Raw genomic sequence first — 288358 nt, 5'->3', positions numbered from 1 at the left:
TGGACAGCAGCCCCTTGTCCTGCTGTCACCATAGTTACCCAGTGCCCAGTCAGCGACATGTAACGCCCCTGTCCATGCCTACTCGTCCAAGTGTCTGTGGTGAAATGCACCCTGTCACACACAGAGTTTCTCAAAGAAGCGGTGATGTTGTGTGCGACATGCTGGTGGAGCGCAGGCACACCTTTCTTTGAGAAGTAGTGCCGACTGGGCATCTGGTACTGGGGCACTGCGACGGACATAAGGTCTCGAAAATCCTCTGTGTCCACCAGGCGGAAAGGCAGCATTTCTGTAGCCAAGAGCTTGCAGATGGTGAAATTCAACCTCTTAGCTTTCTCATGGCTAGGAGGAAATGGTCTTTTACTTGTCCACATCTGAGGGACCGAGGGCTGGCTATTGTGCTTAGACGGGGTTGATAAGGGTGTCCCCGGCAAACTGCCGGTCTGTGAGGAAGATGCAGGCGGACATGTTAGGTTGCCTTGATCCAAAGGTGGTGCTATCGATGTCGGACAGCGCTCAAGACCAGCTGGTGTTACCACCTCCAAAGAAAATGATGACCTGCCAATCACGCTGGCTGTTGCGGGTAAAGAGGTGGCAGGTCTGCGCCCCAAAACAGGTGTGACTGCTGTCCCCCCAGTCACAGAGGATGAAGAGGCCGCGGATGCACAAGATATGGCAGACGGTGGTTGGCCCGGCCGGCTAGACCGCATTGTAGCACACTGAGCTTCCCACTGCAACTTATGCTTCATGTCCATGTGCCGGTTCATGCATGAAGTACTCAAACTATGTATTTTTTGGCCTCTACTTAGCTTTTGCTGACAAATGTTACAGATAACACGAGTTGGGTCATCTTTATCGATCTGAAAAAATGCCCAGGCTATGCAAGGCTTAGCACCCATGCGACCTGAAGAGCCACCACGACTTGTGGTGAGAGGCAGAGTTGTGTTTGAGGATGCAGTTGTTGACGTGCTTCCAGTACTACGTCTCTGTCCAGGAAGGCGCAACCTGACCTCGTCGTCACTAGCATCTTCCTCCACCTCCTCTGCTGACCTCATCTCTTGGCTGACTGTGGGTTGACAGTAAGTGGGATCTCCGACCTCATCATCATCACCCTGTGCGTTATCACACCCGTCGTCCTCAGAGCCAACCTGTTCCTGCCCTGACAAAAAACTAAAGTTGTCGCTCCAATCAGGTATTTGAGTCTTATCATCGTCTTCCTCATTGTCTCCACCAACAGGAGTTACAGTTTGGGAATGAGGGTCTACATTATGGTCAGAACCTTCTGCGTCTGGTCCTGGATCCGACTCATAAAGATTCTGGGCATCAGTGCAGATCATTTCCTCGTCTGGATTCACAGAAGCGCTGGAGTCGACCTCTGATTCCCAGGCTATAGTATGAGTAAACAGCTCTGCAGACTCAACCATCTGTTCTACCTCATACTCAGACGGGCAGCTGGAGATTTGGGAGCTGTGAGGAAGCAAGTGCGATTTGGGTGACACCTTTGAGGACTGGAGTATTTGTGATGTTGAAGTTGATGTGGAGGAGAGCCCACTTAAAGGAGCACTTGATATCCGTTGAAGCACCTGCTGTTTTTGTGCCTCATCTGGAATTTGTAGCGATTGGCGTGGCCGTAAGAAAGGGATCTTATCACATTGTCCGCTAAAAGAAGTAGACATTTTAGTTTGGCTGGAAGATGGTCTTTCTTCTGCACCTACCCCACGGACACAACCTTTTTTCCCCTTCCCAACACGCCTATTCCCCTTTCCACCAGCAGCAGGCCTTTTTCCACTCATTTTGGTGGTTAACTAATTCACAACTCTGGAGTTGTTTGCACAAAAAAACAATGGATGGTAACCGAGCAGAGCTGAGTGGCCAAACTGTGGTATTAGGCCAAAACTATTGGCTGGGTTAGATGCAGAAAAAAATTATTTTTAATTTGCAACCTGATGGAGGTCAGTATAGATGGACTAATAGACCAAGTCCCACACACCGCTAGAAGCCCAAATATTTTTTCAGAGCTAGATGCAGAAATTTTTTTTATTCAATTTGCAACCTGATGGAGGTCAGTATAGATGGACTAATAGACCAAGTCCCACACACTGCTAGAAGCCCAAATATTTTTTCAGAGCTAGATGCAGAAAAAAATTATTTTTAATTTGCAACCTGATGGAGGTCAGTATAGATGGACTAATAGACCAAGTCCCACACACTGCTAGAAGCCCAAATATTTTTTCAGAGCTAGATGCAGAAAAAAATTATTTTTAATTTGCAACCTGATGGAGGTCAGTATAGATGGACTAATAGACCAAGTCCCACACACCGCTAGAAGCCCAAATATTTTTTCAGAGCTAGATGCAGAAAAAAATTATATTCAATTTGCAACCTGCTGGACGTCAGTATAGAAGGACTAATAGAACAAGTCCCACACACTGCTAGAAGCCCAAATATTTTTTCAGAGCTAAATGAAGAAAAAAATTATTTTTAATTTGCAACCTGATGGAGGTCAGTATAGATGGACTAATAGACCAAGTCCCACACACTGCTAGAAGCCCAAATATTTTTTCAGAGCTAGATGCAGAAAAAAATTATTTTTAATTTGCAACCTGATGGAGGTCAGTATAGATGGACTAATAGACCAAGTCCCACACACCGCTAGAAGCCCAAATATTTTTTCAGAGCTAGATGCAGAAATTTTTTTTATTCAATTTGCAACCTGATGGAGGTCAGTATAGATGGACTAATAGACCAAGTCCCACACACTGCTAGAAGCCCAAATATTTTTTCAGAGCTAGATGCAGAAAAAAATTATTTTTAATTTGCAACCTGATGGAGGTCAGTATAGATGGACTAATAGACCAAGTCCCACACACTGCTAGAAGCCCAAATATTTTTTCAGAGCTAGATGCAGAAAAAAATTATTTTTAATTTGCAACCTGATGGAGGTCAGTATAGATGGACTAATAGACCAAGTCCCACACACCGCTAGAAGCCCAAATATTTTTTCAGAGCTAGATGCAGAAAAAAATTATATTCAATTTGCAACCTGCTGGACGTCAGTATAGAAGGACTAATAGAACAAGTCCCACACACTGCTAGAAGCCCAAATATTTTTTCAGAGCTAAATGAAGAAAAAAATTATTTTTAATTTGCAACCTGATGGAGGTCAGTATAGATGGACTAATAGACCAAGTCCCACACACTGCTAGAAGCCCAAATATTTTTTCAGAGCTAGATGCAGAAAAAAATTATTTTTAATTTGCAACCTGATGGAGGTCAGTATAGATGGACTAATAGACCAAGTCCCACACACCGCTAGAAGCCCAAATATTTTTTCAGAGCTAGATGCAGAAATTTTTTTTATTCAATTTGCAACCTGATGGAGGTCAGTATAGATGGACTAATAGACCAAGTCCCACACACTGCTAGAAGCCCAAATATTTTTTCAGAGCTAGATGCAGAAAAAAATTATTTTTAATTTGCAACCTGATGGAGGTCAGTATAGATGGACTAATAGACCAAGTCCCACACACTGCTAGAAGCCCAAATATTTTTTCAGAGCTAGATGCAGAAAAAAATTATTTTTAATTTGCAACCTGATGGAGGTCAGTATAGATGGACTAATAGAACAAGTCCCACACGCTGCTAGAAGCCCAAATATTTTTTCAGAGATAAATGAAGAAAAAAATTATTTTTAATTTGCAACCTGATGGAGGTCAGTATAGATGGACTAATAGACCAAGTCCCACACACTGCTAGAAGCCCAAATATTTTTTCAGAGCTAGATGCAGAAAAAAATTATTTTTAATTTGCAACCTGATGGAGGTCAGTATAGATGGACTAATAGACCAAGTCCCACACACCGCTAGAAGCCCAAATATTTTTTCAGAGCTAGATGCAGAAAAAAATTATATTCAATTTGCAACCTGCTGGAGGTCAGTATAGAAGGACTAATAGAACAAGTCCCACACACTGCTAGAAGCCCAAATATTTTTTCAGAGCTAAATGAAGAAAAAAATTATTTTTAATTTGCAACCTGATGGAGGTCAGTATAGATGGACTAATAGACCAAGTCCCACACACTGCTAGAAGCCCAAATATTTTTTCAGAGCTAGATGCAGAAAAAAATTATATTCAGTTTGCAACCTGATGGAGGTCAGTATAGATGGACTAATAGAATGATGCTATGCCCAAAAGATTTTACTTCACTAGGTGCAGTAAAAAAATTGGTATTCTATACACAGGTGGTATATCTTGCAACACAGATAGGCTACTCCACTGACTAACACACTCTGCAATAGGCCAAAAAGGATTAGCTTTGCTAGATTCAGCCAAATGCTGTGAAAAAAACTTGCACAGCACTGGCACAGACCTGCCTGGCAAAAACTGATAGGAACTGATGTAACCTAGTCCTGAAAAGGACTCCAATTACAATTAGTCTTTACTCCCACAATCTATCTATTTAAGAGCACAGACCTGCCTGATAAAAGTCGTAGGAAATGCTGTAACCTAGTCCTTAAAAGGACTGCAATCACAACTATTCCCTACTCCCAAGCTATCTGTATATTTGTGCGAAAATTGGCTTGAAATTAACAAGGTATAGCGCACACAGCAACAGCGGTGCCGTCTAACACGCAGCTGCAGCAGTGAGAAAATGGTGGCGACGGGGAAAATGGCTTGGTCTTATAGGGCAAGGACATGTGACATACACTGCCAATCACACATGCCCTTGCTTGTGTGAAAAAAAGCACTTCGCTCCGTGTGTGCGCTGCTGATAGGCTGACAGATTGCACCTCCCCACTGCAAATGCGGGAAAGAGAAAAAAAAATGGAGATCTTCATTGTTCCTGCAGAGATCCATCCCCTGCCCCTCCCCCCACCCCGCTGTACACTCAAACTGCGTATTAACATTAATTTTCATCATTACTGAGAAAAAATCCAGTTATGATTTTGGTGCACGAACAGTTATCGAACATAACCTCGAACAGCCGAATTTTTCTCAAATTGTTCGTGTTCGCCGACCGGCTCGAACACCTCCCAAAACAGCTCGAATTTGAGATTGGCGAACAGTTCGAGTAGAACAACGCTCATCTCTACTCAGCAGCAATAGACTCGGCACTGGGATACCACACAAGACTAGCCTAGCATGTTTCGTTGTATCTTCACTATGATAAAAAATAAAGTTCCACCATGGCCTATATCTGTCCAGGCCTATTTCATGAGTTTAATTTTTTTTTTTTAATTCTGTGGAAGCAGAAAAGCAATGTCTGACTTTCATTTGTTCATTTTCATTGATTTTTAATTTATTACTTTTGTCAGATTCAAGTTATTTCTGTGACCATTGTGGGTTTTTCTTTCATTAAACGAGGGGTGCCAATAATTTTGACCACGTGTGTATGTGATATACGAACACAAAGTAGCTAGTATTTCTGAAGTGTAAAGGAAGTGATGGTTTTCTACTTACTTAAAAAAATATATAAATCTGAAAATTGTGATGTGCATTTGTATTCAGCCCCCTGTAGTCTGATACCCCTAAATAAAATCCTGAGTGACCAATTCCTCCAGAAGTCACATTAGTAAATTGAGTCCACCTCTATGTAATTACTCTCAGTATAACGGCAGCTGTTCTGTGAAGGCCTCAGAGGGTTGTTTGAGAACATTAGGGATCAAACCGCATCATGAAAATCAAGGAACACATCAGACAGGTCAGGGATAAAGCTATGGAGAAGAGTAATGCAGTGTTAGAATATGAAAAAATACTAAAGCTATAAACATCTCTCAGAGCACTGTTCAATATACTGTATCATCCAAAAGTGGAAGGAGTATGGCACAACTGCAAACCTACCATGATATGGCCTTCCACCTAAACTGACATGCAGAACAAGGAGAGCACTAATTAGAGAAGCAGCCTAGAGACTTAGGCTGCGTGCCCACGAAGCATTTTCCAAGCGTTTATACTGCGGAATTTCCGCAGCGTAAACGCTTGGGAAACGCTTGGTAATCCGTCCCCCATGGTCCCCAATGACAAGCCGCAATGTCAATGCCCATGCTGCAGATTTTTCCGCAGCATTTATGCTGCTCAAAAATCCGCAGCATATCCATTAATTTTGCGGACACGCAGCGTAATCGCCGCCATTGATTTGCATTGGACCGCGTGACATCCGCATCACTGCATCTGCACAAGCGGATATCACACGGTTCAATGTGCGGATGGTACCCAGGTCTGGAGGAGAGGAGACTCTCCTCCAGACCTGGGTACCATAGAAACTATAAAAAAAAGAATTTAAAATAAAAAATAAAGCTTATACTCACCTTCGGATGTCCTCCCGGTGTTTTCTCCCCTTTGTCCGGTCTCTTGCACTGCTCGCGGTGTTGTGAAGGACCTGCCATGACGTCATTGAGTCATGTGACCTGTCACATGACTCAATGACATCACCGCAGGTCCTTCACAACACTGCGACCAGTGCAAGACACCGGACGCAGCAGAGAAAACACCGGGAGGACATCGGAAGGTGAGTATAAGCTTTATTTTTTATTTTTTACCATTCTTATTCTTTTTTTTTTAACTAACTTGGTCACACTACTATAAATCCATGCCGGTTGCATGGATTTATATAGTGTGAACAAGTTGTCAAGCACTTTTCCAAATGATGCTAAAATCGCTTGGAAAAGCGCTTGATAACCCGCATGCAGAAATGCATGCAAAAACGCTTGACAAATGCTTCTACCTGGCGGGAAAAACGCATGTAAAAACCGCATGCGTTTTTCCTGCCAGGGAGAAGCGTAAAAAATATGCAGCATTTCTGCATCGTGGGCACATAGCCTTATGGTCACTGTGGAGGAGCTACAGAGATTCTAAGCTCAGGCAGGAGAATTTGTCCAGAGGACAATAATTAGTAATAAACTCCACAAATCTGTCCTTTATAGAAGAGTGGCAAGAAGAAAGCCAATTTTTGAAAGCAAGATATAAGAGTTCCAGATAAAGTTTGCAAAAAGCCATATAGGGAACACAGCTAACATGTGGAAGAGGGTTCTCTCGTTAGATGAGATCAAAGTACAACTTTTTGGCCAAAATAGAAAACGCTATTATGTGATGGAAAACTAACATAGCACATCACACTGAAAACACCATCCTGACCGTCAAACATAGTGGAGGCAGCATGAAAAAATGTGGAAAGGTTCACAGGGTATGAATACTTTTCTGTAGGATAAATGGATATAATATATTGAATTCGCGCTGAACTGTTGCGTGAATGAGCTAAAAATTAAATAATTGAGATAATTGATTAAAAGATACTTTATTGATATAAAATCATACAACTAAAATTGATAAAATATTTGTATAGGACGAGGAAAGAGGGATAAGTTGTTGAGTATTCTCGACTTGATGGATTTGGGTCCTATTGCTAGAGGTAGTATTATAGATTTGGAGCTGATGATGGTTAATGGTGGGCCCTAAATGGAGGAAATACATTTTTTAGATATAAGGATAGTGATTGTATCCTGATAGAGGGCCTAAGTAGGAACGTATACGTTACTTACCCATATGGGGTAGTGGGAGGATGGTCCCCGTAGTGATGCCTGTTGTTGTAAGGCTGTGCAGATTAGAGTACAGAAGTGCTGAATGCTAGAATATGAAAGGTACAACTGTTATTTAATAAGGTGTAGGAATATATCCATAACAATGTGCCTATTGGTATGGTAATGTTATTACCTGATTATATGTGCAGTAGCGTATGATAGGCTGCTGAGGTATTACAGGAATTAGGCTTTCTCATTCATAGGCAGTAGTTAATACTGGGGTAATCCGCATGGATCCCTACAGATGTTTGTAGATTGTGTTCGGTCAATATAGTATAGACCTATTTCCAGGAAGATTAGGGCTGGATAGATAGTGTGGACCTGAATTGTTTCAGGCAGACCCTTGTAGCAGTGATGGCTGCTGTGGGAGAGAAGGAGACACATAAGGAAAGTTTCCAATATCAGGTGTCGCAATTTAGAGTATATTGTGCGGTCATCAGTGTTGGCACAGTCTATGAAGAAAGTCTTACCTTCGACAGGTGCACTGTCCGTATGTAGCTTTTATGTGCTTACAGTACAATACCTTGGTGCAGCGTGAGTATAGTGCGGCTGCTTCTATGAAGATGCCTTCAATGCGTGGCTATAGAGGTGATTAGCCTCTGTGATGTCCAAGAGTCCTGAGGAAAGGCGATTTCTGGCTAGTGGTGTTGGTGAGCAGAGTCCCGGCCGGTGACTCGTGCTTCAGTGGTATGCTGCTCGTTGGCGCGCTTGCTTGTGGTAAGGCAGGCTCCGCCTTACCACAAGCAAGCCCGCCAACGTTCAATGTTCCTCAAAGGCCGCGAATTTGCAGCGTAATTGCGGTAGAAATGGTCATGCTGCGTTTTGCAACGCAATGCGAATTCGGCGCGCAAATTAGCGCATCATGTGCACAGCACATCCGAATTCACATTGCTTTGCATGGCAGACTGTTTTACAAGCGTTTTCGCAGCCGTAAAAACGCCACAAAAACGCTACGTGGGCACTTAACCTAAGGGACTAAATAGATAGGGGAAAAAAATTGCCAACGGACCACCCTGTTAAAGTGTATGCCAATTAACAAAAAAGATCTTTAAATGCTCTACTAATAAAATTCCATACATTCTAATATGTTTCTAGCCACCAATAGCGGTGCCAGTAGTTTTACTTGTTTTGATGGGTTCTCTAATGTGTCGATGTGTCACCATTCACCAATAATGTGTATGAAAGGGGCTTGTTAATTGACTCATTTCAATAGCTAAGCCAGCCTCCTTTTTATGCATTGTCTGCGAAAAAGGATTAGATATGAAACTGAGCCAATAAGCCAGTCCCAATTACACACAGCACTGAAGACATGGCAATAAAGGAAACGCGTCCTTATCTTGTGCAAAAGCCGGAAGAGTGATATGACATTGTTGCGCCTCAAGACTGCTGCAGCCAATCAGCCACTACTGACTGACCGCAGCTCATCAGACACAACAATGTCACGCCATTCGTCAGGAACAGCAGCACCGACATCACTGGAATGGCGCCACTGCGGGAAGTGTGAGAGGTCCATATAGATTGTTTCTCTTTTCTGTTAGGCTGTGAATTGTTTAGGCAGGGTTTGTCCAGTGGTGGACAATCCCTTTAACATTTGAATAATTTGGCTACACTTCAAACCAATATACTCATCTATATTATCACTTCATCGGTCACTCGTAACCACTGAGTGTGAACCCAGCCATAAGAAATCACCAAGGTTGATTGCAGACAAACTTCCAAAGTGGTAAAAAATGTTTATGGTCAACGTGATCTGAAATTTCCATAGTGGATTAATAGAGGTTAACATTAATCTTTCATTGTTTTAAGGGTCTAACCTGCTAGGTAAATTGTAACCTCTTTACTAATGCAGCAGGCTACCAGGGAGAGATGTCACCACTAGATTCACTAATGAATGACCCATCACCCTGGGGGGACATTTGGTATTTGATACACTCTCACGCTAGCTAATTAACACCACTGACTGAAACATAATCACTGTCTGGGAAAACAAAGATCCATTTACATAACAAAGAACTTTCTAACAGCTTAACCTTGAATACACTCCAAATATCAAGTGTGAATTTAAAGGGTGTGCACCAGAGGTCCTACATAACAAAGTTCAACAACCTTGTCTGTAGTCGCGAAGAGAAGATCTATATATGTATTTTTTGTCTACAATGCCACTTTACCTGCAAAGGATCCAATTTGATAATAGTGTGATACAAAGTAATAATCATCTTATATTATCACCACAATGTTAAAAAAAAAATACTAAATATACTGTAGAAAGGACACAAAGAAATTAAAAAATACCAGCAATTCTTTCTCTTCGCCTTTGTACCTATTTTTTTTACAGTAAAAACTGAGAAATAAAGAAAGAAACCTTCTTTTGTGCCCAAGGAGCTCAGCCATGAAAATCACTACACTATACTATCTTGTGTTTGGCTGTAAGACAACTGGCTGCTGCAGGAACTTCTCCCCACTATGCTCTTCCTGCAGAAAGATACTAAAGCCCTTCATGTACAATGGATAGCTGACGGCCGATTGATGGTAGGGTCAATCGATCGCCCAATAGCTAGCTCTCTTGACTTCCACACACAGAAGAGCACTAGGCTAAGTCAAATGCTCTTGTATTTTAAGAGATCCTCTGCTGGACTCCTCTGGTGGCGGCTTATTTCAGGGAGAAAACAATGATAGCACTCCAAAATTGGACACACCGGATCATTCTCTCCCTCCGAGTCAGGAGGCCGCGATACAGATTAGACAGTTGGCTGATCCCGCTGGCAGATTTTTTCCAACGTTAGTCTAATGTGTAGGGGCTTTAAGATCTCTTAAGTCCTCAGCAATTCCCCAGCTGAAAAAAGAACATTAATCCCTTACTGACATATGATGTACTGGTACGTCATATGCCGGCTCTCAGCATCTTTCCCCGCACATGATGGTTGATTTAATCAGCCATCATGTGCTTCTTACAACCCTGTGTGGAACGGAGCTCTGCCCGCAGCCATTAACCTGCTAAATGCCACTGTCAATCTCTGACAGCAGCATTTAACACGTCCATGACATGATTGCAGGGCACCAATGAGTTGCCTTGACACCCGGTGGTCTGCTGATGACCCCTATGCCTATCATTATGATCCTCCTGTGAAAGTCTATGTATTGCGCAAGCGATCAATCAATCACGGCTTCAAGTCCCCTAAGGCAGTGTTCCCCAACTCCAGTCCTCAAGGCCCCCAACAGAGCATGTTTTTAGGATTTCCTTAGTATTGCCCAGGTAATGGAATTATTGCCTGTGCAGATGATGTAATTATCACCTGTGCAATACTAAGGAAATCTGGAGTCAGGGAACCCTGCCCTAAGGGGACTATTTAATACATTAAAAAGTGGGAAAAAAAAGTTTTTGAAAATATGAAAAAATAAAAAAAAGCACAAAAGTTAAAATCATCACCACCCTTTTGCCCAATTAAAAATAAAACAATCAAAAAGATCAAAGATGCACATATTTGGTGTCGCTGCATTCGTAAAAGTCCTATCTATCAAAATATAAACTAAATTAATCTGATCGGTAAACGGCATAGCAAGAAAAAAAATCAAAATGCCAGAATTACATTAGTTTTTGCCGCCGCCGCAACATTGAAATTAAACTCCATAAGAGGCAATCAAAACATCATAAGTACCCTAAAATGGTATAAGTAAAAACATCAGCTCAGGGTACAAAAAAATAAGACCTCGTACAGCCCCATATCCCGAAAATTGAAAGTGTTTTACGAGTCTTGGAAAATGGTGACACAAGCAAAAAAAAATTTTATAAACCTCCGAATATTTTTTCACCTCTTAAATAATACAAAACTTTGCATGTTTGGTATCTGTGTACTAATATGTTGAATAATAAACAGAAAACAATTGGGAAATTGTACTTTTTTGAAATTTTAATGCACTTGGAATGATTTTCCTGCTTTCCAGTGCATTACATGGTAAAATGAATAATGTCATTCAAAAGCACAACTTGTCCAACTAAAAAACAAGCCCCCATACGGATATGTGGACCAAAAAATGTGGTTTCTGAAAGAAGGAAGGAAAAAACAAAAACGAAAAAACGGAAATGGCCCTGGGGTGAAGGGGTAATAACCCTTTTGTTTTCTCTACAGGATTTCAACAAGACTGTTGTCAGGAACAGGCAGAAAATCTGCAGACTAACAAGAAGTAAACACTATCTGCCATTACTTTTATCATTCAGTTACTTTAAGCAGACATGGATAATTTTAAGGGTGTTTTGATCTACGGAAAATATATATTCTTGTACCGTGTTAGCCAGTAGATATAAAAATATTTAGATTTGAGAGTCTTCAGTGGTTGATACCTTTTAATGGCTAACTGAAAAGATGGTAACAAATTGCAAGCTTTCGAGACTACGGTGTTTTGTCCATTATTCTTTTTCCTCAACAAATATTTTTTAGAACTTATCAGTAATATGTAAAAAATGCCATATTTAGATGATAATTATTGTGTAGTTATTTACTAGAAATTCCTTTAAGAAACTGAAATACTACACAGCAAAAACATGGAAAGTGTTGTCGTCTTGTGTATTACAATTTGGCAAATGACAAGTAAAGTAGCCATGGTCTTTATGAGAAACATATTAAATATTGTACAAATAAAGATTTTCCCACTGTAGGGCAGTGTCAAGTTTACTAAGGGTGCATCTATGTTTCAAAGCACCGGCTTCTTTATTTAGAGTGACTCTCAAAAACGTCAGAGCCAGTCTTAGTAAATGTGTGTCAATATCATACAGACAGGAACCTGCTGAATAACACCAAACTTTATAAGCAGCACAGCCATGGATCCCATCTTATAAGACTTCTTCCAGCTTCTAATGTCACCCATGGCATTCTTCAAGACTGTAGTTGAAAGAAAATATAAAATGAATTTGACCCGCCATTGCATATTATTCTTCCTGCTAGAGATGAGCCCTGGTCCAGCGTCCAGTTGAGTCCTCTGAGTCAGCCGAGACAAGGCTGTTTTTACTATAAATGTAAAAAAAAGAAATGGACCGCACATTCAAAAATCATAATTTTTTTTACAAAACTGAACATAAGGTTCTTAGTCTAAGATTCTGATCAGACTGTATGAAGCCCACTGCCACATCACGGTGAACCTCTCAGAGGGTCCCTAGCCTAAAAGGTGCAGCACCTACACCAACCACCACCAAAGTACAGTGCACCATCAAAAGGAGCGACCGGTTGTCCTACAGCACCCATGCTGCAAGGCAAAGCTCACATGGCTCCGCACCACATAACCAACAGGCACAACATCATCGGAACAATGGCCGCCACACATCCACCAACACCAAGTGATCATCATTTTCAGTTTTGCAAATTTTTGCCCAACTTCATTAGATCAATATATGATTTTTGGATGTGCGGTCACTGTCTTTTTTTCTACAGTTAACCCCATTCTGACGTGGAGCGTAATAATACATCCCTGCACCCTGGACCTTATTGATCAGGTACGCATTATTACGCCCCAGCGATCGCGCCCGCACACCGCTGGGTGTTAGTTGATTCTAACAGCTGACACCCGGTACTATGTGCTAGGAGTGTTCCCGCACCACTCCCGCCACATTAACCCACGAAATGCTGTGATCGAGGGACAAGCAGAGGTAAGAGAGCCCCTCCTACCTTGGATCGGAGACACCCGATCGTTGCCATGGTGACCCAATGTCGTCATGACAACATCCAGGTCACCAGGAAGTTAGATAGATCATGCGCAGCAGTGAACGATCTATGTAACTTGTCCCTGCAGGGCTGACAGCCTGCATAGCACAAGGATGCTGCTGCATCCCTATGCTGTGCAAGCGATCAGCCTACAAAAAATGAAAGTCCTATAGTGGGACAAAGTGTTAAAGGGAAAAGAATTGTCAGAAAGTGAAAAAAAAATTTAAAAAATTGTAAAATTACAAAAAAATAATGAAAAAATAATCTCAAAAAATATATATACTGTACCCATAAATAAATATTATTATGAAGAAAAAAACAATAAAAGCACACATATTTGGCATCGCCTCACCTGGAATGACCTGACCTATAAACCTGTCCCACTAGTTAACCCCTTTAGTGAACACGGTAAAATAAAACAAAAAAAACCTATGTTTTATCATCATACCGCCAAACAAAAAATGGAATAAAACGCAATCAAAAAGACAAATGTAAATAAAAATGGTACTGCTGAAAACGTCATCTTGTCCCGCAAAAAACAAGCCACCATACATCTCCATCAGCCAAAAAATAAAAAAGTTATAGCTCTCAGAATAAGGCGATGCAAAAAAAAATTTTTTTCCATAAAATATTTTTTATTGTGTAAAAGCGCCAAGACATAAAAAACTATATACATGAGGTATCGCTGTAAACGTACTGCCCTGAAGAATAACGCTGCCTTATCAATTTTACCACACATGAAACGGCATAAAAAAAAATCCTGAATTGTTGGTTTTTCTTTATTCTGCCTCCCAAAAATTGGAATAGAAAGCGATCAAAATATGTCTCGTAGCCCAAAATGCTATCAATAAAAATGTCAACTTGTCCAGCAAAAACAAGCCCTTATTTGACTCTCTCTGCCAAAATAAGGAAAAATGATTGCAAAAACTAGTCTTTGAAAAAAAAGCGTCTTTTAGTGTGTGACGGGTGCCAAACTTAAAAGCCCAATATGAATCTGGTATCGCTGTATTCGCACCAACCCGAAGACTAAAGTTGTCTAATCAGTTATACCGGACAATGAATGGCATGAAAAATAAACGCTGTGGTTAGGGTTGTGCTAGGGTTAGGGTTGTGCTAGAGTTAGGGTTGTGCAAGGGTTAGGGTTATGGTTAGGGTTGTTTTAGGGTTAAGGTTGTATTAGAATTGCGTTAGGATTGTGTTGCGGTTGGGATTTTTTCAAAAGTAAAGAAAAAAAAATGATGACGATATGGCGACTAGTGTTGAGCGCAAGTGCTCTCTACTTGAGTTTGCACTGGGTGCTCCGGTATGCACCAAGTATCGCGGGTGCTCGAGTGATATGCTCGAGTCTCTGCCCCATATGTTTCGCGGCTGTTATACAGCCCAAAAAAAATATGTGGGAATTGCCTGCCATGCACGGGCAATCCCTGCATGCTTTTTTTTGGGTGTATAACAACCATGAAACATGTGGGTGGGGGCTCGAGCATATCACTTGAGCCCCCGCGATACTTGGTGCATACCCGAGTAACCCATGCAAGCTCAAATAGCGAGCACTTGCGTTCAGGACTAATGATGGCATATCCATTATGATGACCTAATGTTATCAAATTCTATGTCATACCTCTGGGTTCAAAATGTTTACTATACCCCTTAGTAAAATCCTTGAGGGGTCTATTTTCCAAAATGGTGTCACTTATGGGGGATTTCCACTGTTTAAGCGCATCAGGGGCTCTCCAAATGAGACATGGCCTTTGCTCTCGATTCCAGCCAATTTTGCTTTCAATAAGTCACATTGCTCCTTCCCTTCTGAACCCTGTTGTGCGCCCAAGCAGTGTTTTTTCCCCACATATGTGGTATCTGCGTACTCAAGAGAAATTGCACAACACTTTTTGGGGTCCATTTTCTCCTCTTACCCTTGTGAAAATAAAAAAATTGGGGCTAAAAGATCATTTTTGTGGAAAAAGTTTGATTTTTTTTATTTTCACGGCTCTACATTATAAACTTCTGTGAAGCACTAGGGGGTTCAGGGTGCTCACCACACACCTAGATAAGTTCCCTGAGGGGTCTAGTTTCCAAAATGGTTTCACTTGTGGCGGGTTTCCACTGTTCAGGCACATCAGGGGCTCTCCAAACACAACATGGCGTCCGCTAATCTTATAAATGTGCCCCTGCTGTGTACTGTGTAATGGCTGTGTCTGACCGTGCAGGAACATGGTCTGATCATACCACAGCTTCTGGGTGGGGGGATAGTATGCAGAAATTACAGCACGAGATTGAAAATGATTCTTTCTTTGAAGTAAAACATTGTTTAAAAAAAACAGGCAGGGAAATGTTTTACCTCACAGAAAGAATCAGCTGTGATCCCCTGCAGTATTGTCTGCATACTCTTTTGCTTCCCCCCCCTGCCCAGGAGCTGTGGTATGATCAGACCATGTTCCTGTACGGTCAGACACAGCCATTACACAGTACACAGCAGGGACACATTTATAAGATTATCTCAGCACAGGAACATTTTATTTAACACAACCAATTGTGGAACTTATTATTATTCCAAGATCTATTGATTAAAATTAACTTTTGTTTGTGGGAGAACCCCTTTAAGACTGTGCTCACTTTTGTGCCAGCAGTCTTCTGCTTAGCACCACTGCTGCTTACTAAGTCCCTGTGACACTATGACATCAGGAGATACAAAGAAAAGAATACAGCAGCACACTGTAAGGCTATGTGCCCACGATGCAGAAATGAAGCAGAAAATTTCTGCAGCGTTTCTGCATCTCCCTGGCAGAAAAAAACGCATGCAGATTGTACATGCGTTTTTCCTGCAGAATACACGCTCATTTACATACATGCGGATTCACATGCGTTTATGCATGCGGACTACAAGCACTTTCCAGGCGATAGCATCACTTGGAAAGTGCTTGACAACTAGGTCACACTGTATAAATCCATGCATACTTACCCCCGATCCCCCGCCGCGTGTGCTGTCGCGCTCGTCCTGGCTTCTTCCGGGTTGCCGGCATATCGCGAGACAGCCCGCGGTCACATGACCGCGACGTCATCTCAGATCCTGGAAGGTAAGCGCTGCAGGGGCCGCCGGACAGGTGAATATAAACTTTATTTATTATTTTATTCTTTTTTTCACAGGTACAATGGTACCCAGGTCTGGATGAGACTCTCCTCTCCTCCAGAACTGGGTACCATCCGCACATTGAAACGCATATTATCCGCGTGTACAAATGTACAGACACCGATATTATGCATCTCAGTGCAAGTCAATGGCGGCAATCCCGCTTCGCGCTTCCGCAAAATTAATGAACATGCTGCGGATTTATGAGCGCTGCAGAAACTCTGCGGAAAAATCCGCAGCATGTGCATTGACATTGCGGAATGCCATTGGGGACCATGGGGTGCGGATTACCATGCGTTTTTGATGCGTTTCCGCTGCGGAAATTAAGCAGCGGAAACGCATGAAAAACGCATCGTGGGCACACAGCCTAAGAACTAAGATGCATGCAAACATTGAATACGGTATTTGAAATTTGAACTGCATTTCCCGGCCCCTCTGCTGCCTCCGATCTTAGAAAGACAGGTCACTGCTGAGATTTCAGAGGAGACAGGTCACGAAAAGACTGGGGGCAGTCGGAGGGGCTGGGGAGTCAAAGACAAGGAGGAGAAAACCCAGAGTACAGTCCGGCCCCTGTGCAACGAAATCTAATTAGCAGTAAACTTCAAACGGTGATTAAAGAAGAACCACAAAGCGGATTTGTTCACCAAAAGTATCAATTTAATCCGTATTACAACGTAATTACAGCCATACATACAAAATCATGCTGACAGGTTCTCTTTAAGCTGACTCGGACAAAATGGCTCCCAGTTGTATAATACAACCAGCACCATCCATGTATAACCCGTTCGTGCAAAATGCCTGTTTATATTATTTTGCAATAATGATCTTTACCAAAACCAAACTCTTCTCGGGACTGTGAGACCCTCGATAGTAGGAGACAAAGTTATATTTTTTTGTGCACAATGGAGAAAAACTTTTTTAAGACTAAATTAATAATATCTAATAATCAAAGAGCATGTAACTCTTCAGGAGCACTTGATGTATCTATCACTAGAACTGACCCGTAGATTTCGATAGAAATTGTGTAATGATGATTGATTTTTCCTGTGGCTTCCATATTGATGCTTCCCGGTTACCATCCAGTCTCTACTTGATAACGTCCCAGGGACATGTAACCACTGCAGCCAATCACTGACTGCAGCAGTGATTGGATTCAAGCAGTCATGTGTGTTGATATGACATCATTGTTGCAGCACTAAAGCATCAATGCTGGAACCATGAGGGATGTAACATATATGTAATGCATACATTATTATTTTATGGCATTTTCCTTTAATTTAAGTTTAAAATGAAAAAAAATCCATCAAAATATTATCTTTAAGTAAAAAAAATCTTTTTCTTTTACACAATAAATTTCATCCAAATTTTCCACATAGAAAACGTATTAGCGTGCGATTTGCATTCCAATGGGAGTCCTGCCCTTTCCCTACAGCCCTCTGCACCCCAAACAGAACTTCACACTGGAAAGCTGACATGCAGAATAGGGGGCATTGACTGCAATTAGTACCCAGGCTGCTCTGCTAGGAAAAAGCCTTTTTAATGGTGACTGAATAGGCTGAAATGAACAAAGGATGTCCTGTAGTCAATGTCACTGGTCCTTTATGTCATTTTAATAAAGGAGAAGAATAATGATATTCTTGTATTCACCCCATCACCTGGTTATTGAGAAGAAGCCACCAGGCAAATCATGTCCATGAAGTATAATTATAACAGTGTAAAACTTTATGTGGCCAGATAATTCTTGTGGAATACATATCTTCAATGCTTATACTTAAAGGGATTGTCTATACAAAAATAAAAAAGTGTGGTCATGACCTCTTCTAAATAGCAGCAGTTTAACAAGGTAACGAGACTAGAGATGAGCAAATCATTTTGATCCAAATTTTTGAGAATCCGGTGGACCTGGCAAAATTTTTACAATTTGAAATTTACTGCCATCAATTTACACAATGCAGTAGTTTGCACGAGCCAGAGATGGATCACATAACTTCCAATATAGGGGGCATAAACTTTAGATTTTGATTGCATTTTTGGTGGGAATTGTCAAGACTGAAAAACAACAGTTCTGGAATTTCAATTTAATTTTTCACTTTGGAGGTCACCATACGGAATTAGTATTTTTACAATTTATTACTTCAGGCAATTATGCAAGCGCCAATGCCAAATATGTTGATTTTTTTTTATTTTTTTACATTTCCCTATTTACGTTTGGAAAAAAAAGGTGGTGATCTAAACTTGTATTTATTTATCTTACATTTTTAAATAGTTCCCTTAAAGGACTTGAACTTGTGATTAACTATGCAATACACTGCAATTAGAGATGAGCAAATTTTTTAAAAATTGAATTCATCGACTTTTACAAATTTTCCCTCCAAAATTTGTTTTGTGACAAATAAATTTACATAAACCTCATTACTGCTAAGTATCTAATTACTCAGAAAATAAATGTATAACACTGAGTTCTCCTGTATTGCACCAATCTTGAGCTCTTTAACACAAACACAGGCTTATTAAAGTCAAACTATCTGACTAGGGAAAAAGGAAGGGACAAGGAAAGCTACGTAGGTTCATGTCCTAAAAGCGAGCACCTGCAAAATGCAGCTTTATTCAGGTTTTGTGTACGGGTCTGATATTGAACTATTACAGCAAGGAAAAGTGCAAAAAATGTTATTCGCTTTGTGATGTAGACAGCTGCTTTTAAATTTCTGGAATGTAGAAATTTGTCTCTTGTATTTAAAAAAAATGAATTAAAAAGAAAAGGCAAAATTAATGCAAAATAAAATGAACTTATGACTTGCCTGTCTGACAAGGCAGGAATTATGCTTTCTTTGACACACAAGCCTTGGTTTCAGGATTTTTCTTCAGTGCCAAAATTAGGACAGAGGGGTATTAATCTGTCCTCCTTGTTTTCAATGTGTCAAGAATAAAAAAAAATGTTGTTATTAAGGTTCCATTACTGCAGTACATTAGAGATCAATTAATTTATAGTCACACTGACTATGAAGGTGCAGCACCTCCGTACATCACTTGAATCTATGTATTATTATTCACAAACTGAGATTACCACTCCCATTCTCAGCGTGATTCATCACCGCAGTAGTACACCACAATCAGATTACGCCCTTTTCTATGCAAAGGTGGAATGAGCTGTGAGTTCTGACCCCCTATCACTGTATAAAAATGCATAAAATTAACGCTACTTGGTCGGAACCTCATCTTTTATACTGGCTGTGATAGTACCCCCTGATTAGCTGTACTAGACCATGTGCAGTGAAAGCTGCAAGACATTATAGTGAAGCAATCCGCCAAGCCTTATTACATGTAGGCCAGCTCTCTCCCAGCTGCCATTGCAATTGATTGGTATCCCACGGTGTGCGGTGACAATGGCTGCATCAGATATTGTCCGGTGGCAGGTATGTAAGTCAGTAATGGGGCACAATGGAGGGGGCTCAGCTCCTGAGTCAATTCCATACAGAGAAAATGTGCGGTCTTTGTTCAGTAGGGGTTCGAGAAACAATGCCGTGCATGGCAAGATATATTGTCATAAGTTTCCACTTTTGCGGATTATATCACTGTAGTCCGCGATTTGTTTTTGTCCCATTTTAGCTTATAAATAAGGAATTTTTACTCACACATGTCCTGGATTGCGTTTTGGAGTCTACCAGTCTCCTCCCTCTTTCCATGCTCACAATACCCTCTGCTCATACAAGTCAAGTCAAATCAGTTGTTTTTCGGACATTCCTGATTTTTTTTTACAGGTGCTTGTGATTTTCTACATCTGTTATGGCAGCAATATATACAACCAAAAAATAAAAACAAATGGCAGTCCCAGATGGTATTTTAGGTGGCACATTCCCTCTAATTTACAGCCTTTCTTCAGAACCACTTTCTGAATTATTTTGATTGCTTTTTGGACCATTCGAATATTTAGTGACAAATATCCATCTTAGCTGGCCTTTTATATTCCAGCATTCGGGGCAACTTTGCTTTCCTACACCAGATCCTCTGGTAAAACTGTTGCATATCTTGTTTTGTTTTTTTTATTAGTGAATTATTGCATTTTTTACTAAATTACTTCAATGAGGAAAAATACATGTATTTTTGGTACACTTCCGTGATTGCCTTTCTTAAAGGGAATATGTCAGCAGGATTATGCTATCCCATCTGATAGCAGCATAATGTAGGGGCAGAGACCCTGATTCCAACAATGTATCATTCGGTTTACTGGGGGCAGCAGTTGTGACACAATCAGAGTTTAGATGTAGCATGAAGCAGAGCTCAGAAAGCTAACCCCGCCCCCACCACAGTTGACCCCGCCCCCAACACAGCTCTCCATGTACATTGTATAGTGATAGTGAGCTGCTTCTCTCAGGAGGGGGCGTGGTCCATCTAGCAGACCTGGCAATGATAATCTCCTGGTAATAAAACCTTCACTGTAAGTAAACAACAGCACACAGCTTAATAAATGATACATCACTGAATTCAGTGTTTTAACCCCTATCTCATGCTGTCCTCAGATTACATAGCAAATTCCTCCTGACAGACTCCCTTTAAAGTAGAACTTCAGCAATTGTTTTTGCATGGATATCCCAATGAAGATACCATGGCGTGTCTATGCCATTTGATTAGCATATTGCTCATTAAAAGTGAATAAGACCAGCTTCTCCATACAAACAGTGTGGAGTTCTGCAGCAAGTTACCAAATTAACCCCTTCATGGCATGGGAATTTTCATTTTTTTTCCTGCCCTTCCTTCAAGAGCCATAACTTTTATAATTTCCCGTTGACATAGTCATATGGAGGCTTGTTTTTTTTTGTGGGACAAATTGTAGTTTACTTTATCTTACAATGTTCAGAAAAACTAGGTGCAGGGGGTGAAAAAAAGAAAAAAACACCTGTCATTATTTTTTTTAGATATAGTTTTTACAGTGTTCATTTATCGAAAAGAAAAAAAAAAGACTTTTTAATCTCCAGATCATACCACTGATACAAGGCTTGCATAGTTTTTTATATTTTAGAGGTAAAAAAAACTGAACTTGGCAAAAAAAAATATTTGTGTTGCTACCCTTTTAACGTTTTAATTTTTTCGCTTATGGAGCTACGTGAAAGCTTCTTTGTTAGCAAACTGACATTTTCACTGATACAATTTGGATACATATGATGTCCTGATTGTTTTTCTATTGCTTTTTGATGGTAAGGTGCATTGACCAAAAATATGGCAATGCTGGTGTTTTTTTTCTCAGTATATTGTTTACCTTTTAGATGAACTAATTTTATACCTTCACAGTATAGGGTTATATGTTATTTTATTTATTTCTTTTTTAATTAGAAAAAATAAATATATACATATATATATATATATATATATATATATATATATATATATATCAGAAATTGTAACAATGACCTTTTACGAATATCAGCTTGAATGCAGAGGCACCCCAAGAGTCACTGTGATGGTGGGGGTGCAAAAATATTCATGTCAAGTGATTGCGCCACTTAAACGCCACTGCCAGAGATTGATGGCGATCATGAGATTGATGGTGTCTCAGCTCTTGAGCCCATTATGTCCCCAATATGTGACGTACATGTTCATTACATGTCGGCAGCAGCTGTCAAGTTGGTGGTTGCTACATCTGTATAATGCTAACTCACCAACAATATGCCAGCGGTGTAATTTGGAGTGTGAGAAGTGGGCACCTAGTCTTGTCTTAGGTATTTAGATTCCTAACATCATGTCCTCCCTCTATCTGAAACTGAATCTCTCCAAAACTGAACTTCTCGTCTTTCTTCCGTCTGCTAACTTACCTATAACTAATATAGCAATTGCCTTGGATGGTACAACCACAACTCACAAGCGGCACGCTAGCTGTCTTGGCGTCATATTTGACAGAACTTTCCTTTATTCCCTATATCCAATCACTCACTTGCTCATGTTACCTGCATCTTAAAAACATCTCCAGAATCTGACCTTTTCTCACCTTAAAACTGCAAAAACTCTTACTGTCACTCTTATTCGTTTGGATTACTGCAACTCTCTACTAAGCGGTCTCCCTCTTACTATTCTTTCTTCTCTTCAATCCATGCTTAATGCGACAGTCAGGGTCGTATTTCTTACGTCCAGCCGCTACACTCGTCTCCTCCTTGTGCCACTCATTGCACTGGTTGTCCATCCACTACAGAATACAATACAAACGTGTGTCTCTCACTCACCGAGTTTGAACCACCCTATATCTCCTCCCTCATCCCTGTCTACCACCCTATCTGTGTTCTCAATTCTGCAACTTACCTAAGACTAACATCCTCCATATTCTGAACCTTGCACCTCTATCTACAAGACTTTCCTCATGCTGCGCCAGTTTTCTGGAATGCACTATTGTAGACAATCCAATCAATATCTAGCCCCCACATTTTTAAGTGTACTTTAAAAACACATCTCTTTAGGCAAGCCTATCACCTCACCTCATAAATCTAACTCCCTGTTCCCCCTTTCTATATTTTCCCCAGAATCTGCTCCCTCCTATTTATCTGTCTCCACATCCTCCATGCACCCAGTAGCACTTGGTAACTGCACTTAGATACTGGCTGGTGACCGGATCACGCAGCTTATTTATTATAATGATGGCTGAACCATACTTGACAAGCCCTTTCTACCTATTGTGTCTCCCCCTATTTCCTTATAGATTGTAAGCTTACGAGCAGGGCCCTCATTCCTCCTGTAACTGTTGAACTATGTGTTACATTGTTCTGTCTTAATTGTCTGTACATGTCCCTGCTAAATTGTAAAGTGCTGCAGAATATGTTGGTGCTATATAAATAAAATTATTATTATTTATTAGATACACAGTTAGAACAGCAAGCTGAATTTTTGCAGGTGACGGAAAATCAAGCTCAGACGTTGGGTAACGGCTCTCTATATTTGATATAGTTGACCATGTAACTGGTAAAAGTCTCTTCTTTCCATATAGGATTCGCTTAAAAGTTTTAGGTGCTGGAAAGAGTTCCAGCTCTGCTTTACCAAATGCTCATAAAAGTAATTTCTTAGACATGGATTAAGAGACTGAAGCCTGTCTTTATTTTCCCGTCTGTACTACTAGAAAAATATGGAAGTGATCACAGGATCGAGCTTGATGGGCTGTCACACATTTGAAGGCAGTTGGTTTCGTATGTTGCCAATTCCGGCACGCTATCCCCCAAAATTACTCATGGTGCTCCATGATGGGCCCAGCTCACTTATTTACTACATCATAATTATATGCACTTGTAATAATCACCGGGGACCGCGTTTCACAATGCACAAGTGCTTACATATGAAGATCTTGTCCCGTGTTGAACATTTCATTTCACTACTCCTAAGTGAAGGAGTAATCCTGAGCTAGGAACATGTGCTCACATGGTGCTCATCTGGGTGCACTCAAGAAGATGTTAAGGGATTGGGGCCGTATAACAAACAGAAACACACTTTAAGATATGTCTTTCAGATTTATTGCTTCATAAGAGATGTGTTGGCTTTATCTCTGAGAGTACTGACAATTATGTAAGCTGCAAATCATTTGGGCAGACACATTAAAAATAAGTAGATGTTATCACCATTGCAATATACAGCTTTGCCACTAGATGGGGATATAAAGGAGTTATAAAAGGTACAAACTCACAGGACTGAAAGAAAAATATTAAGATTTGAGAGACCTCAGTGGTTGATACCTTTTAATGACTAACTGAAAAGATTGCAAGCTTTCGAGACTACTCAGGTCTCTTCATCGGGTATAGAGTAACACAAAATTTGAAGAGTCACATATTTATACACAACAGAGCACAGGGATAATGCAATAGATAAGACAAGTGACGTGAAGAAGAACTATCAGTATGGGACAGGGAGAAACAGTTGTGACCGTAAATATTGGAGCTGTTCATAGGTAAGAATTGTGAACGTTTTATTGTCCACAGATTGAGATGTGGTCCAGGGTTGTGATGCCCCCACAAGGTTTGAGGAGCACATTCCTTAATTGACATAAAAAGACATAAATCCATGCGACACATTTATTCTTACTCTGAATGTGTCACAGGACATCATAAGTTTGTACTCTCAGACTCTTCTGTCTCTCTGGGATGTGAAGTTACCTTTCAATACTAGCAATTTCACGACCATAATGCTGTGATCAGGGCTACTGCCATGTTTGGCCACAGGTAGAGCTATTCTTTTTTCATTAATTGTGTGGTGATGAGAATTCACCCTTGTTCTAAGCTTTTGTCTTGTTTCCCCCACATACAGACCCCTAGTTGGACATTTGGTACATATAATTAAGTACACCACATTAGTTGTGGTGCCGCTGAAGTACCTGGAATCTGAGCTGGATCTTTATCTTGTCTGTGGTCATTATTTCCAGAGATTTTACATTTTTTCCTGGTTGCAGGGAAAGGTTCCTGTAGCTGTTGGAGAGGACAGGGAGCTTCTGACAATGATGTTTCTTAGATTTGGGGGCTGCCTAAAACACAGAAGTGGGGGGTCTGGAAATATGGATTGTAATCGGGCATCTTTGTGTAAAAAAGGTTGTAGTTTCCGTGCAGCTCCCTTAACACCTCCAGATTTGGATTGTAGGTGACTGCTAGAGGCACCCGGTTTCTTTCTTGTTTTTGTTTTGTAATGTAGGAGATGATTCCTTGATATTCTGGCGGCTCGTGTAATCTGGTTTTCAGTTGTTTGTGGATGGTAGCCCTGATTCAAAAAGGTCTTTCTGAGGCCACCAAGGTGTTTGTCTCTATATTTAGGGTTGGAACATATCTGATTGTCTCTGATGGCTGCACTGTAGACAATGGAGTTTTTTATGTGTTTTGGATGAAAACTGTCCCATTTAAGATATTTTGGATGGTCCATTGGCTTCCGGTACAAGGATGTCTCTATTTCATTGTTATGTAGCTTAATGATGGTGTCCAAAAAGTTGATTTCAGTACAGGAGTAGTTGAGTGTTAGGTTAATGGTGGGATGAAACTGATGAAAGTGTTCATGGAACGTTTTCAGCTGTTGCTCAGACTCTGTCCAGGTGACTGAAATATCGTCAATGTAATAGTAGTAGGCCAGAGACCTGATGGAAGGAACGGACAAAAAGTCACTTCCAAGCTAGGCCACGAAAAGATTTGCATTTTGTGGTGACATTTTGCTTCCCATGGCTGTACCAGTCTCATGGAAATATATGTTGTTATCAACTTCAAAGTAATTGTGGATGAGGATGAATTTTATAAGCTTCACCACAGGACTGAGGGAATAAGAAATACAGTGTAGATGACTTTCATGCAGAAAAGTTTCTTTCTGTGACTTTTGTGGAAATGTTTCTTAATTGAAAATATACTAGTAATGGCACAAAAAAATCAGTGCCCACTGATTGGCTGCAGAGTCCAGCTGAAAGTTTAATTACTCTTTAAAAGGGTTATTCCCAGCAATAAAAGTGATCACCGATTCAGAGGATCGGTAATAACTTTCTAATCAATTGGTGGGGTCCCAGTGGACGAGGGCCAGGAACCTGAGAACGGGGCTCTGAAATACCCCAAAGGAATGGAGCTGTGGTAGTCCCATTGAGAATGAATGAAGCAGTGCAGGGATCAGAAATCCTCAGGATCAGCGGCTTCTCTGTGATTGAATCCCCACCGCTGATCGGTTATTTATCATTCGCTTATTCAGGTGACTACAAAAAAGAAAAGGAGAAGGAAGGATGTAAAGTTTTGATTGCAAGTACCGATGGTTTATTGTTATGATTGTATAACAAGTCACACGGGAAAATAGGTAAAACAGTAAAAAAAACTGCAACTGGCCCAGCCGATTCCTATACAGACTAGAGATTCTGACCCCGCAGTCCCTAGTGGTTCCAACGTGGGCTGGAATAGCCTTAACCACAGACTAGATGATGACAACTTGGACCTATGCTGCCTGAAAGACCATTGAGCGCTTCACGTTCTATCTAAAGAACCAGAGGGCAGAGCAGAGTGCAAATTACCTACAGAAGAAAAGGAGTGCTGAAATAGAAAGAGATTCCAGAATGAGTAAAACAAACCACCAAATACAAAATGAAAAGATAAGGTACGTACTGCTAGAGAGTATGCCGCCTTCTTCCTAAACAAGAAACAGAAGATAGATACAGGGTGAAAAGCATAATCAGCAGAGAGATAAACCCTAGCTGGTCTCCCACTGACTGGCTTAAACTACAGCAGTATTGCTGGACATCCAAATGAGACTATCACCAGCAGGAGATACCAGCAGGGGGAAAGTATATAAAGCTGCACCCATAAGGTGATAGGGCAGACAAATGAATAAATGAAAACATCTGTTAACTAGTGTTGAGCGAGCATGCTCGACACTGCTCGGTACTCGCCCGAGCATCACGCTAATCGGTATGTTCTGCGAGCACCGAGCATTTCCAGCTTACTCGGGCGGGAGCTCGGGTCTCCGCCCTGCATGTTTGGCGCTCTTTACAGAGCCAATGAACATGCAGGGATTGCCAACCAGTCACTGTAATGCCACAGCCATGTTGTTTGTGGGCATTACAGTGATTGGCTGGCCGCACAGCATCACCTCGAGAATTTAAAACCGGGCGCCACCATCTTGGACACAGTCGCTCCGGATTAGACAGTGTAGGGACAGCGCTGCTGAGCTAGGGAGAGATTTATCCTGCGAAATAGTTAGTGTAGGGTCTGTAAAGGCTGCCAGAACAAACAAACAGTCCTTCTCAGCACTAATATCCATCCCAGATATCAGGCAGGCAGGCAGGCTGTATAGTAGACGCAGTGGTTATACCAGCAAACGCTGCATTACAGTCCTGTGTGCTCCTGTTTCTGAAATTGCTGGACTTAGCTCCAGGTCTCAGGGGCCAGGAAAAATCCTTTTTTTTTATCTAAATCCTCTTTTTTTTCCTCCTTCACACTGTACAAATACCCGTCTTATTAACCTATTCGTGTCCCCACCCCCCCAAAAAAAAAAGTGTGTCTCTGATTTTTCAGACACAAATATATCTGTTGAAAAGAGTCTGGTATAGGCCACAGAAACAGAAGTGTGGTTTTGCAGTTCCACGGGTCAAATCTCTGTAGTATCCAGTTTTGGGCCTTTTGTATCTAAAAAAAAAACAGTTTTAGAGTGTCGCTCACTGTTCAGCCGCAAATATATATATTTAAAAAGTCTGGTATACACCAGTAAATTATAACTGTGGGTTTTGCTGTTCCACGGTAAAAAATCTCTATTATCCTGCTTTTCGCATTTTTTGCAGTAAAAAAAAAAAAATTAATTGTGTCTCCCTGATTGTCCAGACACAAAAATATATCTGTTGAAAATAGTCTGTTGTAGGCCCGACAAATCCCAGTGTGGTTTTGCAGTTCCACGGGTCAAATCTCTGTATTATCCAGTTTTGGGCCTTTTGTATCTAAAAAAGAACTGTTTGAGTGTGTCGCTCACTGTTCAGCTGCAAATCTATATATTTAAAAAAGTCTGGTATACACCAGTAAATTATAACTGTGGTTTTGCTGTTCCACGGTAAAAAATCTCTATTATCCTGTTTTTCGCTTTTTTTGCCTTAAAAAAAACAGTAGTGTCTCCTGACTGTTCTGACACAAAAATATATCTGTTGAAAATAGTCTGTTGTAGGCCCGACAAATCCCAGTGTGGTTTTGCAGTTCCACGGGTCAAATCTCTGAATTATCCAGTTTTGGGCCTTTTGTATCTAAAAAAAACTGTTTGAGTGTGTCGCTCACTGTTCAGCTGCAAATCTATATATTTAAAAAAGTCTGGTATACACCAGTAAATTATAACTGTGGTTTTGCTGTTCCACGGTAAAAAATCTCTATTATCCTGTTTTTTGCTTTTTTTGCCTTAAAAAAAACAGTAGTGTCTCCTGACTGTTCTGACACAAAAATATATCTGTTGAAAATAGTCTGTTGTAGGCCCGACAAATCCCAGTGTGGTTTTGCAGTTCCACGGGTCAAATCTCTGTATTATCCAGTTTTGGGCCTTTTGTATCTAAAAAAAACAGTTTGAGTGTGTCGCTCACTGTTCAGCCGCAAATATATATATTTAAGAAAGTCTGGTATACACCAGTAAATTATGACTGTGGTTTTGCTGTTCCACGGTAAAAAATCTCTATTATCCTGTTTTTCACATTTTTTTCCATAAAAAAAAACAGTAGTGTCTCCTGACTGTTCTGACACAAAGATATATCTGTTGAAAATAGTCTGTTGTAGGCCCGACAAATCCCAGTGTGGTTTTGCAGTTCCACGGGTCAAATCTCTGTATTATCCAGTTTTGGGCCTTTTGTATCTAAAAAAAACCAGTTTGAGTGTGTCGCTCACTGTTCAGCCGCAAATCTATATATTTAAAAAAGTCTGGTATACACCAGTAAATTATAACTGTGGTTTTGCTGTTCCACGGTAAAAAATCTCTATTATCCTGTTTTTCGCATTTTTTGCCTTGAAAAAAACAGTACTGTCTCCTGACTGTTCTGACACAAAAATATATCTGTTGAAAATAGTCTGTTGTAGGCCCGACAAATCCAAGTGTGGTTTTGCAGTTCCATGGGTCAAATCTCTGTAGTATCCAGTTTTGGGCCTTTTGTATCTTAAAAAAAACAGTTTGAGTGTGTCGCTCACTGTTCAGCCGCAAATTTATATATTTAAAATTTTATGGTATACCCCAGTAAACAATAACTGTGGTTTTGCCATTCCACGGTAAAAAATCTCTATTATTCAGGTTTTGGTATTTTTTCCGTAAAGAAAAACAGTAATAGTATCTCCCTGATTGTTCTGATTGTTTAAAAGAGTCAGGTGTAGGCCAGAGAAATAGAACTGTGGTTTTCCTCTTCCACGGTTCTAATCTCCTTTCTATTACCCTTTTTCCATTGATAGTACGAGTGTAAGTTATTTTACTTCCTTTCCAATGGGCAAGGCGCGTGGCAAGGGACGTGGAAGTGGACGTTCTGGTGATGGTGCGTGCAGAGGACGGGGCCGTGGCCAAGGTGAAAATGTGCCACAACCAACAGCCACATCTTCTTGCTCCCACTTCTTTACCGAATTACTAGGGAAGCACAGAACAACACCAGTATTGCGAACTGAACAGTGTGAACAGGTTATTAATTGGATAGCAGATAATACTTCCAGTTACCTGAGCACCACCACCTCCGGTCTGTCTTCCATACGGTCAACTCTTTATAGCCGTGAGTCTCGACAGCAGTGTCGTCAGACAGCAACTGATCCCACACTTGGACACTCTGAAGAGCTGTTCACTGGTCCAATTCCAGATTTGTGCCCCTCGCCTGCTCCGCTTGAAGTGGTGGAAGAGGAGATCCCATGTAGCGATGCCCAAATATTTGAACAGCCACCGCCACAGGAAGTCGACGCTGGCAATTTGTCACAAGAGGTGGACGATGACGAGACACAATTGCCAGGAAGTGAAGAGGAGGAGGTGGTGGATGATCTAGTAACTGACCCAACGTGGCAGGAGGACATGCAGAGTGAGGCCAGCAGCACGCAGGGGGAGGGAGGCAGAGTACCCCAACAGGCAGGAAGAAGCAGTGTGGTGGCCGCAGACAGAAGGCGGGCAACCATTCCCCGTAACACCAACACGAGGGACGTTGCCAGTACAAGCGGTAGGTCTTCCAGAGTCTGGAATTTTTTTAAAGACTCTGCTGATAACCCCAAAAAGGCCATTTGTACCACCTGCCATGCCAGCATCAGCAGGGGTGACAAAACTACCAGCCTGACCACCACCAGCATGATCAGGCACATGGCAGCAAAGCACCCGACTTTGTGGGGTGAACCCCAGGGTCAACGACCAGTGTCAGCGAGTGTCACCACTGCTTCTTCCGCTGTTGTGCGTGCAATAGAACCCCCTGTTGTGTGTGCAAGGCAATCCCCTGTCCATACTGCATGTAAAGATGCCCCCTGCTCTCAGTCTTCACTTGTTATGGCAGTTTCTCAAGAAACAGAATCAACGTCCACGTCCCACCGCAGCATTCAATTGTCCATATCCCAGACCTTTGAACGAAAGCGGAAATTCGCAGCTAACGCTCCACAGGCCACAGTCCTAAATTCGCACATTTCACGACTGCTTGTTTTGGAAATGCTGCCTTTTAGGCTGGTGGAGACAGAATCCTTCCGCAACCTTATGGCGGTGGCCATCCCTCGGTACTCGGTCCCCAGCCGACACTATTTTGCCCGGTGTGCCATCCCCGCACTACACAAGCACGTGTCCCAAAACATCTGCCGTGCCCTCAACAACGCAGTTACTGGGAGAGTCCACCTGACAACGGACACGTGGACAAGTGCTTGTGGCCAGGGATGGTACATCTCCCTGACGGCACACTGGGTAAACATAGTGGAAGCCGGGACCCAGTCGGACCTTGAGACGGAACACATCCTACCCACACCGATGATTGCGGGCCCTATGTCAGTCAGAGTTGCCCCCACAGTGTACAGCTCCTGCGCATCATCCTCCTCCTCCTCCTCCTCATGTTCAGCCTCCATCTCAGATATCACCACATCAGTTCCAAGCTGGAAGCACTGCAGTACTGCCTCAGCCAAGCGACAACAGGCTGTGCTGAAACTCATAAGCTTAGGTGAGAAACCTCACACTGCTTGTGAGTTGTGGACAGCTGTGAAAGAGCAGGCAGATCTGTTGCTGAGACCGCTGAACCTACATCCAGGCATGGTCGTGTGTGACAATGGCCGTAACCTGGTGGCGGCTCTGAGGCGAGGTGAGATCACACACGTACCATGCCTGGCTCATGTGCTTAACCTCGTGGTTCAGCGGTTTCTTAAATCGTACCCCGAGTTGCCAGATCTGCTCGTGAAAGTACGCCGCCTGTCAGCTCATTTTTACAAGTCGGCTACAGCTTCCGCCGCCATTGCTGTGTTGCAGCAGCGTTTGCAGCTTCCGGCACACCGACTGGTGTGTGATGTCCCAACACGTTGGATCTCTACCCTCCACATGTTGCTAAGGATTTGTGAGCAGAAGAGAGCAGTTGTGGAGTACCAGCTGCAACAAGGCCGTCGATATTCAGGTCAGACTCCACACATAAGACCTCAGGAGTGGACCTGGATGTCTGACATATGTACCATCCTGACAAACTTTGAGGAGGCCACCAAGATGGTGAGTGGCGATGACGCCATCATTAGTGTCAGCATCCCACTTGACTGTCTTTTGCAACGCTCTCTGCAGAGAATTAAATAGGAGGAATTGCAGCCAGAGTATGTTGAGATGGATCAAGAAGCCGTAGCGTGCAATTACACACAGCCCAGCCTCATCTCATCCCAACGTGCATTAGGGGACAATGAGGGAGAGGAGGAGGAGGAGGAAGAACAGGAGCTGGTATCATGCGCTGTAGACGGTAGTACATCTACAAATGTCATACCGTTGGTTCAGCGTGGGTGGCCTGAGGACAGGAGGAAGGAGGAGGAAGAGGAGGAGGAGAGCATGGTCAGTCGTCATCTTGGTGAGGACATGGAAATCTTGCCCGTTACCAGTCTGGCACGCATGGCTGACTTTATGTTACGCTGCCTTAACCGTGACCCTTGCGTTGTCAAAATGTTGGGTGACAGTCATTACTGGTTGGTGACACTTGTAGACCCCCGCTACAAGGAGAACTTTCACTTATTCCTGAGGTGGAGAGGTCTACAAAAATGGGGCAGTACCAGAAGGCCCTTGCTGCAGAACTGTTAAAAAAATTCCCATCTGAAGACTCTAGCGGCAGAGGTCACAGTTCGTTGTTGCCCAACCAAGGCGTACATGCGAGAGAGATGCAACTCAAATCCAGCAGAAGCAGGGGAACACTGTCAACGTTCTGGGACAGTTTTCTCAGACCCTCCCTTCGGACAGACCCTGAGGCGCGGGGTACTCTCACAAGGAGTGGAAAGTTTCAAAAGATGGTGAGGGAGTACCTTGCCGACCGTAACAGCGGCCTCCGTGATTCCTCTGTGCCTTTTAATTATTGGGTATCCAAGCTGGACACTTGGAATGAACTCGCTCTGTACGTCTTGGAGGTCCTGGCCTGCCCTGCCGCTAGTGTGTTATCGGAGCGTGTTTTTAGTGCCGCTGGGGGAATTATAACTGATAAGCGCACTCGCCTGTCAGCTGACAAGCTGAACCTTATCAAAGTGAACAATGGCTGGATTGGGCCAGACTTCTCATCACCACCAAATGACAGCAGAGTAACATAAAGTCAAATCCACTGTGTTATTTCGGGAGGTGTATTCACATGCACCGCTTCACAACCACACATGGGAATACGCTTCCTCATTTCGGCTGTTTTATGTTCTTTTCCTTATCCTCAGCCTCCACCACCACTATACCACCAGGGTGACCGTGGTCCATGTTGCCATTATTGAAAGTTCCTCCATCCTGATTTTTGTCAGCTTTTCCTTGGAAGGCATAAGCAAAGTCTGTGGGAGACCCACTCCCCAATAATAAGAATAATATTTTTAACATGCTGTACTGTATGGCTCTTCCAAGGGGCATTAAAAGCATCTTGTTATACCACTCTGACCTCCACGTCTCTACCGAGGGGCATTAAAAGCGTCTTGTTATACCACTCTGACCTCCACGTCTCTTCTGAGGGGCATTAAAAGCGTCTTGTTATACCACTCTGACCTCCACGTCTCTTGTAAGGGGCTTAAAACCGTCTTGTTATACCACTCTGACCTCCACGTCTCTTCTGAGGGGCATTAAAAGCGTCTTGTTATACCACTCTGACCTCCACGTCTCTTCTGAGGGGCATTAAAACCATCTTGTTATACCACTCTGACCTCCACGTCTCTTGTAAGGGGCATTAAAACTGTCTTGTTATACCACTCTGACCTCCACGTCTTTTCTGAGGGGCATTAAAAGCGTCTTGTTATACCACTCTGACCTCCCCGTCTCTTCTGAGGGGCATTAAAAGCATCTTGTTATACCACTCTGACCTCCACGTCTCTTCCAAGGGGCATTAAAAGCATCTTGTTATACCACTCTGACCTCCACGTCTCTTCTGAGGGGCATTAAAACCGTCTTGCTATACCACTCTGACCTCCACGTCTCTTCTGAGGGGCATTAAAAGCGTATTGTTATACCACTCTGACCTCCACGTCTCTTCCAAGGGGCATTAAAACCGTCTTGTTATACCACTCTGACCTCCACGTCTCATGTAAAGGGCATTAAAACTGTCTTGTTATACCACTCTGACCTCCACATCTCTTCTGAGGGGCATTAAAAACATCTTGTTATACCACTCTGACCTCCACCTCTCTTCTGAGGAGCATTAAAAGCGTCTTGTTATACAACTCTGACCTCCACGTCTCTTCCAAGGGGCATTAAAACCGTCTTGTTATACCACTCTGACCTCCACGTCTCTTGTAAGGGGCATTAAAAGCGTCTTGTTATACCACTCTGACCTCCACGTCTCATGTAAGGGGCATTAAAACTGTCTTGTTATACCACTCTGACCTCCACATCTCTTCTGAGGGGCATTAAAAGCGTCTTGTTATACCACTCTGACCTCCATGTCTCTTCTGAGGGGCATTAAAACCGTCTAGTTATACCACTCTGACCTCCACGTCTCTTCTGATGGGCATTAAAAGCATCTTGTTATACCACTCTGACCTCCACGTCTCTTATAAGGGGCATTAAAACCATCTTGTTATACCACTCTGACCTCCACGTCTCTTGTAAGGGGCATTAAAAGCATCTTGTTATACCACTCTGACCTCCACGTCTCTTGTAAAGGGCATTAAAACCATCTTGTTATACCGCTCTGACCTCCACGTCTCTTGTAAGGGGCATTAAAAGCATCTTGTTATACCACTCTGACCTCCACGTCTCTTCTGAGGGGCATTAAAAGAGTCTTGTTATACCACTCTGACCTCCACGTCTCTTCTGAGGGGCATTAAAACCATCTTGTTATACCACTCTGACCTCCACGTCTCTTGTAAGGGGCATTAATACCGTCTTGTTATACCACTCTAACCTCCACGTCTCTTCTGAGGGGCATTAAAAGCGTCTTGTTATACCACTTAGACCTCCACGTCTCTTCCAAGGGGCATTAAAACCATCTTGTTATACCACTCTGACCTCCACTTCTCTTCTGAGGGGCATTAAAACCGTCTTGTTATACCACTCTGACCTCCACGTCTCTTCTGAGGGGCATTAAAAGCGTCTTGTTATACCACTCTGACCTCCACGTCTATTCCAAGGGGCATTAAAACCGTCTTTTTATACCACTCTGACCTCCACGTCTCTTCTGAGGGGCATTAAAACCTTCTTGTTATACCACTCTGACCTCCACGTCTCTTCTGAGGGGCATTAAAAGCGTCTTTTTATACCACTCTGACCTCCACGTCTCTTCCAAGGGGCATTAAAACCATCTTCTTATACCACTCTGACCTCCACATCTCTTCTGAGGGGCATTAAAAGCATCTTGTTATACCACTCTGACCTCCACGTCTCTTGTAAGGGGCATTAAAACCATCTTGTTATACCACACTGACCTCCACGTCTCATGTAAGGGGCATTAAAACTGTCTTGTTATACCACTCTGACCTCCACATCTCTTCTGAGGGGCATTAAAAGTGTCTTGTTATACCACTCGAACCTCCACGTCTCTTCTGAGGGGCATTAAAAGCGTCTTGTTATACCACTCTGACCTCCACGTCTCTTCCAAGGGGCATTAAAACCGTCTTGTTATACCACTCTGACCTCCACGTCTCTTCTGAGGGGCATTAAAACCTTCTTGTTATACCACTCTGACCTCCATGTCTCTTCTGAGGGGCATTAAAAGCGTCTTTTTATACCACTCTGACCTCCACGTCTCTTCCAAGGGACATAAAAACCATCTTCTTATACCCCTCTGACCTCCACGTCTCTTCTGAGGGGCATTAAAAGCATCTTGTTATACCACTCTGACCTCCACGTCTCATGTAAGGGGCATTAAAGCTGTCTTGTTATACCACTCTGACCTCCACATCTCTTCTGAGGGGCATTAAAAGCGTCTTGTTATACCACTCTGACCTCCACGTCTCTTGTAAGGGGCATTAAAACCGTCTTGTTATACCACACTGACCTCCACGTCTCTTTTGAGGGGCATTAAAAGCGTCTTATTATACCACTCTGACCTCCACGTCTCTTCTGAGGGGCATTAAAACCGTCTTGTTATACCACTCTGACCTCCACGTCTCCTCTGAGGAGCATTAAAAGCGTCTTGTTATACCACTCTGACCTCCACTTCTCTTCTGAGGGGCATTAAAAGAGTCTTGTTATACCACTCTGACCTCCACGTCTCTTCCAAGGGGCATTAAAACCGTCTTTTTATACCACTCTGACCTCCACATCTCTTCTGAGGGGCATTAAAAGCGTCTTATTATACCACTATGACCTCCACGTCTCTTGTCAGGGGCATTAAAACCGTCTTGTTATACCACTCTGACCTCCACATCTCTTCTGAGGGGCATTAAAAGCATCTCGTTATACCACTCTGACCTCCACGTCTCCTCTGAGGGGCATTAAAACCGTCTTGTTATACCACAGTGACCTCCACGTCTCTTCCAAGGGGCATTAAAACCATCTTGATATACCACTCCGACCTCCACGTCTCTTCTGAGGGGCATTAAAACCGTCTTGTTATACCATTCTGACCTCCACGTCGCTTCTGAGGGGCATTAAAAGCATCTTGTTAAGCTACTGGGACCTCCACGACTCTTCGAACGGGAATTGCATTTCCTCATAATTTTTGGAAGCTTTTGCTTGGAAGGCATAAGCAAATACTATGGGAGACCCACTCCCCAATAATGGGACTAATGTTTGTAATATGCTGTGCTACATAGCTCTTGCAAGGGGCATTGCAAGTTGCTCCGTCCTAATTTGTGGAAGCTTTTGCTTGGAAGGCATAAGCATATACTATGGGAGACCCACTCCCCAATAATGGGAATAATGTTTGTAATATGGTTGCTCCGTCCTAATTTTTGGAAGCTTGTGCTTGGAAGGCATAAGCAAATACTATGGAAGACCCACTCCCCAATAATGGGACTAATGTTTGTAATATGCTGCACTGTATGGCTCTTGTAAGGGGCATTGCAAGTTGCTCCGTCCTAATTTTTGGAAGCTTTTGCTTGGAAGGCATAAGCAAATACTATGGGAGACCCACTCCCCAATAATGGGAATAATGTTTGTAATATGCTGTACTGCATGGCTCTTGTAAGAGGCATTGCAAGTTGCTCCGTCCTAATTTTTGGAAGCTTTTGCTTGGAAGGCATAAGCAAATACTATGGGAGACCCACTCCCCAATAATGGGAATAATGTTTGTAATATGCTGTACTGCATGGCTCTTGTAAGGGGCATTGCAAGTTGCTCCGTCCTAATTTTTGGAAGCTTTTGCTTGGGAGGCATAAGCAATTACTATGGGAGACCCACTCCCCAATAATGGGAATAATGTTTGTAATATGCTGTACTGTATGGCTCTTGTAAGGGGCATTAAAACCATCTTGTTAAGCTACTGTGACCTCCACGTCTCTTCAAAGGGGCATTAAAAGCGTCTTCTTAAGCCACTCTGAACTCCACAGCTCTTCCAAGGGGCATTGAAATGTTGTTTTTAATTACCTCTAATCTCCACGACTCTTCCAACGGGCATTGCATTTCCTCCTAATTTTAGTCAGCTTTTGCTTTTCAATGCAAAGGCAAAAACTAAGGGAGACCCACTCCCCAATAATGGGTAGAAGGTTTTTAGTATGCTGTAATCCACGTCTGTTTCAAGGGGCATTGCAGTTCCTCATAATTTTTGGAAAGCCTTCCATTCACTGCTTAGGCCAGCAGTGCACAGGAGACCCAGTTGCTATAAATGGAAAAAAAGGTTTAGTTAAGGCCCTCTGACCTCCATGTCATTTCCAAGGGGCATTGGAGCGCCTCAAAATATTTGGTAGGCATTGCACTCACTGTATGCCCTATAACTGTGTAGCCAAACCGCTCCTTTTGTTACAGAAACATATCCTCCAAGACATATGTGGCTGACTGGCCTGATATTGATGTGAATGGTCCCTGTTCCTCCTGCTCTTTCTCCTTTGCCACTACCTCATCCATCATTTATCACCTGAAGCTTTGTTTTAACGGGAGTCATAGAACTTGGATAGTAGCAGGAAAACATCCAGCAATCCTTGGAGGAGGTAGGATATGCGCCAAAACGCTGACCACCTCAGGCCTAGCCGCTACTACATACATGCGCTTGCATTCCTTGAAAACAAAGCAGATGCTAACTTTTATCATCCTCATCATGCTCCTCACCTTGGCACTCTCAACTCCCCTGATGGAGAAGCCAGGGCCCACCGGAGGAGTCTGGTTCTCTGGTGGGCTCGTCCAATGCTGCCCTAAAGCAGGTCGGGCTAAGAAAAGTGTGTGGGGGAATGTTCCAAGGAGAAATAGGGGCGGCTGGGGACCATTTATGGACACCCGGCTGCCCCCAGGCGGCTGGGGACCGTGTGTGGACACCCGGCCGCGGGGTGGCTGGGGACCGAGTATGGACACCCGTCCACCCCCTGGCGGCTGGGGACCGAGTGTGGACACCCGGCCGCCGGGTGGCTGGGGACTGAGTATGGATTCCAGGCCGCCAACGCAGCCATGACGTGGTGGCCAGATTCTGCCTCCACATGCCTAAAAGGCCCAATTTCAAGTGCAAGCTAGCAGTATGGCATTGCAGCCTGGGGGTGGGTGGGTGGCAGGCTGCACACTTACGCTTGCATTAAAAGAAAACAAAGCAGATGCTAACTTGTATCATCATCATCATGCTCCTCACCTTGGTATTCTCAACTCCCCTGATGGAGAAGCCAGGGCCCACCGGAGGAGTCTGGTTCTCTGGTGGGCTCGTCCAATGCTGCCATAAAGCAGGCCGGGCTAAGAAAAGTCTGTGGGGGGATGTTCCAAGGAGAAATAGGGGCGGCTGGGGACCATTTATGGACACCTGGCTGTCCCCAGGCGGCTGGGGACTGAGTATGGACACCCGGCTGCCCCCTGGTGGCTGGGGACCGAGTGTGGACACCCGGCCGCCGGGCGGCTGGGGACTGGGTATGGACTCCAGGCCGCCAACGCAGCCATGACGTGGTGGCCAGATTAAGCCTCCACATTCCTAAAAGGCACAATTTCAAGTGCAAGTAAGCAAGCAGTATGGTATTGCAGCCTGGGGGTGGGTACAATTGAACACTGCCCTGGAACAAGAACTTGCACGGGGATAGTTGCAAGTCTGCATCTTCTGATGCGGCAAGGATGACTTCTGATGGGCACACTTTTTGGCAGTGACCTGGGTGTCAGAGATGCTTCCAGGGGTCTTCCCCATGCTGTTCCCATGTCTTTTCAGCACTGTATGCATGTGTCACACAGCACATGGCCAGATAAGGATTGTAAAATGTTAAATGACATTTCCCGGTGAATGCATTTGTCACGGTTGAAAGCAATACAAAAGTGCAAAAACGCATAAAAAATGCTACTTGTGAACATAGCCCAAGGTGTGAAGGAGTATTTTTTTGGGGGGTTATTTATTTTACCTTATACACAAGTCTTTACCCTGGAAAGGAACTTCCTTAACATATTTCACAGGAAAGCAGTTTCAGTTTCGTTTTTGAACGTTTTATTGGGAGCCCTTAAAAGTGGCTTAATACCTCTGGCCACGTTGTTGACAGCAGTGACCTGGGGGTCAGAAATGCTTCCTGGGGCGATCCCCATGCTGTCCCCATGTCATTTGAGCACTGTCACTATCGTTTTGGGCACTTGTTAGGCTTTTGAAAGACAGCCGGGGGTGACGCCGCAAAAATGCTCGGGTCTCCCATAGACTAACATTGGGCTCGTTGCTCGGGTCGTGCACCCGAGTATCATGGCGAGCTCGGCCCGAGCTTCGATCACCCGAGCATTTTAGTGCTCGCTCAACACTACTGTTAACCTAAAAAGACTAAAGCAATAAAGCAAGGATAACAGAAACTAAACACCCAGAGAAAAGGTATAAGTGCTGTGGCACAGTGGATAGAGAAGCCAACCACAAAGTACAGGATCAATGAAGCAGAAGCATGACATTTAGCATGTCAATTGAGGGCCTAAGAAATGCCCTAAGACCTGAAGTGACTATTACTTTTTGCCTGTCAAATAAATCAACATAGGTTAAGGGAAATCAAGTACACCAGCTTCATCAGGTCTAAGAATCTATTTAATAATGTAGGCAGTTTTACTTACCTTTCCAATTCTCGCTGTTCCAGTGGTCTCCATTAAGATCGGAAGTTATGTCATCATGTCTATAAGCGTCTATACAGTCACCTGACTGCTTAGACACAATGATTGTCTGCTTTGTTAAGTGTTACGTCATCTCACCGGAAGTAATGTTGTCCCGTCCATTAGTCACCTGGCCTCAAAAGTTAGGTCACTGAATGGATGGGTTATTATTACTTCCAGTACTGGCAGAGATTAACTGAGCAGTAAACTGAGAGCTATGAGGGATTGGTGTGGTAAGATTAATTTTATTTATAAAGCTTACTTCCTTCTGGCTTCATTAAAAAAGTGGTTTAAAATCCCTTTTATTTGTGTTGCTTAAAATGGTGCCAGTGAATAATACATATCATCCTCCAAAAAAGTAATCCCTCATACAGCTCCATCGAAAGAAAGTTTTAAAAAATATTTATGGCTCTGAATACAAAGAAAAAAATAAAAAAAATATTCCTAAATGGAAAAAAAGGCTCAGTACTGAAGCAGTTAATTAGATGATGATGTGGTAGAGAGAGGAAAACACCCAGGGAGGGAAATGGCAAAGCTGCAGGAAGTGCTAGACATTATATGAAGTACAACTCAAGGTTCTCTGTTATTTTGGAGGAGCAGATGAACATTTTAAAGCCATATAGATATAACGTAGGCCAGGTTTGGACAAGCGTGTGCAAAATAGTTGGTATTTTATCCAGGAAAAACAAACAATTTTTCATCCGTATATAGTTTTTTCAGGCCTATGACATCCATATGGCATCCGGTTTTGGCATCAGCAGATAGATGATGCAAGACTCAATGCAGTTTCTTTTGTTAATAATTGTAATGTATCTGTAATAAATGCATGATATACGGATGGCAACCTGTATGTGAGCCGTTTTGTTGTGCATCCATTTGACTTATAATAGGCAACTCTGATCCCAAATCATGATCTAAGTAGCGCATGATGCAATTTTTTAAACGCAGAGCATCAGTCCATGTGTACAAATTTTCATGTGAACCAGAACATTGACTTGCATTAGCCCTTGTGCTTTCCATATGCGTTTTGCATATGGACCGAACATGGATCAATTATACGTTTCTCTGAAGGAGACCTTGGGGTTGCGTTTCTTAACCATTTACCGACGCAGGACATAGCAGTCCATCCTATATTATGTGTGGGTGTATGAAATGGGCTCAAATGCTGAGCCCAGGGCAGGGACAAGGTTCTTTGGTGCCCTAGGCAGATGAAGCCAGAGGTGCCTCCACTCGCCTCAAAGCAAATTAATGGGTCGGTGACTAAGGTAGCAGGATGCACCCCCCTAATAGGTCAGGTAACAAGCTATGTCAACCACTTACACTAGAATAGTTACCATTTTCACCAAAAAAATACCATCGAAGGTAAAAGTAAAAAAAGTGATACAATATAGTGGTGGGGCTTAAAAAGGGAGTGCATTTTCAAACTTTAATATAGAATCACTTATTGTTTGTGGACTGTTTACGCAATACAAGGGACAAATAGAGATATTGATCCCTGACGTTATATATTTTAAATGTTAGACCCAAGGATAGTCATGGAAACTAGCATAGCTTAACTATAATGGGGGCCATTTGATTTCTGTTAAGCTGTCCAGTCTTTTGGTGTATACCCTATTGGAAAATAACCAGACCCCATTATAGATAAAGGGATCCGTATGATTTTTTTTGCATCTTTCATGCACAAAATTAATAATGGTTCTAGGGATGCATTCATGTACTGATGTTTGTTTTGGTGCTGTATTTATGTACTTCTGATGGCTCTGGTGATGTATGCATGTAGTGGTGATGATTCTGGTGATGTATTCATAGGAAACCAAAATCATCATCAGTGCACAAATAGAACACCAGAGCCATCCATATTACATAAATTTGGCACCAGAACCATCATCAGTAAATAATTAAGTCACCAAAACCACCATCCGTACATGACTAAGTCATCAGAACCGCCATCATTACATGAAAATATCACCAGAACCACATGAATACATTAATACGTCACTAGAGCCACCTTCAGTACATGACTATGTCACAAAAACCAACATCAGTACATGTATACACCACCAAAACAACCATCAGTACATGAACATGGCACCAGAACCACCATCAGTCCAAGATTGCATTACCAGAACCATCATCAGTACATGAATATATCACCAGAACCACCGTTAGTACATGAATGCATCGCCAGAACCACCATCAGTACATGAATGCATCACCAGAACTACCATAAGTACATTAATACATTACTAAACCACCATAGGTATGTGAATGCAAGAACAAAGTTAAGTACAACAATTGGTTTTAATATCAAGTCATCTCCATATACAATTGTATCACATGAACCTATAACTCCCAGTATGTCCTTAACAATGTTAGGGGAATGCTGGGAGTTTTTGCTATCAGTCATTATCAGACTGCGGACCAAACAGGAACCACAGTGTCAGTTTCACAAATATACATTGACATCCAGGTGCCTTATAGGTGACATTTTCTCTGATATGAGTTGTCTCTTCTTTCTCGTCTCCATCTTGTCTAGATGCCATGATGACCTTAAGTTTTCACATCTACAGCTCGTCTCAGCAGACTTCCCTTTTCTCCCCTTCTGCAGCACATCCGAACACGGTGCCCTTATGAGCTATAACCACCATACTGTCTGATTTAATGAGCTATAACCACCACACCATCCACCCTTATGAACCACGATCTATACCATGGCTGTCCGCTCTCCACTGCTTTCTCTTACACACTCAATATCTCCACACTATCCCCCATCATGCTAGCCTCGCTCCATATTGTGCCCCACGTCATGCTGCCCCATCTCCATATTCACTCTGTGCCCCCTCTTCACACTATGTCCTCGTACTATCCACTATGCTTTCCTCTTTAAACTGTACCCTCTTCTCACACTGTCCCCTGCACAGTATGATGGTCACCACAGCCGCCCATACAGTATGATATCTACAACAGCCCCCCATTATATATTATGGTCAACCCACAGCCCTGCATATATAAAATGATGGCCCTCATGGCACCCCATGCAGTATTATATCTCCCACAGCCCCTTATACACAGTATAATGTTTCCCAAAGTAGCCCACACATTATGATATCCATCACAGCCCCCTATCCAGTACAGTCACCATAGCCCCCAGTATAATGTCACACACAGTGCCTTATACAGTATGAGCAACATATCCCACAGTATAATGTCTGCCACATCCCCATATACAGTATGGTCACCACAGTCACTCATATACTATGATGTCCCAAGCAGCCCCTTGTGGTTTGTCCCCCACAGCCCCTTGATTTATGTCCCACACAGCCCCACATTCAATGTCCCTCTCAGCCCCACATTTGATGTCCCCCCACATTTATTATCCCCACAGCCAATCATGTGATGTCCCCCACTGTCCCTCATTTGATGTCCCCCACAGCCCCTCGTTTGATGTCCTCCTCAGGCCCTCATTTGTTGTCTCCCACAGCCCCTTTGCTTGATGTCCTCCACAGCCCCATGTTTGATGTCCACCACAGCCCCATGTTTGATGTCCACCACTGCCCCCTGATTGATGTCCCCCATAGCCCCATATGTGTTTTCCAACACAGCCCTACATTTAATGTCCTTCACAGCCCCATGTTTGATGTCCCCCACAGATCGTCGTTTGATGTCCACCACAGCCTTAGGTTTGATATCCCCCACAGACCCTCATTTGATGTCCACCATAGACCCATGATTGATGTCCCCCTCAGCCCCTCATATGATGTCCCCCTCAGCTCCTCATTTGATGTCCGCCACAGCCACTCATTTGATGTCCACCACAGCTCCATGTTTGATTTCAGCCACAGCTATATATATATATATATATATATATATATATATATATATATATATATCTTCAGAAGCTTGGTAATGCCATAATCACACTGACCTGAAGAATCATGGTGCCACATGAGTTTTACCGCACAATAAATGCTGTAAAAACAAACAAACAAAAACTAATGGTGGAATTGTTTTTCTTTTCACCATTTCACCCCACTTGGAATTATTTTCCAGTACATTATATGATAAAATGAATGGTGTCTTTCAAAAATATAACTTGTCCCGCAAAATACAAGCCTTCATATGGCTATAGAGACAGAAGAATAAAAAGTTGTGGTTCCTGAAAGAAGGAAAGGAAAAAATAAAAGAGCAAAAATAAAAATGGGCCACAGAGGGAAAGGGTTAAACAGAGCCCAAAATATGCTCATAATATAGCAACATAAAAATTGACATAAAACAGGGTCCCCTGATTGTGGTTTCTTCACCTTTTTTAGAAACTAAAAATCTACAGAAAAGCTTTTAGGTAATGTAGTAAAGCTGAATTTGTCATGTAATAGCTTTTTTGTGCCCAGTGATAGGTCTCTCTGCTAAATTTACCTGCAGTCTTATGATGATCACACAATATAATATCAGAGACAAAACCCAAGCAAAAAACAAAAAATGAGCATATACCCAACAACAAGTAAATCAGTAAATAGTAATAGTACATTTAACGCTATTTTGATTTAAAAAAAAACTAAAAACCATCCCACTAAGACAAGGTGTTTCCATCGAGATGGTCCTAATCTGTCTCTAGTGTCAAAACCTTGCCATGTGTCAAACGACATCAATGTGAATAAGGGGAGAGCAGGACAGGGTCAGACTGAGACACCCACCTATACCAGCTTATAGTCCAGCTCAGTTTTTTGGTTTATCTAATATAATATCATAGCAAAGATACAACCTAACCTCTACTGCGTACTGTGAAAATCTCAGCTCCACTTCATTCATGTATACATAGCCGAAAATGTCTTGAGAATCCTTTTAAAGGTTTCGCTTCAGCCACTTCTAGCAGCATTGATTTCCTCTCTCACAGAAGGGACATCTTTCCATCAATATTAAGAGGGGTGCGGATTATCCACTATTTCCTTTTCTGCTGAGTTAAAGTCTTCGAAAGTTGCTGGTGTCATTGTCCTATATAAGAGACGGGCTAAATGGCAGCCGGTATGGCAGTGTACAACCGTATCAATCAATGAGGACCTGGTTTTAATGCATCAGTGGCTGGGTTACTCTTCAGAAACTTGACAATGAATAAAAAAAATATTTGTATCTAAATCCTAAAAAGATAGGATGTTAACGTGGCACAACTTTGGCATGAAAATAAAAAATTGCTTAGTTTTTTTTTTCCATACTCAGCTTCGGTCTGCAATTTAATTTTTTTCCTTGATGTGCAGTCTGATTTTTGGTTTTTCAATTGTGAGAGTGTCTCTCCAAGGAAAATAGGCTGGATGTGACATCTGTGTGTATCCAGGATACTATTGTCTTCATTAGCTCATATGCCAGCACAACTTCTATCCTGCACTTCCCCCACTTTCCTCCATGCCTATAACCTGTTATAAATGTGACGCGCCCCCTGGGCCGTGGGTTACTCGGTGCCTGGCCGGTCGTTGCTAGGGCAGATGTCACAGTGGCGGTGACCCGATCCGTGACCCAGGGCGGTCAATAAAAAGGGGATATTTACAGGGGAATTAAAGTTCTTATATACAGTTCGTGACGCCACCTGTGGTATGCGGCTATATGGAGCCGCCGCTGCGGAGCAGGTCCTCTGGAGCTGGTGTAAATGCAGCAGAGTTGGTTTAGCTCTCCAAAGGTAGAGCTTAGCTCCAGGGCTGTGCTGAGAAGTTATGGATGTTGCAGTGTAGTGCAGGGGATGATGGCGCAGCAATAACCGACTGAAACGGTGGGGTGCAGTCTTCAGGGTTTTACTCACAGTTGTCAAGTTCCTCAGGTTGCACTGTCCAGCTTACAACCTCCCATGTCATGCTGCGTTCACCAGGCAGGGGTTCAGCCAACCCTCAGGTACCTCCAGAGTGCCTGACAGGACCCCCTTCTGTGTGTTCCTTCTGGCCGTCTCCCTGCACCTCACACCTAGTGTCCCAATTCAGTGACCGCGGACCTTGTCGGGCGACGTCTTCTCTGTCCCCTGGGTCCTCTATGGCTACCTTCTTGGTGAGACTGATGTGGATTGTGGCTGCAGTACCTGAAATACTACAGCCTCCGGTTTCCTAGTTGAGGCTTGAAGAACTCTGCTAGTTTAGGGACCGGTCCCCTTTGTACGGCCTGACACCTCCACCGCCTGGCAGATTCGGGTGTACGGGTGGCCTCCAGCAGTGCCCATACCCCTGGGGTCCCTTCCTCGTTCCTGGAGCCTTTCCTGCTCCTCTCTCTCTCTGTCTCTTCAGTCCTGGGCCTCTCCTCAGGCCCTCCTCCTGAGCAGAGCTCCTACAGAGCCCCTGCTCCCAACTCCTCTCACTGAAGACCTGTCTGGACTGTCTCTTTCTAGAATGTTCCAGCCTCTTTTTATATCACTACTTTCAATGCTCCACTGATCTACGTCCTCCACCCACACCCACTACATGGTTCCCCCTTCTTTGGTTCCCCCCACTCCAACCAGGGACAGGGCTCAGCAGGAAGCGCGACACATCTTGCCCTTCCAGCTGGTCTGGAGTAGTGTAGTGTTGGATGCAGGTGTTTGGGTCCCAAGCTGTACTCCTTCCTTACCCGAGAGTGAGGCACCACACCTCTGGGTGAGATGCAGTACCTCTGTGGCGACCGAACCCTCAGGGGCGCCACATATGCCTTCCATGAATCTGTATATGTCTTCTTCCCTCTTCATTGGAGATCTCTGCACAACCTTCACCGAGGTGCCTGGAGGAGGGAGGAGGAGAGCACAGAGCTATCAGCAGAAGAAGCTTTAAAGCATTTTGTAAATTGCCTCTTCAGAGAAAAAGAGGAGGCAATTTGCATATTAAATTTCCCAGAGGAGCATTGCATGGCGAATAAGCCTCCTTACCTTGACGTGCCAGAGTTGGTGTGTCACTCTCCATAAGGAGAAACATTACCCCTTAGACCTCAAGCATTTTGTAACATTTTTGCAGATCTAGATAAAAGACTTACATATACTCCTCTGCATCATTATAGTTTTTAATGAATTGAAGACCATTTAGAAAGTTGGTTAACTTTGCATTTAGAAACCAAATGGACAATAAAAAATATAATGTGCTATGGTATACAGGTCAATTTTACTAATTAAACCATTGGTATGGATAATCAGGTAATTTCATAGATTAAAAAATCATACTTGTATTGTAGAAAACCAATGTGCCAGTGCTAAGAAATTAGCATTTGAAGCAAAATGGAAATGTGACTGGAAGTATATTTGAAGCTCTTAATAATTTTGCACAATAGAAGCACTTAAAAAATAATAATTTTTTGGGGCAGCAGCTTGGTGGCGCTTGAGTATTTAGTTAGTACTCACACTGCTACAGTGGAGTGACTTCCTGGTCATTTTGAGACTCCTCACTAACCCGCTCGCTACATCTCTGGGTAAATTCGGCTTATCGATGGCTAGTTCTGTCTAGACTCTGTGAGAAAGCTAGCTCTGCTACATCACTGGGTACATCTGCTATGTCACTAGCCAGTTGTGACTGGACTCTGTGACAACTGTATCAAGCTATGGCATATTTTTCGATGGCTAATTCTGCTATAATGCTAGCCAGTTCAGCCTTGGACTTTCTGAGAAACACAGATCACTGTCATGTGATCATGATGTCACCAAAGGTCCTTTAACTGCAAGAATATAGAGAAGGGATGTCAAACTCAAACACACAGAGGGCCAAAGTGAAAAACTTGGACAAAGTCGCAGGCCAACCAGTATACAGTATAATGGGCCCCACATAGTCCCCCATACAGTATTATGGGCACCACATAGTCCTCCATACAGTATAATGGGTCCCACATAGTCCTCCATACAGTATAATGGGCCCCACACAGTCCTCCATACAGAATAATGGCCCCATATAGTCCTCCATACAAAATAATGGGCCTCACATAGTCCTCCATACAGTATAATGGGCCCCACATAGTCCTCCATACAGTATAATGGGCACCACATAGTGCTCCATAAAGTATAATGTGCCCCACATAGTGCTCTATACAGAATAATGGCCCCACATAGTCCTCCATACAGAATAATGGGCCCACATAGTTCTCCATGCAGTATACTGGGCCCCACATAGTCCTTCATACAAAATAATGGGCACCACATATTCTTCCATACAGTATAATGGGCCCCACATATCCCTCCATACAGTATAATGGGCCCCACATAGTCCTCCATACAGAATAATGGGCCCACATAGTCCTCCATACAGTATAATGGGCCCCACATAGTCATCCATACAGAATAATGGCCCCACATAGTCCTCCATACAGAATAATGGGCCCACATAGTCCTCCATACAGTATAATGGGCACCACATAGTCTTCCATACTGAATAATGGCCCCACATAGTCCTCCATACAGAATAATGGGCACACATAGTCCTCCATACAGAATAATGGGCCCAGCATAGTCCTCCATACAGAATAATGGACCCCACACAGTCCTCCAAACAGTATAATGGCCCCACATAGCTTTCCATACAGTATAATAGGCCCCACATTGTCTTCTATACAGTATAATGGGCAACACATAGTCCTCCATACAGAATAATGGCCCCACATAGTCCTCCATACAAAATAATGGGCCCCACATAGTCCTCCACACAGTATAATGGGCCTCGCATAGTCCTCCATACAGAATAATGGGCCTCACATAGTCCTCCATATAGAATAATAGGCACCACATAGCCCTCCATACAGAATAATGGGCCCAACATAGTCCTCCACACAGTATAATGGACCTCACATAGTCCTCCACACAGTATAATGGGCCTCACATAGTCCTTCATACAGAATAATGGGCACCACATAGTCCTCCATACAGAATTATGGGCCCAACATAGTCCTCCATACAGAATAATGGACCCCACACAATCCTCCAAACAGTATAATGGCTCCACATAGCTTTCCACACAGTATAATAGGCCCCACATTGCCTTCTATACAGTATAATGGGCTACACATAGTCCTCCATACAGAATAATGGCCCCACATAGTCCTCCATACAGAATAATGGACCCCACACAGTCCTCCAAACAGTATAATGGCCCCACATAGCTTTCCATACTGTATAATAGGCCCCACATTGCCTTCTATACAGTATAATGGGCTACACATAATCCTCCACACAGAATAATGGCCCCACAAAGTCCTCCATACAGAATAATGGCCCCACATAGACGTGGTGGTTCTAGTGTTGTGGGCCAGAGTTTGACATGTATGACCTAGAGGAACTGAAGAGGAGACAGGCTGATATGTACTGTATGTGCATATGACTCGCCCAGGGTGATAGGGACGACTCGGTACCCGGGCCTTTTGCCTGACTTTGGGGATGTAGCGGTGGTCGGCTCCCAGGCCCGTACTCTGGGGTCAGCTTTTAAAAAGGGATTGTTTGTTAGTTTAATGAAAGTTCGTGACACCACCTGTGGTTTCTGGTGAGAATCACCAGCCCTGCGGCAGTCCACTGAGGCCGGTGATAAGGCAGCTCGATGGTATAGCTCCCCACAGGTGGAGCTAGGCCTCAGGGCAGTGTATTAGAAAACCGTTGCAAAGGACAAGCAGATAATATACATTTATATTTATGTATATTTTTACTGATCCAATAGATCAACATAATAGCATAAATGTATATCTGCTACTTAAATTGGTAGACCAATCGGAAGACAATAACAAAACCAGTATAGTAATAAATCCGACAAGAGGTCAAAAGTTAAAAACAAAGACCTTTATTACAAAAAATTTTTTGGGGTGGCAAGAAAAAAGAGAGCGCACACACGTATATCTTAATTATATCAAATGATAATGGGAGGGTATATGGATAATAGTAATACCAGGGCTGGATTAAACACCAAATCACCTCATGCATATAAATGATATCCTAGATCAATAGGGATATAATCTTGTGAAAGAGTTAAGCCAAAATAGGCATCCCCAGGCAATGCATGTGTATGCATGTGTATATCAAAAAGATATAGAATACCCAAATGGGTTGGTTGACAAATGACAATAATGTTATATTGGATCCATTCATACCTGGTAGTGTAGAGACCGACTCCTCAGTGTGGCGCCCACCCCACCCCGTCTCATGCTGCACATAACACATCTGCATCTCTGGCTGCTATGGGCATAAAAGGGGACAAACTTATGGTGTGGCCCCCATGCTCCCCTGACCTCTACCCCATTGAGAACCTCTGGAGCATCATCAAAAGGAGTGTCTATGATGGCGGGAGGCAGTTCACATCTAAGCAACAGCTCTGGGAGGGTATTCTGTCCTCATGCAAAACAATTGAAGCAGAAACCATCCAAAACCTGACAAATTCAATGGACGAGAGAGTTCAGAAGCTCCTTTCGAACAAGGGGTCCTATGTGCAAATGTAACATCACCTAGAATAAAGTTTTGAGTTGAAAACTGTTTGATTTCAGTTTGTAATAACCTGCTAATGCTTATAATTTCAAAAATGACCATTTTTTTGTTCTTTATTAAAATGAAAAGGTTGAAAACTCTGCTGTGCATAATAATTTGGAACATGCATTTTGAGTGCAGTTTGAGTTTTTTATTTTTTTTAAAATATACTGTTATCATAGGCAGTTTGTACAAAAACCTTTCAATTGTACTCTAATAGTTATTTGACTGGAAAATTACAATGACTGCAATTCATATAGGTAATTTGGGAAAATCTGAGAAAATATTATTTGCATAATAATTTGGAACACAGTGTATACGTGTGTGTATAGATGTATATGTGTTTGTGCAGAGTGTGTATATACCGTACATGTGTATGTGCAGTGTGTGTGATGCCATTATTATATTTGAATAAATGTTGATTTTTTTTTTGTTCAAGAATACATGTGGATGTGGATTGTTGTTCATGGAAAAAAAAAATAAGGCATCCCCTTAGAATAAGCCCTAAACCATCTTTTGGAACAAATAATTATATAAGACCCTGTCTTATTTTCGGAGAAACATGGTATGTAGTTGTTACCTCTGCATTGAACTCTGTGACAAACACAGTTTTGCTATATTGCTGAGTCTACTCTGCTATAATGTATAACCCAGCTGTTTCATCAGATCTTCTATGTTGAGTTAATTCTGCTATGTCGCCAGACCTGCTCTGCTTCTGAACCTACAGCTCTGCTTCACTGGTTCCTCCTCAATGAGACACCTCTGCTTCCCTATGGTTTCTTAGTCTATTGCTATAATCTCACCTCTTCATCGGATCCCATTATTCCCGTTTGATCCCACTGTTGCCGTCCTCCCATAACAGCTTCCATTGTTCAATCTGTATCTTCCTGCTGCACCAAAGTCATCTGTCTGTGCTGCATACCCACTGCTCCTCAGGACTAAAGCCCACCATACACAATAGATGGCTGTCACCCATCTCAGCCATCTATTCCATAAATAGGGCCTCTTGTTTGGCCAAGCGCTCCTGTGTTCTCTCTGAGAAAGCCACTGACTGACATGTCATTCGGCTTATCTTCGGGAGAACAATGTGATTGGCAGTCCGAAAGTTGACGTGCGCGATCGACATCTCATCAGTCGACTGGCGCCCCCATACACATTAAACTGTTGGCTGATCCCGTCACTATTGGCTGTTTAGTCTAATGTATATAGGGACCTTACGGGCTTTGCAGAGCCACCTCACCTGATGAGACATAACACGCTGCTTATGGTAAAAATGCAGAGTGTGTTTTGCACATTAGTATTTTATGAGCTAGTATTCCAATGTTAATCTGAGTGGCAGGATCTGCCTGTCTCCCCAGAGTACAACGGGTAGACGTGGGGATTCAGTATCTCTGGTGTCCTATGGTGAGAAGAATTAATTGCTTCAACTCAATTATCCAATGAAACAGAATAGGTCATCAGCTAACCCAAACCAGAGTTGTAATGTATACATTATTTTCTCAGGCTGACATCCATCTGCATGCCATCCACATATATATGAGGGACACAATATACTGTGCAAACCACAAGTGTGTTTGAGGTGAGAATGTTGGAAGTCAAGTCATCAATTAGAAAGTTTAGGCTACACGAGAGGGAAACCGATCCCTTGGATGACAGGCAACGCTTAAAATAAGAAATACATAATTGAGTTAAAGCTGAAGTGGCAAATTTGCAAAAACACTTTACTATTGGAGTGAGCGGGTGATATATGTGATTGCTTTATATAAAAGAGGCCTGGTGGTTAGACATGTGATACAATCTTTCCATCTGGGGATAATCTAAATGTATCAAGTTATTTTTCATAAATGGTTTCAAATTCTCTGACCAAAACCTCTAAATCAGGAATAAGATTTTATCCAGTGTCAGTCTGTAGCTGTATGGATGCAATGTGCCTCTTTATGCTTTTTTAAAACTTCTGTGGAAAAAAAGTTCCTTAAAGGGAACCTGTCACCAGGTTTGACCAATATGAGATTAGACCACCATCTTTCAGGCCTGATTTACCTGCAAGACAAGAAAAAGAGCTTTTTTTATACTTACCTGGGGAGCAGTCCGGGCCGACGGGCATCACTTGTCTTGGTCCGGTACCTCCCTTCTTCTTGTGATGCCGTCATCCTTCGTGCTTCATGTGGATGACACGTCCTTACTAGTGATGAGCGAGTGTGCTCACCACTTCTCAGTACTCACCCGAGGCATCACCTTGCTCGACATGCTCGGCAAGTATTTCCAGGTTGCTCGGGCGGGAGCTCGGGTCCCCTCCCTGCATGTTTGGCACTCTTATGAAATCCAATGAACATGCAGGGATTGTCTGCCACACACTGTAATGCCGTAGCCACGTTGGTTGTGGCATTACAGTGATTGGCTGGCCGCACAGCGTCATCAGGTTTATATATATATACTGTTGACGCTAGGCTCATCAGTCTATCCCGGAAACAGGCAGAGTAGGGAGAGGTGCTGCTGTGTGAGGGACAGAATTGGCGGTGTAATAGTTACATATAGGTAGTGGTACTCCAGGAATATATATATATATCCATCTGAACTAACAGTCCTTCTGAGGACTAATCCAGCTGCATACATTAATCATGATAGCAGGAGTTAGGCAGGCAGGGTTTGAGGCAGTGTATACAGCACAAGAGGATCCATTGCACGTTCTGTCTACTCCTGCTTTTACAGATATCCATAGACATAGCCCCAGAAATCAGGGGCCAAGGCAAATTTTTTTTTTTTATCTTAATCCTGATTATTTGCTTAAAAAGCAATCTAGAGTACGCCATTTTACTGCTCCATTTGCTTATTAGCAATGCAGAATACAGACAGATCTTTTCCATCATCAGACGTGATCACATATTACAGCGATAAAAATCCAGAAATTTGTAGTGAACGAGGAAAATATTATCCTTCAATTACAGTTTGTATAAGTGTGTCAGTGAAGCTATTCACACGTGGTCGCTGTGAATCATAGGAAGCTACAAGCCCGCTACTTAAAACCGTTGGCGTCCGTCAGATGTATCACATATAGTTGTAGTACAAATCCAGCCATTTGTAGCGACCGTGGAAAATATTGTCTTCCATTTACAGTTTGTAGCAGTGTGTCAGTGAAGGTATTCACACGTGGTCGCTGTGAATAATAGTAAACTATAAGCCCGCTATTTAAAACCTTGGGCGTTCGTCAGACGTTTCACATATAACTGCAGGACAGATCCAGCCATTTGTAGAGATCGTGAAAAATATTGTCTTCTATTTACAGTTTGTAGCAGTGTGTCAGTGAAACTATTCACACGTGGTCGCTGTGAATAATAGGAAACTAATAGGAAAGTGGACATGATGCTGATGGTGCATGCAGAGGTCGAAGATGAGGCCATGGGCAAGCTGAAATTGTGCCACAATAAACACCCACATCTTGTCGCCTAACCTTCCTGTCCCAATTGCTAGGGGACCACAGCACACCACTATTGAACCCAGAGCAGTGTCAAAAGGTTGTTGGTTGGATTGCAGATAATGCTTCCAGTCACTTTCCCACCACCACCCTGTCTTCCAGACGGTCAAGTCTCAGTAGTCGTGAGTCTGGACCGCATATTCCTCACCATGATCCTCCTTCCTCCCACCATGCCGAATGCCCGGAGACAACTGATCCCACACTTGAACACTCCGAAGAGCTGTTCACTTTTCCATTTATAGATTCGGGCCTCTTGCTCGGCCACCTTCAAGCGGGGCAAGATGAGAATGCATGTAGCGTTGCCCACATATTTGAGCAGACACGGTTACTTGAAGGCGACGGTGGGAAAGTGCAATTGCTGTCGCAAGAGGTGGATGATGATGATGATGAGACGCAACTGCCAGAAAGTAAGGAGGAGGACCAGGGTGCGGAAGTGGATGATGAGGTGGTGGACGATGAAGTCACTGACCCAACCTGGCAAGGTGACATTGACATGCAGAGCGAGGGCAGCAGCACACAGGGGGAAGGGAGGTGTAGCACCACAACAGGCAGTAACAAGCAGTGTGGTGGCCACAGACACAAGGCGGAAACCATTCCCCGGAACACCAACACGACAGAAGTTACCTGTCCAACTGTTAGGTCTTCCCGAGTCTGTTTCTTTTTTAAAGACTCTGCAGATAACCGCAAAAAGGCCATTTGCACCATCTGTCAGGTCATCATCGGCAGGGGTAGCAAATCTAGCAGTCTGACCACCACCAGCATGATCAGGCACATGACAGAAAAGCACCCGACTAAGTGGGCCGAACGCCAGGGACCAGAAACAGTGTCTCCGGGTGACACCACTGCTTGGTTCATTGTTGTGCGTGCATGCCAATCCCCTGTCCGTGGCTCATGCGTAGATGCCTCCTGCCCTGCTCCTGTCGTTGCATACTCTCAACTAGCACCATCAGCAACCACTTCCTTGTCCCAGCGCAGCGTTCAGTTGTCACTACCCCAGTCCTTGGAACGGAAGCGCAAATACGCAGCCAACGCTCCACACATTTCGCAAATGCTTGCGCTCGAAATGTTGTCTTTTAGGCTTGTGGAGACAGAATCTTTCCGCAACCTGATGGCGGCGGCCATCCCTCGGTATTCGGTCCCCAGCCACCACTATTTCTCCCGGTGTGCCGTCCCCGCATTACACAAGCACGCGTCCCAAAACATTAGCTGTGCCCTCAACAACCCAGTTACCGGGAAAGTCCACCTAACCACGGACACGTGGACAAGTGCTTGTGGGCAAGGATGGTACATCTCGCTGACGGCACACTGGGTTAACATAGTGGAAGCCGGGACCCAGTCGGACCTTGGGACGGAATATGTCCTCCCGACACCAAGGATTGCGGGCCCTAGGTCAATCAGGATTGCCCCCACAGTCTACAGCTCCTGCACCTCATCCTCCTCAGCCCCCTTCTCCTCTTCAGCCTCCATCTCTGAAATGACCACATCAGTCACAAGCTGGAAGCACTGCAGCACTGCCTTGGCCAAGCGGCAACAGGCTGTGCTGAAGCTAATATTCTTAGATGACAAACCGCACGCCGCTGAAGAGTTGTGAACAGCTCTGATAGAGCAGGCAGATCTGTGGCTGTAACCACTGAACCTACAGCCAGGCATGGTCGTGTGTGACAAAGGCAGGAACCTGGTGGCGGCTCTGAGGCGAGGCGGACTCACACATGTACCATGCCTGACCCATGTGCTTAACCTCGTGGTTCAGCGGTTTCACAAAACCTACCCAGATCTGCCGGATCTGCTTATCAAAGTACGCCGCGTGTGTGCCCATTTTAGAAAGTCAGCTCCAGCTTCCACCGCCCTTGCAGTTATTTAGCAGCGTTTGCAGCTTCCAGCTCACTGACTGGTGTGCAATGTCCGCACGGGTTGGACCTCAACCTTGCAGATGTTGGGAAGGATTTGTGAGCAGCACAGGGCTGTTGTTCAGTACCCGCTTCAAAACGTCCATCGGTATTCAGGTCAGCCTCCGCACATAAGAGCTGAGGAGTGGGCATGGATGTCAGACATCTGTGCCATCCTCCAAAACTTTGAGGACTCCACCAAGATGGTAAGCGGCAATGACGCCATAATTAGAATCACCATCCCGCTTTTCTGTCTTCTGAAACGATCACTGCTCACAATTAAATAGGAGGCATTGCAGGTGGAGCATGATGAGATGGAGCAAGGAACTATACAAGGTCACAAAGCCCAGCCTCACCTCATCCCAATATGGATTGGGTGACAATGAGGAAGAGGAGGAGGTTGAGGAAGAACAAGAGCTAGTTTCCTGCGCTATAGACGGTACTACCCACACAACTGTCATACCGTCTGTTCAGCATGGATGGCCTGAGGAGAGGGAAGAGGAGGATTGGAGGAGAGCATGGTCAGTCATTCTCTTGGTGAGGACACGGAAGTCTTGCCTGTTAGCAGTCTGGCACACATGGCTGCGTTTATGTTAAGCTGCCTTTCCCGTGACCCGCGTGTTCTCCAAATTTTGGGTGACAGTCATTACTGGTTGGTGACACTTCTAGACCCACGCTACAAGGAGAACTTTCTATCTCTTATTCCCGCGGCGGACAGGTCTACTAAAATGGGGCAGTACCAGAAGGCCCTTGTTGCGCAATTATTAAAAAAATTCCCATCTGAAAACGCTGGCGGCAGTGGTCGCACTTCCTTGGACAACCAAGGAGTACAGACAAGAGATTACCAGAAGCGCTCCTGTGGATAATGATAGAGACTCCACTGTAAGATTAGTGGAAACGTTCCAATAGGCTCGCAGGTGACTGCTCAAAAGCGCATAGGTTCAAGATATAAAAATTTATTTTGAATTGAGCCTGATGATGGCTCCTTGAGAGCAGAAACGCATTGTGCCATTACATGCTATTATATACCAACCACTCATCCCTTGAGTGGTTTTTAATTCAAAATAAATTGTTATATCTTAAACCTATGCGCTTTTGAGCAGTCACCTGTGAGCCTATTGGAACGTTTCCCCTAAACTTACAGTGGAGTCTCTATCATTATCCATGGGAGCGCCTCCGGTAATCTCTTGTCACAAACCCACGTGGAGGCAATATGTCAGGCCAGGACAAGGTGTGCAACCATGGCTTTTGGATGAGCGGCAGACCGTTGGTGGAGACCCTGTAAAATATTTTATTAAATCTTTACTAGAGTTGTGCCTGGATCTGCACAACCCACAAAGGTGAGCCTCTCCAGTTACCTTTTCAAAATTCCATATGTGATGTCATTTACTGCGCTCAGATAGCGCTCCTTTCTTTTCCCAGTTTTTATCTTTCTCAAGGAGTACAGGCAAGAGAGACACGAATATGATCCAGCAGAGGCAGGGGAACACTGTCAAGGTTCTGGGACAGTTTTCTCAGACCCTCCCATCGCACAGGCCCTGATGAGCTGGGTAGTCTCACAAGAAGGGATCATTTTCCGAAGATGCTGAAGGAGTACCTTGCCAACCATACCAAAGTCCTCCATGATTCCTCTGTGCCTTATAATTATTGGGTATCCAAGCTGGAGACGTGGCATGAACTGGCTCTCTACGCCTTGGAGGTCCTGGCCTGCCCTGCCACTAGCGTTTTGTCAGAGCGGGTTTTTAGTGCCGCTGGTGGAATTATAACTGATAGGTGCATCCGCCTATCAACTGAAAATGCTGACAGGTTGACTCTTATAAAAATGAACAAGGGCTGGATTGGGCTAAACTTCTCAACACCACGGAATGATAGTAGCATAATATAAATTCAAATCCAGTGTCTTTCTTTGGGGGGGTCTATTCCCATGCACCTCTTCACACCCAGACATGGGTATACGCTTCCTGATTTTGTCTATTTCCTGTTGTCCTCCTCCTTCTCCTCATCCTCATCCTCCACCACCATATCACCACAATATCTACCATATCCCCATGTCTACGTCTCTTGCAAGGGGCATTGGAGTGCCTCCAAATTTTTGGCAGCCCTTGCATTCACTGCATAGACAATAACAGTCTGGGAGACCCACTTCCTAATTATGGGAATTTTTTTTCATGATGCCCTCCTCTACGTCTCTTGCCAGAAGCATTGGAGTGCCTCCAAATTTTTGGCATTCACTACATAGGCAATAAGAATATGTGAGACCCATTTCCTAATAATGGGAAAAAAAATTTCATGAGGTCCTCCTCTACGTCTCTTGCAAGGGACATTGGAGTGCCTCCAAATTTTTGGCAGCCCTTGCATTCACTGCATAGGCAATAACAGTATAGGAGACCCACTTCCTAATAATGGGAAGTTTTTTTTTAATATGTCCCTCCTCTATGTCTCTTCCAAGGGGCATTGGAGTGCCTCCAAATTTTTGGCAGCCGTTGCCGTCACTGCATACGCGAGAACAGTATGGGAGACCCGCTCCTTTATAATGGGAACATTTTGTTACTGAGGCCCACCTCTGTGAGTCTTCAAATTGGTATTGGGGTATTTCCCAAATTTAGTCAGCCGTTGTACTCGCTGCATACGCAATAACTGTATAGCAGAACTGCTCCTTTCTAATGGGAACATGTTGTTACGGAGGCCCACCTCTATGTGTCTTTAAATTGGTATTGGGGTTTTTCCCAAATTTAGGTAGCCCTTGCAGTCACTGCATGGGTATTACCACTATAGGAGACCCACTCCTTTATAATGGAAACATTTTTTTACTGAAGCCCTTGTCTATGTCTCTTCAATGGGGTATTGGGGTGCGTCCAAATTTTTGGCAGCCCTTGCAGTCACTGCATACGCAATAACAGAATAGGAGACCCACTCTTTAATAATGGGAACAACAAAGCATAGTTGGTTGATGACTGTCTAACAATAGTGAGGGCCGCCTGGTTTTGTGACTTTCAGAGTCCCTCCTTCATAAATGAAACAGGATGTGTCTGATCACGTCTCACACACCACATGGAAAGATAAGGTAGTAAAATGTTAAAATGACATTTACCGGTAAATGTATTTTTCACAGTTGAAAGCAATGCAAAAGTGCAAAAAAGCATCAAAAACACTACGTTTGAACATAGCCCAAGGTGTGGAGAAGCATTTTTGGTTTTGGTTATTTATTTTACCTTATATACAAGTCATTACCCTGGAAAGGATGTTCCTTAACATTTTTCCCAGGAAAATCCATTTTGGTTTAGTTTTTGTATGTTTTATTGTGAGTCCATAAAAGTGGCGTAATACTCTGACAACATTGTTCACAGCAGTCAGAGATGCTTCCAGGGGTCTTCCCCATGCTGCTCCCATGTCATTTGAGCACTGTTCCCATCGATTTGGGCAGCTTTTCGGCCCCTTGCAGACCTTCTGGGGGGGGCCACCGGAAAAATGCTCAAGTTTCCCATAGTCTTACATTTGGGCTCGTTGCTCGGGTCGAGCACTCGAGTATTCCAATTTCCTCGACTCAAGCAACAATGAACCCGAGCATTTTAGTGCTCAATCATATCTAGTCCCTACATCATCCACACAGTGTCCTCGGAATCGCGGTCCTGAGCAGGAGTACTTCTCTGCTCTGATGAGGGAAGAGCAAAGTACTGCAGTGCGCATGTGCCAGGAAAGGTGAAAGAGCCTTGGCGCATGCACACTGCAGTACTTTAGTACGCCTGCGCAGGAGCACGATCCCGAGGAACACTGTGTGGATGATGTAGGACACATCATCCACATGAAGCAAGAAGGAGGATGGCATCGCAAGAAGAAGGGAGGCACCAGACCAAGACCAGCGACAACCCTTGAACCGGACCGCCCCCCAGGTGAGTATAATAAAACCTTTTTTTCTTGTCTTGCAGGTCAGGTTGAAGGCATATAAACAGCATTATAGAATGCTGTATATCAGGGCTGAAAAGTGGTGTTATCTCATATCAGTCAAACCTGGTGACAGGTTTGCTTTAAGAAAAAATAATATATGCCTATGTTCTCTATTTTAGAAATCATTTAATGAAAAAAGTGAATTTATTCCAATACTTGGTATCTAATAGAACATCATCCACATAAACTGTATGGACAAAAGTATTGGGACACTACACATTACACCTAAATGAGCTTTTCTGATTTCCCATTCTACATCCATAGGCATTAATATGGAGTTAGCCATTTTTCAGCTATATTAGCCCCCACTCTTCTGGGAAAGATTTCTACAAGATTTTGGAGGTGTCTGTTGAAATTTTTGCCCAATTATTCAAAAGAGTATTTGTGAGGTCAGACACTGATGTTGGAGGAGAGGTCAGGCTCACAATCTGTGGTCTACTTCATCTCAAAGGTGTTGAATGGGGCTGAGGTCGGGGCTCTGTGCGGTCAGTCATGTTCTTCCACACCAAACTCCCCAACCATGTCTTTATGAATCTGGTGCACAATCATGGTAAATAGAAAAGAGTCCTCCTCAAACTGTCCTCACAAAGTTGGAAACTACAATTGTCCAAAATGTCTTGTATGCTAAAGTTTTAAGATATCTCTTCACTGGAACTAAGGGCTTTTTTAGGCTCACACCTGAAAAACATTCTCTCTTCTCCACCAAACATTACAGCCGGCACAGTGCAGTCAGACAGGTAACATTCTTCTGGCATTTGTCAAACCCAAATTTGCTCATCAGATGCCAGACTGAGAGGCTTGATCCATTACTCAACAGAACACATTTCCACTGGTCCAGAGTCCAGTGAAGGGGGCTTTACACCACAATATTCAACTTTTGGCATTGTGCTTGAAGATATAAGGCTTGTGTGCAGCTGATTACCCAATGTCATGAAGCTCCTGGTGCACAGTTTTTGTGAAGGTGTGAATTTCAGAGGGGATGTAAAGCTGTTGGGTGTGGACCCACTGATCCACAGGCCAAGCTTACCCTGGAGCGGCATGAGTAAATGTACAAAGTACCACTCCAGGGCAGTCCCCGGGACTGCAGCAGCTGACCTGAGGGTCAGAGACTTGGGTATGGGGTACAGGTGGGCGAGACAGAAGCACAGTCAGATGGTCTGAGATCGTGGCAGGCAGCACAAGTTCAGAATTCGCAGGTCAGGAGCAGAGAGATCAGGATAAACAAGAAGGCAAGCCGGATCGATAGCAGGTGAGACAAAACAGAAATAGGCCAATACAGGTAACTAGAGACAGAGCTACTAAGAACCTACAGTGGGTATGGAAAGTATTCAGACCCCTTTAAATGTTTTACTCTTTGTATCATTGCAGCCATTTAGTAAATTCTAAAAAGTTCATTTTTTTTCTCATTAAAGTACACTCTGCACCCCATCTTGGCTGAAAAAAAACAGAAATGTAGAAATTTTTGCAAATTTATTAAAAAGAAAAACTGAAATATCACATGGTCATAAGTATTCAGACCCTTTGCTCAGACACTCATATTTAAGTCACATGCTGTTCATTTCCTTGTGATCCTCCTTGAGTTGGTTCTACTCCTTCATTGGAGTCCAACTGTGTTTAATTAAACTGATAGGACTTGATTTGGAAAGGCACACACCTGTCTATATAAGACCTCACAGCTCACAGTGCATGTCAGACCAAATGAGAATCATGAGCTCAAAGGAACTGCCCACGGAGCTCAGAGACAGAATTGTGGCAAGGCACAGATGTGGCCAAGGTTACAAAAGAACTTCTGCATTACTCAAGGTTCCAAAGAGCAGAGTGGCCTCCATAATCCTTAAATGGAAGAAGATTGGGACCACCAGAAGTCTTCCTAGACCTGGCAGTCCAGCCAAACTGAGCAATCGTGGAGAAAAGCCTTGGTGAGAGAGGTAAAGAAGAACCCCAAGATCACTGTGGCTGAGCTCCAGAGATGCAGTAGGGAGATGGGAGAAAGTTCCACATAGTCAACTATCACTGCAGCCCTCCACCAGTCGGGCCTTTATGGCAGAATGGCCCGACGGAAGCCTCTCCTCAGTGCAAGACATATAGTTACAACATACCACTGAAGAGTCCACATCATACAGCTAATATGCTGCCACACTGGGAAGACTTATGGACAATCAGAGAATGGGCATCGCAAGAAAGGCATGGAATCAATGGAAGGAAAAAAACGCGACATAAAGCCCAACACTATAATTCAAAGTATAAAAATGCAAAACTTTTGTATTTTTATACTTTGAATTATAGTGTTAGGCTTTATGTCGCGATTTTTTCCTTCCATTGATTCAGTGCAAGACATATGAAAGCCCGCATAAAGTTTGCTCAAAAACACATGAAGGACTCCCAGACTATGAGAAATAAGATTCTCTGGTCTGATGAGACGAAGATAGAACTTTTTGGTGATAATTCTAAGTATGTGTGGAGAAAACCAGGCACTGTTCATTACCTGCCCAATACAATCCCAACAGTGAAACATGGTGGTGGCAGCATCATGCTATGGGGGTGTTTTTCAGCTGTAGGGACAGTACGACTGGTTGCAATTGAAGGAAACATGAATATGTGGCCAAGTACAGAGATATCCTGGATGAAAACCTCTTCCAGAGTGCTCTGGACCTCAGACTTGGCCGAAGGTTCACCTTCCAACAAGACAATGACCCTAAGCACACAGCTAAAATAACAAACGAGTGGCTTCAGAACAACTTTGCGACCAGCCTTAACTGGCCCAACCAGAGCCCTAACCTAAACCCAATAGTGCATCTCTGGAGAGATCTGAAAATGGCTGTCCACCAACGTTCACCATCCAACCTGACGGAACTGTAGAGGATCTGCAAGGAAGAATGGTAGAGGATCCCCAAATCCAGGTGTGAAAAACTTGTTGCATCATTCTCGAGAAGACTCATGGCTGTCCTAGCTCAAAAGGGTGCTTCTACTCAATACTGAGCAAAGGGTCTGAATACTTATGGCCATGTGATATTTCAGTTTTTCTTTTTTAATAAATTTGCAAAAATTTCTACATTTCTGTTTTTTTTCAGTCAAAATGGTTTGCACAGTGTACTTTAATGAGAAAAAAATGAACTTTTTAGAGTTTACCAAATGGCTGCAATGAAACGAAGAGTGAAAAATTTAAAGGCGTCTGAATACTTTCCGTACCCACTGTAAGTTCAGGCAAGGAATGGAGGGTGGACTTGCCTGATATATCACCTGCTGGCAGATGATAGGCCAGGGAAGTCGATCTATGCAGGATAGAATGGATATAAATTCCTTCAGAATTTGGCTACGCCCCCTATGACTCACAAATAGCAGAGCTGGAAGTGAAGTAATAGACAGCTCAAGGCAATGATCAGGTCCTTGGTGGAGCAGAGCAAAACACGCGGTGAGTAGGGCTGGACTTAGAAAGTTTTTGAGTGGCTGGTGTAACAAGAGGTTTAGGCCCTGCATTTATGGAGTCAAAGCGTTGGTGACTTTTCTGCCCTCTGCTTCTCAACATTTGGTGACCCCGCTCTATAATGTCACTTTGTAACTGAGTTGCTGCGGTTCCTTCCACTTCCTCAATAATATCATTCACAGGTGACGGGAAAATATTTAGGAAGGAAGAAATGTCATGAACAGACTTGTTACCCTGGTGACTCCTATTACAGGACCACGTTGGTATAACGGAGATCTTTAGCACCAGCCATTGTGTCACATAAGACTGAATGAAAGGCCTTAATTTAATGAGGTAAGAGGTTTGTCTCAATACTTTTGTCCCTCTTCAGTCATGGTCAAAAGTGTTGGCACCCTTGAAATTGTTCCAGAAAATAAAGTATTTCTCCCAGAAAATTATTGCAATTACCAGACACATGTTTATTTCCTTTGTGTGTATTGGAGCAACACAAAAAAGCAGAGAAAAAAAAAGCCAAATTGGACATAATTTCACACAAAACCCCAAAAATGGGTCAGACAAAATTGTGGGTAAACAACTTTGTTTCAAGCATGTGATGCTTGTTCACACTCACCTGTGGCAAGTAACCGGTGTGGTCAATATGAAAATCACACCTAAAGCCAGATAAAAAGGGGAGAAGTTGACTCAATCTTTGCATTGTGTGTCTGTGTGTACCATACTAAGCATGGAGAACAGGAAGAGGAGAAGAGAACTGTCTGAGGATTTGAGAACCAAAATTGTTGAACAATATAAACAATCTCAAGGTTACAAGTCCATCTCCATCTAGTTTCCCTGCAACTCCCCTTAACACCTCCAGATTTGGATTATAGGTACAGTAACTGCTAGAGATAATCAGTTGCTTTGTTTAGTTTTGCCTTGTATCAGATGATTTCTTGATATTCTGGTGGTCTTATAAACAATGGTTTTATTTGCTCAGGGAAGATAACCCTGATTCAAAAATATCTTTTTGATGCCACCAATGTGTTTGTCTCTTATCTGCTGACTTGGAACATATCAGATTGTATCTGTAGATTATAGAGTTTTTTACGTGTTTGAGATGAAAATCGAAACAAATTCATGACAACCTTTGACACACTCAGAGCACAAATGAATTTTTTCACACGGATTTATGTCTTTCCACATCAATTAAGGAATGTGGCCATCAGATCTCGTGGGGGCATCACAACCATGAAGCAGACCTCAACAGTGGACAATAAAACTTTCACACTCCTCATCTATGAACTACAAGAATAGTTATTGCCACAGCTGTTTCTCTCCCTCCCATAATGATAGTTCAGCTTCATGTAACTATGCCGTATCGATTAGAACTGAGCAAAAAAATATGCAGGACTCTTATCCAATGGCCATGCCTGTATTCCGCGGTTGCCGAAGAAAGAGACTGGAACCTCCTACCAGCTGCGCCATCCCTGGAATCTTATCACAAAAATAAGCCCGCAACGTCATGCATTTATCACACACCAACGTGATGATGTCACAAGCCTACTAATCAGAAGAGGCACCGGGGATGCTGCAGAAAGTAGGCGGTTTGTAGTGGTCTTGAGCGGCGCCCATGGACTACCAATATAATTGCTGGACAAGAAGCCTGCAAATCTTTTTGCTCAACTCCACTATGGACCTTTGTAGTAGTATAATCTCCATTAAAATCATATAATATTAGCTTGATTTAACCTTCAACCAACAGAAACATGAAATTTGTGATTCTTGCCAGTTGGAGATGAATACATGGGGCATTGACTCTTTTCTTATTTTACCTTCTTTCTCAAGTTCTTTCAGAGGGTTTTTGAAATGACTAAAACTTAGTTTGATACAACTTGGCAACCGGTCTGGAACCAGTTTTGCTTTTCTACTGACTAATTTGAGTTTTCATGTTTTTTTTGGGATCAAAAGCATTTAAGACACAATCCAAAGGGATATAATAAAGAGTAAGAACCAAAGTGCCTTAAAATATCAAAGTCTTTGACCAAGTTTGACTTGGAACCTTAGTCACCCCAAAGTCTATAATTTTTATTTCAACTATAAATAACTTTATCGGTCATTAAATGCCAGGAGCACAGCAAATTATACATCCGCTTATAAATCTGAGTAATTCACAATGAAAGTACAGTTATTTGGAATCTAGAAATCTGCAATGTGCATGAGAAAGCCTGAATATTAGACTTGATCGTGATTAAATGTTTTTAAAAGTGAATGACAAAGTGGCTAAGTAGTAGTCATTTTTTTTACATTTGCCTTTTGATAAATATAAAAGACATAGAGGAAATATTTTTTCATCCTATCAAAGTCAATAACATTTTATAAATATATTATGGATTAATTTTCAAAGTTAGTGGTAACAACTAGGGATCAGCTTTCATCTGTTGGGAAATTGACAGTAAGTGCAGCTACAGGTGGATCCAAAGGACTCAAGCCCATACACATTAGACTAAAGTCGGCCGAATCTGTTCCTGAGTACGGGAGAGTCAGGAGAGTGTGTATGGGGGCCTTAAGCATTACATATGTCTTATTTGTAACTTTCTGTTTTAGTTAATAGATGAAGAGCTAACTAAAGATTCTCTTCTATAAAAGGGATTGTCCACTTTCTTGGTACTTTCGCAAATGTACTGCAGATAGAATTACACGACACATCCTAATTTGAACATTTACCATGCTAAATGAGGCCTTTAGAATATGAGCTGTAGCTCTTGGGTTTTTCACTTACATTGGGTGCAGAACGTATTCAGACCCCTTTAAATGTTTCACTCTTTGTTTCATTGAGCCATTTGGTAAATTCTAAAAAGTTCATTTTTTTCTCATTAAAGTACACTCTGCACCCCATCTTGACTGAAAAAAAACAGAAATGTAGAAATTTTTGCAAATTTATTAAAAAAGAAAAACTGAAATATCACATGGTCATAAGTATTCAGACCCTTTGCTCAGTATTGAGTAGAAGCACCCTTTTGAGCTAGGACAGCCATGAGTCTTCTTGGGAATGATGCAACAAGTTTTTCACACTTGGATTTGGGGGTCCTCTGCCATTCTTCCTTGCAGATCCTCTCCAGTTCCGTCTGGTTGGATGGTGAACGTTGGTGGACAGCCATTTTCAGGTCTCTCCAGAGATGCTCAATTGGGTTTAGGTCAGGGCTCTGGCTGGGCCAGTCAAGAATGGTCACAGAGTTGTTCTGAAGCCACTCCTTTGTTATTTTAGCTGTGTACTTAGGGTCATTGTCTTGTTGGAAGGTGAACCTTAGACCAAGTCTGAGGTCCAGAGCACTCTGGAAGAGGTTTTCATCCAGGATATCTCTGTACTTGGCCGCATTCATGTTTCCTGTGCCTGGTTTTCTCCACACATACCGCTTAGAATTATCACCAAAAAGTTCTATCTCCGATTCATCGGACCAGAGAATCTTATTTCTCATAGTCTGGGAGTCCTTCATGTGTTTTTGAGCAAACTCTATGCGGACTTTCATATGTCTTGCACTGAGGAGAGGCTTCCGTTGGGCCACTCTGCCATAAAGGCACAACTGGTGGAGGGCTGCAGTGATAGTTGACTTTGTGGAACTTTCTCCCATCTCCCTACTGTATCTCTGGAGCTCAGCCACAGTGATGTTGGGGTTCTTCTTTACCTCTCTCACCAAGGCTCTTCTCCCACAATTGCTCAGTTTGGCTGGATGACCAGGTCTAGGAAGACTTCTGGTGGTCCCAAACTTCTTCCATTTAAGGATTATGGAGGCCATTGTGCTCTTAGGAACCTTGAGTAATGCTGAAATTCTTTTGTAACCTTGGCCACATCTGTGCCTTGCCACAATTCTGTCTCTGAGCTCTTTGGGCAGTTCGTTTGAGCTCATGATTCTCATTTGGTCTGACATTCACTGTGAGCGATGAGGTCTTATATAGACAGGTGTGTGCCTTTCCAAATCAAGTCCTATCAGTTTAAATAAACACATTTGGACTCCAATGAAGGAGTAGAACCATCTCAAGGAGGATCACAAGGAAATGGACAGCATGTGACTTAAATATGAGTGTCTGAGCAAAGGGTCTGAATACTTATGACCATGTGATATTTCAGTTTTTCTTTTTAATAAATTTGGGGTTTTTTCAGTCAAGATGGGGTGCAGAGTGTACTTTAATGAGAAAAAAAATGAACTTTTTAGAATTTACCAAATGGCTGCAATGAAAGAACGAGTGAAAAATTTAAAGGGGTCTGAATACTTTCCGTACCCACTATATATCAAATAGCATTGTGAACTGTATAAGATAGCGCATGAGCAGTGCAGAGCGGGGTGTTATCCAGTGGAAAGGATCTTGTCACGTGCTATGACATCATCAGTCATGTTTAGGACCAGAATCCCATATGGTCTATGGAGCAGACTGTACAAATAAGCGATATATACCTCAACAGAAAAAGTCAACAGATCTGAGCTTATACATTATGGCCCAGATTCATCATTGCCTTAGTGCCTGTGTTTTGTCTAGTTTTGTGTGTTTTGCGCCTTTTTTTTGTTTGCACCCAATTTATTATTCTATTTGCGCCTTTTTTGAAGTCTAATTTATATGTGTGCCTGTTTTGCTTTTTCTGCTCCCGTAGGCAGAGTTTAGTGATTCCAGATGATTTTGCCTGATTCATCAATTGCGACTTTTTAAAAAGTTGCACATTTTTGGCGCAACTCTACTCTTGATCCCTCCCATGCTGTAGTTTTATGCATATTTCTCAAAAGTCGTATCTTTTTGTGACATGTTGCAGAAGATGCAACTTTTTTGCTCAAAAAGTCGTAAAAAAAAGAACCCCTTTCTTTACTTTGCACCAATTTCATAAACGGCATTCATGAACTTGCATTTGAATGAAATTGATGCTGTCAACATCAGCGAAAAAATCAAGACAAAAAAATATAAGTGATTAAAAATAACACAAATAATGAATCAGGGCCTATATTTTAGTAAGTGGTTTGTAATGCTATTTAGAGAACATTTGTGGAAATAACAAGAAAGTGGCCATCCCCTTCAAATTAGAATTTCCTACTTGATACAGTGCATACTAAACCTCAATTGTGGAGTCTGAAGTCACAATTCAACCTTATAAATATTGTATAACTAGTACCGACTGGAGAATTGTATGTAGACAAATGCACTACTATTGGTGAACCTGTGCTCTAAAATGAATGTATCCCCCGAAAGCCATTTTGATTTTCCGAGCATGTTCCAATTTCTGTGTTGACCAATGGCAGACTGGGGCTCAATTTTTTTCATACAAAGAGCTCAAACCTTCTTGCAAAGCCATATCATTGACACATCTTCTTATCAATAGACAGTCCACACGTCTGTCTGCTTAGATCTACTGCTTGGGCTTAGGAGTTTATTATATTCACTAGCTATTGAACCCGTTCTATGCCCGGGTGGCGAGCATTTTTATTGGTATATGGTCTCCCATTCTGGTATGTGCTGCCCCCCTCCTTGTATTTGTGCTGCCCCCATCCTGTCTCCACCATCCTATCCTGGTATGTGTGGCACCCCTCACCCCCAATCCTGGTAAGCATGGCACCCCTCACACCCAATCCTGGTATGTGTGGCACCCCTCACCCCCAATCCTGGTATGCATGGCACCCCTCACCCTCTATCCTGGTATGCATGGCACCCCTCACCCCCAATCCTGGTATGCGTGGCACCCCTCACCCCCAATCCTGGTATGTGTGGCACCCCTCATCCCCAATCCTGGTATGCATGGTACCCCATCCCTCATCCCTATCCTTGTATGTATGGTATCCCTCATCCTGGTATGCATGGCACCCCATCCCTCATCCCCAATCCCGGTATGCATGGTACCCCTCACCCCCAATCCCGGTATGCATGGCACCCCATATCCCCAATCCCGGTATGCGTGGCACCCCTCGTCCCTAATCCTGGTATGCGTGGCACACCTCATTCCCAATCCCGTTAAGCGTGGCACCCCTCATCCCCAATCCTGATATGCGTGGCACCCCTCATTCCCAATCCTGGTATGCATGGCACCCCTCATCCCCAATCCTGGTATGCGTGGTACCCCATCCCTCATCCCGGTCCTGCTATGTATGGTATCCCTCATCCTGGTATGCATGGCACCGCATCCCTCATCCCCAATCCCAGTATGCGTGGCACCCCTCATCCCCAATCCCGGTATGCGTGGCACCCCTCATCCCCAATCCCAGTATGCGTGGCACCCCTCACCCCCAATCCCGTTATGCGTGGCACCCCTCACCCCCAATCCCGGTATGCGTGGCACCCCTCATCCCCAATCCTGGTATGCGTGGCACCCCTCATCCCCAATCCCGGTATGCGTGGCACCCCTCATCTCCAATCTTGGTATGCGTGGCAACCCTCACCCCCAATCCCGGTATATGTGGCACCCCTCATCCCCAATCCTGGTATGCGTGGCACACCTCGCCCCCTATTCCCGTATGCGTGGCACCCCTCGTCCCCAATCCTGGTATGCGTGGCACACCTCATCCCCAATCCCGGTATGCGTGGCACCCCTCATCCCCAATCTCGGAATGCGTGGCACCCCTCATCCCCAATCCCGGTATGCGTGGCACCCCTCATCCCCAATCCCGGTATGCGTGGCACCCCTCATCCCCAATCCCGGTATGCGTGGCACCACTCATCCCCAATCCCGGTGTACGTGGCACCCCTCATCCCCAATCACGGTATGCCTGGCACCCCTCATCCCCAATCCTGGTATGTGTGGTACCCCTCACCCCCCAATCCTGGTATGCGTGGTACCCCTCACCCCCCAATCCTGGTATGCATGGTACAGCTCACCCCCCAATCCTGGTATGTGTGGTACCCATCACCCCCCAATCCTGGTATGTGTGGTACCCCCCACCCCACAATCCTGGAATGTGTGGTACCCCTCACCCCACAATCCTGGTATATGTGGCCCCCTCATCCCTTTCACACATACAAAAAAAAGAAACACTTATACTCACCTTTCTTCTCTGTACTCCAGCGCTGCTGCGTCCTGTTCTGCCGGAGGCCGGGGGAGGAATGCGGCGCCGGAGCACCGCTCTGTCCGGCGCCATTTTGCTGAAGACACACTGTAAATGTGTCTTCAGTAAAATGGAGCCGGATAGCACTATGCACACGCGCCGATCCGACGCCTCACTCCTGCCCCGGTCTCCTGCAAAGAGAGGCACCGCGGCAACGCTCCTCCCGGTCAGGTAAGTATGCAAGTATGACGCCGGAGATCGCGGTATGCGTTCAGTGCCTACGCATACCGCGATCTCCGGCGCCATACACTCCTCTTACCTGTAACGGCTGGATGCCTGCTTCTGTCTGGAGCCAGACTGCGCGTCACGCATGCGCAGTCTATCGAGGCTTCAGACAGAGGGACGCATCCCCGGTTATATTATAGATTTATACCTTGAACTTAATGCAATTAGAAAAGAGTGTAGAAAAAAAATTTTTATAGATGTAAATGTGTCAATTTTAGCCATAGAACCTATATATAGGACACATAAACTAAATGTAATATAAAATATAACATTTATTAGTGATAATTTAAAAGTACATAATAAAAATAGAAATAAAAGAATTGGGGAAAGGAATCACAAAAAAGAAAAAAAGAAAAAAATGAAAAAAAGGGGGTTCACAAAGGAAAGTATCAGTAGTGCCAGGAAAAAACATGCACAAAATAAATACATCAACCAATACACCACATAAAATGTAAAAATATTATGTATGCAGGTAATAAAGTGAGATAGTGGTAAAGTGCATGTGCTAGTATACTTCTCACAGTATTAGATGCATATCAAGATAACACAAATAAAGTGGGAATGGTATACAGGAATAAGGCATGTGTTACATATTAAGACTGGTACTGACAGGTCTCACTAATAAATGTTATATTTTATATTACATTTAGTTTATGTGTCCTATATATACCTTGAACTTAATGGTTTACATTTTACTCCAAAGCTCCCCCTAGTGGTGGCGACAAGCTGTCAGAATTTTTTGTACAACTCTAGGTTTATGCAGGCGATGAAGTAAAATGGAGCTCCGAATACTATAAAGATATTTTAAGAAATTATAAAGCACTGTATACTGGCCAAAAAAAAGTCATGTTCTTAAAATGCTGAGATTAACTTTACACCAGAGATTTGTTACACAATTTAGAATAAAAATTCTAAATTCGAGCACAAAAAAATGAATTAATTCCTTGAAATACAAGTTTTATATTTGGAAAATGTTCTGTCTTGAATAAGTCCGAATTGTATGTGCAAAATAACCTTTTTACTACTTTGCCCCTGTGACCCTTTTCCACTGTTTTATCAAACATCCTACATTTCATCCGGGTTCTGTGCAGTCCCTGAAGTGTCTTTCTAGAAATGTCTCTCGTTTCACAGTGCTTCCAAACTGTAGAAGCCAGAAAGGTTGAGGCATTTGTTACTGATACATGAAACTTTAAAACGAGCTTTGCACAACATATTTACACAAAAATAATTGATGGCATTTTTTGAGCCGCCTCAGAGAGACTCAAGAGTCATCAAGAAGTAATTAATCCCCGTGCAACAGAGGGAATGAATCTCAGGAATTGTCCCTTAGATTATTATATAGGCTTCATATAGCTTTGGGCAAGGGGTGAACAAATCTCCTGGAACTCAAATTAATTAACTTGCCAGCAAGTCATGAACTAGCCAAAGAGACTTTCATAGTCCATTCCTCATGTCTCTGGCATAAAAAGAAAGACTTGGCTCAGTGATTAAGAGCAAAAGCTATAAAAAATAAAAAGTGGGAAGATAGAAATTTCAAGTAACGGCAGGTTTTCTGCCAAGCATTTTTTTTTTTTTTTACCTCTGGCACCCTAAAAAGCTCGATAAAGATTGTATTAGGCTGTTGAATGAGGCAGGAAGTATTATTCATACTACTCTGTCTATAAGGATGGATCATTCGACTTTAACACCACAACCCATCCTTTATTAGACCAGAAATGACTTGGCATCACATCTAGAAAAAAATAGGTGACTCAATGGGAAAAAGATTCCGAATAATGAAACAGAAAAGACCAACTAGTCAACATTGTAATGCAAAACCATGTACATTTCTTTCAATGGCACATTTATTTTATCCAAGCCACAGACTAGTTTTTACTATAGTATCTGGTTATGGTCCATTCACATGGGACAACTCTTTATTTGAGCACAGGGATAACACAGACAAGTGTAAGCACTCCCAACCACATAGTCTCCAGCGACAGTGTATTCTCTCTTGAAGTTTTGCTATCTATGTGGCATAATATTTTTTTCCATTGTTTCTTACAGAATCTCTGAGAACAAAGAACCTTACTGTAAAATACAGTATGTGTCCCTCTTCACTAAAGACAATAAACTAGGAATCCGTATGCTATTTCCATTAATATTGCCATATATACTGTACTATATAAGGCTTGTAGTACGGCAGTGTTCACACTGTGCGGTAATGAGGCAGTGACTGTTAGAATCTATGTTATTTTACTATCGGCCATCTTGTTGTGGTTTGCTGGCTTCTAGTCTTTTCCTCTGGTGCTGGGTTTCTTGGTCACGTGATCTCTGCACCCTTTATTACTCAGCACCTGGCTGTCATTCCCTGCTGGACATCAGTATTGTAATGCTCGTACTCTGGCTAAGTAGCCTTGTTTAGTTCTACTTGCTTTGGACTATTGTTATTCTGGGACTTCTTGTTCCACCAGTTTTGTTTCCTTTGATTTTCGTTTCTGCAACTAACTTTTCTGCTAGGAGGTCTCCTGCTTTTGCTCCCAGTCCTTAGATCTTTTAGGGACCCCTTTCCCCTTCCTACAGGTCTTCGTTTGAGTTCAGTGCAGGAGTTTCAGTGGGGCTATTCATAAGGAATAGGGCACCCACCCCAGCGTAGGGTAAAGCTGAGTCTCAGTGCAGGGACAGCTTTTCTCTCCTATTCCTTAGTTCTAAGTTGCAGAACATAACAGTATGTCCGGCCACGTTCAAAAAAATAAATAAATTATTTTTTTTTGTTTTTTTTCTTCTCCTCTCCTCTCCCTGGATTTTCTTCAGTATGGTTACCATCCAGGAGCTTGCTCAATGCTTGCAAGGGTTGACTCTAGAGGTTGCCGATCTTCAGCAGTACGTGACTAAATGCCCTGCAGAACACTAGGAAGAACCTAATGTAGGATTACCTGAGTGTTTCTCGGGGAAACAACAGGATTTTTTTTCATTTAAAAATGCTTGTTTATTGTATTTTCGGCTCAGACCTAGATATTCTGGGAGTGAACTACAGCGTGTAGGAATTATTATGTCTCTATTGCGTAAGGAACCTTAAATCTGGGCATTTTCCTGGTCTCCTGATGATCTTTGTTTGAGGTCTGTGGAGGCACTTTTTGATGCCATGGGTTTGCTATATGATGATCCTGATTGGGTTACATCAGCTGAGGCAGAGCTCAGACATCTCAAACAGGGTTCTCTTCATGCTGAGAGTTATTGCACCCTGTTCAGACGATGGTCTGCAGAGGTCAGGTGGAACGACCCTGCACTCAAGTTTCAGTTTCTGGCATGCTTGAGTGAAAGGGTTAAAGATTTGCTCATTGCATTCCCTGCACCTGATACTTTGCAAGTTGCCATGCAGTTAGCTATCTGTGTGGATAGAAGGTTGAGGGCTGGACAGAATGAGGAGAAGTTTCCTGTTTTGCTGGATTCTGTTTCTCATGATATTCCTGCCGACACTGAAGAACCTATGCAGGTCGGGGCAATGTCATCAAGCTCCAAGGAGAGGGGCAGGAGGTTCTCTGAGGGACTTTGCTTGTATTGCGGTAAGGCTGATCATTTTTTAAAGCAATGCGAGGTTCGCTTAAGGAAAGAAAAATAAATGGTCAGTAGAAATAACACTCCCGTTCGCACTGCGTTTTTACGTTCTGCTGGGGTGTTTTTTCCTGGTAATACCACCTGTCAGGGTCGTTTGATTGAGTTTCAGGTTATGGTGGATTGTGGTTCTGCACTTAATTTGATTGATCAACAATTTCTTGAAAAGTATAACTTTGATTCTGAACCTTTGTCGTCTCCTTTCCCTGTGGTGGCGATTGATAATACTCCCCTGGAGCATGGGAGCATTCTTCGAAAGGTCACTGGGTTTCCGCTTACTATGAATATGGAACATCAGGAGCAGATTGACTTATTTGTACTTGCTAAGTTGCCTTCCCCATTTGTCCTGGGGTCGCCCCGGTTAAAAGTGCATAATCCTTTGCTGAACTGGTCGTCTGGTTCCATAAGATCCTGGGGTCAGGGGTGTTATGGTAAGTGTTGTAATGTTCACATTGCTGCTGTTGTGAAGGGGGAGTTACCTGAACCCATTCAGGATTTTTGGAGGGTTTTTTCGGAGGTGGAGTCTAAAGCTTTACCACCTCATAGAGATTATGATTACGCTATTGACTTCGTCCCTGATGCTAAACTCCCTAAGAGTCGGTTGTTTAATCTGACAATTCCCGAGAGGGAGGCTTTTAAGGAGTACCTTCAGACTAGTTTAGCTGCAGGTCACATAAGACCCTCTAAGTCTCCTATGGCGGTTGGGTTCTTTTTTGTCAAAAAGAAGGATGGGGGTCTAGGCCATGTCTGGATTTTCGGGAGATTAATAAGATCACTATGCGCAATCCTTACCCGTTACCATTTATTCCGGATTTGCTTAACAAATTGACCGGAGCTAAATGGTTTTCTAAGATTGACCTTCGTGGGTCATATAATTTGCTGCGGGTGAAGGATGGAGATGAATGGAAGACAGCTTTTAACACCCCGGAAGGAAATTTTGAGTGTTTGGTGATGCCTTTTGGGCTTACTAACGCTCCTGCATTTTTTCAAAATTTCATCAATGACATTCTGAGACCCTTGATCGGTAGGAGTGTTATTGTTTATCTGGATGAAATTTTGATTTATTCATCTGATCTTGAGTCTCATTGGCAGAGAGTCTGCGAAGTTCTTCAGATTTTGAGAGATAACACAGTCTTTGCTAAATTGGAGAAGTGTCAGTTTGCTGTCCAGAAAATTAGTTTTTTGAGTTACTTTGTCTCTTGTGATGGTTTTGAGATGGACCCGGTGAAAGTGCAGGCTGTGCTGGAGTGGCCGAGGCCTGAGGGTTTGAAGTCCATTCAGAGTTTTTTGGGGTTTGCCAATTATTACAGGAACTTCATAAAGAATTTCTCTGTCATCGCTAAACCCATTACTGATCTCACCAAGAAGGGTACTAATACAGTCCAATGGTCCACTGAGGCTATTGAAGCTTTTGAGCATCTCAAGGAGAGGTTCAGCTCTGCTCCTGTTCTTATCCAGATGGATGAGATCAAGCCATTCTTGGTTGAGGTGGATGCCTCATCTATAGGCGTAGGGGCAGTTCTGTCCCAGGAGGGTGAAGATGGGGTGCATCCCTGTGCTTTCTTTTCAAAAAAAATTTCTGAGACAGAGCTCAACTATGATGTTGGGAATCGTGAGTTGTTGGCTATTAAACTCGCGTTCGAGCATTGGCGACATTTTTTGGAGGGGGCTCAACATCCTATACAGGTTTTCACTGATCATAAGAATTTGATTTATCTGGACGCAGCTACATGTTTGAATGCCCATCGGGCTAGGTGGGCACTGTTTTTTGCCCGGTTCAATTTTTCCGTAACCTTTGCCCCGGGGACAAGGAATGTTAAGGCTGACGCCTTGTCTTGTAGTTTCTCTCAAGCGGTGAATGCTGAGAGGAAGGAGTGCATTTTGCAGAGAGGGGTGGTGGTGGCCGCATTAGATTCTGAGTTGGAGAATAGCATCCTAGGGGCTCAGAGTGCGGCACCAACTAACACTCAGTGTGGTAAATTGTTTGTGCCTAGAGCCTTGAGGAGAGCGTTGTTTGTTGAAAGTCATGAGTCTCGGTTGGCGGGTCACCCAGGGATTTCGGATACTAGGAAGGGTATCGGTCGGAGTTTCTGGTGGCCAGGGTGGCTAAGGGAAGTCATCAAGTGGGTGCGTCAGTGTTCTGTGTGCGCTAGGTCGAAGGCATCTCACGCTCCGGCTGCGGGGTTGCTATGCCCCTTGGAAGTTCCTAGTTCGCCATGGACGCACCTTGCCATGGATTTTATCATCGATCTGCCTTTATCGGAGGGTTTTTCTATCATCTGGGTTGCTGTGGACCGGTTTAGTAAAATGTGTCATCTGGTTCCATTCAACAAGTTACCTTGTGCCAAGATTCTTGCTAAAGCTTTTGTGAAGGAGATTGTTAGGCTCCATGGTGTTCCCACGGACATTGTTTCTGATAGAGGATCACAGTTTGGGGCTCTTTTTTGGTGTGCTTTTTGTGACAGATTGAAAATTCATTTGTCATTCTCGTCGGGGTATCATCCAGAGTCCAATGGACAGACTGAAAGGAAGAACCAGGATGTCGAGCAGTTTTTGAGATGTTTTGTGGCAGACAATCAGGAAATGTGGTCAGAATTTCTACCACTTGCGGAGTTTGCCCTTAATAATCATACTTCTTACTCGGCTGGTTGTTCTCCTTTTTTTTGTTGTACTGGCAGGTATCCATCTTTTGATCATTTTTCCAAAGTTGGGGCTGTTGTACCAGAGGAGGACAATTTTGCTGGTGATTTAGAGAGGGTTTGGACCAGTGTACGTCTGAACCTTAAAGAGGCTAACAGGAGATCTAAAAGGTATTTTGACAAAAAAAGAAAGGAGTCCTTGTTTGCTGTTGGGGATATGGTTTGGTTGTCCTCTAGGAATCTTCGTTTGAAAATTCCTTCTAAAAAACTGGGGCCTAAATTTGTGGGTCCTTTCAAAGTGGTTCAGATTGTCAACTCGGCAGCGGTGAGGTTGGGCATTCCCTCGTCCTGGAGGATTAATTCTGTCTTTCATGTGTCGTTACTTAAGAAGGCGGACACTCCTGATAAGAAGGCGAAACCTACTGTTCCTCCTGTTGATGAGGACGGTGAATTTGAGATTTCTCACATTTTGGATTCCAGGTGGCATAGAGGAAGATTACAGTATCTTGTGTCCTGGCGAGGTTTCGGCCCCGAGGATAATTCCTGGGTGAAGGCCGAGAACGTCTCTGCCTCAAGGCTAATTAAGGCTTTTCACAGGAGATTTCCTGGTAAGGCTCGACCTAGAGGATCCGGAGGATCCCGGTATGCATGGTACCCCTCATCCCCCCATCCCGATATGCATGGTACCTCTCATCCCCCAATCCTTGTATGCATGGTACCCCTAATCCTGGTATGTATGGCCCCCTCATCCCTATTCTGGTATGCATGGCACTCTTCATCCCCCAATCCTGGTATGCATGGCACCACATATTCCTATTCTGGTATGCATGGTACCCCTCATCCCTATTCTGGTATGCATGGTACCCCATCCCTCATCCTGGTATGCATGGTACCCCGCATTCCTATCCTGGTATACATGGTACCCCTCATCCCTATTCTGGTATGCATGGTACCCCTCATCCCCCAATCCTGGTATGTATGGCCCCCTCATCCCTATCCTGGTATGCATGGCACCCCTCACCCCCCAAATCCCGGTATGCATGGTCCCCTCACCCCCTAATCGTGGTATGCATGGTACCCCTCACCCCCCAATCTCAGTATGCATGGTACCCCTCACCCCCCCAATCCCGGTATGCATGGTACCCCTCACCCCCCAATCCTGGTATGCATGGCACCCCTCACCCCCCCATGCCGGTATGCATGGTCCCTTCACCCCCAATCCCGGTATGCATGGTACCCCTCATCCCCCAATCCCGGTATGCATGGTGCACCTCATCCCCCAATCCCGTTATGCATGGTACCCCTCACCCCCCAATCCCGGTATGGATGGTACCCCTCATCCCCCAATCCCAGTATGCATGGTACTCCTCTCCCCCAAATCCCGGTATGCATGGTACTCCTCATCCCCCAATCCTGGTATGTATGGCCCCCCTCATCCCTATCCTGGTATGCATGGCACCCCTCATCCCCCATCCCCCAATCCTGGTATGCATGGCACCCCTCACCCCCCAATCCCAGTATGCATGATCCCCTCACCCCCAATCCCGGTATGCAGGGTACCCCCCACCCCCCAATCCCGGTATGCATGGTACCCCTCACCCCCCAATCCCGGTATGCATGGTAACCCTCACCCCCCAATTCCTGTATGCATGGTACCCCTCACCCCCCAATCCCGGTAAGCATGGTACCTCTTACCCCCAATCCCGATATGCATGGTACGCCTCACCTCCCCAATCCCGGTAGGCATGTTACCCCTCACCCCCGAATCCCGGTATGCATGGTACCCCTCATCCTCCAATCCTGGTATGTGTGGCCCCTTAATCCCCCAATCCTGGTATGTGTGGCCCCCTCATCACCCAATCCTGGTATGTGTGGCCCCCTCACCGCCCAATACTGGTATGTATCGCACCCCTCATCCCTTTCACACTGCACACATACATTAAAAAAAACACTTATACTCACTTTTCTTACCTGTGCTCCAGCGCTGCTGTGTCCTGTTCTGCCGGAGGCCGGGGGAGGAGTGTGGCGCCGGAGTATGTGCTTGCCCATACTGTGCTGTCCAGCGCCATTTTGCTGAAGACACACTGCAAATGTGTCTTCAGTAAAATGGCGCCGGATAGCGCAATGCGAATGCACCAATTCCGACGCCTTCACTCCGCCCCCAGTCTCCGGCCAGAAGAGAGGCGCCGCGGCAACGCTCCTACCGGTCAGGTAAGTATGTAAGTATGGCACCGGAGATCGTGGTATGCGTTCAGTGTCTATGCATACCGCGATCTTCGGTGCCATACACTCCTCTTACCTGTAACGGCTCGATGCGTTCTTCTGTCTGGAGCCAGACTGCGCAGGCGTGTCGCGCTTGCGCAGTCTATAGAGGCTTCAGACAGAGGGTTGCTTGTATGATTATATTATAGATATGTCCTGGCATCTCCTGTGATGTATGCGCCCAAGCGTCTCATGTGATGTCTATGCTGCAGCCCCGGTGTCTTCTGTAATGTATATGCCCCAGCCCCGGTGTCTTTCATGATGTATATGCACCAGCGTCTCCTGTGACATATGTCCCATATGTCCCATCTCCTTCGGTGATGTTTATGCTCTTGCATCCCCTATGATGTAAATTCCACACCCCTTCTTGTAATGTATATGCCCCAGCGTCTCCTGTGTAATGTATATACTCCAGCCCCAGTGTTTCTTATATGATGTATATACAGTAGTCTCAGTGTCTACTATGTGATATATACAGCAGACCTCCTATTACTTAAGTTCTATAAATGTAACTTAGAGTGACTTCCCACTGTGAGGAGACCAGCAGTGTAATATACATCTGTGTTCATAACTTACTGCTGCAGGTTATTTCAGAATTCATTGCAAAGAGTTGATTGCGTTCCAGATTAACGCAAATCTGGAAAAGCAGTTGACAGTAGCAACATCATCAATACCACCTAACATCATACGTCAGACCAAAGAGAAGCAGCTCTAGCCATCACATTAGGAGTGAGTTAATTAAATGTTTGACCAAATGTAGCAGGATAAATTTCAAGTTGATAATATTGTGCAACCCCCAAGTGATGGTATAGATATCCAAATGGCTCCTGGCAGAAAAAGATTCCCCTCTCCTGCTCTACGGGGTCATTTTATTTCAATAAGCTACTTAACTGTCTCGGACACAAGTTGTAATTAATGGTGCTAAGACTGGCACAAAATGTCCATGGGCAGTGCCAATTCTTCTCCAATAAGACTTCTTGGGAAAGATGTATACTGACAGTATATTACTCTTTGACCTCTCTTAAGACAGGTGATGTGAGTTGAATGGACCGCATACTCCAGCCATGTAATCAGAGGGGATTTCTATGACATGTCGAAAGTTGAGTAAAATGATACCAACTTTTTAAGGCCTCCAAAAATCACCTTTTAAAAGATTCCAACCTTTTGCATAGTCCAACATTGATCTTACTATATTCATGCCTGGATTTTACATTGTGTGAAATTCGGAGAAGATGGACAAGGAAAAGATATTTTGTGGGACTAGAAAGTTCATGTAAGGATAAAAGAGAAAAGAAATTAATTTGTTCTGTTTGTGGAATTTTCCAAACTTTCATAAAGCTTTCAAATACTAAAAAATTCAGTGAACTGAAAAATCACTGTCAAGCATATTTCCTATTTCTCCCTCCTTCATTCTTTTTATTTTAAATAATTTAATTGCTTGACGTATTTTATATTTTAAAGTGTTTATAATTAAATACAATAAAAATATAAAATGTACCACCCTTTTAGAGAAGGAAATCTTCTAAAACAGACAGCCGGCAAGGAAAACATGGGAAATGCCAAATCCGGCACTCAACAGTACAGTACTTGCATCTTTCAGGTGAGAGTACAATTAAAGCCTTTGAAGACTTAACGGCTGGCACTTCTTGAATTAGGGCAAAGACAGAAGCGTGATCAGGTGACATGATCACCAGATCACACGGCTGGCATCACTCCTGTGCCACAGAGGAAGATGGTCAGCACTAAGGTAAGTGCTCCAATGGAGCTGAAAATGCAGAGGAGTAATGAAGGACAGTATGGAGGAGAAAATTGTGAGGAGACAGTATGGGGGAAGTTTTGGGGGACAGTATGGGGAAGAAAACTGTGATGGGACAGTATGAGGGGCAGAAAATTGTAAGGGGACTGTGTGGGGTGTAATGCAGCGGCTTGCGGCATTACTGTAATGGTCCAGGGTGTGTTCTGGCTGACCATGTACCTCTACCTCAGGTGACTGATCACATGACTGTGACATCAGCACAGGTCCTGTGCACACAGAAGGACTGATCACATGACTGTGACATCAGCACAGGTCCTGTATGCACTGAAGGATATATAAATCTTGGTGCTTTTGAGACCGTGTGAAAAAGGCGTGAGGCCTGTTCCCAGTGTGTGGGACACCGTTGGCCTGGTGAGGCCTAGAAAGAGAGGCCTGGTGAAGCCTGGAAGGCAGAGGCTGGATCCCCCTGTGTTTAGGATGCCAGTAGCCTTGGAGGGCGAGAGGCCTGGTCCCTGTGTGGGATTCCACTAGCCTGGAAGGCAGAGGCTGGACCTCCCCTGTGTTTTGAGATACCAGTAGCCTTTGAAGGTACGAGGCCCAGAGGCCCCATCTGGGAAGCCGTAAAGCCACAGCGGCGGCAGAACCAAGCTGAGAGAGGCAGCTAAAACCCGGCTAGGTATAAACGCTGCTTGATGTGGACATTTATATTGTTACTTTGCTGAAGGCTGTATCTGGAGCCAAGTGGTCATATCTGTCACTGGAAAGGCTCTTGGACATTATATGCGTAATATGTCGGCGAGCCACTGAGATGGACTCGGTTATGAGCGGTTTATGATAAATAATAAACTGCTGGATTGTGAAATACCGGAAAGATGTTGCATGTGTGCTTTAATTGACCCGGTGAATCGAGTGTCCCCCAGCATGATGACTAGCGCTGCCTTACATGTGGTTGGAGAATGCGGGCAACTGCAGCCTGGTTGCTAGGGGCAACTGCAGCCTGGTTGCTAAGGGTAACGACACAGGACGACGAGTGTGGATAAAGTATCTTGCTGTAACTCGGCGGGGTTACGAAAATTGTCCTCTCACTCAAACCTGGTTTGCTGTGGCTCGGCAGGGTCATGAAAATGAAAGCATTTGGCTGTAACTCGGCGGGGTTCCGAAAATTGTCCTCGCACTCAAACCTGGTTTGCTGTGGCTCGGCGGGGCCACAAAATTTTTCCGGGGAGAGCGGTGTGAGGTGTCTAGTGTGAACAGTGTACCGCGATGGCTATGAATGGTGCAGTATCTCCAGACGGAAGGGAGAAGGGGTTAGATGACCGGCTGCAAACGTCCTGCAGAAAAATTGAGTGTCCTGAAGAAATGCAGGAGCAGATAAAGATGGCTGTGAAGGGAGCAGCAAATGAGACTGAAGCTATTGAGCGATTAAAGTGCCTGTTAAAATCGCAGCAGCAGGTATTTGAGAAACGACAGCAGGTATTTGAGAAACGACAACAGGCCGTGGTGCAGGAAGGGCAGGAGCTATTGGCCCTTTACAGAAAGGCGGCAGCGGACCATGATGTGAGTTCTCCTGGGGCGCCGGTATTGTCCCAGAGTACCCGGGGAGGTGGTAAGAGATGTTGTGAACTGGGTCCTAAGACTATTGCTGATTTTTTTTGTAAAAATCTCCCTACAGGTGTGGGTGTCCAAAAGGGGGCGGAGTCTCAAAAGGGGGCGGATTTTCAAAAGAGCATGGCGTATAGAAAACTAAAATTTGTTACTGGTTGTGGGTTGGTACCGTCTAAAAATGACAATTTGACCGTTGATAATGGGGTAGCTCCAGTAGAAGGGGTTGATGTCAAGGTGGGAAGTGACTTGTTGGTCCACGACACCATGGGGAGTGACACAGACCCCACAACTGACGGTGACACTATGAAAGTAGAAAGAGAGTTCAGTCAGGAGGGGCTAGACGAGGGGAGAGAATCCCCCTCTCGTCGTCAACGGCGCAAGGGCCACAAAAAAGTTGCTCCTGTAGATTTTGCTGAAAGGGCAAATAAAGAAAATGCAAGGCTGTGTGCCTTTATTCCGAGTTTGGATCCTCTTTTAGAAGAAGAGGATGTGACGTTGCCAGTAGCAACCTCCGATACAGTACTGAGACAGAAGGATCAGGATCCGACAGCCCTGAAAGAGGAGGCGGCCAGTCATGACCAAGAGCAGGAGCCTATCAGGCAGCAGTATCAGAGTGATGAGCAGCAACTAAGGGAAAACCTGGAGAACGGGTCCTCAGACCAGCTGGGCCTGGAGTCTGAACGGCAGAAAATAAACCAGGTTGTAAGGAACTTGCAGCGAGAACTGGAAGAAAGCAGCGAGGAAATCAACAAATGGAAAGAAAGGTTCCAGAGAAATAAAGAGGAGGTTTCTCAATTGGAGCTTGACAAAGCGGAGTGTGAAGATGAGTTGTGTGAGGTGAAAGATCTCTTCTCCCTAGTACGGTTAGAGCTGAGGCAGGTGAAGCAAAAGCTGGATGAGGGTCTACACCAGAGGGATAGGGAGCTGTCTGCCCTAAAAGAGGCGCTGCAGGATGAAGTTTCTGGACGTGATCAAAACCTAGAACGACAGCTCGAACAGTTGAACCAGGAGCTGTGTGAATCCAAGAAGGAGTGTGGTGAACTCAGTAAGGAACTGCAACAAATTAAGAGAGACTATGAGGATCTCCTCAAGGTTAAGGAAAAACTAGAGTAGGATAAGGCTGAAGCAGAGCACATGCGCCAAGTGGTTGAGACCACTCTGCTGGACACCGGTGATGAAAATGATGATCTCCGCAGAAAGACCCTAGGTCTGGAAGCTCAGGTGAAGGAGCTGCAGACATTCTGTGATAATCTCCGGAGGGCAGAGACATGCCTTAAGGAAAGAATCAGCAAGATGGAAGCTGAGCGAAAAAAGATGGAGGAGTCTATCGGAGAAGCCACAGACCAGGGCCAGGAGTTGGCCACAGGAGATGGGAGGTATGAAGCAAATACCTCCTCGAATAATGCGAGCTCGGATGATTCGGTGGATGTAAGAGCCGAGATCAAGGAGCTCAAGGAGTCGCTACAAGCCCATTTGAAGCAAGAGAAGCTTGAGAGACTGGCTGTTGAGAGCCGAGTAGGCGCATTGGAGACAGAGAGGTCTGAGAGAACTCTACTGTTAAAGGAGCAGTTGAAGCAGGAAGAGCTTCAGAGATGGGCTGCTGAGAGGCGAGTAGCTGAGCTAGAGGAAGAAGTTTTCGAGCTCAAAGGTCACCTAGCAAAGTATCACTCAGTGAACGAGGCCTCCTTGGAGAAGGAAAAGGGCAAACAAGTTGCACTTACTTCTTTATACCATGAGAAGGTTGACCTGAGGAGAGCTAAGAGAGTGTTAACAGAAGATAAGTATGAAATGGAAGTGGTCAAGATGAAAATTCCTGAATTTGTAGCTGTGAGTCAGCTCAGGGGAAGCATACAGGGTGAAGAAGCTGAAAGTCAGTTGTCCCTGAAACCTGAGCCAGATGATCGTTTGGAGACCACTGGTGAGACAGAAACCTCTCAGTACAAGTACCTCATAGATGTACCCGAGGATTTGAGAGAAGAATGCACCAGTGAGTCCGTGCATGAAGAGTTTAAGAAGGCCGTGGGAGCCTATAAGGTGTACTCGACCTCAGAAGCTAAACAGCTGGTGGTCCTGTCCACAACCGAAGTCACAGTGAAGAGGGTGGCTATCCTAAGTGACATGCACTGGCGATGTATTCACACAAAGCGGTTTGTCCGGTTGAAGACGGAACAAGCCATTAGACAACTGGAGCTTATGAGAAAAGCTCAAAGTCTGTGTGAAGAGGTCATCCGGGTGCCTCATGCTCTGGTTAGAAAGCTCATTGGGAGAAATGGCTGAGCCATGCAAATGATGGTAAAGAAGTCTGGTGTGATGAAAGTAAGCAGTCCACGTGATCGACAGGACTGGATACCAGATGAAGACGGCATGGTATCATTCTCCGCTGTAGGAACGTAAGAAAGTCTTGCATATATACGCATGCTGATGGAGTACCGAGTGACCTACCTGCGAGAGGTAGAACAGTTGAATCTCGCTAGACTGCGAGTGGAAAGACAGAATCGCCTGAGCAGCAGAAGATGGCTGCCGTCTATAAATTGTGAGACCAGACAGAGAAAGGGCTCTTCAAATAATAAAACGGCTACAGTAGAAGTTAGAGACTTTCCCAGATGTCCTGAGGATAGTGGGCGTGGGTTTAGAGGTAGTGAGACCTCCAGTAACTCAGGTCTGAGAGGCCCATACAAACGACCCAATAGAGTACGGGACAGTACGGAGTTGAACCGGACCTTAGATATCAGGGCATGTGAGTCACACTGCTGTATTGACCGCTGGGAGCGTGGGAGGTCTGACAAGGTTACGAGCGACCGCTGGGAGCGGGGGAAGTCTGACAAGGTTACGACTGACCGCTGGGAGCGGGGGAGGTCTGACAAGGTTACGACCCAGAAATGTGACTTGACGAAGTCAGTGACAATGACAGATGGTAGGTCCCTAAGGAATGGGCTAATGTCGATGACTAATGTTCCAGGGGCTGAGCAGCACAATTGTCAAGTACATGGTCTCTAGGTGAACTGTGGATTATAATGTGATTGTGTATATTATGTGTTCAACCCCACAAGTTTGAACAGAGGGGGGGATATGTAATGCAGCGGCTTGCGGCATTACTGTAATGGTCCAGGGTGTGTTCTGGCTGACCATGTACCTCTCCCTCAGGTGACTGATCACATGACTGTGACATCAGCACAGGTCCTGTGCACACAGAAGGACTGATCACATGACTGTGACATCAGCACAGGTCCTGTATGCACTGAAGGATATATAAATCTTGGTGCTTTTGAGACAGTGTGAAAAAGGCGTGAGGCCTGTTCCCAGTGTGTGGGACACCGTTGGCCTGGTGAGGCCTAGAAAGAGAGGCCTGGTGAAGCCTGGAAGGCAGAGGCTGGATCCCCCTGTGTTTAGGATGCCAGTAACCTTGGAGGGCGAGAGGCCTGGTCCCTGTGTGGGACTCCACTAGCCTGGAAGGCAAAGGCTGGACCTCCCCTGTGTTTTGAGATACCAGTAGCCTTTGAAGGTACGAGGCCCAGAGGCCCCATCTGGGAAGCCATAAAGCCACAGCGGCGGCAGAACCGAGCTGAGAGAGGCAGCTAAAACCTGGCTAGGTAAAAACGCTGCTTGATGTGAACATTTATATTGTTACCTTGCTGAAGGCTGTATCTGGAGCCAAGTGGTCATATCTGTCACTGGAAAGGCTCTTGGACATTATATGTGTAATATGTCGGCGAGCCACTGAGATGGACTCGGTTATGAGCGGTTTATGATAAATAATAAACTGCTGGATTGTGAAATACCGGAAAGATGTTGCATGTGTGCTTTAATTGACCCGGTGAAGCGAGTGTCCCCCAGCATGATGACTAGCGCTGCCTTACAGGGGGAAGAAATGTGTGAGGAAACAGTATTGGGGAAATTGATTGAGGAGATAGTAAGGGTAAGTGGACAGTTTGGGGTGCATAGTGTGAGGTGACAGTATGGGTGGAGAATAGTGTAAGAAGACAGTATGGGGGAAAATGTGGGAGGTGACAGTATGGGGGAGAAATATATGAGAAGACAATATGGGGGAGAAACTGTGCGGTGTCAATATATAATGGGAGAAATATATGATGAGACAGTATGGAGTATAGTGTGAGTATGAAGTATTAGGGGAGAGTATTAAGTGATAAAATGGGGGGGGGAATGTGAAGAGATCTTATGGGGAAAGCATGATGGGTCACAGTATAGAGACTGGAGATTCTGGAGGGGCAGTATAGATGACTCGCCCCCTGGGCCATGGGGCACGCGGAACCGGGCAATAGGGAGATGCTGGGGGGTAGTATTGGCGGCCCGGTCCCGCGGCTCAGGGTGGTCAGACCAGTGGTAGTCTCCTGCTGATAATGTCCGACTACGCCACCCGTGGATTTGCCGTCATTAGGAACCGCCGCTGCAGGGCAGACCACTGGGGCTGATGGCGGGTGCAGCTGAGGTGGTGTGACTCCCCACGGGAAGAGTGCAGCCCCAGGGCAGTGTAGTGGATGGTGGGAGTGATGGTGGTGAGAGTCCCAGTACCGGTAGTGCTGGAGGCACGAAGGAGCACACAGACAACAAGTTACAGTCCAGGGTCTTTACTCACAGTTAGTTTCCAAGTCACTTCAGCTGATAAGGACTGCCCGAGCCGTGCTGCATCCACCAGGTGCGGGGTTTGGTCAACTCCCAGGCAGCTCAGGAGCATGGCACAGGACACCCTTCTTTCCTTTCTCTGGCCTGCCTCACCAGTGACCCACTTTTGTCCGGTCGCCGCGGACCTGCGCAGGTAAACGTGGGCCCTGTTCCACGCTGTCCTTTATGGTGCCTTCCTAGCAGGTTTGATGAGGTACTGCACCAATAAATGGTCACAGCCTCCGGTATTTGGCTGAGGGTTGTTTCTCCTCCACCAACTTGGGATCCGGTACCCTTAATCTGCCTGACCCTTCACCCTGGATTCTCGTGGGTTCTTAGGGTCCCTTCCACCTTCTTGTTCCTGAGCCCTTCTGTTTCTCTCTTTCTCTTCTCCTTCTCTCCAGCTCCCTCTTCTCCTGTTCCTTCAGCTTCTGTTCCTTCTTCTCCTCCTGTTCCTTCTTCTCTCAGGCCCCGGCCTCTTCTCTAGGCCTGCCTCTGGATCAGCACTCAGCCTGAGCTGCTGCTCCCTGTCAGCTCTCCTCTCAACTTCTCCTCACAGACTGCACTGAACTAAGATGATGCCCACCTTTTTACCTCCCTCTAGCCATGAGCCCAGATGACCAGCAACCAATGAGCTCCTTCCTACGCTCAGGAACCAACCCCTATCTGCCCCTACAGCACTGGGTATTCCACCCCCCTCCCCACTCCAGACAGGGACATAGTCGGTCGTGCCTGCACTTCTGTCTAGTGGGAGCACCGTTGAGCTGTCCCTCGGAAATGGGGTGTGTGTGCTGTATGCAGCTAACTGAGCCCTGGTCCATACTCCATCCTTACCCGGGAGTGGAATACCACACCTCTGGCAGAGGTGCAATACCCCTGTAGCAGCCGAGCCCTCGGGGCGCTACATAGAGATGGGGCAGTGACAGGAGACAATGTGAGGGCAAAACAAGTAGAGGAAAGTATGCAGGTGTGAGAAGTGGGTCACAGTATTGAGATTGGTTAGTACAGGCAAAACATAGTGTGAAGTGACAGTATGGAAAGAGGGCAGCAACATATTTTGGTCAGAAATCACAGTGAGGGTCAGTTGTTTATTCAGGGGCACAGCATAGGATACATCATTTTATTTAGGAGCATTATTATCAAAGTTATTTTATGTTGAGATGTGTTTTACAATGCCAAGGAAGGCGGAAGTCTGCAAAGACGACCTGTGAACGTGAAAAGTCATCATTGTATCTAGACAAGATAGAGAAGAAAAGAAAGAGAACAATCAGAAAAGATATCACCTGTCAGATATCTGGGTGTAAATGCCTGTTTGTGAAACTGACTATATCTCATCAGTACTGTGGTTCCTGTATGGTCTGCAGTCTAATGATGGCTGTTAATAACCACTACCAGTATCTCCGTACCATTGTTAAAGGAATTGTCCAGGCTTGGGGTTTAATTCTGCAGTCAATCTATGTTACTGCTGACTTATGGGTCCTTACAGCACGCACACAGCACGCTGTCAGGATTCCCTAGGGTCTGCGCTGGGAGTTGGCGGGTGCATGACTGCAGGTATGCGATTTACATACATGCAGTCACATGCTGATTAGACATGCACAGCCTCGCTCAATACAAGTGAATACAAGTGTCCTGGTAGGGAGTATATGTTAATACATGTGTCAGGTAGAGAGCAGAGGCAGAGTGCTGATTGACACATGTCAAAGTATGTGCAGTGCAGAATAAGCCATGGCAGTGCATTATGTACTGAGATGTGTAGATCAGCGCTCTGTCTCTGCTCCCTGCCTGATACATGACAGTACACATTATGCACTGTCATGGCTTGTACTGAAGTGAATCACAGCATGTTTTTGCAGCTTCTTTATGACATGTCCAGGAGTGTGGAGTGAGCTATTACTGTGCCTACCCTGTGCCAATCATTGCACTCGTTGCCCATTCGCTACAGAATACAATATAAACTTATCTCTCTCACCCACAAAGATCTCCACAGTTCAGCAGCACCTTTTTTTTTCCCCTCTCATCTCTGTCTATCACCCTACCTGTGCTCTCCGCTCTGCAATTGATCTAAGACTAACGTCCCTATAATCCGAACCTCCCACCTGCATCTCCAAGACTTCTCTCATGCTGCACCAGTTTTCTGGAATACACTACCCCGGACAATCAGACTAATACCTGTCCCCCACGTTTTTAAATGTGCTGTAAAAACACATCTCTTTAGACAAGCCTATCACCTCACTTCACTAACCTAACTTTCCCCTGTTCCCACTCTCTAAATTTTACTCAGGACTTGGTCCCTTCTGTTCATCTGTGTCCACTTCCTCTTTGCTCCCAATAGCTGTTGCCAACTGTACCTAGACATATACTGGCTGATGACCGGATCACGCAGCTTATTTACAATACCCTATTTATTATAATGATGGCTGAACCATACTTGACAAGCACTTGCTGCCTATTGTGTCCCCCCCCCCCCTATTTCCTTAATGATTGGAAGCTTGCGAGCAGGGCCCTCCTGTAATTGTTGAACTATGTGTTACTTTCTGATGTCTTTATTGTCTGTACATGTCCACGCTTAATTTTAAAGTGGTGAGGAATATGTTGGCTCTATATGAATAAAATTATTATTATTACTGAAATAAAGAAGATGTGAAATCAGCAGTCATGGATCCGCATGGGGTGGGAGGAGGGAGAGCTCAGATAGAATGACTACAGCTTGGCAGGGGCTGGCCATGCCCCCGATCTCAGACTGAATGGAAGGAGATGTTTTCAGGGAGCTGTGACTAGAAGATAGGAGCAGGCCACGATCTGTTATCTCCCTGGAGTACCTCTTTAAATCCTATCAGTACCCCATGATCACAGTACAGGGAATGAGAGGGATGACGGTGAGTCTTCATTTCATCTACCACCATAAATGACGCAATCACTATTGACTGCAGCATCTAAGGCACACATGTCAAGCTCTGGCCCGCAGGTCAAATCTGGCCCTTAAGCCCCCGTCTCACATAGTGAGATCGCTAGCGAGATCGCTGCTGTGTCACGGTTTTGGTGACGCAACAGCGACCTCACCAGCGATGTCGCTATGTGTGACACTTTGTAGCGATCAGGCCCCTGCTGTGAGGTCGCTGATCGCTGCAAAATGTCCTGGACCATTTTTTGGTCGTTGCCCTCCCGCTGGTCAGCACACATCGCTGTGTGTGACCAGCGGGACCAGCAATCAGGCTGGTAACCATGATAAACAGTGGGTTACTAGGGGCACACGCGCACCTAGTAACCCGCTGTTTATCATGGTTACCACTCTGCTACGGTGAGAGGGAGGTTACGCTCACCGTAGCAGAGTGGTAACCAAACCATGATAAACAGCGGGTTACTAGGGGCACACGCGCACCTAGTAACCCGCTGTTTATCATGGTTACCACTCTGCTACGGTGAGCGGGAGGTTACGCTCACCGTAGCAGAGTGGTAACCATGATAAACAGCGGGTTACTAAGTGCGCGTGTGCCACCAGTAACCCGCTGTTTATCATGGTTACCAAGAAGCAGGCTGGTAACCAGGAGCAGGACATCATGGAAAGATTCTTTCCACGATGTTGCTGCTCCCCTGATCGCTGGTGAGCCTGCCTGTTTGACAGCTCACCAGCGATCACTTAGCGACGCAGCAACGATCTCTGACAGGTCGTATCGTTGTCGGGATCGCTGTAGCGTCGCTAAGTGTGACAGGGCCTTTAGGGTGATTATATTTGGCTCTCGACACCGGGGACTATGTGGGGCCAATTTTACTGTATGGAGAACTAGGTGGAGCCCATTATACTGTATGGAGGACTATGTGGGGCCCATTATTCTGTATGGAGGACAATGTAAGGCCCATTATTCTGTATGGAGGACTATGTGAGGCCATTATTCTGTATGGAGCACTATGTGGGGCACATTATACTGTATGGACGACTATTTGAGACCATTGTTCTGTATGGAGGACTATGTGGGCCCATTATTCTGTATGGAGGACAGTGTGGGGCCCATTATACTGTATGGAGGACTGTGTGGGGCCCATTATTCTGTATGGTGTATGGAGGACTATGTGGGGCCCATTATCCTGTATGGAGAACTATGTGGGGCCCATAATTCTGTATGGAGGACTATGTGGGGCCCATTATACTGTATGAAGGACTATGTGGGGCCCATTATACTGTATTAAGGACTATGTGGGGCCCATTATTCTGTATGGAGGACTATGTGAGGCCCATTATTCTGTATTTAGGACTGTGTGGGGCCCATTATACTGTATGGAGGACTATGTGGGGCACATTATACAGTATGGACGACTATGTGAGGCCATTATACTGTATGGAGGACTATGTGGTGCTCATTATACTGTATGGAGGACTATGTGGGGCCCATTATTCAGTATGGTGTATGGAGGACTATGTGGGGCCCATTATTCTGTATGGAGGACTATGTGGGGCCATTATTCTGTATGAAGGACTATGTGGGGGCCCATTATTCTGTGTGGAGGACTATGTGGGGCCCATTATTCTGTATGGAGGGCTATGTGGGGCCCATTATTCTGTATGGAGGACTATGAGGGGCCCATTATACTGTATGGAGGACTATGTGTGGCCCATTATACTGTATGGAGGACTATGTGTGGCCCATTATACTGTATGGAGGACTATGTGGTGCTCATTATACTGTATGGAGGACTATGTGGGGCCCATTGTACTACATGGAAGACTATGAGGGGCCCATTATACTGTTTGGAGGACTATGTGGGGCCCATTATTCTGTATGGTGTATAGAGGACTATGTGGGGCCCATTATTCTGTATGTGGGACTATGTGGGGCCTATTGTACTGTATGGAAGACTATGAGGGGCCCATTATACTGTATGGAGGACTGCGTGGGGCCCATTATACTGTATGGAGGACTATGTGGGGCACATTATACTGTATGGACGACTATGTGAGGCCATTATTCTGTATGGAGGACTATGTGGGGCCCATTATTCTGTATGGAGGACTATGTGGGGCCATTATTCTGTATGGAGGACTATGAGGGGCCCATTATACTGTATGGAGGACTATGTGTGGCCCATTATACTGTATGGGGGACTATGTGTGGCCCATTATACTGTATGGAGGACTATGTGGGGCCCATTATACTGTGTGGAAGTATGTGTGGGGATCACATTTGGGGCATCATACTGTAATGGGGAGGTACAGTAGGCTCATCATACCGTGTGTGTGGAGGGTACTGTAGAGTAATTCACTGTGTTTCCTGTGTTTGGGGGGCTTTTGTGTTGGCATCATAGTATTATTTATTAATTCATGTTCTTTCATCCTTTATTACATATTTAAATTGGGCTATATGCTTTTTATTGCTCTTACATAACATAGTATATGATTCAAGTATTACCCATTTATGATTATGTGCTATTTTATTGTAAGATCTATTAATTAAAATGTACTTTGTTCCTGGGACAAACCCTTTAAGTTTGTTTCCATACGAAAAGTTTCATCTTTATATTTGATGATAAGGAAAAAAAACTCTCAATTGTAGACATTTTTTAATGAATATCAAGGTTGGCCCGTGACTTTGTCCAAGTTTTTAATTTTGGCCCTCTGTGTATTTGAGTTTGACATCAACCCCTTGGATCAGGGATTTACCAGGATCGGAGCTAGTTCTGATTGAAGCGGTTGCAGCCGAGCGTCAGCATTAAAACACAACCAGGACCTAGCGCATAACTCCAAAGCCGAACATAGACGCCATAGCAGAGCACCGCCTTACAAATCTGGCCCTATATGTTATAGCTAAAAGGGAACAATGGGGTTCAAATCCTAACAAAAAAAAAAAAAGTAAAAGGCATTTGCTAGTAGTTTATTTTAAGACTCGGTTTTGGCCAGAGAACCCGGTGTAATCCTAGCTCGCAGCTCTTCTCCGCAGACTGAATTATTAGCATTGGAGAGGGGAATGAACTGACTTGACTGATATCAGGAGTCTCACTTCTAAACAAGACCCTTTAATGTACAATCTGAATGTAAATCCTCACTGGATTTTCATCTTAAAAGAAAATAATTCTTAAGAAGAACCAGGACAAACTTGGGAAAAGTAGTATAATGTGACATAATGCAGCATGAGAAAAAGCCGGCGATCCTCCTGGGGCTTTCATCATCTTTATGGAATTACCATAACTTTTATATATTTTATGTAAGATGGGAGATGAAAAGCGGGTACTCTTAGCTTCTTTTATTCTTTCAAAGAAGAATTTAACAAAGTGCCACCCAATAATCAGCAGCAAAAATCTACAAGGTAGGGCTAAAGCTAGTGATATCGGAAGTGCGTAAGCGCCACCTGCTGTTAAGATGTGAGAATTGCAGCTAAAAAAACGTGCACAATTTTAAATGTGGCCCTCATTTATGTTAATATTCCTTTTAATTTTATCAGCAAGAAAGTTTCCCCTGTGAATAAGCTATTGAGTCTCAACAACATCACAAATACCATATTTCTTAATAAGGAAATTATCTTGTTCAACTTTGGGGATAATTATTTTTTCTTAATTAAATGCATGTATTTTTGCCTAAAAAACATTTTTGTAATTGGGTTTCATTAAAAATGTAGCACTGATTGGCTTTCTATAGCTTTTGTGTTGTACTTTCTATTTCTGGCTGCAGAATGAGTTCACTCAGAATCTGTCAGTGAGCTCATTCTGTTAGTCTAATGGGGAGAATTTGTAACTCTTATCTTTTTTTTTAACTTCTATAAGCTGACTTATGACCACAGACCACATCAAAGTTCAATGTGCAGGAGGTTGTAAAAGCAAAACAGTGAATATTTTTAATAAAATATAATTAAAAACATTATTTTTAGCCCCCAAATGCATGAACAAAAAAAAATTCCACTGAGCTGGACATGTTGCTCCATTTATTACTTTCTTTTTGGACTCAAAATCATTAAATTTAAACACTGTAGTCATGGTTCAGCCTATATGATGGCTAGAGAAGTCCATACTGTGACTGTGGCCATATAACAGGTTAGGTAGGCTGTAGGGCATTTAGTGGTTTAGATCACTTTATGATTCCATCAAAAATAACTTTCCTGTAACTGGTAGGCTGGATTTACACATAAAGACCCTAATTCACCATTTGCAATTTATATATATATACAGTACAGACCAAAAGTTTGGACACACCTTCTCATTTAAAGATTTTTCTGTATTTTCCTGACTATGAAAATTGTACATTCACACTGAAGGCATCAAAACTATGAATTAACACATGTGGAATTATATACTTAACAAAAAAGTGTGAAACAACTGAAAATATGTCTTATATTCTAGGTTCTTCAAAGTAGCCACCTTTTGCTTTGATGACTGCTTTGCACACTCTTGGCATTCTCTAACAGGTCGAACTTGATGGACGCAAGTCTTTATTCAGCTTTACAAACTAAGTTACTATTTTACTATGTTTGATGAGCTTCAAGAGGTAGTCACCGGAAATGGTCTTCCAACAATCTTGAAGGAGTTCCCAGAGATGCTTAGCACTTGTTGGCCCTTTTGCCTTCACTCTGCGGTCCAGCTCACCCTAAACCATCTCGATTGGGTTCAGGTCTGGTGACTGTGGAGGCCAGGTCATCTGGCATAGCACCCCATCACTCTCCCTCTTGGTCAAATAGCCCTTACACAGCCTGGAGGTGTGTTTGGGGTCATTGTCCTGTTGAAAAATAAATGATGGTCCAACTAAATGCAAACCGCATGGAATAGCATGCCGCTACAAAATGCTGTGGTAGCCATGCTGGTTCAGTATGCCTTCAATTTTGAATAAATCCCCAACAGTGTCACAAGCAAAGCACCCCCACACCATCACACCTCCTCCTCCATGCTTCACGGTGGGAACCAGGCATGTAGAGTCCATCTGTTCACCTTTTCTGCGTCACACAAAGACACGGTGGTTGGAACCAAAGATCTCAAATTTGGACTCATCAGACCAAAGCACAGATTTCCACTGGTCTAATGTCCATTCCTTGTGTTCTTTAGCCCAAACAAGTCTCTTCTGCTTGTTGCCTGTCCTTAGCAGTGGTTTCCTAGCAGCTATTTTACCATGAAGGCCTGCTGCACAAAGTCTCCTCTTAACAGTTGTTGAAGAGATGTGTCTGCTGCTAGAACTCTGCGTGGCATTGACCTGGTCTCTAATCTGAGCTGCTGTTAACCTGCGATTTCTGAGGCTGGTGACTCGGATAAACTTATCCTCAGAAGCAGAGGTGACTCTTAGTCTTCCTTTCCTGGCGCGGTCCTCATGTGAGCCAGTTTCTTTGTAGCGCTTGATGGTTTTTGCAACTGCACTTGAGGACACTTTCAAAGTTTGCCCAATTTTTCGCACTGACTGACCTTCATTTCTTAAAGTAATGATGGCCACTCGTTTTTCTTTACTTAGAATTTGTATTATGGCAAGAAAAAAGCAGCTAACAGTCTATTCAGTAGGACTATCAGTGTGTATCCACCAGACTTCTGCACAACACAACTGATGGTCCCAACCCCATTTATAAGGCAAGAAATCCCACTTATTAAACCTGACAGGGCACACCTGTGAAGTGAAAACCATTTCTGGTGACTACCTCTTGAAGCTCATCAAGAGAATGCCAAGAGTGTGCAAAGCAGTCATCAAAGCAAAAGGTGGCTACTTTGAAGAACCCAGAATATAAGACATATTTTCAGTTGTTTCACACTTTTTTGTTAAGTATATAATTCCACATGTGTTAATTCATAGTTTTGATGCCTTCAGTGTGAATGTACACTTTTAATAGTCATGAAAATACAGAAAAATCTTTAAATGAGAAGGTGTGTCCAAACTTTTGGTCTGTACTGAGTCTTGGCCGAAGGTGTTGGCACCCTTGAAATTGTTCTAGACAATCAAGTATTTCTCCCAGAAAATTATTCCAATTACACTTGTTTTGTTATACACATGTTTATTTCCTTTGTGTGTATTGGAACAAAACAAAAAAACATGTTCTCCACGCTTAGTGTAGCACACACAGACACACAATGCAAAGATTGAGTCAACTTCTCCCCTTTTTAACCCCTTAATAACATCTGACGTACTAATACGCGTCTGTGCCCTGGGACTTAAGAGCCAGACCCGTATTAGTACGTCATCGCGATCGCGCGCGCGCACACAGGCTGTGTGGGCGCGATCGCCGCCGGGTGTCAGCTGTCCTGCACCGCTCCCAGCACATTAACCCCGATCGCAGCATTGCGGGGGCAAGGGGAGGTGATCGCAGATACTCACCTCCTCTTCCGGCTTCCAGCGCTGTCTGCAAAGGCTTCCCGGGTGTTGCCATGACGACCCGATGTCGTCATGACAACATCCGGGTCACCAGACAGCAGGAAGATTGTTAGGACATGCGCAGTGCATCTCCAAACAATCTTCACACTGTGCACCGCTGACAGCCTGCATGGCACAGGGATGGTGCTCCATTCCTATGCCATGCAGGCGATCAGAGAAAAAAAAGTGAAAGTCCCAGAGTGGGACAAAGTAATAAAGTATAAAAACTATCAGAAAGTGAAAAAAAAAAAAAAAATTGCAAAAATATAAAAAAATAAATAAATAAAATAATCCACCAAAAATAAAAATATAATGTACCCATCAATAAATATTATTATAAAAAAAAACAATAAAAGTACACATATTTGGTATCGCCGCGTCTGGAACAACCTGACCTATAAAACTGTCCCACTAGTTAACCCCTTCAGTGAACACGGTAAAAAAAAAAAAAACGAAGCAAAAAACAATGCTTTATCACCATACTGACAAATAAAAAATGGAATAACACGCGATCAAAAAGACGAATATAAATAAAAATGGTACCGCTGAAAACGTCATCTCGTCCCGCAAAAAACAAGCTGACATACAGCTCCATCAGCCGAAAAGTAAAAAAGTTATAGCTCTCAGAATACAGCTATGCTAAAAAATATTTTTTTCTATAAAATTGCTTTTATTATGTAAAAGTGCAAAACATAGAAAAACGATATAAATGTGGTACCGCTGTAAACGTACTGACCCGAAGAATAAAGCTGCCTTATCACTTTTACCTCACGCGGAACAGAATAAAAAAAAAAAAAAAACAATTCCTGAATTGTTGGTTTTTGTTTATTCTGCCTCTCAAAAATCGGAATAGAAAGCGATCAAAAAATGTCACGTGCCTGAAAATGGCACCAATAACAACGTCAACTCATCCCGCAAAAAACGAGCCATTACATGACTGTCTGCCAAAATCTGGAAAAATTATAGCTCTCAAAATATGGCGATGCAAAAACTAGATTTTACAAAAAATGCGTCTTTTTGTGTGTGACAGCTGTCAGTCATGAAAACCCCATATGATTCTGGTATTGCTGTAATCACACCGACCCAAAGAATAAAGTCGTCTAATCACTTATACCGCACGAGGAACGGCGTCAAAAATAAACTCGTGGGTTAGGATTGGGCTAGGGTTAGGGCTGGGTTTGGGGTTAGGGTTGTGCTAGGGTTAGGGTTGTGCTAGGGTTAGGGTTGTGCTACGGTTAGGGTTGTGCTACGGTTAGGGTTGTGCTACGGTTAGGGTTGTGCTACGGTTAGGGCTGGGGTTGGGGTTAGGGTTGGGGTTAGGGTTGTGATGGGGTTGGGATTTTTTTCAAAAGTAAGAAAAAAGATGACGATATGGCGACTAGTGTTGAGCGCAAGTGCTCGCTACTTGAGTTTGCATCGGGTGCTCTAGTATGCATTGAGTATCGTGGGTATTTGAGTGACATGCTCGAGTCTCTGCCCCATATGCTTCGCGGCCAAAAAAACTTTACGGGGACTGGCTGCCATGCACGAGCGATCCCCGCATGGTTTTTTTTGGGTGTCTAATAACCGTGAAACATGCGGAGCAGGGACTTGAGCATGTCACTCGAGCACACGCTGTACATGGTGCATACCTGAGTACCCGATGCAAACTCAAGTAGCGAGCACTTGCGCTCAAGACTAGTGACAACTTATTCAATATGATGACCTAATGTAAACAAATTCTGTGTCGTACCTCTGGGTTCAAAATGTTCACTATACACCTTAATAAAATCCTTGAGGGGTATAGTTTCCAAAATGGAGTCACTTGTGGGGGAGCTCCACTGTTTAGGCACATCACGGGCTCTCCAAACGCGACATGGTGTCCGCTAACAAATTGAATGGAAAATCGGCTCAAATTGTTAGCGGACATCATGTTGCGTTTGGAGAGCTACTGCGTGCACAAACATTGGAGCTCCCCCACAAGTGACCCCATTTTGGAAACTAGACCCCCCAAGGCACCTATCTAGATTCATAGTGAGCACTTGGAACCCCCAGGTGTTTCACAAATTGATTCATAAATATGAAAAAGTGTTTTTTTTTCACTTTTTCATTTTTACGAATCAATTTGTGAAGCACCTGGGGGTTCCAAGTGCTCACTATGCATCTAAATAGGTGCCTTGGGGTATCTAGTTTCCAAAATGGGGTCACTTGTGGGGGAGCTCCAATGTTTGGGCACACAGGGGCTCTCCAAACGCAACATGATGTCCGCTAACAATTTGAGCCAACAATTTGCTAGCGGATACCATGTTGCATTTGGAGAGTCCCTGTGTGCCCAAACATTGGAGCTCCCCCACAAATGACCCCATTTTGGAAACTAGACCCCCCAAGGCACCTATCTAGATGCATAGTGAGCACTTGGAACCCCCAGGTGTTTCACAAATTGATTCATAAATATGAAAAAGTGTTTTTTTTTCACTTTTTCATTTTTATGAATCAATTTGTGAAGCACCTGGGGGTTCCAAGTGCTCACTATGCATCTAGATAGGTGCCTTTGGGGGGTCTAGTTTCCAAAATGGGGTCACTTGTGGGGGAGCTCCAAAGTTTGGGCACACAGGGGCTCTCCAAACGCAACTTGGTGTCTGCTAACAATTTGAGCCGATTTTTCATTCAATTTGTTAGCGGATACCATGTTGCATTTGGAGAGTCCCTGTGTGCCCAAACATTAAAGCTCTCCCACAAGTGACCCCATTTTGGAAACTAGACCCCCCAAGGCACCTATCTAGATGCATAGTGAGCACTTGGAACCCCCAGGTGCTTCACAAATTGATTCATAAAAATGAAAAAGTGTTTTTTTTTTTCACTTTTTCATTTTTACGAATCAATTTGTGAAGCACCTGGGGTTCCAAGTGCTTACTATGCATCTAGATAGGTGCCTTGGGGGGTCTAGTTTCCAAAATGGGGTCACTTGTGGGGGAGCTTCAATGTTTGGGCACACAGGGGCTCTCCAAACACAACATGGCGTCCGCTAATTATTCAAGCAAATTTTACAATCAAAAAGTCAAATGGCGCTCCTTCCCTTCCGAGCCCTGCCGTGCGCCCAAACAGTGTTTTTTCCCCACATATTGGGTATCTGCGTGCCCAGGGGAAATTGCACAACAAATTTTTGGGTCCATTTTTTCTTGTTACCTCTGTGAAAATAAAAAAAATTGGGTCTAAAGTAACATTTTTGTGAAAAAAGTTAAATGTTCATTTTTTTCTTCCACATTCAAAAAATTCATGTGAAGCACCTGAAGGGTTAATAAAGTTCTTGAATGTGGTTTTGAGCACCTTGAGGGGTGCAGTTTTTAGAATGGTGTCACTTTTGGGTATTTTCTGTCATAAAGACCTCTCAAAGTGACTTCAAATGTGATGTGGTCCCTAAAAAAATGGTTTTGTAAATTTTGTTGGAAAAATGAGAAATCGCTGGTCAACTTTTAACCCTTATAGCTCCCTAACAAAAAAAAATTTTGATTCCAAAATTGTGCTGATGTAAAGTAGACATGTGGGAAATGTTATTTATTAACTCTTTTGTGTGACATATCTCTCTGATTTAAGGGCATAAAAATTCAAATTTTGAAAATTGCAAAATTTTCAAAATTTTTGTCAAATTTCCGTTTTTTTCACAAATAAACGCAAGTGATATTGAAGAAATTTTACCACAATCATGAAGTACAATATGTCACGAAAAAACATTCTCAGAATCAGGGGGATCCGTTGAAGCGTTCCAGAGTAATTACCTCATAAAGTGACAGTGGTCAGAATTGTAAAAATTGGCCTGGTCATTAACGTGCAAACCACCCTCGGGGCTTAAGGGGTTAATCGAGCATCACATGCTTGAAACAAAGTTGTTTACCTCCATTTTTGGAATGGTGCCAACAATTTTGTCTGGCCCATTTTGGGGGTTTTGTGTGAAATGTCCAATTTGCCTTTTTTTCTCTGTTTTATTTGTGTTGTTCCAATACACACACAGGAAATAAATATGTGTATAACAAAACATGTGTAATTGCAATAATTCTCTGGGAGAAATACTTCATTTTCTGGAACACTTTCTGCCATGACTGTATTTATTTTTTTGTCCTGGTAGATTTTGAGCCAAATTCATTATCATGTCTCGCGATATTTGACCAATTATGGGAACAATGCAGAGATACTTTTTTTTCTTGCTCTTTTGTTTGTGTGTGCACAAAAAAAAAATAATATATGTATATAAAATATAAAAACAATGTACTAAAAACAAGAGGGAAAATTCTCTGTTTAGTGAAATGATGAACAAAAACTACAATTCAGCCATTGTTTATGGGATTTTGTTTTTATGACGTTCATTATTTTGTAGAAATGAGCTGGCAATATGATTCTCCATGTCAGTATGATTATGGTGATACCACACCTCTATATATTTTGTTTTATTATAGTAGTTAAAAAAAAAAATTCTGAGCTTTGTTACAAAAAAAATATATATATATTGATTGTTTCACCATTTTCTAAGACCCGGACTGTTTTTTTCTTCTGTGGATGAACCTGGGTGAAGGCTTGTTATTTAACTGCTGTTTTTAAGCGATATTGTTTTTCGAGTACATACAGTCATGGCCAAAAGTTTTGAGAATGACACCAAAATTATATTTTCACATGATCTGCTGGCTTCTGGTTTTTATTAGTGTTTGTCTGATGTTTATATCACATACAGAAATATAATTGCAATCATATTATGAGTACCAATAGGTTATATTGACAGTTAGAATGAGTTAATGCAGCAAGTCAATATTTGTAGTGTTGTCCCTTCTTCTTCAAGACCTCTGTAATTCTCCCTCGCATGCTCTCAAACAACTTTTGGACCAAATCCTGACTGATAGCAGTCCATTCTTGCATAATCAATGCTTGCATTTTGCCAGAATTTGTTGGTTTTTGTTTGTCCACCCGTCTCTTGATGATTGACCACAAGTTCTCAATGGGATTAAGATCTGGGGAGTTTCCAGGCCATGGACCCAAAATCTAAATGTTTTGTTCCATGAGCCATTTAGTTATCACCTTTGCTTTATGGCAAGGTGCTCCATCATGCTGGAAATGGCATTGTTGGGCACCAAACTGCTCTTGGACGTTTCGGAGAAGTTGCTCTTGGAGGACATTCTGGTACCATTCTTTATTCATGGCTGTGTTTTTAGGCAAGACTGTGAGTGAGCCGATTCCCTTGGCTGAGAAGCAACCCCACACATGAATGGTTTCAGGATGCTTTACAGTTGGCATGAGACAAGACTGGTGGTAGCGCTCACCTCTTCTTCTCCGAATAAGCTGTTTTCCAGATGTCCCAAACAATCGAAAAGGGGATTCATCAGAGAAAATGACTTTGCCCCAGTCCTCAGCAGTCCACTCCCTGTACCTTTGGCAGAATATCAGCCGGTCCCTGATGTTTTTTCTGGAGAGAAGTGGCTTCTTTGCTGCCCTCCTTGAAACCAGCCCTTGCTCAAAGAGTCTCCGCCTCACAGTGCGTGCAGAAGCACTCACACCAGCCTGCTGCCATTCCTGAGCAAGCTCGGCACTGCTGGTAGTCTGATCCCGCAGCTGAAACAGTTTTAAGATACTGTCCTGGCGCTTGCTGGTCTTTCTTGGGCGCCCTGGAGCCTTTTTGACAACAATGGAAGCTCTCTCCTTGAAGTTCTTGATGATGCGATAGATTGTTGACTGAGGTGCAATCTTTGTAGCTGCGATACTCTTCCCTGTTAGGCCATTTTTGTTCAGTGCAATGATGGCTGCACGTGTTTCTTTAGAGATAACCATGGTTAACTGAAGAGAAACAATGATACCAAGAACCAGCCTCCTTTTAAAGTGTCCAGTGATGTCATTCTTACTTAATCATGACTGATTGATTGCCAGCCCTGTCCTCATCAACACCCACACCTGTGTTAATGGATCAATCACTAAAACGATGTTAGCTGCTCCTTTTAAGGCAGGACTGCAATGATGTTGAAATGTGTTTTGGGGGTTAAAGTTCATTTTCTGGGCAAATATTGACTTTGCAAGTACAGTAATTGCTGTTAAGCTGATCACTCTTTGACATTCAGAAGTATATGCAAATTGCCATTACAAAAAATGAAGCAGTAAACTTTGGAAAAATTACTATTTGTCTCATTCTCAATACTTTTGGCCGTACCATGTTTTGATGCTTTTTTTTTTGCGTGTTTGTTGAGTGATGCAGCAACCAAAAAGCATAATTTCTGGTGATTGATTTTTTTCTTTTTCTTTTCAGCATTTACCATACAGGTTAAGTTGATCAGACTTTTGTGCATGTTTTTATTTTTTTTATTTAAATTTAAAGTACCTTTTAAGTTGATTATTTCCATTGAGAAAGGGAAAATGATTCAAACTTTTTTCTTTCAATTTTATTCCTTCTTGTTTTTTAAGTACTTGAACCTGCTATTGTTGGATTACTTGTACTATTTGCCACTTTTCTTTTGTATTGCAGTATGTTGTGAAATTAAAAGTCTCCTATAAAGCTGAGTAACAGGCAAAGATGGCAGCAATGGGCGGCTTTCAGAAGGCCATCGTCTCCCATGGCAATCAGTTGACATCCTGCGATTGCATTGCGTGGGGGACAATGGGCACTGGAGCAGACCCCCGACCTGAATCATACCACATAAATGCTGTTAGAGATTCATAGTGGCATTTGAGTGGTTAAACTGCAGCGATCTTAACTAGCTTCATTCGCTAATGTTACAGAAATCCGTCATCCGTATGGTCCAGGTTCAGCTCCTGAACCCACTGCAGTCCACTGTGCATGTACGGATGTCAGGAAGGGGTTAAAATCTACGGTGAAATATACATAACTCTACTTACACAGCCTTTTGGTTTGTGCAATATTCAGGACAGTTGTATTTTTTTTTTTAAATGCTGTAAACTCTGGGTACGGTGTCTTTTCTGGCTTATAAAAGCTTCTCCACAGGATGTCCCTAAAGTCTTGGACACAAAGGAATTCTCATTGACTATATAACTTTAATTAACTATAATAGAATTTTGCAAAGCTCATCAACCTTTGCATCGCAAATGATGGAAATCACATTAAAGAAGTTATTTAAAATTCCAATTGAATAAAATGTTGTTAATAAATTTCATTTCTTGAAAATATGTCTTTTTGCCTATGTGTCTAGACTTTAGGGACACCCTGGATAACACCTTGTAAAATTTTGTAATTTTTTTTTTAATCTAAAAAATAGCATGAAAAATTCATAAAAAAAATACGTCAGAGACCCTTAAGGCCTAATTCACACATGTAGATTTGGTGCAGTTTCCGTTAGTCAAAGCCAAAAGTGAGTCCAAAAAAAAAAAGTGTAAGGGCAGGTGCAAATGGGCATATTTTCGGTCCAAGTGCAATCCAACAAAACATCAAATCGCACTCGGTCAATGTTGGGATCGTGCACATGTCTGATTTTTTCCTCACACAGACTATCGCTGCATGCCAGAGTTTGATCCGATATTCAGATCGCACTCGGCCATGCAAGTCAATGAGTCCATGGAAAACATCAGACTGGACTCGGATGACATCTGAGTGCACTCGGACGACATCTGAGTGCAGTCCGATTTCCCGACTGACACAATGGATATAATTTTTTTCTCCATCTTCTCCTCATCGGATAGAATCGGAGCGCACTGCGCCCACACTCTGATCAAATCAGTTTGATCAGAGTGTGATCTGCATAATCGACACAAATCTCTCGGATGAGAGAATCTACCGCTGTCTGTACCGGCCCTAAAAGAGTTTCTTTTTTTTAACCCACTTTTCAGTTTGTTCAAAAAACTGCATTAAAACTGTTTAAGTGATTTCTACAACTTTGTAGTTAGACTCATCGTAACCATCCTGATGGTAGAAGCTGCAGCACTGTCTCCCTAGACTATGGAAGATGGCAGTAGAGATGGCAGCATGTCATACCATTTAGAATTGCGCATGACTTGTGTATGTCTATTTCATCATGGAGACCCAGTCTATGAAGTCCCCAATGTACAGTTCTTGTGCTGCAGCTGCTTCCACCACATTGCCCTAGTAAATAGAGATGAGCCAACCCGAATTTACAAACTCGGGGCTCGTACTGGACAGTTAGTGTCCGGTGCTAAACGTAGAACACGGACTCCTCCTGGAAGTCCGCAGCAATGTTCAGAGTTCTAGGGGGAAGAGAGAGAAAGTCAATGGGGCTCTTGTTTGGGTTCAAATTCAGGTACAGTTCTGGTACCCGAACTGAACTTTGGAGTAAAGTAGAAGAGACTTTTTCAAACCTTACCAAGGGGCGGTGGCCATACTGGAGACACGAGACACGCACATCCTTTCTGTATTGTCTGTACAGAAAGTGGGAATTGGATGTTTTGCCCCCGCACATTTCACCCCCACACATATCGCCCCCAGTTCACCCCGTTCTGGGGGCGAAACGTGCGGGGGCAAATCTTCCTGGGGGCGAAATGATAGGGGCGAAATGTGCGGGGGCGAAATGTACCTGGGGGCGAACAGCTGGGGGCGAAACTTCCTATAACCACAGAAAGTACGGTGTGTGCTTTATGGAGGCGAAAATGAATGAAGGCCTATTGACAGAGAAATGTCATCGATTTTTACAACCCTTACGAAGTGATGGAGTACAGCCCCTCCATCAACAACCAGATAGGATGACAGGGAACTGTGCACTTATTGTCATCTCTGTAAACACTTAGTATCCGACCTTATCTAGTCATCAGGTAAGTACAATAAGGCCATCGATCCTCTCATACGAAAGAACCGGGCTAAAAGTCTTGGATAAAACTTTGTCAGAGTTTGATCAGTGTCATGTCAGTGTGCTCCGATTCTCTAGCAAGAGAGACTAACAGCACAGAAGCGGAGAAGCCATCTCCTTCATTGCTGGTGTCCGCGGTAATTGCACAGCGCTTTGATGACATCCAAGTGCAGTCCGATGTTTGACATGCACCCATAGACTTCTATGAGTGATTGTGAGCAGAGTCTTGCAGCCACTCGTAGCATGCTGCAATTGTTTTTTCATGCTGAATCGGCATGATTGCAGATCTGAGCTGCTCCACAGAATAATACTGGGCCGAATGGTATATGATAAAACATCGGCCGTGTTATATGCTCGTGTGAGAGAGCCCTGTGTCTATCATTAAGTCACTCATCTTATGATGATGAGATGACTCTGCTCATTCTGTCCCCACCTGTACAGTGAAGATCAGAAGAGAGCTGCAAAGGATGGGAAGTGGTAGCCTAATGTTTATTCTAGTTGCCAATCTAGAAACTGCATTATTTCAAGATCCAATTTTATGTAAAGAAAAAAAAAAAAACAACAATTAAGAGGGACAAACCTGCTTATGAAGCTGACCCATTGATGAGCTATTCAAAGTTAAGCTTGGGTCATCTGTTTGAAACATCCCCTTTAAACACTTACCTGTCCATTTATTGAGCATCTGTATCCAATAGCATCAATAGGCTACAATAAAGTGAATAAAATAGAGGTTAAAATGAAAATTAAGATCTACAGAAAATCTTCAGGAATAAAGACGACTTTTAGTATCTGCAAACACTTATAAAACTCTGATATATCACCTTATTGCAGTCAGCATGTGGTCTGTACACTGTCGCTGGGAGTGCATGCACTAAATATTAAAAACCCGTCTCTCTCCACTAACAGCACCGTGTTTGTGTTTCCGTCACATGATTAACGGAATTTCTACCGCTGCCACTTTCTTCCGAGAAAATATTACTGTAATGCCTCTTTTTCCCAGAATATGAGGTTTACCTGCTATAAAAATGTGATCAGCCAGACCTAAAATAGTAAAGAAGGCATTTCCCTGCCAGCAAAAATTTTAAAAAAGAAAATGGGTGGGTGGTAAGAGGTTGATTTAATCAATTATTATTCAGAATATAGGAATGAGAAAAAAATATATATATATTTTTTTTAAAAAATTGTGCGATTTGTGTTGTGACATTAATACTAAAGAGAAACAATAAAATAAGATCATCTCAACCACAACCTTATGAGAAATATGGTGAACACAAACATTGTAGTCTCAAATGATCAACCTCTACAAAGAACACCAAAATCAGCCACTTGTAGGTTTATTCCATTTACTATAAGGTTTAATTATCATGTTAATTTAGTTTCTGTGGATCACTAAGAAATACCAAAGTTTTGCACAAGAAAAAAAATTATATATATGTTTTTGCTCATTTTAAGACCCTTAACTTATTTATTTGATTTTTTAACCTGTGTTGTTGGGGACTAAAACAGAGATTGCCTATGTTGTCCTAGATTTTTTATCATGACTAGTAATATGACTACTGTATTGTTCATGTACTTATTATCAAGGCTCCTGAAATTGCCACAGGATCTCTCACTTGTACAATACCAAGGAAATTCATTGTGGGGCCGTGAGGACAGGAGTTTGTGAAACATTGGTCTATTGCATCAGGCGGGATTCTTTACTTTGCAGTTTCCAAATTGCAAAATATTATGTATTGGGAACCTCAATATGGCCCTTGATAATGAGTTGGATAGACTTTTTAGATTGGACCCCTACCTGAATGGTCCAGGTAAATTGAAACCTTTTCAGAATTTCTTTGACGAGGTCAATTGGGTTGATTTTTGGAAGGCGCATCATCCAAGAGAGAGGGTGTATTTATGCCACTCGTCGAACAGAGATACTTCATCATGTATTGACTATGCCATGCACCCAGTTGTGACACATGAATCCATTATAAAAATACAGTAGAGTTAGATGCAGAAATATTTGGAAAGTGACACAAGTTTTGGCGCTTTAGCCGTTTACCAAAAGAAATTCAAGATATAGTTATTTAATCAATATGGTCTTAAAGTGCAGATGCTCAGGCTTAATTTGAGGGTATTCACACCCAAACTGGAGTAAGGGTTTAGAAATTACAGCTCTTTAATATACAGCTGCCTCTTTTTCAAGGGACCAAAGGTAACTGAACAATTGTCTCAAAAGCATGGGCTATTCCCTCATTAATCCATCAATTAAGCAGGTAAAAGGCTGGAGCTGATTCCAGGTGTGGCATTTGCATTTGGAAACTGTTGCTGTGAACCCACAACATGCAGTCAAAGAAGCTCTCAAAGGAAGAGAAATAGACCATTATTAGGTTGAAAAAAGAGGAAATTCATTGGAGAGATAGCAGAAATGTTAGAAGTGTCCAAATCAACAGTTTGACACTTTCTGCAAAAAAAAAAAAAAAAGAGCACAGTGGTGAGCTTGGGAACGCAAAAAGGCCAGGACGTCCACGGAAGACAGCAGTGGTGGATGATTGCAGAATCCTTTCCATGGTGAAGAAAAACCCAGTCACAATATCCACCCAAGTGGATACACCCTTCAGGAAGTGTATCAGTATCTAAGTCTATCATAAAGAAAAGACTTTATGAGAGCAAATACAGATGGTTCACCACAAGATGAAAACTATTAATCAGCCTTAAAAATAGAAAGGCCAGATTAGACATTGCCAAAAACATCTAAAAAAGCCAGCCCCGTTCAGGAAAGCATTCTTTGGACAGATGAAACTAAGATCAACCTGTACCAAAATTATGGGAGGAAGAAGGTATGGAGAAGACTTGGAACGGCTCGTGATCCAAAGCAAACCAAATCCTCTATGAAAAATGGTGAAAGCAGTGTGATGGCATGAGCCTGTATGACTTCTAATGGCGCTGGGTCACTGGTGTTTATTGATGATGTGACTTAAGACAGAAGCAGCCTGATGAATTCTGAAGTGTACAGGGCGATACTTTCTGCCCAGATTCAACCAAATGCAGCAAAGTTAATTGAACAGTACAGATGGACAATGACCCAAAACATACTGTGAAAGCAACCCAGGAGTTTAAGGCAAAGAAGTGGAATATTTTGCAGTGGCCGAGTCAATCATCAGATCTCAACCCCATCAAGCAGCATTTCATACACCCAAGACAAAACGTAAGGCCACAAATAAGCAACTGAAGTCAGCTGCAGTAAAGCATCACAAAGGAAGAAACCCAACATTTGCTTAAAGTCTGGAAGCCATGGATGTCACAAGTCATTACCTACAAAGTGTAGCGTCGGCGTCCCTGCCCTCTGCTAGGCAGGGACGCTGTTCCCCTCACCTCTCCGCTCCGAGCCCGGCGTCCTCCTCCCGCTCTGCTGGCAGCGCGCGCTCCTTCCCGGCCACGGTGCTTAGGGCGCGCGCGCGCTCCCCCCCTCTTAAAGGGGCCGCGCGCGCCGTCCTAAGGAGTCCCCGGCCAATGGCCGGAGGACTTCACCATATATAAGGCACCTCCTCCAAAATGGAGGTGCCCGAGCAATGTTGTTGCACTGTTCACTACTCTGCTTCAGCCCTCAGGTCCCGTTTCCAGTTACCTGCCAGTTACCTGCCAGTTTCCTGCCAGATTGCTGTCTGATTCCTGCCTGTTATCCGCTTACCTGTTTGCTAGCCTGAGGTCCGACGGTCTGCCTTCCGACACCTGTCAGTCTGTCTATGGACCAGCTTGCCCGCTCACCTGGGAGCGCCCACCTGCTACCCGTCTGCTAGCCTACCTGGAGGTTCCACCGTCACGTGCTGTGACCACCTGCCAGTCCAGAGACTCTTGCCCGCTCACCTGGGAGCGCTCATCTGCTACCTGTCTGCTAGCCTACCTGGAGGCTCCGCCGTCACGTGCTGTGACCACATGCCAGTCCAGAGACTCTTGCCCGCTCACCTGGGTGCGCTCATCTGCTACCTGTCTGCTAGCCTACCTGGAGGCTCAGCCGTCACGTGCTGTGACCACCTGCCAGTCCAGAGACTCTTGCCCGCTCACCTGGGAGCGCTCATCTGCTACCTGCCTGTTAGCCTACCTGGAGGCTCCGCCGTCACATGCTGTGACCACCTGCTTATCCAGAGACTATCGCCTGCTCACCTGGGAGCACACATCTGCCATCTGCCTGCTAGCCTACCTGGAGGCTCAGCCGTCACAGGTCGTACCTACCCTTTACCCAGAGACTGTCCCGGTCACTTGCCGTGATCTCCTGCCCTTTCACCCAGAGACTGCCAGGTCACTTGCTGTGACCTCCTGCCCATTTACCCAGAGACTGTCCCGGTCACCTGCTATGACTACCTGCCTGTCTTCCCTGGTCGCCACCCGCTTCCTTACAAGGACCGCCCCCTTGTATAAGTTGCTCAGAGGTTCCGCCTCCCAGACCCGTTACAGTTTGCTCGGACCATGGAACGCGGTGGCACCCAAGCTGCCTCGCTCTCGCACCTTTGTCATGAACTGTCCCGTCAGAGGTCCCAACAGGAGTCCATCCTGAGTCACCTGCGGAATGTCAATTCTCGCCTGGACACTCTGACTGCTCCACCAGCAACCACCGCTAGTGTCTTGACTCGCAACCCGGCAGCTCCGCTGCCCACCAATACCATGGTATCCTGCTCCGGACCCCGGCTTTCTGCACCTCCTCGCTTCGGAGGCGACTCCGCTCTGGCTCGGGGCTTCATAAACCAGTGCACCCTGCACTTTGAACTCCTGTCCCACCAGTTTAACTCCGACCAGGCCAAAGTAGCCTTCATCATGTCCCATCTCACGGGGGAGGCACTGGCTTGGCTTAATCCTCTATGGGAGAGAGGAGACCCCCTGGTGTCCGACTTGCCTGCCTTTCTCACGGCTTTCCGGAAAGTCTTCGACGAACCCGAACGGAAGACCTCATCCGCATCGTCTCTGCTACGCCTCCGTCAGGGAAGTCTCACCGTGGGCCAATATGCCATACGGTTCCGTACCCTTGCCTCGGAGCTGGCCTGGGATAACGACGCTCTGGTGTCTGTCTTCTGGGAGGGTCTGTCCGGCCATATTAAAGATGAACTCGCCGGGCGGGACATTCCTACCACTCTCGATGACTTAATAACTTTTGCCACCCGGATTGACCTACGGTTCCAGGAGCGTGCCAAAGAGGTCACCCGTGAGAGGAGGTTTCCACGTCTAGCTCCTACCTTCCAGTAACCCGTCACTCCCTCCGTTTCTCCCCAGGTACACTCTCCTGAGCCTATGCAGGTCGACCAGACCAAGATGGTCAAAACCCGTCAGGACTTACGCCGTGCCGAGGGGAGCTGCTTCTACTGTGGCAGCAAGGAGCACCGGATCCGTACCTGCCCGGAGAGGTCGGGAAACGCCTGTGTCTAGGTTCGCTCAGAGAGGTCGACCTAGACAAGAATAAATCCTCTCCATCTCTGCTGCTGTCAGTCTCAATTATCTGCGGGGAGAACCGTTTTTTCGAACTAGCCCAACTTGACTCTGGAGCAGCCGGGAATCTTATTTCACAGTCCCTGGTAGAAAAACACCGCATTCCCACCAAACCTCTGGCTGTACCCTTATCTGTCGCTGCCGTGGATGGGGGCCTCTTACCACGTCCCATCCAACTCATCACCGAATCCATTACTCTGCAGGTGGGAATGCTGCATTCTGAGAGCATCTCTTTTCATGTTCTGCCTGGACTCTCTCACGCCCTCTTACTAGGCCTACCTTGGCTCCAGAGACATGCACCTGTGCTTGACTGGAGGACCGGAGAAGTCCTTCGTTGGGGACAGGACTGCCATAAGACTTGTTTGGTTCCCGTTCATCCCGTCCGTCCTTCTCCTACCCCAACTAATCTACCTGGACTTCCGATTTCTTATTGGTCATTTGCTGATGTCTTTAATAAAAAGGAGGCAGAGACATTACCCCCTCATAGACCATACGACTGTCCGATCGACCTGTTACCCGGTACTACGCCTCCCCGTGGGCGTATTTACCCATTGTCCGCTGCTGAGACCCGGTCGATGTCCGAATATATTGAGGAGAATCTGGCCCGGGGATTCATCCGGAAATCTACCTCCCCGGCGGGAGCAGGCTTCTTTTTCGTTAAAAAGAAGGACGGCTCTCTCCGTCCCTGTATAGACTATAGAGGCCTTAACCAGATCACGGTGAAGAATAAGTACCCCCTTCCGCTCATTCCGGAGTTATTTGATCGTCTGAGGGGGGCTAGAATCTTCACCAAACTGGACCTCCGTGGGGCGTACAACCTGGTCCGTATCCGTCAGGGGGATGAATGGAAGACTGCATTCAACACCCGGGATGGCCACTATGAATATCTGGTAATGCCCTTTGGTCTCTGTAATGCTCCTGCCGTCTTTCAAGAGTTGGTCAATGACATCTTCCGGGACCTTCTCTACTCCTGCGTAGTGGTGTACCTGGACGACATCTTGGTCTTCTCTCCGGATCTCCAGACTCACCGGAGGGATGTTCGTCAGGTCCTGCTCAGGCTCAGGCAGAATCACCTCTTCGCTAAATATGAGAAGTGCCTCTTTGAGCAGACCTCGCTTCCGTTTTTGGGCTACATTATTTCTCAGACCGGCCTCCGAATGGATCCAGAGAAACTGTCTGCCATCGAGAAATGGCCTCGACCGGAGGGGTTGAAGGCTATTCAGCGGTTCCTGGGCTTCGCCAACTACTACCGCCTCTTCATACCGCACTTCTCTTCCCGGACTGCCCCAATTTCCGCGCTCACCCGTAAGGGCTCTAATCCCAGAGAGTGGCCGCCCGAAGCAGAGGAGGCCTTTCTTTCCTTAAAACAGGCCTTCTCTTCCGCCCCGGTGCTGCATCGCCCGGACGGCAACAAGCAGTTCTTCCTGGAAGTTGACGCCTCCTCCTCTGGAGCCGGAGCGGTACTTACCCAAAAATCGTCCTCCGGGAGAATGGTAACTTGTGGCTTCTTCTCCAAACTCTTCTCCTCTTCTGAGCGCAACTATTCCATAGGAGACCGAGAGTTATTGGCCATCAAGCTGGCATTGGAGGAGTGGCGTTACCTACTCGAGGGGGCTCTTCACCCGGTAATAATCTATACTGACCACAAGAACTTGGCTTACCTCCAGCATGCCCAGAGACTTAACCCGCGCCAAGCCCGGTGGTCCTTGTTTTTTGCTCGCTTTGATTTTGTTCTTCATTTTCGCCCGGCTGACAAAAACATCAAAGCAGACGCCTTGTCCCGATCCTTTCTGGTGTCCGATCTCGAGGAAGAACCCAAACATATCATCGATCCCGCCAGAGTAATGCAAGTGGCTCCCGTGAGTCTAAATCGTCTCCCTCCCGGTAAGACGTTCGTTTCAGTACCTGATCGGGAGAAGATCCTACACTGGGGCCATTCGTCTAACCTAGCTGGTCACGCCGGTCAGAAAAAGACCCTCCAGCTTATTACCCGGCACTACTGGTGGCCTACCCTGCACAAGGACGCAATAGACTTTGTTTCTGCCTGTGTGTCCTGCGCCCGCAACAAAGTCCCGAGACACCTGCCAGCCGGTCGCCTCCTTCCGCTTCCTGTGCCTGCTGCCCCCTGGCAGCATATTGCTATGGACTTCATAACTGATCTCCCCGTCTCTGCCGGTTGTACGGTCATTTGGGTGGTCGCTGACCGCTTTTCCAAGATGGCTCACTTTATTCCCCTGCCAGGCCTCCCGTCTGCACCCGAGCTGGCTAAAGACTTTATCCGCCACATCTTCCGTCTTCATGGCCTGCCCCTCCACATCGTGTCGGATCGTGGGGTACAGTTCACCTCACGTTTCTGGAGAGCCACTTGTAAATTGCTAGACGTCACCCTGGACTTCTCCTCCGCTTACCACCCACAGTCTAATGGTCAAGTGGAGCGGATCAATCAGATCCTGACCAGTTACCTCCGGCACTTCGTTAATGCCCACCATTCTGACTGGGTGGATCTCCTGCCATGGGCCGAATTCTCTTACAACAATCACGAGAGCGAATCTTCCTCCAAATCCCCGTTTTTTGTAGTCTTCGGTCAGCATCCTCGGATCCCATTTCCCGTCTCCACCTCGGTGGATAATCCGGCTGCGGAATCTCTTGTTAACAAATTTTCCTCCTTGTGGGAGAGTACCCGGTCCGCACTCCTTCAGTCGTCCGAGCGTATGAAAAGACATGCTGACAAAAAACGTCTGGATCCTCCTCAATTCCGTTCAGGAGATAAGGTCTGGTTCTCGTCCAAGTATGTCCGGCTCAAGATTCCTTCCTATAAGTTAGGGCCTCGGTTCATCGGTCCTCTGGAGGTCATCAGTCAGATAAACCCGGTGGCCTATAAATTGAAACTCCCGGCCAACTTGCGGATCCCTAACTCCTTCCATGTATCTCTCCTCAAACCCGTGGTACTTAACTCTTTTTCCAAGTCTACAGGTACGCCTCCTGCTCCAGTTTCCGCTGAAAACGAGTTTGAGGTAGAGAACATTCTGGCCACAAAAAGGGTAAGAGGAAAGACCTTTTTTCTAGTAGATTGGAAGGGGTTTGGTCCTGAAGAGAGAACGTGGGAGCCCCGGGAGAACATCCATGCCCCTCTCATCCTTGCTAAATTTCTGTCTGGCCTAAAGGGGGGGGTATTGTAGCGTCGGCGTCCCTGCCCTCTGCTAGGCAGGGACGCTGTTCCCCTCACCTCTCCGCTCCGAGCCCGGCGTCCTCCTCCCGCTCTGCTGGCAACGCGCGCTCCTTCCCGGCCACGGTGCTTAGGGCGCGCGCACGCGCGCTCCCCCCCTCTTAAAGGGGCCGCGCGCGCCGTCCTAAGGAGTCCCCGGCCAATGGCCGGAGGACTTCACCATATATAAGGCACCTCCTCCAAAATGGAGGTGCCCGAGCAATGTTGTTGCACTGTTCACTACTCTGCTTCAGCCCTCAGGTCCCGTTTCCAGTTACCTGCCAGTTACCTGCCAGTTTCCTGCCAGATTGCTGTCTGATTCCTGCCTGTTATCCGCTTACCTGCTTGCTAGCCTGAGGTCCGACGGTCTGCCTTCCGACACCTGTCAGTCTGTCTATGGACCAGCTTGCCCGCTCACCTGGGAGCGCCCACCTGCTACCCATCTGCTAGCCTACCTGGAGGTTCCACCGTCACGTGCTGTGACCACCTGCCAGTCCAGAGACTCTTGCCCGCTCACCTGGGAGCGCTCATCTGCTACCTGTCTGCTAGCCTACCTGGAGGCTCCGCCGTCACGTGCTGTGACCACCTGCCAGTCCAGAGACTCTTGCCCGCTCACCTGGGAGCACTCATCTGCTACCTGCCTGTTAGCCTACCTGGAGGCTCCGCCGTCACATGCTGTGACCACCTGCTTATCCAGAGACTCTCGCCTGCTCACCTGGGAGCACACATCTGCCATCTGCCTGCTAGCCTACCTGGAGGCTCAGCCGTCACAGGTCGTACCTACCCTTTACCCAGAGACTGTCCCGGTCACTTGCCGTGATCTCCTGCCCGTTCACCCAGAGACTGTCCCGGTCACTTGCCGTGACCTCCTGCCCGTTCACCCAGAGACTGCCCGGTCACTTGCTGTGACCTCCTGCCCGTTTACCCAGAGACTGTCCCGGTCACCTGCTGTGACTACCTGCCTGTCTTCCCTGGTCGCCACCCGCTTCCTTACAAGGACCGCCCCCTTGTATAAGTTGCTCAGAGGTTCCGCCTCCCAGACCCGTTACACAAAGGATTCTCAAAAGAATATTAAAAATGAACATTTTATTTATGGTGAAATTAATTTGTCCAATTATTTTTGAGCTCCAGAACTTAGGATATTTTTGTTAAACCCCATTACGTAAATCTGAAACTCTACACTTCAGTTGTTTCTCAGCTGTTTCATTTTAAAATTAAAATAGTGGCATGCAGAGCCCAAATCACAAATTTGGTCACTGTCCAAATATTTCTGGACCTAACTAGGTTACAGCCAGAAGGAGCTGTCAGACCACTTACTGTTGTGCAAAGACATTCAGATTTCTTCCAGATGCCCAAACACAATTGGCATGTGCACCCTTTTTGGCTCAAGTTGATAGGAGAACAAAACCATATACCTGATCAGTTATCTCTATCGCTTCATTGGGGGACACAGGAAACCATGGGGTGTATGCTGCTGCTACTAGGAGGCTGACACTATGCACAAAAAATTAGCTCCTCCCCAGCAGTGTACAGCCCACCAGCTGGCACTAAGTTAATCAGTCTCCAGTACGAGTGGTGAGTTTCCACACGTATCGGAGACACTGACACACGCAGACCAATTCAAATGAATGGGTCTGTGCACATCTCAGTGTGGTTTCACGGACCGTGTGTCCGTGTGCTCCACACGGAGACAAGTCCATTTTTTGGCGGATACAGGGTCCGCAAAATGTACCACACGGATGACATCCGTGCGTCATCTGTGTGACATGTACCGGCGCCTGGGAATCAGCGCTAGAGTTAGAGCTGTTCCCCAGCGCCGGTGCTGAATGCTGCCCTCATCATGGTTCCCTGCCGCCACTGCGATCAGCACCAGCAGGGACAGGGATGAGGGTAATCATCTGACTGCTGCCGAGGAGCCGGAGCCGCTTATTCTCCCTGGCTCCTCTGCAGCAGCGATTACAGATGATTACAGTGGGGGACACTTAGGAGAGGTGAGTACATGGATTTTATTATTTTATTATTTTATTCTTATTTTTACAGGTGGGGACACTGAGGGAGCAGACTACTACTACCCTCATCGCTGTCCCTGCTGGTGCTGATCACAGCGACAGCAGAGAACCATGATGAGGGCAGCATTCATCAACCGGCCTTGGAACAGCGCTAACTGTAGCGCTGATTCCCAAGCGCCGTCCGTGTGATCCTGATGCAGCATGCGGTTGCCGGACACATGGGGCACGGATATCTCCGGTACCGGAGATATGTGGACGTGTGAAACCGGCCTTAGTGTCAGTAGGAGGTGGACACGGGTATTTCACTAGACCCATATCTACCTCGGTTATTGTTGTTCTTTCAGTAATCTTTTTTCTCTTTCTTTTTAATAAAGTGACGCACCCCCTGGGCCGTGGGGTACCCGGTGCCGGGCCAGTAAATGCTGGGGAATGTCACAGTGGCGGTGACCCGGTCCATGACCCAGGGCGGTCAATAAAAAGGGGTTATTGATAGGGGATTTATAGTGATTGTGTAAAGTTCGTGACGCCACCTGTGGTAAGTGGCTAATGGAGCTGCCGCTGCGGAGCAGGTCCTCTGGAGCTGATGTTACTGCAGCAGGGATGGTGTGGCTCTCCACAGGTAGAGCTCAGCTCCAGGGCAGTGTAGATGTTATGGATTATGCTGGGCGTTGTAGTGCAGGGGGGGGTAATGGCGCAGGCAATAATCACGGAGACAGTGGGGTGCAGTGTTCCAAGTTTACTCACAGTTCTTAAGCTCTTCAGGCTGCACTGTACAGGTACAGCCTCCCACGTCGCGCTGCGTTCACCAAGCAGGGGCTCAGCAATCCCCCAGATAATTCAGGAGCACTTAACGGGACCCCTTTCTGTGTGCCTTTCTCAGTCGTCTTCCTGCGCTGGCTCTCACCCTCCTGCCCTGCGCCTCGCAATCAGTATCCCAATCCGGTAACCTCTGGTCTTGTCGGGCGACCTGCAGTCCCCTGGACCCTCTGTAGCCACCTTCTCGGCGATATACAGTGGCATGTAAAAGTTTGGGCACCCCTGGTCAAAATCACTGTTATTGTGAACAGTTAAGCAAGTTGAAGATGAAATGATCTCTAATAGGCATATTGTTAAAGATGACATATTTCAGTTGTATTTTAGGCAAATAAATATATATATTGTCTTTTTTTTCATTTTAAAAAATTACAATAAGGGAAATGGGCCTATGCAAAAGTTTGGGCACCCTTGGAGATTTGTGTACTTTGATAATTTTGTCCAAGGTTTCTGACCATAATTAGCCTGTTAGGGTTATGGCTTGTTCACTACCATCGTTAGGAAATGCCAGGTGATGAAAATTTCCCAGCTTTATAAAAACCAAGCCTCCTCTAACTTTATGCCAAAAAAACAGCAGCCATGGGTTATTCTAAGCAGCTGCCTAGCACTCTGAAAATGAAAATAGTGGAGGCCCATAAAGCAGGAGAAGGCTAAAAGAAGATAGCAAAGCGTTTTCAAGTTGCCCTTTCCTCAGTTTGAAATGTAATTAAGAAATGGCAGTTAACAGGAACAGTGAAGGTCAAGATAAGGTCTGGAAGACCAAGCAAAATTTCAGTGAGAGCTGTTCGTACGATTGCTAGAAAGGCAAATCAGAACCCCTGCTTAACCTCAAAAGACCTACAGAAAGATTTAGCAGACTCTAGCTTTGTGGTTCATTGTTCTACTGTTCAGAGACACCTGCACAAATATGACCTTCATGGAAGAGTCATCAGAAGAAAACCTCTCCTGCAGCCTCACCATAAAATTCAGCATCAGAAGTATGCAAAAGAACATCTAAACAAGCCTGATACATTTTGGAAACGAGTTCTGTCGACCGAAAAGGTTAAAATAGAAGTCTTTGGCCACAATGATCAAAGGTATGTGTGGAGAAAAAAGGTCACCAAATTTCAGGAAAATAACATCTCGCCAACTATTAAGCATGGGGGTGGATCAATCATGCTTTGGGGTTGTGTTGCAGCCGATGGTACAGGGGACATTTCACGGGTAGAGGGAACAATGGATTCAATGAAATTTCAACAAATTCTTGATGCAAACATAACACCATCTGTAAAAAAGCTGAAGTTGAAAAGAGGATGGCTTCTACAAATGGTTAATGATCCTAAACAAACATCAAAATCCACAATAGGCTACCTCAAAAGGTGCAAGCTGAAGGTTTTACAATGGCCCTCACAGTCCCCTCTTCTGAACATCAATGAAAATCTGTGGCTAGACCTCAAAATAGCAGTGCATGCAAGATGACCAAGGAATCTCACAGAACTGGAAGGATTTTCCAAGGAAGAATGGATGAAAATCCCTCAAACAAGAATTGAAAGACTCTTGTCTTGCTACAAAAAGCTTTTACAAGCTGTGATACTTTCAAAAGGGGGTGCTACTAGGTACTAACCATGCAGGATGCCCAAACTTTTGCATTGGTCCATTTTCCTTTTTCGTCATTTTTAAAATGTAAAAGATTAAAAAATATATATTTTTTGCCTAAAATACAAAGGAAATCTGTTATCTTTAACTTCAGGCCTTTTAGAGATCATTTCATCTTCAACTTGCTTAACTGTTCACAATAACACTAACTTTGACCAGGGGTGCCCAAACTTTTACATGCCACTGTAATTGCGGATGTGGCCATTGCACCTTGCAAGTACAGCAGCCTCCGGTTCCTAGCTGAACCTTGTAGTTCTCCACTAGTTAAGGGGTCGGTCCCCTCTGCGGCTCGATTCCCTCCACCGCCTGGCAGATTCGGGAGTACGGGTAGCCTCCAGCACTTCCCGTACCCCTGGGATCCCTTCTTTCCTTCTGGAGCCTTCCTCCCACTCCTCTCACTCCCCTCAGACTTGGGCCTCACTGGCTAGGCCCGCCTCTGGAGCAGAGCTCCTGCAGAGCCTCTGTTCCCCTCACTTTCCTCCTCTGACTGGCTTGTCTTTCTAAGATGGCTCCCCTCTTTATACAGCTACTGAAGTGATCCCCTGATCTACGTCCTCCACCCACACCCACTACATGGTTCCCCCTCACTTGGTCCCCCCCCACTCCAGTAAGGGACCAGGGACTGTGCTCTCCCATAGGAGCAATCTCGCCCTGCCCTCTGAAGTGTGGTGTAATGAATGCAGGTGTTAGGGTCCCGGGCAGTACTCCATCCTTACCTGAGAGTGAGATACCACACCTCTGAGTGAGATGCAGTACCTCTGTGGCGACTGAATCCTCAGGGGCGCCACAAGAGCTCTTCTCTACCTCTGGAGAGAAACAGTGTGAACAGTCCCACGTAGAGACAGTAAGTACGGCGTGGGCTGCCACCCCGTATCCTCATCTGTCTATCTGGCAGGACCCTAGCCCCTAACAAATGAAGAGTGTTCAGGTGATCCAAAGAATGGTTCTGCCCGCTCGCCTACTAGAGCCTGACTGTTTCAAGAGGTACAGTATTTATTTATAGTATTTTAATATATGCAAACTGGTCCTTGATCCCTGGTATGCGATAAATAGGTCCAGCACCATAGTAAGAGAAACATGCCCATATCATGATGCTTGCACCTCCATGCTTCACTGTCTTCAGAGTGTACTGTGACTTGAATGCAGAGTTTGGGGGTCGTCTGATGAACTGTCTGTTCTTTTTGGGTCCAAGGGCCGCAATTTTACTTTCATCAGTCCACAAAATGTTTCTCCATTCCTCTTTAGGGCAGTTGATGTGTTCTTTGGCAAATTGTATCCACTTCAGTACGTCTTTTTTTTTTTTTAAACAGTGGGACTTTGAGGGGACTTCTTGCTAAGAGATTAGCTTCAGACAGGCATTTATTCACTGGGTCAGAGAGGTGGTATCCTCAGGATACAAAATAGAATTCATTTTGCGACCCAGAGACCGTTTTTTCCAATCCTGCTCACCAAGAGCAGCTATTGCCTCCCTCCTCCGAACAGGCACCATCGTTCTCGTCCAACCTCAGGAACATTTTACAGGTTTCTATTAAAAGCGTTTTGTAGTTCCAAAGAAGTACGGGTTCGTTCGGCCCATCATGTATCTCAAGTTGCTGAACAAGAGCGTTCATTTATATCATTTTATGATGGAATCCATTTATTCAGTAATAGCTTCCAAGGAATCTCAGGATTTCCTGTGTTACATGGATATCCAGGTTGCCTACCTCCAGGTCTCAATTTTTCCGGGCCATCAGAGATTCCTTTGGTTCACGGTATGGCAAGACCACTTTCAGTTCTTTGCCCTTCCTTTCGGCCCGGCAACTGCACCCCGAGTCTTTACAAAGATAATGGCAGCGGTAATGGCCATTTTACCGACAGGGGTCTAGTGGTCATACCTTACCTGGATGATATCCTCGCAAAAGCCAATCCTTCTCCCTAGCCCAGGAAATCCTGTTCATCACGCTCGACACCCTATCTTGGCTCGGTTGAATTCTCAGGTATAAGTCTTGTCTAGTTCAGTCCCAGTATCTGAATTTCCTGGGCATGCTTTTCAACACCCTCCAGGCGAAAGTCTTTCTCCCCAAAGAAACGAGAGCAGCTCTCCAATGGGGTGCAATCTCTACAGGCCCCGTGATCTCCATTCCTTAGCTCGGACATGGCAGTTCTGGGCAGGATGGTAGCGGCAATCCCATTTGCTCAGTTCCGCACTAGGCCACTTCACCAGACCATCCTGTCCCAATGGAACCGGTCGGTTCTCTCCCTGGATCGTTCTATCGGGATTTTGTCCGAGTCAGGGCGTCCATAAACTGGTGGCTGTCCTCCCTCCTCATTCGACAGAGTAGGTCCTTACTTCCTATCCACTGGCAAGTGGTCACAACGGATGCCAGTCCCCTCGGCTGGGGAGCAGTCTTCCACAACCTCACTGTCCAGGGTCGTTTGCCACCAGAAGAGATTTCGCTGCAGATCAATATTCTCGTGGTCAGATCCATTCTTCTGTTCCTTCTCCACTGGCAGGACCTTCTCAGGGGCCTACCGGTTTGAGTCCAAATGGACAATGTCAAGGTGGTGGCATATGTCAATCACCAGGGAGGAACTCTGAGCCCTTTGGCCTTGACCGAAGTCTACTAGATCCTTCTCTGGGCAGAGAACATAGTTTGAAAAGCTGGGGTCTTCCGTGGGCATAATACAAGGTGACAACACAGGGTGAGAGTAAAAACAGTGTGGCAATATTTTATTGAACCACCAGACAAATATATAGAACAGTACCAGCAAATACCCAAGATGGTGGAAAATTACAGTCTCACCCTTCCGCTGGCCCGCCGGGGATAGAACAGCTGCGATTTTGGGACTTCCAGAGCAAACTACCTCAATCAGTGGCCCCCCGCTTTTGGCGGGCACCCACAGAGAGGAGGTAGCGGCAAGCTTAGTAAGCTGACAGTCCATCAAGGTACAAGGCCAGGAGACCCGAGGATCCCACCCTGGCTTCTCCAAACATGGGTTCCAGACGACATGAGGGTCCCACCTGGCAACCCGAAACAACATATCCATGGGACCAAACACATACATTCAAAGTCAACACAAACACAATAGTGTATTTCTCCTGGCCTAACAAATCCAGAAGCCTGGCTAATTAAGATTAGAAGCGGTGTCGTCACACATGGTTCCAGCAATTTCAGCGGTATACATTCCCGGTGAAGACAAATAGGCCGCCGAGGGTCTTGCGGCGGGAGAATGGTCTCTGCATCAGGAAGTCTTCCATCAGATTGGTCTACGTTGGGGCGCCCCGGCCGTGAATCTCATGGCCTCCAGGATGAACAGAAAGGTATCGCAGTTTGTCTCCAGGTCCCGCGATCCTCCCGTGGTGGGAGTCGACGCTCTGGTGATACCCTGGTCACAGTTTGCTCTCCCTTATGTTCCCGCCATTTCCCCTGCTTCCCAGGCTGTTGAAAAATATCAAGGTGGAAGGAGTACCGGATTGGCCCAGGAGGGCCTGTGTTGCAGAGGTCATCAATTTACTCGTAGATATGCCTTGGAGGATCCCCGACAGATCAGATCTGCTTTCTCAGGGACCCATCTTCCACCAGAATTCTCGGTTGCTCGATTTGATGGCATGGCTGTTGAGACCGCTGTTCTAAGACCGTCTGGGTTCTCGGAATGAGTGATTCAGACGATGATTCGAGCTCGGAAGCTGGCATCGTCTAGAGTCTACTATAGGACTTGGAAAGCCTTCTTCCGTTGGTGTGAGACTACTCATACCGCTCCTTTGGTTTTCTCTCTTACTTCTGTTCTGGCCTTTCTACAAATCAGGGCTTGACGCAGGTCTAGCTTGCAGTTCGCTGAAAGGCCAACTCTCTTCTTTGGCTATTCTTTTCCAAAAGAATTTGGCTTCACGTTTTCAGGTCAGAACTTTTCTTCAAGGAGTGGCCCATGCAGCCCCTCCCTATCATCCACCGGTAGATTCCTGGGACCTCAACCTGATTCTGGAGACTCTCAGGAGTCCCTTCAAGCAGCTCAATGAGGTCTCTTTGCCTTTTCTCTCTTGGAAGGTGTTTTTTCTTGTGCCCATCACTTCCATCAGGCCGGTTTCAGAGCTGGCAGCTTTCATGTCACTGACCCTTCCTTGTTCTGCACCAGGATAAGATGGTTTTGCGGCCTGTACCTTCCTTTCTTCCCAAGGTAGTCTCCGCCTTTCATCTCAATGAGGACATAGTCCTCGCCTTGTTCTGTCCTTCTCTGGTTCACCCTCTGGAGCGATCTCTGGACAGGTTGGACCTGGTCAGGGTGATTCGAATTTACCTTCTAGGACCGCCCCCTTCCATAGTGCGGATTCTCTTTTTGCGATCCCTCGGGGCTCTAGAAGAGGCCTTTCAGCGTCCAAGGCTACAATTACCCACTCAATCCGGACGACCATCTTGGAGGCCTACTGGGTTAAGAACAGAGCAACTCCCCTGGAATTAAGGCCCACTCTACCTGAGCGGTGGGGACCTCCTGGCCAATCACCATCGGGCATCTGCCCTACAGCGTTGCAAAGCAGCAACATGGTCTTCTACTCACACGGTTGCAAAATTCTACAGGGTCCATACCTACGCTTCGGCAGATGCCAGCCTAGGTAGGAAAAGCTTACAAGCGGCTATGGCTAGATCTCCAACCTGAATGGAGTTTGTGCTGTTTCCCTCCCTGGGGATTGTGCTTTGGGACGTCCCATGGTTTCCGGTGTCACCCGATGAAGAGATAGAGAAAACAGGATTTTTGATTACTCACCATAAAATTGTTTCTCGGAGCCTTCATTGGGGGCACACAGCACCCACCCAATCTTGACAGCAGTATTGACATTTTCTATTGTTTGTTTTTTTGTGCATTTCCGTCTATGTTATTCTTTACATGTTGCTTCTCCTACTGCTTTCTCACTAACTGATTAACTTAGAGCCAGTCGGTGGGGTGTACACTGCTGGGGAGGAGCTACTTTTTTTGGGCACAGTGGCAGCAGCATACACTCCGTGGTTTCCTGTGTCCCCTAATGAAGGCTAAAAGAAACAGATTTTACAGTGAGTAACCAAAAATCATGTTTTTACAGATACTAATACCACCAATCCTAGTATTATATGGGACACATTAAAAGCCTACTGACCTTGGTGTCTTAAAGTGAATAGATTTTTTTCTCAAAAGAAAAAAAAAGCATCCACTAGTCACAAAGTTCTTCTATCTAAAAGCTGTGCCACTAAAGAGCAAAAATACATTATAGACCCGTATGGAGGTAAATAAATACCTATGGTTACAGGTGGGAAGGATATTCTTTATTCATCTGCATGAAAAGGCTCAAAAGAAAAGATTTTCACTGAAAGAAAAATAAATCACAAACTAAAAAACACACTGGCGCTTCACACAGGATATAAAAGCTGCTGGTAGTAAGCAGGCTCACTATGAGAAAGAAACAGAGACAGAAAAGTGGCAGCACTTACTCTGAGAAGTATGGGCTACTTCCATAGAAAGGTGTGGTGATTAGGCAGGCTTTGCAGAATCACAGCCATCAGCTGTTGGTTGTGGCGTGGAAGTCCTCAGCCAGCCAGACCGAGCGCAATAGTTCAGCAGTTGATGTGTGCTGTTGGTTGGCAGCAGGCTGGCAATGCTAAAGGCAGGAGGTCTAGGTGAGCCACACCTTGAGGAAGGACTGTGTCCTTCGAAACGCGTCGGTCTTTTTTGTGGCCCCCCTGTACATCTCATACTTTGGGCTGTGCCGTCACAGTGCTACGCCCCAACCAGCTCTGCGCTCACGCGGCCAAGCTTCCGGCCGGAGCACGCCGCGTTTGTACCAGCGCTAGAGTGGGTCGGAGGCACGTTTTCGGGAGGACGCTCCCGTTTTACTCCGCCGGCTCATCAGTACAGACCCAGCTGGACATATGGTAATAGCGCCCATCAACTGCTGAACTATTGCGCTCGGTCTGGCTGGCTGAGGACTTCCACGCCACAACCAACAGCTGATGGCTGTGATTCTGCAAAGCCTGCCTAGTCAACACACCTTTCTACGGAAATAGCCCATACTTCTCCAAGTAAGTGCTGCCACTTTTCCCTCTCTGTTTCTTTCTCATAGAACTATTGTTGGCTGTAGCTGGGATCAATGTGTGTATCCTCACTGAGGGGGCAGTTAGAAGTAGGATATCCATTTGGGCAGCACTTTCATTTTCTCTTTTTGTATTTATCTACACCCATCATCTAGTCAGAGGCACCAGCTCTGAATGTACTTAGCGTGGTAGTATTTGTGGTTGTTTTATTATTATAAAAATAAATCGAATTTTGAATGTAGCAATCCATCCAGTAAGCTCTATGCTCACCTTGGTCATCAAAAAAATTCTTCTCCTCAATCTTAAAAATTAGTATGGAACAATGGAAATATATTACTAGACAATGATCAGATTTTGGACAGATTTCAGGATTGTTATCCGCAGTTTTAACAGCTCACACCTAACATCAGACTCTGAAGACATTAAGGCGTTAGTAAATAAAGTTACATTCCCAAGGTTATCATTGGAGGACAAGGAACTAATTGACCCCGATATCACACTCCTGGGAATAGAGCAGGCGATGGCGTGCACAGGTTTCTATTATACTTTTCCTCTGATTGTTTCTCTCCTGATTTTGGCTTACAAATACAGATATAAAATAGTGACAAAATACTGAATGTGTGAACGTGGCCTTAGCTGTAGAGGTGAAGTTGAAGACACAGATCCCACACCTGAAGACAGAGGACTAGTATTAGGCACTGGAATCTCCATGGCATTTCTCTCCCACTTCAAATATAGTAAGAGGACAACTTTACTCTTCACACCAATGTTATTTATCCATCCAACGTCTAGATGAGGAGTAGCCTTGTCTTATGACAAATGACACCATTGTATGTTAACCTTATTGCCGCTTGTTATATAGGGGAAAAAAAAAATTAAAAATGAAAAAAAGCAATTGAGGATAGCTTCAAAAATCACCTATTGTTTAAATCAGGTTTTACTGTTATATTTATTTTTTTTATTTGCATTAAAAATAAATATAAATCTTGTAAATTCCACACTGGCCACTAGGGCTTTTTTTTTTCTTTTAGACTGACTTCCTGTTTTAGAAAATAAAACATGTACATTAACAGCAATGATCAGATCTTGACTAGTGTTGAGCATTCCGATACTGAAATATCGGGTATCGGCCGATATTCACTGTATCGGAATTCCGATACTTAATTCCGATACTTTTATAATATCGAATACCGGAATCGGAAGTTCCCATAATGCCTGCGCTCTGCAGTGTCTCTGAAGGATGACAAGCTGGATGGCAGCGCTCAGCTGCGATCCAGCTTGTCATCAGAATGCCATCCCAGCGTGGGAGAATTCTCCTGATTGTTTAAAAGCCGGCGCGCGGTAAAAAGCCGCCGGCTTTTAAACAATCACGCAGCCCCATACTGCTTCCCCGCAGCCTCCCACCCCGATCCTCCGCTCCCCTCGCCACCTCCCATCCCGATCGTAAATTAGGACCGGGCGGGGAGCACAGCACCAAGGAGCGAAGGACCCGGGCGGGGAAGCCGGCAGTGAAAAGACTTCACCGCCGGCTTTCCCGTTCTGTGCTGCGCTTTCCCGCCGGTTATTTCAAATGAACAGCTGAGGTATCAGGTGATGCCGATCAGCTGTTCATTTGAAGTAGCCGCGGTGCCCTCAGAGGGTTCATGTGAGTTCATGCTTGACTGCATGAACTCACATCAACTTTCCCACGGCCGCACAGGTCAGCCTCACCTCCCGGACCCGTCATGATTAGTGTGTGTGCGGGGTGTGTGTGTGCGGGTGTGTGTGTGCGGGGTGTGTGTGCGGGGTGTGTGTGCGGGGTGTCTGTGCGATGTGTGCGGGGTGTGTGTGCGGGGTGTCTGTGCGATGTGTGCGGGGTGTGTGTGCGGGTGTGTGTGTGTGCGGGTGTGTGTGTGTGCGGGTGTGTGTGCGGGGTGTGTGTGCGGGGTGTGTGTGCGGGGTGTCTGTGCGATGTGTGCGGGGTGTGTGTGCGGGGTGTCTGTGCGATGTGTGCGGGTGTGTGTGCGGGCAGACATAGGCCGATGTGACACTACTACTCCCATCGGCCTATGTCTGTCCCCCGTCCACTCCTGCCAGCAGGATCAGCTCGATGGGAGCAGTAGTTCCCATCAGCCTGATCCTGCTATTTAAATTGCCCTACTGTGTCCCCAATAAATGTTAGATACATGTCATTGGTGGCCAGTGGTTACCTAAAAGAAATTAGTTCATACATTACCTGTCCCCGCCGATCGCCACCTAAAATAAAGTAAAAAATAAAAAACTACACCTATACTCACCAAGACACCTAATTCCCCGAAGCCATCGATCTCCTGTAATAAAATATAAAATAATAAACCACAACCTTATCCTTACCCCTCCGTAGCAGTCCACGAGTGTCCCACGAAGATCTCCAGTTCAGAGCAGCCACATAGAATGTGACCGCTCTGAACCGCTGCCGCCGCTAGAATGACGGGGCCGTAAGGGTTCGCCGGAGTTCAGGCAGCGCTGCTCCGGTTAGCTCCTTTACGGCACTGCTGTATCGTGAGAAATTCCCACGGTACAGCACTGCCGTAAAGGAGGTCTCCGGAGCTGCGCTGCCTGAATGCACTCCGGTGACCTCAGTCAGTGGCTCCCGCTGCCGGGAGCGGACGTGTTCCCGGCAGCGTGAGCTTACAGCAGCCATGACAGCTGTCACCATCTCCAGATGTGACAGCTGTGCATGGGAGATCAGCGCAGGAACGTGGACAGGTAACTATTTTTTTTTTAGTAAACTAAGAATTAAATAAAATGGTGTTTTATTTCAAATAAATTATTTTTTTCTGGGTGTAGTGTGTTTTTTCTTTTTAACACTTTGTAGGTTAGTAATGGGGGTGTCATATAGACGGCCATCATTACTAACCTGGGCTTCATGGCAGCTGGCGCTGACATGAACCCCACCACTATTACCCCCTGCCACCGCACCAGGGCAGCGTGGAAGAGCGAGGCTAAGTGCCAGAATTGGCGCATCCTATGGATGCGCCATTTCTGGGGCGGCTGACGGCTGGTGTTTCTAGCCTGGGAGGGGGCCAATATTCATGGCACCCTTCCTGAGCTATTAATATCAGCCCCCAGCTGTCTGCCTAGCCTTTGCTAGCTATTAAAATAGAGGGGACCCCACGTCATTTTTTTTTGGGGGGTCCCCCATTTTAATAGCTAGTAAAGGCTAGGTATTCAGCTGGGGGCTGATATTAGTAGCCTGGGAAGCTCCGTGGGTTTTACCCCCTTCCCAGGCTTCAAACATCTGCCCCAGCCGTCTGCTTAACCTCCGCTAGAGACTAAAATTATGGGGGATCCCACGCCATTTTTTTTTTAAATAAATCCTTTATTTTAACACTAAATGACATTTGAGGACTTAATAAAGATGCAGTCCCTAAATTATTATTTATTTTTTAATAAATTTTTCCCAAAACTTTTGACGTGGGCTTCGCCATATTTTTGTATGCCAGCCAGGTACAGCATCCAGCTTCTATGAACGCGCCATTTTCCGGGGCGGCCGCGGACTGCAATTTTCAGCGGGGGGGGGGAGGGCAAAAAGCTTGGGCCTCCCTGCGCTGCAGATTCCATCCCCCAGCTGCCTAGTTGTACCTGGCTGGACACAAAAATAGGGAGAAGCTCCACGTTTTTTTTTTTTTAATTATTTCATGAAATTCATGGAATAATTAAGAAAAAAAGGGCTTCCCTATATTGTTGTGTCCGGCTAGGTACAAATAGGCAGCTGGTGGTTGGGGGCAGCCCATTCCTGCCTGCTGTACCTGGCTGGACACAAATATAGTGTGAAGCCCCACGTCAATTTTTTTTTAATTATTTCAGGAAATTCATGAAATAATTAAAAAAAAATTATGTGGGGCTTCGCCCTATAATTGTGTCCAGCCAGGTACAGCAGGCAGGAACGGGCTGCCCCCAACCACCAGCTGCCTATTTGTACCTAGCCGGACACAACAATATAGGGAAGCCCTTTTTTTCTTAATTATTCCATGAATTTCATGAAATAATTAAAAAAAAAAATGTGTGGCGCTTCGCCCTATTTTTGTGTCCAGCCAGGTACAACTAGGCAGCTGGGGGCTGGAATCTGCAGCGCAGGGAGACCCAAGCTTTCTGGGTCCCACCCGCTGCAAATTGCAGTCCGCAGCCGCCCCGGAAAATGGCGCGTTCATAGAAGCGCCATCTTCTGGCGCTGTACCCAACTCATCCAGGGCCCTGGTGCGGTGGCTCACTGGGTAATAAAGGGGTTAAGGCCAGCTTGGCATTATCAGCTGGCCCTAAGCCCGAAATTCATGGGGTCACGCCAATATTAGACATGACCGCCATGAATTTCTAGTAAAGTATTTAAAAAAAACACAAACACCCAGAAAAAAGTCCTTTAATTGAAATAAACACACAATTCTTTATTGTTCTAAATTAAACCATACTTACCATCACGCCCATTCCAGCTGAAGCCAACGATCTCCTGCAATAAAAGTAAAATAATAAAGCAACCTCATCCTTACCTTTCCATGGTTCCCAGGACAGCTTCAGCTCTGCTACATCGAGATGACAGGCTGGACCGCAGCAGAACGCTGCCATCCAGCCTGTCATCCCGCGGACACTGAGAAGCGCAGGCATGCTTGCGCTCCTCAGTGTCTTTCTGTGACGTCATCCAGATGAGCCGAGGTCATGTCCAATGAACTCAGCTCACCTCATGCACGTCACTGACAGCGTGGGAAAATTCTCCTGCACTCAGCGCTTCAGCGTGAGAATTCTCCCACGCTGTCAGTGACGTGCATGAGGTGCGCCGAGTTCATGGGACATGACCTCACCTCATGCACGTCACTGACAGCGTGGGAAAATTCTCACGCTGAAGCGCTGAGTGCAGGAGAATTCTCCCACGCTGTCAGTGACGTACATGAGGTGAGCCGAGTTCATTGTCGGCTCATCTGGATGCCGTCACAGCCAGACACTGAGGAGTGGAAGTATGCCTGCGCTTCTCAGTGTCTGCGGGATGACAGGCTGGATGGCAGCGTTCTGCTGCGGTCCAGCCTGTCATCTCGATGTAGCAGAGCTGGAGCCGTCGTGGGAGCCATGGAAAGGTAAGGATGAGGTTGCTTTATTATTTTTCTTTTATTGCAGGAGATCGTTGGCTTCAGCTGGAATGGGCGTGATGGTAAGTATGGTTTAATTTAGAACAATAAAGAATTGTGTGTTTATTTCAATTAAAGGACTTTTTTCTGGGTGTTTGTGTTTTTTTTAAATACTTTACTAGAAATTCATGGTGGTCATGTCTAATATTGGCGTGACCCCATGAATTTCGGGCTTAGGGCCAGCTGATAATGCCAAGCTGGCCTTAACCCCTTTATTACCCAGTGAGCCACCGCATCAGGGCCCTGGATGAGTTGGGTACAGCGCCAGAAGATGGCGCTTCTATGAACGCGCCATTTTCCGGGGCGGCTGCGGACTGCAATTTGCAGCGGGTGGGGCCCAGAAAGCTTGGGCCTCCCTGCGCTGCAGATTCCAGCCCCCAGCTGCCTAGTTGTACCTGGCTGGACACAAAAATAGGGCGAAGCTCCACGTTTTTTTTTTTTTAAATTCATGAAATTCATGGAATAATTCAGAAAAAAAGGGCTTCCCTATATTGTTGTGTCCGGCTAGGTACAAATAGGCTGCTGGTGGTTGGGGGCAGCCCGTTCCTGCCTGCTGTACCTGACTGGACACAAATATAGGGCGAAGCCCCACATCAATTTTTTTAAATTATTTCATGAATTTCCTGAAATGATTTAAAAAAAATTGACGTGGGGCTTCGCACTATATTTGTGTCCAGCCAGGTACAGCAGGCAGGAACGGGCTGCCCCCAACCACCAGCTGCCTATTTGTACCTGGTTGGACACAACAATATAGGGAAGCCCTTTTTTTCTTAATTATTTCATGAATTTCATGAAATAATTTAAAAAAAAAAATACGTGAAGCTTCTCCCTATTTTTGTGTCCAGCCAGGTACAACTAGGCAGCTGGGGGATGGAATCTGCAGCGCAGGGAGGCCCAAGCTTTCTGCCCCCCCCCCTCCCCCCGCTGAAAATTGCAGTGCGCAGCCACCCCGGAAAATGGCGCGTTCATAGAAGCTGGATGCTGTACCTGGCTGGCATACAAAAATATGGCGAAGCCCACGTCAAAAGTTTTGGGAAAAATTAATTAAAAAATAAATAATAATTTAGGGACTGCATCTTTATTAACTCCTCAAATGTCATTTAGTGTTAAAATAAAGGACTTATTTTAAAAAAAATTGACGTGGGGCTTCGCCCTATATTTGTGTCCAGCCAGGTACAGCAGGCAGGAACAGGCTGCCCCCAACCACCAGCTGCCTATTTGTACCTGGCCGGACACAACAATATAGGGAAGCCCTTTTTTAAAAAAATTATTTCATGAAATAATTAAAAAAAAATTGACGTGGGGCTTCGCACTATATTTGTGTCCAGCCAGGTACAGCAGGCAGGAATGGGCTGCCCCCAACCACCAGCTGCCTATTTGTACCTGGTTGGACACAACAATATAGGGAAGCCCTTTTTTTCTTAATTATTCCATGAATTTCATGAAATAATTTTAAAAAAAAATGCGTGGGGCTTCGCCCTATTTTTGTGCCCAGCCAGATACAACTAGGCAGCTGGGGGCTGGAATCCGCAGCGCAGGGAGACCCAAGCTTTCTGGGCCACCCCCGCTGCAAATTGCAGTCCGCAGCCGCCCCAGAAAATGGCGCGTTCATAGAAGCGCCATCTTCTGGCGCTGTACCCAACTCATCCAGGGCCCTGGTGCGGTGGCTCACTGGGTAATAAAGGGGTTAAGGCCAGCTTGGCATTATCAGCTGGCCCTAAGCCCAAAATTCATGGGGTCACGCCAATATTAGACATGACCACCATGAATTTCTAGTAAAGTATTTAAAAAAACACAACACCCAGAAAAAAGTCCTTTAATTGAAATAAACACACAATTCTTTATTGTTCTAAATTAAACCATACTTACCATCACGCCCATTCCAGCTGAAGCCAACGATCTCCTGCAATAAAAGAAAAATAATAAAGCAACCTCATCCTTACCTTTCGATGGTTCCCAGGACAGCTCCAGCTCTGCTACATCGAGATGACAGGCTGGACCGCAGCAGAAAGCTGCCATCCATCCTGTCATCCCGCAGACACTGAGAAGCGCAGGCATACTTCCACTCCTCAGTGTCTGGCTGTGACGGCATCCAGATGAGCCGAGGTCATGTCCAATGAACTCCGCTCACTTCATGTACGTCACTGACAGCGTGGGAAAATTCTCCTGCACTCAGCACTTCAGCGTGAGAATTTTCCCACGCTGTCAGTGACGTGCATGAGGTGAGCTGAGTTCATTGGACATGACCTCACCTCATGTATGTCACTGACAGCGTGGGAGAATTCTCACGCTGAAGCGCTGAGTGCAGGAGAATTTTCCCACGCTGTCAGTGACGTGCATGAGGTGAGCTGAGTTCATTGGACATGAACTCGGCTCATCTGGATGACGTCACAGAGAGACACTGAGGAGCGCAAGCATGCCTGCGCTTCTCAGTGTCTGCGGGATGACAGGCTGGATGGCAGCTTTCTGCTGCGGTCCAGCCTGTCATCTCGATGTAGCAGAGCTGGAGCTGTCCTGGGAACCATCGAAAGGTAAGGATGAGGTTGCTTTATTATTTTTCTTTTATTGCAGGAGATCGTTGGCTTCAGCTGGAATGGGCGTGATGGTAAGTATGGTTTAATTTAGAACAATAAAGAATTGTGTCTTTATTTCAATTAAAGGACTTTATTCTGGGTGTTTGTGTTTTCTTTTAACTTTGACTATGGGGTTAGTAATGGGGGTGTCTTATAGACGCCTCTCCATTACTAACCTGGGCTTGATGTCAGCTGGCATTATAAGCTGACATGAACCCCAACCCTATTACCCCCTGCCACCGCACCAGGGCAGCGTGGAAGAGCGAGGCTAAGTGCCAGAATTGGCGCATCCTATGGATGCGCCATTTCTGGGGCGGCTGACGGCTGGTGTTTCTAGCCTGGGAGGGGGCCAATATTCATGGCACCCTTCCTGGGCTATTAATATCAGCCCCCAGCTGTCTGCCTAGCCTGTGCTAGCTATTAAATTAGGGGGGACCCCACGTCATTTTTTTGGGGGGGTCCCCCATTTTAATAGCTAGTAAAGGCTAGGTATTCAGCTGGGGGCTGATATTAGTAGCCTGGGAAGCTCCGTGGGTATTACCCCCTTCCCAGGCTTCAAACATTTGCCCCAGCTGTCTGCTTAACCTCCGCTAGAGCCTAAAATTAAGGGGAACCCCACGCCAATTTTTTTTTAAATAAATCCTTTATTTTAACACTAAATGACAAGTACAGTAATCAACACTGTCACTGTACTTCATATATATGTGACTGACATGTTTCTATCTATCTAATCTATGTGTGATTCTCTATTCCTTCTATTCTAAATTGTCGGGTACAGATGCTGAATTGCCGGCCGGCTTTCTTAAAGAGACGGTGCATGAAAACACTATTATTTTTTTAAATAAATCCTTTACACTAAATGACAAGTTCTGTAAGCAACACTGTCACTGTACTTCATATATATGTGACTGACATGTTTCTATCTATCTAATCTATGTGTGAAGCTCTATTCTGTCTGTTATAAATTGTCGGGTACAGATGCTGAATTGCCGGCCGGCTTTTTTAAAGAGACGGTGCACGAAAACACTAATATTTTTTTTAATAAATCCTTTACACTAAATGACAAGTACAGTAAGCAACACTGTCACTGTACTTCATATATATGTGACTGACATGTTTCTATCTATCTAATCTATGTGTGATTCTCTATTCCTTCTATTCTAAATTGTCGGGTACAGATGCTGAATTGCCGGCCGGCTTTCTTAAAGAGACGGTGCATGAAAACACTATTATTTTTTTAAATAAATCCTTTACACTAAATGACAAGTTCTGTAAGCAACACTGTCACTGTACTTCTTATATATGTGACTGACATGTTTCTATCTATCTAATCTATGTGTGAAGCTCTATTCTGTCTGTTATAAATTGTCGGGTACAGATGCTGAATTGCCGGCTGGCTTTTTTAAAGAGACGGTGCACGAAAACACTAATATTTTTTTTAATAAATCCTTTACACTAAATGACAAGTACAGTAAGCAACACTGTCACTGTACTTCATATATATGTGACTGACATGTTTCTATCTATCTAATCTATGTGTGAAGCTCTATTCTTTCTGTTGTAAATTGTCGGGTACCGGTGAATGCCGCTGATGAATTGCCGGCTTTTCATGTCATTCTACATTATTCTTAGTTGTTTTACTTCATGTAGAATTAACCTACAAGGAAAGAAAGGGTTTATTTTCATTCCGATATTTGTGTCCCATTGACTTGCATTGGTTTCCGGTATCGGAATCGGCGATATCCGATACTTTTTGGGTATCGGCCCGATCCAATCCGATACGATATTTCCTGATATCGGAAGGTATCGCTCAACACTAATCTTGACCCTATCATTTGCACTGAAGCATCTAATGAGCGTGTGCAAAAGTCATTGTGAAGGGAAGAAGAGCAGAGTCAGCTGCGACACGGAATATTGTGGTGGATCCTGTGTCATCAGCTGTGTATACCTGTCAGATTACCTGTACATATTACTGTAGCTGTGTTACCTGTCATTGTAACCCTGTCTCTGTGGATAAGGAGAATGGTGAATACTCTTCCTAAAAGGACTGGAATAATTTCCTCCTTGTTATATTATCTCAAACTCAGATCCATGTGTGCCATATGCAACCATTATTCCTTCCTGCACCAAGAAAGGATTGTGTGTGGATATAGATTAATTATATTCTTGTGTGGCATATAGAACACTTGAAGAATGTTCGGTAAGATGACGGCCATATTGTTTCTCTAGGAGGTTCTAGGGGGTAAATGTGACCAACAGTAGAAATTAGGGACAAAACTGGGTTTGAATCACGTCTAATCAGCAGACCCCTTCCTTACCTCAGTAGATGGAGAAGGTGAGGGGTCTGGCGAGACCCTTTACAACATCTTATTTACCAAATATCAGTGTCTGACCCCAGGAGAAGCAACATGTATTGCAGTTCTGTCGATATTCTCTGCGGTATTCTCCTCCACCAGAAGCTCTCGTGGATACAAATTCATAAGAGGTTTCTGTATTTAACTCTTATCTTATTCTGTTTTTTGGTTGTATGTATGTCCTTTTATCATTTAATCTTTGTAACCTTATTTAAGCACTGTACTCCTATTTTATAAAATGTCATATTTAATATACATGTGTTCCTTGCTGCTCTAAACGTACACAGAAGCCTGATGAGGGCAACTATAGCTGAGCTGTGGTGCCCCGTGTATGCCGATGTACAAGAAAAGTACCTATCATTAAAAAAAGCATGATAGACCATTGAGTAAATGCTCAGCCTGTTGCAGAGATTCTCTTTAATGATGGAAAGAGAATCTTTGCCATTTAATCTGAGAGCAGCATGATGTAAAGGCAGAAGCCCAGATTCCAGCGATGTATCACTTACTAGGCTGTGTGCTGTAGTTTCAATACAATCAGTGTTTTATCAGCAGGAAATCATCACTTCTGGACTAGGTCTCATGTGTAGGCCAGTCAGGCTAATCCGTGTAACCACACCCCCAACACTGATTGGCTGCTGTGTATATTGTCAGCAATCTGCCAATCAGTGGTGTGGGTGGGACTATACATAGCTTAACACTGAGCACTGCTAGATCTACAATAGAGAAAACAGGGATTCTATCAAAAGTGCACCAAGCAGCCCAATAAGTGACACATCACTGGAATCAGAATCTTTGTCCCTACAGGAAAATGTTCTTATAAATAATAATAAAAATAAGGCAAACAATTTTGAGGCCAGACCTGCTCTAAAGAATCCACAGGACTTTTTCGCAATGTGTTAACCCCTTGACTACTGGAAGAAGGCGTTTTGGCATTTTCTAGGAATATTGGGAACCAAAGTGTCCAGAAGTGGAGTGGACGGTGTTGTGGTATATTTTCAATGTGCACAGGGACAGACTGCGCAAGACATCGATTATTCCATGATAGTTGCACCCACATAACATTTTCTTTCTTTTAAAAAGAGTAAATTTATTTGAGACATAATGTGCTAAGGGAAAAAAAAAATAATAATCCTTCAACAAATCAAGAAAACAGTTTAACCCCCCACAAAACCCGTCCTTTAAGTGCTGCTCGGCTCGTCAAAAAATACTTATCTATTCTTTTCATACATAAATGTACAATTTCTTTTTTTTTTTTTATTATTTTTTTTTTTCCAAACGCAGTAGCCATAAATAAAACTTTATTCTTTAAATGTCATTTACAAGCTACCAGGCGCCATGTCATTTTATTAACACGGCACCAGATAATTAAAAGGGCGGCGGTCACAGAAAATAAATCCAGACTTAAAGGGGGCAGGGGGTGAACAAAAAAAAAAAAAAAAAAGAGAAAACAATAAAACAAAAAGCATTGATAAAATGAGGTTATTGTAGATAAAAGCAATGTAATACTGTCACAAAGGTGTGGCCATTGAAGCGGTCTTGCCATAAATAGTTTGGTTGCGTCTGCTCTGTTTAAAATGGATGCTGAAGGCCATGCGTAACTCAGGTGTGGGTGCAGTCTGGCTAAAAAATAAAGTCTATACAGTCATTTTATCAGTTTGTAACATAAAAAAAGAAGTTAAAATCCTATAGCAGCAACAAAGCAAACCTTGTCATGGGAAGGCATGAGTTAAAAACTAAGAAAAGAAAAGGAAAAAAAAATAAAAAGTCTATACAATGTGCGTAAGAAGGTGCATTGTTCATCTCCCGTCAGCCGGCGTACGACTAAGTGACAACATAATTCGAGCAAACCGCTCGCACAGCTCGTGCGTGGAGAAGGTGGGAAGCTTTGGCGGGTCGTTGAAACCTTTGATTTCTGTCGAACAATCGAGCAGTTTTGGCAGGAAGTCAGTCAGCTTTTCTTGTAGACAGGCTGGAGAGAAGGAAAGAAAGAAGGGGCTCAGTGAGCACACGACACAACCCCAGCGGGCCAACGTCCTCACGTCCGTTAACATATAAAAGTGTTTATACTGAATGAAAGATTTTTGGTTTAATCGATCCCGCCCAACACAAGGGGGAGGGGGAGGGTCACGATCCCATCCATCACAGGGTGCAAGGGGGTCACGATCCCGCCCAGCACAGGGGGAGGGTCACGATCCCGCCCAGCACAGGGGGAAGGGGGAGTCATGATCCCCGCCCAGCACAGGGGGAAGGGGGAGTCATGATCCCCGCCCAGCACAGGGGGAAGGGGGGAGTCATGATCCCCGCCCAGCACAGGGGGAAGGGGGAGTCATGATCCCCGCCCAGCACAGGGGGAAGGGGGGAGTCACGATCCCCGCCCAGCACAGGGGGAAGGGGGAGTCACGATCCCCGCCCAGCACAGGGGGAAGGGAAAGTCACGGTCCCGTCTAGCACAGGGGGAAGTCACAGTCCCGCCTTGCACAGGAGGTGGGGTCACGATACTGCCCTGCACAAGGGAAAGGGTTAGTCATGATCCCAGCCAGCACAGGGGTGAGGGTGGTCACGATCCTGTCCCGCACGGGGGGGGGGGGAGGGATCACGAAGGGCTCATGGCACCATTCCACACCCCTTTAATCAGCATACCTCCCTTTAGCTTGAGTGATAGCGGTCGCTTGCTCAAAGCAAACACTGCCTGAATTGTATCCCTGAACCCTGTACTTCCACACCGACACTGCAGGAGCCCCGAGTGTGCACAATGTCAATGTGGGTGCATGCACATCCGTCTCCAGCGGCTGCTGAGAGATCCCGTGCATCGAGCTGATGCATAAAGTCTCTATGCAGCTTTCCCCAGTGATAACAGCCGATTAGTGGGTCAACATCAATCTGTGATATTGGTTGTCTTGAGGAATAAACACTTTTAGGGTATGTGCCCACGATGCAGAAATGAAGCAGAAAATTTCTGCTGCGTTTCTGCATGTTCTTGGCAGTCAAAAATGCTTGCGGATTTTGCATGCGTTTTTGACGCGTTTTTACATGCGGATTTGACTTGCGTTTTTTAAATGCATTGGGACCTCAAATCCGCATGCAGAAACGCACAAATAATGGACATGCTGCGGATTTTTCCGCAGGGAAAATCCGCAGCGGAAAATTCCGCAGCATGGGCACAGAACATGAAGATTTTCATTGGGGATCATGGGGCGCGGATTATCAAGCGTTTTTAAAGCGTTTCTGCTGCGGAAATTCCGCATCAAAAAGGCATAGTGGGCACACAGTCTTAGGCTGCGTGCCCACGTTGCGGATTACAAGCGTTTTTGATGCGGAATTTCCGCAGCGGAAATGCTTGTAAAACGCATGCTAATACGCACCCCATGGTCCCCAAGGGGATTCCGCAAGTTCTATGCACATGCTGCGGATTTTTCCGCAGCTTTTATGCTGCGTTCAAAAATCCGCAGCATGTCAATTAATTTTGCGTTTCCGCAAGCGGAATTGCCTTGTGCAATGCATTAAAAACGCAAGGCAATTCCGCATGTGGAAAACGCGAGATAAACGCATGAAAAACGCGCGATAAACGCGTGCGGAATTCCGCATGCGTTTTTCCGGGAGAGGACTTGCAGAAATGAAGCAGAAATTTTCTGCTTCATTTCTGCAACGTGGGCACATAGCCTTAGGCTTAGTGCCCACGATGCAGAAATGAAGCAGAAATTTTCCTGAGCATTTCTGCATCTCCTTGGCAGAAAAACGCATGTGGTTTTTCGATGCGTTTTTGCATGTGTATTTGCCATGCGTTTTTCCAATGCATTGTATAGGCAAATACGCATGCAGAAACACACAAGAATTGGTCATGTCCGTATTTTTTCTGCGAGTAAAATCTGTGCAGAAAAAATCCTGACTATGTGCATAGAACTTGCAGAATGTCATAGGAAGTCATGGGATAAGTTATGCAACGCGTTTCTAGAGCGTTTACGAGCTGCAAATACGCACCAAAAACGCATTGTGGGCACACAGCCTAAAGGTGAAATTACTATACTTTCTATATATTATACTTATAAGGCCAGTTGAAAAAATCTAAGATTCCCAGTCCTAACATGGACTGCGATGTCCGGATCAGTTGCAGGTTTCCTCATCAGAACTCAACATCTTAATATAGGTGTATGAAGATGATGAATTGGGGTCAGGAGACCCATGACCAGTCCAGACATTATTGTGTGTACTCAGACCACAAATGTCAGATGTATAAGACTTGTCCTAATCTGAGATAATTGGGGCCGGCGCCCTTTAGGCGTAACAATATAATCCACCGCAGAGACTCACGTTCCATTTCTTGCCCCAGGTAGGAACACCAGCGATTCCTCATGTCTTCTACAGCAATTATGTCCTTTTCTTCTATTTCATCAGCCAACAACATGGGCAAACATGGCACAATGAGTTCATTCATCAGAGTCAGGCCGCTGCTGACTTTTTCTACGTCTCCGGATTCGAACATGATTGCGGCTTTCTCATTCAGTTTCTTCAGGACACAAAAAATAAAAGGTTTATACACAAATCTGCGTGATGTGCCACATTTATTGTCATAGTCTATACATGATACCTAGAAACAGGGCCAAGCTACCAAAAATTCACAACAGTGGCCTCATATTGCCAAGGGCTGCATAAAGGGGCCATGACAATATTAATCTTATTTATTTTATAAAGTATACTAGGCACTCAGGTCTACAAACTTCACTTATGGGAAGTTTATGCCAAAAAGTATTGAGCAAAGTTATTATACATAATATAGTGTTTATTTTTTATCTTTTTTGCCCACAGATGGTCAGAGGTCATGGGATGGATTCTGAATAATCGAGCACGTTTTCTACTTACTAGAAAACACTCCCTTCGATAATGAGAAATTAGCTCCTCGTCGTGTCCTCTATACGGGCCTCTTGAAAGAAGATCCTTGTTGTATTGGTAGCCATAGATGAGGTACAGCAAAGCTTCCACATAACTAGGAGATGAGGCAGAGGCCATGTCAACTAAATCGGCCCGGGTTATCCACAATCCTAATAAATGAAACTCTTCTCCCTCAATGTTAAAGTTGGTGCAAATCTACTCGAAGGATGTGGCCCATAACCATGACGGTAATCTGCAGCCGTTGGGACAGGAGTCCCGAAAACTGCCTCCTACTTGATGGCATCCGCAATTCTTCTTTTTTATTATTTTGATTCATAGATGCAGCCTGACACATGCGTGATCCAGGCAGACTAATCATAAGAAGAGAGGATGCCAGGAGTTACGAGGCTGTTCTTGAGGCATGGTCCACCGGCCACAGATAATTGACATTTGTACCAACGCTACTCAAATACCAATTTTTCTTATCCCTTAAGAAGGGATGTACAGTTTGTATCATTAATGTATCGCCTTAAGTGCCCTGGGGGGGGGGACGCCCGGCTGGTATTGTGCAAATGTCCTGTGGATTAAAACAGAAGATGTGCACGGTCCCTGGTGGACAACCATCCTGCCCAATGTCTCCCAATACCTAATGTAGAAACTGCACAAATCATGTAAACTTAAAAAGGGTTTTCTACTTTTAGTAAAATGAACCTTCAGATTTGTGCATTTCTTACGCCTCGTTGTCCCTTTTCGATCTTTTGGAGGCTCCCACGTCTGCAGACTAGTTGGAAAGACAGATCCCTGGTGGCTTCTGACCACCTGCTCCCTTTGACCGACAGGCGTTTCCCTGCATGCTCCTACAGATAAAGTCTTGTCACTCCAAGGGAGCAGAGGGGAGAAGCAGTCGGGGACCCGCCTGTCTGACTAGTCTTCCGTACGGCTCAGTCAACAGACGTGTCATCACACATGGCTGAAATCATACAACTAGTGCCATATACATGCTGCCCATGGATCCGGGAGCATTGATCATATGTCAGGTTTCCTTCAATTGAAAAAATATAAAAACGACACAAGTGAATATATTGTACCAATACGTGTACAAATGCTGAAATACCTGCAAATCACAATCTCGTACCTTTTGTTCTGAAACAATTCCAATCCGATCAAGATCAACATTGTTGTCTCTCGAAAGATCCTGTATTCCTTGTGCCACCTCTATACAGGAAAAAGATCCATAAAGAGACGTTGCTTATTACAGAAATCAGGAGCAAATACATGCACCAAGCAGTCTACAAAAGGTGCAGAAAGGTTTTCCCTAAAAAGCACTTATTTATAAGTCAGATTAGAGTTTCAACAGTGGCACCCCCCCACTGATCTCCAGGAATGAAGAAGTATCTGCAATGTCATTTTCTCTTTACTGATTGGACAGGAATTATTCCTAGGATATGAAATCAATGGAATTGGTGGCTGATTGCTAAAAAACACACAAAATGGCTATGGGTAGCGATGGTGGTTACACCACGTGAATAGTTTCGACTACTTGTCAACTGTCCAACGTCTTAAAACATCGGCCGGTTCCGCATAGAACTCTGCAAAGATGTTAGAGACTCTACAAGAAGTCTGACCATTTCTGCAAGGCTGTTCAGTGATGGTCTGACTCCCCCTAGAGAAGACAGAACCAGATTATTATCATCTCTGCCCTTCTGATAGCTGGATACAAAGAAATGAATGAAGGTGTGTACACAGTATAGGAAGCACTAGCCGCACCGCTCTTCATCCTCCGGATCCAGGGATTACATGATTGTTGGGTGCCCAGTGGAGCAGAAGCTCTTGGGTCTCAGACCCAGTTTAGCTCTGCAATGAAGACATGAGGCTGAATTTGCTAATAACTGGGGCCAATATACCAGTCCCAGTTAGGCCATGTTCACACTGACTTTTTTTTTTTTTTAAAAACTCTTGGAAAAACTCTTCCAATTAATTTCTATGGCAAATCTAATTTGTTGCCCATATGAGGAGTTGTTGAGCTTTTATTTTCTAAATTCGTGATGAAGTTTTGGAAAACCTTTTGGGTGAAAAAAAAAAAAAAAGAAAAACAGTATGTAATTTCTTTGAAACAGGTTCTGAGGGAAACATCTCCAAACTAGACACTGTCCAATAAAAAGGCTGCAAAAACCATTCTGCTTGAAAAAGTGTGATTTAAAAAAAAAAAAAAAAAAACTCAGTGTGAACATAGCCTTTCAGGGAAAATTAGCAATTAAATTCAATGTCATTAAGGCTGAATGCCCACGATGCGGATTTAATGCGTTTCTGCGGCGGCATTTCCGCTGCGGAAACTCATTAAAATCACTTGTTAAGAGGTCTGGGATGTATCCCAATGATAAACCGCATGTGCTGCAGATTATCATTGGGCAATTTACACTGCAGATTATCATTGCGGAAAAGTCCACAGCACAACCAATTTGGGTGCAATTTCGCAGCGAAATCGCGCCCATTGAACCGCATAATATCCGCATGTATACATGCGGATGTTATGCGGCTCAATGCGCGGACAGTACCCGCAAGTAAAAAGAGAATCAAAGTAAAAAATAAAAAAAAATATTCATACTCACCTCTCTGGCGGCCCCCGGTCTCCACCCGGCGGCATCCTCTCTACTCGGCGTACCGCGGTGTACTGGCAGGACCTGCGGTGACGTCATTTAGTCAGCTGATGGTCACGCGACCGCTGACGTCAGTGGTCAGGTGATGGTCGCGTGACAATCGGCTGAATAAATTACATCACCGCAGGTCCTGCCAGTACACCGCGGTACGCCGAGTAGAGAGGACGCGGCTAGGAGGAGACCGGGGGCCGCTGGAGAGGTGAACATAAGGTTTTTTATTTCTTTTTACTTTAGATGCAGAATTTGATAGTAGAAATTTCCCCTAAGTTGGTCACACTATATACATGCCAGTTGCATGGATTTATATTGTGTGACCAACTTGTCAAGCCCTTTTCCAAGTGATGCTCAAAATCGCTTGAAAAAAAACGCACGCATAAACGCATGTAAAAAAGCTGAAAAAATGCATGTAAAATTCGCATGCGGTTTTTCTGCCAAGGAGATGCAGAAATGCTCAGGAAATTTCTGCTTCAAATCTGCATCGTGAGCACATACCCTAAATGTTGAAATGAACCCAAAAGTTGTTTTATAACCTTACGGTTAGCAGAGCGTGTGAAATAAATGAAAAATTAAAGAAACGAAAAGCTGGGAAAAAAAAAAGCCACTGAAGGTCCCAAACCAGTATTTAGCTCTGTTCCAGATGGAGTAAAAAACAAAATAATTATAATTGCTATAATTGTTATGGAAAGGAAAATAAAATGTAAAGAAAAATGTGAAAAACAGATAATTATTTATTTTTTAATATTTTGCCAGATATCAACAAAAATTTACTTAAATCGGCATATACGAACAAGTGCCTGGTCATCAAAATGGGTTGGTAATAGACTCTTTAAACACATGGATGTAGCTGTCAGATATTAAGGAGGGGCTATAAAAATATAAATATTGCAAAAACTAGATTTAATAACGTGTTTATTAATCTAGCATAAGGGACATCTCCGCAAAACATTATCACAAAATAGATTGAGCTCTGCTCTCAAGAAATCTACAACATTTCACTTTCCATCTCATACCAACCTTGTACTCCTCCATGTTCACCTCATCCGGCTTTATCAGTTCAAGCTTAGCCTGGGCAACTTTCATAATGTTTCGACAACTAACAAAAAAAAAAAAAAAATTTAAAAAGACTGTTAACAGGGGTTTTAGGAGATTAGAAAAAAAAGGATCTATATTCCATAAACAATGTCTAATATTGAGCTCAGCTTTATTCCCTTGAGTAAGGCGTAGATAGAATACCCAATATATATATAAAATAAAAACATTTCTATTTAAGAAAATTAGCTATAGTTTTCTGTACTGTCAGTTATCTATGAAGACTGTTTAAACACTCATCATACAATACCATCATAGCTCAGACTTAATTTTTCATTATCTAGCTCTGTGCGGCACAGTTGTTTTCATGCTGCCAGGCATTGCTGTGGGCAATAATTCAATAAATGTAATGTCTAACAAGTTACTCAACTTTTTATGTATAAATTTGAAAATGGTGTCCAATAGGATTGTAATAGCCACATGGAGACCAAATGAGTCTTCTTGGCCTCAGGCCACCGTCAAGTGTATTCTACTGCCTATGGCATTTTAGGTTGCTTAGTGGCTACGCTATGTTTTTGCTATCATTTTAGGACACGACCTACTTAGTTCATATCCTTTTTGAGGCCCGTGTTTTTTTAAACAACGAGACCCTTTAACCCCTTTACAACCCAAGGTGGTTTTCACGTTAATGACCGGGCCAATTTTTACAATTCTGACCACTGTCACTTTATGAGGTTATTACTCTGGAGCGCTTCAACGGATCCCCCTGATTCTGAGACTGTTTTTTCGTGACATATTGTACTTCATGATTGTGGTAAAATTTCTTCGATATCACTTGCGTTTATTTGTGAAAAAAACGGAAATTTGGCGAAAATTTTGAAAATGTCAAAATTTGAATTTTTATGCCCTTAAATCAGAGAGATATGTCACACAAAAGAGTTAATAAATAACATTTCCCACATGTCTACTTTACATCAGCGCAATTTTGGAACCAAAATTTTTTTTTGTTAGGGAGCTATAAGGGTTAAAAGTTGACCAGCGATTTCTCATTTTTCCAACAAAATTTACAAAACCATTTTTTTAGGGACCACATCACATTTGAAGTCACTTTGAGAGGTCTTTATGACAGAAAATACCCAAAAGTGACACCATTCTAAAAACTGCACCCCTCAAGGTGCTCAAAACCACATTCAAGAACTTTATTAACCCTTCAGGTGCTTCACAGGAATTTTTTGAATGTGGAAGAAAAAAATGAACATTTAACTTTTTTCACAAAAATGTTACTTTAGACCCAATTTTTTTTATTTTCGCAGGGGTAACAGGAAAAAATGGACCCCAAAATTTGTTGTGCAATTTCCCCTGGGCACGCAGATACCCCATATGTGGGGAAAAAACACTGTTTGGGCACACGGCAGGGCTGGGAACGGAAGGAGCGCCATTTGACTTTTTGATTGTAAAATTTGCTTGAATAATTAGCGGATGCCATGTCGCGTTTGGAGAGCCCCTGATGTGCCTAAACAGTGGAAACCCCCCACAAGTGACCCCATTTTGGAAACTAGACCCCCCAAGGCACCTATCTAGATGCAAGGTGAGAACATGGAACCCCTAGGTGCTTCACAAATTGATTAGTAAAAATGAAAAAGTGGAAAAAAAAACACTTTTTCATTTTTACGAATCAATTTGTGAAGCACCTGGGGGTTCCAAGTGCTCACTATGCATCTAGATAAGTTCCCTAAGGGGTCTAGTTTCCAAAATGGGGTCACTTGTGGGGGAGCTCAAATTGCTAACAATTTGACCCGATTTTCCATTCAATTTGTTAGCGGACACCATGTCGCGTTTGGAGAGCCCCTGATGTGCCTAAATAGTGGAGCTCCCCCACAAGTGACCCCATTTTGGAAACTATACCCCTCAAGGATTTTATTAAGGGGTATAGCGAACATTTTGAACCCAGAGGTACGACACATAATTTGATAACATTAGGTCATCATATTGAATAAGTTATCATTACTCTTGAGCGCAAGTGCTCGCTACTTGAGTTTGCATCGGGTACTCAGGTATGCACCATGTATCAAGTGAAATGCTCGAGTCCCCGCCTGCATGTTTCACGGTTATTAGACACCCCCAAAAAAACATGCAGGGATCGCTCGTGCATGGCAGGCAATCCCCGCGAGTTTTTTTTGGCCGCGAAGCATATGGGGCGGAGACTCGAGCACCCGCGATAATCAGTGCATACCCGAGCACCCGATGCAAACTCAAGTAGCGAGCACTTGTGCTCAACACTAGTCGCCATATCGTCTTTTTTTTATTTTTTACTTTTGAAAAAAAAAAAAAAAACAACCCCAACCCCAGCCCTAGCGTTTATTTTTTACGCCGTTCCTCGTGCGGTATAAGTGATGAGATTACTTTATTCTTTGGGTCGGTGCGATTACAGAGATACCAGAATCATATCGGGTTTTTATGATTGACAGCTGTCACACACTAAAAGACACATATTTTGTAAAATCTAGTTTTTGCATCGCCATATTTTGGCCGACAGAGTCATGTGACGGCTTGTTTTTTGCGGGATGAGCTGATGTTTTTATTGGTGCCATTTTCAGGCATGTGACATTTTTTGATCGCTTTCTATTCCTATTTTTGGGAGGAAAGAATAAACAAAAAACAACAATTCAGGAATTGTGTTTTTTTACATTTTTTTATTCTGCTCCGGGTGTGGTAAAATTGATAAGGTAGCTTTATTCTTTGGGTCAGTACGTTTACAGCGGTACCACATTTATATCGTTTTTCTATGTTTTGGCGCTTTTACACAATAAAAGCTATTTTATAGAAAAAATTATTTTTTTGCATCGCTTTATTCTGAGAGCTGTAACTTTTTGATTTTTCGGCTGATGGAGCTGTATGACGGCTTGTTTTTTGCGGGACGAGATGACGTTTTCAGCGGTACCATTTTTATTTATATTCATCTTTTTGATAGGGTGTTATTCCATTTTTTTGTTTGGCGGTATGATGATAAAGCATTGTTTTTTGCTTCGTTTTTTATTAATTTCTTTTTATCGTGTTCACTAAAGGGGTTAACTAGTGGGAGAGTTTTATAGGTCAGGTCATTCCGGACGCAGCGATACTAAATATGTGTACTTTTAATGTTTTTTTTTCATAATATTTATTGATGGGTACATAATATTTTTGGTGGATTATTTTGTTTTTTGCGGGACGAGATGACGTTTTCAGTGGTACCATTTTTATTTATATTTGTCTTTTTGATCGCGTGTTATTCCATTTTTTGTTTGGCGGTATGATGATAAAGCATTGTTTTTTGCTTTGCTTTTTTTTTTTCTTTTTTACCGTGTTCACTGAAGGGGTTAACTAGTGGAACAGTTTTATAGGCCAGGTTGTTACAGACGCGGCGATGCTAAATATGTGTACTTTTATTGTTTTTTTTTTTGTTTTTTTTATAATAATATTTATTGATGGGTACATTATATTTTTATTTTTAGTGGAATATTTTTTCTATTTTTTTTTTAAGATTTTTACAATTATTTTTTTATTTTTTTTTTTCACTTTCAGACAGTTTTTTTACTTTGTCCCACTATGGGACTTTCACTTTTTTTTTATTCTGATCGCTTGCATGGCACAGGAATGCAGCACCATCCCTGTGCCATGCAGGCTGTCAGCGCTGGACAGGGAGAAGATAGTTTGGAGATGCACTGCGCATGTCCAAACAATCTTCCTGTTGTCTGGTGACCCGGATGTTGTCATGATGACATTGGGTCGTCATGGCAACACCCGGGAAGCCGCGGCATACAGCACTGGAGTCCGGAAGAGGAGGTGAGTATCTGCGATCACCTCCCCTTGCCACCGCAATGCTGCGATCGACTTCGATCGCAGCATTGCGGGGGTTAATGTGCTGGGACCGCTGCGGGACTGCTCCCTGCACATAGTACCGGGTGTCAGCTGTGACAATCAGCTGACACCCGGCGGCGATCGCGCCCACACAGCCTGTGTGCGCGCGCGATCGCGATGACGTACTAATACGGGTCAGGCTCTTAAAGCCCAGGGCACAGACGTGTATTAGTACGTCATGGGCTTTAAAGGGGTTAAACAAGGAGAGCCTTTAAACAAGGAGAGCCTTTATCCCAGCATATAAACCAGGGTCTTCTCATTTCTATGGGAGCTTTTAGGTTAGAATACTGGGATAAACCAGCCAATTGTATTGGAAATAGACATGGGCCTCCCAACAATTTTTCTTGATAGATGTCAGAAAACAAAACAAAAAAAAACAAGCATGTTGAATACCAGTCTCCTGGAGCCTAGCAGCGTCCCATTGACAACACATGAAAGCTTGCCCTAGATGAGCCAGTCAGGAGAGATTGGCGCTTGGTCAATACTTTTTGCTTTCAAGCCAAAGACGTTTGTTAACAGCCCCCTCCACCCAGGAAACAGCAATAAAACCAATATGAAGAACAAAACGGGGAACATATTCAATGAACAGGTAAAAAAGGGCAGTAAAGAGAAAGAATACAAGTTGTGTTGCCTTGTATTTTAGGGTAAAATTGTGTAGAAGCGTTTGCAGACTATGCAAAGCTAGGAGGGATAGCTAACACTAGATAAGACAAAGGGGTCAGAAGTATCTAGAGAAGCTTGAACAATGGGCAGTGACTAATACAATGGTATTTAACAGGGAGAAATGCAAGACTCTACATCTGGGCAAGAAACATGAAAATGACATCTACAGAATGGGAGGAATAGAACTAAGCAACAGCACATGTGAAAAAAGACTTGGGTATACTAATAGATCACAGACTGCACATGAGTCAACAGTGTGATGCAGCAGCAAAAAAGGCAAATACAATTCTGGGATGTATTAAGAGACGCGCGCGCAGTCTAGATCACGTGAAGTAATTATTCCCCTCTACTCCTCTTTGGTCAGACTTCATCTGGAATACTGTGTCTAATTCTGGGCACCACGTTTTAAAAAAGACATTGAAAAACTGGAGCAAGTTCAGAGAAGAGCGACCAGGATGGTGAAAGGACTATAAGCTATGTCCTACTAGGAAAGGTTAAAGGATCCGGGAATGTTTACAAATGTCTACAAATATCTGAATGGATGTTACAGTTTGTAGAGGGATCATCCTTATTCTCATTTGCACATGGAATCATGAGAATCAATGAAATGAAACAAAGGGAGAAGATACAGATTAGATATTAGAAAAAAAACTTTTGACAGTGAGGGTGATCAATGAGTGGAACAGGCTGCCACGAGAGGTGGTGAGTTCTCCTTCAAGGGAAGTCTTCAAACAGAGGCTGGACAGACATCTGTCTGAGATGATTTAGTGAATCCTGCATTGAGCAGGGGGTTGGATCAGATGACCCTGGAGGTCCCTTCCAACTCTTAACATTCTATGATACAGAACATAGAAAAATACTTTAGAAAAAAGCAAGAAAGGTTGAACTTGATGAACTTGGGTTTTTTCAACCTATGTAATGACAATCTAGTTTTAGGTTTTACATTTGGCCAAGCTGACATCTCTGCAGATATGAAACCAGTAGTGACAGATATTTAGGGACTCTCACGTCGATCAAGCTTCTGTATTCTCAGCCCTTGAAAATGACACAATTACATACCGCACCTTACTGCTTAAAAACAACACCGCTATTGTTATATGTGGTTGGCACATGAAGTAAGCGAGCTGGTTTGCTTTTCATCCAATGTTTTTAATTCAAATAATTATTTTAATTATCCACAAACCAAATATTTGGGATTTAATATTCGTGAAGTTGTTAATGAAGCTGAGCAAATGTCAAAAGCGGCAAGGACATGCAAAGGTACAACATGGCGCCACCAGATAAGGTGCACAGACTTTGGAGAAGATCACAAAACCTACAGAAAGAATGAGGAAGTCTTAAAACCTAAAGCACCTCAATATATCCCTGATCTCCTCCATATCTGCCTACAGAACTGATGGCTCCACGCCATGGTCATACTCTGCATGCATCTCAGGAAAAGACCATTTTTAGGTCAGTGGCTACTATCCCTTACTACAGAGTAATAATTACTGCACTGGTTGCATCCAAGAGGTCAAAGTATCTAATTCATTGTGATACTTCCCCATAATCCTCCTTCTGGCTTGTGAAAAAGGTCAAAAGCTAGTGGCCAAAAATACATAAGGTCACATGGGTATTATAGGCTCAGCTCCGGCTGGCCATGGACGGATTATCTTTCCCGTAACAGTTACCTAAATTGAGAACAAACCCCAGAATAAGGATACGGGAGACGACTCGTAAGAAAAAATGTGAAGACTCCATCCAAAAAAATACATTTCAGCAGACAGGGAGGTTGAGATCTTAAAAGGGCCTTTACATATCTATATACTTCTGCTAGAGGATGGGATATACGGACCACTACTGTCAATTATAAGAATATTACCAGTTAGCTTTAGTAACTATATAAACATGCGGCTGCAGGTGAACTACATTTATACTATTTTTTAATTTGGGTATTTTTAGGATTTGGGGTAAACTGTCATATTGATGACAGACAATATCTATTCTGGTGTAATAACAGCTTTGCCTATTGGCAAGTACCAGAAAATCCCTTGAATTTGGCCTCCAGCACGCAACTAGACTAGTAATAAATCTATTATGACAAAGGGAGAAGCTTTCACGGCCACCAAGATCATTAAATGTCCAAAATGCTGCTATAAAGCAAAAGCACAGGCAGAAGTTACATCCAACCTCCCACCAAAGATAAAGGGAACCTGTTATGTCCAGAAACGCTATTTAACTGCAGATAAAGGGGTAAAATAGTGTTCAGCTGCCTAACGCCAGGTTCACATCACGCTTTAGCCACAAGTCTATGGCTCTGTCGGAGTATGCACCGACATGGCCACAGATTGAGTCGCTTTATGCTCTGTCTTACCCCATTTCCGTCAGTGTCCGCCTTTTTGGGGCAAGCATGAAAACGTGAAACAAAAACCTAAAGAGATGAACTGGAATATTAGTTGGTGTGCATGCAACATGTAGGCGCATGTTCACACTGTCCACTAAACAGACAAAACCTAAGATATAAACAATATGAGCAAATACCCTGCAGAAAATAAATAAATTGAAATAGTGCATGAAAACAACAACATACTTAGTTAACATCATTTTGACAAAAGAAAAGGTAAAAGTCATCCCACCACATCAAGGTGACCCTATTCAGGACGGTCCCCATGTCTAGTATTAAATCGAGAGGTTAAGACCATCCCGAATAAGGTCATCTTGACGTGGTGGGAGGACTTTGACATTTTTTTTGTCAAAATTATGTAAACCATGTACCCAATCTTATTTTCATTCACTATGCTATTTATTTACTGCAGGATATTTGCTCATTTTGTTTTTATATTAGTTTAAGAATGAAAATGTGGTCAACAGCAATTTTTATCAAGCCGAAAATGAGGTCAGTCAGACCATAAAGTGACTGTTTCAATAAAGTCAAGGGCCCCATCAGTGGATAAAATTGAATCCCGTTTTCCAGGGCTTCAGATGGAAGTCTTGACGGAGCCACCGACGCGTGTCTAAAACGTGACGTGAACTGGAGAAGTGGCTACAGGGAGAAAATGAACTTCTATCCTCTGTAGCTGCTCTCTACCAATTATCAAGGCGTGTAGGTAGCAGTTACAGTCATCGGTCACTATATAGTAAGTGCGGTAATCACTCCCCAGCACATTGAGTGACAGCATGCTCTGCGAACACATGCGGGCGCAGGGCAGACTGTCAGTGTGCAGCATGCGGGCGCAGGGCAGACTGTCAGTGTGCAGCATGCGGGCGCAGGGCAGACTGTCAGTGTAGGTGTTGGGAAGAGACTACAGTCCCGCTCCTATGACTGGAAGCTGCCGGGAGGATATAAGTTCATTTTCTCCCTGTAGCCACCACTCCAGTAAGCCACTTAACAGGATTTTAACTTTATCTGCGAGTAAACAATGTTTCTTGATGTGACAGGTTCCATTTAACTTGCAGACTTAAAAGGTATAATGTGCAATTGTATACACTGCACAAGGAGCATTCCAACAGTACAATAAATATTCCTATAAAAAAAAGTCAGCAAAGTGTTCCCCTCCACCCCAAAAAAAGCAGAAGACTTTCACAAAACACAGCCAGTATCATAAATTTGTATCAATATGAAAAAGATGCAAAAATGAATAAATTAGATTAGAAAACTTCAAGTGTTAAGTTATATATTTTAATATTTAAATTAAAGTTTCTGGTTAAACTGACAGTAATACGACTGAGGGGAGCATACAGGAACAGCAAAAACTGGCGCCAAAAGAGTAGCAGGCTTTCTACCACATAAAATAATGAGAGATATAAGATTACTGCTTATGCATAGCATAAACTACAATGCTGGTTCATATGGGTCAATAAAGAAATATAATATATATTACATTGCTAAGATATAGGAACACCTATATAAAGGAGGAAAGCTGACCTGATATCCCTGCGCCCCAACAAGCGTTTCACTCTGCTTCTTCAGGGAGCACAGAATGAGATAAGCAGTGCTTATACAGCTCGTCTTATCTCTTTATAACCATAAGGCTTTGACTATAAGGAAGTTTGGTGAAAGTGAAGTGTTTTAATTATGTGTCACAGTTGTGTCTGGGAGGCCGAACCGCCAGCCCCGTGCGTCTGGGAGGCCGAACCGCCAGCCCCGTGCGTCTGGGAGGCCGAACCGCCAGCCCCGTGCGTCTGGGAGGCCGAACCGCCAGCCCCGTGCGTCTGGGAGGCCGAACCGCCAGCCCCGTGCGTCTGGGAGGCCGAACCGCCAGCCCCGTGCGTCTGGGAGGCCGAACCGCCAGCCCCGTGCGTCTGGGAGGCCGAACCGCCAGCCCCGTGCGTCTGGGAGGCCGAACCGCCAGCCCCGTGCGTCTGGGAGGCCGAACCGCCAGCCCCGTGCGTCTGGGAGGCCGAACCGCCAGCCCCGTGCGTCTGGGAGGCCGAACCGCCAGCCCCGTGCGTCTGGGAGGCCGAACCGCCAGCCCCGTGCGTCTGGGAGGCCGAACCGCCAGCCCCGTGCGTCTGGGAGGCCGAACCGCCAGCCCCGTGCGTCTGGGAGGCCGAACCGCCAGCCCCGTGCGTCTGGGAGGCCGAACCGCCAGCCCCGTGCGTCTGGGAGGCCGAACCGCCAGCCCCGTGCGTCTGGGAGGCCGAACCGCCAGCCCCGTGCGTCTGGGAGGCCGAACCGCCAGCCCCGTGCGTCTGGGAGGCCGAACCGCCAGCCCCGTGCGTCTGGGAGGCCGAACCGCCAGCCCCGTGCGTCTGGGAGGCCGAACCGCCAGCCCCGTGCGTCTGGGAGGCCGAACCGCCAGCCCCGTGCGTCTGGGAGGCCGAACCGCCAGCCCCGTGCGTCTGGGAGGCCGAACCGCCAGCCCCGTGCGTCTGGGAGGCCGAACCGCCAGCCCCGTGCGTCTGGGAGGCCGAACCGCCAGCCCCGTGCGTCTGGGAGGCCGAACCGCCAGCCCCGTGCGTCTGGGAGGCCGAACCGCCAGCCCCGTGCGTCTGGGAGGCCGAACCGCCAGCCCCGTGCGTCTGGGAGGCCGAACCGCCAGCCCCGTGCGTCTGGGAGGCCGAACCGCCAGCCCCGTGCGTCTGGGAGGCCGAACCGCCAGCCCCGTGCGTCTGGGAGGCCGAACCGCCAGCCCCGTGCGTCTGGGAGGCCGAACCGCCAGCCCCGTGCGTCTGGGAGGCCGAACCGCCAGCCCCGTGCGTCTGGGAGGCCGAACCGCCAGCCCCGTGCGTCTGGGAGGCCGAACCGCCAGCCCCGTGCGTCTGGGAGGCCGAACCGCCAGCCCCGTGCGTCTGGGAGGCCGAACCGCCAGCCCCGTGCGTCTGGGAGGCCGAACCGCCAGCCCCGTGCGTCTGGGAGGCCGAACCGCCAGCCCCGTGCGTCTGGGAGGCCGAACCGCCAGCCCCGTGCGTCTGGGAGGCCGAACCGCCAGCCCCGTGCGTCTGGGAGGCTGAACCTCCCAGCCCCGTGCGTCTGGGAGGCTGAACCTCCCAGCCCCGTGCATCTGGGAGGCTGAACCTCCCAGCTCTGTGCGTCTGGGAGGCTGAACCTCCCAGCTCTGTGCGTCTGGGAGGCTGAACCTCCCAGCTCTGTGCGTCTAGGAGGCTGAACCTCCAAGCTCTGTGCGTCTAGGAGGCTGAACCTCCAAGCTCTGTGCGTCTAGGAGGCTGAACCTCCAAGCTCTGTGCGTCTAGGAGGCTGAACCTCCAAGCTCTGTGCGTCTAGGAGGCTGAACCTCCAAGCTCTGTGCGTCTAGGAGGCTGAACCTCCAAGCTCTGTGTGTCTAGGAGGCTGAACCTCCAAGCTCTGTGTGTCTAGGAGGCTGAACCTCCAAGCTCTGTGTGTCTAGGAGGCTGAACCTCCAAGCTCTGTGTGTCTAGGAGGCTGAACCTCCAAGCTCTGTGTGTCTAGGAGGCTGAACCTCCAAGCTCTGTGTGTCTAGGAGGCTGAACCTCCAAGCTCTGTGTGTCTAGGAGGCTGAACCTCCAAGCTCTGTGTGTCTAGGAGGCTGAACCTCCAAGCTCTGTGTGTCTAGGAGGCTGAACCTCCAAGCTCTGTGTGTCTAGGAGGCTGAACCTCCAAGCTCTGTGTGTCTAGGAGGCTGAACCTCCAAGCTCTGTGTGTCTAGGAGGCTGAACCTCCAGCTCTGTGCGTCTAGGAGGCTGAACCTCCAGCTCTGTGCGTCTAGGAGGCTGAACCTCCAGCTCTGTGCGTCTAGGAGGCTGAACCTCCAGCTCTGTGCGTCTAGGAGGCTGAACCTCCAGCTCTGTGCGTCCATGAAACATCACAATTCATGGGAGAAGTTTACTTACCGTTCATCAAAACTCAGGTTGCGATCGGCAAATTGTTCCAGGAGGGTTCTCTCGATAATCTTCTTTGGCGCCTGGCTCTGGATGAAGTAGACTATTGCATGTTGTAAGCGGTAATCTGTCTCCGGAGGAGGATCCTCTTGTGCTAATTTCAATAGCCGTGCATACTCAGTTTTGATGGCCTGAGGATAGGAAACAGAAAAGAGTCAAAAGTTATTTGGCAAACGCGAAAAGCCACAAACCTAAAAAAGAAAATTAAAACTTAACCAATGTGACCTCCATTATAAAATAAAGATGAAACACAATCTGTAGCACTGTGACTATAGTATATAATAGAAGCAAACCATTTCATATAAGTACAGGGGTCAGCATCCTGTAGCCATTGATAAACTACAGCTCTCAGCATGCTCTACCAGATGACATGCTGGGAATTGTAGTTTAACAATAGCTGCAGTGCCGCAGGCTGCTGATCCCTGATTTTAAGGGGAATCTGTCAGCAGGTTTTTGCTATGTAATCTGAGAGCACCATGATGTAGGGGCAGAGACCCAGATTCTAGCGAGGTGTCATTTACTGGGCTGTGTGTTGAGGTTTCAATTCAATTTTATAAGTAGGAGATTATCACTACAGGACTAGGTGTCTCGTGCCTCCTGGTCCAACCCTGCCTCCAGCCCTGATTAGCAGCTTTCTCTACACTGTACACCAGAAGCTGCCAATCAGGGGTGTGGGCGGGGTTATACACAGCTCAGCATTCTGAGCTCTGCTGGAACAGCTGCAGATAAAACTGTTAATATAGTCACAACTACTGCAAAAAAGTGAACATCACCGGAATAAGATTCTCTGCCTCTACATCATGCTGCTGTCAGATTACATGACAAAAACCTGCTGACAAATTCCCTTTAGTCTTTACACTTGTCCAATGTCAATTTGATAGATCTTTCCTGTACTCCATAACCACATATGTGGTAGAGGACCACCATTTTAGTAGATACCGCTCCATAAAATAAATTTCAGAGGATATTTTCTTAAATCTCAGCTGCACCAAAGTAACATTGCGGTTACTTGTGACCTCAGCGGTCAGTGTTCGTCTTATACTTTTAAAATCCAAATCAAAGAAGTATTCCCAGTAAGAATGAAACAATCATACAGAACAAGTCCTTGGGGGAGATTTATCAAATGAGCAGTCGCAAAGAGTAACCAATGGTATTCTTAGTTTTCTTTAGGCCCTTTTGAAAATTATAGAATAAAATGGATATTCCAATTTTAATCTCTTCTTGCCTCATGACTTACTATTTTATCATGGAAAACTATGCATATTCTGCAAATTGACGCAAGTACGCTGGAAGTGTGCCAGTTGCCATCTCTTGTGGGTGCCGACCGTATTTTACAGCCTGCAGTCAACCAGCTCTAATGGCACAATCAGAAAGAAGTTTAAGGGCCCTAATAAACACACCATAAAAGTTGAGAGAAATGGCCGGATTATCTTCCGGAGGACAAAAGGATCAGGCGTCGAAATCAGACTTGCTGTATCCTTTTCTTCCTCACTGGACTGTTGGCAGATTCTGCCGATATTGGGGGGTTCAGGTCCGATGCTCTGTCTAGCTTCTTAAGGCCCCAATACACAGACTAGAGAGGATGCTTCTCCAATCTTTCCATAGGCCATCTGCGATAAGATTGTGGTGAGCCACTAGGTTGTTCTCGCACTTGGAAGCGTGGCAATGGCCTCCAGGACTTCCATCTTAAAGGGAACCTGTCATGTCTAATAACGCTGGCGACCTGCAAATATAGGGTTAATCCTCAAGTTAATAACGTTATGAAGGCACCTGGTAGCCATACTGAAAATACGGCATCCGGGAGAAAAACAACTTTATTTCTCCCGGTAGCCGCCTACTTTCAGTCATGTCCGGAGCAATTACAGTCGCAACTTACATAATCGAGAGCTGCACGACCAGCATTGACTGACAGTCGGCTCTGCATGGATGCATTGACGAACTGGCTGTCAGTCAGTGCCGGGGCGTGCTTATAGCTGCCACTCTCAGTGTAGTCAGCAGTGACTGTAGCAGCACCGGTACATCTATATGACTGAAAGCTGGTGGCTTCTGGGAGAAATAAAGTTCAGTTTCTCCCTAGTGCTGCACTTTCAGAATGGCGGCTGGGGACCTTCGTAATGCTATTGACCAACAGATTAACCTTATATCTGCAGGTTAACAGTTATAGGACCTGAGCGGTTCCCCTTTAATACAGAATTACGTTGACAGGCAAAATACATTGCAATATTGATGTATTTTCATATATGTTTAAAACTTTCTACTGGCTCTATATTCTATATTAAAAAATAAATACCGTAAATAAATGGGAAATAGAACTTTTAGATTCACTTCTTTTATTATTCACCAAGTACCCCAAAATAAAACCAATGAAAATGTGAACTTGCATTTAAAAAACAAAACAAACAAACAAAAAAACAAAAAACAAACAATAGTCCCTCATAAACCTCCGAAGGAGAAATGATACAACTAGCATGCCACAAATACTTAGCATAAGCATTGATCAGGCACAGCTGGGGATATGTATAGTTGGGGTACACAGATACCCATTCTGCACAACTGAGGTTAAGGAACTCTGTGCCGCATTTAAAGGGAACGCGCCCCAGTGCTCTCGCGCACTGGTTCCCATTGCTCTCGCGCACTGGTTCCCATTGCTCTCGCGCACTGGTTCCCATTGCTCTCGCGCACTGGTTCCCATTGCTCTCACGCACTGGTTCCCATTGGCCCCCTATGACGCAATTGTGCGGAACCAATGGGTTATCCATGAGATACAGGATAATGTTCTGATTGCCAGGGGAATGGACACCTGGGGCCCCCAGTGATCTCAAGGACCTATAAAGAGGTCAATAATGTGCACTGCCACTCCCAATAGAATAGAAGGACCAGCTCAAAAATCTCCAGTTCATCCATTAAAAGTGAATGAAGCAGTAATGCACGAGATGGACTACCGCTCTATTCACATGGGGCACTTCAGAGCCCGGGTTCTTGAGATCGCCCAGAGCCCCAGATGTCAGACCCCCAATGATCAGTATGTTAACATTTATCCCAAGGGTAGGTTATAACTTTCAAACTTGAGAATACCCCTTTAAGGGATTAAAAAGCCATATCAAAATGGCTGTATAACTCTGAAATAAATCAAGTCAAGCTATAACGTGAGACCTATCGAAGTCAAAGTGTATTCAGTCACTGAATTACAGCAGCAGCTCATACTGAGAAGGAGGAGATCTCTGCAGGGAGGAGAGACATTGATGAGCTGTCAATCAGGCTAGGTGAGCGGATACTGTGTTAAAAATTCATAAAACATTTAAAGAAATCTTAGTGTCCTAGATAGCCATTTAGTATATATATACAGTTTGCATTGTAGAAGCTGGTGATATATGCACACTACATGACTCACCATTATGTGTATGCAGCTCCAATGCAGACCCGCGAGGCATGTCCTATGGACCAGCGGGATGCGATAAAATACTAAGTGTGTTCACCTCCGCAAGGAGCGCCATTGCACCCCTTTCGCAGCTGTGTTCCCCTTGGACATCCAGCATTGACATTCGGTGTGTGAAAGTGTCATGTGATGACTGCAGCCAATCAAGTCAAGAATTTTAGCACCTGCTGACTGGCTGCATCCTTCACGTGACATCCTCTGCTAGGTATTGAGGCTGGCAGTCCAATAGTGGTGGGAGAGATAGCCATGAGAGTGGCAGAGTGGTGCTCTTCAGAGTGCAGGGGATTTTTTATTTATTTAATTACACCCACTGGGGCAAACAAGGGTTAGGTAAAATGTAATGAAAAGCCCCTTTTAAAAAGGGGGATTTTGAGAAGGGCCATCAATATCTGACTGGTGGGGGTCCACCTCCCAAAACCCTAGTCATGACTCTCCAATGAGTGCTGGGTCCCCTTCAGCGCCTAGTGCCCCCTACTTTGCCAAACCAGCCCATCAGTCCAATTCCTGACACCCTGGTTGCTAGGTATACACTGTCTAGTAACTAGTCTAATTCCGGTTGTCAGGCAGAACTTCCCTAGCAACAAGTCTGTCTTACAATACCCAGCTCAAGGCTGAGGCAGATTACGCCAGGCGGCATTTAATGGGTTTCCATAATATCCGATAATGGGATGTGCAATCTATTAACACAAAATACACACTTTACTATGACTGTAAAAGCAGAGAAAATGCAACATGAATATTCAAGGCACAAAAAAACAGGATGCAGACGGCAAATGAGAACATGAGTATAGTCAGTACCTTAAAGAAGCCCGCCTCGGGCCCACACCTGTCATACACATTCCTGGATTTACCTATGGCCATGATAATGCCTTGCATGTTTGGGGTCATCATGACCTGCCACAGAGGATTCAAGTTTTATTGATCATCATATATTAGTGAAATAGATCATAAGCATGCAGAAATAAAACACGGGGAAGCGAGCGGCCGCATGCATCTATGGGTGACGTTTGCTTGCCGTACAACAGACAATGTTAATGGAGATGAATGAGAGAAGTGAGGGGAAAATATGACTTGCAGACACATGCAGTACAAGATCCTCACAGCATTAACCAGGAAAAAAACGTAGGCCATGACCATCCAGGAAGGCGAGGCCTAGGCATCCATCTCGTACAGTAGTCTGACAATAGGACTGTATGTAGCAAAGATGGGGCAGATTTATAAAAAACGTCTAAAAATCTGTCTGTTGCCCACAGCAACTAAAGCACAGCTTTCATTTTTCAACATCACAATAGGAAATGAAAGCTGTGCCATGATTGGTTGCTATGGGCAACAAAGATCATTTCATAAATCTCCTCCATTACAGTACATTTTTTTCCTAAAAAATTTGCCACAGCAAAAACCCTACAAGCACCAAATTGGGCCACACAACACTAGAATATGAAGACATAAGAATTACGAGTTAGTAACAATGTAGGTCACTATAGTTTTTTGCTATTCTATAGTCCGTAAAACTCTTCCCCATCAGCAACAATTAGGGAGAGGTTCACACCTCTAACACCTCTAGACAAGAGGTGTTCTGACAAGTCAGCCAAAAATGCCGATCAGGGACCCACAAAACTACTGGTTTAGCTTGGTATGTTGATAGCTGGATCATTCATTCGAGAGATCTGACAGAAAATTGATCAGCCAGATTCTGGCCGATCATAGTCTCATCTGCAGGAACTGAAAATCCTGGGCCACGATACAGAACGGGTGACAAGATATGGAAAAGAGGTTCCTCAGAACGGTGCAGACCCCAACAATGGATAGACACCCATCCATTGTAGACTGTGATCCCTCGCGGGCAGGGTCCTCACTCCTCCTGTACCAGTCGATGACTTGTATTGTTCAAGATTATTGTAATTGTTTTTTGCTATGTATCACAGGTAAGGCGCCATGGAATAAATGGCGCTATAATAATAATAATAAAGGCTAAAGCATGGTTTCATAACTTTATGAATGGGTTCCACTACTAAAAATGGGGCTCTGACCGCTGAGACCCGCACTGATCTTCTCGACAGCTGCATTAGTTCCCTATCGAGCTGTACTTGGCTTTGCCCAGCAGCCCCATAGAGAATGAATGAAGCAGCGGTCGGGTGTCTGCCCAACCAGCAGCGCCATTTTTTATTGGGATTAAAAGTTTCTTGTTTGGAATAAAAAGTTCCCCCTTCAGACAATCTGTTTGGGTCCCAAAAGGTCAGACCCCCACCAATTAGTAGATTAACACCTATCACATATATAGGTGATTGCTTGTTTTCACCGGACAACCCCTTTAAGATGCTTCAAATTACAAGGTGATTTTAGAGGCGGTCCTTCTCATTAGTCAGGTAAAATAAAGCAGAAGGAATTTACCCAAAAAAGGAAAATGACTCCAAAAAGCCTTGTAATTTAAAGTAATGAAACCTTTCTGTAACCAAATCCATCCATCTATTTCTGGAGATTGCACCGACCCCAAGGAACCGCTTGTTTTCCATATCTTCTAGCACAATTCACTCTCGATCATTATGGTCATCCGTAAGGAAGTGGTCCAATTAAAACTACACTTATTCATCTTGGCACCAGTGCTTGTTTTGTCTCTAGCACAACCTCAGTAAGGAAGCACCTTCTTTTTTAGCAAAAACTATATTTCCTTTCCAAAAGGTGTTGTCCTATGAAATACCTCCTTTACTTGTGCAATGTGAAATCTTCAAGATCCACGTCAAAAGCCACTTCAAGATCCACATTTAAAAGTATTCAAAATCCATGTGAATTAAAAAAAAATAAATAAACAGGCACACAGGCTGGACAATGTGGACATACCCTTAAAATTATAACTTTATATTAATCTAAACCGACCAACGACAGAAGCAGGCGACCACAGCTACCATGAAAGTTCACAAAAGTTTAGACACAAACTTACAAATATGATTTCCGCATGTAAACCATAAGGGAACTTATTCTTAAATGAAATGTACCACGTGACAATACTTTATTTTTGTTCAATCACAACGACACTGAGGGGAAATTAAGACTGGCGTTTTACACATCGATGCACTAAATTTATTCACAGGTCTTAATAGAAATAGAGTATGTTTGGGCTGTCAAGAGTATCAGAAAATGTGATGTATTTCATCAATGAGCCGGTATTGAGGTCGATTCTAGTACATTTGATAAGTTGAAGTGTGCCAAGCTCGGCACAAAACCCATTTTTGCATTTGTGTGGAGCCAGAAAATTGGAGTAGAGGGAATGATAAAATTTCCAACATATTACACTACCAAATCACCATCTATACCAATATTGTGTAAAGCCTATAGTGGCTGGACAATGGAGCAGAGAAGCTGCAGACTTTGAGTCTTCAATCTCATGACGGACAATTCATGTCCACTCAAAAACTTATCAGGTTGGCGCAGGAGCGAAATAAATAATCAATCTTGATGCCCAAAGCAGGGGCTTGCACATCCTTGGCCCACCAAGTTTAGAAGAACACATGACAGCTATAATAATTTGTTTTTTTTTCCTTTATTTATTCCCTCCCACTCACTCCCATGTTTCTTAGCACCAATCTCTAGCATTAATACATTTTACCCAGTTCTTGCCACCTATACGCCCTTCTCACGTCTTTGGAAGGTGCAAAGTGGTCGTCCACGCTGGATTGTCTCATCACTTATTTTATATCCTTTAAATACAACCAAACCAACAAAAAAATACTACATAAACCAGACAGACAACACTATTTTCTAGAAATCAAGGTCCTTTTCAAGCAATTCCCAACGGTATTAATGGCAAACCCCTGAGGATGTGCATATATAATATTGCATAGCCTCTGAGGTCCTTCTATTGTGCAGCGCTGGGGGTCCTGGGATCAAATCCCACCAAGGACAACATCTGCAAGGAGTGTGTATGTTCTCCCCGTGTTTGTGTGGGTTTCCTCCAGGTTCTCCGGTTTCCTCCCACACTCCACAGACATACTGATAGGGAACGTAGATTGTGAGCCCCAATGGGGACAGCGATGATAATGTCTGTAGAATTAATGGTGCTATATAAGTGAGTAAAATAAATAATATTGTGGCAAAGATACCAACTGTCTGGACCCCAGAGATCTATAATCTAAGATTCATTGTAGGTGGGAAAACGGAGACACAAACTGGTTACTTTCTTGTGTAAGGTAGTAACAATTACACCAAAATTAAAAAAGAAGACATTGTTAATAATCATCACCCCCAAGCAGAACCCCGTGTCACTTGTTGGCATGATACATGCACACAAACTTATTCCCAGCACCCATGAGCAATGCCTGATGATTTGCAGATGCTAGTGCCATGTTAGTTGAGATTTGGTTGGCATGCCACAGAGGAATAGTGAGTCAGGCAGCAAAACAAAAAGCGCCAGGGGGAGGGAAGAGATGGCACAAAGGGGCGCCCAGAAGCCAAAATAAAAATAAATGGTACCTCATCGTCATAACCCCCCTCCTCTGACTCAATAACAAAAGTGCCTATGTGAGGGATCGCCACCTCCACAACTCGCTGGCTAGGAGCTGCTGAGACTGGGGTGTTATCAGAGGGCTGCAGAGAAAGAGATTATGGGAATACAACGTTAGCTATGTTATCACGTTAAGCGTAAAACCCTTCTCATTGTACACAGATTCAGACACCCAGCTCTTATGGAAATATGCGACCCAATCGAATACACTATATTTTATGTATGTAATGATATTACCATTAAACAGGTTGTAGAACATTTCTTCCAGAATCAGCGCCACCCTTGACCCTGGGCTGTGTTTGGTCTTGCAGATTGGTCATCATATTTAAATAAATGCAATGCCAAACACAGCCCGAGGACAAGCTTCGGTTTTTAGAATGTCAACTGGCATATAAATTATTCCAAATAAGCCATTAAATATGGAATCAAATAGAATGCTTTACATGAAATTAATCTGTACTTGGTCCAAAATTCTAAAACTGACCATAATATTCTGTCACTTTCAGAAGTAGGTCATCTACTTGAGAGGCACAATCAGACTTACCCAAATTCAATATCATATTTTGTGAGAAGCACCTGTAATGAATATTATATATATATATATATATATATATATATATATATATATATATATATATATATATATATATATATATATATATATACATATATATATACACACACACACACATATATACATATACACAGTACAGACTGTGGCTGCTTTGAAGAACCTAGAATATAAGACATATTTTCAGTTGTTTCACACTTTTTTGTTAAGTATATAATTCCACATGTGTTAATTCATAGTTTTGATGCCTTTCATAGTCATGAAAATACAGAAAAATCTTTAAATGAGAAGGTGTGTCCAAACTTTTGGTCTGTACTGAATATATTTTTTTATTAAATATATGTAATATATATATATATGTAATATATATATATATATATATATATATATATATATATATATATATATATGTAATATATATATATATATATATATATATATATATATATATATATAAATAAAAATAAATTAATTATATATCTCAATAGCGGTATGCCTGCAGATTTCTTTATTTTCACATCATCTCTTGTGCACCTTTTCAAAAGTATTTTTATTCCCCAGCTTAGCATTTGCAAGTCTTTTTCCCCGCTTCCCAAGGCATTGGATCTCCTTATCAGGCTTCTCTGGTGTGGTTGATAGCCTCTATAAAATCCCCATAATATCAAAACCACCGGCATGACACAAGTAATAGTAAGGTTTCTATTGCTCCTGATTACAGGATATGAGCGGGACTAGTCTGGGGGAAATTACACTCCGCTGGACTAGTCCTGCCTCATTTGCATATGCCGAGGTGGGGAGTAAAGGTACATTTCTAAAAGAAAGTGTTAGGTACATAAAAGATCTTATCTGAATTAAGATGTCAGCATGCATGGTGCTATAATAGGGGATTGTCAGTGAAGGTTAGACCCTCTCAGATCGCAGTTATATCACTTTGCAAGCCTGTGCCAAATAACAAAAAAAAACTATTACTCATGGAAAACCCCTTTAAAAGTGATCTTAATTTTTCTATCATGTCCCTACTACAACACTAATAGCAAACCCGACCATCAAACAGCTCCCTATATCCTAGCTTCCTGGATCGTTGTGAGTTTAACTTCTCATCGCCACGATACTATGACAATATGTAGTAGGTGTAATAACAATAATAATAGCAAATACTGCCAATTAGAAATGTAGTATAGCTCTTCTGAGTCGCTATGTCGCTTACCACATGTGCAGGGCATTACAGTACTTTAGGTATCCATGGTTACACCCACTAACAGCTAACTTACTAAGTAACTGTCACTATATCAGTGGTCGTAACCATAGACACCTAAGCTATTTCAATGCCCTGCACATGGGGTAAGCAACCAGGGCTAAGGAGTCGATGCCCATTTGGGTGGAGTCTGAGTCGGTATAAAATGGACCAACTCCTAAAATATATAATAAATTGGGTACAGTAGTACAATGCAGGATGTGCTGTAAGGCTATGTGCCCACGATGCAGAAATGCTCCGGATTTTTTTCCTGAGCGTTTCTGCATCTCCCTGGCAGAAAAAACGCATGTGGATTGTACATGTGTTTTTCCTGCCAGGGACATGCGGATGTGAAGCGTTCTTCACTTGCATTTCCGCATGCGGGTTGACAAGCGCTTTCCAAGCGATTTTAGCATCACTTGGAAAGTGCTTGACAACTTGGTCACACTATATAAATCCATGCAACCGGCATAGATTTATATAGTGTGACCTGAGAGAGTGGTAAAAAATAAATCTATACTTGCCTTCTGATGGCCCCCGGTGTCTTGCTTCGCTCGCTGCTGACTGCCGGCAGCTCGCGGTACACTGAAGGGCCTGCCGACGTCAGCGTTGCGTGACCAGTCACATGACTATGACGTCAGCGCAGGTCCTTCAGTCCATCGCGATCTGCCGGCAAGTGAGGAGGAGCGCACCGCGGGCAGTCAGAAGGTAAGTATATATTTATTTTTTCTTTTCTTTTTTTTTTTTTTTTACAGTTTCTATGGTACCCGGGTCCGGAGGAGAGTCTCCTGTCCTCCACACCTGGGTACCATCCGCACATTGAACGCATGTATTCCACATGTGCTTATCTAGTGATGCGTAATCCATGCGTTCTAATGCAAGTCAATGGCGGCGAAAACGCAGCACTTCCGCAAAATAATTGGTAGTGCTGCGTTTTTTTCCGTAATGATAATCTGCAGCGGAAATTTCCGCAGCATGTGCACAGCACATGCGGATTATCATTGGGGAACATGACAGGCCTTCCACCATGCGTTTTTTAAGCGTTTCCGCAGCGTTTTTGCCGCTGCGGAAACGCTTAAAAAACGCATCGTGGGCACACAGCCTAAATGTTTTCATAAGAATTTGGTAAAGTTATGAAATGTCCTATAAATGTCTGTTCTGTTCCTGATCTATGACCTCGGCTTTTAGTGGATATAATCTGTGCTGCACTTTATGTACACACTCAGTAGTGACCAGTGCTGTGGAGTTGGAGTCGGAAGTCAGGGAAATTGAGGAGTTGGAGGTTTGGCTTACTGACTCCATAGCCCTATAAGCAACATAGTAAATCAGAAGAACTATACTAGATTTCTAATTGGAGGTACTGGATGATATTATTATTATACCGACTACATATAAGGATAGGATATTGAAGATGGGAATATCCTTTTAGGGTCAAATGTTCTATTTGATCAACAGCGCAAATACATTTTCAGGTTCTCCATGTGCTTAGGCTTTAAGGGCAAAATCAATATGTTAGGCAGGATACAAGGGGAAGAAGTATCAGTCTGCTGTTCTACAACACTGATCGGGCAATATCTTTTCAAGAGACCTTGCTTCAGTTGGTCAGGGAGAAGCCTGCCCATACTGAGAGTTACGGAGCAGGAACCATCAAAGGACCATCAAAGGACCATCAAAGGACCAGAGGTAAAAGGGTAATGGTGAATGCTCCTCTAACCGTTTGCAGGACAGCCTCCGGACCTTTGTCTTCACACTCGGTGACGGCCTGGGTGATTGCACTAGTGGTTTCTTCTTTAATCTCCGTAGTTAGCTCGGTTCTCGTGGGTTGCTCCATGTACTCCGGATCTTTCAGCGGGGCTGCGTAGGGGCACAAATGTAACATGAATGGCATGTGGCGAAATCAATTATGTCCTGATAACAACAGTCTATGTAAACGGTGATCTCCATCAATTAGTATGAAGCACCCAGCACATTATGCATTTTAGGGAATTCATGGATTTTAATGGGCACCGTGTAATATTTCATTTTGCCATTAGAGGCGCTGCAGAGAAACTGAACACTTGTTTCCAGCTGAACCATGGCGAGGTGCTCACTATGTGATAGGTTTATTTCCAGGAAACTTTTTACAGCGAATCTGTCACCAGATTTCCTAATACAAACTGTATACATTATTAAATAGATTTCTCAGACTTGATTAGACTGGTGTACTTGCTCTGAAAAACTGCATAAGAATAGTTACAGAATGCTAATATTAAGATGAAGAGTGAGAGCTCTGAGAGGTGTGAGATCTCAGCAGCAGCAGCAGAGAGAAGGAGCGCAGCAGAGGAGAGGAGGGACATTGAGGAGAGGTCTATCAAGCTAGGTGGGCAAAGAAGATCAAGCCCTTCTAACATTGATATTCACAAGAGTTCACCAGCCTCATCAGGTCTAAGAGCTATTCATAATTTATGCTGTTTTTATTGTGATTTCTGATGAAAAAAAAATCTGTTTTAACAAACTTTACATTTTATCGTTTTAAAAAACAAGAAACTCTACAAATCATAGCCTAATTATTTAAAGGGGTAGGCCACTACTTTTTTTTTTGTGATGGTCTAGCATAGCCCATCAATAGATGATTGATAGGGATGCGACACAAGGCACTCCCGCCGATTACCCGTCACTGGTGGCGGCTGGAAGTTCTTGGATGCTGCCCAGTCAGGTGCGTCGCCGCCCTGCCTCCACCCAGGTGCGTCGCCGCCCTGCCTCCACCCAGGTGCGTCGCCGCCCTGCCTCCACCCAGGTGCGTCGCCGCCCTGCCTCCACCCAGGTGCGTCGCCGCCCTGCCTCCACCCAGGTGCGTCGCCGCCCTGCCTCCACCCAGGTGCGTCGCCGCCCTGCCTCCACCCAGGTGCGTCGCCGCCCTGCCTCCACCCAGGTGCGTCGCCGCCCTGCCTCCACCCAGGTGCGTCGCCGCCCTGCCTCCACCCAGGTGCGTCGCCGCCCTGCCTCCACCCAGGTGCGTCGCCGCCCTGCCTCCACCCAGGTGCGTCGCCGCCCTGCCTAGTCACTTGCTGTTATGTATAGATTATACATGTTATAGAAACATTTGCCATTACAGAATAAAGTTACAGCAACAACAACAAAAAACTGCGACTGAGCTGAATATACCATGAACTGAAGATGGAGTCGGCTTCAAAGTTTTCTGCGCAAGCAGCATCTTCTCTTGTTCGGCTTTCCGAAGCTGCTCCTTATCCCATTCTTCAAGTTCCTTTTCAAATCTTCTGTTGTCTTCCTTGACAAATTCCTTTAAATCAGGAGGTAAGGTGTCCATTCCAGCAAGAACCTGACCTGTCTCCTTGTCGTACTCCTCTAGAATAACAAAAAAAAGTGCAAAACAAGAAAATGGAATTATACCAAGTCATCCTACAAGTGGCACATGTCCGTGAAGATTTCTCCAAGGAGGATATCTTAGTATTAGTGAAGACAATAGGAATTGCACAGTAATCTAATGTAATTTGATTGGAGGGAAAGGGGCCAAAATAAAAAAATGAAGCTATGTTACTAAATGAAAAGTTGTGCAACTTTCTTGTACATTTTTAACAGTTTCGCAATCTCTGCTTGCAGTCAGTAAATTGAAATAAAAAAACAAAACAAAAAAAAAAAACTTAACATATTTTCCTGTCGTTTCAAGCAACCAAGAAGTGTATGTGCTTAAAAGGAGTTTTCTCAAGTTTGTAAGTTATCACCTATCAAATTGATAAGGGATAACATCCCGGTTGCTGGAGGTATGATCGTTGGAGCGATGGCCGGTCATGTGCACTGCCGCTCCATTCATTCATTTATTCATTCATTTGGGACTGCCGAAGACCAACCATGGCCCGGGAATAACGTCCAAACTTGAGATGTTCAAGATCTCGGCTTTCTACCAGTGATTGATCAAATGCAAATGGCAAAAAGCAGATGCCTCAAATCTTGAACTGAAAAACAGGTTTATTATAAACTTGCAGAGCTCGTCATTATACACAAGACATGGCAGCAAAATTGAAAACACATTTTAATTTTCCACAATCCAATATTAAAAGCAGATCTTGAATTGACTGAAAAAAAAATTAAAATACACAAAACTCAAGATATTACAAGAACACAGTAATAAAATTTAAAGTGAGATTATAGTGTAATAAGTGGTTACATTTACAGCCTTCCTGACATATGGCGCACATGTTAGTCACATGTTGGGTGTCACCGGGTGGAGTGGATCAGGATCTGGCACTTGCCCATACACAGACTAACATCGGCTGGACTGCGAGAGCTCGCCAACAGTCTAAAGTGTATGGGGGCTTCCAGATGCTCCCCCAACAGATGATGATGGGGTAGATCATGTCAGATTTCGTTTTGCAGATCCTTTTGTTTTCGGCCAAGATAAGCCGCCGTCAGAGGAGTTTGGCAACGGCTCTGTAATACAGAGCACAGGAGCGCGCCTGTGCATGGAGGAGAAACAGCTGCCAGCCAAACAATCAGCCGCACCATCTTTAGGCCCACAACTATCTACTGTGTACGTGACTCTTTAATCAGTTCTTGGAAGACTGGAATGTGGGGAAAAAAATGGCCATGGCAAGAAGGGGTCAAATCTACCCCACAGCATGTTGGAGCCTTTGTACTGCTGGAAGCTAATCTGCATCCAGGAGGCTCTATTAGGGTGCAATTACGGGTTTCCTTTACTTTTCTGATGAACAGATAAGCAAACAATGTAGCCAATATACAGTACAGACCAAAAGTTTGGACGCACCTTCTCATTTAAAGATTTTTCTGTATTTTCATGACTTGAAAATTGTACATTCACACTGAAGGCATCAAAACTATGAATTAACACATGTGGAATTATATACTTAACAAAAAAGTGTGAAACAACTGAAAATATGTCTTATATTCTAGGTTCTTCAAAGTAGCCACCTTTTGCTTTGATGACTGCTTTGCACACTCTTGGCATTCTTTTGATGAGCTTCAAGAGGTAGACACCGGAAATGGTTTTCACTTCACAGGTGTGCCCTGTCAGGTTTAACAACTGGGATTCATTGCCTTATAAATGGAGTTGGGACCATCAGTTGTGTTGTGCAGAAGTCAGGTGGATACACAGCTGATAGTCCTACTGAATAGACTGTTATAATTTGTATTATGGCAACAAAAAAGCAGCCAAGTAAAGAAAAATGAGTGGCCATCATTACTTTAAGAAATGAAGGTCAGTCAGTCTGAAAAATTGGGCAAACTTTGAATGTGTCCCCAAGTGCAGTTGCAAAAACCATCAAGCGCTACAAAGAAACTGGCTCACATGAGGACCGCCCCAGGAAAGGAAGACCAAGAGTCACCTCTGCTTCTGAGGAGAAGTTTATCCAAGTCACCAGCCTCAGAAATCGCAGGTTAACAGCAGCTCAGATTAGAGACCAGGTCAATGCCACACAGAGTTCTAGCAGCAGACACATCTCTACAACAACTGTTAAGAGGAGACTTTGTGCAGCAGGCCTTCATGGTAAAATAGCTGCTAGGAAACCACTGCTCAGGACAGGCAACAAGCAGAAGAGACTTGTTTGGGCTGAAGAACACAAGGAATGGACATTAGACCAGTGGAAATCTGTGCTTTGGTCTGAGGAGTCCAAATTTGAGATCTTTACTTCCAACCACCGTGTATATGTGCGACGCAGAAAAGGTGACCGGATGGACTCTACATGCCTGGCTCCCACCGTGAAGCATGGAGGAGGAGGTGTGATGGTGTGGGGGTGCTTTGCTGGTGACACTGTTGGGGATTTATTCAAAATTGAAGGCATACTGAACCAGCATGGCTACCACAGCATCTTGCAGCGGCATGTTATTCCATCCGGTTGGCGTTTAGTTGGACCATCATTTATTTTTCAACAGGACAATGACCCCAAACACACCTCCAGGCTGTGTAAGGGCTATTTGACCAAGAAGGAGAGTGATGGGGTGCTACGCCAGATGACCTGGCCTCCACAGTCACCAGACCTGAACACAATCGAGATGGTTTGGGGTGAGCTGGACCGCAGAGTGAAGGCAAAAGGGCCAACAAGTGCTAAGCATCTCTGGGAACTCCTTCAAGATTGTTGGAAGACCATTTCCAGTGACTACCTCTTGAAGCTCATCAAGAGAATGCCAAGAGTGTGCAAAGCAGTCATCAAAGCAAAAGGTGGCTACTTTGAAGAACCTAGAATATAAGACATATTTTCATTTGTTTCACACTTTTTTGTTAAGTATATAATTCCACATGTGTTAAATCATAGTTTTGATGCCTTCAGTGTGAAAGTACAATTTTCAAAGTGATAAAAATACAGAAAAATCTTTAAATCAGAAGGTGTGTCCAAACTTTTGGTCTGTACTGTATCAAGCAAAAAAATACATAAAATGGTCACGAAACATGATACTCATTATAAAATGTCAATTTTTGCTATTTTTTTCCCCCAAATATTCGTAAAACCAGTGTAAATAATTTCCTTATGTTTGGGGCAGGATCATCCAATTGTCCACTTACTTGCCGGTCGCCAGTTGTTTAATACTAGTGTTGAGCGAGCATGCTCGACACTACTCGGTACTCGTCTGAGCATCTCACTACTCAGGATGTTCGGAAAGCACAGAGCATTTCCAGGTTACTCGAGCGGGAGCTCGGGTCTCCGCCCTGCATGTTTGGCACTCTTTACAGAGCCAATGAACATGCAGGGATTGCCAGCCAGTCACTGTAACGCCGCAGCCATGTTGTTTGTGGGCATTACAGTGATTGGCTGGCTGCACAGCATCACCTCGAGTATTTAAAACCAGGCGCTCCGGATAAGACGGTGTAGGGAGAGTGCTGCTGAGCTAGGGAGAGATTTATACTGCGAAATTGGTAGTGTAGGGTCTCTAAACCCTGCAAAATCAAACAAAGAGTCCTTCTCATGACTAATCTCCATCCCAGATATCAGGCAGGCAGGCTGAATAGGAGACGCAGTGGTTATACCAACAAACACTGCATTACAGTCCTGTGCGCTGCTTTTCAAATGCTAGACTTATCCCTAGGTCTCAGGGGCCAGGAAAAATCCTTTTTTTTTTTTTTCCCTCAGTCAGACTGTACAAATACCCATCTTATTAACCTTTTGGTTGCGTTGGAAATGCTGCCTTTTAGGCTGGTGGAGACTGAATCCTTCTGCAACCTTATGGCGGTGGCCGTCCCTCGGTACTCGGTCCCCAGCCGACACTATCTTACCAGGTGTACCATCCCCGCACTACACAAGCACGTGTCCCAAAACATCTGCCGTGCTCTCAACAACGCAGTTACTGGGAGAGTCCACCTGACAACGGACACGTGGACAAGTGCTTGTGGCCAGGGACGGTACATCTCCCTGACGGCACACTGGGTAAACATAGTGGAAGCCGGGACCCAGTCGGACCTTGGGACGGAACACATTCTCCCCACACCGAGGATTGTGGGCCCTATGTCAGAGTTGCCCCCACAGTGTAGAGCTCCTGCGCATCATCCTCCTCCTCCTCCTCATGTTCAGCCTTCATCTCCGATATCACCACATCAGTTACAAGCTGGAAGCACTGCAGTACTGCCTCAGCCAAGCGGCAACAGGCTGTGCTGAAACAAATAAGCTTAGGTGATAAACCTCACACTGCTTGTGTGTTGTGGACAGCTGTGAAAGAGCAGGCAGATCTGTGGCTGAGACCGCTGAACCTACATCCAGGCATTGTCGTGTGTGACAATGGCCGTTACCTGGTGGCGGCTCTGAGGCGAGGCAAGATCACACACGTACCATGCCTGGCTCATATGCTTAACCTCGTGGTTCAGCGGTTTCTTAAATCGTACCCCCAGTTGCCAGATCTGACCGTCCAAGTACGCCGCCTGTCAGCTCATTTTCGCAAGTCGGCTACAGCTTCCGCCGCCCTTGCTGTGTTGCAGCAGCGTTTGCAGCTTCCGGCACACCGACTGGTGTGTGATGTCCCCACAGGTTGGAACTCTACCCTCCACATGTTGCAAAGGATTTGTGAGCAGAAGAGAGGAGTTGTGGAGTACCAGCTGCAACAAGGCCGTCGATATTCAGGTCAGACACCACACAAGACCTCAGGAGTAGTGTTGAGCGATACCTTCCGATATCGGTAAATATCGGATCGGATTGGACCAATACCCAAAAAATATCGGATATCGCCGATTCCGATACCGGAAACCAATGCAAGTCAATGGGACACAAATATCGGAATGAAAATAAACCCTTTCTTTCCTTGTAGGTTAATTCTACATGAAGGAAAACAACTAAGAATAATGTATTACATGAAAAGCCCGCAATTCAGCAGCGGCATACACCGGTACCCGACAATTTAGAACAGAAAGAATAGAGCATCACACATAGATTAGATAGATAGAAACATGTCAGTCACATATATAAGTACAGTGACAGTGTTGCTTACTGTACTTGTCATTTAGTGTTAAAGGATTTATTAATAAAAATAATAGTGTTTTCATGCACCGTCTCTTTAAAAAAAGCCGGCCGGCAATTCAGCATCGGTACCCGACAATTTAGAATAGAGAATCACACATAGATTAGATAGAAACATGTCAGTCACATATATAAGTAGTACAGTGATAGTGTTGATTACTGTACTTGTCATATAGTGTTAAAATAAAGGATTTATTAAAAAAAAAATTGGCGTGGGGTTCCCCGTAATTTTAGTCTCCAGCGGAGGTTAAGCAGAAGGCTTGGGCAGATGTCTGAAGCCTGGGAAGGGGGTAATACCCAAGGAGCTTCCCAGGCTAGTAATATACTTAGAGGAGACTTAATAGCTGTCTACAAATATGTCAAGGGCTGTCACATTGTAGAAGGATCATCTTTATTCTCATTTGCACAAGGAAAGACTAGAAGCAATGGGATGAAACTAAATGGGAGGAGACACAGATTAGATATTAGAAAAAACTTTTGACAGTTAGGGTGATTAATGAGTGGAACAGGCTGCCACGAGAGGTGGTGAGTTCCCCTTCAATGGACGTCTTCAAACAGAGGCTGGACAGACATCTGTCTGAGATGATCTAGTGAATCCTGCTTTGAGCAGGGGGTTGGACCAGATGACCCAGGAGGTCCCTTCCAACTCTACCATTCTATGATTCTATGATCAGCCCCAAGCTGAATACCTAGCCTTTACTAGCTATTAAAATGGGGAACCCAAAAAAAATGAAGTGGGGGTCCCCCTTATTTTAACACCTAGCAAAGGCTAGGCAGACAGCTGGGGGCTGATATTAATAGCCCAGGAAGGGTGCCATGAATATTGGCCCCCTCCCAGGCTAGAAACACCAGCCGTCAGCCGCCCCAGAAATGGCGCATCCATAGGATGCGTCAATTCTGGCACTTAGCCTCGCTCTTCCCACTGCCCTGTAGCGGTGGAAGTGGGATAATAGGGCTGGGGTTGATGTCAGCTTATAATGCCAGTTGACATCAAGCCCAGGTTAGTAATGGAGAGGCGTCTATAAGGCTGCGTGCCCACGTTGCGGATTACAAGCGTTTTTGCTGCGGATTTTCCGCAGCGGAAACGCTTGTAAAACGCTTGGTATTCCGCATCCCATAGTCCCCAATGAGAATCCGCAAGTTCTATGCCCATGCTGCGGATTTTTCCGCAGCGTTTATGCAATGTTCAAAAATCCGCAGCATGTTCATTAATTTGGCGTTTCCGCATGCGGAATTGCCTTATTTAATGCATGAAAAAACGAAGGAAATTCCGCATGTCGAAAACGCGTGAAAAGCACGCGATAAACGCTTGCGGAATTCCGCATGCGTTTTTCCGGGAGAGGACATGCGGAAATGAAGCAGAAATTTTCTGCTTCATTTCCGCAACGTGGGCACACACTAAAGTCCTTTAATTGAAATAAACACACAATTCTTTATTGTTCTAAATTAAACCATACTTACCATCACGCCCATTCCAGCTGAAGCCAACGATCTCCTGCAATAAAAGTAAAATAATAAAGCATCATCCTCCTTACCTTTCCATGGTTCCCACGACGGCTCCAGCTCTGCTACATTCACATGACAGGCTGGATCGCAGCAGAAAGCTGCCATCCAGCTTGCCATGCCGCAGACACTGAGAAGCGCAGGCAGGCTTGAGCTCCTCAGTGTCTGGCTCTGACGGCATCCAGATGAGCCGAGTTAATGTCCAATGAACTCAGCTCACCTCATGCACGTCATTGACAGCGTGGGAGAATTCTCCTGTGCATGCGGTGAGCGCAGGAGAATTTTCCCACGCTGTCAGTGACATGCATGAGGTGAGCTCATGTCCAATGAACTCAGCTCACCTCATGCACGTCACTGACAGCGTGGGAAAATTCTCCTGCGCTCAGCGCTTGGGCAGGAGAGTTCTCCCACGCTGGGATGGCATTGAGATGACAGGCTGAATCGCAACTGAACGCTGCCATCCAGCTTGTCATCCTTCAGAGACACTGCAGAGCGCAAGCATGCCTGCGCTTCTCAGTGTCTACGGCATGGCAAGCTGGATGGCAGCTTTCGGCTGCGATCCAGCCTGTCATGTGAATGTAGCAGAGCTGGAGCCGTCGTGGGAACCATGGAAAGGTAAGGATGATGTTGCTTTATTATTTTTCTTTTATTGCAGGAGATCGTTGGCTTCAGCTGGAATGGGCGTGATGGTAAGTATGGTTTAATTTAGAACAATAAAGAATTGTGTCTTTATTTCAATTAAAGGACTTTATTCTGGGTGTTTGTGTTTTTTTTTAACTTTGACTATGGGGTTAGTAATGGGGGTGTCTTATAGACGCCTCTCCATTACTAACCTGGGCTTGATGTCAGCTGGCATTATAAGCTGAGATCAACCCCAGCCCTATTACCCCACTGCCATCTCTACAGGGCAGTGGGAAGAGGGAGGCTAAGTGCCAGAATTGGCGCATCCTATGGATGTGCCATTTCTGGGGCGGATGACGGCTGGTGTTTCTAGCCTGGGAGGGGGCCAATATTCATGGCACCCTTCCTGGGCTATTAATATCAGCCCCCAGCTGTCTGCCTAGCCTTTGCTAGCTATTAAAAAAGGGGGGACCCCCAAGTCATTTTTTGGGGGGTCCCCCATTTTAATAGCTAGTAAAGGCTAGGTATTCAGCTGGGGGCTGATAATAGTAGCCTGGGAAGCTCCGTGGGTATTACCCCCTTCCCAGGCTTCAAACATCTGCCCCAGCCGTCTGCTTAACCTCCGCTAGAGACTAAAATTACGGGGAACCCCACGCCAATTTTTTTTTTAATAAATCCTTTATTTTAACACTAAATGACAAGTACAGTAATCAACACTATCACTGAACTTCTTATAGATGTGACTGACATGTTTCTATGTATCTAATCTATGTGTGATGCTGCATTCTTTCTATTCTAAATTGTCGGGTACCGATGCTGAATTGCCGGCCGGCTTTTTTAAAGAGATGGTGCATGAAAACATTATTATTTTTTTTAATAAATCCTTTAACACTAAATGACAAGTACAGTAAGCTGAGCGCTGCCATCCAGCTTGTCATCCTTCAGAGACACTGCAGAGCGCAGGCATTATGGGAACTTCCGATTCCGGTATTCGATATTCTAAAAGTATCGGTACTCAGTATCGGAACTCCGATACCGCGAATATCGGTCAATACCAGATATTTCAGTATTGGATTGCTCAACACTACTCAGGAGTGGACCTGGATGTCTGACATATGTACCATCCTGACAAACTTTGAGGAGTCCACCAAGATGGTGAGTGACGCCATCATTAGGGACAGCATCCCACTTGTTTGTCTTATGCAACGCTCTCTGCAGAGAATTAAAGAGGAGGCATTGCAGCCAGAGTATGATGAGATGGATCAAGAAGCTGTAGCGGGCGATTACACACAGCCCAGCCTCATCTCATCCCAACGTGCATTGGGGGACAATGAGCGAGAGGAGGAGGAGGAAGAACAGGAGCTGGTACCATGCGCTGTAGACGGTAGTACCTGTACAACTGTTATACCGTTGGTTCAGCGTGGGTGGCCTGAGGACAGGGGAGGAGGAGTAGGAGAAGGAGGAGGAGAGCATCGTCAGTCGTCATCTTGGTGAGGACACGGAAGTCTTGCCCGTTACCAGTCTGGCACGCAGGGCTGATTTTATGTTACGCTGCCTTAACCGTGACCCTCGCGTTGTCAGAATGTTGGGTGACAGTCATTACTGGTTGGTGACACTTTTAGGCTCTTGTAAGGGGCATTGCAAGTTCCTCCGTCCTAATTTTTGGCAGCTTTTGCTTGGAAGGCATAGGCATAGACTATGGGAGACCCACTCCCCAATAATGGGAATAATGCTTTTAATATGCTGTACTGCATGGTTCTTGTAAGGGGCATTAAAACAGTCTTGTTAAGCTACTGTGACCTCCACGTCTCTTCCAAGGGGCATTAAAACCGTCTTGTTAAACCATTCTGAACTCCACGTCTCTTCCAAGGGGCATTGAAATGTTGTTTTTAATTACCTGTAACCTCCACGACTCTTCCAACGGGCATTGCATTTCCTCCTAATTTTAGCCAGCTTTTGCTTTTCAATGCAAAGGCGAAAACTAACGGAGACCCACTCCCCAATAATGGGTAGAAGGTTTTTAGTACGCTGTAATCCACATCTGTTTCAAGGGGCATTGCAGTTCCTCATAATTTTTGGAAAGACTTCCATTCCCTGCTTAGGCCAACAGTGTACAGGAGACCCAGTTGCTATAAATGGAAAAAACGGTTTAGTTAAGGCCCTCTGACCTCCATGTCACTTCCAAGGGTCATTGGAGTGCCTCGAAATTTTTGGTAGGCATTGCACTCACTGTATGCCCTATAACTGTGTAGCCGAACCGCTCCTTTTGGTACAGAAACATATCCTACAAGACATATCTGGTTGACTGGCCTGATATTGATGTGAATGGTCCCTGTTCCTCCTGCTCTTTCTCCTTTGCCACCACCTCATCCATCATTCATCACCTGAAGCTTTGTTTTAACGGGAGTCATAGAACTGGGATAGTAGCAGGAAAACATCCAGCAATCCTCGGAGGGGGTAGGATATGCGCCAAAACGCTGACCACCTCAGGCCTAGCCGCTACTACATACATGCGCTTGCATTCCAAGGAACAGAAAGCTAAGGAGATGGATGGCCTCATGATCATGAATAATTTACTTGTTATGTAGGAGGCCGACCACTGCTGCTGTCTACCTTCTGAACTTTGTGTTGAAGCCTGATTGACCCAGGACCCACAATCCTCTATGTCTGGAGGACGTGTTGCATCCCAGTGTCCAACTGTGTCCAGGCTTCCACAATATTAACCCAGTGTGAAGGCGTCAGTCAGATGGACCATCCATGGCCACATTCACTTGTCCACGTGTTTGTGGTTAGGCTGTCCTTCCCACTAAATGCACTGGGGAGGGCACAGGTAATGTTATGGTATGCGCTTGTGTATAAGGCGCACCGGGACAAATATTGGCGGCTGGGGACCGAGTATGGACACCCGGCCGCCCCCTGGCGGCTGGGGACCAAGCGTGGAAACCCGGCCGCCGGGCGGCTGGGGACTGAGTATGGATACCAGGCCGCCAACGCAGCCATGATGTGGTGGCCAGATTCCGCCTCCACATATCTAAAAGGCCCAATTTCAAGTGCAAGCAAGCAGTATGGTATTGCAGCCTGGGGGTGGGTGGGTGGCAGGCTGCATACTTGCGCTTGCATTGCAAGGAATGGGGGAGGTACAATTGAACACTGCCCTGGGACAAGGACTTGCACGGGGATAGTTGCAAGTCTGCATCTTCTGATGCGGCAAGGATCACTTCTGATGGGCACACTTTAGGGCAGTGACCTGGGTGTCAGAGATGCTTCTAGGGGTCTTCCCCATGCTGTTCCCATGTCTTTTCAGCACTGTATGCATGTGTCACACAGCACATGGCCAGATAAGGTTGTAAAATGTTAAAATGACATTTCCCGGTGAATGCATTTGTCACGGTTGAAAGCAATAGAAAAGTGCAAAAACGCATAAAAAAATGCTACTTGTGAACATAGCCCAAGGTGTGGAGGAGTATTTTTGTTTTTGGTTATTTATTTTATCTTATACACAAGTCTTTACCCTGGAAAGGATGTTCCTTAACATATTTCACAGGAAAGCAGTTTCAGTTTTGTTTTTGAGCGTTTTATTGTGAGCCCGTAAAAGTGGCTTAATACCTCTGACCACGTTGTTGACAGCAGTGACCTGGGGGTCAGAAATGCTTCCTGGGGTGATGCCCATGCTGTCCCCATGTCATTTGAGCACTGTCACTATCGTTTTGGGCACTTTTTAGGCTTTCTACAGACTGCTGGGGGTGCCGCCGCAAAAATGCTCGGGTCTCCCATAGACTAACATTGGGCTCGTTGCTCGGGTCGAGCATCCGAGTATCACGGTGAGCTCGGCCCGAGCTTCGAGCACCCGAGCATTTTAGTGCTCGCTCAACACTATTTAATACCTCACTTACACAGGCTGAGCGCTCTTCAGACGTGCACTGAATGATCTGTAACAGGCTGCCACTGCTCTCGGCAGCACAGCTCCTGTGTACACAGAACAATGCGCTGTCAAGAATAATGATGTTTTGGGTGAATCAAAAGATCATGTCACCCAATGAACAAGTGCTTTGCCCCTTCGTGTGATCAGCAGCCTATTCCCACTGGACGATCTTGCACCAATAGACCTTTAGTAATCGCACATTTAGACAAGTAAATGATTGTCGAATGAGCGTCCATAGTAATCCTCATCCCTGGTTATTGGCTAATGTAAATATGCCAGTGATCACCCAACAAATAAGCTTGTTCATTAGATAACTGAATTATTTATGCCAACATAAAAATTGTCATCGGCGGCATATCACCCGGGGTAAGGAATGTGCTACCAATAAACTCCTGCTGTTGAGGGGCATTAAGGTCTTCTGTCTCCATTATGGGCTATGGCCACATGTAGACCGATAAAGAGCCACTTGTTACATTTTTAAGGTGCATTTAGAAGTGCCACTTTGGTGTTTGCGATTGTGCCAAACAAGCACTTCCAAATGAACTTTAAGAAAGTCCCCGAGACTGGTTTTGTCAGTCTTCACTCTGTCCCTCACTCCAACTCTTCGCAACAAGTGCTTACAAGTTCAGTATCAGTCACCTGGTGTAAAGTCCATTTAGGACTGCTATACTCTTCTCCACAACTTTATCCTTTACCCGTCTGGTGTGTTACTTTGTTTTACTCTTCTCTACAACTTTATCCTTTACCTGTCTGGTGAGTTCTTTGGTTTTTATGATGCTGCTTGACCACTAATGTTCTCACACAAACCTCTGAAGTCTTCACAGAGCAGCTGTAGCTATACTGAGAATAAATTACACATAGGTGAACTCAATTTATCAATTATGTGACTCCTGGAGGCAACTGGTCACTCAGGATGTTATTTAGGGGTATCAGACTAAGGGGGGCTGAATACAAATGCAAGTCACAGCTTTCCGATTTAGATTTTTTAAATAATTATAAAACCATGTACCACAAATACTTACTAGGTTGTGTTGGTATTTAACATAAAATCCCAATAAAATACATTTAAGTTTATGAGTGTAACATGAAAGAATGTGGAAAAGTTCATGGGGTATGAATACTTTTTCAAGAAGCTGTATAGTTTGCAATCTGAAATCTGGCGACAAATCCGTTTTAAATTCAGCTCACTACAAAATAACATCTAAAAACAATGATGACAAAACGTATGATCCTGGCTTAAAGGTATTTCTGCCAACTTTACTGGCATTTGGCCATGTCCAACACTGGCTCCAGAGGTATGGCATTCTGCGTAATAGAAGTACGTACCACACATAAGTTTTATCAGTGTAATTCTACTTGATTTTAGCCCCAAGGAGAACATCCATCTAGCAGCATGTCACACACAGAAAATCGCTGGCGTGTCAATCTCTATTACTCTCTTAAACATGTACGCCCCGGACCAGAGGGTCTCAGTATTTGTGACATGAGAAATGTGCCATGGATTTACGATGGTCAAGGCTGAATAATAATAATAATAATAAAACTGCAGTCATGTCAAGAGGAAAATAGCTGAAAATTTTCCCCTCATTTGGGGTGTTCCTTTACCCCTCATCGCCCTACTTCCAAAATATCCCTGTAACTATAAAGCATGAACACGGCACAAGTATTGAGATCCAAATGGAGAAGTTGCTGGAAAAGCCCGTGACATTATGGGAAGCTCCTACAACAGTGGGCATCTGAAGAAGACATGAGAAGTTTTGTTTTTTGTGAACATCCTTGAAGGGGTTGTCTTCTCCTAGAAATCTTAATGCCATTTTTTGTGCTGGTTATTTAAGGGGAAAAAAAATTGCCCTCGATTCTCCTTTACTGCAGCGGTGAGTGACTACTGGCATCTACATTGAGCTCACCGTTTGGCTGTCGACATGACATCACCACTGCAGCCAAACAACTGGACCTGGCAAGGGTAAGTAGTAATACCCTGTTCATTTATAGCTATACAGTATGAGGCATAAAGATTTCTAAGAGAGGACAACCTCTTTAATGGCTGAGCTTAAACTAGGGATCTCTACTACAGAAGAGTTTCCCCTAGGTTCATTGGATCAGTTGTCTCGAGGTGACACTATTGATTGGAAAACCCCTTTACACCAGAGGACTTCTGAGGACCAACACTCCACTGCTTCCTTCCATGGTCAGAAGATAAGTCCTGCATTCTCTCGGGTGTGCCATGTATCTCTATGTTGGAGTAGACCACTACCTTTCGCTGGTACTGTTCCTATCCTCTAGCAATGGACCTGGGGTGCTGAGAACACCTAGTGAACAAGGGACTATAAAAGGAGTTTTCCACACCAACACTAGCGAGAAACACTGACCACGTCTCATTTCACTCTTCATTGGAGTGGTGGTCAAAAATGTACATTACTGCTCCATTCTCACATCTCATCTCCATTGACCCAGGACATCTTGGAATCCAATTTTTGAGGATTAGTGGGGATGCACAAGCAGACTGAGCGATCTGTAACAAACCGCTCTGTGCACTTAGGATGCCATTGTCCTCGGCAGCACAGGTCCGTTTTTACAATGGATGACGACCTGCCGAGAATGATGATCTTTCGTGCAAACCAAAAGATCATTTCACTGGATGAACAAACGTTTTATGAACCTGTAGTGTCGTGCCATTTACCTGCAGATATAGGGTTAAATAATGTTAAAATTCTAGCTGGTTACTTTATTTAAAGCACTGGGAAGCACTAGACTTATATCCCCATGGAAGTCGCTCGCTTCCAGTCATAGGGGCGTGCGCGGACCGATTACAGCCATCATTCACTATACCCTGCAGCACAATTGTGCAGAGCGAGATGTCAATCAATGTGCCGGGGAGCGATTACTGCCGCCGCTCACAATCTAGAGAGTTATGACTGTAAACGCTCCGTGCATGCCGCTATGACTGAAAGCAAGCAGCTCCAAGGAAAATATACGTTTATTTCTTCCCAGTAGCTGTTCTAGTAGTAAGATGGCCAGGCAGTATATTAACCCCACATTTGCAGTGTTTTCTTGCAAGACAGGTCCTTTTTTTAGACTTGGGACAGTCTTAATCTACATACAGTATTGTTCATCCATTATAATCACCTTGTATCAGATGCTGTTCCCCATCATTGATGTACATCAGACAATAGGCACTGGCATTTCTGTAACCGCCAAAGGAATCGCGCTCCAGCTCCTCCCACGAGGATTTGGTCACAGAGATGTCGTTGTATTTCATCCACCGCTTTTCATTGTGATCAAATATATACGCCCAATAATGACCGGCGTTCGCTTGTCCTTCATGAACCAACACAGCGTGTAACCGGTACGGGACCTAGGAAGGAGAGAGAAAAATAAAGCAATTTTACAGATCATTTTGGCTTAAGAAAATAAACAGAAAACAAATCTACAACTGGCAAGATGTGGCGACCATCACATTGATCATGGAGGATGCAAACATTGCTTATGCTACACTTATAGGGGTACGGTGACTTGGTCCTTAAGGAATATTTGTAAGAGTCGCACGGGCCAAGGTCTCTTGCCTAAGCCAGTGAATTAAGTTCCTCAGGGTTTGTGTAGGATGTTAACCTCTGCAGATGATTCCCTCTATGGCTGCACACTTCTAGAGGAGACAGATTTACAGTGTAGACAAAGATTCAGTCTATGTTATAACAAATTGGATTTTACAGATGAACTTGATAGAACTATTATATAGAGAATGGAAGGTACATGACCTGTTCATTACATCTTCTGTTTTAAACAGAGACACATACATAGTGATTACATGTGCTGGCACAAATCTTATATAGTATATACAGTAGCTACACAAATTAGCTGACATTGCCCTCCATCGTTCCTGATAGTACTTTCCTTTCCTTCTGGCCTGCAGCTCACACATAGTATGCTATCTGTGCCCTGGGTTTTTCCTCCTAACTCCAAGTCCAGTTTACACATAGCCTTTGTCCCCGTCGCCTTTGCTGTCTCAAGGTCCCAAAAAACAAAATAGCTACCTTTCTGTCGAACCACTTCAGTCACTCCATCTTTCCAGGAGTCCTGGTTGCAGGTTCTGCCAGCTACACATCAAAATTTATTCAGGAGCATGTTATTTTAGTCCTTCCTATCACACACACCCTTTGTGTGGACTTGTTCCTTGCCTCTCACTAGCTATAACTCTCAATTCCCAACTGAACTCTAACAGCACCCAGGGGTCTAAGTATAGGCTAAACCACTCCACTTTCCAGATTATTCTGCATACTTATAGGAGTTGTCCCATGAACAAAGTACATTTTAATAAATAGATCTTGGAATAATAATAACTTCCACAATTAGATGTGTTAAAATAAAATGTTCCTGTACTGAGATAATCTTATAAACGTTCCCCTGCTATGTACTGCGTAATGGCTGTGTCCAACCATGTAGAGCTGCTCCAGTTCATGGTCAGCTATGGCTCCTGGCTAGAGAGAAGAGGAGGGGGGGAGCACAAGTCACTTATGCTGAGTATATAAAGGAAAACTTGGTGCCAGATCCCTTTAAGAAAACGACATCTTTACTGCTCAGCTCAGACCTGACCACAGACCAAGGTAAGGCGTCTCTTTGGTATAAAAAGCAATTTACTCTTGATGTAAAATATTAGACTGATGGCTATAAAAAGCTGTACAGGGCTTGTGGTTATGTAGCTGGATACACGTGCACACGTATAGATTGCTCTTTAGGAAATCATAACTTACTTGTGTCATCAGCTTGTCCGAATACATAAGTTCAATGGTCCGGTGTATTCTACCTATGCTGTCCTGCAAGTCTGAAAACACAATGTGAATAGTAAGCAGATTTATAGATCAGATTGAAGGCAGTTTATTAATGTGATAAAGCACAATAAATAAGGTAACTACAGTAAATTTATAATGTTGTCTCCAAGTGTTACTAGTGCACACACTTTACCGATTCTGTGATATGTAAAAAAGCAGATTATGCTAAAGAGTATGAAGAATTACGGCACATCCACAGGACTGATGTGGGTCCCAAACCCTCCCGACCGCTTGGGCACAGCGGTGGCACACCAGCTGGAGAATGAATGAGCAAGTGGCCGCACTTGTGCATGGCTCTTACCATGCATATCACACTGAATTTTTTAGAGGGTTGAATACTTTTGCAAAATGCCTTATGTGAAATAAAGCAGTAATCATCAGGGCCAGGGATTTTTTTTTGTTAGCAATAATCGAATCTAAAAAATACATACTGATACGGAATTTAGATTGTGCGCCCCAATGGGGACAGTGCCCATAATGTCTGTAAAGCGCTGTGGAATTAATGGCGATATATAAGTGAGTAATATAAATAAATATAAAAAGTGGGAAATAAGTAGCGGTTGCATAGCGCTGATGTCACCTATCTAAGGGTTTAAAAAAAAAAAAGGCTTGGGCAGAAAAAATCCATCTTGCTTGCCCTTCGTTTTCCTTGAAAGCAGCCCTTGCCTAGAGATTTAACCACTGTGGCTTGTGCATTTGGCACCCGGTATTTGTTAATGTAAAGGCCCCCATACCTCTTGTATCAGTTTCCACTTCCGTCCTCCATCGATGCAAACAGCCCTCTAGTACTGTCAGCTCCTCGTCAGTGATGTGCCGCGGCGCAGGGTGCATGGGTAAATCCGGAGGTATTCTGGACTGCGTGAATGGTTTGTGAATGACCGTGCGCTGGCTGGCTTGTGTCTCACCGGATGAAGACGACCCCTGATGCTCCATTGTGCTGGAAAGATGCAAATGGTTAATTACACAGAGTGGAACCCGCATTAAAGTAGGTAAAATATAACTATTATTTTAAATTTCCCATTCGGAGGCATATTAAGAAACACACAAAACCAAACTGTCTGTACTCCAAACCCTAATGTGTCCACCAACACGTCCTGGATTATAAGATAAATAAGGAACAATCTCGTTAGAAGACAGTCCTTGCAGTTCCAAAACGACGATCCTCAGATTAGGGGAAGGTAGTCATCCTTTATGTTACCCTTAGTCCAAGAATTTCCCAGCCTTCACCCTCGAAGTATTTCCTCAAAAGCCATGATTCATCAGGGGAGAAGAATAATATTGCGCAGCCTTGTCCTTGTTTTACTTGCACATAGATCCTCACAGTGGTGAGTGATCCTATACTTACAGAGCGCCAATTTACTACTACAAACGATACAAGATGATGATGGACGGCTAATGATCCAGCTTCACATACAAAGCAGGCACTGATGTTATAGTCAAAGGGGTTAATGCACTTCAGTAGTGAAAGCATTGTCAGTAAGGTCATAGTAAGAGGTTGGTCTCAAAGTATATAGGAGCCACTGGGGACCCTTCCTATTAACCAGCAAGGAGGACGAAAAGTGGCGCTTTCTGATTATAAGGCTGGTCCACGTATTGTCCGCACAGAGAACATACCTCCGGGGTCCTACAATATATCTCAATGCAATACATGCATGTCAGGAACTCTTACTGCTGATCAGTGCAGTTGTGGGCCCCCAAGAAAAATCTCCCATAGGGCCCTTACCTTTCAGATGTCTTTAATAGCATTGGTCGTCTTATTATGTGCGCCAAATGGACCTTTTGACCTCCGAAGGCTCAACTGTGACTCCTGCATCCACTATAGTTACACCTTACACCCCTGCTGGTGGAGGTCGAAGCTCTGCGATATCCACCAATAACTTATTTAGTGACCCCAAGCCCATTTTGGGTCCTGTAAGCTGCTCGTGACTTTAGGCTAGGCCTCCAGAGTGACTTTTGGCCACGACATTAGGGGTTTTGTGGTGTAGTTCACTTCTGCATTGGGCGCTGATGACGTTGAGACTATACCAAGCATGCACGATCAGCGGGTATCATACATGTGCACAATACTAAAGAATTAGAAAGGTCCGCGATACCAGATGATGGCACGCGCGTCCCGGTAGGCATCTGTATATGCGACATCATCCGTGGGGCTCACCTCCAGATGAGGATGGAAAAGCCCCTTTAAGATCACAAATGTCATGCTGCCGGTTGTAAAGATAAATGAAGGCTGATTCACCAGGGATCTCCGGCACGGCGCTGTGCAATCCGGCCTTACTCAGGATAAGTATAAAATGTATGGAATAAGGACACGTGTAATTCTTCCGCTATCGGTGCCAATGCAAATTCTTGGCACTGCACAGCGATTCTGCTCCAAAGTCACATGCGGTACAGTATGGGGCTGCAGAATGTACCCTCGTACAATAAAAGGGTGAAATCCATTACGGTGCGATATTACTAAAAAGAAATGCGATGTTTGTGAATGAGACCTTACCTTTGCATGGGCTGTGAGGCCACAGGACCACTAGGGGGGGCACTCGTATCAATATCCTCCACAGGGGAAGTGCAGACCGGTTTGCTGGATGCAAACTCTAGGGCATACTGTAAGACGTCGGCCAGAGGGAACCGTTTGGGGCCAGATCCATAACTTAAGTATCTGAGAACATGGAAATACACAACGAACATTACCAAAGGCGTGCAGACAGCGAATATCACAGACAGCCATTTTAATCGAGATAGGAAGATCAAAGTGCAACGGCAGATACTGTGGGTAGAAAATTACATAGGTTGTCTACCTTTGAGGATAATTTTCTTGACTGCATTTGGAGAGAAAAATAATTTTTGCAATTGGGTTTCATTAAAATTTTTGCCCAATTTCCTTCTATAGCCGTCGTTCTATTAATGGCTGCGGAAGGAGTTAACTGAGAATCCATCAGTGAGCTCGTTATGATGGGAGAGTTTCTACCTCTTTTAATCTGTCTTTTTTCAGAGCTCTGCTATACTGATTTATGACCATACACCACACCAACATTGAATGTGTTAGCAAACAAAAGAGCCCGTAAACGCATGAAACCTAATTACAAAAATAATTAGTAAGACCAAAAGGTTTTTTTTTTTGCTTTTTTTTTTAGCAGTCCCCAAAAAGTAGACTGCCCCTTATCACATTCACAAAGCTGCCTCACAAAAACAAGGCTGAGAATAAAGCACAGTAAGAGCACCTTCCTCCAATAACAAATTAATTTCCTATTGAGGATGAGGCATTTTGTGATAATGCCATATTCTGCATGGAGGAATAAAGCATGTCATATTTTTGGTGTTCCAACATTGCACCCGCATTATTATTTTGAAAGTTAAGGCAACAAATTGAAAAGCGCTCATTTGAAAGTGAATTTATGGAATTTAAAAAAAATATATATATTTATTTTCCATATGTGAAAGATACCATTTATTTTACCATATAATGCATTAAAAAACATTTCTGAGAGCGGTGAAACTGAATTGCTTTTTTGGGGCTTCGGTTTTACGGCAATCATTGTGCAACAAAAATTATCTGGCATTATGATTCTCCAGGTCAGTAGGATTACAGCGATACCAAACTTGTAGGTTTTTTTATTTTTATTTAAAAATGGTAAAAAAAAAAAATAATAATCAGAAATTAGCAAATAAATTAGATTTTTCATGTTCCGAGATCCACAATGTCACCTTTATTCGGCCGATAAGCCTTGTTTTTTGAGCCCTAAGCTGACATTTTTTACTGATATATCATTTTGGATTAGATACTACATTGTGATTGCATTTTTTCTTTTAGGTGTTGCGGAGACAAAAAAAAAAACAATGGAGTTAATGAATTTCATATATTGATAGATTGGACTTTACAAATGTGATATTTTTCTTATTTTTTATGGGGAAAAAATGGGGAAATTCAAATTTTTTATACACTTTTAAATATTTTTTTAATATATATTTTTCATTCCGTCAGTCCCCTCAGTGAATATAAACCTGTGATCATCTGATCGCTTCGAATTTATATTGCAATACCATAGTGAAAGTCACCGTCTCCTATAAAGCATGGATACCTTTCTAGCCGTTGCTGTAGAACTGTAAGATGCTCCTTCATTCTCTTGATTTCATCTCGTTTTATTCTGGTGATTTCCCGGTTTTTGTGCATATACCTAAGAAAGAAAAAACAAATTACATGTTATTTGCAATTTTATGTAAGGGTGCGTTCACACTGACGGGACAGCAGACTACAGATCGGCTACCTTTAATAGTGGCCGTTACTTTCATGCACACAGAATGATAACTGGTAAGATCGTTTCGAGTGCATAGACCATCGTCGGCAGCAAATTTCCTGTTTACATAAGACACTGTGCTGTTGAGAGTGTTTAAAGTGGTTGAAAACTTAAGGCAAAAAGTTACCTATAAAAAAATATTAAGTGAATGTATTTGACACTAAAATTTTTTTTTCTGTATTTGGCTTTCATTAAAATTATTGTACCAGCCAGCTTTTACAGGCCCTTTGTACAGAGACAAACTTTTTTTTTTTTTTTAAATCAGATAAGATTTTTTACTGATTTTTAACAATACAGAACACAAACAAAAAATATCAGACCAGCCCACTCCATGCATTTAACCTTGAAGTGGTCTGTAGTCAAAAATCAGCTGAGAGGAGCTCAGAATGAGCTCACTGACGGGAGTCTCAGTTAAAGGGGTATTCCCATTTCCAAGATCCTATCTCAATATCTAGTAGGTGTAATAATAATATTAGCAAATACCCCCAATTAGAAATGTAGTATAGTTCTTCTGATTCGCTATGTCTCTTTCCTCATGTGCAGGGCATTGCAGGACCTTAGGTATCCATATTTAAGACCACTGAAATAGTGAGTGTTAACTAGTTGCTAGTGGTCGTAACCATGGATACCTAAGGTCCTGCAATGTCTGCACATGAGGAAAGACATGGCAAATCTGAAGAACTACACTACATTTCTAATTGGAGGTAATTGCTAATTTTATAATTATTACACCTACTACATATCAGGGATAAGATCTTGGAGATGGGAATACCCTTTAAACTCTTTTTGAAGTCAGCAATAGACACTATAGAAGGCAAACCATGCAAAATATTTAATAAAATCCAATTGCAATAATGATTTTTAAAGCCAAGCACAAGCATCTAGGCATTTAAGAAAAAAATGTCCCCAAAAGGTGTACAACCCCTCTAAAACTACTTCAAGACCAACCCATTTAGTCCTGTTTTTTTGGAGGTTTTCTTTGTACATGTGGTTTAAAGAGCAGTAACCTTTTTTCTCATTTGGATAGTCAAGTAATTTTGGTGGTTTTTTCAGTGATACATGGAGCTTTAGTTTTAGCTCACTCATCTTTTTTTTGTGCTGATGATGGTGGAAAAACAAGGGAAATCAGTGTCTGTTTTTCACATTTTTTTATAACCACAAGGGACCAGTAAAATATTAAAATATATATATATATATATATATATATATATATATATATATATATATATATATCATACATTTTACACATTGTACCCACCCCCAATAAAGTCACATTTTATTTTGGGAGGAAGGGGGTGTTGGGGGCATTTCAATATTTTTATTTGTATCTTATTTCCCCTGTAACTGGGGCTGATATTTTAGCCACAGTTACAGAGGAAATGCAGCCCCCCTCCTCGCTGTCTGGCTCTCTTTATGACCCAGCAGCTCCTGCTCCCTCTCAATACACAGTGATCACAGGCCTGTTTTTGAACGTCACTTCAGAGTAGGAGCCGGACCTCCGGGACATTTAAAGTCTGTGGGTGGTCCGGAAATGTTAAAGCAAGCTTAAAAACCATTTCACCAAATAAAGGAGCATTTTGCTACTTCACTGATTGGCAGCCTGTTTAGACATGTTATCGGGAGATGAGCATTTATTACAGATTATCAGATAGTGGAAATGCACTTTAAGAAATGACATGACAGCCACGCTTACTTACCTGTCCATATACAAACACTGAGGGAACTCCAGCTTGTTGTGGATCTTCTCCGGTCTTCCTAAAGTTTGATTAAACTCAAACCTGGACAGTTCAAATGTCAGGACGGGCGGGAGCTCTGTAAACCAGTGCTGAAGGGCAGAGAAAGAAACAACGTGGCATGAGGAACGGAGAAGATGGGAGGCGAAGAACCCAATGAGATGAGCAGTCTATGGAGATCTCACAAATTCATGGACTGCTACTATATGCAGAGTGTTTGCAGCTCTGTCCCAACTGGTGTCATCAATGAATGACATGATAGACGCTGTGTGATCCGTCACAAACAGTTATGATCCGCTTGACTGTGCAATTTTTTCTCTACATTGATGCAATACTGCAGCAGGAAAAATTATTTAGGCTCTGTTCACATTTGTGTCGTGGTTGATTATACAGTGGAGACCACAACGTATTTCTAAGACTGACGTAAAGTTGAGCGCTGCATTCCTCCCATCAAATATGACAAAATATGAGATGGTGGTCCCTGAAAATGCAAGCTATTATCTTATGCGAGTGTTAACAGATCCTAAACATTGTTTCCATAGATGCAGTTGGTATGGAGCAGTGAAAGAACTCAGCAGAGAGGAGGGACATTGAGGCGCTGTCAATTAGGCTAGGTGGGCGGAAATCAAGTTAAACTTTCAAGAAAGGATTTTACAGCTATGCTGACATGGTTTATCTGAGTAACGTACGCAATTTGCAATATGAAATCTGTTAATGGTCCACATTAAGTTTCATTTTACAACATGTCTGTTCTGTGAAGTTAGTGATAAATATCAGACCCATCTTGGCTGTAAGGCAGCTGGATATTAGCAGGAGCCCGGGCACACATCGTGTTCAAAAACAGCTGCATGCTTCTTACAAAGGTTCTTCTTCAGCTTACTTTTATTATCCTAGGTTTATTGTTGCTTTAAACAAAGTTACACTTTATTTTAGGAAAAATGCTCATGCCTCCGGCTATTCCAGGTCATGATTTAATAGCTGCTGACAGTCCATGTGATAAATAGTATGTCGTCCTGATAAAGCAGAGAAGAAAATGCCACCTTCTGCGCGCCCTACATGACCAGGGCAAGGGAACTGCAAACTACTGAGGCTTGGATTACAAATTGGGTTTTTGGATCCTATGTTAAAATAAATAAATATATAGGAACTCTAAGTACTCAAGATGAAAAACTTATTGTCTGTAGCTTTAACCTCTTCCTGCAAAAAGATGCATCTGTACATCCAGATTATTGGTCATTTACCGCAATCTGCTGTACAGTTCTGGATGGATGGGGCAGAGTTGAGCCCGCGCAGTCAACAGTGGGTGTAAGCTGTAACGTACTGCCGACACCCAGCTACAAGACCCCAGGACTGCAGATATCAGCGATTCTGGCCATTCAGTACCTTAGGTGCAGCTGCGATCAATAGTGTCCATGGTATCAAAGAGGAGAGCACTCACTCTGCCTAATGCCCCCACATGATGGGGCTGATACATCATCGTTACAGACAGTACCGGACAGGGCTGCCAAGGTCCCACCAGTAACTGACTCTGGTGGCCCTACTTCAGCTACATGCAAATATCACATATTTGCCTAAGTTTCTATATGATAATAAACGGGGTAGTTTGTTAAATGAATGTTGAGATGATGACCTTGTCTGTTCATAGTGAAACATGTATTGTGACAACTACTTCTCATAAGTGGATTTGAGAGCCCAACCCCACATGGGGGGCCCACCGGAGGATTCTCCTGTTCTCCTGTGGGCCACTCCAAGCCTGATTGCAGATGGGGAAGGTCCAATTATGGCCCCAATTGCTGCAATCTTACTACACTTATTTGGTGCGGTCAGTGGATTGCCTGTCATCGTCACAACAGATAGGTGTAATACACTGAAGTATTGCAAGGTGCTTAGAGAATCGCATGCTAAAGTCCCACAGACACCAGAAGGGGAAAAAAATAAAATAAAAAAAAAATATCAGAAAAAAAAACTTCTAATAAAACAGCTTATAAAGAAAAAAAAAAACTAAAAAAAAAGACCCTCCTACTATATGCAAAATATTTAATTAATAAATCACTGAAAAATAATTTATTCATTAAAAATTTTGTATATAGTGGGAGGGTCTTTTTTTTAATGAATAAATTATTTTTCAATGATTTATTAATTAAATATTTTGCATAGAGTAGGAGGGTCTTTTTTTAGTTTTTTTCTTTATAAGTTCTGGGACCTGATTTGACACAGATTGTCATTTGCTTCTCTAATAAAACAGCTTAGTCATGCTAAAAAAAAAAAAAAAAAATTACCCATATAGTGAACGTGTTTTTTAAGGCTATGTGCCCACGTTGCAGAAATGAAGCGGAAAATTTCCGCTTCATTTCTGCATGTCCTTGCCCGGAAAAACGAATGTGGAATTTGACATGCGCTTTCCACGCGTTTTTTAAGCGTTTTGCACATGCGGAATTGCCTTGCGTTTTTCTAATGTATTGAAGATGGTAATTCTGCATGCGTAAACGCACAAATAATGGACATGCTGCGGAATTTGCCGCACATCAAAAACGCTGCAGAAAATTCAGCAGCATGGGCATTGAACTTGCAGATTTACATTGGGGACAATGGGAGAAGGCTTACCAAGCGTTTTACAAGCAAAAATTCCGCAGCAAAAGCGCTTGAAAAACGCATCGTGGGCACGGACCCTAAAAAGAAAAAAAAAAAAAAAAAAGAGACTTTTTTGTTCATTTAATCATCTTTCCCTCAAAAAGTCATTGAACCAATAAAAACGTTATACCCCACAAAACTAAAAAGCCTCTCATATTCCACCCCCCCCCCCAAATTTCATTGATAAAAAATACAATAATTTGGCTTTTTTATGTTTTTATAGTGCAAATATAGCTAAAATACAACTCCTGTCCCAAAACGCAAGCCATCATAAGGTTGTGTCAATTGAAAAAAATAAAAGTTTTGGCTCTCAGAAGGTGGCAAGCCCTGCAGCACCCCCACAGGTGATATGCAGCATTACACTGTACGCATTGGAACTGATGAACAATCCCTGTAATGCAGACAGGCCAAGGCCCGTTTACAGGGGTTTTAGTAGCCTCTTTCCTCTAGTAGATGACGGATCTGATGACTATCCTTTATATTAATTCACTTTCCTAATACAGGATTTATAAATTGGTTTTATAAAGCAGACACACCAATACAAAAAGAAAATAAACAAACACACATTCACCTTCCATATCCATTGGTATGGTTTCTCTTGGTGGTCATGTGACATTGTTGTGTCACAGGCGCGCTGCAGCCGCTGATTGTCTGCAGCCTTTACACTTCCATCAGACAGCACACTATTTTATTAAGGCCATTTTAGCATGTAAGAAGGGGCGGTCCCCTTAGTGGACATCCCCTTTAAATGTCACTTTTGGCACACGGTATTATATGCTGTATGGATGGTATTACTCACACTTACATAAGACAGAAACAATGTAGCACTGTATTATTACAGCTCCCTCACCTCCTGACCAGACTTGCTGCAGTTCTCTGAATGTAATGACTCAATTTCTCCCTCGATCATCGCGGCCTCCAGGCACTCGTGTAAGTCTTTAAAGCCGTTCACCTGGAGAGGGTACTGCCCAAACATCTCCGTGTTTTCAAATTTCTTTCCTTGGCGAGAAAGAATCAGATGTCAGAGACATGACACTAAAACTGGAGAATATTAGATTTCCTTTATACGCTCTCCATTGAGTCTACGTGTGCAGGGCGCAGAAACAATTAACTACGGCATTATTCACATGGGGGGGTTTGCAGGAATTTATTAATTATAGTGCACGCGCTGGGGGGATTCAAGAGCCTGCAGGTCCACCGAGCGACGGTCCACCGAGCGACGGTCCACCGAGCGACGGTCCACCGAGCGACGGTCCACCGAGCGACGGTCCACCGAGCGACGGTCCACCGAGCTACTGAAGACTTTTCGTTTCAGACCGGACTACACTTGCAACATCAGATCAGTATAGCACATGCTCTGAATTTCATGGTTCTCCTTCTTGGATCCAGGAATCTCACAGATGTGTGAATGGACCCGAGTGGAGCCCGATAAAAAACAAGCAAAATATTTCACACAGATGTGTGAACGCACACTTAGAAATGAAAACACAACATTGTCCCCCGCAACAACATATTTGGAACAGGGGATTGTCCTATGAAATACTCTATTATTCTTAGCAATCCCGGAGAATCCTTTTCTTACAAACTGTTAAATGGCAAAAGGGTTTAGATCTTTGCTGAGGTCCCTCCAAAGAATAATATGCAAAGGTGTACAATACAGCGCATCCACAGTGGCTCAGTCACTGGCCCTCCACAGTGGCTCAGCCTGCTCCTTTGTAGCGCTGGGGTCCTGGGTTTAAATCCCACCAAGGACAAGATCTGCAAGGAGTTTGTATGTTCTCCCCATGTTTGTGTGGGTTTCCTCTGGGTCCTCCTGTTTCCTCCCACATTCCAAAGACATACTGATAGGGAATGTAGATTGTGAGCCCCAATGGAGACAGTGATGATAATGTCTGTAAAGCGCTGTGGAATTAATGGCGCTATATAAGCGAGAAAAATAGAGAAATAAACCAACCTTCGTGCACGCCCACTGCCAGAAAATGACCATAAAATAGCTCCACCATTGGGTTCTTTGGCTTTTCTCCATCTCTGAAATAAAAAAAATAAATAATATAATTTATACATATGGACCGTCCACTTGTTAATTTGCCTTCATATTATCACAAGAGACTCTTACAAGTAAGCCAAGAATTAGGCTATGTTCACACACGTTGTGTTTTGTTTCTGCAGCAAATCTGCTGACAACTTTTCTCTGGCAGGAAAACAGCAGCGTCAAAAAAAGCAGGTTATGCTGCGTTTTTTTTTGTTTTTTTTCACTGTCCTACTGTCTCTATTCATGCATATACATAAAGTTCTGTGGAATAAAAAATCATTCTGGTTTTGGCATAGTGGGGGAGGTGAACTGTTCAGGAATAGTTAGACACTGGCAATGCATTGAGTTTGTAGGACACTATTTGCTTTCACAGTATGGGGTCTGCCATTCAGCTGCATAGGCATTGTTCAATTTCACACCTCCCTGGGCCACAGGTATTGTTCGATCTCACAGTTAGGTCAGCTAATGTTTGCACTGTACACCTCACTAATTTGTTTAAACTTTCCCAATACAAACAACCATCTCAGTGACCAAGACAAGATAGTTAAATCACAAAATAGACATTGCTTTATTTTCCAAAAACACAAGCAAGGCAGAAAAGATGCAACAAACAAAAAGCAAGTGTGAATAGAGATTTCTGGTTTCTCAAAGTCTTTGCTGGTACTGCAAGAGGCAGCTGAAAATTTGCATAAAAATCGGCTGCAAAATACGCAGCAAAACACAACGTGTGTGAACATAGCCTAAAACGCAACATAGGAATAGCAGGTCCACTCTGAGTTTCCAGTTATAGGCCGCCCACAAACATCAGCTCCATGATAACATCTACTTACAATATTATATCTGGAGGGTCTCACAATGGGGTCCCTCATTTCCACATCAGGAGATGTCAGCCCTACTGACATGGGTGCACCTGTCCAAATAATAAGAATGGGACACGTGCATGATACCTAGCGGGACAGATGCCCATGAGAAGCGATGTGGAGGACATTGATAACCCCCTTAGCTAATCAAGATCGGATCACAGCAATTGTTTGCAGTGTGATTAAGGCGTAGCACCCAAAGATCTGCACTCAGAATGATGAGCCCGTCCAAATAAGAGTGCTACAGATCTGCAATGTCCACCAGACTGAGGAGGAAACAAAGTTCTGCAGACTGAGGTGGCCACATTTCCAGCCTGGACAGGAAACAGCAGGGCCTGCAGAGGGAAGATTCTGGGGTGGATCCCTAAGGGTGCCTTCACATTGCGTTTAGGCAACTGTTCAGCGGCCCCCATCGTTCATTCGGTGATTCAGTAATCCTAGACACACACTGACTATCTTTCATTGAGGTGATTGCCAAGACTATCATGGATGGAGATGATATATTTGTTATGCTGATTCCCTGGTCGCGCAGTTTGCTTATTCTTACTGTTTTGTCAGTAAAGAATCAGCCTCAGTGTTGCCATCCACCTGCACCATTGCTAGGGTCGCATTGTTGCCATCCACCTGCATCATTACAAGGGTCGCAGTGTTCCCATCCTTAGGGGACTTGAACCAGTGATCATTTTATTGCTTGTTCTTTATACTTAAAAGTATTGCAGCGTGAAGGAGAAATGATGATCTATGAAGCACAGCCACGAGCTGGCCTTCGTGGGAGTACTGAAGCGATGGAAGCCAGAAGGGTCACGTTACACATTTAAGCCACTTCAGTAGTGGCCCGAAATCACAGACTCTACCAATGTTATCTGCTCAATTTAATACAGGGATTCTCAGGTTTTCTACATCAGATGAAAGATCGGATGCAATGAGCGCCTCTCGCCCTGGAGGACTGGGCGGCGTGTAATGCTTCATTTCCTCTGCGGAGGAACTACAGGGAAAGTGAACACTTAGTATCATATTTCCCACAGATTACAATTGGTCGGGGTCTCAGCAGGACAGTGTGTGATCAGCTTATTCACAAAGAGTCCTTCTTAAAAAAAAAAAGGATTGTTCAAAGTGACGGCCCCCCTGAATGGATTCTTTGGGGTCACAGACTTGTTTACTTTGCTGATTTTCCAGGTTCTGGACAGGTTTTCTTTTTCATCACATAAAGTTATAATAACTCTATAATCTGATGCATTTTGGGATAAAAACGTAGCAAGACATAGACCATGTATAACCTGGAGAGTCATCAAGATTGGGGCATCATACATTTCCATATATAAATAGCAATCCCTCACCTTTCTTCCTCCGCTTTTATCTGGAAAGCGTCTTCCAGCCAATCTAACAGCTTGTGTGTGAATTCACTGACATCTTGCTACAGGAAAGAAGGAGAAACAGATTAATGATGCTGAAAATAAGGGTGGCCATACACCTAAGACTACCACCTCCCGCACCCATGCCGGGCTCACAGCAGAGTAACCTGAAGCTCGAGGGCCCCAATGCAAAATCTTCAACAAGGCCCCCCAAGTATCAAGGGTCGTAATAGCAGTGGTGTCTCATACGGGAAGAAGGGACCTTTTGGTCCGCCTAAAATACAAAACCGGGGTGCAACGGCAACCCCTGCACCTACTATAGTTACTCTCCTGCTGGAGAGAGGGGGAGCGACTCTCACTGCTGGACCCATCGTCAACGACATTAACAGGGGTCCCATCAGGGGTGGACATACCATTGGTGCAGACCATGCAGGAGCCTACAACAAGTGGAATTGTGTATTTTTAACTTTGAGCTATTGAACTGCAAAGGGCCCATATATTGTTCTTGCACAGGGGCCCTTTTCGGTTTGCTCCTGGATCCGAGTGAGGGTTTACAATGGCTGTTTGTGTCAACAATGTTATTTGCAGGCAGTGTAATTGTCTGCAGCGTTGCAGTCAATCAATGAGCTCAGTGACACTGCTCAAATTGACCAGACTTCAGCACTGCAAACAGTAAGAGGCACCGGGAGCAGCAGTGGAGACTCAACACTGGACCCGGGGAGGGTGGGTAAAGTACAGTTTGTTAAAAAAAAATAAAGTGATTTTCTGATAGCAAAAAGCTCCTTTAAAATGTACACACAAGCATTCAACTACACAAGTTTGCTGAAAGAAATGCCTGGAGGCGCAGATATCGACCACTGAACGCCCAGCACCTTACTAATAAGCTATTCTGCGGGATCTATGGCCACAACTCCTTGATTACTCACCTGCTGGGAATCGTTCGATTTGAAGGCATCTTTCAGAATATCCACCGCCCGGGAAGGATCCACGTATTTCCTTTTAGAACTGACCAGTAGTGAAAAGAGATAGCGCAGCTCTCGCATAAAAGGCAGATTCCTATGTTCCTGTGGCATAAGAGAAAATGGCAGTCCTACTTAGACGGTAAAGTCAAGGAAGTTATTTTAATACCTGACATAAAATACAAAAGTTGTCCCAGTTCTAAGCAGACGACCATTGCAGCCTCTTGTGTCTACGATACACAATTGTAGAAGAGATGACACTTTTCAGAGCAAGTTCTCCGATGAAAACCAATCATCATCTATCCACAGAATATTCATGGGATAGGGTGATAGCTTGTTGATTGGGGGTAGGTCTGACTTTTATCCCAATTTAAATGCATAGTGCATGAGCTCTGCACTCTGCTTTTTCAGAAAAAGTCGGGCGTCCGAACTATTGTTCCATCTTGAAAGAGTAACAAATGGCCCGTCAAGGATAATAATTCCCAGTTCTGCCAATCGGTGCAGGTCCCACTGGTCAATCCACTACTAATGAGTGAGCCATCACCTATCCTGTAATCCGGACCCCATCGGAAAACCCCGCTACATCCTATTATGTTGCCAATTATCCTCATTGAAAGAGTGAAATACACAGCAAAATATGAATGTGAGATCACCTTCAGAGCGTGACCACCATGTTCCTGTGAGACCACCTGGGGGTGAACTACTATAGCAGGGCTAAAGTATAACCGTCATTTCTAAAGACTTCTTAGATGTCAGAGACTGGTTAAAAGTTTTGATGGGTCGGGTTCTGGCTGCCAGGAGGATCCCACCAACGATCCTTAAAACGGAGGAGTAGAAGGCTGAAGGCTGCTTTCCTTCGACACTGGAGAAGGTGTAGGCAGAGATCATGAGGAGCAATTCTGCTCTTTCGTTTTAGTGATTGGAGGAGGCCTCAGCACCAGGAACCCACAGGACAAATCACTAAAAACCGGTCATGAAGAAGTTGTCACTCACACTTTTAGCATTCCCACATCTCTCCATCTCTTGAAGGTCCCTTCATGGACAGTTACGGGAGACAAGCCCCCGGCGTTCCCCAGAACTGGGGCTTTAAATAGCCATGTGTAAAGACAACAGAGTTTGGTGAAGCGTACTGCCGCTCCATTCATCCTAAGGAGATTGTTGAAGACCAATCGAGTACAGTACTTGGCCATCTTTGGTGATTCCATTATGAATGAATGGAGCAATGGTGCACCTCATCAACCACCACTCCATTCAGTCGGGGTTCAGTTCTCAGAATCGCTGGGAGCCCTAGTAATAGGACCCCCAGCGATCAGTAAGTTATCCCCTATCCCACAGGTAGACGACTTTCAAAAATAAGAATGCTCCATTAATAGCAAATCTAGCAGATATTGCCCTAAAATGGTTGTCCAGTCATGCTAAAAGTGCACAGGCGCCATTGCATGGGTGGGAAATAACAGATGCATCTCAACTGCTGTGGATCCAGCGCAGGCTGCTTCAGTGGACTGCACCAGACTGGAAGCCATGTTGTCACTATTCTTCTGTTACCAAGCAGCAGAGGCCTATGATTGGATGTAGAAGTCAGGTGACTAAAACGGCATTATATTGGATGTTTATCTGGTCACCTGACCACCACAGCCAATCAAAGGCTTCCGGTGACAGATGAGTGATGACGTCATGGCTTCTGGCCTGGCGCAGAATTTGCTCAGCAGCCGACCATGCATCATGTTGTAGTTGGATCCACCGGATTTCGCATATACCATGGCCCCCAACCTTAACGGAAGAATCCACTTTCTAAATGGCAAAAGATGCATTGGTTAGTGGTGGAGGCCTTCTTAATAGAGTGATGTTTGCTCGTTTTTGGGACTTTTTATCAATAGACATTTAACCAATGGAGCATGGAAAGAAAAAAAATCCATGGAGTCCAGCACAACAGGAATAATGATGCATCAACGGAAGTCTGACACTTGTAAGGTTACAACTCCCTCAGCTTGGTGCAATGGTAAAGGGCTTGTCCGGTTACATATACAGTACAGACCAAAAGTTTGGACACACCTTCTCATTTAAAGATTTTTCTGTATTTTCATGACTATGAAAATTGTACATTCACACTGAAGGCATCAAAACTATGAATTAACACATGTGGAATTATATACACTCACCGGGCTGGCATGTGACCAGTGCATTGAAGGGGGCTGTCTGACTGCTCATTTAAACAGCTAAGCCAGCCCCCTTTCTAAGTCAATTCACTGACTGAGATAGAGTGGCTAAGCTTTATTATTGAGCAGTCGGCCAGCCCCCTTCACACACATCGCTTGTCACATGCAGACTTGGAGCGTGCTCTTGGGTCAAGCGCAGGACTTCGAGCAGCATTGCCAAACCCAGAATCGGAGCAGATACTGGATGAACAGAGAACCCGGCCAAACTGAAGTTTATTAGGAATTTATATAAACTTTAAAAGGCATTTCCATCTTTCACAGTAATCAGCTAGCTACTGGATAGCTGAGATCTTGGCTGACCTCTGGGACGCCCATCAATCCCGAGAATGGGGCTGTGCAGAGTCCAGACTGAAGGGAACGGTGGCTTCGCATGTAGAGCACCTCGCCATTTATTCTCTATGGGTCTACTAGAAATAGAGCGCAGTGCTCGGCATCCTCCAGCAGTCCCATAGAGAATGAATGGAGCAGTGGTGCACAACCTTATCCTTGGTATGTATGGGGTTCCCAGTTGTTGTATCAGTAACTTATCACTGATCAATCCTCATCTGCAGTGGTCACGTGACAAAGTGCTGACATTAAAGAAACAGCACTGGTCGGGGAATTAAAGCTATTTTTTTTTAAGCTGTAGCAAGTGTCCATAAAAGACTTTTTATGTGAATCGACACTATATACATAACCATACATATGGGCCACAATTATTAACAGTGAATATCCATTTACACAGAATATTTTTCCAAGATCATTTCAATGCAGATTTAGATGTCTTAAAAGCAGCAGAGACGGGCCACGGCCCATACTGCCTCCAAGGTTTCCATCTCCAACAGTAGAGCGAGCAACTGTAGGACACATTATATTCTACAGCGCTGGATCTCACACCGTAGGTGGTGACCTGGGAGTCCGCAGGGCCCGCGGCCGTCCCCGATGCTCTTCAGAACAAAAATCTGTAATGCAAGAGATTTAGAAAAAAGATTACTGTTCACATTCCTGCACTAGAATGAGATTTATGTATGACTGGAGGGAAAACTTTAATGTACAGTAAAACTACCAATAGGACCAATCGCTTAAAGGGGTATTGTCAATATGCACTTTTAGGGGAAAAAAAAAAAGATGCCAGGGCCACCTCTATGAGCCAAGGTATAAAGCTGCTAATAGAGTGGCACTTGATTCGGCAGCTATGAGACATTACGTATTAGGAGGACCTTAGTTTCAATGGTTTGCATTCCAAAGGGAAATACCTGGATAAGAATGTCCATGCATGAAAAACTTTAATCTTTATTCATCAGGTTTGCAATCAGTATTAATATTGCTGTAGGAAAAAACTGTATAGCTAGCAGATGGCAGGGAGCTTCTGCAGCTGGACATCCAACGATCAGCTGATAGGTGACACAGCCTCCGCATATAAAGGGTGAGGCTACGCTTTACAGTGCTTAACAAGGACGTGACTCCTCTACGTACATCTGTTCTAGTAGGTAACTGCATTCCCCATAATATCAGAACTCCGGATCATCTCAGAACTCTGCATTGTGCTGTTCCTCTGTCACTCCTCCTAGAAATGGACACATAGGCAAGTATTGGGGGCGCTGCCCGACACGCCCAGACACCGTCCAGCCGCTGCCCGACACCGTCCAGCCGCTGCCCGACACCGTCCAGCCGCTGCCCGACACGCCCCGACACCGTCCAGCCGCTGCCCGACACGCCCCGACACCGTCCAGCCGCTGCCCGACACGCCCCGACACCGTCCAGCCGCTGCCCGACACGCCCCGACACCGTCCAGCCGCTGCCCGACACGCCCCGACACCGTCCAGCCGCTGCCCGACACGCCCCGACACCGTCCAGCCGCTGCCCGACACGCCCCGACACCGTCCAGCCGCTGCCCGACACGCCCCGACACCGTCCAGCCGCTGCCCGACACGCCCCGACACCGTCCAGCCGCTGCCCGACACGCCCCGACACCGTCCAGCCGCTGCCCGACACGCCCCGACACCGTCCAGCCGCTGCCCGACACGCCCCGACACCGTCCAGCCGCTGCCCGACACGCCCCGACACCGTCCAGCCGCTGCCCGACACGCCCCGACACCGTCCAGCCGCTGCCCGACACGCCCCGACACCGTCCAGCCGCTGCCCGACACGCCCCGACACCGTCCAGCCGCTGCCCGACACGCCCCGACACCGTCCAGCCGCTGCCCGACACGCCCCGACACCGTCCAGCCGCTGCCCGACACGCCCCGACACCGTCCAGCCGCTGCCCGACACCGTCCAGCCGCTGCCCGACACGCCCCGACACCGTCCAGCCGCTGCCCGACACCGTCCAGCCGCTGCCCGACACCGTCCAGCCGCTGCCCGACACCGTCCAGCCGCTGCCCGACACCGTCCAGCCGCTGCCCGACACCGTCCAGCCGCTGCCCGACACGCCCCGACACCGTCCAGCCGCTGCCCGACACGCCCCAACACCGTCCAGCCGCTGCTCGACACGCCCCGACACTGTCCAGTCACGGCTCACTTACCAGTTTGAAAAGGAAAATGGTACCACCCAGTTATCTTTTTCCATAAATACATTTCCAATAGGAATAATTGAGGAACTGCAAAATGCAGAAATTCATGCGTGTTATAATAGGTTCACACTTTTTCTGTTAGCTGTGGGGGTTTAAGCACGAATGATAAAACCGCTCCAATTATGCAGGATGTATGCCCACGTGTATATCGCACACCAACCTTATGGTTTCGTGGAACATCCTGGGCGCTGGCAGGGGGGCTGTAGTTTAATACCAGCCTGCGAAACTCCAGCAGATTAAAGAGAGACTGAAAGAGGAAGAAACAAGAGAACTTAAGTTTAAACAACACACTGACTACTTCTCAAATACTCATTTACGCTGCTGTCACATTGTTTCAGGGCACCATGTAAACAGCCGCCCGCTTGCTTCCAAAGCTGGGCATCCACATTGGAAAAAGTGGGCCAAGCTTGATAATTTTGCAGTATTTGGTCAACAGTCTTCTGGAGGACCCACATCCATACATAGCCTAATGATTCCAGTGTTCCCCATGTAATGCTTCATTCGCCCTGTAGTGGCACTGTAGGAAAAAAAGAACACCAGGTTTCCTAGAGTTTAAAGGGAATCGGTCAGAAGAAGCCACCCTCCTAAGCAGTCTACATGGTCATGTAGGTTGTGAATAAAATTATATCTTGATATTTGTGATCTGATGTCTTACTCCAGAGAAATCAATATTTTTCTTAATATGTAAAGGAGCTGTTAAGATCTATGGGCCGGACATAGATCTCCCTGATAATCTGGCCCCAGATGAGAGTGGGTATATTAACAGTGCGAGTGAGACATGTAGATCAGGAGAGCAGACTGTCAGTCATTACATGTCTCACACTGGTAAATTCCCCTTTCATTTAAAAAATGCTCTGGAGGCAGATTCCCGGGGAGATCTATGTCCGACCCATAGATCTTAACAGCTCATTTACATATTAAGAAAAACAAGGATTTATTTGGAATTTCACATCGGATCTCAGGTATCAAGGCATCATTTTATTCAGCTTTCTATGACCTACATGCCCATATAGACGGCTTAGTAGGGTTGATCCTACTGACACATTCCCTTTAAAACTGTTTTGCTGATGAAGGTGTGATCTCAAAGACTATTCTGACAATATGGTCAATTAAAGGGATTTTCCACTTTTAACAATCCTTAATTTCTAGTAAACAAACTGTACAAGATAGGAAACTAAAGATTGGTCAGATACAGACATTTGTTGTGTAAGGAGCAAATTCACACTTATAGGGGATTTAATTTCTCAGGTAAATGGACCCCAACTGCTGTAAAATACCTTGGCCTAAGCCGCTGAGCTCAGTGATTGGCTACAGTGGTAATATGTGCCACTGATGTACCTTTATCATTACAGCCAAAACCACCGAACCCGAGTTGCGGCAGAGAGCTGGCGCTGGACCTGGGGAGGGCAAGTACCCGCTCCATTCATTATTTTTGCTACATTACATTAGTTCCTGAAAGTGGGATAAAAAACATTTGATTAGTACTTTTTGTAAAAAATGGAAGACCCGCAGAGTTGATCGTTGAGGGTCCAAGCGTTGCCGGCCCACCGATTGTTACAGCAGGGGAGCAAAAACGTTGTCCTCAAAGACTAGAGACAAGCTGAACAGAAAAGCCTTAACCCTTCCCTTAGTTCCAGCGATTGGCTGGGCTCTCCGAACGCCACCGGACAAAACTTTTAACTTGTTTCTACCACATTACAAAAGTTTTGTAGAATTAACACTTTAATCATCCTTTAAACTTCTGTTCCTGTTGCAGGAGGGAACTTTGCAAGATATCCAACCATCTCGAGCGTTCGTACGCAGTCAAGGCGATCAACATTACATTAAAAAAAAAAATAGTTTTTAAATATATTTTTGCATCTATTTACAGGACAGCATGTCACGGCAGGGTGGCAAGTACACATTGTCTCAGCTTTTTTTAGATTTAGCCTCACTAAGGAGCCGTCTGTCATCAGCCACTTTTCACAGTTGTCAAAATAAAGGAAGACGTCGGTCTCAACTGCTAATCGGCTGCGAAAGTCATGGCTCCTCGCCGGAGAGAACTGGCTGGCAGTGCCCGTCCTGTGTGCAACTGCCTCCTCGGTCGGAGCCAACGCTTTTAATAAACTAATTTGCTAGGAGCATTCTCTGTGAAATTCAAGATAAAATGATCGAGCTGTTCACCGCCCAGAATCTTCTAGGAAACTGCAAATGGCCTATGCCAATCAGCTCGGTGACAGGAGCCAATGACCCACCAACGTGCATCAGACAGATAGTAATATATAGTGCAGTAGAAGTGATTAAAGGGGTCCCCCAATACTCCACAATCCCCACTTAATCAATTCATGACCCTAATTAAAGTAAAAAATCTATACTGCACATCCGCAGTGGCGCTGTTCCATTGATGTTGTGGCCGGTGTTTCTGGATAGTGATATTGTTGTGTCACATGCAGGCTGCCGTTTAGCTGCAGCCTTGACTTTTTCATCAGAGGGGACCTCCGCTCTGACGGAATATTTATGAGCTGCAGAAAATCTGGGGACACTCATTGGTTGCAGCTGGCTGTGACACAAGTCAAGTCACTCTCCCAGAATAGCAGCGCCAACATAGCTGGAAAAACGCATCTGCGGGAGGGGAGTATAGCTTTGTTTTTTATTTTTTTAGATTATGTACACTGTAAGGCCACAAAGGCAGGGCCCTCTCACTTCTGTACCAGGCTGTCATTGTTAATTTGACTGTAATTTATAGTTGTATTTTGTAAGCAACCCCTTCTCTTGTACAGAATCATGGAATCAATAGTGGTCTAAAAATTAATAATAATTATGTCTTCTGATTTGCACAGTAAATTCTCTGGTGTATTTTATGTGATGTAGCTCCAGCCTTTCTTCCCTGCCTCCTGCTTATAATAGATTTCCTTCTGTCAGATGTTACAAGCAGGAGGCAGCTAGGACACACAAAAACTGCATCTCATAGAAAACACTGGAATTTCTGAACACCATGCTACTTTATATAAAGCTAGTTCTGTCCTTGACCGAAAGTCTCTAAAAAAAAAAATACCGTATTTTCCGGAGTATAAAACGACTGGGTGTATAAGACGACCCCCAACTTTTCCAGTTAAAATATAGAGTTTGGGATATACTCGCCGCATAAGACTACCCCTTTTATACGGAGAGTACGGTAAAAATGTAAAAAAAAAAATCAGAATTCATTTCAATATGGTAATTTTAAAGTGATGAACCTTACCGGCGATTGGCTGGTTGTGTATACAAATCCTGCTTGGATTGGTCAGCTCTCCCTGTCTCCAAGACTATCAGAGCGGTAGCACATCCCTCTGGCCCACCCTTGTAACTTATTACCGGTACCTCCTTCTCTGCCTCTCTGATCTCGCTCCTAAGGACTGCAGTGACGAGGTGAGGGGGCGCCTCACCGGGAAAGTGTAAGTGAAGCAAGCTGCAGGCGTCCGGGGTATGGAAAAAAGAGAAAGAGCGGTGCTGTGCCCAGAAAAACACTCCTCTTTCACTCATCTGGCTGCCCTTGTATTACCTCCTTCTCTGCCTCTCAGATCTCGTGCCTGCGCCGCTTCACTGCAGTCCTCAGGAGAGAGATCAGAGAGACAGGTACCAGTAATAGGATACAAGGGCGGACCAGAGGGATGTGCTACCGCTCTGATAGTCTTGGAGACCGGGAGGGCTTATAAATTACCATAATTATACACACTATAAGATGAAACCCGGCATATAAGACGACTCCTGACTTTTGAGAAGATTTTCAGGGGTTAAAAAGTAGTCATATACGCCAGAAAATACAGTATATAACTTTCCTGCTGTCTACTCCTATCACACTGGAAATCACAAGAAATTCAACTTCGGCATATTCACTCCATTTTTGCCTAGCTCCGACAAAGTGGACTGAACTGAGGTGGATCAGGGGCGATGCGACCACTGCTCGTCAAATACATAACGAGCATCGGCATTCCCTACGCCACAAATTTTACTCCGGCTGAGTCAATATAGGATTTGTGGTCAGGCACACACAGAGGTGACCACAACTCGTCCGGCGATGTGCAGCTCTTCATGAATCGGGAGTGTCTGACTACAGTCCTTCTTGTCATCATGACCGGTGTGAACAATGCCCAATGTGCTTTGTCACTTTATACTTCCAACGGAGACTCATCCCAAATTTGTCCTCTCTAACCTCAAACCCCTTCTCACCCACTTAATGTCCATCAACACATTTTGAAACTTGTATCCTATATTCTGCAATCACAGGGTAAGTTTTTCTTCTAATTTTAAAAGATCCCACCATTACACTTTCCCACTTGACGATGGTCCACCATTAGTTTGGGATCTCGCCAATTTATAATTGTCCCTACAAATAAGTTTCTATTCATTTGTACTATTAATTATCATTCTCGAGCGCTCTCGGCACAGTGCCACTTGTCCTTTCTCCTTGTACCGCTGTCTGATATTTGTTTATTTTATAATCAATAAAAAGATATTTAAAAGAAAAAATAATATATATTTAATCACACCTACTTTATCCTTGGAGACAGGACATTATTATCTAGTAAGTGGAGGACTGAGCAGTGGAAGCCATGCTGACAACCGCCACCCTCCCCAGACTTGGCCCGACCGCCGCCACCCTCCCCAGACTCGGCCTGACCACCGCCACCTTCCCCAGACTCGGCCTGACCGATTATAACAAGGTTATCTGCCAATTTACATGAATGCGTATTAATTGTCCGTGCATAAAAGTAATATTATCATACTATAAAAATACAAGCTGTCAGCTATATGACTTTTAAATGAATTGAGTGTAAGAGAAGAACTTAGCTACTTCTGTGATCATTAAAGGGTTATTCAAATGAATGGGAGTGAGGTGCAATACTAAAAACAAATAATGTATGGAGCTGTGCCTGGTAAGCCATGGAGGGGACGTGAAGCTTGTCGGCCCACTACTACCACTTCAATCAGCTGATGGGTGGCGGCGCTGGGAGTCAGAAGTTACATGTTTTCATTACACAATGGATTCCCTTTATTTGCAAAAACCAGAATACCCCTTTAAATCTATCCGATGTGCAGATAACACGGGTCATATGATGTTTTCGCCATCCACATTCTATATTTATATATAAACAGACCCTGCGGTCGCACATAGCTGATCAGCAGATCACCGCCGCGGGAGTCCAGCCTGGGGTCCTCACTTACTACATTAACTCGTTGAGATTATTCTTTTGCACTAAAGAAGTTTCATTAATAAAGTGCAAATGATGTCCTGCGCAGAAAATAAAAAGCCCTATAACGGATCCCTCCAGCTGAGGTCAGACAACCACGCAGACACATGAATCACAGGAAGTAAACAATCCCGTCTCGACAGCTGACAGCAGCGGCCATGCTTCGCCATCTGTCACTATCCGTTACGGTACTTGTGGAGACTTTGATTTCAGCAGAGTCCGACCATTTATTGTAAACAAACCAAAATAACATTTCTACATCAATGGAAAGGAATAGAGGCGAGCTGTGACCGGCAAATGACGAGCCTGTGTCTTGTGCTAGTCGCACTCCAATGGCAAAGAAAGACCAGATAAACCGATGGCGGTCAGACAATACGTGGCTGTTGACTGATCCGATTTAGCAGGATCCTTCAACAGCAGTTACTTTTTAGAATCATTAGTTGATCTCTCTTGGTCTTTCATTATTTAGTCCACTTTCTCAAAAGTTTCCATGTTTCCCGAAAGTTTATTTTGGTTGAATTAGAGGGTTATTCCCACAATATTAAGTTAAAGGGATCTCCAAGATCCTTTCCCAATATGTAGCAGGTGCAATACTAATATTAGCAAATACCTCCAATTAGAAATGTAGTATAGTTCTTCTGATTAACTATGTCACTTACCCCATGTGCAGGGCATTGCAGTAGCTTAGGTATCCATAGTTGTGACAACTAACATCTAACTGACTGTCATTATGAGTGGTCGTAACCATGGATATATAAGCTACTGCAATGCCCTGCACATGGGGTAAGCAACATAGCGAATCAGAAGAACTACACTGCTCAAAAAAATAAAGGGAACACTTAAACACAATGTAACTCCAAGTCAATAACATTTCAATGAAATCAAACTGTCCAGTTATGAAGCAACACTGATTGTGAATCAACTTCTCCTGCTGTTGTGCAAATGGGACAGACAACTAGTAGAAATGATCGGCAATTAGCAAGATACCCCCTATAAAGGAGTGGTTCTGCAGGTGGTGACCATTTCTCTGTTCTCATCCTTTTTGGCTGTTGTTTTGGTCACTTTCTCATTTTGCCATTGCTCTCACCCCTAGAGGTACAGTAGCATGAGGCGGTGTCTACAGTACAACCCACAGAAGTTGCTCAGGTAGTGCAGTTCATCCAGGATGGCACATCAGTGCTAGCTGTGGCAAGAAGGGTAGCTGTGTCTGTCAGTATAGTGTCCAGAGCATGGAGCAGATACCAGGAGACGTGGAGGGGGCCATAGGAGGGCAACAACCCAGCAGCAGGACGGTTACGTCCTCCTTTGTGTAAGGAGGAACAGGAGGAGCACTGCCAGAGCCCTGCAAAATGACCTCCAGCAGGCCACAAATGTGCATGTGTCTGCACAAACGGTAATAAACCGACTCCATGAGGGTGGTATGAGGGCCCGACGTCCACAGATGGGGGTTGTGCTCACAGCCCAACACCGTGTAGGACGCTTTGCATTTGCCACAGAACACCAGGATTGGCAAAGTCGCCACTGGCGCCCTGTGCTCTTCACAGATGAAAGCAGGTTCACACTGAGCACATGTGACAGACGTGACAGAGTCTGGAGACGCTGTGGAGAACAATCTGCTGCCTGCAACATCCTTCAGCATGACCGGTTTGGCAGTGGGTCAGTAATGGTGTGGGGTGGCATTTCTTTGGAGGGCCGCACAGCCCTCCATGTGCTCGCCAGAGGTAGCCTGACTGCCATTAGGTACTGAGATGAGATCCTCAGAGCCTTTGAGACCATATGCTGGTGCGGTTGGCCCTGGGTTCCTCCTAATGCAGGACAATGCCAGACCTCATGTGGCTGGAGTGTGTCAGCAGTTCCTGCAAGATGAAGGCATTGAAGCTATGGACTGGCCCGCCCGTTCCCCAGACCTGAATCCGATTGAGCACATCTGGGACATCATGTCTCGCTCCATCCACCAACGTCACGTTGCACCACAGACTGTCCAGGAGTTGGCGAATGCTTTAGTCCAGGTCTGGGAGGAGATCCCACAGGAGACCATCCGCAACTTCATCAGGAGCATGCCCAGGCGTTGTAGAGAGGTCATACAGGCACGTGGAGGCCACACACAATACTGAGACTCATTTTGACTTGTTTTAAGGACATTACATCAAAGTTGGATCAGCCTGTAGTGTGTTTTTCCACTTTAATTTTGGGGGTGACTCCAAATCCAGGCCTCCATTGGTTAATAAATTTGATTTCCATTGATGATTTTTGTGTGATTTTGTTGTCAGCACATTCAACTTTGTACAGAACAAAGTATTCAATGAGAATATTTCATTCATTCAGATCTAGGATGTGTTATTTGAGTGTTCCCTTTATTTTTTTGAGCTGTGTATATTACATTTCTAATTAGAGGCATTTGTTAATATTTTAACACTTACTAAATATATGGAAGATATATCTTGGAGATGGGAATACCCCTTTAAAGTTAAGTTATCCAAAGGATAGGAAATAACTTGCTGGTCGCTGGGGATGCACCCACCAGGACCCCCAAGCGAATGGGGATCAAGAACTCAAGAACGGCAGCCAAGTCTAGAATGGAGCATAGGTGCCATGCTCAAACTCTACTCCATTCATTGTCACTGGGTGTGTCGTCGGGAATAGCCAAGCACTGCACCTGCTTCCTGGGTTACTGAGGGGATGATTTAATATTTCGGGAATGATCCTTTAATTTGGCTATTTTCTAAAAAACAAACGAAAAAAAAAAAAAAAAAAACAACACAGCAACAGCTTTGTGCATAGATTCTTTACCAATGACAAGACCTCTGCTTGCTGTCAGTGGTAATTAAGGCAATTACCAGCTTCATAAAAACAACCAGAGGCAGTCCAATTAGGATACCTCTTGCCCATATGCCCAGTAAGAACATATATAGGCATTATGGCGGGGTATTCCCTGCTCGGGCGCTTTTCTTATCAGCAAAGAGTCACTATGCATCAGTGGCTTTCTGCTTTATAGATCCAGGTTCGTTCAGGTTTGATATTGTGGGCTATTCATATTAAAGAAGCACTCCTCCTTCTCCTATCAAAGTTTTTATCCTCTTAATATATTGCAGTCATCATATTATATAGCACTGCGTACTTACAATTGCTCATTTTGCCTTTCTACCCATCTAATTCTTCTCTTTGCTCTGTGCAGACACAGGAAGTCTCTTGTCCCTACAGAAATCATTCCCCTCTTCTCCTCCTGACCCAGCAGCTCCCTCTTCCCCCTGTCAGGGACTTTTGCAGCGATTTATGACTCATGCAGGGAAAATTGACCTCCTGCTTCTACATAGAGCCTAGAAGGACTCAGCTAGTTCTTTTTAATCACATGATGTCATAGACCTAATGGAAAAGAGGAGAATTAACTAGGTAGAAAGGCAAAAAGCGCAATGATGACTGCAATATATTAACAGGATAAAAATGTGTGGTGAGAGGAGGAGTGCTTCTTTAAAGTGTGTCCAGTATTTCTATGTTGTCATATCTCCATTTCTTTTTTTTTTTTTTTCTCTCTAGATTGTCCTCCCGAAACTTGGTAGGGGTCATACATATTTGCATAAAAGTACCTGGTTGTTTTTTGGGTAGATCGGGGCATTGCCATAGGTTTTAGAACCACAGCAATAATTGACTAATCAGGAAAAAAATGGACGTGCTTTGCCTTTAATTTGTACATGAAAAGTTCCTCAACTTAATATCTGGGTTGACAAAAGTCGAGAAATTCCAGGACAGCCTGTAAAAATAGGGCCTGGTCCGTAAAAAAAAAAAAAGCTCAAGAAACTTCTACAGATAATTTCAATCTAAATTATCACCATTTTACATTAAAAGCAGATGATGTCTTCATATCACAATTATGGGCTCCAGACATGGATCACTAATAATCACAATGATTTATTACGGTTTTACATTGCATCCGTAAAAAAATACTGTCTGTCCGTAATTTTTTTTTTACTTTTTTTTATAAGCCGTCCAGAAAAAGGAAATAAAGTCAAGTTGGCAACCCTGCTTCATAGGTCAATGAAAGCAATCATGAAACCGAGATTAAATGCAGACACCCACTTTAATCAGGGTTGTAATATTCTTATTGAGGCAGATTGGTCACTACTGTGTATAACGTAGCATGAAATCCGAGCGCGCTGCTTATGACTGTATTGGCCGCGTACACACCGTGCAGTCCATAAACATAAACTGGGCAGACGCTCAAAGAGTCCAGGCATTGGGTTACAATCCTGGCCAAGGCCACATGAGATCACTCGCTCACTGAATATCTCTTTTTATGCCTCTAATGAGTCATCTTGTTATAGGATAACCCCATATTAAATTCCTTGCCCCCTCCCCGCATAGTCCAGCTGTGAGGGTTATTAGCCACCAGCCAATGATTTCTAACCACATCTGACATCTCTGGCTATAAATCATCCAATGTGATTGATTGGTCTTGTTTTTCATCAATTTTTCAATACTGGCCAGAGCTAGGGGTCATTATAAAATAAAACTTATATAGCAATACTAATTAATTGTAATACCTCGTATTACCCAGGACATTCTGTCAATTGAATCGCACAATGTTGATTGCTAAATTATACCTTTAACCCCTTTACCCCCGAGGGTGGTTTGCACGTTAATGACCGGGCCAATTTTTACAATTCTGACCACTGTCACTTTATGAGGTAATTACTCTGGAACGCTTCAATGGATCCCCCTGATTCTCAGATTGTTTTTTTCGTGACATATTGTACTTCATGACTGTGGTAAAATTTCTTCGATATCACTTGCGTTTATTTGTGAAAAAAACGGAAATTTGGCGAACATTTTTCAAATTTTGCAATTTTCAAAATTTGAATTTGTATGCCCTTAAATCAGAGAGATATGTCACACAAAAGAGTTAATAAATAACATTTCCCACATGTCTATTTTACATCAGCACAATTTTGGAACAAAATTTTTTTGTTTTTTTATTAGGGAGTTATAAGGGTTAAAAGTTAACCAGCGATTTCTCATTTTTCCAAAAAATTTACAAAACTATTTTTTTAGGGACCACATCACATCTGAAGTGACTTTGAGGGGCCTTTATGACAGAAAATACCCAAAAGTGACACCGTTCTAAAAACTGCACCCCTCAAGGTGCTCAAAACCACATTCAAGAAGTTTATTAACCCTTCAGGTGCTTCACAGGAATTTTTGGAATGTGGAAGAAAATAACATTAACTTTTTTCACAAAAATGTTACTTTAGATCCAATTTTTTTTATTTTCGTAGGGGTAACAGGAAAAAATGGACTCCAAAATTTATGCAATTTCCCCTGAGCATGCAGATACCCCATACATGGGGAAAAACCACTGTTTGGGCGCACGGCAGGGTTAGGAAGGGAAGGAGCGCCATTTGACTTTTTGAATGTAAAATTTGCTAGAATAATTAGCGGACGCCATGTTGTGTTTGGAGAGCCCCTGATGTGCCTAAACAGTGGAACCCCCCCCCAAGTGACACCATTTTGGAAACTAGACCCCTCAGGGAACTTATCTAGATGTGTGGTGAGCACCCTGAACCCCCAAGTGCTTTACAAAAGTTTATAACATGGAGCCGTGAAAATAAAAAAATCTAACTTTTTCCACAAAAATGATGTTTTAGCCCCAATTTTTTTATTTTCACAAGTGTAAGAGGGGAAAATGGACCCCAAAAAACTGTTGTGCAATATCTTCTGAGTACGCCAATACCCCATATGTGGGGAAAATACAGTGTTTTGGCGCATGGCAGAGTTCAGAAGGGAAGGAGCACTGTGTGACTTTTTGAACGCAAAACAGGCTGGAACTGAGAGCAGACGCCATGTCGCGTTTGGAGAGCCCCGGATGTGACTAAATAGTGGAAACCCCCCACAATTGAACCCAATTTGGAAACTGCACCCCTCAAGGATTTTATCAAGGGTTATAGTGAACATTTTGAACCCAAAGGTACGACACAGAATTTGATAACATTAGGTCATCATATTGAATAAGTTGTCATTAGTCTTGAGCGCAAGTACTCGCTACTTGAGTTTGCATCAGGTACTCAGGTATGCACCATGTATTGCATGTACTCAAGTGACATGCTCGAGTCCCCGCTCGCCTGTTTCACGGTTATTAGACACCCAAAAAAAAACATGCGAGGATCGCTCGTGCATGGCAGGCAATCCCCGCAAGGTTTTTTTTGGCCACGAAGCGTACGGGGCAGAGACTAGAGCATGTCACTCGAGCACCCGCGATACTCTGTGCATACCCGAGCACTTGAACTCAACACTGGTCGCCATATCGTCGTTTTTTTTTGTTTTGTTTTGTTTGTTTTTTTTACTTTTGAAAAAAATCCCAACCCTAATACAACCCCAACCCTAACCCTAGCGCAACCCCAACCATAACCCCAACCCTTAACCAACCATAACCCCAACCCTAGCCCAACCCCAACCATAAGCCCAACCCCAGCCCTAGCCCAACCCTAACCCTAGCTCAACCCTAACCTTAACCCTAGCCCAACCCTAACCCTAGCCCAACCCTAGCCCAACCCTAACCCTAGCCCAACCCCCGCGCAACCCCAACCCAACCCCAGCCCTAACCAAACCCTAGCCCAACCCTAGCCCAACCCCAGCCCTAGCCCAACCCTAGCTCAACACCAACCCTAGCCCAACCCCAGCCCTAACCCAACCCTAACCCAGCCCTAACCCCAGCCCAGCCCTAACCCTAGCCCAACCCTAACCCTAGCCCAACCCTAACCCTAGCCCAACCCTAACCCTAGCCTAACCCTAGCCCAACCCTAACCCTAGCCCAACCCTAACCCTAACCCTAGCCCAACCCTAACCCTAACCCTAGCCCAACCCTAACCCTAACCCTAGCCCAACCCTAACCCTAGCCCAACCCTAACCCTAGCCCAACCCTAACCCTAGCCCAACCCTAGCCCAACCCTAACCCTAGCCCAACCCTAACCCTAGCCCAACCCTAACCCTAGCCCAACCCTAACCCTAGCCCAACCCTAACCCTAGCCCAACCCTAACCCTAGCCCAACCCTAACCCTAGCCCAACCCTAACCCTAGAGTTTATTTTTTACACCGTTCCTCGTGCAGTATAAGTGATTAGACAACTTTATTCTTCGGGTCGGTGCGATTACAGCGATACCAGATTCATATTGGGTTTTTACGACTGACAGCTGTCACACACTAAAATACGCATTATTTTGTAAAATCTAGTTTTTGCATCGCCATATTTTGAGAGCTATAATTTCTCCATATTTTGGCCGACAGTCATGTGACAGCTTGTTTTTGCGGGACGAGTTGACGTTTTTATTGGTACTATTTTCTGGCACGTGACATTTTTTGATCGCTTTCTATTCCGATTTTTGGGAGGCAGAATAAACAAAAACCAGCAAATCCGTAATTGTTTTTATGGATTTTTTTTATGCTGTTCCGCGTGTGGTAAAATTGATAAGGCAGCTTTATGCTTCAGGTCAGTACGTTTACAGCGGTACCACATTTATATCTTTTTTTCTATGTTTTAGCGCGTTTACACAATAAAAGCTATTTTAGAGAAAAAAATATTTTTTGCATCACTTTAATCTGAGAGCTATAACTTTTATTTTTCGGCTGATGGAGCTGTATGGTGGCTTGTTTTTTGCGGGCCAAGATAACGTTTTCAGCGGTAACATTTTTATTTATATTCGTCTTTTTGATAGGGTGTTATTCCATTTTTTGTTTGGCGGTATGATGATAAAGCATTGTTTTTTTTGCTTCGTTTTTTATTAATTTCTTTTATCGTGTTCACTAAAGGGGTTAACTAGTGGGAGAGTTTTATAGGTCAGGTCGTTCCGGACGCGGCGATACTAAATATGTGCACTTTTATTGTTTTTTTTTCATAATATTTATTGATGGGTACATAATATTTTTGGTGGATTATTATTTTATTTTTATTTATTTTTTTTATATTTTTACAATTTTTTTTTATTTATCTTTTCATTTTTTTAACACTTTTTGGACATATATTCTTTGACCCACTATGGGACTTTCACTTTTTTTACTCTGATCAACTGCATAGCACAGGAATGGAGCACCATACCTGTGCTATACAGGCTGTCAGCGCTGCAGAGACAGAAGATGCGCAGTGCATGACCAAAATATCTTCCTGCTGTCTGGTGACTCGGATGTTGTCATGACGACATCGGGTAGTCATGCCAACATCCGGGAAGCCGTGGCAGACAGTGCTGGAGGCCAGGAGAGGAGGTGAGTATTGCGATCACCTCCCCTTGCCCCCGCAGGACCGCTCCCTGCACATAGTACCGGGTATCAGCTGACACCCGGCAGCGATCGACCCGCACCGCTTGTGTGCGGGTACGATCGCCATATGACCTAATAGTATGTCATTGGTCCAATCGGCCCAGGTCACCATGACGTACTATTAGGTCACACGTCAGAAAGGGGTTAATCAGGCTTGTGAAAGGCAATCATCATCATCAATCTGAGGGCAGTATAAAATAAAAACAGATACTTAGATTCGAGTCACTTACTCGGCTCGTTGCTGTATTTTTCATAAAATGACTTATCTGCTGCAGCTCTGCTAGTCCTCACAGTTCACCATTGATTGAAAGCTTTCTGCTAACACCGTGCATCGGGAGAAAGCTGCCAATCAAGGGTAGAGGGCAGGGGGAGGGGTTAATGAAAACTCATGAACATCTAGGACAACATAGCAGGAGTCATTGAGAAGACTAGCAAAGCTGCAGCAGGTAACACATTGTTATCAAAATTATAGAAAAAAGCCCAATAAGTGACACATTGCTGGAATCCGAATCTCTGCGGCTCTCAGATGGGGCAGCATAAACCTGGTGACAGATTCCCTATATTAAAATAGAGGTGGCTCATTCTTTGCATGCAATGGTTATCGAAATTCATCGGATTCAACTCAACTTTAGTCCAAAGTTCGGTTCGGGTACCAGAACTGTACCTGAACCCCATAAAAATCAACGGGGGCCTGAACTTTGGAGCTGGAAAATTCTCTCTCCTCCCCAAATTCCCAAACAGTAAAACTGACTTCCTGGAGAAGCCTGTGTTCGGAGATCACTACCGGACACTAGGTGTCCGGTACAAACCCTGAACTTTACAGCTCGGGTTCGCTCATCTCTATGCAAGACATATGGTCAGTGTGTAAATCAAAGGACGGAAGGAAAAGGTGAAAAAGATGACTCCTCACCTGGATGACTGCACTGAACCAGCAGGTGTTCCCGACATTCTTCAACCCCACAGGACAGTTGTCCTGACGCTTCCTGTCGTAAGGATTAGGAGAGTCGCTCCAAACCTCGATGTGCGTCCTCTTCAGACTGGCCTTGTTCTCGGCTATGCTGGCTTCTAACACCCTAAACAGAAGAAGAAGCAGCAATCAGCATCTGGTGCAGTGGATCTTGGCTTTTTGACCAAGATGCTCCTTGGAGGGGATGTGCTATCCATTTCCACTTCTTAATATTAGAGAAGTCAAGAACCAAATGGGACATTCTGGATTTTCAGCCATATTAGCAGAGCCCACAGTCGCTGATAGTACTAAGACATGTGATTTCTTACATTCCAATCTAATTAATGGAAATAGCTGGGGTGAGTTGTGCCAAATTTATTCTAGGTTTCACCCCTTTTATAAGGGGTTGTCCAGGATCCCCAAGGCTGAGGCTACACGACGACGTTGGCCAAGCGACAGGTGCAGCGGTGAAAGATCTCTAGTGGTAGGGAATGGGGTGGTGAAGGACCCCTGAGTGTACTCCGACCACAACAAGCAAACTGCAAGCTGTCCAAACGCATCAGATTTTTTAGCGACTTCCTTGTCTCCATACCCTGCGGGCTGCAACGTTGCCCCATTCACTTGTGCAGCGCTGCAATGTAGGTATTGAGGCCAAAGTCGCCTTCTTCCTTCAAATTGTGCAGCTTAAATGTTAGAAATGATGACCTGGGCAAACTGCTCCGTAAATTTACACTGGAAAGGAAGATTTGTGGATGATCCACGCGGCAGGCAATCGATATGATTAATCCAGGTCCAGACAAGTGGTATTTGCGGGTTTTGTTTTTTTCTTTCCATTCACTCACCAATGATTTTGTATGTACAGAATACCCCATTAATTAGAAGGCTTATAATTTATATCCATGTGCCTCCCCGGCACGGCTGTGGAGTCGGAGTCAGTATAAAATGGACCAACTCCGACTCCTAAAATATATAATAAATTGGGTACAGTAGTTCAATGCAGTTTGTGGGGAATATTTTTTCATAAGAATTTGGGAAAGTTATGAAATGTCCTATAAATGTCTGTCCTATTCCTGATTTAAGGGTCTAGACTTTTAGCTGAGATGAATCTGTGCTTCAGTAAATTTATCACTTAAACATAAGCCGTGTATGAGGGAGTCGGAGTCATGGAAATTGAGGAGTCGGAGGTTTGGCTTACTGACTCCACAGCCTTGTTTCCCCGGGATTAATTCTGCAAATAACGCAGCACCTTATTCTAGTTATCGATATCACTGCTGTAACTGCTGTTATCAACGCTTTAGTCGACAACTACATTTCTCCCATAAATTGTGCTAGATTTTACAATTTTTTTGATGAAATTAAAAACCATCTTTCAATTTTTCCCAATTTCAACCCAGAACATGGTGGACACGAGTAGGTACTCAATATTTGGCCAATGCAGTATGATGGCAGTGAGGCATTAGGCGAGCTGCTCAGACCTGCTGATGGCTTGCTCCTCATCGGTAATTCCGGTCTCTCTGAACGTCCTGTTTGACTCCTCCAGACTCAGGGCAATGGCTCTCTGCAGATCATCCTTATCATCCCCAGTTAGGTCAATCACATCTAAAAATGAAGAAGGCATTTCATTCCATACATACACCATGTAGAATATAATATATCATGCACTTTTACATACAAAGACTACAAGATGCATTTATCGATGAACAACATAATGTATTCTAATGAAAAGTGATAATGTGTCTGAGCCTTTGCAACAATCTCAAAATCTTCACCAGTCTGTCATTTCTGCCCCTCCTTGCAGTGGGTTGGGGTTGCCCCCTGCCTGTGCCATGCATGCTGTTGTACGAAGCACAGGCTGCTGCCTCTCCTGCGCATTGAACGCTCATCTGCTAGAATTTCTGCTAGATTCATTTATAAAACTGATTTCATCATCTTTCCCCCATCTCATTCTACCCCCGCCCCCATCTGACCTATCCATCAAAGTCAATGGCTGCCCATTATCCCTAGCCCTGCAAGCTCGCTGCCTCGGGGTAACCCTTGACTCTGATCTCTCCTTCAAACCTCATATCCAAGCCTTTTCCACGTCCTATCGACTCCAACTCCAAAATATCTCCCAGATCCGCACATTCCTCAGCAAAGACTCTGCAAAAACACTAGTGCACGCCCTCATCATCTCCCGCCTCGACTACTGCAACGTCATGCTTTGTGGCCTCCCTTCTAACACTCTTGCACCCCTCAAATCTATCCTAAACTCTGCTGACCAACTAATCCACCTGTCACCCAGCTATTCCCCGGCCTCTCCTCTCTGTCAATCCTTTCACTGGCTCCCCATTGCCCAGAGACTCCAGTTCAAAACCCTAACCATGGCATACAAAGCCATCCACAACCTGTCTCCTCCATATATCTGTGACCTAGTCTCCCTGTACTTACCTGCACGCAACCTCCGATCCTCACAAGATCTCCTTCTCTACTCTCCTCTTATCTCCTCTTCCCACAATCGCATACAAGATTTCTCCCGTGCTTCCCCCCCTACTCTAGAACTCTGTACCCCAACATATCAGACTCTCGTCTACCGTGGAAACCTTCAAAAGGAACCTGAAGACCCACCTCTTCCGACAAGCCTACAACCTGCAGTAACCCTCGCTCCACCATGAGTTTGGATATTCCAGTAAAATTCATATTTGATCGTACTAAAATGCCAAAATATGTTTCTCAAAAACATGCTCTAATAGGTGATATGTTTTTACTAGAGAACGACCCCCCTCTCATGGGGACCCGTCTATGAGCCAGAATGGAAAGCTGCTCTATTACTCTCCCGTTCTGAGCTGTGTGTGCAAGACAGAGATCCATGAAAAACTCCTGCAGGGTAAATGGATTGCAGGATGGGTCTGTCCACTGCACCCCCAAAAAAACATATACCAACAAAGTTTTTGAGGACAATAAATAGTTACTGCATGCAGCTTTCCAAAACTACCAAAAGCAGCCCGGTTTTGTGGCGATGTTGGAAGGGGCGGCGTTTAACTGCTTATAGGGAATCTGGCATGTCAATCTTTCCGCAAATTCTTTATGTTGCCATGTAGCTTCTTTGAACGATAAGCCAATCTGTATCTTTACTTATAAGATCAGCCACTTCAAAACCAAAAATTCCACATTTTAATTTATATGCAAATGAGGCAGAAGTGCTCTGGCCTTGAACGGAGCACTTCCCGAGCCTCTGCCTCCCAGGCTCTATTCCTAGTCAAGCCAATGAGATGTTAAACAGAAGGAGGTGGAGCTAGGTGGAGCTTATTTGCATATAGATTAAAATGTAATTATTTATTTTTTGTTATGGAGTGCAGATTTTATAAATAAAAGTACAGACTGGATTAGCTTTCAACAAGCTACAAGTCAATATAATTGGGGGGACAGGTTCCCTTTAAGCTGGGTAAAGACTTATGTGGTAGCTTTAGTGGCCACCATATTGGCAACACCAACAAACTTTACTGAGAATCTGTCAGCAGGCTTTTGCTACCCCATCTGAGAGCAGCATGACGTAGAGGCAGAGACCCTGATTCCAGTGGTGTATCACTTACTGGGCTGCTTGCTGCAGTTTTGCTAAAATCTGTTTTCTCTGCTGCAGATCTAGCAGAGCTTGGAATGTAGAGCTGTGTATAACCCCGCCCACATCACTGATTGACAGCCTTTTGTATACACTGTGCATAGGCAGAAAGCTGCCAATTAGTGGTGGGGAGGTTTTAGACTACCTGGCAGCAGGTTTACTAGTCCTCTAGTGATAATTCACCAGCTGGTAAAAGTAATTTTATCCAAACTATAGGAAGCCTAGTAAGTGACACATCGCTGGAATCAGGGTGTCTGTCTCTACATTATGCTGCTCTCAGATTAGGGGGTGACAGATTCCCTTTAAAAGGGTGGTCCCATCAACACAATCCCTGTCCATTTGCACTTTAAGGTCATAGAGGAGAATCCCCCCTTGGCCTGGGACCCTAATTGCTCATGTATTAGATTAAGAAGCATTCATCCAGAGTTGTCAGACTTACAATATTACTTATCCCTTGTAGGGTTAATGATTATCAGCAACTTTAGGAGCCAGAGCACTCTGATTAGAGTCGCTCAGTAATGAGAGAGCCTATAACAGCAAACAATAAGACCTATAAATCTTGCAGGGAGAGGACGACAATCGCTAGTGACTGGGTGGGAGACGGTAACGTTAACAAGCGGGTCACACATGTGCCATAATTATGATGTATGTATCCCAAGAACAAGTAGCAGCTCGTCGCGGCATAACTAGTTCCAGGGCTGTAAATTACAGAGCGGGACGGTCTGACAACATGTAAGGGAGGCACGTCCTGGCCTGTATAATCTCTGGTCAGGGCTGATGCCAGTGATACGACGTATACTTGTGTACATGAGCAGGATGCACCCGCTCTCCTACAGTCGAGGTTCCCAGGGCTCAGAGCTGTAAACATCCTGGATAAATCCCGAGCGAACAGCAGTGTCCAGAGACACGAACAGCTGCAGTAACAGCGCGCAGCTGCAGTAACAGCGCAGCCAAGACATCCAGAAGTAATGGTCAGTAAGAAATCTAAAGGTCGTATCTACCACCGCTTCTATCTGTCCCCACCATCCCTAAATATATACCCCCTACCAACAGTGGACACACCGGCACATCTTGTCAAGACCCTTTCTTTGATGCTGACGGGCAGTGCAACTACTCCACCACCACGCCATTATTTACAAACGGGGATATAAGTGCCCGTTCTGGTGATCAATGGGGGTCACGGCGTAGACCCTTCCCATTTCCAAACAGACATTTGGTAGATTTATAGGAAGTACGGGGAAAAGAAAAAGAACAACAGAAGCAGGATCATGCTACAGATTATCATTTCTTCCAGAATGCCCCTTAAATTTACTTTAAATGTGCAGGACAACCCTTTTACCCTTTTGCATCTGCCATACTACTCTACAGCAAAGGGAAAAGTTCATGCTCCCATTAGCCAGAGATGGAAGATAAAAAGAATGTACCATTTGGCTAATAGGAGAGCCACTGTATTTGCGGGTATCGAGCAGCCATCAATCGCCACTGAGGCTTCCCCGTGTACCAGCAATCGCCACTGAGGCTTCCCCGTGTGCCAGCAATCGCCACTGAGGCTTCCCCTTGTGCCAGCAATCGCCACTGAGGCTTCCCAGTGTGCCAGCAATCGCCACTGAGGCTTCCCCGTGTGCCAGCAATCGCCACTGAGGCTTCCCAGTGTGCCAGCAATCGCCACTGAGGCTTCCCAGTGTGCCAGCAATCGCCACTGAGGCTTCCCCTTGTGCCATCAATCGCCACTGAGGCTTCCCCTTGTGCCAGCAATCGCCACTGAGGCTTCCCCTTGTGCCAGCAATCGCCACTGAGGCTTCCCCTTGTGCCAGCAATCGCCACTGAGGCTTCCCCTTGTGCCAGCAATCGCCACTGAGGCTTCCCAGTGTGCCAGCAATCGCCACTGAGGCTTCCCCTTGTGCCAGCAATCGCCATCGCCACTGAGGCTTCCCCTTGTGCCAGCAATCGCCATCGCCACTGAGGCTTCCCCATGTGCCAGCAATCGCCACTGAGGCTTCCCCGTGTGCCAGCAATCGCCATCGCCACTGAGGCTTCCCCGTGTGCCAGCAATCGCCACTGAGGCTTCCCCGTGTGCCAGCAATCGCCACTGAGGCTTCCCCGTGTGCCAGCAATCGCCACTGAGGCTTCCCCGTGTGCCAGCAATCGCCACTGAGGCTTCCCCGTGTGCCAGCAATCGCCACTGAGGCTTCCCCGTGTGCCAGCAATCGCCACTGAGGCTTCCCCGTGTGCCAGCAATCGCCACTGAGGCTTCCCCGTGTGCCAGCAATCGCCACTGAGGCTCCCCCACGTGCCAGCAATTGCCACTGAGGCTCCCCCACGTGCCAGCAATCACCACTGAGGCTCCCCATGTGTCAGCAATCACCACTGAGGTTCCCCATGTGGATACACAAGACTCACCGAGATTGGATTTATTTATTTATTTTTACACCAGTTGAAAATGGGCCAAATTTATTAGGAGGCTCACATCTTATAAATTTGGAGCCTCTTGGGCAACTCCCTGCAACAGAAATTGAAAGCTACGCCTACTATAATTTTCACAAAAATTTGCACTAATTTCAGTCTTAAATGCAAGCTGTGCATGATTAGCACAACATATACGGCAGCAATTTTTTTTTTTTACAACTATAATTTGCATGCCGCCACGTGGCAGACGAAGTCACACATGTGTTGCCAGTTAGCCTCGGATCCACTTACTGGTGTCGGCCTGGCTTCCCACGCTGATGTATCGGTCATTGTTGGGGATGGCGGTCTGATAGTAGCTTGCTTCTTCTGGCTGAGGGAGCTTAGCATTGTTTGCAGTGAGAAATGCGACAGCTAACTCCAGATTCCCATTGCTCTCCTGGAAAATAAGAGAACCATATTAATTTTCTAAAATTAAATTTTAGAAATAAAACACATACGTGTGCAAGGCTCCCACACACTTCCTTTTATAGATGAACTTTACATCTTTATTTTTTCCTTTCACATTTATTAATACTGCTTACTTTATCAGCTTAAGTGCACAGGGTAGTGTGTGAGCCCAATAGACAGTCTATGGGCCCGTTCTTTTCTCCGAGACAGAAGCTCAGGAGCACACAGCAGAGAGGCTTTCTGAGAGATCAGTAGAGGTCTCAAGACTAGTGTTGAGCGATACCTTCCGATATCGGGAAATATCGGATCGGACCGATACCCAAAATATATCAGATATCGCCGATTCCGATACCGGAAACCAATGCAAGTCAATGGGACACAAATATCGGAATGAAAATAAACTCTTTCATTCCCTGTAGGTTAATTCTACATGAAGGAAAACAACTAAGAATAATGTAGAATGTATTACACGAAAAGCCGGCAATTCATCAGCGGCATACACCGGTACCCGACAATTTAGAACAGAAAGAATAGAGCATCACACATAGATTAGATAGATAGAAACATGTCAGTCACATATATAATAAGTACAGTGACAGTGTTGGTTACTGTACTTGACATTTAGTGTTAAAATAAAGGATTTATTATAAAAAAAAATTGGCGTGGGGTTCCCCGTAATTTTAGTCTCTAGCGGAGGTTAAGCAGACGGCTGGGGCAGATGTTTGAAGCCTGGGAAGGGGGTAATACCCACGAAGCTTCCCAGGCTACTAATATCAGGCCCCAGCTGAATACCTAGCCTTTACTAGCTATTAAAATGGGGGACCCCAAAAAAAATGATGTGGGGTCCCCCCTAATTTAATAGCTAGCAAAGGCTAGGCAGACAGCTGGGGGCTGATATTAATAGCCCAGGAAGGGTGCCATGAATATTGGCCCCCTCCCAGGCTAGAAACACCAGCCGTCAGCCGCCCCAGAAATGGCACATCCATAGGATGCGCCAATTCTGGCACTTAGCCTCGCTCTTCTCATTGTCCTGTAGCGGTGGCAGTGGGGTAATAGAGCTGGGGTTGATGGCAGCTTATAATGCCAGCTGACATCAAGCCCAGGTTAGTAATGGAGAGGAGTCTATAAGACACCCCCATTACTAACCCCATAGTCAAAGTTAAAAAAAAACCATAACACCCAGAATAAAGTCCTTTAATTGAAATAAACACACAATTCTTTATTGTTATAAATTAAACCATACTTACAGTATCGCCCATTCCAGCTGAAGCCAATGTCTTCTGCAATAAAAGTAAAATAATAAAGCAACCTCATGCTTACCTTTCCATGGTTCCCAGGACGGCTCCAGCTCTGCTACATTCACATGACAGGCTGGATCGCAGCCGAAAGCTGCCATCCAGCTTGCCATGCCGCAGACACTCCGTGGGCATTACCCCCTTCCCAGGCTTCAAACATCTGCCCCAGCTGTCTGCTTAACCTCCGCTAGAGACTAAAATTACGGGGAACCCCACGCCAATTTTTTTTTTTTAATAAATCCTTTATTTTAACACTAAATGACAAGTACAGTAACCAACACTATCACTGTACTTCTTATAGATGTGACTGACATGTTTCTATCTATCTAATCTATGTGTGATGCTCTATTCTTTCTGTTCTAAATTGTCGGGTACCGATGCTGAATTGCCGGCCGGCTTTTTTAAAGAGAGTGTCTTCTGAGCAGTTTGTCAGCTTTTGGACACCTTTGAAGGTGTTTTCTATGTGTTTTTATTTGCCAGCCATTGGTTTTAACGGTGTTCGACGTTGTTCGACAGTGTTCTAAGGTGTTCGACGAGCAGTTTCACGAACATCCCGGTGTTCGAGGAACCGAACCCGAACACTACGGGGGTGGCTCAACACTAGTCATGTCCAATGAACTCGGTTCACCTCATGCACGTCACTGACAGCGTGGGAAAATTCTCCTGCGCTTGCCATGAGCGCAGGAGAATTCTCTCACGCTGGGATGGCATTCTGATGACAGGCTGGATCGCAGCTGAGCGCTGCCATCCAGCTTGTCATCCTTCAGAGACACTGCAGAGCGCAGGCATTATGGGAACTTCCGATTCCGGTATTCGATATTCTAAAAGTATCGGAACTCCGTATCGGAACTCCGATACCGCGAATATCGGTTGATACCCGATATTTCAGTATCGGAATACTCAACACTACTCAAGACACAAAACCCTTCCGATTTGCTACATCTTAGATTGTACCCATCAGACAAAAAGAAAGTAACGACTACTCTAAATTTTCTACTGCACCTGCAGTTCCCACCAGTTTTTTTTTTTTTTTTTTGCTAAAGTGATGACTTATCTCGTAATTCCTATATGAAGTATTAAAAGTTTTCGAACCCCCTTAGTCAGATAGTCTGCAGCAGAAAGTCCTTAAAGGAGTTGTCCACTTGCAGGAGAAAATTGGAGCCAAATTGTGTAAAATAGATGAAAAACTCAGCAGGTGCTTACCCGTCTCTGGGACCAGCATCGGTTCACTGACCTTCTACCGGTCCTGGCTCTGGCCAGTCACGGAGCTCAGCGGCTCGGGCACGGAGCTCAGCGGCTCGGGCCGTCTACCTCAGTGCAAGAACACAAAGCTCAGTGACTGGCTAAATCCGTGACATTAGATGCTGACGTGATGACACCTCTGTAGTCAAAACACCAAGACAAGAGCGCCGAAGGGGAGCCAGCATGGGACCTAGGGAGGGAGAGTTCCTGCCAGGTTTGTTATTTTATATATTTTACATAGCTTGGAACCCACTTTCCCTAAAGTGAACAAATGCTTTTAAGGGGTTGTCCAGCCTTAGGCTACAAGTTCGCAGTCACTATGTGACTGCAGACTTGTGAATCCTCACATCGCACGCACTGTAGGCTGTGAGAATTCTCGGATGCCGGCACCAGGAGCAGCAGCCGTGTGACCGCAAGAAAGGGCCCTTTCACGCTGCGCTTTGTCAGACGTTCATTGGTCCCATCGGATAGACTGCGTCTGAGTGTAAGCCTCTTGTAAGCTTATATGCCCATAAATAATGCACGGCAGAGAGCACGCTAATTCTGTTGGCACCATTATAGCCTATGGCCTTGTCAGCACATGCGCCCGAATTCAGTTTCCTGCGGGAGAAGGAGTCCGGAGGCAAGCCCCAACGAACTAACGAACATGTGACAAAGCGCAGTGTGAAAGGGCCCTAAGTGATTTGCATACATGCGGTCACGTGCCGACTAGACATGCGCAGCCTCGCTCAATGGAAGTGTATTGAGTGAGGCTGGACACATCTAGTCTGAATGTGGCCGGAAGTATGCAAATTGAATATCTGGGGCTACATGGCCACCTGCTTCCGGCACCAGAGAATCCTCAACATGCAGTGTGCACGATGTGGGGATTCACAAGTTTGCAGTCACATAAAATGACTGTAGACTTGTAGCTTTAGGCTGGACAACCGCTTTAAAAGGGAAAGTATCAGAAAACGACCAATTGTTTAAATCAGGTTTCTGTGTTAAAGGCATTAAAAAAAAAAAAAATTGGCAACTAATTTTTTTTTTTTTTTTTAAGAAAAAACATTGCCAAAAATTGTTAATTGTTATGGAGAGAAGTTCTTTATAATCCGTGGTATGTCTGCATGACACATTCCCTATAAATAGGAAATATATAACATTTATCTCCTCAATTAGCCTAGACTTCAGAACAACACATCCACCTTCATTCCTAGGAGACGCAGATATAGATCTCACATTTATCATACCGTCCCTCCACACCCTGCATTGTTCACCACATACCGAATACCCTGCATTGCTGCCAAGTTGTAGGAACGGCCCTGACCTCCTCCCTCCGCTCCGCAGCCTCATCAGACAAATATCACCACATTAGACTCCAGCAGCTATACGCCATCGGATCAATACTACTCTGCCAGCTCGCATAGAGCACAAACTACGTAAAGAAGCATTCCACTCAATATACAAAAATAATATCTGGGAAAATCATCTTTTTTTTTGCGGGGAGTTCAGATGTAAACTCCGACAGGGCTATTGAATGCGTGCAGAAAAACGCAATGTAAAAGCACCCTTAATGTAACCTCCACAGGGATTTTTCCACCAAATACATTTTTTCAGCCATCAACAGGCCAGCTGAGAAGGTCTGACCACCGAGACCTCTAGCAATTATGAGAATATGGGTCTCAATGTCCTCTGTGTGGCAGAAGCAGCGGAGTATTGTTGGCTGCCAGAACCCGAGCAACTAATGTGCCTCTAAACCAGTATTAAGGCCCCCTTCCTGCCACCCCGCCACATAGACGGTCCAATGCAATGACGTTGCATCGGGACGCCGCTGTTTTGTAGACTGTACAGTCAAGGGCCAACAGGACGCAGAGTGGTGGAACCAATGACTCCTTGGCTCTACTACTGGATCCAACTGTATCGGCATCATGTTGACATGATGCTCAAAGTGGCGTCCATATTGTGCACTGCCCATAACCTTCTCCAAGAAGAAGTCGTCTTTCTTTTTTTTAGAAATATTCCACCTTCAAAGAGTTTTGAACCCAAGGCAGCTGTCCCCCTTGTGGCCTCCTACACTATGACACTGGAATGGAGTGGTGGTCATCATGAGGACCATTGCTCTGCTCACTGATGGCCAAGTAACGTCTCCATTAATCCCATAGGCAGCGAACAGTCATAGATGAGCACAACCACTCCAGCAATGTTCTCAAGAACACAGTGGTCAACACGAAGACAATGGGGCAAATTTATTAAAGGGGTATTTTATTTAAAGGGGTATTTTAACCCCTTGCTGTTATCACCAGGAGAAGCAAAGTCTTACTGGACATATAATATCACATGAAACACTGTTCATGTAATACATCGATGGGCAGCATCTGTCAGAGCTATTCTAATTCTGGGGTCTCATGATCAGTGGAGCCCCATCTATGATGCCCCAACAGGGAACATTAGTTTGTGCTTCTCATCACGAGACTGAAAAGTGAAACTGATGTGATGCACCAAAAATTGCAGTAATTTTGTAAAATCATGGCAAGATAAAATAACACCATATTAAAAAATTTTCCACAATTATTTTGGCGCAATTTGTTGCATTTTACTTTGTAAACATCTAACGCTAAGGTCCCTCAATGGGTTATGGGTGAGATTTTAATGCTGCATATTTCCTTTACAGTTCTAGCAAAGTGGGTGGGATTCATAGAAATCTCACGCCTGTCGTAATTTACATAATAGATGCAGAAAATCTGCAACATCAAAAACTCACCAGCTGCTCATAGTGGGAACGTCACCTAATGGTGTCTGATATATGGAGTTTAGGGAGCAGTAAAATACTCACTTTCAGTGCATGCTGAAGTACTTGAAGATCATTAATGCCCGTGATCTCCCTCAGCTGATTTATGAATGTCTGCTGGTGCTAGAACACAAAAACAGGTAGACACATTAGTGCAGGAACATCTGGAGACATTACAGTTAGTTTGCACAGCAGTTGGAAAGCAAGACACAGGTTTTCTGTACTGACATCTAGTGGACAGTACGACAACTGCAACAATGGGCTTTCTGCTCAATCCCATGAAATCAGCTGTGTAACGCAATTTTCTTTTAAAATGTAACAATCATTTGACTTTTTTACATGCTATACCTCCTTACACGTCCGAAGACCACCACAGATTGCTGAAAAGCCTGCTCAGAATCAAGCAGCTCGGCAACCAGAATAGCTCCAGCATAAATACACGCACCCTGCCTGTAACAATAAATACTGTTAAGAAGAAAGGAAAGTACACATCCAGTAGGGGGGTGCGGGGTCAATAAAAAAATATTTTTTTTTATTGCCAATCCATTAATATCCAGTCATAGAATAGACGCAGACGAGTTTCAGACTAAATGTCCTTAGTCATTGCATATATATGCATATATGCAATGACTAAGGACGTTTAGTCTGGAACCCGTCTGCGTCTACTCCATGTCAATTTTAATGACTTGGCAATAAAACAGAATTTAATGATTCCTCGCTGAATGTACCTTCCTTTCCTCTTTATTGATGACTTCTGGCCACACTACAAGATCTTGCAGAGGAGATCCTTGGTCCGTGGGCGAGCTGAATATCAGGTTACCGCAAGGTTTCCCCAGACTTAAATACTGTTGCCCTTGTGGTTTGTCATTCTGTGACATATTCTGCCCGGTTTGCATACTAACTGAGGTAAATCTCCAGTTTGTCAATTCCATTTTCTGGAAGTGGCAGACCAGAGGGGGTGGGAATTAGAAAGTGGGCCTAACCAGTCAAGGGGGGGGGGGGGCTTCTGCTGCAGCCAGCTGTTTTACAGCCAGACACAGAACAGTGATGAAGAGTAGGAGGGAAGATTAAGGTTAACTTCTGGGATTCTCTAAGTGTTCCTTTAAACAATTTATTACATTACTTAAAAAAAAGTAATGGTTGAAGTAATAGGGTAGAACTTCTGCATGTCAGATAATCCACAGCTGCTCTCCGGGGCCAGTAGACGGCACTTTGTCTCCTGAGAATGGAGAAAGTCAAACTCCACAGTTGTTGGCAATAATCTTCCTATTCTTTCTTTCTAATGCGAATGGAAAATTAGTTTATTCTCATTTTCACTTGACTATAACAGAACGCTTTGTTTTGGTAACGAGGATACAATGACGACATCTACGAAATTTCCTTCCTGAAGTTGAATGAGGATATACCGTAGGCATTGGTTTTTTTTTTTTTTTTAACTACATTTTTTTTATTTTCTCTTTTTTTTTTTTCTTTTAGCAGTTTCACAGTCTCTGCTTACATCCAGAGATTAGAAACCCTCCTGTTTACCTGAAAAAAAGTTTCTTTTACCATTTTAACCATATCAAACAGACAAAAGTTGGGGCCTCGTTTCTGTGTATGGCTAAGAGCCCAAGATGCAGAAATGCTCCGGATTTTTCTTGAGCGTTTCTGCATCTCCCTGGCAGAAAAAACGCATGCGGATTGTACATGCGGATTGTACATGCGGATTGTACATGCGTTTTTCCTGCCAGGGACAAGTGGAATTGAAGCGCTTTGATCATGCGATTTCGCATGCGGGTTGATTTTAGCATCACTTGGAAAAGTTCTTGACAACTTGGTTACACTATATAAATCCATGCAACCGGCATGGATTTATATAGGGTGACCTTAAAAGAATAGTAAAAAATAAATATTATACTTACCTTCTGATGGCCCCCGGTCTCCTTATCCGATGCGTCCGGTCTTCCCGGTGTCTCGCCGTTGTGTAAGGGGACCTGCCATGATGTCATTTAGTCATGTGACGGGTCATGCGACCGCCGACATCAGTGGTCGCATGACCTGTCACATGACTAAATGACGTCATGGCAGGTCCTTTTAGACCATCGCAAGCTGCCGGGAAGCCAGGATGGATCGCTATGGAGACAGGGGGCCATTATAAGGCAAGTATAATATTTATTTTTTATTTTAATTCTTTTTTTTTTTTTTTTTACAGGTACTATGGTACCCGGGTCTGGAGGTGAGTCTCCTCTTCTCCAAACCCGGGTACCATCTGCACATTGAAACACATGGAATCCGCATGTACAGATGCAGTGATGCGGAATCCATGCGTTCTAATGCTTATACTCACCTCCCGTGCCAGCACGCGCGGTCCCAGGACTTTCGTGCGGCTGTTATGGCACATTTGGGTTGATTTCTTTGCGTGTGTGGATTGGCCGTTGATGACATCTGGTGAGAATTTCACGTCAATATCACCTTTAGAAATATATTTACTTGGAAAACTGGTGACGTGTTCAATACTTATTTCACTCGCTGTGTATACACACAAACACCTACCGGTATATAGCTATATCCATTTCTCTATCTGGGTCACAGGGCAAATTGGCCTAATTAAAAATAAAAAAGTAGATTTCACTTTTTTTTTTTTGCTTGCCTAATAATACATAAATTATATTTGTTCCTTAGGTGCTGTGGCTGGACACATCACAAGGCAGCTTTGGCGACAACCAACACAGGCTTCATCTGGACAATGTACATAGGCTGGATGCATTTTCAAAGTAAATACAACAGTCTCACTGGATCAGAGAGATCTATTTAATCATGTATGCAGTGTCTATTATGAAATCTGGTGAAACATGAGCTTTAATTTTTGATATATTCTATAAATTGATGGCAGGGAAAAGATTGGAGGGGATAATTAGAATAAAATACAACACATGAATTAACAATAATAACTTGCTACAAAGTTATTGGAGCTATTAGCCATCATGAGCCTTTAGCTGTTTACAGTAGCGCCACTATGGAAAGCGGGGAGGAACTGCGGATGTTTGTTCTCGCCCGGCTCCTTGGCACACTAATCAGCGTCTGCCTCCAGACTTACACACCTAGTAAAAGCATCCATGGTAAACAGAGAGCTACAAACTGTAGTAGAATTACATAATGCAGACGTCGTGCAACTCCAAGTACTTTACAGAGAGTGAACAACTTTCTGATCAATGTGTGCACATGTTCCACGACCATGGACGCCTTTGTGCCAACCCTTTTTCTATGCATGTCTAAAAATAAGCCCTATCGACAGCACATCTGCCCTTGCTACAGACAAGGAAACTATCCGAGGAGTCTGGCGACTGGACGATCAAATCAACCAAACATACAAACTGTATTAGGATGTACAAGTGCTTCTCACTAAATTAGAATATCAAAAATGTAATTTATTTCAGTTCAAAAAGTGAAACTCATATTATATAGAGTCATTACAAACAGAGTGATCTATTTCAAGTGTTTATTTCTGTTAATGTTGATGATTATAGCTTACAGCCAATGAAAACACAAAAGTCATTATCTCAGTAAATTACAATAATTAACAAAAAACACCTGCAAAGGCTTCCTAAGCATTTAAAAAGGTCCCTTAGTCTGTTTCAGTAGGTTCCACAATCATGAGGAAGACTGCTGACTTGACAGATGTCCAGAAGGCAGTCATTGACACACTCCACAAGGAGGGTAAGCCACAATAGGTCATTGCTAAAGAAGCTGGCTGTTCACAGAGTGCTGTATCCAAGCATATTAATGGAAAGTTGAGTGGAAGGAAAAGGTGCACAAGTAACCAGGATAACCGCAGCCTTAAAAGGATTGTTAAGAAAAGGCCATTCAAAAATTGGGGGGAGATTCACAAGGAGTGGACTGCTGCTGGAGTCATTGCTACAAGAGCCACCACTCACAGACGTATCCAGGACATGGGCTACAAGTGTCGCATTCCTTGTGTCAAGCCACTCATGACCAATAGACAACGCCAGAATCAAGGTCCCAGAGTCTGGAGGAAGAGTGGAGAGGCCACAATCCAAGCTGCTGGAGGTCTAGTGTGAAGTCTCCACAATCAGTGATGGTTTGGGGGGGGCCATGTCATCTGCTGGTGTAGGTCCACTGTGTTTTATCAAGACCAAAGTCAGCACAGCCGTCTACCAGGAAATTTTAGAGCACTTCATGCTTCCCTCTACCGACAAGCTTTATGGAGATGGAAATGTCATTCTCCAGCAGGACTTGGCACCTGTCCACACTGCCAAAAGTACCAATACCTGGTTTACAAACAACAGTATCACTGTGCTTGAATGGCAGCAAACTCGCCTGACCTTAACCCCATAGAGAATCTATTATAGAGAATCCATGGGGTATTGTCAAGAGGAAGATGAGACACCAGACACAACAATGCTGAAGGCTGCTATCAAAGCAACCTGGGCTTCCATAACACCTCAGCAGTGCCACAGGCTGATCGCCTCCATGCCACGCCGCATTGATGCAGTAATTGATGCAAAAGGAGCCCCGACCAAGTATTGAGTGCATTTACTGAACAGACATTTCAGTAGACAAACATTTCGGATTTTCAAAACATTTTTCAAGCTGTTATAAAGTATTCTAATTTACTGAGATAATGACTTTTGTGTTTTCATTGGCTCTAAGCCATAATCATCAACATTAACAGAAATAAACACTTGAAATAGATCACTCTGTTTGTACAGAGGTGCAAAATGAAAAACTTGGACAAAGTCATGGGCCAACCAGTATACAGTATTTTGGGCCCCCTACACAGTCCTTCATACAGTATTATGGGCCCCCTACACAGTCCTTCATACAGTATTATGGGCCCCCTACACAGTCCTTCATACAGTATTATGGGCCCCCTACACAGTCCTTCATACAGTATTATGGGCCCCCTACACAGTCCTTCATACAGTATTATGGGCCCCCTACACAGTCCTTCAAACAGAATAATGGGCCCCCTACGCAGTCCTTCAAACAGAATAATGGGCCCCACACAGTCCTTCAGACAGAATAATGGGCCCCACATAGTCCTCCATACAGAATAATGGCCCCCACATATGGGTGGTGGTTGTGGTGTCGCAGGCCAAATAAAACCACCCTGCGAGCCAGATTTGGCCCACGGGCCAAAGTTTGACATGTTTGGTCTAAGGCCTCAATGAAGATGTACGTGCTGTATCCTTGAAAACAACAGATACTAGTACCCATTATAATCTGCGGGGCTATTTATCATTTTTTTCCAGTATTATGGATGAATAGGGCTAATACAAGTATACGGGTCCATGAAGGAGAAGTGTGTATGTATGTGAAATATTATAATACAAGAGCGTTTGAGATATTTGCCAAAAAAACGGAACACGAAAGCAAATATTAATTTAAAGCCAAAGGATGGGACAATCTGCACCATTGTAATACAGATAAACCAGGTTTAAACCAAGTATCCACTCTCTATAACCTACTGCTTTTGAGTTATTTGCAAAAAAAAAAGAAAAAGAAAGCGAACAACGCAAAGATCAGTAGCAAACAGTTTTTAACTACACACAAAAAACAAACAGTTACATCAAATATACTTGTGCAAAAGTATATATAAGGCATCTATGGAGTACCATGTACATTACTCGGGGACTAGTAAGTACTGGAGGTGCCCAGAATATCAAGTGAAAAGGTGAAGAGAGGTTGCCGTAAATGACAGAACCAGGACGAGAACTGAATGGATCATCTCCAAATAACAGCTTAGAAAAAATAATAGGAATAGATTTTTTTTATATATATTTGAATATTCAGTTTCCCCTTTTCTTCTATCACAAGTCTGTGTGTTCGTGTCTATGCACGCACTGTATATATACACAAACCTGTGATAGAAGAAAAGGGGAAGCTGAATATTCAAATTTACAGAAATCTATAACAATGCGATACAGGTCTAGTTTCCATGTAAACGTACCATATGCAGAACGTTCACCACAAGTACGACGTACAAACCGAAACCGCGCTATTAATATAAACTTACAGATCTGCTAATTTTAGACCGGAAGGACTTCTCGTTTCACAGGATGCAGAACATAAAATTGTTTTTTGCTTTAAAAAAAATCAAAAAGGGTAAAAAATAAATAAATAAAAAAAAAAAGTATCTCCACGTAAAACATCAGGAAAGTCAGGAGGTAAAAATAAAACGAAAGAAGCATTACACAAGGCGCTGTCCACTCTGATTACCAAGTTCTATTGTAATAATCTAAAGACAAAGAAAACTATATAATAGAGGGAAAAAAAACAAAGGTACACATTTTTTTTTTTTTTTTACAAATTTTCAATAGTCTCCTAACTGTTAAGACAGTTTTCCAACACCATGAACGTTTTACAGACAATTGACAATTATATAAAATGGAGGAGAGCCGTAAGAAGCACGTACTCAGGCAAAACATATTTTTGATCGCTCGTTTTATGTCTTTGTTGACCATCAGATGACTGTGTTTTCACAGATATGCCAATGGGGAGTGCTGCTATGTATTCTATATTTTGCCTTCCAAGAATCATGCTCTATCTTTTTAAAGCGGAGTACCGCAAGATCTGGGCATAGATTCTGAATATTTTGGATGATTCCGTTTCCCTTGGATTTAGTTATGTAAGCAGTGCCAGCGTTTCTTCCTTGTTCACCTTCAATCGTATAAAAAAGCAAAAACAAGTAAAACTTAACTAATCAGCTTTCTGTGGTTGTTTACCAGGTTCCAGCAATGACGAAGGGCAGGGACTGGCTGCAGCGGTCTCATGTTAATCAATAAAACATTCTTGCAGTAGAATGATCTGAGAACAGCAGCATAACAGGGAAGCGCGTTGGTGCAGTGAGCAATACTCTTATTTTATATAACCAGTGGCGTAAAAAAAATCCTGGGGTTGGAAAACTCCTTCATGATTATCAGTTCTCTATGTTGGAATTCTACTAGAATGGGACTTAAAGGGGTTATCCGGGGGTATCCAGAGTTAATAACCTCTGCACCGACAAAGTTACGTACAAACAACTCGGCAGTTGTGCTATTTGGAACGTCATCAACACCACCGATGTGGAAGTGAACAGTTCTGGAAGTCACCTGATAGAACCCTATCGTCGTTGAAAGTGGCTATCAGAGGACACAATAAAACCTCTACGTCATTGGGGTCCCTGTATGAACCGTGAAAAGTTTGTAGCAATCTGAACACGAACTAGAGGCCAATTCACATTCTCCTGGACACCACAAAATCACCTGGTTCTGCATCCAGAGAGCACTTGGCATTTAGAGTTGCAGCGCGTATTGTGGGGATGATGGGTAGCTTATTGAGGGAGGGGGGCGCTAAGGTGAATGATCGACAGGATTTTATACCTGCAGCCAAATTAAGAAAGACAGTTGAGTAGAGATGAGCGGACCCTGTGGAAGTTCAAGTTCTGGTACCCGACCCGAACGTTATTCCAAAGTTCAGTTCAGGTACCAGAACTGAACCCGAAACCCATTGAAAACAATGGAGACCCGAACTTTGGCGTTCGGACTGGACAGTTAGTGAGAAAAAAAGGAAGATTTTTTTTATTTCTTACCCAAACCCAAACGTTTAGGCTCAGTTTCGCTTATCTCTATGAGCAATGAAGCTGCATCAGGAGCACTTTATTATTATTTTATCTCATAACCCCAATTCCTTTTCTGGATTCTTTTAAAACCTCTTTAATAGGGATAATGTGTTATTTAGGGGAACTTTGTGGGGGGGGTAGAATATAGTACTTTTTTTTTTCCATTTGGTAGTAATCCTATACGCACAGTATGACGGAGCATCTGGCAGCATTACAACTCCCCGCTGTGGACTTATTACACATGTGACCGGCGCAGCATTTTTTAATTCTCAAGTTATAGATTCAATTTCGTATTCAACATATTTCCCGGCTGGGAGACCTCTGCCAAATCCTATGTGCATAGTCTGACCTGGCACATCTCCGTATCCCATGACCGCCACCTGTTCCCCCACACTTTACATTATAAGGTTTCACTGCACGTCTGCCGTACACGGTGCCAAACAGTGAATACATCGGACGTTGGTTAACCTTTCCGGGATGGCTGGTGTCTCTCCCATCAAAAAGAAAACATCCTTTCCTCCAGCATTTTACATTACATTCTGGGCTGACGGAACTTATATAATGGTGGCCATATACAAGAGAGGTCAGCCAGAGTCCCCACAAAGAGAATTCTCGGCTGAGCCAAGTATGCATGTTATTTCAGATGAAGTGATAAGTGCCAGAAAAACCCAAGTCCGCTTATCTCACTGGGAAACCATCAGAAATTGTACACTGGATTTTTTTTTTTTTTTTTTTTTTTTAGATTGTACCAAAAGATATACGAGTCCCCTTGGAATGAGCAGACGCAGTTCAACCATTGGTGGCACAAAAAATCAAAATGGCGCCCATCCATAACCTTAGCAGGCAAAATAATAAGCAGGACCCTTTTACTCATCACTATACACTATTTTAAATCTTTTAATTAGTAAAAAGAGCCAATCGTGGGAACGCACAGGGGTTAAGTCATAATAATGTCTACCCAACAAATCGAGGTCCTAAATGAGGTTTGCAGAAGTCGGATAGTAACGATATACTATTCATCATATTCCCCAAAACAGAATATATTCCAAGAACAAGGAATCTTGGGAAGCAGATAACTTGCAGGCGACAAATGTTCGGAAGATAAAGAAATATTGACCAAGTTCCTCCGAGGTGTGTAACCCATGTACTGCCAGGGTATTGCACTGCACTGAGGATATTTCCGCTGGTTCTATCAGTAAGGGATCGCTCAGTCGTCAGTGATTTTCTCGATCGAGAATTTCATCAGGGTTATAGATCAGATTTTCTGAGAAAATTTTAAAAAAAATGAAATAGTTTCTCCACCTTCTCCCATCAGTCTGTAAAAAACAGATAGAAATCTGATAGCATCCGAATCCTGTCCGATATTTTTTTTTTTCACAGACCCATAGACTTTCATTACAGAGTTCGATCAGACACTCGGATCAATACTGACCAGGTCTCCGTGATTTTGCATGGACCACTCAGTCTGCAAAAAAATCACAGACATGTGAACAGTCCCTTAGACTTACATAGGAACAAGTGGCATCCATGAGCATGTGCCTTAACCGATTCCAATGTCTCAATCTAGGTTAATAGACCTGGGTTTCACAAAGTGTGCTACACCCTAGGGGACACTTGCACTGTGCCCTTGTTATGTACAATGAAGAATTTTCCAGGGAATAATGGATGAAAATCCCTCAAACACTAATTGAAAGACTCTTGTCTGGCTACAAAAAGTGTTTACAAGATGTGATGCATTCAAAAGGGGGCGCTACTAGGTACTAACCATGCAGGGTGCCGAATCGTTTGCATCAGGGTGCCCAAACTGTGTGTCATCAGTGTGACACGTACCGGCGCCTGGGAATCAGCGGTACTGTTCACACTATTCCAAAGCATTGGGTGCTGCAGGCATCTGTTATCATTGTCCCCTGCCGGCGCTGAGATCAGCTTGAGCAGGGGACAATGTTGAGAGTTGTATTCAGCCCCTGCTGTGTCCAGCAAGTGTAAAATAAGAATAGAATAAAAAAACATTATACTCACCTTTACACCTAATTTCCTGAAGCCATTGTTCCCTGTAAAAAAAACAAACAAAAAAAAACCAACCATAATACTCACATGTCCGACATACTGTCCCATTCTGTAATCCATCTGACAGTTCTGCATCAGTGTCTGCGGTGGCTTGAGGCGATCGCACACGCTGAGGAGAATGACTCGCTGCAGCAAGCGCGCCGCTGACCTGCGCTGAGCTCTCTGAGTGACAGGACAGGGGCCCGTTCGCTGGAGCGAGTCATTTTCCTCTGCTCCTCAGCGTGTGCGGTCAGATGGATTACAGCGCAGGACACTTATACTCACCTGCCCGAAGTTGAAAGAAGGATTTTTTAATTTTATTCTTACTTTTAACCTAGGAGAGAGCGGGAGCAGAATACTAATCTCAACACTGTCCCCTGCTGGCGCTGATCGCAGGGCGTGCAGGGGACAATGATGAGGAAAGCGTTCGGCACTGTACCGCTGATTCCCAGGCACCGTTATATGTGATACTGATACGGCACACGGTTGCCACACGTATCGTACACACGGATATCTCCGGTACTGGAAATATCCAGACGTGTGATAGAGGCCTAAGAAAGTGAGCGTTGTCAATCAAGCTCAGCAAATCATATAGCGCAAAACTGCACCAAAACATTGTGCACCCTTGTTTGCATATGGATTAAAAGTGAAATTTTGGGCACCTACCACTAACATGTACGTTACTGGTATGATTTTCATAGGGACTCTATAGATATTTAATTAGTTTAATTTGAAGTTTGCGGGAGATAGACTCTTTAAGGTCTGTGTTTCTATACTGCAAAACCTTATACAACCTGTTAGCAAAAGTCTCTCTTTTTGGGGGAAAAAAAAAAGAGCATGGACCGCACCTCCAAAAATCATACATTTGATCTAATGCCTCTTCGGCAAAAATACATATAACTGAACATGAGGTTCTTAGTTTAACATTCTGATCAGACTGTATGAAGCCACTGCCACGTCACGGCAAACCTCGTAGTGGGTCCTGACCTGAATAATCTTACTTTAGTAATTCAACCTGGTGACCTCTCTAAAGTTTCTATGCAAAAAGCTGGCAAGCGAAAAAGACCACATCTAAAAAGGAAAGCCTGTTTACCAAGAGCGACGAAAATAAGTACCACACTAGAGAAGACCAGCACAGATGACAGAATACTGTTGAAGACATTTCCTCCACCATATCCTAAGGCATACATGTCAAACTCTGGCCCACAGGGTGGTTATATTTGGCCCACGGCACAAGGACCACCACCCTTGTGTGGGGCCCATTGTCCAGCATGGGGGGACTGCGTGGGGCCCATTGTCCTGAGTGGGGCCCATTATCCTGCGTGGAGGACTGTGTGGGGCCCATTATCCTGCGTGGAGGACTGTGTGGGGCCCATTATCCTGCGTGGAGGACTGTGTGGGGCCCATTATCCTGCGTGGAGGACTGTGTGGGGCCCATTATCCTGCGTGGAGGACTGTGTGGGGCCCATTATCCTGTATGGAGGACTGTGTGGGGCCCATTATCCTGTATGGAGGACTGTGTGGGGCCCATTATCCTGTATGGAGGACTGTGTAGGGCCCATTATTCTGTATGGAGGACTATGTGGGGCCCATTATACTATATACTGGTTGGCCCGCGACTTTGTCCAAGTTTTTCATTTTGGCCCTCTGTGTGTTTGAGTTTGACATTCCTGTCCTAAGGGCTCTTGCTAGCATTCCTTGAAAATCAGACGGCATCCGAGTAACGCCCAATTTTTTTTTTTTTAACGGAGCCAGAGACTTGCATTGGCGAGTTTGATCCAACACTGACTAATATTGGTCATGTCTCCGCAATTTTGGGCACACTTCTTGGTCCACGAAAAATCACAGATATGTGAATAACCCCTTAGATTATTGTAGGCACGAGTGCTATCTGTGAAAAACATGGTACTCAAAAACACAGACCCCCTACTCTAACACTGACCGGGATTACACGCAGTGCAGCTTATTAGAATCTTACTCTCCCTGAAAAGGCTTCCAAAAATATCAATTTATCTGCTGCCAAAAAAGAGGTAAACAAGACAGTCGGGCTTGTATCATATGGGTTATTTCTGTATGATCTCTCCTTTCTAAGGCTGCATTGTTTGCTGGCATTAGTGATGGTTTTTTTTTTTTTTTAGGTCAAAAACTCCCGAAATTTAAGCTTTTTAAAATTCTTAAAAAAAAAAAAAAAACAATTGCTTATACCAAATGCCCAAAAAAAATTCCATCTAGGAGCCATGAATATTGGGATGGACAAAATACTATAGTGCTCAGGAGCCAGCTAGATTTAAAGGGAACGTATCATCAGAAAAATTAGGTTTTTGCAGTAAAAAAAAAATATATATATATATATATATATATATATATATATATATATATATATATATATATATATATATATATATATATATATATATATATATAGCAATTTTATTTTTCATATCACGACCTGCATTAAAAAAAAACTCAAAATTCGTAATCTTGCAATTTTCACACTTGCTGCCCATGGGGGGCTATTTTAGGCTCATACTTCCTGTAGTTTCAGGAAGAGTTTGTAACAGTTTCCCTCACGAGGGAGTTAATAGGTCATTTTCTGATGACATTTTCCCTTTAAAGAGGACTAAAGTGGCCGATCTTTGCTTTTTTATTCCAGCTGCTCCAGTAAGTATTCATTGCTTGTTTTTTAAATGCATTATATAGTTCCAGAGTTATGGATCTCTTTATTTAGTGCCAAAATTCAGTATCCAAAAAGCATGTGACGTTCTAAATAGCCTTGTAAGAAACCTAATGGGGATCATCATATATAACTAAAATAGGTACCGTATTTTTCAGAGTATAAGACGCACTTTTTTCCTCCAAAAATTTTGGAGGAAAGTGGGGGGTGCGTCTTATAGTCCAAACTATACATGTCCTTATCTGTACTATATACTATGGCTGTGTGGGGTGGGGGGGCAGCGGTGGATGAGCGGGGCACAGGAGGCAGGAGCCGCCTTCTGCAGCCTACCCTGTGCTCGCTGCTAAAGAAAATTAATATTCCCTGCTCCCCGCGCCCATGGGTGTGGAGAGCAATGAATATTCATTTTCCTCAATAGAGCACACTGTGACCGCAGCGCAGCTCCTGCTGCCGCTCTGCGGTCTGTGTGCCCGCTTTTAAAGTCCATGAATATTCACTACAATCCACTCCCATGGGTTGTAGTGAATATTCATGGTCTTTAAAAGCGGGCACGCAGACTGCGGAGCGGCAGCAGGAGCCGCGCTGCGGTCACAGTGTGCGCGCTATTGAAGAGAGTGAATGGTCACTGCTCCCCACGCACACATCCCAATGTGGGGAGCAGTAAATTTTCTGGCATGGCATATCACTGTGTGAGGGCACATGGCAGGACCAGTATGGAGGATATTAACAGAATTGGGGGACATTACCTCAATACCAGTGTCAAAATGATTAAAGAAAATCCCATGGGCATAATTAGTTAATCTAAGTGAGACCCTTATAGATCATTAGTGCTTATAATATATAACTACATACTCCAACAGAGAAATATATGTCAAACAGGAGAAACAAAGGAGTATCTCTTTTTTTATAAAAATATACACGTTTTTATTAGAGAAAATAGATTAAAAAATCACATAGAAATCACATTGAAATCACATAAAAATAGACATGATAGACAGAAATGGTAATAAACATTCCGGGTACAAGCCACAGTGATCAAAAGTTTGACTGTCACATTAATAGTAAATCTAGGATAAGGAGCAGAGGTAACAAATATAAATTTATATGAAGAGTTTTTTTATAGTATAGAAATTATGACCAAGTAATCCTAAAATCTTCATGAATAAGTAACCTTACCCATTATTAGGAAACAAATCTGGCCCAGCCCGGAGTGCAGAAGGCTGAAAAACACACGTTTCGCGTGCCACCCGCACGCTTTCTCAAGGGGAAGTCAGCAGTGTCAGCAGCAGCAGACCCCCTCCCCCATAACAGTGCATTATAACCATATTTTTGCTTACATTTTTTTCTATTTTCTTCCTCTAAAACCTAGGTGCGTCTTATGGTCCGAAAAATACGCTAAATATGAACATGTACACAAAATAAAAACTAGATATTTTGTATATAATTTTAATAGAATTACAGTTTAACACACTTTCCTTTAAAAAGCCATGAACGCATCCAAGACTACAGTCTAAGGGCTCATTCAAGCGTCCAAGTGCTATCCATGGTTTTCACGGATAGCACTTGTACTCATGATATTCTATAGGGCAGAGCACATGCCCCATTTTTTCCTTGAACCAAGTGGTTCGGAGACATGTCCAAGTTTGATCTGAGGGTCGGCGGAAAAAAAATAGACAGTGCTCAGATGACATCTGAGTGGGGTCCGATTTTGACGTACTGTCTGAATGGAGAAGGTGTAGAAACATTTTTATTTCTCCATGTACGAGAAAAACTGATGACACTCGGACCAAATTCTGATCAGAATAGTCGGCCCGTTTTTCTCGTAGGTGAAAAATAAATTTAAAAAAAATCGGACGTGTGAATGAGCCCTAAAGCAGGTGAACTATGAAATTTACATTCATGGCTGACCATCATTGTTCTTGCTGCCAAAGGATTGTTCATTTTCCCTTGTCCTAAGTGTCCTCAGCACATCCCTGTTTACGCGAGGAGGATGCACGGCCACGCGAGGAGGATGCACGGCCACGCGAGGAGGATGCACGGCCACGCGAGGAGGATGCACGGCCACGCGAGGAGGATGCACGGCCACGCGAGGAGGATGCACGGCCACGCGAGGAGGATGCACGGCCACGCAAGGATCATATTTATGCCTGCATAAAAAATGTGATCAACTGATCACCGGTCAGGCAATAAATCTCCTGTGTGAATGGGTCTTAAAAGGAAACTGTTAGATGATTATAAATTAATTATAGACAATTCCAATAAGTGAAAATCTGTGCGATTAATGCTGCAACGTTTCAGAGAAAAAAATACTTTAACGGTACGCTCACACTGGCATAGATTCACTCATGTGAGAGAATCCGGATGATTGGGATAACGATATTCGGCTCAAGTTCTGTCAGACTTTGCTCCGAGTGTCATCTTACGGTGATCCGATTCTCTCGCATGAAGGGATCGCAGCACAGGTGTGGGGAAGTTGGAAAACTTAATTTCTCCATTGTCTCTGTGAGAGTACACTGGACTGCACTCAGATGACATTTGAGTGCAGTCTGATGATTCTCATGCACCCATAGACTTGTATGGGTGCGTGAGCCAAATATTGGTGCCACTCGCAGCGTGCCGAATCGGCATGAGAAACTAATAACAGATCTGCACTGCCCCATAGTATAACACTGGGCCGAGTGCTAGCCGATAAAACATCACATAGCACTCAGGTATGTAATATGCCTAGACCCGTGTCCCCGTTGGCTTCTACATGACTGACTCTTCCTTCCCTGTGTGCGTATACGCAGAAACCTGTCAATCTAGCCAAGCAGGGTGAAGCCAGGGGGACATACCTCTAGGACTAGTTGTCCGTATTAAAGAGAATTTGACATCAGGAAATGTTGTATTGTTTAAATCAGGTTTTTTATGCTGCGTGTATTCTCTAAATTGGCCTAATTTTTTTTTTTATTAAAAAAATAGAAATCTTGTTTTTTTTTTAGACCAAACTTCCTTTTGTTTCAGGAAAGGTGTACAAAGCCACGATAGTCAAACCCTGACTCTACCTTTTGTATTGAATTATCTAATGAGCGTGTGCAAAAGATCATTGTGAAGGGAGGGGGAGTAGGTGAGCTGTGACATCTATGGGACTTGGTGGATCCTGTGTTATCAGCTGTGTACAGAGCTGTGTGTAGAATGTAAAGAGGTGTTACCAGTCATTGTAATCCTGCCTCTGATGATAATGAAACTTCTGAAATCGCTTCCTGAAAGGACAGGAATTATGAAGAATTTATAAACAAATTGGGTTTTTCTAGCTTCTCCTAGCTACCAGTCAAGTCAGAGAAAAACAGACCACACATGGGTCTTTTTTTTTTTTTTACTGACCCATTTGCTTGAAGGGGCGACTTCTTTCTGCAAACTGAACCAAAGTAGGACGTCTCCATTATTATTATTTTTTTTATTTTTTTTATTATTATTATTTTTTTTTTAATATGGATGGACTCCGTCCACAAAAAAATAAAGACCCATGAAAATCCCCATAGAATATTAGAGAACAAAACTGACACAAATACTGATGTATGTGAAGAAGCCCAAGGCTGGTATCACCAGGGCTGTGGAGTCGGTAAGCCAAACCTGCGACTCCGACTACTCAATTTCCCTTACACCGACTCCACGACTCTGACTCCCACATATATTGCTTATATTTAAGTGAAAAATTGATTGTAGTACAATGTGAACATCAGACATTTAATCATTTTTATGATATTTAGATATACATTATGTTCTATTTATTGGAATACAACTTTAGAACACAAAAAACTGTAATAAATTGTAAATGTAATATCGAATATATATATATATATATCACTATGTAATAAACTATGTAAGTGGCAAAAAACAGTTTTCAACAAAAACATACTAAATAACATTTGTGCAGTCTATGAATTTGTTCTAAGAAATAGAATTGCCTCCATCAGATCCTCCTTCATAGATGACCTCAAATCTGACCTAATAATTTTAAGGCTAGAGAATAACCTCTCTACACTAACTTGGGTTGGAGGCAAAGCCGTACCCACATGGGCAATATCTCTAACAATTCCCGGGTATAAAGGAATTGCCTCGCGCACAGTCAGTTTTGATGAACGGTTGAATTTTTCTATTTCTTTGAGAGCAAGTGAAACATTTTGCTGAAATATGGTCAATCTGCTTGCTATAGGAGACGGAGTGAAATCTTTTTCCTTGCGGCAACGCTTTGCCTGGTCCATGTCATCCAAATACTTGTCAAAGTCAAACTCCTCATCTGATGAGGATGAAGATATGGCAGCAGTAGCACTGTCAGGACCAAAGTCCTCCTGGCAGTCCTCCTGTAGGCCACTCATCCTAACTGCTACCTCAGTCAGAGCTTCTTTTCCTTTAGTAAGCTGTTGATCATCAAGCAGTATACGATGACTCGGGTCCACATAAACAGCTGCCAGAAAATTTTTATTTTCCAATATCTGTGTCTCTCTCTGTTTCATTGAAGCAGAAATGCCATCTGCGATTAAACCTCCTCTTTGGGACAGGCAAAATAGCAAGTTCTTCCACTCCCTTATGAAAATACCAGGAGTTAAATCCTCAGCTTGTAATTTTTTAGTCTCGGTAAATGGGTGATTAAGCAATTCCTTCAATTCAGCCACCTGTGTCCATTGACCTTCATTTAGGGTTACCTGAGGGTTCGCCATATCTATAAGAAAGGGTTTTAGTTCAAGCAATCGCTCAATCATTAAATAAGTGCTGCCCCACCGAGTGGCTTGATCAACAATTGCCCCTTTCCCAGCACGTCTCTTCAAGATGGAATCAATTTTAGGGGTTCTGGCGGCAATAACCAATTTCCTCACTTTTCCAATCAGATTTCCGGCATGTCCCTTTTGCAGACTATCTCTTATTGCCATGTGAAGCGTGTGCATAACACAGCGCACGTGATGAATAGGAAAGAGGTGTGAAGCAGCTTCAACAAGATCATCTATTTCTAAAGTGTAATTTTGCTGTTCTTCTGTTGTAATATCTGTTTGTTCCTCAGTTACATGAACAGCACTGTGGCCTTCCATCTCAAACATACTGGATCCTAAATTTTCTTCTAGCTGTTGTTCATTACTCTCATTCATCAGTAATTGTACTTATCATGTTTGAAGCATTGTCCGATACAATAGCAAGAACCTGTTCTTTTGAGTTGGTAATCTTGCAGAAGTTTTTCCACTAAGGCCTGGAGAAACTGGCTGCTGTGATGAGCTTTAGGGTATGTGCACACGATGCAGAAATGAAGCAGAAAATTTCTGCATCTCCCTGGCAGAAAAAAACGCATGCAGATTGTGCATGCGTTTTTCCTGCAGAATACATGCGGATCCAGATGCGTTTCCGCATGCAGATTGACAAGCGCTTTCCAGGCGATTTTAGCATCACCTGGAAAGTGCTTGACAACTAGGTCACACTATATAAATCCATGCAAACAGCATGGATTTATATAGTGTGACCCGAGAGAGTGTATATACTTACCTCCGATGGCCCGCGCTGTCCTGCTTTACAAAGTTCCCGGCTGCCGGCAACTTTGAATTGAAAGACCTGCCGACGTCAGCGTCACGTGACCCGTTACATGACTGACGTCAGCGCAGGTCCTACAACTCACTGCAAGTGCCGGGAACCAAGCGGGAGCGCTGCGCGGGCCGACAGATGGTAAGAATACATTTATTTTTTATTTTATTCTTTTTTTACAGCTTTTTTAATGGTACCTGGGTGTGGATGAGACTCTCCTCTCCTCCACACCCGGGTACCATCCGCACATTAGAACGCGCCAATAGCGTAAGTACAGATGCTGTCTTGCGGAATTGGCGCGTTCTAATGCAAGTCAATGGCGGCGAAATCGCCGCGTTTCCGCAAAATTAATTGACATGCTGCGGATTTTTGACCGCAGCGTTCACGCTGCGGTCAAAAATCCGCATCATGGGCACAGCACATGCGGATTTCCATTGGGGAACATTGCTTCCCTTCTACCATGCGTTTTTCATGCGTTTCCGCGGCGTTTACGCAACTGCAAAAACGCCGCGGAAACGCATGAAATACGCATCGTGTGAACTCAGCCTTAGTATCTTTACTGCCAGTGTCTTGGTAACAATTTCTTTGTTGTCACAAACATATCGAACATTGATGGCAAAATAGTTCAGTCTGTGATGAGTGCAGGCATCCATTTTAAGAAATATGACGCGTCTTTTGAGAGTCTTTTTAAGATCTTCCTTTTGTTTAAGGGCTTCTTCAATCACTAATTTTCTAATACTTTCTCTTTCCAGAGAAACACCAAGTTTGCAGCCATTTCTCCATTAAGAGCTGTAAAAGCTGGTCGTGCAAATAATGATAATGGTACGCCGTCCTTCACAAGCTGGATGAGCTGTCTTTTAAACATATCAGCTGTCATTGTTACAGTAACTTTTGTCACTTACAAAATATCTTGTTAATGATGTTTGAGATGCTCTTTCCTCCTCCTTTGCCTGGCGGGAAGTGCTGGGCGCGGGTTTCTTGGTGCTGCTATTATCTTTCTCAGTCACAGCTTTGAAAACTTCTGGGTGGAAGCGTTGGAAATGTCTTTTTAGATTGGAAGCTCTTGTAGGAGCATTTTTATCACTGTCTGAGTATGCACTGATTTTGCCATCACAGCATTTGTTTTCTAATCTGCTTTTGCTATTGAAAACATTATCTACGAGCTCAAAAACCTTTCAGGTGATGCGGTTTTTTAAAAAGCTGATCTGCTTTTGCAGCTGAAAAACGTATCCTCAAAAAACGCAGCAAAAACGCTGTGTGTGAATGTAGCCTTAGATCAGGAATAGAACAGCCATTTATAGGGCATTTCATAACTTTCCCAAATTCCTATGAAAAAATATTCAGAACATTCTGCATTGAACTACTGTACCCAATTTATTATATATTTTAGGAGTCAGAGTCGGTCCATTTTATACCGACTCTGACTCCACAGCCCTGGGTATCACACACAGCATTACGCTGAAAAACGCACAGATAGCAAAATAAAAAAGCGTGTGATGGTCAAGGCCGGCACGGATTCAGTTTTTATGTCTCATAGAACATAAAGGAGAATTATAAGTGAAAGTTCCAATTCTTCACCGGAGTTTTACCTTTATATGCACCATCAATAGAATAGGGAGGGAAGTATCACCCTGTTACAACCTGTCCCTATATGCCAAGATGGAAAGCCACAAAGTGCAGAGGTCGGCCGCTAGCTACAGGCACTGCGGGGTTAATGACTGGATGCATTCATGGGCAGCACGGTGGCTCAGGGGTTAGCACTGTTGCTTTGCAGCGCTGGGGTCCTGGGAACAAATCCCACCAAGGACAACATCTGCAAGGAGTCTGTATATTCTCCCCGTGTTTGTGTGGGTTTCCTCCGGGGTCTCCGGTTTCTTCCCACACTCCAAAGACATAAGGATAGGGAAAGTAAACTGTGAGCCCCAATGGGGACAGTGATGTATGTAATGTATGTAAAGCGCTGTGGAATTAAAAGCGCTATATATGCAAGTAAAATAAATAAAACACACCCCCTCCCCATAGACCAGCAGTGTTCATAAAATTCCTAATTAATACAAAGTGTCAAACTGCGGAGAATACATTCTGCTCGTCAGGAGTATTGTTTCTAGAAATGATAGAAGGAGGGTAGAATCCTTTCCTTCCAGGTATCAGGGAGGTCCAAAAAGTTGTGTATATATTATGGCAAACTTTAAAATGGAATTAATAAGTTTGGGCCAGCAGGGCTGTGGAGTTGGTAAGCTAAACCTCCGACTCCCTCATACACGGCTCATGTTTAAGTGATAAATTTACTGTAGCACAGATTCATCTCAGCTAAAAGTCTAGACCCTTAGATCAGGAATAGGACACTTCATAACTTTCCCAAATTCTTATGAAAAAATATTCCCCACAAACTGCTGTACCCAATTTATTATATATTTTAGGAGTCGTAGTCGGTCCATTTTATACTGACTCCACAGCCCTGTGACCAGGGCCAGAAACCCACCAGCGTGTCACTATACAGCTCGGATTTATCGCCTAGTGAGGGAAATAAATTTCTGCATTCTGGAAAAGTAGAAGTTACAGCACAATGATTGGAGTTTGGGAAAGTTGGGTGACACCTGAGTGACAAATCTGATACTTCTATGTACAAGAACCACAATATAGCAGGACAGGCAACGTGAGCGACAGTCGGGGTGAGTGGCTGGAATACTGACCGTCAGGGCATCACCCAGCTTTCTGAAAATCAGATATAAAAAGAAACCTCTAACAGTGCAGACTGGGACAACACAGTGACCAAAACCATACAAGAACTGCGATTTGGCTGGAAAAAAAACAAAAAAAAAAAAACAGTGGCGATGCAGATCACATGCGAGTCACAAGGAGCACGTTGAAGTCTATGGGGGCTCAGTGGTGTCCCATGCTGCGTTTATGCCTTTTGTCAGGGATTTTCGCCAACCTCTACCTCTGACAGAAGGCCTTACAGCGACATGTCACCCACTGACCACCACTGGGGCTACACGATGACTTTGGCCAGGACACAGGTCCATATATGCCGCCGCTGCATTACATGGCAGGTGAAGGGGGCTGCATTGTGCCAGCAGCGCCCCCCCGCCGGCACGGGAGTGACACCAGCACCCCCCGCCGGCACGGGAGTGGCACCAGCGCCCCCCGCCGGCACGGGAGTGGCACCAGCGCCCCCCGCCGGCACGGGAGTGGCACCAGCGCCCCCCGCCGGCACGGGAGTGGCACCAGCGCCCCCCGCCGGCACGGGAGTGGCACCAGCGCCCCCCGCCGGCACGGGAGTGGCACCAGCGCCCCACCCCCAACTCCAGAATTAGGCTCCTAGACCACGAGCTGGAGTAAACAGAGAAGCCGACGGAGCAGCCACCTCACACGGCCACCCACCTGCCTGCTGCCCCCGACCCTGCGCTCGTCTAGGGGGATGGATCGCGTTAGCACAAAATAGCCAAAGACAGGAGGGCAGGACGGGCCGGCAAAAATGCATCCGTGGGGGCCGGCGACAATGCATCACCCTGCACATCACATGTACAGATATAGGGGGCTGCACACGGTGAGAGACCCCGACTCTGGAGGGCAAGCTCCATGGCCCAGTGACTTATTACTGGTTGTACAGCGCTGCAGGCTATGCTGGAGCCATACACATCCCCCTGCAGTAGAGGGCGGCACCATAGATCACCAGTGCATGCCCTGGCACACAATGTGCCCCCATGCACATAATTTGGGGGTCCACTGCCCGGTAGAGCAGGAAATGTGGGGGCAGTGCATGCGGGGCAGCGCAGGCCGGGCACCGTGCACACAGCAGGGGCAGCAGGGCGGCTCTTACCTTCTGGGAGTTCTGCTGCAGGACATTTTGCTCCACGGTCATGGCCCAGCTCCTCCCCTCCTCCCGCCGCTTCTGCTGAGATCCAGAGCACGGGGCAGCGGCTGCACAGTGACCGGGTGTCAGGAGAGCTGGGCGGGCACATGAGCCATGCACTGCGGGGGGTCCGGCAGCCGGGAATAGACGCCCCAACCTGGCTTCAACTGCTGCTACCGACACCGCCCGAGTCTCCCAGCGGCGGCCGCTGCTTCACCACGCCCACTCCTCACATGTCCAGCAGGGGGCGGCCGTCCTGGAGGGCTCCCCTGCCTGATACAGCGCGGCGCTCCCTATGGCGGCTGTGCTCACTCACACGGCTGCGGCCACTATGGAGTACGAGCCTCTGCCGTGCAGACAGGCCGGCACTGACATGGCCAGACAGGAGCTGCCCAGAGACCCTCCATTGTAGTCTCCTCACTACAGAGCGGCTGGAGGGGAGGGCGTCCTGCTCCGAGGGGCTGAGCTCATAATGAGGCGCCGGAAGAAGTGGCTCAGGCCTTGTAGTGTGGATGGGGTGAAGAAATAACGCAGATACATACATGGAAAATATCTAGATACATACAACAGCACACGCATATATACACAGCCATAGCTATATACACTAGGTGAAAAATTGGCTATTTGCCCACTTTAATGCCCATTCTGATGTCCAGAACCCGTTTAGGCCGGGCTGTAGTGACCTGAATTTTGATGCGGACCATCACTAGATACAGGTGCATCTCACTAAATTAGAATATCTAAAAGTTTTAAATTTATTTCAGCTCTTCAATACAATAAGGCTATGTGCCCACGATGCAGAAATGCTACAGAATTTTTCCGCTTCTCCCTGGCAGGAAAACGCATGCGGATCTTACATTCGTTCGTCCTGCCAGGTAGAAGCGTTTGTCAAGCGTTTTTGTATGCATTTCTGCATGCGGGTTATCAAGTGCTTTTCCAGCATGAATTTATATAGTGTGACCAAGTTAATAGTTAAAAAAAGAATAAAAATGGTAAAAAATAAAAAAAACATTATACTCACCAACTGATGGCCCTCGGTCTTCTCTCCGGTGCGTCCGGTCTCTGGTGCGGCTCTCGGTGGTGTAAAAGGACCTTCCATGACGTCATTTAGTCAAGACAGGTCACGCAACCACCGTCAGCTGTCGCGTGACCTGTCACATGACTGACGTCATGGAAGGTCCCTTTACACCACCGTGAGCCGCCGGGGAGCCAGGACGCATCACTGAGGATACCGGGAGACATCAGAAGGTGAGTATAATGTATATTTTTTATTTTAAATTCTTTTTTTTAACAGGTACTATGGTACCCAGGTCTGGAGAAGAGACTCCTCCAGACCCGGGTACCATCCGCACATAGAATCGCTTAATATCCGCATGTGCACATGTAGTCATGCCGATATTAAGCAATTCAATGGCGGCAATTACGCTGCGTGTCCGCAAAATTAATGGACATGCTGCTAATTTTTCCGCAATGATAATCCGCAGCAGAAATTTCCGCAGCATGTGCACAGCACATGTGGATTATCATTGGGGACCATGGGTCACATATTACCAAGCGTTTTTTAAGCGTTTTCGCTGCAGAAATTCCGCGGCAAAAACGCATAGTGGGCACGCAGCCTAAGTGAAACACATATATATTATATAGAGTCATTACAAACAGAGTGATCTATTTCAAGTGTTTATTTCTCTTAGGGTATGTGCCCACGATGCAGATTTTAAGCAGAAATTTCCTGAGCGGTTTTTCCTCTCCCTGGCAGAAAAAACGCATGCAGATTTTACATGCGTTTTTACATGCATTTCCGCATGCGTTTTCTCAAGCGCTTTTCCAAGCGATTTTGAGCATCACTTGGAAAAGGGCTTGACATGTTGGTCACACTATATAAATCCATGCAACTCGCTTGGATTTATATTATGTGACCGAGATTTCTGCTTAATATACTGCACCTATAGTAAAAAAAAAAAGAATTAGAAAGTAAAAAATATTCATACACACCTCTCCGGCGGCCCCCCGGTCTCCTCCTGGCCGCGTCCTCTCTCCTCGGCGTCCCACAGTGTACTGGAAGGACCTGCGGTGATGTCATTTAGTCAGTTGATGGTCACGCGACCATCACATGACCGCTGACATCAGCGGTCGCATGACCATCAGCTAACTAAATGACGTCACCGCAGGCCCTGCCAGTACACTGTGGGACGCCGAGGAGAGAGGACGCGGTCGGGAGGAGACCGGGGGCCGCCAGAGAGGTGAGTATGAATATATATATTTTTTTACTTTACAATTCTTTTGTAACTTGCAGGTACCATGGTATCCGGGTTGGAGGAGAGTCTCCTCTTCTCCAGACCCAGGAACCATCTGCGCATTGAACCGCATAATATTCGCATGTATAAATGCGGATGTTATGCTGTTCAATGCAAGTCAATGGAGACGATTTTGCCGCGAAATCGCACAATAAATGGTTGTGCTGCGAAAACGCATTAAATCCGCATCGTGGGCACACAGCCTTAATGTTGATGATTATGGCTTACAGCCAATGAAAACACAAAAGTCATTATCTCAGTAAATTAGAATACTTTATAACAACAGCTTGAAAAATGTTTTTAAAATCCGAAATGTTGGCCTACTGAAATGTATGTTCAGTAAATGCACACAATACTTGGTCGGGGCTCCTTTTACATCAATTACTGCATCAATGCGGCAATGTGGCATGGAGGCGATCAGCCTGTGGCACTGCTGAAGTGTTATGGAAACCCAGGTTGCTTTGATAGCAGCCTTCAGCTCGTCTGCATTGTTTGATCTAGTGTCTCTCATCTTCCTCTTGACAATACCCCATAGATTCCCTATGGGTTTAAATGGAATCTGTCACCACTTACTGGAGTTATCAGACCTCTACTATGGGCATACAGGGTATAGAAAAGTAAATCTATACTTACCTGTATGGCACATAGTAAAGGTTTGATTGCAGAGAAATCTGTTTTTATAAACTCCGTTCTTCACAGGCTTGGCGTTCGGGGGACGCCAAGAAATCCCCGCCTATGTGCTTATTATTCCCCAAAATCCCCTCCTATATGCTTAATCATCATATTCCCCCCTCCCCTGCACGTCACAGGGCCCTGTGACATGCACTGTGCTCCTTGACTTCCCGGGCATGTGCAAAGCCGAGCTCATATAGATCTCACAGAGCGCGCTTTGCTTCATCCCGGCCCCGTCTGCCTGTGCACTGCGCTGCAGGTTTCTTTTGCGCAGGCCCCGGGGAGTCAGTAGTGGAAAAACACACTACAGGCTGATCCAACTTTGATGTAATGTCCTTAAAACAAGTCAAAATGAGGCTCAGTATTGTGTGTGGCCTCCACGTGCCTGTATGACCTCCCTACAACGCCTGGGCATGCTCCTGATGAGGTTGGGGATGGTCTCCTGTGGGATCTCCTCCCTGGACTAAAGCATCCGCCAACTTCTGGACAGTCTGTGGTGCAACGTGACATTGGTGGATGGAGCGAGACATGATGTCCCAGATGTGCTCAGTCGGATTCAGGTCTGGGGAACGGGCGGGCCAGTCCATAGCTTAAATGCCTTCATCTTGTAGGAACTGCTGACTAGTGTTGAGCCACCCCCGTAGTGTTCGGGTTCGGTTCGGTTCGTCGAACACCGGGATGTTCGAGGAACTGTTCGTCGAACTGTTCGTCGAACACCTTAGAACACCGTCGAACACCGTTAAAACCAATGGCAGGCAAACAAAAACACATAGAAACACATAGAAAACACCTGCAAAGGTGTCCAAAAGCTGACAAACTGCTCAGAAGACACTCTGTTTAAAAAAGCCGGCCGGCAAATTCAGCAGCGGCATACACCGGTACCCGACAATTTAGACAAGAAGGAATAGAGCATCACACATAGATTAGATAGATAGAAACATGTCAGTCACACATATAAGAAGCACAGTGACAGTGTTGGTTACTGCATTTGTCATTTAGTGTAAAGGATTTATTAAAAAAAATATTAGTGTTTTCATGCACCGTCTCTTTAAAAAAGCCGGCCGGCAATTCAGCATCTGTACCCGACAATTTAGAACAGAAAGAATAGAGCTTCACACATAGATTAGATAGATAGAAACATGTCAGTCACATATATATGAAGTACAGTGACAGTGTTGCTTACTGTACTTGTCATTTAGTGTAAAGGATTTATCAAAAAAAATAATAGTGTTTTCATGCACTGTCTCTTTAAAAAAGCCGGCCGGCAATTCAGCAGCGGTACCCGACAATTTAGAACAGAAAGAATAGAGCTTCACACATAGATTAGATAGATAGAAACATGTCAGTCACATATATATGAAGTACAGTGATAGTGTTGGTTACTGTACTTGTCATTTAGTATTAAAATAAAGGATTTATTATTAAAAAAATTGGCGTGGGGTTCCCCTTAATTTTAGGCTCTAGCGGAGGTTAAGCAGACGGCTGGGGCAGATGTTTGAAGCCTGGGAAGGGGGTAATACCCACGGAGCTTCCCAGGCTACTAATATCAGCCCCCAGCTGAATACATAGCCTTTACTAGCTATTAAAATGGGGGACCCCCCAAAAAAAATGACGTGGGGTCCCCCCTAATTTAATAGCTAGCAAAGGCTAGGCAGACAGCTGGGGGCTGATATTAATAGCCCAGGAAGGGAGCCATGAATATTGGCCCCCTCCCAGGCTAGAAACACCAGCCGTCAGCCGCCCCAGAAATGGCGCATTCATAGGATGCGCCAATTCTGGCACTTAGCCTCGCTCTTCCACGCTGCCCTGGTGCGGTGGCAGGGGGTAATAGGGTTGGGGTTGATGTCAGCTTATAATGCCAGCTGACATCAACCCCAGGTTAGTAATGGAGAGGCGTCTATAAGACACCCCCATTACTAACCCCATAGTCAAAGTTAAAAAAAACACAAACACCCAGAATAAAGTCCTTTAATTGAAATAAAGACACAATCCTTTATTGTTCTAAATTAAACCATACCTACCATCACGCCCATTCCAGCTGAAGCCAACGATCTCCTGCAATAAAAGAAAAATAATAAAGCAACCTCATCCTTACCTTTCCATGGTTCCCACGACAGCTTCAGCTCTGCTACATCGAGATGACAGGCTGGACCGCAGCAGAACGCCGCCATCCAGCCTGTCATCCCGCAGACACTGAGAAGCGCAGGCTTGCTTGCGCTGCTCAGCGTCTCTCTGTGACGACATCCAGATGAGCCGAGTTCATGTCCAATGAACTCGGCTCACCTCATGCACGTCACTGACAGCGTGGGAAAATTCTCACGCTGAAGCGCTGATTGCAGGAGAATTTTCCCACGCTGTCAGTGACGTGCAGGAGGTGAGCTGAGTTCATTGGACATGAACTCGGCTCATCTGGATGTCGTCACAGAGAGACGCTGAGCAGCGCAAGCAAGCCTGCGCTTCTCAGTGTCTGCGGGATGACAGGCTGGATGGCGGCGTTCTGCTGCGGTCCAGCCTGTCATCTCGATGTAGCAGAGCTGAAGCTGTCGTGGGAACCATGGAAAGGTAAGGATGAGGTTGCTTTATTATTTTTCTTTTATTGCAGGAGATCGTTGGCTTCAGCTGGAATGGGTGTGATGGTAAGTATGGTTTAATTTAGAACAATAAAGAATTGTGTCTTTATTTCAATTAAAGGACTTTATTCTGGGTGTTGTGTTTTTTTTAAATACTTTACTAGAAATTCATGGCGGTCATGTCTAATACTGGCGTGACCCCATGAATTTTGGGCTTGGGGCCAGCTGATAATACCAAGCTGGCCCTAACCCCTTTATTACCCAGTGAGCCACCGCACCAGGGCCCTGGATGAGTTGGGTACAGCGCCAGAAGATGGCGCTTCTATGAACGCGCCATTTTCCGGGGTGGCTGCGGACTGCAATTTGTAGCGGGGGGGGGCCCAGAAAGCTTGGGCCTCCCTGCGCTGCAGATTCCAGCCCCCAGCTGCCTAGTTGTACCTGGCTGGACACAAAAATAGGGCGAAGCCCCACGTACTTTTTTTTTAATTATTTCATGAATTTCATGAAATAATTAAGAAAAAAAGGCCTTCCCTATATTGTTGTGTCCGGCCAGGTACAAATAGGCAGCTGGTGGTTGGGGGCAGCCCGTTCCTGCCTGCTGTACCTGGCTGGACACAAATATAGTGCGAAGCTCCACTTCAATTTTTTTTAATTATTTAATGAAATTCATGAAATAATTAAGAAAAAAAGGGCTTCCCTATATTGTTGTGTCCGGCCAGGTACAAATAGGCAGCTGGTGGATGGGGGCAGCCCGTTCCTGCCTGCTGTACCTGGCTGGACACAAATATAGTGCGAAGCCCCACTTCAATTTTTTTAAATTATTTCAGGAAATTCATGAAATAATTTAAAAAAAATTGACGTGGGGCTTCGCACTATATTTGTGTCCAGCCAGGTACAGCAGGCAGGAACGGGCTACCACCAGCTGCCTATTTGTACCTGGCCGGACACAACAATATAGGGAAGGCCTTTTTTTCTTAATTATTTCATGAAATAATTAAAAAAAAAGTACGTGGGGCTTCGCCCTATTTTTGTGTCCAGCCAGGTACAACTAGGCAGCTGGGGGCTGGAATCTGCAGCGCAGGGAGACCCAAGCTTTCTGGGCCCCCCCCCGCTACAAATTGCAGTCTGCAGCCACCCCGGAAAATGGCGCGTTCATAGAAGCGCCATCTTCTGGCGCTGTACCCAACTCATCCAGGGCCCTGGTGCGGTGGCTCACTGGGTAATAAAGGGGTTAGGGCCAGCTTGGCATTATCAGCTGGCCCTAAGCCCGAAATTCATGAGGTCACGCCAATATTAGACATGACCACCATGAATTTCTAGTAAAGTATTTAAAAAAAACACAACACCCAGAAAAAAGTCCTTTAATTGAAATAAACACACAATTCTTTATTGTTCTAAATTAAACCATACTTACCATCACGCCCATTCCAGCTGAAGCCAACGATCTCCTGAAATAAAAGAAAAATAATAAAGCAACATCATCCTTACCTTTCCATGGTTCCCATGACAGCTTCAGCTCTGCTACATCGAGATGACAGGCTGGACCGCAGCAGAACGCTGCCATCCAGCCTCTCATCCCGCAGACACTGAGAAGCGCAGGCTTGCTTGCGCTCCACAGTGTCTCTCTGTGAGGACATCCAGATGAGCCGAGTTAATGTCCAATGAACTCGGCTCACCTCATGCACGTCACTGACAGCGTGGGAAAATTCTCCTGCACTCAGCGCTTCAGCGTGGGAGAATTCTCACACTGAAGCGCTGAGTGCAGGAGAATTCTCCCACGCTGTCAGTGACGTGCAGGAGGTGAGCTGAGTTCATTGGACATGAGCTCACCTTATGCACGTCACTGACAGCGTGGGAAAATTCTCCTGCACTCAGCGCTTCAGCGTGGGAGAATTCTCACGCTGAAGCGCTGAGTGCAGGAGAATTCTCCCACGCTGTCAGTGAAGTGCAGGAGGTGAGCTGAGTTCATTGGACATGAGCTCACCTTATGCACGTCACTGACAGCGTGGGAGAATTCTCCTGCACTCACCGCTTCAGCGTGAGAATTCTCCCACGCTGAAGCGCTGAGTGCAGGAGAATTTTCCCACGCTGTCAGTGACGTGCATGAGGTGAGCCGAGTTCATTGGACATGAACTCGGCTCATCTGGATGTCGTCACAGAGAGACGCTGAGCAGCGCAAGCAAGCCTGCGCTTCTCAGTGTCTGCGGGATGACAGGCTGGATGGCAGCGTTCTGCTGCGGTCCAGCCTGTCATCTCGATGTAGCAGAGCTGAAGCTGTCGTGGGAACCATGGAAAGGTAAGGATGAGGTTGCTTTATTATTTTTCTTTTATTGCAGGAGATCGTTGGCTTCAGCTGGAATGGGCGTGACAGTAAGTATGGTTTAATTTAGAACAATAAAGGATTGTGTCTTTATTTCAATTAAAGGACTTTATTCTGGGTGTTTGTGTTTTTTTTAACTTTGACTATGGGGTTAGTAATGGGGGTGTCTTATAGACGCCTCTCCATTACTAACCTGGGCTTGATGTCAGCTGGCATTATAAGCTGACATCAACCCCAACCCTATTACCCCCTGCCACCGCACCAGGGCAGCGTGGAAGAGCGAGGCTAAGTGCCAGAATTGGCGCATCCTATGAATGCGCCATTTCTGGGGCGGCTGACGGCTGGTGTTTCTAGCCTGGGAGGGGGCCAATATTCATGGCTCCCTTCCTGGGCTATTAATATCAGCCCCCAGCTGTCTGCCTAGCCTTTGCTAGCTATTAAATTAGGGGGGACCCCACGTCATTTTTTTTGGGGTGTCCCCCATTTTAATAGCTAGTAAAGGCTATGTATTCAGCTGGGGGCTGATATTAGTAGCCTGGGAAGCTCCGTGGGTATTACCCCCTTCCCAGGCTTCAAACATCTGCCCCAGCCGTCTGCTTAACCTCCGCTAGAGCCTAAAATTAAGGGGAACCCCACGCCAATTTTTTTAATAATAAATCCTTTATTTTAATACTAAATGACAAGTACAGTAACCAACACTATCACTGTACTTCATATATATGTGACTGACATGTTTCTATCTATCTAATCTATGTGTGAAGCTCTATTCTGTCTGTTATAAATTGTCGGGTACCGCTGCTGAATTGCCGGCCGGCTTTTTTAAAGAGACGGTGCATGAAAACACTATTATTTTTTTTGATAAATCCTTTACGCTAAATGACAAGTACAGTAAGCAACACTTTCACTGTACTTCGTATATATGTGGCTGACATGTTTCTATCTATCTAATCTATGTGTGATGCCCTATTCTTTCGGTTCTAAATTGTCGGGTACAGGTGTATGCCGCTGCTGAATTGCCGGCTTTTCATGTTTCACTGTTGGCACTGTTCCCATCGATTTGGGCAACCACTGTAATGCCACAACCACCATGGCTGTGGCATTACAGTGAGTGGCAGACAATCCCTGCATGATTGGTGCTCTAAATAGCGCCAGACATGCAGGACACGCTTTTGGTGCACGAACAGTTATCGAACATAACCTCGAACAGCCGAATTTTTTGCAAATCGTTCGGGTTCGTGGAACAACTCGAACACCGCCCAAAACAGCTCGAATTTGAGATTGGCGAACAGTTCTAGTCGAACACCGCTCATCTCTACTGCTGACACACCAGGAACCCAGGGCCAACCGCATCGGCATATGGTCTCAAAAGGGGTCTGAGGATCTCATCTCGGTACCTAATGGCAGTCAGGCTACCTCTGGCGAGCACATGAAGGGCTGTGCGGCCCTCCAAAGAAATGCCACCCCACACCATTACTGACCCACTGCCAAACCGGTCATGCTGAAGGATGTTGCAGGCAGCAGATCGCTCTCCACGGCGTCTCCAGACTCCGTCACGTCTGTCACATGTGCTCAGTGTGAACCTGCTTTCATCTGTGAAGAGCACAGGGCGCCAGTGGCGACTTTGCCAATCCTGGTGTTCTGTGGCAAATGCCAAGCGTCCTGCATGGTGTTGGGCTGCGAGCACAACCCCCATCTGTGGACGTCGGGCCCTCATACCACCCTCATGGAGTCGGTTTCTAACTGTTTGTGCAGACACATGCACATTTGTGGCCTGCTGGAGGTCATTTTGCAGGGCTCTGGCAGTGCTCCTCCAGTTCCTCCTTGCATAAAGGCGGAGGTAGAGGTCCTGCTGCTGGGTTGTTGCCCTTCTACGGCCCCCTCCACGTCTCTTGGTGTACTGGCCTGTCTCCTGGTAGCGCCTCCAGCTTCTGGACACTACGCTGACAGACACAGCAAACGTTGCCACAGCTCGCATTGATGTGCCATCCTTGATGAGCTGCACTACCTGAGCAACTTATGTGGGTTGTAGAGTCCGTCTCATGCTACCACGAGTGTGAAAGCACAACCAACATTCAAAAGTGACCAAAACATCAGCCAGAAAGCATTGGTACTGAGATGTGGTCTGTGGTCCCCACCTGCTGAACCACTCCTTTATTGAGTATGTCTTGATAATTGCCAATAATTCCCATCTATTGTCTATTCCATTTGCACAGCAGCATGTGAAATTGATTGTCAATCAGTGTTGCTTCCTAAGTGGACAGTTTGATTTCACAGAAGTTTGATTTACTTGGAGTTATATTCTGTTGTTTAAGTGTTCCCTTTATTATTTTGAGCAGTGTATAAACAGTACTGATGAGCGAGCATACTCGCAAGTACTCGATACTCGAGATGCTCAGAGCTCGCCGAGTACTTGCGAGATGCTCGGGCGGATGATTGGGTCCCCTCCCTGCATGTTTGGCGCTCTCTAGAGCGCCAATCAACATGCAGGGATTGCCTGCCACTCATTGTAATGCCGCAGCCATTGTGGTTGTGGCATTACAGTGATTGGCTGGCCGCACAGCGTCATCAGTTCTATATCAGACCTGGCGCCGCTGTGCTCGTCAGTCTACTCCACAATCAGGCAGGGTAGGGAGAGGTGCTGCTGAGCTAGCGAGAGATTTGGTTGTGTATTAGGTAGTGTAGGGAGAAAACAAGTACATTACACATATCCATCTCAACAAACAGTCCTTCTGAGGACTAATCCATCTGCAGAGATATCAGGCAGGCCGTGTATATAGGCAAGCAGGCAGGGTATATAGCAGACTGCAGTGCATATAGCACAAGAGGCTCCATTCCAGTTCTGCCTTCTGCTGCTGTTAGATATTTCTAGACAAAGGCCCTGGTCTCAGGGGCCAGGAATAATTTTTTTGGGATCTTAATCCTCATTATTTGCTTAAAAAACAATCCAGAGAACACCGTTTTTCTGCGCCATTTGCTTGTTGGCACTGCAGAATACAGCCAGGTCCTTTCCATATTACAGCGCTAAAAATCCAGCTATTTAAAATTTGTCCGTCACACGGATCACATATAATTGCGCTGAAAATTCTGCCATTTTTGGCCTCCGTTCAAATTATTTTTCAGTGTGTCAGCAAAGTTTTTGGCACCGGTTTGCTGTTCAAAATAGTTACCTACAAGCCAGGTATTTAAAACTGTGGTTTCTCCGTCACACTGATCACATTCACATATAATTGTGCTGAAAATACTGCCATTTTTGGCCTCCATTCAAATTTTTTTTCAGTGTGTCAGCAAATTTTTTGGCACCGGTTTGCTGTTCAAACTAGTTACCTACAGGCCAGGTATTTAAAACTGGTTTCTCCATCACACGGATTACATATAACTTCTCTCCAAATTCAGCCATTTGTGGTGAGCGTGGAAGATATTGTCCTCCATTTAAAATGGGCAAGGCGCGTGGCAAGGGACGGGGAACTGGAAGTGATGGTGATGGTGCATGCAGAGGCTAAGGCCATGGGCAAGCTGAAATTGTGCCACAACAAACACCCACATCTTCTCGACCGACGTGCCTGTCCCAATTCCTAGGGGACCGCAGCACACCACTATTGAACCCAGAGCAGTGTCAAATGGTTGTTGGTTGTATAGCGGATAATGCTTCCAGTCACTTAGCCACCACCACCACCCTGTCTTCCACACGGTCAAGTCTCAGTAGCCGTGAGTCTGGACCGCATATTACTCACACTGATCCTCCTTCCTCCCACCATGCCGAGTGCCCGGAGACAACTGATCCCACACTTGGACTCTCTGAAGAGTTGTTCACTTTTCCATTTATAGATTCGGGCCTCTCGCCCGGTCCACTTGAAGTTGGGCAAGAGGAGATCGCATGTAGCGATGCCCAAATATTTGAGCAGCCACGGTCACATGAAGACGACTTTGGTAAAGTGTTACAAGAGGTGGACGATGATGAGACACAATTGCCAGAAAGTCAGGAGGAGGACCAGGGTGCGGAAGTGGAAGACGAGGTGGTGGATGATATAGTAACTGACCCAACCTGGCAGGAGGACATGCAGAGCGAGGACAGCAGCACACAGCGTGAGGGAGGCAGAGCACCCCATCAGGCAGGAAGAAGCAGTGTGGTGGCCGCAGACAGAAGGCAGGCAACCGTTCCCCGTAACACCAACACGAAGGAAGTTGCCAGTACAACTGTTAGGTCTTCCAGAGTTTGGTTGTTCTTTTAAAAACTCTGCCGATAACCCCAAAAGGCCATTTGTACCACCTGCCAGGCCAGCATCAGCAGGGGTGGCAAAACAAGTAGCCTGACAACCACCAGCATGATCAGGCACATGGCAGCAAAGCACCCGACTTTGTGGGCCGAACCCCAGGGTCCAGGAACAGTGTCTGCGGCTGGCACCATTGCTTCTTCCGCTGTTGTGCATGCAAGCCAATCCCCTGTCCATGGTGCATGCAAAGATGCCTCCTGCCCTGCACCTGTCGTTGCACACTCTCAAGTAGCAGCATCAGGAAGCACGTCCTTGTCCCAGCGCAGCGTTCAGTTGTCCATACCCCAGTCCTTGGAATGCAAGCGCAAATACGCAGCCAAAGCCCCACAGGCCGCACTACTAAATTCCCATATTTCACAACTGCTTACGCTCAAAATGTTGCCTTTTAGGCTCATGGAGACGGAAGAATTCCGCAGTCTGATGGCGGCGGCCGTCCCTCGGTCCCCAGCCGCCACTATTTCTCCAGGTGTGCCATCCCCACATTACACAAGCACGTGTCCCAAAACATTAGCTGTGCCCTCAACAATGCAGTTACCGGGAAAGTCCACCTAACCACGGACACGTGGACAAGTGTTTGTGGGCAGGGACGGTACATCTCGTTGACGGCACACTGGGTTAACATAGTGGAAGCCAGGACCCAGTCGGACCTTGGGATGGAACACGTCCTCCCGACGCCAAGGATTGCGGGCCCTAAGTCAATCAGGGTTGTCCCCACAGTCTACAGCTCCTGCACCTCAGCCTCCTCCTCTTCAGCCTCCATCTCCAAAATGACCACATCAGTCACAAGCTGGAAGCACAGCCTCGGCCAAGCGGCAACAGGCTGTGCTGAAGCTAATATGCTTGGGTGACAAACCGTACATGGCTGAAGAGTTGTGGACAGCTCTGAAAGAGTAAGCAGATCTGTGGCTCACACCGCTAAACCTACAGCCAGGCATGATCGTGTGTGACAATAGCCGGAACCTGGTGGCATCTCTGAGGCGAGGCGAGCTCACACACGTACCATGCCTGGCCCATGTGCTTAACCTCATGGTTCAGCAGTTTCTCAAATCCTACCCAGAGCTGCCAGATCTGCTTGTTAAAGTACCCCGCCTGTGTGCCCATTTTAGGAAGTCACCTACAGCTTCCACCGCCCTTGCCGTGTTTCAGCAGCGTTTGCAGCTTCCAGCTCCAGACTGGTGTGTGATATGCCCACGCATTGGAACTCTACTTCAGATGTTGGGAAGGATTTCTGATCAGAAGAGGGCAGGTGTTGAGTACCAGCATCAACAAGGCCGTCGGTATTCAGTTCAGACTCCACACATAAGACCTCAGGAGTGGACATGGATGTCAGACATATGTACCATCCTCCAAAACTTTGAGGACTGCACCAAGATGATGAGCGGCGATGATGCCATAATTAGCATCACCATCCCGCTTCTCTGTCTTCTGAAATGCTCTCTGCTCACAATCAAAGAGGATGCATTGCAAGCGGAGCACGATAAGATGGAGCAAGGAACCATACAGGGTGATTACACACAGCCCAGCCTCATCTCATCCCAACGTGGATTGGGTGACAATGAGGAAGAGGAAGAACAGGAGCTAGTTTCATGCGCGATAGACGGTACTACCTGCACAGATGTCATACCGTCTGTTCAGCGTGGATGGACAGAGAGGAGGAGAGCATGGTCGGTCATCCTCTTGGTGAGGACACGGAAGTCTTGCCTCTTAGTAGTCTGGCACGCATGGCTGAGTTTATGTTACGCTGCCTTTTCCATGACCACAACTTCAATCCAGCAGAGGCTGGGGAACACTGTCAAAGTTCTGGGAGAATTTTCTCAGCCCTTCCCATCGCACAAGCCCTGAGGCGCGGCGTACTTTCACAAGAAGTGCAAAGTTTGGGAAGATGCTGAGGGAGTACCTTGCCGACCATACAAACGTCCTTCGTGATTCCTCTGTGCCTTACAATTATTGGGTATCCTAGCTGGATACGTGGAATGAACTGGCTCTCTATGCCTTGGAGTTCCTGGCCTACCCTGCTGCCAGCGTTTTATCAGAGCCGTTTTTTTGTTCCGCTGGTGGAATTATAGCTTATAAGCGCATCCGCCTGTCAACTGAAACACCACCAATTGATAGCAGCGCAACATGAACTCAAATCCAGTGTCTCTTTTTGGGAGGTGTATTCCCATGCACCTCTTCACACCCACACATGGGCATACGCTCCCTGATTTTGGCTATTTGCTCTTGTCCTCCTCCTTCTCCTCATCCTCCACCACCATATCACCAGGGTGACCGTGGTCCATGATGCAACACCCACATAATTTTTTTAAAGGGTGTTTATGATGCCCGTAAAAAAAAAATTGTATACAGTATGTTCATGTATACCCCCCAGGGGTAAATGTTTGTCAGACCAAGCACTTAGTGCATGGGCATTACAAGTATAGGAGACCCGCTCCTTTCTAATGGGAACATTTTTTTTATAAGGCCCTCCTCCACGTCTATTCCAAGGGGCATTGAAGTGCCTTCCAATTTTTGGCAGCCCTTGCATTCACTGCATAGGCAAACACTATGGGAGACCCACTTCCTAATAATAGGAACATTGTTTTAAAGAAGCCCTCTGACCTCCACATCTCTTCCAAGGGGCATTGGAATGCCTCCAAATTTTTGCCAACCCTTGCATTCACTGCATAGGCAAACACAATGGGAGACCCACTTCCTCATAATGGGAACATTGTTTTAAGTAGGCCCTCTGACCTCCACGTCTCTTCCAAGGGGCATTGGAGTGCCTCCAATTTTTTGTCAACCCTTGCATCCACTGCATTGGCAAACACAATGGGAGACCTACTTCCTAACAATGTGAACATTGTTTTCAGGAGGCCCTCCTCTAAGTCTCTTCAAAGGGGTATTGGGGTGCGTCCAAATTTTGGGCAGCCCTGCCACTCACTGCATACGCAATAACAGTATAGGAGACCCACTCTTTAGTAATGGGAACAATAAAACATAGCCGGCTGATGGCTCTCTAAGAATAGTGAGGGCCGACTGCTGGCCCGTTAAGAATAGTAAAGGTCGCCTGATGGCCCTATAAAAATAGGTTATAGGAAGTTTTGCCCCCAGCAGTTCGCCCCTAGTAACTTGCCCCCAGCAGTTTGCCCCCATCTGTTCGCCCCCAGGTACATTTCGCCCCTATCATTTCGCCCCCGCACATTTCGCCCCCGCACGTTTTGCCCCAGGACGTTTTGAACTGGGGGCGATATGTGCGGGGCTGAGATGTGCGGGGGCAAAACATCCTGGGGGCCAAATGCTAGTGACGAAATGTGCGGGGGCGAAATGTACCCGGGGGCAAATTGCTGGGGGCGAAACATCCAATTCCCATAAAAATTGGCTTTGTTACTTTCAGAGTCCTTCCTTCATAAATGAAACACGATGTGTCTGATGATATCTCACACACCACATGGCCAGATAAGGTTGTAAAATGTTAAAATGACATTTCCTGGTGAATGCTTTTGTTGCGGTTGAAAGCAATGCAAAAGTGAAAAAAACGCATCAAAAACGCTACGTGTGAACATAGCCCAAGGTGTGGAGGAGCAGTTTTGGTTATTTATTTTGCTCTATATACAAGTCATTACCCTGGAAAGGATGTTCCTTAACATATTTCCCAGGAAAATCCATTTTGGTTTCGTTTTTGTATGTTTTATTGTGAGTCCGTAAAAGTGGCGTAATACCTCTGACAACGTTGTTGACAGAAGTGACCTGCCTGGGAGTCAGAAATGCTTCCAGGGGTCTTCCCCATGCCGTCCCCATGTCATTTGAGCACTGTCCCTATCGATTTTGGCAATTTTTAGGCCCTCTGCAGACCGCCGGGGTGGGCCGCCTGAATAATGCTCGAGTTTCCCATAGACTTACATTGGGCTCGTTGCTCAGGTCGAGCACCCGAGTATACCAATTTGCTCGACCCGAGCATTTTAGTGCTCACTCATCACTAATAAACAGTCATGGCCGAAAGTGTTGGCACCCTTGAAATTGTCCCAGAATATTCAAGTATTTTTCCCAACATATTATTGCAATTACACGTGTTTTGTTATACACGTTTACTTCCTTTGAGTGTATGGGAACAACACAAAAAAAAAACAGTTAAAAAAGGCAAATTGGACATCATTTCACACAAAACCCCCAAAATGGGCCAGACAAAGTTGTTGGGCACCTTTCCAAAATTGTAGGTAAACAGCTTTGTTTCAAGAAGGTGATGTGTGTTCAAACTCACCTGTGGCAAGCAACAGGTGTGGGCAATATGATAATCACACCTGAAACCAGATAAAAAGGGGAGACATTGACTCAAGCTTTGCGTTGTGCGTCTTTGTGTGCCACACCAAGCACGGAGAACAGAAAGAGGAGGAGAGAACTGACAGAGGGCTTGAGAACCAAAATTGTTAAAAAATATGAACAATCTCAAGGTTACATGTCCATCTCCAGAGATTGTTATGTTTCTTTGTCCAAAGTGCGCGACATAATCAAAAAGTTTACAACCCATAGCACTGTAGCTAATATCCCTGGACATGGACAGCTGAGAAAAATTGATGAAAGGTTACCACGCAGGATAGTCCGGATGGTGGATAAGCTGCCCCAATCAAGCTCCAAAGAAATTCAAGATGTCCTGCAGGCTCAGGGTGTATCATTGTTAGCGCAAACTATTCATCGACATGTGAATGAAATGAAACGCTATGGCAGGAGTCCCATGGGGAACCCCTGCTGACAGACATAAAAAAGCTAGACTTCAGTTTGACAAAATGTACGAAAGCCAAAATCCTTCTGAGAAAGCGTTTTCTGGACAGATGAGACCAAGATAGCTTTTTAGTAAAGCATATCATTCTAGTGTTTACTGAAAACTGAATGAAGCCTACAAAGAAAAGAACACAGTACCTACAGTCATATATGGTGGAGGTTCAAAAATACCTAGGGGTTGTTTTTCTGCCTCTGGCACTGGGTGCCTTGACTGTGTGCAAGACATCATGAATTCTGAAGATTACCAAGAATTTCGGGTCGCAATATACTGCCCAGTGACAGAAAGCAGTGTTTGCGTCTTAGGTCATGAGTCTTATAGCAGGACTATGACCCCAAAGATGCTTCAATAAGCACCCACACTATAGCAGGAGACCCAGGAGGACCCCACTGCTGACACAGAGACATAAGAAAGCAAGACTGCAGTTTGCCAAAATGTACTTGTGTAAGCCAAAATCATTCTGGGAAAGCTTTGTGTGGACAGATGAGACCAATATAGAACTTTTTGGTAAAGCACATCATTCTACTGTTTACCGAAAAGAGAATGAGTCCTTCAAAGAAAAGAACACAGCACCTACATATGGTGGAGGTTCAAAGATGTTTTGGGGTTGTTTTGCAGCACCCAGAGGCAGCAAAACAAGCCCAAAACATCTTTGAACCTCCACCATATTTGACTGTAGGTACTGTGCGCAAGGCATCATGAAATCTGAAGATTACCAAACGATTTTGGGTTGCAATATTGTGCCCGTGACAGAAAGCTGGGGTTGCGTCCTAGGTCTTGGGTCTTTCAGCAGGACCATGACTCCAAACATACTTCAAGAAGCCCCCAGAAATGGAAACAAAGCGAAGAGTTTGGAAGTGGCCATCGATGTGTTCGGATCTAAATCCCATTAAAAACCTGTGTAGAGATCTTAAAATTGCTGTTGGCAGAAGGCGCCTTCAAATATAAGAGACCTGGAGCAGTTTGCAAAAGAAGAGTGGTCCAAAATTCCAGTTGAGAGGTGTAAGAAGCTTGTTGATGGTTATAGGAAGTGATTAATTGCAGTTATTTAGTTATTTATTCCAAAGGGTCTGCAACTAAATATTAAGTTGTGGGTGCCAACAATTTTGTCCAGCCCATTTTTGGAGTTTTGTGTGAAATTATGTCCAGTTTGCCTTTTTGTCTCTGTTTTTTTTGTGTTGTTCCAATACACACAAAGGAAATAGACGTGTGTAACAAAACATGTAATTGTAATAATTTTCTGGGAGAAATACTTCACTTTCTGGAACAATTTTAAGGGTGTTAACACTTTCAGCCATGACTGTATATACACAGTACTGTGCAAAATTTTAGGCTGCTGAGGAAAGAATGATGCAAAGTATGAATGCTCTTAAAAATAGAGAAATCTTAATAGTCAAGATCAGCGGATCAGACAGAATTTGAATTTACCAAATCGCATGGATTTTTCCATGATAATTTGCTGCAAAGTTTATGCTCTGCAAATTGAATGTCCGTTATTATGCTTTGGGGTCTCTTCATAATACGTGTAAGCATATACAGTGGGTACGGAAAGTATTCAGACCCCTTTGAATTTTTCACTCTTTGTTTCATTGCAGCCATTTGGTAAATTCTACAAAGTTCATTTTTTTTCTCATGATTCTCATTTGGTCTGACATGCACTGTGAGCTGTGAGGTCTTATATAGACAGGTGTGTGCCTTTCCAAATCAAGTCCTATCAGTTTAATTAAACACATCTGGACTCCAATGAAGGAGTAGAACCATCTCAAGGAGGATCACAAGGAAATGGACAGCATGTGACTTAAATATGAGTGTCTGAGCAAAGGGTCTGAATACTTATGACTATGTGATATTTCAGTTTTTCTTTTAATAAATTTGCAAAAATGTCTACATTTCTGTTTTTTTCAGTCAAGATGGGGTGCAGGGTGTACTTTAATGAGAAACAAATGAACTTTAGAATTTACCAAATGGCTGCAATGAAACAAAGAGTGAAAAAATGAAAGGGGTCTGAATACTTTCCATACCCACTGTACATGTAACAACCTATACTCACATAACATACTATATCGATAATAATATCAACACCATCCACAGATATATCTGTGATCAGGGGACATAATCACTTCTGTGGGTTCAAGCTCCAGGATTTTCGACTTTGGGAAGCCACAACAAATGTAATAGCAACCCCTATTATGGAATTTATTACAGTCTTGTTTGGTTTGTCTAAGGTGGTGACAGTACGCGTGAAAATATGAACGTCATAGTTTTCCACTAAGGTTCCTGTGGGAAAATATGACATAAACTAGAATTAGGTCTTTTGCTCATGTCTTTGTCCATACAATTAGCCATCCTTCTCTCACCTGATCGGGGTGAGGGGTGTAGAAGAGACCCTTTATAAAATCTCATCCAGTAAAGCTATTTGTTAGACCAAGAGGGTGCAATGTAGATCTGTCCTAATTTCTGTGGTGAAATCCTCCTAATCGTAGGAGCCTCCTTTATTTATCCCTGTTTGTTTTTTATTCTTCATTCCTTTCTGTACATCTTTTTGTCATTTCATCTTTTTTTAACTATGTAAGCACTATACCTTTTTTCGTATATTAAATCTAAAATTGAATAAGTTTGTTCCTTGCTGCTCTAAATATACCCACAACCATGAAGAGGGAAATTTTAGGCTGATTGTGATACCATGTGTATGCCCCCATTCTAGTGTTTCTTTCCTATCTTTTCGTTATCAAGTAACTGCTTGGTGGCTTCTTATGAGAAGTAAGACAAAGCTGTGGACCCTTTGTGACAAGAGAGGTATCATTAGATAAATCCAAGGAGATATTCATCCATGTCTTTTCGAGGACGATGCCAAGCACAGACTGTGCTACCAGAGCCAAGGACCAATATTGCACCAGGATATCCAGTCATGGATCTGGTTCCCGAACTGTCCATCCCAAAGGGTATCAGCAGCAACAACAACTCCCAAAGTGGAATGGACTCTTGCTTGGCAATAATTCTTCAGCAAGAATTGCCCGCAAATGCATCAGTAGCTTGTTTTACAAGAATGCCAAGTAAAGCCGGAGGCTGCTAAGACACAAGGTGATTGAGAGGATGCAGATCAACAGACCCAGGCCAAGTGAGAGGATGCAGAGTAGAGATGAGCATTGTTCTACTCGAACTGTTCGCCAATCTCAAATTCGAGCTGTTTTGGTCGGTGTTCGAGCCGTTCGGTGAACACGAACAGTTTGAAAAAAATTCGGCTGTTCGAGGTTATGTTCGATAACTGTTCGTGCACCAAAATCATAACTGGATTTTTTTTCAGTAATGCTGAAAATTAATGTTAATACGCAGTTTGAGTGTACAGCGGGGCGGGGGGGGGGCAGGGGATGGATCTCTGCAGAAATAATGAAGATCTCCCTTTTTTTTTCTCTTTCCCGCATTTACAGTGGGGAGGTGCAATCTGTCAGCCTATCAGCAGCGCACACACGGAGCGAAGTGCTTTTTTTCACACAAGCAAGGGCATGTGTCATTGGCAGTGTAAGTCACATGTCCTTGCCCTATAAGACCCAGCCATTTTCCCCGTCGCCACCATTTTCTCACTGCTGCAGCTGCATGTTAGACAGCACCGCTGTTGCTGTGTGCGCTATACCTTCAGTGTTATTTTTTTTTCACACAAATCTACAGATAGCTTGGGAGTAGGGAATAGTTGTGATTGCAGTCCTTTTAAGGACTAGGTTACATCATTTCCTACGACTTTTATCAGGCAGGTCTGTGCTCTTAAATAGATAGGTTGGGAGTAAAGACTAATTGTAATTGCAGTCCTTTTGAGGGCTAGGTTACATCAGTTCCTATCACTTTTTGCCAGGCAGGTCTGTGCCAGTGCTGTGCAAGTTTTTTTTCACAGCATTTGGCTAAATCTAGCAAAGCAAATCCTTTTTGGCCTCTTGCAGTGTGTGTTAGTCAGTGGAGTAGCCTATCTGTGTTGCAAGCTACACCACCTGTGTATAGAATACTAATTTTTTTACTGCACCTAGTGAAGTAAAACCTTTTGGGCATAGCATCATTCTATTAGTCCATCTATACTAACCTCCACCAGGTTGCAAATTCAATATAATTTTTATCTACATCTAGCTCTGAAAAAATATTTGGGTTTGAGCTTGAAGCAGTGTGTGTGACTTGTTCTATTAGTCCATCTATACTAACCTCCACTAGGTTGCAAATTCAAAATAATTTTTATCTGCATCTAGCTCTGAAAAAATATTTCGGCTTGTAGCAGTGTGTGGGACTTGTTCTATTAGTCCATCTATTCTAACCTCCACCAGGTTGCAAATTCAAAATAATTTTTATCTGCATCTAGCTCTGAAAAAATATTTCGGCTTGTAGCAGTGTGTGGGACTTGTTCTATTAGTCCATCTATACTAACCTCCACCAGGTTGCAAATTCAAAATAATTTTTATCTGCATCTAGCTCTGAAAAAAAATTTCAGCTTGTAGCAGTGTGTGGGACTTGTTCTATTAGTCCATCTATTCTAACCTCCACCAGGTTGCAAATTCAAAATAATTTTTATCTGCATCTAGCTCTGAAAAAATATTTCGGCTTGTAGCAGTGTGTGGGACTTGTTCTATTAGTCCATCTATACTAACCTCCACCAGGTTGCAAATTCAAAATAATTTTTATCTGCATCTAGCTCTGAAAAAATATTTCGCCATGTAGCAGTGTGTGGGACTTGTTCTATTAGTCCATCTATACTAACCTCCACCAGGTTGCAAATTCAAAATAATTTTTATCTGCTTCTAGCTCTGAAAAAATATTTCGGCTTGTAGCAGTGTGTGGGACTTGTTCTATTAGTCCATCTATACTAACCTCCACCAGGTTGCAAATTCAAAATAATTTTTATCTGCATCTAGCTCTGAAAAAATATTTCGGCTTGTAGCAGTGTGTGGGACTTGTTCTATTAGTCCATCTATACTAACCTCCACCAGATTGAAAATTCAATATAATTTTTTTCTGCATCTAGCTCTGAAAAAATATTTCGGCTTGTAGCAGTGTGTTGGACTTGTTCTATTAGTCCATCTATACTAACCTCCACCAGGTTGCAAATTCAAAATAATTTTTATCTGCATCTAACCCAGCCAATACTTTTGGGCTAATACCACAGTTTGGCCACTCAGCTCTGCTCGGTTCCCATCCATTGTTTTTTGTGCAAACAACTCCAGAGTTGTGAATTAGTTAACCACCAAAATGAGTGGAAAAAGGCCTGCTGCTGGTGGAAAGCGGAATAGGCGTGTTGGGAAGGGAAAAAAAGGTTGTGTCCGTGGGGTATGTGTTAAAGCACCAGTAACATCTGCAGAAGAAAGACCATCTTCCAGCCAAACTAAGATGTCTACTTCTTTTAGCGGACAATGTGATAAGATCCCTTTCTTACAGCCACGCCAATCGTTACAAATTCCAGATGAGGCACAAAAACAGCAGGTGCTTCAACGGATATCAAGTGCTCCTTTAAGTGGGCTCTCCTCCACCTCAACTTCAACATCACAAATACTCCAGTCCTCAGAGGTGTCACCCCAATCGCACTTGCTTCCTCACAGCTCCCAAGTCTCCAGCTGCCCGTCTGAGTATGGGGTAGAACAGATGGTTGAGTCTGCAGAGCTGTTTACTCATACTATAGCCTGGGAATCAGAGGTCGGCTCCAGAGCTTCTGTGAATCCAGACGAGGAAATGATCTGCACTGATGCCCAGAATCTTTATGAGTCGGATCCAGGACCAGAAGCAGAAGGTTCTGACCATAATGTAGACCCTCGTTCCCAAACTGTAACTCCTGTTGGTGGAGACAATGAGGAAGATGATGAGACTCAAATACCTGATTGGAGCGACAACTTTAGTTTTTTGTCAGGGCAGGAAGAGGTTGCCTCTGAGGACGACGGGTGTGATAACACAGAGGGTGATGATGACGAGGTTGGAGATCCTACTTACTGTCAACCCACAGTCAGCCAGTCGATGAGGTCAGCAGAGGAGGTGGAGGAGGATGCTAGTGACGACGAGGTCAGGTTGCGCCTTCCTGGACAGAGACGTAGTACTGGAAGCACGTCAACAACTGCATCCTCAAACACAACTCTGCCTCTGACCACAAGTCGTGGTGGCTCTTCAGGTCGCATGGGTGCTAAGCCTTGCATAGCCTGGGCATTTTTTCAGATCGATAAAGATGACCCAACTCGTGTTATCTGTAACATTTGTCAGCAAAAGCTAAGTAGAGGCCAAAAAATACATAGTTTGAGTACTTCATGCATGAACCGACACATGGATATGAAGCATAAGTTGCAGTGGGAAGCTCACTGTGCTACAATGCGGCTTAGCCGGCCTGGCCAACCACCGTCTGCCACATCTTGTGCATCCGCGGCCTCTTCATCCTCTGTGACTGGGGGGACAGCAGTCACACCTGTTTTGGGACGCAGACCTGCCACCTCTTTACCCGCAACAGCCAGCGTGATTGGCAGGTCATCATTTTCTTTGGAGGTGGAAACACCAGCTGGTGTTCAGCGCTGTCCGACATCGATAGCACCACCTTTGGATCAAGGCAACCTAACATGTCCGCCTGCATCTTCCTCACAGACCGGCAGTTTGCCGGGGACACCCTTCTTAACCCCGTCTAAGCACAACAGCCAGCCCTCGGTCCCTCAGATGTGGACAAGTAAAAGACCATTTCCTCCTAGCCATGAGAAAGCTAAGAGGTTGAATTTCACCATCTGCAAGCTCTTGGCTACAGAAATGCTGCCTTTCCGCCTGGTGGACACAGAGGATTTTCGAGACCTTATGTCCGTCGCAGTGCCCCAGTACCAGATGCCCAGTCGGCACTACTTCTCAAAGAAAGGTGTGCCTGCGCTCCACTAGCATGTCGCACACAACATCACCGCTTCTTTGAGAAACTCTGTGTGTGACAGGGTGCATTTCACCACAGACACTTGGACAAGTAGGCATGGACAGGGGCGTTACATGTCGCTGACTGGGCACTGGGTAACTATGGTGACAGCAGGACAAGGGGCTGCTGTCCAAGTCTTGCCGTCCCCACGAGTTGTGCGTCAATCCTCTTTATCTCGAAGTTCCTCCACTGCTTCTGCCTCCTCAACCTCCTCTCGGTCCTCCACCTGCACCCAAAGCCTGTCTGGTCATGCCACAAGCTTTCTAACTGCGCAGAAGGGATCCTGCACACCTCCTTACTATGCTGGCAGCAGGGCTCAACGTCATCAGGCAGTTTTTACTTTGAAATGTCTGGGAAATGTGAGTCACACAGCTGAGGAGTTGTGGTCAGCTCTGGAAAACCAGTTTCATGAATGGTTGTCTCCACTGGACCTGAAGCCAGGGAAGGCCGTGTGCGACAATGCTGCAAACCTGGGTGCGGCCCTTCGCCGGGGCAATGTCACACACGTGCCTTGTTTGGCTCACGTGTTGAACCTGGTTGTCCAGCAATTTTTAGCCCACTATCCCGGACTAGATGGCCTTCTGCAGAGGGCACGGTCGCTGTGTGCTCACTTCCGCCGTTCGCATCCCGCAGCTCAGCGACTTACATCTCTACAGAAGTCGTTGGGCCTGCCACTTCACCGGCTAAAATACGATGTGCCTACCCGGTGGAATTCAACTCTGCACATGTTGCAGCGACTGTGGCAGCACCGACAAGCCCTGGTGCAATACGTTCTGACGTATAGCCTGGGCCAACGAGATCCAGAGGTGGGGCAAATCACGCTGGAGGAGTGGTATCAGATCAGGGACCTATGCACCCTTCTGCACAGTTTTGAAATGGCGACAAAGATGTTTAGTGCTGACGATGTGTAACGGGTCCGGGAGGCGGACTGAAACGGGTCCGGGAGGCGGAACCTCTGAGCTACTATACAAGGGGGCGGCCCTTGTAAGGGAGCGGGTGGCAGTCTCTGGGTGAACGGACAGGGAGTTACGGCAAGTGATCAGGGCAGTCTCTGGGTAAGGGGTAGGTACGACCTGTGATGGCAGAGCCTCCGGGTAGGCTAGCAGGCAGGTGGTAGATGTGTGCTCCCAGGTGAGCAAGCGAGAGTCTCTGGAATAGCAGGTGGTCACGGCACGTGACGGCGGAACCTCCGGGCTGGCAGGCAGGTAGGTAACGGAGAAGCGCTCCCAGGTGAGCGGGCAAGAGTCTCTGGAATAGCTGATGGTCACCGCACGTGACAACGGGACCTCCGGGCTGGCAAGCAGGCAGGTAACGGAGATGCGCTCCCAGGTGAGCGGGCAAGAGTCTGGAGTAGCTGGTGGTCACAGCACGTGACAACGGAGCCTCCGGGCTGGCAAGCAGGCAGATAACGGAGAAGCGCTCCCAGGTGAGCGGGCAAGCTGGTCCATAGACAGACTGACCGGAGTAGTAAGGCAGACCGTCGGACCTCAGGCAAGCAGGCAGGTAGCTGATATGCGCTCCCAGGTGAGCGGGCAGGCTGGTCCTTTAGACAGACTGACAGGAGTAGTAAGGCAGACCGTCGGACCTCAGACTGGCAGACAGGTAACAAGTATTCAGGCAGGAATCAGGCAGGTAACTGGCAGGTACTGGCAGGTAACTAGCAGGAAACTGGCAGGAAACTGGCAACGGGACCTGAGGGCTGAAGCACAGGTGAGACACAGGTGCAAACAACATTGCTCGGGCACCTCCATTTTGGAGGAGGTGCCTTATATATGATGAAGTCCTCCGGCCATTGGCCGGGGACTCTTTAGGGCGGCGCGCGCGGCCCCTTTAAGAGGAGGGGAGCGCGCGCGCGCGCGCCCTAAGCACAGGGGCCGGGAAGGAGCGCGCGCTGAGAGCAGAGCAGGAGGAGGACGCCGGGACGGAGCGCGCGCTGACAGCAGAGCGGGGGGAGGAGGCCGGGCACGGAGCAGAGCGGTGAGAGGAGCAGCGTCCCTGCCTAGCAGAGGGCAGGGACGCCGGCACTACAGTACCCCCCCCTTTAGGCCCCCCCTTTTTTAGGCCAGACAGAAATTTAGCTAGGATGAGAGGGGCATGGATGTTCTCCCGGGGCTCCCACGTTCTCTCCTCAGGACCAAACCCCTTCCAATCTACCAGGAAAAAGGTCTTTCCTCTTACCCTTTTGGTGGCAAGAATGTTCTCTACCTCAAACTCGTCCTCAGCAGAAACCGGAGCAGGAGGCGTACCTGTAGACTTGGAAAAAGAGTTAAGTACCACAGGTTTGAGGAGAGACACATGGAAGGAGTTAGGGATCCGTAAGTTGGCCGGGAGTTTCAATTTATAGGCCACCGGGTTGATCTGACTGATGACCTCCAGTGGGCCGATGAACCGAGGCCCTAACTTATAGGAAGGGATCTTGAGCCGGACATATTTGGACGAGAGCCAGACTTTATCCCCAGGGCGGAATTGAGGAGGGTCCAGACGTTTTTTGTCAGCGTGTCTTTTCATACGCTCGGATGACAGAAGGAGTGCGGACCGGGTACTCTCCCATATGGAGGAAAATTTGTTAACAAGAGATTCCGCAGCCGGATTGTCCGCCGAGGTGGAGACGGGAAACGGGATCCGAGGATGCTGACCGTAGACTACAAAAAACGGGGATTTGGAGGAAGACTCGCTCTCGTGATTGTTGTACGAGAATTCGGCCCATGGCAGGAGATCCACCCAGTCAGAATGGTGGGCATTAACGAAGTGCCGAAGGTAACTGGTCAGGTTCTGATTGATCCGCTCCACTTGACCATTAGACTGTGGGTGGTAAGCGGAGGAGAAGTCCAGGGTGACGTCCAGCAATTTACAAGTGGCTCTCCAGAAACGGGAAGTGAACTGTACCCCACGATCCGACACGATGTGACGGGGCAGGCCATGAAGACGGAAGATGTGGCGGATAAAGTCTTTAGCCAGCTCGGGTGCAGACGGAAGACCTGGCAGTGGAATGAAGTGAGCCATCTTGGAGAAGCGGTCAGCGACCACCCAAATGACCGTACAACCGGCAGAGACGGGCAGATCAGTAATGAAGTCCATCGCTATATGCTGCCAGGGGGCAGCAGGTACTGGCAGAGGTAGGAGGCGGCCGGCCGGCAGGTGTCTCGGAACTTTGTTGCGGGCGCAGGACACACAGGCAGAAACAAAGTCTATTACATCCTTGTGCAGGTTAGGCCACCAGTAGTGCCGGGTAATAAGCTGGAGGGTCTTTTTCTGACCGGCGTGGCCAGCTAGTTTAGACGAATGACCCCAGTGTAGAATCTTCTCCCGATCAGGTACTGGTACGAACGTCTTACCAGGAGGAAGACGATTTAGACTCACGGGAGCCACCTGCATTACTCTGGCGGGATCGATGATATGTTTCGGATCCTCCTCGAGATCAGACACCAGAAAGGATCGAGACAAGGCATCCGCCTTCACGTTTTTGTCAGCCGGGCGAAAATGAAGGACAAAATCAAAACGAGCAAAAAACAAGGACCACCGGGCTTGGCGCGGGTTAAGTCTCTGGGCATGCTGGAGGTAAGCCAAGTTCTTGTGGTCAGTGTAAATTATTACCGGGTGAAGAGCCCCCTCGAGCAGGTAACGCCACTCCTCCAATGCCAGTTTGATGGCCAATAACTCTCGGTCTCCTATGGAATAGTTGCGCTCAGAGGAGGAGAAGAGTTTAGAGAAGAAGCCACAAGTTACCATCCTCCCGGAAGATGATTTTTGAGTAAGTACCGCTCCGGCTCCAGAGGAGGAGGCGTCAACTTCCAGGAAGAACTGCTTGTTACCATCTGGGCGATGCAGCACCGGGGCGGAAGAGAAGGCCTGTTTAAGGGAAAGAAAGGCCTCCTCTGCTTCGGGTGGCCACTCTTTGGGATTAGTACCTTTACGGGTGAGCGCAGAAATTGGGGCCGTCCGGGAAGAGAAGTGTGGTATGAAGAGGCGGTAGTAGTTGGCGAAGCCCAGGAAACGCTGAATGGCCTTCAACCCCTCCGGTCGGGGCCATTTCTCGATGGCAGACAGTTTCTCAGGATCCATTTGAAGGCCGGTCTGAGAGATAATGTAGCCCAGAAACGGAAGCGAGGTCTGCTCAAAGAGGCACTTCTCAAATTTAGCGTAGAGATGGTTCTGCCTTAGCCTGAGCAGGACCTGACGAACGTCCCTCCGGTGAGTCTGGAGATCCGGAGAGAAGACCAAGATGTCGTCCAGGTACACCACTACGCAGGAGTAGAGAAGGTCCCGGAAGATGTCATTGACCAACTCTTGAAAGACGGCAGGAGCGTTACAGAGACCAAAGGGCATTACCAGGTATTCATAGTGGCCGTCCCGGGTGTTGAATGCCGTCTTCCATTCATCCCCCTGACGAATACGAACCAGGTTGTACGCCCCACGAAGGTCCAGTTTGGTGAAGATCCTAGCCCCCCTCAGACGATCAAATAATTCTGGAATGAGCGGAAGGGGGTACTTATTCTTCACCGTGATCAGGTTTAGGCCTCTATAGTCTATACAGGGACGGAGAGAGCCGTCCTTCTTTTTGACGAAAAAGAAGCCTGCTCCCGCCGGGGAGGTAGATTTCCGGATGAATCCTCTGGCCAGATTCTCCTCAATATATTCGGACATTGACCGGGTCTCAGCAGCGGATAAAGGATAGATACGCCCACGGGGAGGAGTAGTACCGGGTAGCAGATCGATGGGACAGTCGTATGGTCTATGTGGTGGTAATGTCTCTGCCTCCTTTTTATTAAAGACATCTGCATAAGACCAATAAGGAATCGGAAGTCCAGGTAGATTAGCTGGGGTAGGAGAGGGACGGACGGGATGGACGGGAACCAGGCAGGTTTTATGACAGTCTTGTCCCCAGCGAAGGACCTCTCCGGTTTGCCAGTCTAGCACGGGTGCATGTCTCTGGAGCCAGGGCAGACCTAGCAAGAGGGCGTGAGAGAGTCCAGGCAGAACATGAAAGGAGATACTTTCAGAATGCAGCATTCCCACCTGCAGGGTAATGGATTCGGTGATGAGTTGAATGGGGCGAGGTAAGAGGCCCCCATCCACGGCAGCGACAGACAAGGGTACAGCCAGAGGTTTGGTGGGGATGCGGTATTTCTCAACCAGGGACTGTGAAATAAGGTTCCCGGCTGCTCCAGAGTCAAGTTGGGCTAGTTCGAAGTAACGGTTCTCCCCGTAGATGATCGAAACTGACAACAGCAGGGATGGAGAGGATTTATTCTTGTCTAGGTGGACCTCTCTGAGCGAACCTAGACACAGGCGTTTCCCGACCTCTCCGGGCAGGCACGGATCCGGTGCTCCTTACTGCCACAGTAGAAGCAGCTCCCCTCGGCACGGCGTGAGTCCTGACGGGTTTTGACCATCTTGGTCTGGTCGACCTGCATAGGCTCAGGAGAGTGTACCTGGGGAGAGATGGAGGGAATGACGGGTTTCTGGAAAGTAGGAGCTAAACGTGGAATCCTTCTCTCACGGGTGACCTCTTTGGCACGCTCCTGAAACCGTAGGTCAATTCGGGTGGCAAGAGTTATTAAGTCATCGAGAGTGGTAGGAATGTCCCGACCGGCAAGTTCATCTTTAATACGGCCGGACAGACCCTCCCAGAAGACGGAAACCAGAGCGTCGTTATCCCAGGCCAGCTCCGAGGCAAGGGTACGGAACCGTATGGCATATTGGCCCACGGTGAGACTCCCCTGACGGAGGCGTAGCAACGATGATGCAGATGAGGTCTTCCGTCCGGGTTCGTCGAAGACTTTCCGGAAAGCCGTGAGAAAAGCAGGCAAGTTGGACACCAGGGGGTCTCCTCTCTCCCATAGAGGATTCAGCCAGGCCAGGGCCTCCCCGGTGAGATGGGACATGATGAAGGCAATTTTGGCCCGGTCGGAGTTAAACTGGTAGGACAAAAGTTCAAAATGCAGGGTGCACTGATTCAAGAAGCCCCGAGCCTGGACGGGGTCGCCTCCGAAGCGAGGAGGTGCAGAAAGCCGGGGTCCGGGGTAGGATACCATAGTATTAGTGAGCAGCGGAGCCGCCGGATTGCAAGATATGGCACTGGCGGAGGTTGTTGGTGGATCAGACAGAGTGTTCAGGCGAGTATTAACATTCCGCAGGTGACCCAGGATGGCCTCCTGTTGGGACCTCTGACGGGACAGTTCAAGACAGAGGTCCGAGAGCGAGGGAGCTTGGGTGCCACCGGGTTCCATGGCCCGAGCAAACTGTAACGGGTCCGGGAGGCGGACTGAAACGGGTCCGGGAGGCGGAACCTCTGAGCTACTATACAAGGGGGCGGCCCTTGTAAGGGAGCGGGTGGCAGTCTCTGGGTGAACGGACAGGGAGTTACGGCAAGTGATCAGGGCAGTCTCTGGGTAAGGGGTAGGTACGACCTGTGATGGCAGAGCCTCCGGGTAGGCTAGCAGGCAGGTGGTAGATGTGTGCTCCCAGGTGAGCAAGCGAGAGTCTCTGGAATAGCAGGTGGTCACGGCACGTGACGGCGGAACCTCCGGGCTGGCAGGCAGGTAGGTAACGGAGAAGCGCTCCCAGGTGAGCGGGCAAGAGTCTCTGGAATAGCTGATGGTCACCGCACGTGACAACGGGACCTCCGGGCTGGCAAGCAGGCAGGTAACGGAGATGCGCTCCCAGGTGAGCGGGCAAGAGTCTGGAGTAGCTGGTGGTCACAGCACGTGACAACGGAGCCTCCGGGCTGGCAAGCAGGCAGATAACGGAGAAGCGCTCCCAGGTGAGCGGGCAAGCTGGTCCATAGACAGACTGACCGGAGTAGTAAGGCAGACCGTCGGACCTCAGGCAAGCAGGCAGGTAGCTGATATGCGCTCCCAGGTGAGCGGGCAGGCTGGTCCTTTAGACAGACTGACAGGAGTAGTAAGGCAGACCGTCGGACCTCAGACTGGCAGACAGGTAACAAGTATTCAGGCAGGAATCAGGCAGGTAACTGGCAGGTACTGGCAGGTAACTAGCAGGAAACTGGCAGGAAACTGGCAGGAAACTGGCAACGGGACCTGAGGGCTGAAGCACAGGTGAGACACAGGTGCAAACAACATTGCTCGGGCACCTCCATTTTGGAGGAGGTGCCTTATATATGATGAAGTCCTCCGGCCATTGGCCGGGGACTCTTTAGGGCGGCGCGCGCGGCCCCTTTAAGAGGAGGGGAGCGCGCGCGCGCGCGCCCTAAGCACAGGGGCCGGGAAGGAGCGCACGCTGAGAGCAGAGCAGGAGGAGGACGCCGGGACGGAGCGCGCGCTGACAGCAGAGCGGGGGGAGGAGGCCGGGCACGGAGCAGAGCGGTGAGAGGAGCAGCGTCCCTGCCTAGCAGAGGGCAGGGACGCCGGCACTACACGATGCCATTATCAGCATGACTATTCCGGTGATTTACATGCTGGAGCACATGTTAAACAGAATTCGGAGTCAGGTGTTGGCACAAGAGGAGGTGGAGGAAGTAGAGGAGGAGGAGTTGTATGCGGAAGGGCTAACATCTGCAAGGTCCAGACGGTCGGCAGCACCAATGCGGCAGGCATGTGAGAGTGGAGGAGATGGTTTTACCAGGGTGCATGATAGCAGCCAAACTAGTGAGGAAGGTGCAGGAGTCCATGAAGAAGTGGAGGACGAACTGATGGAAGACTCATCAGATGAGGGAGACCTTGATCACATTTCTGTTGTGCGAGGTTGGGGGGAGAGGGCAGAGGACGGAAGCATGATTGTTACCTCGCCACCAACACATCAGGCACTTGGTGCTCCTGGATGCGCAAGACACATGAGTGCCTTCTTGCTGCACTACCTGCAACATGACCCTCGAATAGTGAGAATTAGAAATAATCCTGACTACTGGGTTGCCACACTGTTAGATCACCTAAATTTGCAGAAATTATTCCTGCCATAGAAAGAGATGCACTCATGCAGGAGTATCAGCAGAGACTGTTGCAGAATCTTACATGTGCTTTTCCACAAAGCACTAGTTTTGCACGTAGTGAATCTCACAGTTCCAACTTGCCAACCGTGGGACCGTCAAGTGTTCAGCACTCAAAACGTAACAGAAACACAGTATCTGCTGGTAACATCAATTTTGCGGAATCATTTCACCACTTTTTTAGCCCATCCTTTCAATGCCACAGGAGACAAGAAGTCTGACACATAGTCAACGCCTAGAGACGATGGTACAGGAGTATCTCCAAGTAAACATTGAAGCCATGACTGTGTCACTGGACCCTTGCTCTTTTTGGGCTTCCAATCTGGATAAATGGCTGGAGCTCGCCACTTACGCCTTGGAGATCTTGTCATGCCCCGCAGCCAGCTTTCTGTCTGAACGTGTGTTTAGTGCTGCTGGTGGTGTGCTGACAGATAAGCTCACAAGGCTCTCCACTGATAATGTAGACAGACTCACGTTCATAAAGATGAACAAATCATGGATCCGAAATGACTTTTCTACCCCTGTGTCATCCTGGGGAGAGTAAAAGCTTGATGATTTGTTAAAATCACCTCACCAACCGTTTTAAGCTTTCAAAATACTAATCATGTTTATCTGTATCTTGGCTGGAAAATAATTTGGGCCTTGTAGTAGTGTGCAGTACTGATTCTATTAGGCCATCTATACTAAACTCCACCAGATTTAAAATTACTAATCATGTTTATCTTGGCTGGAAAATAATTTGGGCCTTGTAGCAGTGTGCAGTACTGATTCTATTAGGCCATCTATACTAAACTCCACCAGATTTAAAATTACTAATCATGTTTATCTGTATCTTGGCTGGAAAATAATTTGGGCCTTGTAGCAGTGTGCAGTACTGATTCTATTAGGCCATCTATACTAAGCTCCACCAGCTTTCAAATTAATAATAATTTTTAGCTGCATCTAGCCCGGAAAATAATTTTGGGGTTCCTAGATGCGCAAGACACATGAATGCCATCTTGCTGCACTACCTGCAACATGACCCTCAGATTGTCAGAATTCGAAATAATCTTTACTACTGGGTTGCCACACTCTTAGATCCCCCACACTCTTTGATCAACCTTTTCATTTTACTAAAGATCAAAAAAATGGTAATTTTTGAAATTATAAGCATTAGCAGGTTATTAGAAACTGAAATCAAACAGTTTTCAACTCAAAACTTTATTCTAGGTGATGTTACATTTGCACATAGGACCCCTTGTTCGAAAGGAGCTTCTGAACTCTCTCGTCCATTGAATTTGTCAGGTTTTGGATGGTTTCTGCTTCAATTGTTTTGCATGAGGACAGAATACCCTACCAGAGCTGTTGCTTAGATGTGAACTGCCTCCTGCCATCATAGACACTGCTTTTGATGATGCTCCAGAGGTTCTCAATGGGGTTGAGGTCAGGGGAGCATGGGGGTCACACCATAAGTTTGTCCTCTTTTCTGCCCATATCAGCCAGAGATGCAGATGTGTTATGTGCAGCATGAGACTGTGCATCATCATGCATGAAAATGATCTTGCTGCGGAATACACGGTTCTTCTTCTTGAACCATGGCAGGAAGTGCTGTTTGAGAAACTCCACATACATTATGGAGTTCATCTTTACCCCTTCAGGGATCCTAAAGGGGCTGACAATCTCTCTCCCCATGATTCCAGCCCAAAACATTACTCCACCTCCTCCTTGTTGGCGCTGTAGCCGTGTTTGCATGGGGTGTCCATCAACCAGCCATCCTCCACTCCATCCATCTGGACCATCGAGCTTTGCACGGCACTCATCGGTGAACAAAACAGTTTTGAAGTCAGTCTTCATGTATTGTTTGGCCCACTGGAGCCGTTTCTGCTTGTGTACAGTGGATAGAGGAGGTCGACAGGATGGCTTACGCACAGCTGCAAACCTCTGAAGGACCCTGCATCTTGTTGTTCGGGGGACGTTGGAGGCAACAGCAGCTTCAAAAACTTGTCTGCTGCTATGACAAGGCTTTTTTTGCCGCTGGTCTTTTAACCTGACGTAATTGCCTGTAGGAAAGAGTCCTCAATTTTCCCTTATCAGCACGCACACGTGTGTACTGTGAATCAGATACATACTTCTTGATTGTGCGATGATCAGGATGAAGTGTCTTGGCAATGTTGATTGTAGTCATGCCTTGACTTAAACACTCCAGAATTTGTTGCTTATCAGCAGCCGACACATCTTTTTTCTTTCCTATTTTGGCAGAAAATGTAGGCTGCTTAATAATGTGGGACAGCCTTCTTAAGTAGTCTTGCCTTTCATTGGACACACCTGCCAAACTAATTAGCACAGGTGTCTGCAATTGCTTACAGTGATATAAAGAGCCCTGACACACATCACCATCAATGAGTTTAACTGACAAACAAGCAAATTCTTCCCTTATCACTCCTAAACACTTTTTGCATAATAATTTGGAACACAGTGTACATGTGCTTTTCCACAAAACACCAGTGGTTCACGTAGTGAATCTTACAGTTCTAACTTGCCAACCGTGGTCTGTATGGAGTTGTTCAATAAAGGGCCCAAAATTAAGATAACATAGACGGGAGAGATCTCTATGAATACGAATTCTTAAGTATTTGATACCCTGTGAGGGCCAGGCAAAGGGAAAGTTGGACTGGATGGAATCCTGTATGGATTTGGGGAGGGAGACATCGAGGGCCTCAGACTTCGCTGCATTGATTTTAAAATGTGACCATGTAACAAAGTGATCTATTTCAGCCATAACAGCAGGGATGGATATATGTGATTGAGTGATGTATACTAGGACATCATCAGCAAATGCAGAGCACTTGTACTCGGTGCCTCCCACCTCAATCCACCTAATATTGGGGTTATGGCGAATTGATGAGAGCATGTGCTCCGTCACTAGGATGTATAAGAGAGGGGACAGAGGACATCCCTGTCTTGTCCCATTGGTGCTTATGAAAGGTGATGAAAATGTTCCATTTATCTTCAGCCTAACGCCGTGATTTTGCCTATAAAAGGGTCCCCTAGACCCCTACCCCAAGCTTTTTAAGAGAATAATATATGGCGTGCCAGGAGACTCTATGGAATGCTTTCTCAGCATCCAACGAGAGTATCTAATTACAAATTTTTAACTGTATCTAGCCCAGAAAATACTTTGTGCCTAGTAGCAGTGTCTGCTAGTCAGCAGATTATCCCAGCTGTTAAGCAAGCTACACCACCTGTAGTTTGGACACTTAATTTTTTCAAAGGAAATGGTTCGGGCCCCCGGGACACTCAGTGAAGAGCATCGGGGAGGCACCCCAAGGCACAGGGGCTGGGACTGGCGGTAGGACGCCTTGCGGTGGACCGCTGAGCTCGATCCTTATAAAAGCTTTTTAACTGCAGCAGCTTTAGTGGACGCTACTGGAGCTGGAATTACCGCGGCTGCTGGCATGAGATTTGCCCTTCAATAGATCCTTGTAAAAGGATTTAAAGTGTACTCATTCAAATTAGAGAGACAATTTAAATTAAAAAGATTAGACCTGCCTCCTCCGCAGGGGGGCTGTCTCGACCCACCAGCGGGTATGCATCAGTATTGGGAGAGGGGGGCTGGCCGTCAGGGTCCACCGCGGCTCTGGCACAAACCCGTCGACACGGAGGTCGCACGGGCAGGAACGGACTGGCCGTGTCGGCTTCGCACTTTTTTGGTTTTAGAAGGGCATGACATGCCCATATCTGTGTCTCCTCCTCCTGTTACTCCTCCACCTCTTTTCTTTTCGCATGACTATATGTACTTGTCACTTTTCCATGTGTTAGTTGTGTCTTCTGAGCAGTTTGTCAGCTTTTGGACACCTTTGAAGGTGTTTTCTATGTGTTTCTATGTGTTTTTGTTTGCCTGCCATTGGTTTTAATGGTGTTCGAAGGTGCTCGACGAACAGTTCGGCGAACATACGAGTGTTCGACGAACCGAACCGAACTCGAACACTACGGGGGTGGCTCAACACTAATGCAGAGTAACAGCTGCAGGCTGAGTGAGACGCTGCAGAAAAAGAGAGTGCCAGTTGGTGTTAGCAAGACCCCAAAGGCAGCGCTACAACCCACAGAACAGTGATGCAGACACTTTTAAAAACCTTTTGGAGCACTTTCCTGTTATGAAAATCGATGGAGACCTGGACACTTTCCTAGGAGGATTCCAAAAGACTTGCAGACAGTACTCTCTTCCTAGTGAGCAATGGGCCAGGTACCTAACCCCATGGTTAAGAGGCAAAGCCCTGGAAATATTTGCCGCTCTCCCCCAAAACAAAGATGAGGATTACAAGGCCATTGAACAGACATTGATACAGAATCTCACCCCAAAAGTATACCGCAAAATATTCTAGACAATCCAATGTATATCTAACAACAGTTAATCTGATGTGGTTGATGGGTTGAATACCAACCTTTATCAGTGGGTCCAAGGATTATCCTTTTCTACCTTTGAGGACTTAAAGGACCTGATGGGTTAAGATCAATTTTTGCACATTTGCCCCACAGAAGTACGACAGTTTGTCGGAGACTGGGAACACAAGGATGCAGCACAGATTTTAGATTCATATGTTGTCAATTGAATACCTGAGGTGCAGAAGCAGTCACCAGCTGCAAAGAGAGTGAGCCAATACCCAACACCCTTACCCACCAACCCTCACTGGGTCTTGCCACAACTCCCACTACTAGGCCTGCATTTGATTCCTGCAGATGTTTTGTGTGCAACAAAGTGGGACATGCCAGCACTATCTACAATGACAAAAAGAAGAGCACCCACTCACCCAAGCTCTCTGTCACTTCTCCAGCTGTTTTATTTGTGGGTAGGTAAACCCAGTGACAATTTACAGTCCACTACTATTGGCTATACAGTTACTTTGGACCTACGAGACATTGGTACTGAGATGCCCCTGGTCCATCCAGAACTTATTTCGTCCAATGATATTATACCAGACAACACCCTGACTGTTACAGGAATTGAAGTAATCAACCCTGCCCTGCTGATGGCCTAGGTTTATCTTGACTGGGGTGTAAGGTGGGGATATCTTATTAGGTACTGATCTGGGATGGCTGGTATTCTGTATTTTGCAGATGACCCTTCAAACTCTGTTGTAATGCTCAATGATGATGAGGTAATTTTTTCCCCTCTTAACTGTGCCAAACCTTGCCTTCTTATGGAAGTGTCTGATGATGTTACTGTGATTTGGGACCATGGGGGAGCTAGTAATGTAGTAACATTGTGTGATATTGAGAATGTGACCTGTAGTTGTTTGGTAATCAGTATTGCTCTAGAGCAGGGATGTCAAACTCAAAACACACAGAGGGCCAACATGAAAAACTTGGCCAAAGCCACAGGCCAACCAGCATACAGAATAATGGGCCCCACACAGTCGTCCATACAAAATAATGGGCCCCACATAGTCCTCCATACAGTATAATGGGCCCCACATAGTCCTCCATACAGTATAATGGGCCCCACATAGTCCTCCATACAGAATAATGGGCCCCACACAGTCGTCCATACAAAATAATGGGCCCCACATAGTCCTCCATACAGTATAATGGGCCCCACATAGTCCTCCATACAGAATAATGGGCCCCACACAGTTGCCCATACAAAATAATGGGCCCCACATAGTCCTCCATACAAAATAATGGGCCTCACATAGTCCTCCATACAGTATAATGGGCTCCACATAGTCCTCCATACAGAATAATGGGCCCCATAAAGTCCTCCATACAGAATAATGGGCCTCACATAGTCCTCCATACAGTATAATGGGCCCCATAAAGTCCTCCATACAGAATAATGGCCCCACATAGTCCTCCATACAGAATAATGGGCCCCATAAAGTCCTCCATACAGAATAATGGGTCTCACATAGTCCTCCATACAGTATAATGGGCCCCATAAAGTCCTCCATACAGAATAATGGCCCCACATAGTCCTCCATACAGAATAATGGGCACCACATAGTCCTCCATACAGAATAATGGGCACCACATAGTCCTCCATACAGAATAATGAGCCCCATAAAGTCCTCCATACAGAATAATGGCCCCACATAGCGGTGGTGGTTCTGGTGTCGCGGGCCAGAGTTTGACATGTGTGCTCTAGAGACATGTCTTGGTGATTCCACTCTTAGTTGTGCCGAACCTGGTACTACTGTAGCAATGTCTCATGACTGATCAGGTAACGTAGAATTTGGGAACCAGTAATTTAGAGACATGTCATAATGATCTTGTGTATACCCAACTCACTGTGCTCTATCAGTTTCAGAAGTAAATACTGAGGGTAGCCAATGAATTTCCACTAGAAGCTAGGAGGGTGGATACAATCGACGTCTGACCCAATCAAGAAACCAAAAAACAGGTTATGTCATTCTTAGTTATTGATGAGTAGAGATGAGCGTTGTTCTACTCGAACTGTTCGCCAATCTCAAATTCGAGCTGTTTTGGGCGGTGTTCGAGCCGTTCGGCGAACACGAACGATTTGAGAAAAATTCGGCTGTTCGAGGTTATGTTCGATAACTGTTCGTGCACCAAAATCATAACTGGATTTTTTCTCAGTAATGATGAAAATTAATGTTAATACGCAGTTTGAGTGTACAGCGGGGTGGGGGGAGAGGCAGGGGATGGATCTCTGCAGGAATAATGAAGAACTCCATTTTTTTTTCTCTTTCCCGCATTTGCAGTGGGGAGGTGCAGTCTGTCAGCCTATCAGCAGCGCACACACGGAGCGAACTGCTGTTTTTCACACAAGCAAGGGCATGTGTCATTGGCAGTGTATGTCACATGTCCTTGCCCTATAAGACCAAGCCATTTTCCCCGTCGCCACCATTTTCTCACTGCTGCAGCTGCGTGTTAGACGGCACCGCTGTTGCTGTGTGGGCTATACCTTGTTAATTTCAAGCCAATTTTCCCACAAATCTACAGATAGCTTGGGAGTAGGGAATAGTTGTGATTGCAGTCCTTTTAAGGACTAGGTTACAGCATTTCCTACGACTTTTATCAGGCAGGTCTGTGCTCTTAAATAGATAGATTGTGGGAGTAAAGACTAATTGTAATTGCAGTCCTTTTCAGGACTAGGTTACATCAGTTCCTATCAGTTTTTGCCAGGCAGGTCTGTGCCAGTGCTGTGCAAGTTTTTTTCACAGCATTTGGCTGAATCTACCAAAGCTAATCCTTTTTGGCCTATTGCAGAGTGTGTTAGTCAGTGGAGTAGCCTATCTGTGTTGCAAGATATACCACCTGTGTATAGAATACCAATTTTTTTACTGCACCTAGTGAAGTAAAATCTTTTGGGCATAGCATCATTCTATTAGTCCATCTATACTGACCTCCATCAGGTTGCAAATTGAATATAATTTTTTTCTGCATCTAGCTCTGAAAAAATATTTGGGCTTCTAGCAGTGTGTGGGACTTGTTCTATTAGTCCATCTATACTGACCTCCATCAGGTTGCAAACTGAATATAATTTTTTTCTGCATCTAGCTCTGAAAAAATATTTGGCCTTCTAGCAGTGTGTGGGACTTTCTCTATTAGTCCATCTATACTGACCTCCATCAGGTTGCAAATTAAAAATAATTTTTATCTGCATCTAGATCTGAAAAAATATTTGGCCTTCTAGCAGTGTGTGGGACTTTCTCTATTAGTCCATCTATACTGACCTCCATCAGGTTGCAAATTAAAAATATTTTTTATCTGCATCTACCTCTGAAAAAATATTTGGCCTTATAGC

General features: G+C 44.8%; 1 protein-coding gene across 3 annotated transcripts; it reads right to left on the bottom strand.

The window, feature by feature from the left end:
- Nucleotides 1–135035: 135035 nt before the first annotated feature.
- USP25 (ubiquitin specific peptidase 25) lies at nucleotides 135036–249338 on the bottom strand. Of its 3 annotated transcripts, XM_073668251.1 has the most exons (26): nucleotides 248859–249338; nucleotides 227214–227291; nucleotides 221709–221853; nucleotides 216892–217015; nucleotides 215381–215543; nucleotides 201120–201206; nucleotides 196159–196296; nucleotides 195218–195294; nucleotides 192943–193016; nucleotides 191839–191987; nucleotides 188322–188449; nucleotides 186409–186504; nucleotides 184827–184988; nucleotides 183070–183272; nucleotides 182258–182328; nucleotides 180636–180864; nucleotides 166155–166355; nucleotides 164725–164864; nucleotides 161175–161288; nucleotides 157506–157601; nucleotides 153224–153402; nucleotides 142358–142436; nucleotides 139822–139901; nucleotides 138678–138801; nucleotides 138129–138324; nucleotides 135036–135789 (listed from the first exon to the last, which is right to left on the bottom strand). In XM_073668251.1, exons 1-26 carry the CDS (start codon nucleotides 248898–248900, stop codon nucleotides 135617–135619), a joined length of 3348 nt encoding a protein of 1115 aa, XP_073524352.1. In that variant the 5' UTR covers nucleotides 248901–249338; the 3' UTR covers nucleotides 135036–135616. The 3 variants fall into 3 exon arrangements, with proteins under 3 accessions (XP_073524352.1, XP_073524353.1, XP_073524354.1); XM_073668252.1 differs by lacking the exon at nucleotides 157506–157601; XM_073668253.1 differs by lacking the exons at nucleotides 157506–157601; nucleotides 161175–161288 and having other exon boundaries at nucleotides 248859–249336.
- Nucleotides 249339–288358: the final 39020 nt, after the last annotated feature.

This window comes from Phyllobates terribilis, unplaced genomic scaffold (genome assembly GCF_046119375.1).
Source record: "Phyllobates terribilis strain yellow unplaced genomic scaffold, ASM4611937v1 Scaffold_2__4_contigs__length_985480577, whole genome shotgun sequence".
Classification (NCBI taxonomy): Eukaryota; Metazoa; Chordata; class Amphibia; order Anura; family Dendrobatidae; genus Phyllobates; species Phyllobates terribilis.
The sequence above is the reverse complement of the archived record's forward strand: the minus strand, read 5'-3'. Positions and strand labels throughout refer to the sequence as shown.

Bases quoted from the DNA above. Each gene is read 5' to 3' on its own strand.
- USP25 (XM_073668251.1), bottom strand. From the start codon at position 248,900: ATGACCGTGGAGCAAAATGTCCTGCAGCAGAACTCCCAGAAG. The intron at 195,295-196,158 runs GTGAGTAATCAA...TCTTTCCTGTAG, and splicing joins AATCGAACGATTCCCAGCAG to CAAGATGTCAGTGAATTCAC. The intron at 142,437-153,223 runs GTAAGTAAACTT...TTTTTTTGTTAG, and splicing joins AACCTGAGTTTTGATGAACG to TTGTCGAAACATTATGAAAG.